The following is a 265,000-nucleotide window of genomic DNA, read 5'->3' on the forward strand; positions in this document are numbered from 1 at the left end:
GGGGCTTGGCGCAGAGCCACTGGCGGATGCAGGAGAGGCAGTATGTGTGGCAGCAAGAAGAGAGGATCCGAAGCGTCTCTCTGAGGCAGCAGCCTTTCTCATAAACCACCTCCATACAGATAGAACACACCTTGTCCTGGCTGTGCTGCGCTGCAAACGCCTTCTCCATGTCCGCCTCAAACACCATCATACACATCTGAGGGACAGCCATCACATGGAATGAATCCAGACTTGATCCATATCCATGCTATTTCATTTATAAATCACCATCATAGACGTTGATTACTTGATATCCAAAACGACCTATTCATGTTGTTTGTATGACACTCCTACCAGTGCAGTTAGGGTTAGTGTTAAAGTATGGGTCCTACCTTCTCGTGAGCTCTCCTCTGCTCAGGGTCGTGTGGGTGGAGCACCTGCAGGCTGCAAATGTCACACAGGTCACCATGGAGATAGGGGCAGGTGTTTCCGTAGTGACACTGTCCTGCAGCAGCGTAGGGACAGAGCTGTTGCTGGGGGCAGGGGACAGAGACAGGGTAGGGGCCGGCCGTGGCAGAACACTCCAGACTGGTCCTGATGGCGTCCAGGTAGGAATGAGGTTTGGCATGGGCGCTGTTGTCATGGTATTCCGCCCAACACTCTGCCTCGGTTACCTCTGGGCCATCTCCACCATAAGGCATCATTCTGCTGTCACAGCCCTGGGCTGGAACACACACACACACACACACACACACACACACACACACACACACACACACAACACACACACACACACCACACACACACACACACACACACACACACACACACACACACACACACACACACACACACACACACACACACACACACACACACACAGGAAAGAGAACAGGATACAGTTGAAGGGAACATACTGGTAAGTTCATGTTTTATGTATCCCTATATTTCTGTTATTACGGGGCTATCACTCAGTCAAGAGTGCGCCTGCGCAGGAAGTCGAGTCGTTGATGGACCTAGCCTTGAGTGTAATGGCTACCTTGTAGTGTGTTCATACGGTATAGTAAACTTTGTTAAACTGGAACCTTGTCGTTGTGTCATTTCGAGTTAACACATACCTCTGGATTATACTGCTGGCTGCATTACATTGACCTCCTAGTGGCAAAACAACTACTACTGTAGCTTTCTCTCTCAGCACCAGGGATTCTACATACTGTAGCTTTCTCTCTCAGCACCAGGGGTTTCTACATACTGTAGCTTTCTCTCTCAGCACCAGGGATTCTACATACTGTAGCTTTCTCTCTCAGCACCAGGGGTTTCTACATACTGTAGCTTTCTCTCTCCAGCACCAGGGGTTTCTACATACTGTAGCTTTCTCTCTCCGCACCGGGGTTTCTACATACTGTAGCTTTCTCTCCTCAGCACCAGGGGTTTCTACCTACTGTAGCTTTCTCTCTCAGCACCAGGGTTTCTACATACTGTAGCTTCTCTCTCAGCACCAGGGGTTTCTACATTACTGTAGCTTTCTCTCATCACCAGGGGTTTCTACATACTGTAGCTTCTCTCTCAGCACCAGGGTTTCTCCATACTGTAAGCTTATCTCTCAGCACCAGGGTTTCTACATACTGTAGCTTTCTCCCTCAGCACCAGGGGTTTCTACTACTGTAGCTTTTCTCTCTCAGCACCAGGGGTTTCTACATACTGTAGCTTTCCTCTCTCAGCACCAGGGGTTTCTACATACTGTAGCTTTCTCTCAGCACCAGGGGTTTTCTACATACTGTAGCTTTCTCTCAGCACCAGGGGTTTCTACATACTGTAGCTTTATCTCTCAGCACCAGGGGTTTCTACATACTGTAGCTTTCTCTCTCAGCACCAGGGGTTTCTACATACTGTAGCTTATCTCTCAGCACCAGGGGTTTCTACATACTGTAGCTTTCTCTCAGCACAGGGGTTCTACATACTGTAGCTTATCTCAGCACCAGGGGTTTCTACATACTGTAGCTTTCTCTCTCAGCACCAGGGGTTTCTACATACTGTAGCTTTCTCTCTCAGCACCAGGGGTTTCTACATACTGTAGCTTTCTCTCTCAGCACCAGGGGTTTCTACATACTGTAGCTTTATCTCTCAGCACAGGGGTTTCTACATACTGTAGCTTTCTCTCTCAGCACCAGGGGTTTCTACATACTGTAGCTTTCTCTCTCAGCACCAGGGGTTTCTACATACTGTAGCTTTCTCTCTCAGCACCAGGGATTCTACATACTGTAGCTTTCTCTCTCAGCACCAGGGGTTTCTACATACTGTAGCTTTCTCTCTCAGCACCAGGGGTTTCTACATACTGTAGCTTTCTCTCTCAGCACCAGGGGTTTCTACATACTGTAGCTTTCTCTCTCAGCACCAGGGGTTTCTACATACTGTAGCTTTCTCTCTCAGCACCAGGGGTTTCTACATACTGTAGCTTTCTCTCCTCAGCACCAGGGGTTTCTACATACTGTAGCTTTCTCTCTCAGCACCAGGGGTTTCTACATACTGTAGCTTTCTCTCTCAGCACCAGGGGTTTCTACATACTGTAGCTTTCTCTCTCAGCACCAGGGGTTTCTACATACTGTAGCTTTCTCTCTCAGCACCAGGGGTTTCTACATACTGTAGCTTTCTCTCTCAGCACCAGGGGTTTCTAACATACTGTAGCTTTCTCCTCAGCACAGGGGTTTCTACATACTGTAGCTTCTCTCTCAGCACCAGGGGTTTCTACATACTGTAGCTTTCTCTCTCAGCACCAGGGGTTTCTACATACTGTAGCTTTCTCTCTCAGCACCAGGGGTTTCTACTACTGTAGCTTTCTCTCTCAGCACCAGGGGTTTCTACATACTGTAGCTTTCTCTCTCAGCACCAGGGGTTTCTACATACTGTAGCTTTCTCTCTCAGCACCAGGGGTTTCTACATACTGTAGCTTTCTCTCTCAGCACCAGGGGTTTCTACATACTGTAGCTTTATCTCAGCACCAGGGGTTTCTACTACTGTAGCTTTCTCTCTCAGCACCAGGGGTTTCTACATACTGTAGCTTTCTCCCTCAGCACCAGGGGTTTCTACTACTGTAGCTTTCTCTCTCAGCACCAGGGGTTTCTACATACTGTAGCTTTTTCTCTCAGCACCAGGGGTTTCTACATACTGTAGCTTTCTCTCAGCACCAGGGGTTTCTACATACTGTAGCTTTCTCTCTCAGCACCAGGGGTTTCTACATACTGTAGCTTTCTCTCTCAGCACCAGGGGTTTCTACATACTGTAGCTTTCTCTCTCAGCACCAGGGGTTTCTACATACTGTAGCTTTCTCTCTCAGCACCAGGGGTTTCTACATACTGTAGCTTTCTCTCTCAGCACCAGGGGTTTCTACATACTGTAGCTTTATCTCTCAGCACCAGGGGTTTCTACATACTGTAGCTTTATCTCTCAGCACCAGGGGGATCTACATACTGTAGCTTTATCTCTCAGCACCAGGGGTTTCTACATACTGTAGCTTTCTCTCTCAGCACCAGGGGTTTCTACATACTGTAGCTTTCTCTCTCAGCACCAGGGGTTTCTACATACTGTAGCTTTCTCTCTCAGCACCAGGGGTTTCTACATACTGTAGCTTTCTCTCTCAGCACCAGGGGTTTCTACATACTGTAGCTTTCTCTCTCAGCACCAGGGGTTTCTACATACTGTAGCTTTATCTCTCAGCACCAGGGGTTTCTACATACTGTAGCTTTATCTCTCAGCACCAGGGGTTTCTACATACTGTAGCTTTCTCTCTCAGCACCAGGGGTTTCTACATACTGTAGCTTTCTCTCTCAGCACCAGGGGTTTCTACATACTGTAGCTTTCTCTCTCAGCACCAGGGGTTTCTACATACTGTAGCTTTCTCTCTCAGCACCAGGGGTTTCTACATACTGTAGCTTTCTCTCTCAGCACCAGGGGTTTCTACATACTGTAGCTTTCTCTCTCAGCACCAGGGGTTTCTACATACTGTAGCTTTCTCTCTCAGCACCAGGGGTTTCTACATACTGTAGCTTTCTCTCTCAGCACCAGGGGTTTCTACATACTGTAGCTTTCTCTCTCAGCACCAGGGGTTTCTACATACTGTAGCTTTCTCTCTCAGCACCAGGGGTTTCTACATACTGTAGCTTTCTCTCTCAGCACCAGGGGTTTCTACATACTGTAGCTTTCTCTCTCAGCACCAGGGGTTTCTACATACTGTAGCTTTCTCTCTCAGCACCAGGGGTTTCTACATACTGTAGCTTTCTCTCTCAGCACCAGGGGTTTCTACATACTGTAGCTTTCTCTCTCAGCACCAGGGGGTTCTACATACTGTAGCTTTCTCTCTCAGCACCAGGGGTTCTACATACTGTAGCTTTCTCTCTCAGCACCAGGGGTTTCTACATACTGTAGCTTTCTCTCTCAGCACCAGGGGTTTCTACATACTGTAGCTTTATCTCAGCACCAGGGGGATCTACATACTGTAGCTTTCTCTCTCAGCACCAGGGGTTTCTACATACTGTAGCTTTCTCTCTCAGCACCAGGGGTTTCTACATACTGTAGCTTTCTCTCTCAGCACCAGGGGTTTCTACATACTGTAGCTTTCTCTCTCAGCACCAGGGGTTTCTACATACTGTAGCTTTCTCTCTCAGCACCAGGGGTTTCTACATACTGTAGCTTTCTCTCTCAGCACCAGGGGTTTCTACATACTGTAGCTTTCTCCCTCAGCACCAGGGGTTTCTACATACTGTAGCTTTCTCCCTCAGCACCAGGGGTTTCTACATACTGTAGCTTTATCTCTCAGCACCAGGGGTTTCTACATACTGTAGCTTTCTCTCTCAGCACCAGGGGTTTCTACATACTGTAGCTTTCTCTCTCAGCACCAGGGGTTTCTACATACTGTAGCTTTCTCTCTCAGCACCAGGGGTTTCTACATACTGTAGCTTTCTCTCTCAGCACCAGGGGTTTCTACATACTGTAGCTTTCTCTCTCAGCACCAGGGGTTTCTACATACTGTAGCTTTCTCTCTCAGCACCAGGGGTTTCTACATACTGTAGCTTTCTCTCTCAGCACCAGGGGTTTCTACATACTGTAGCTTTCTCTCTCAGCACCAGGGGTTTCTACATACTGTAGCTTTCTCTCTCAGCACCAGGGGTTTCTACATACTGTAGCTTTCTCTCTCAGCACCAGGGGTTTCTACATACTGTAGCTTTCTCTCTCAGCACCAGGGGTTTCTACATACTGTAGCTTTCTCTCTCAGCACCAGGGGTTTCTACATACTGTAGCTTTCTCTCTCAGCACCAGGGGTTTCTACATACTGTAGCTTTCTCTCTCAGCACCAGGGGTTTCTACATACTGTAGCTTTCTCCCTCAGCACCAGGGGTTTCTACATACTGTAGCTTTCTCCCTCAGCACCAGGGGTTTCTACATACTGTAGCTTTCTCTCTCAGCACCAGGGGTTTCTACATACTGTAGCTTTCTCTCTCAGCACCAGGGGTTTCTACATACTGTAGCTTTCTCTCTCAGCACCAGGGGTTTCTACATACTGTAGCTTTCTCTCTCAGCACCAGGGGTTTCTACATACTGTAGCTTTCTCTCTCAGCACCAGGGGGTTCTACATACTGTAGCTTTCTCTCTCAGCACCAGGGGTTTCTACATACTGTAGCTTTCTCTCTCAGCACCAGGGGTTTCTACATACTGTAGCTTTCTCTCTCAGCACCAGGGGTTTCTACATACTGTAGCTTTCTCTCTCAGCACCAGGGGTTTCTACATACTGTAGCTTTCTCTCTCAGCACCAGGGGTTTCTACATACTGTAGCTTTCTCTCTCAGCACCAGGGGTTTCTACATACTGTAGCTTTCTCTCTCAGCACCAGGGGTTTCTACATACTGTAGCTTTCTCTCTCAGCACCAGGGGTTTCTACATACTGTAGCTTTCTCTCTCAGCACCAGGGGTTTCTACATACTGTAGCTTTCTCTCTCAGCACCAGGGGTTTCTACATACTGTAGCTTTCTCTCTCAGCACCAGGGGTTTCTACATACTGTAGCTTTCTCTCTCAGCACCAGGGGTTTCTACATACTGTAGCTTTCTCTCTCAGCACCAGGGGTTTCTACATACTGTAGCTTTCTCTCTCAGCACCAGGGGTTTCTACATACTGTAGCTTTCTCTCTCAGCACCAGGGGTTTCTACATACTGTAGCTTTCTCTCTCAGCACCAGGGGTTTCTACATACTGTAGCTTTCTCTCTCAGCACCAGGGGTTTCTACATACTGTAGCTTTCTCTCTCAGCACCAGGGGTTTCTACATACTGTAGCTTTCTCTCTCAGCACCAGGGGTTTCTACATACTGTAGCTTTCTCTCTCAGCACCAGGGGTTTCTACATACTGTAGCTTTCTCTCTCAGCACCAGGGGTTTCTACATACTGTAGCTTTCTCTCTCAGCACCAGGGGTTTCTACATACTGTAGCTTTCTCTCTCAGCACCAGGGGTTTCTACATACTGTAGCTTTCTCTCTCAGCACCAGGGGTTTCTACATACTGTAGCTTTCTCTCTCAGCACCAGGGGTTTCTACATACTGTAGCTTTCTCTCTCAGCACCAGGGGTTTCTACATACTGTAGCTTTCTCTCTCAGCACCAGGGGTTTCTACATACTGTAGCTTTATCTCTCAGCACCAGGGGTTTCTACATACTGTAGCTTTATCTCTCAGCACCAGGGGTTTCTACATACTGTAGCTTTATCTCTCAGCACCAGGGGTTTCTACATACTGTAGCTTTATCTCTCAGCACCAGGGGTTTCTACATACTGTAGCTTTATCTCTCAGCACCAGGGGTTTCTACATACTGTAGCTTTCTCTCTCCTCCCCAGTGGTTTCTACATACTGTAGCTTTCTCTCTCAGCACCAGGGGTTTCTACATACTGTAGCTTTCTCTCTCAGCACCAGGGGTTTCTACATACTGTAGCTTTCTCTCTCAGCACCAGGGGTTTCTACATACTGTAGCTTTCTCTCTCAGCACCAGGGGTTTCTACATACTGTAGCTTTCTCTCTCAGCACCAGGGGTTTCTACATACTGTAGCTTTCTCTCTCAGCACCAGGGGTTTCTACATACTGTAGCTTTCTCTCTCAGCACCAGGGGTTTCTACATACTGTAGCTTTCTCTCTCAGCACCAGGGGTTTATTATCTCAGCACCAGGGGTTTCTACTACTGTAGCTTTCTCTCTCAGCACCAGGGGTTTCTACATACTGTAGCTTTCTCTCTCAGCACCAGGGGTTTCTACATACTGTAGCTTTCTCTCTCAGCACCAGGGGTTTCTACAAACTGTAGCTTTCTCTCTCAGCACCAGGGGTTTCTACATACTGTAGCTTTCTCTCTCAGCACCAGGGGTTTCTACATACTGTAGCTTTCTCTCTCAGCACCAGGGGTTTCTACATACTGTAGCTTTCTCTCTCAGCACCAGGGGGTTCTACATACTGTAGCTTTCTCTCTCAGCACCAGGGGTTTCTACATACTGTAGCTTTCTCTCTCAGCACCAGGGGTTTCTACATACTGTAGCTTTCTCTCTCAGCACCAGGGGTTTCTACATACTGTAGCTTTCTCCCTCAGCACCAGGGGGTTCTACATACTGTAGCTTTCTCTCTCAGCACCAGGGGTTTCTACATACTGTAGCTTTCTCTCTCAGCACCAGGGGTTTCTACATACTGTAGCTTTCTCTCTCAGCACCAGGGGTTTCTACATACTGTAGCTTTCTCTCAGCACCAGGGGTTTCTACATACTGTAGCTTTCTCTCTCAGCACCAGGGGTTTCTACATACTGTAGCTTTCTCTCTCAGCACCAGGGGTTTCTACATACTGTAGCTTTCTCTCTCAGCACCAGGGGTTTCTACATACTGTAGCTTTCTCTCTCAGCACCAGGGGTTTCTACATACTGTAGCTTTCTCTCTCAGCACCAGGGGTTTCTACATACTGTAGCTTTATCTCAGCACCAGGGGTTTCTACATACTGTAGCTTTCTCTCTCAGCACCAGGGGTTTCTACATACTGTAGCTTTCTCCCTCAGCACCAGGGGTTTCTACATACTGTAGCTTTCTCTCTCAGCACCAGGGGTTTCTACATACTGTAGCTTTCTCTCTCAGCACCAGGGGTTTCTACTACTGTAGCTTTCTCTCTCAGCACCAGGGGTTTCTACATACTGTAGCTTTCTCTCTCAGCACCAGGGGTTTCTACATACTGTAGCTTTCTCTCTCAGCACCAGGGGTTTCTACATACTGTAGCTTTCTCTCTCAGCACCAGGGGTTTCTACATACTGTAGCTTTCTCTCTCAGCACCAGGGGTTTCTACATACTGTAGCTTTCTCTCTCAGCACCAGGGGTTTCTACATACTGTAGCTTTCTCTCTCAGCACCAGGGGTTTCTACATACTGTAGCTTTCTCCCTCAGCACCAGGGGTTTCTACATACTGTAGCTTTCTCTCTCAGCACCAGGGGTTTCTACATACTGTAGCTTTCTCCCTCAGCACCAGGGGTTTCTACATACTGTAGCTTTATCTCTCAGCACCAGGGGTTTCTACATACTGTAGCTTTCTCTCTCAGCACCAGGGGTTTCTACATACTGTAGCTTTCTCTCTCAGCACCAGGGGTTTCTACATACTGTAGCTTTATCTCAGCACCAGGGGGTTGTATTTATTATGGATCCCCATTAGCTGCTGCCAAGGCATCAGTTAATTTTACCAGACCCCAGGAAGAGTAAAGCAGTTATGAATGTATTGTAATGTTTTTAAAACGGTATAACAGATTTTACATCACTAAGTGCGTGCCCTCAGGCCCCTACTCCACTACCACATATCTAAAAGACAAAATCAATGTGTATGTGTTGCATCACAGTCCCCACTGTTCCATAAGGTGTATTTTTATCTGTTTAAAAACAATCTGATTCTACTGCTTTCATCAGTTACCTGATGTGGAATAGAGTTCCATGTAGTACCGTGCACCTCCCATAGTCTGTTCTGGACTTAGGGATTGTGAAGAGACCTCTGGTGGCATGTCTTGTGGGGTATGCATGGGTGTCTGAGCTGTGTGCCAGTAGTTCAAACAGACAGCTCGGTGCATTAAACCTTTCATAAATACAAGTAGTGATGACGTCAATATATCCTCCACTTTGAGCAAGGAGAGATTGACATGCATATTATTCATGTTTGCTTTCTGTGTACATTCAAGGGCCAGCCGTGCTGCCCTGTTCTGAGCCAATTGCAATTTTCTTAAGATCCTCTTTGTGGCACCTGACCACACGACTGAACAGTAGTCCAGGTGGGACAAAACTAGAGACTGTAGGACCTGCCTTGTTGATAGTGCTGTTAAGGTAGAGCTGGGCTTTATTAATGGACAGACTTCTCCCCATTTTAGCTACTGTTGTATCAATAGGTTTTGACCTCAACTTGCTCAATTTCCACATTATTTATAACAAAATTTAGTTGAGGTTTAGGATTTAGTGAATGATTTGTCCCAAATACAATGCTTTTGGTTTGAAAATTTAGGACCAACTTATTCCTTGCTATCCACTCTGAAACTGCTGCTCTTTGTTAAGTGTTGCAGTAATTTCAGTCGCTGTAGTAGCTGACGTGTATATTGTTGAGTCATCCGCACACATAGACACATAGGCCTTAAATCAAAGCCAGTGGCATTAGTAAAGATTGAAAAAAGTAAGGGGCTTACACAGCTGCACTGGGGAATTTCTGATTCTACCTGGAAGAAATTCCACAAATTAACTTTTAACAAGGCACACCTGTTAATTGAAATGCTTTCCAGGTGACTACCTCATGAAGCTGGTTGAGATAATGCCAGGAGTGTGCAAAGCTGTCATCAAGGCAAAGGGTGGCTACTTTACTACATGATTCCTTGTGTTATTTCATAGTTGATGTCTTCACTATTATTCTACAATGTAGAAAATAGTAAAAATCAAGAAAAACCCTTGAAATGAGCAGGTGTCCAAACTTTTGACTGGTACTGTATGTTTTTCCAGCAGCAGACTATGATCAATAATGTCAAACGCCGCACTGATGGCGAAAAAAACAGCCCCCAATCTTTTTTGCATCAATTTCTCTCAGCCAATCATCAGTCATTTGTGTAAGAGCTGTGCTTGAATGTCCTTCCCTATAAGTGCGCTGAAAGTCTTGTCAATTTGTTTACTGTAAAATAGCATTGTATCTGGTCAACAAAAAAAAATCCAAAAGTTTACTAAGGGTTGGTAACAGGCTGATTGGTTGGCTATTTGAGCCAGTAAAGGGGGCTTTTACTATTCTTAGGTAGCAGAATGACTTTTGCTCCCCTCCATGCCTGAGGGCACACGCTCTCTAGTAGGCTTGAATTGAAGATATGGCAAATAGGAGTGGCAATATCATCCACCATTATCCGCAGTAATTTTCCATCCAAGTCCTCAGACCCCAGTGGCTTGTCATTGATCGACAATTTTTCACCTCTTCCACACTGACTTTACAGAATTCAAATTCTTGTCTTCCATAATTTGGTCCGATATACTTGGATGTGTAGTGCCAGAGTTTGTTGCTGGCATGTCATCCCTAAGTCAGCTATACCTATACCACCCCATGTCATGGATAAGTTTGCCAATGAAAAAAATCATTAAAGTAATTGGCAACATTAGTCAGTTGTGATGAATGAGCCATCTGATTGGCAACAGTCAGTCAGTTGTGATGAATGAGCCATCTGATTGGCAACAGTCAGTCAGTTGTGATGAATGAGCCATCTGATTGGCAACAGTCAGTCAGTTGTGATGAATGAGCCATCTGATTGGCAACATCAGTCAGTTGTGATGAATGAGCCATCTGATTGGCAACATCAGTCAGTTGTGATGAATGAGCCATCTGATTGGCAACATCAGTCAGTTGTGATGAATGAGCCATCTGATTGGCAACATCAGTCAGTTGTGATGAATGAGCCATCTGATTGGCAACATCAGTCAGTTGTGATGAATGAGCCATCTGATTGGCAACATCAGTCAGTTGTGATGAATGAGCTTCTGATTCAATTAACGACTGAGCCGAGTTGGCCTTTTTCCCCAGAAGTTTCATTTAAGCTTTTTACTATCATTCATGTAACCTTTATTTAACTAGGCAAGTCAGGTAAGAACAAATTCATATTTACAATGACAGCCAAGGAACAGTGGGTTAACTGCCTTGTTCAGGGGCAGAACGACAGACTTTTACCTTGTCAGCTCGGGGGTTCGATCTGGCAACCTTTCAGTTACTGGCCCAACGCTCTAACCCCTAGGCTACTTGCCGCCCCCTTTGTTTTATAGTGTACTTTCTTCTTTTAATTCACATGATTTCTCGATTTGCAGTACATTTGCCAATCGGTTGTGCAGCCAGACTTATTTGCCATTTCTTTTGTCTCATCCCACTCAACCATAAAATGTTTCAATTCCTCATCAATCCACAGGGATTAAACAGTTTTTAACAGTCACTTTCTTAAATGGGTGCATGCTTATTAGTAACTGGAATAAGCAATTTCATAAGTGCAAAGTCTGTTTGCTTCTCATTACACACTACGGATCAACAAATACTCTTTACATCAACAACATAGGAATCACTACAAAAAAACTTATTGTATGACCTCTTATACACTATATTAGGAACAGCCTTTGGAACTTTGGTTTACCTAGATATGGCTGCTATGTCCGATGGATCTGGATACTGCTTTCAAACACATTTCTGCAGCATTAGTAAAGATGTGAATAATACATGTTGTTGATTTCATTTCTGTGCTGTTTGTAACTACCCTGGTAGGTTGACTGATTACCTGAACCAGGTTGCAGGCACTGGTTACAGTTTGAAGCTTTTTCTTGAGTGGGCAGCTTGATGAAAGCCAGTCAATATTTAAATCACCCAGAAAATATACCTCTGTTGATATCACATACATTATCAAGCATTTCACACATATTATCCAGATACTGACTGTTAGCACTTGGTGGTCTATAGCAGCTTCCCACCAGAATGGGCTTTAGGTGAGGCAGATGAACCTGTAGCCATATTACTTCAACAGTATTTAACATGTTATCCAGATACTGACTGTTAGCACTTGGTGGTCTATAGCAGCTTCCCACCAGAATGGGCTTTAGGTGAGGCAGATGAACCTGTAGCCATATTACTTCAACAGTATTTAACATGTTATCCAGATACTGACTGTTAGCACTTGGTGGTCTATAGCAGCTTCCCACCAGAATGGGCTTTAGGTGAGGCAGATGAACCTGTAGCCATATTACTTCAACAGTATTTAACATGAGATCGTCTCTAATCTTTACAGGAATGTGGTTCTGAATATAAACAGCAACACCTCCACCTTTGGCATTTCTGTCTTTTCTGTAGATGTTATAACCATGTATTGCTACCACTGTATCAAAGGTATTATCTAAGTGAGTTTCAGAGGGATATAAATTAGGTTACTTACATTGTGTCTACCAATGCTCCTGGTATAATGTATATTTGCTAAAGCATTATGATGACTCTGCGACACAATGGTAGGGATTAACTGAGCTGGGCTTGGGTCATTGATAAGTCATTGTCTCAACGCAGCATATTGGGCTGTGAAAGGATCCAGGATCCTGCATGATTTGGGTGGATCCCATCCTCTTTATAAAACCTGTTTTGTTTCCAGAAGGTATCGAAATTGTCAACAAAAGTAACATCCATTGAGCTGCAATAATCACGTAGCCAGTTGTGAAGAGAAAGAATCCTGCTAAAGCATTCAATGCCACGATTCAGAGAGGGCACAGGGCCAGATATGATCAGAGGGCACAGGGCCAGATATGATCAGAGAGGGGACAGGGCCAGATATGATCAGAGGGCACAGGGCCAGATATGATCAGAGGGCACAGGGCCAGATATGATCAGAGAGGGGACAGGGCCAGATATGATCAGAGAGGGGACAGGGCCAGATATGATCAGAGAGGGGACAGGGCCAGATATGATCAGAGAGGGGACAGGGCCAGATATGATCAGAGAGGGGACAGGGCCAGATATGATCAGAGAGGGCACAGGGCCAGATATGGTGGGTCTTTTATTAGTGTCTAGCAGAGAGTCAATCAGCTCTTTAAAATCCAGTTTCAACTGTTCAAAACACCCTTCATAATGTCTTTAAAACCCACATGACCTGGCATAGTACATTCGGGAGCAGCTTAGTAATTTTTTAATTTTAATTTAATTTAACCTTTATTTAACCAGGAAGGGCTCATTGAGATTTAAAATCTCTTTTTCAAGAGCGTCCTGGCCAAGATAGGCAGCACCAAGTCATTACAAAAAATTACAGACAGACAACATGAAAAACTACAAGTAATCTAGTAAAAACCATTCATGAATTCACAAGAGTATAACAATATCAAAAACAGCAAATTAAAAACATTGACAGGTCAGGGAATCAGCCTCAAAATCCTTCATCAGTGATTTAAAAACACCAATCGGGACAAGTTCTTCCAGTTTAAAATTATTTTGTAAGGTGTTCCAAGACGATGGCGCAGAGTACATAAAAGACCTTTTACCATATTCAGTTCGGACATTTGGAACAGTTAGCAGGATAAAGTCCAGTGAACGAAGAGAGTACCCACCACATTTCTGAACAATAAAAATGCCCAAATAAAAAGGTAGTAAACCCAAAATGGCTTTGTAAATAAAAGTATACCAGTGACTGAGCCTACGAGTGACTAGAGAAGGCCAGCCAACCCTGGTATACAAAGTGCAGTGGTGCGTAAGGGTTTTGCAGTTTAAAATAAATCTCAAAGTGCCATGGTAAAGAGTGTCAATTGATCTCAAACACTGAGCGGAAGCATTCATATATAAAATATCCCCATAGTCTAGTAAAGGCATAAATGTAGCTGATACTAGCCTCCTTCTGGCTTCAAAAGAAAAACACGCCTTATTCCTAAAATAAAATCCCAATTTCAGCTTCAATTTTTTTGTAAGTTGTTGAATATGCAATTTAAAAGAGAGGCCGTCATCAATTAGAATTCCAAGATATTTATATGAGGTTACAACCTCAATCTCCTTGCCCTGACAGGTAGTAACAGGTGAAAGGTTCAGAGGTCTATTTCTTGCATTAGAAAACACCATTAGTTTAGTTTTGTCAGTATTGAGGATAAGCATCAATTGACACAAGGTATGTTGAACAGTATAAAAAGCAGTTTGCAAGTTCTGGAAAGCTTTTGTAAGAGATGAGGCACAACAGTAAATAACAGTATCATCAGCATAAAAATGAAGTTGTGCATTTTGGACATTTCTGTCTAAATCATTTATATAAATAGTGAATAAGAGAGGACCAAGTACAGAGCCCTGGGGCACACCATTCAGGACAGACAATTTAACAGACATAAGCCCATCAAATTGAGTGCACTGAGTTCTATCAGACAGATAGTTAGCAAACCATGCAACTGCATGCTCCGAAAGACCTACACTCAACAATCTCTGCCTCAGTATAGCATGATCAACTGTATCAAAAGCCTTAGAGAGATCAATAAAAAGTGAGACACAGTGCTGTTTTTTGTCAAGGGCTTCAGTGATATCATTTAAAACCTTCATGGCTGCTGTAATTGTGCTATGCTTCTTCCTGAAGCCCGATTGGTACATTGATAAAATAGAGTTAGTAAATAAAAACTCTTTTAGCTGTTCACTTACAAGGGTTTCAAGTATTTTCACCAGGGGTGACAGCTTTGAGATTGGCCTATAATTATTTAAAAGAGTTGGATCTCCCCCTTTTAAAAGTGGTAGGACAAATGCTGATTTCCAGATCTTTGGAATTTCATTACATTCCAGAGTAATGTAATTTACTCAAGCTTCGGGATAGGACATTGTTTTTGCACCAGGAATAGTCATTTCTTAACATGGAGCTGCACAAAATCACGGCTGGTGAGGATATCCGGCCACTCCCACTCTTCACAGGATGGTGCAGGCCTCCGACAGATGGAGAAGCCTGCTCAATCGAGGGCAGGGACAGAAGGTTGCCGACGTCGACTTTGAAATCTTAGGGGAAGGAGTAGGAGTAGGCACAGCGGCCGCAGACACAGGTACCCCCAGCGTGGAAGGTGCAGGAAGATCGGGCTCCAGACACAGGTACCCCCAGCGTGGAAGGTGCAGGAAGATCGGGCTCCAGACACAGGTACCCCCAGCGATGAAGGTGCAGGAAGATCAGGCTCCAGACACAGGTACCCCCAGCGTGGAAGGTGCAGGAAGATCGGGCTCCAGACACAGGTACCCCCAGCGTGGAAGGTGCAGGAAGATCGGGCTCCAGACACAGGTACCCCCAGCGATGAAGGTGCAGGAATATCAGGCTCCAGACACAGGTACCCCCAGCGACGAAGGTGCAGGAATATCAGGCTCCAGACACAGGTACCTCCAGCGACGAAGGTGCAGGAATATCAGGCTCCAGACACAGGTACCTCCAGCGACGAAGGTGCAGGAATATCAGGCTCCAGACACAGGTACCCCCAGCGACGAAGGTGCAGGAAGATCAGGCTCCAGACACAGGTACCCCCAGCGACGAAGGTACAGGAAGATCAGGCTCCAGACACAGGTACCCCCAGCGACAAAGGTGCAGGAAGATCAGGCTCCAGACACAGGTACCCCCAGCGACGAAGGTGCAGGAAGATCAGGCTCCAGGACGGTTTAACTATTCGTTGTTTGCATCCGCTCCAGGCCTCTTGTTGGGAGTGTAGACTGCTTTGCAAGAGGCCGCTGTATTCGGCTTCCGCGGCTCGTGACATGCGACCATTGTTGATTGCCAAGTTCCTCTGGCTGTGCTCCTTTGACTCCACTATCAGATGTGGGAGCTCCGGGCAACACTTGCTTATTCCTTCCTGATTTCTGGAATCCTCCAAACAGGATTTTGGGAAAACCATGTAATTTATTGAAAGTTCCTGGAATTTTGCAACCCCAGCGGAGATGCATCCAACAAGCGCAACCGCCGTCCAGCCACCGGCATAGAAAAGGTAAACATTTCACTCTGCGCTTTCCCCAGTTTCTTACGTAGGCTGGCGACCTGCGTGATTAAGGAAGCCACCTCAATACTATAATCCGCGGCAAGCAAACAATTGTCGCATTGGAACTCTGAGTGATCCAGTTTGTCCTGAAACAAAGCGTAGTAGATACAGCTCCTACAGCGCTGGAACCGCTCATTTACTTCTCCAGACAAAGAGGGCTTCATTGGAAAACTCATCTGGGACTAACTTCGTTAGCTTGATGGCTAACGTTAGGAGCTTAGCGGCTCTTTCAAGCAGACTTTAACTTGTCAGTTAAGCGGGATTCCGGGACAATAGCGGTTCTAGATGTTAAAAGCTAACCGCGTCGCGGAATCCATGCAAAAACAAGTTTGGTATTTGTTTAACAAAGATTGGTTATGTTTTAGTTAAAATAACAAAGCTGAGTGTTTCCAGCATACAGTGTTCAGTACTGTACCTCTATCTCTCAGCACCAGGGGTTTCTTCCCTCCATTGTGCCTGGGTGGGGGTGCAGAGTTGCCTGGATGTCCCGGGACAGCAACACCAGGGGGAATGAAGGCCCCAGCAGTGATGGGGTTTCTGTTAGGGAGGTCCATGGGCACACCTCTCCCCCCTCCACCACCACCACCACCACCACCAGCCGGCTTGATGTGGTCATACCTACAACACAGAGAGTCACACACCATCATAATAACAGATATTGAACACGATGGCTGGGCTATGTGCATAAAACGGATACAGTGACTGTAGATTGGGGGTTATGTTGTATATTGGTATTGTACTGTTATTTACTTACTGCACTGTAAGCATCATGAGCATTTCGCTGCACCTGCTTTCACATATGATAATCTGTGTACGCGACCAATGAACTTTGATCACCTATGCTGCTGCTACTGTTTATTATCTAGCTGTTGCCTAGTCATTTTATTCCTAATTATATGTATATATCTACCTCAATTACCTCGTACCCCGTATATATTGGCACGTTATCATTGTGAATTTATTATGTGTTATTACTTTTCTTTCTCTGTGTTGTTGGGAAGGGCCTGTAAGTAATAATGTCACAGTTGGCCTATTGTATAAACCATTGTGATTTGTAGCCTACATTCCAGCCCATCAGTGTGGTCAGTATGTTGGATCTTACCTGCAGCGGTCTCCGTAGGCACACACACCTCTCTGGTAGAACTTACAGATGGTTGAAGGTTTACTGGTGGTCAGGTCATGAGAGAACATGCACCTATTCCCCTCTCGGCAGACACCATGGAGAAAATACCTGCATAGCAACACAAAAAACCGGTAGAATTAACAGAGGTTAGCTATGATATCTACTGCTAGCTACGTATTGAGGCCTGGTGTTCGGGGATAGAGTCTGATTAGGTTCATATACTGGAGTGATTGGAGGCTACTGGTTAGCAACAGAAACGGTCTGACATCAGCTTCTTGCTGGTAGGTGTCATTCATACACGCTAGCCTAGCTAACTAGCAGCTAATATAGCTAGCTACCGGTAGTTGCACTTTCTAGTGCTAACTAGCAAGTAAAAGCACCAATCGCGTGATTCATGGAAATGTTCACTTTGCACAACACACTGCAGCATGTTTTCACAAATATATCGTACCAGAATCGTTAGCGGCATCCCAGCTAACTTTAGCTAGCTAAGAAGCTAACATTTGCTAAATGCAAGAACTGAAACAGCTCGAAGCAAGACACACACTCAAGAAACACACTCAAGAAACAGTAAAAACAGTAAACACCGGACAAGTTCTACCTGCAGGTGACTTGCTTCGTGTTCATTTTTTATGCTCAATAACATTGGGGCAACGTTATTTATGTTCCCGTTGTCACGTTTGAGTGCAAGCAAAAACTCCCGCCTATAATAAACCCCCAGATTCGACGAAGGAAAGGTTCCGAGGGGAAGGTTCAAGACAGGTAGGCAGCCAGATATGAGTCTCTCGAACATACGACAGGTATGTTGAAAAACGATTATCTTTAAGAATAAATAAACAGTTATTATTTATGAATAAAAATGACTTTAACGCGTTGTAATTGTTTCCTTTTTTAGCAACGTTTGTAACCCTTAAAAACACCAGTGTGTGTCACCTAGCTCATGCATTTCCCGGTTGAACCTTCCAATGGACTGCACTGTCTTGAAGTTTAACCATTGTGCAAGAAAAATCTATAGTTTTGACAAAAATAGTTTCCAAACAGAAAACACAGGGCGAAAATGCCCAATCTGTCAGGAGCAGATGAGATTCAGCCTCCTCGAGGCACCGGTCATTGTTCCATGTCCATTTAGTAATGGACACAAGGTCCGGTGCGCCTTCCTCATTGGATCCTCACTGGGACCTGCTTTTCTTAGGTAAAACTTTACTGATATTTTTACTGTATTCTCATATTGTCAACAAATGTTTATTTATTTTTGCAACATTGAATGTTAAAAGGTAAATCATTTTAAATGTGTATTTTCAACTTTCATGTGTCTTCCTGACCGGACCTGTCATGGTGTTTGTCACAGTGAATGGCAGGACTCGGAGCTGCATGTTGGAGTTACTAACTCACAAGGTGCCTTCAGAATAGTTTACTTGCAGTTTGAATATCAAAACAGCCAGTTTGGGTGTTAGACTGGACTAGGTAACTAGAGCGGATGTCTGTGTTCAAGGTGTCGTGTACAGCTACACCTCCTCAGGAGTCCAGAGAGAGGAACAGGGCTGGGAGCAGTGCCTCTGTGTGCCGCTGGTGGCCCCCGGGACTGGCAGGGACATCCTAGCTGGGACGCTGTGGGACAGTGAGCTGGAACAGTTCTCCCTCCTCTCCACCTGGTCACGACACAGGTGAATATTACAAATGGAAATAGTTAATTCTGAAGACCTAATAGATATAAGATGGTGGTTCCACTTTATAAACCCCACATAAAGAATACCTTTAATATAAAGGGGTTCTAAGTAGTTTACAATAACAAAAACTTCAACATGATTATTTTGTTTAAGACAGACTAATCTCCAAAAGTATTGGTACTGTGACAATGTTGTGTTTGTTTTGGCTCTGTACTCCAGCACTTTGAACCGATACAAATAATTTGAGGGTATTTTCATCCATATCGGGTGAACCGTTTAGAAATCCCCTCCCCCCTCCCTGAACCGTTTAGAAATCCCCTCCCCCCTCCCTGAACCGTTTAGAAATCCCCTCCCCCCTCCCTGAACCGTTTAGAAATCCCCTCCCCCCTCCCTGAACCGTTTAGAAATCCCCTCCCCCCTCCCTGAACCGTTTACAAATCCCCTCCCCCCTCCCTGAACCGTTTAGAAATCCCCTCCCCCCTCCCTGAACCGTTTAGAAATCCCCTCCCCCCTCCCTGAACCGTTTAGAAATCCCCTCCCCCCTCCCTGAACCGTTTAGAAATCCCCTCCCCCCTCCCTGAACCGTTTAGAAATCCCCTCCCCCCTCCCTGAACCGTTTAGAAATCCCCTCCCCCCTCCCTGAACCGTTTAGAAATCCCCTCCCCCCTCCCTGAACCGTTTAGAAATCCCCTCCCCCCTCCCTGAACCGTTTAGAAATCCCCTCCCCCCTCCCTGAACCGTTTAGAAATCCCCTCCCCCCTCCCTGAACCGTTTAGAAATCCCCTCCCCCCTCCCTGAACCGTTTAGAAATCCCCTCCCCCCTCCCTGAACCGTTTAGAAATCCCCTCCCCCCTCCCTGAACCGTTTAGAAATCCCCTCCCCCCTCCCTGAACCGTTTAGAAATCCCCTCCCCCCTCCCTGAACCGTTTAGAAATGACAGCTTTTTGTACATAGTCGTCGCCCCCCAAGTATTTGGTCCCCTTCATAGCACGCAGTGACTACATGAAGCCTGTGACTCTACACATTTGTTGGATGCATTTGCTGTTTGTTTTGGTTGTGTTTCAGATTATTTTGTGCCCAATAGAAATGAATGCTAAATAATGTATTGTGTCATTTTGGAGTCACTTTAATTGTGAATTGAATATGTTTCTAAACACTTCTACACTTCTTCATGTGAATGCTACCATGATTACAGATAATCAATCCTGAATGAATCGTGAATAATGATAACTGAGAAAGTTAGACTCACAAATATCATACCCCCAAGACATACTAAGCTCTCACCATTACAGTAACAGAGGTGGTTAGCATTTTGGGGGGGTATAATATGTGCGTCTAACTTTCTCACTCATTATAATTCACTATTAATTCAGGATTATTCATAATCATAATATAGAACCAAATACTAAACGTTTTTAATACACAAGTTAATTTGTCCCAATACATTTGGGCCCCTAAAATGGGGGCACTACTGTATGTACAAAAAGGGCTGTAATTTTGAAACGGTTCACCCGATACAGATGAAAATACCCTCAAATTAAAGCTGACAGTCTGCCCTTTAACCTCAGTCATTGTATCATTTCAAATCCGAAGTGGAGTACAGAGCCAAAACAGCAACACGTGTCACTGAAGCGCACTGTATTTGCTCCAGGTTTGAAGAGGAGAGGGAGTTTGGCTCGTGTTGCTATGGCTTTGCCCTGTCCTTCCTGAACCAGCTGAGGAGAGCAGAGGGCAGAGAGTCAGTCACTAGGGATGACTTCACACAGCAACATGTCCTTCCCCACATTAAGACTGCCTCCAAATACATCACAGTCTACCAAGAGATCCATCAACATGGTTTCTACGTAGCTGATTTATAAGATTCTTGTATTTAGTGTAATTTTCAGAGGGGTTGGGATAAAGCTGAATGACCTTCCGTTGGATCTTGTATACAATTGGACAATAAAGTAAACTTCATTGATATTGTTAATGCTTAGTTGTTGGTCAGCACAGATAAATCCTGATGCTTTTAATGTTTTAAGTAATTAACAGAATATGGGTAGATGAATGTCTGCTCAAGGGTATAATATACAAACTTTCACAAAAGCTCTGACGAAGGCCTGGAGGCTGACAAGTAAGCTTGAATAAAATAAATGATACTCGCAAGAGTAGTTTGCAGGGTTAATTATAATTTCAATTATTCACATTGTTCCCAATCACCTGCAACCAGACAACTCAGAAGTGGGAGTGCTTTTTTAAATGAGCTCTACACTATGTAAAGGAAACCACAGTGAATAGTAGCTTACATGGAAAAACAATCTCCAACAAACATTTAAACAAAGCCACACCATGAGTTATTGACAACACCACACCGTGTTTTATTGACAACACCATCCCATGTGTTATTGACAACACCATCCCATGTGTTATTGACAACACCATCCCATGTTTTATTGACAACACCATCCCATGTGTTATTGACCACACCATCCCATGAGTTATTGACAACACCATCCCATGAGTTATTGACAACACCATCCCATGAGTTATTGACAACACCATCCCATGTGTTATTGACAACACCATCCCATGTGTTATTGACAACACCATCCCATGTTTTATTGACAACACCATCCCATGTTTTATTGACAACACCATCCCATGTTTTATTGACAACACCATCCCATGTGTTATTGACAACACCATCCCATGTTTTATTGACAACACCATCCCATGTTTTATTGACAACACCATCCCATGAGTTATTGACAACACCATCCCATGTGTTATTGACAACACCATCCCATGTGTTATTGACAACACCATCCCATGTGTTATTGACAACACCATCCCATGTTTTATTGACAACACCATCCCATGAGTTATTGACAACACCATCCCATGTGTTATTGACAACACCATCCCATGTGTTATTGACAACACCATCCCATGTTTTATTGACAACACCATCCCATGTGTTATTGACAACACCATCCTATGGGTTATTGACAACACCATCCCATGTGTTATTGACCACACCATCCCATGTGTTATTGACAACACCATCCCATGTGTTATTGACCACACCATCCCATGTCTTATTGACAACACCATCCCATGTGTTATTGACAACACCATCCCATGTGTTATTGACAACACCATCCCATGTCTTATTGACAACACCATCCCATGTCTTATTGACAACACCATCCCATGTCTTATTGACAACACCATCCCATGTCTTATTGACCACACCATCCCATGTCTTATTGACCACACCATCCCATGTCTTATTGACCACACCATCCCATGTGTTATTGACCACACCATCCCATGTGTTATTGACCACACCATCCCATGTGTTATTGACCACACCATCCCATGTGTTATTGACAACACCATCCCATGTCTTATTGACAACACCATCCCATGTCTTATTGACAACACCATCCCATGTGTTATTGACAACACCATCCCATGTGTTATTGACCACACCATCCCATGTGTTATTGACCACACCATCCTATGGGTTATTAACACCATCCCATGTGTTATTGACCACACCATCCCATGTGTTATTGACCACACCATCCCATGTGTTATTGACCACACCATCCCATGTCTTATTGACCACACCATCCCATGTCTTATTGACCACACCATCCCATGTGTTATTGACCACACCATCCCATGTGTTATTGACCACACCATCCCATGTGTTATTGACCACACCATCCCATGTGTTATTGACCACACCATCCCATGTGTTATTGACCACACCATCCCATGTCTTATTGACCACACCATCCCATGTCTTATTGACAACACCATCCCATGTGTTATTGACCACACCATCCCATGTCTTATTGACCACACCATCCCATGTCTTATTGACCACACCATCCCATGTCTTATTGACCACACCATCCCATGTCTTATTGACCACACCATCCCATGTCTTATTGACCACACCATCCCATGTCTTATTGACAACACCATCCCATGGGTTATTGACAACACCATCCTATGGGTTATTGACAACACCATCCTATGGGTTATTGACAACACCATCCTATGGGTTATTGACAACACCATCCTATGGGTTATTGACAACACCATCCTATGGGTTATTGACAACACCATCCTATGGGTTATTGACAACACCATCCTATGGGTTATTGACAACACCATCCTATGGGTTATTGACAACACCATCCTATGGGTTATTGACAACACCATCCTATGGGTTATTGACAACACCATCCTATGGGTTATTGACAACACCATCCTATGGGTTATTTATTTATTTATTATTATTTATTGAATATTCAAAACAAACAATATACTTTCAGTGAAGCCGCTCAACAACCACATCATACCAGTCATCCAACAGATTCCCAGTCAGAGCGACACACAGAAGCATCCAGGGTCAATGTCCTGCTCAAGGGCATGTTGACCGATCTACCACCAGGCCAAAAAACGTGAACCCGAAACCTTCCAAGATCCCCCCACAGTTCCCCAATAGCTGTCCCTCAACCATTCGAGACCCCTCCCACAGTCCCCCCAGGAAGACAAAATTATATAAAAAATACAATTAATTCCATTCCCCACCCGCAAGAACCCCACAATGCACCAACAACCAAGAGAATGAACTAAAGAAAAAAAAAAGGAAAAGACAGAAGAAAACAGCAAACAACAATGCAAAAAAAATTAAAATAATACATTTAAAACAAAGGACATCAAGGACAACTGAAATCATAACAGCAATGTCAACTGTATATGTTTGTGTGCATGTCTGGCCCTATTACATATATGTGTGTGTTCTTGTATGTGTTTATTTGAATGAGAGTGTGTGTATATGCATGTGTACAAACACCTGTATGGCATCAGCCTCAGGCAAACCGGCATTAGTTGTAAAAAAAACACTGCCACTTAGTGTCATTCAAATGTACTTTTTATTATGATTTATTTTGACTTTTTATTTTATTTTGACCATCATTCTATCTCTCACACAGCAACTCCACTCCCACTTGTCTCCAATTCCATATACCAACCCTCAGCCCATCCCATTTATCTCTGCTGGCCACCCACTTCGGGTTTCTACTCAACACATATCTTTCAACTATACTGTGATGTTTAATGTACAATTTCAATCTATCTAATCGAATATAATCCACAGATTGCGAGTTGAAGATAAATACTTTTACTAAGAGTATTAGTATATTAGTAATTGACTGACCCGGTCTCTCCAGATCTCCTAACAGTACTATTTCTAGGGTCAATTTTAGATCAATGCTATGCATTTTCAGCCATTCCGGAACCTGAGACCAGAAACAGGCTACCTGAGGGCAATACCAAAATAAATGGTCTATTGATTCTGTATCCTCACAACAAAATCTGCAGAGCTTCAATGATTTTATGCCCCAAATATTCAACATTTTGTTGGTGGCAAGAATTCTATATAATAATTTTAGCTGAAAAGCACGAAGTCTTGAATCTTGCGTTGTTTTATATATCAACTCATACACCCTGTACCATGGAATCGGTACATCAAAAATCTCTTCCCAACTATTTTGAAATCTGTATGGCACAGTTGTCAACATCCTGGTCCTCAAATGAAACTAGTATACTTTCCTATTTATGCTATTTTTATTCCTCCGTGTCACGTTCTGACCATAGTTCTTGTGTGTTTTGCTTGTTTTAGTGTTGGTCAGGACGTGAGCTGGGTGGGCATTCTATGTTGTGTGTCTAGTTTGTCTGTTTCTGTGTTCGGCCTAATATGGTTCTCAATCAGAGGCAGCTGTCAATCGTTGTCCCTGATTGGGAATCATATATAGGTGGCTTGTTTTGTGTTGGGGATTTGTGGGTGGTTGTTTCCTGTCTCTGTGTTTTCTCTGCACCAGCTAGGACTGTATCGGTTTGCCACATTTTGTTATTTTGTATTTGTAAGTGTTCACTGTTTATCGTTTAATTAAACATGTTGAGCACTGGCTACGCTGCGTGTTGGTCCGATCCCTGTTACCTCCTCCATTTTTGGGGCAATGCTGTAATCAGTTGGTTGTACTCTTGGATTGAGCAGACCTTTCCGTACAATTCTGATAACTCCATGAAGGACATAACTATACCATTCCAATTTACAAAAATACCCTTTTCCATAAATACAGGTATTTTATCAACCAGCATATTTGAGTTCAGCCATACATATTTGTTGTAATATTTGTTCTATCTTTTCAGGGGGGTGAAATTGAAATTGTAGCCAGCTCTGCAATGCTTGTTTGAAAAAGAGAGATACTTTGAAAAAAGTATAATTTTCAATTAATCAAAAACGAGACATGGCAATCTGCACAAAGGCAAAAAGGCCATTTTTATACAATGGATGAGCTTTTCTTATTAATCTACTTGAGAACCATTTAGGGTTCAAATAAAACTTTTGAATGAGTGAAGCTTTTAGAGAGAGGTTTAGTGCTTTTATATTTAATAATCTCAACCCACCCAATTCATATTCATTATATAGATAGGCACATTTTATTTTGTCTGGTTTAGCGTCCCAGATAAAGCAAAATATTTTTTGCTCATATGATTTGAAAAATGAATCATCAGGAGTAGGCAGCTCCATAAGTAAGTGCGTAAACTGAGATATGACTAAGGAGTTAATCAGGGCAATTTTTCCATAAATGGACAGGTATTTACCTCTCCATGGTTGCAGGATCTTGTCTAAGTTTTCTATTGAAATACATTGTGGAGAGCTTATTTATATATTTTGTGATATGAATACCGAGTATGTCTACTTCGCCATCAGCCCATTTTATAGGTAAACTGCAGGGTAATGTAAAAGTTGTAATTTTTAAGGGTCCAATACGTAATATTGTACACTTACCATAATTAGGTTTTAGTCCAGAGAGTACAGAAAAGTTATCTAGATCTTTAATGAGACATTGCAGGGATCTAGTTTGCGGACTTAATATAACACTTGAGTCATCGGCATACAAGGACACCTTTGTTTTTAAGCCTTGGATTTCTAATCCTTTAATGTTGTTATTGGATCTGATTTTAATAGCTAGCATTTGATGGCCATAACGAATAGATATGGTGACAGCAGACATCCTTGTTTAACTCCTCTTGACATTTCAAAACTCTCTGAGAAGTAGCCGTTATTTACTATTTAACACCTGGGGTTGCTATACATTATTTGTACCCATTTTATAAGAGAGTTACCGAACTTGAAAAAATCCAGGCATTTATAAATAAATTCCAGTCTTACTTTATCAAATGCCTTTTCAAAATCCGCTATAAATACCATTCCTGGCTTCTTATATGTTTCATGATGTTCTATTATTTCTAGTAGTTGTCGTATATTATCTCCAATGTATCGTCCATGTAAAAAACCTGTCTGATCAGGATGAACAATACCTGGTAAAACCCCCTTTTAATTCTGAGTGCTATGCATTTTGCTAGTATTTTTGCATCACAACATTGAAGTGTAAGGGGCCTCCAGTTTTTTTAGATAGACTGGGTCTTTATATTTGCCATCTGGGTCTTGTTTTAATAATAGAGAAATCAGACCTTCCTGCTGAGTACCTGACAGACTACCATTTCTATAGGAGTAGATAAAACAATCTAACAATGGAGCTTTTAGTATATCAAAAAATACTTGATATACCTCTACCGGTATGCCATCAAGCCCTGGGTTTTTCCAGACTGAAAGGATTTAATAGCCTCAAAAGGTTATTCCTCTGTAATTTGGCCTTCGCACTGATCTTTCTGTAAATTTTTTAATTTTCCATTGTTTATATTATTTGGAAAGAATTCCTTACCATAATCTTCATTTAGTGGGAAAGGATGAGATGGAAAAGAGAACATCTGCCTAAAATAATTAGCTTCCTCTTTTAAAATATCATTCGGAGAATCATAGATGACTCCGTCTTCAGTAACGAGTTTCTGCAAATTAATTTTGTTAGCGTTCCTGTATTGGAGATTTAGGAAGAATTTGTGCATTTTTCTCTATAATCCATCCAGTTTGCTTTATTTTTGTAATAGATTACATTAGATCGTTCTTGAATAAGTTCCTCCAGTTCTTTTTGTTTTTCCTCTAACTTATTTTGTATCTCTGTAGGATCGTTTTTATTGCTATCTACCTGTACTATTAGTTTATGGATTTCCCTTGTTAGTCTTGTTTCTTTAGCCAGAAACTGCTTTTTATTATTGATGAATATTGAATTGAATGACCCCTGAAGGTACATTTAAAGGTATCCCAAACAATAAGGGGATTTGCTGAACCTGTATTATACTGGAAAAATTCAGTTATCAATTCTTTTGTCTTAGTTAAAAATAAGTTGTCCTCCAGTAAACTTTGATTACATTTCCAATATCCCCGTCCACGTGGAAAACCTATAAGAGTTATGTGAATGCCAATTAGATGATGATCCGATCGCATTCTGTCTCCTATTAAAACTTTTTTAACCTTTGATGCAAGAGAGAAAGAGACAAGAAAGTAGTCAAGACGACTAGCTTGATTAAGTTTCCTCCATGTATATCTCACTATGTCGGTGTTTTTTAGTCTCCAAATATCCACTATTTCTAATGTGTCCATACTTCTCTAGGATAGGGGGCGACATTTTCACTTTTGGATGAATTGGTGCCCAAATTGAACGGCCTCGTACTCTGTCCTAGATCATATGATATGCATATTATTATTACTATTGGATAGAAAACACTCTGAAGTTTCTAAAACTGTTTGAATTATATCTGTGAGTAAAACAGAACTCATATGGCAGGCAAACTTCCAAACAGGAAGTGAAAATTCTGTAATGGGTCGCTGTGAAAGTCATCGCCTATTCAATTCTCCTATATTTATGGATCTGTATGCACTTCATACGCCTTCCACTAGATGTCAACAGGCAGTAGAACGTGGAATGAAGCGTCTAGCATGATGTGGGGCCGAACGAGAGCTTTTGGAGTGACTGGTCAGGCAGATTGCCAGTTCTTGGCCACGCACGCCGGTCATGTGATGTCCTTGTCTGTCCTGAGTTATATAGACATGAAGAAATGCTCCGTTTGGGACGTTATTGGATATATATGAGAAAAACATCCTGAAGATTGATTCTCAACTGAGTTTGACAAGTTTATTCGATTTGTAATATCACTTTTTGAAGTTTTCGTTCATTAGCGTAAATTTGTATGGACACGTGTACTACACATGCTAGCCAAAGTTGCTAATTCGACAGAAGTAATGGACATTATAAAACAAAACAACGATTTATTGTGGAACTAGGATTCCTGGCACTGCATTCTGATGAAAGATCATCAAAGGTAAGGGAATATTTATGATGTAATTTCGTATTTCTGTTGACTCCAACATGGCGGAGAATGGCTGAGAGCCGTCTCAGATTATTGCATGGGATGCTTTTTACTAAAGTTATTTTTTTAATCTAACACAGCGGTTGCATTAAGAACCAGTGTATCCTTAATTATATGTATTCACAAGATGTTTATCTTTAATTATATGTACAACATCAAAGTTTTATGATGAGTATTTCTCTCTGTAATTATTCTGGCTATTTTGGAGCCATTTCTGAACATGGCGCCAATGTAAAACAATAAATATGGCTATAAATATGCTATATATGGCTATAAATATGCACATTATCGAACAAAACATAAATGTATTGTATAACATGATGTCATATGACTGTCATCTGATGAAGATGTTCAAAGGTTAGTGATTAATTTTATCTCTATTTGTGGGTTTTGTGAAAGCTATCTTTGCTGTGAAAAAAATGTGTGTTTTTTTGGATATGGTGGTGAGCTAACATAAATATATGTTGTGTTTTCGCTGTAAAACATTTTAAAAATTGGACATGTTGGCTGGATTCACAAGATGTTTATCTTTCATTTGCTGTATTGGACTTGTGATTTCATGAAATTATATTATATTATTTACCTGTGGCGCTAGGCCAGGCTATGCTAGTCAGCGTTTCTGATGACAATGATCCCGGATCCGGGATGGGTGGTTCAGAGAGGGCTGAACTTGGGCTGCAAGCCCTAAGTCGGGATCAATATGACAACAGCCAGTCCAAGTGCAGGGCGCCAAATTCAAAAACCATAAATCTCATAATTAAAATTCCTCAAACATACATGTGTCTTATATCATTTTAAAGGTAATCGTGTTGTTAATCCCACCAAACTGTCCGATTTCAAATAGGCTTTTCAGCGAAAGCACTACAAACGATTATGTTAGGTCACCACAAAACTAAAAATAATCATAGCATTTTTCCCAGCTAATGATAGCATCACAAAAACCAGAATAGAGATAAAATGATTCACTAACCTTCGATTATTTTCATCAGATGACACTCATAGGACTTCATGTTACACCATACATGCGTTTTTTGTTTGATTCAATTCATATTTATATCAAAAAATCTGAGTTTACATTGAGGCTACAAGAATCACTAAATGCAAAAACATCAAGTGACTTTGCATAGCCCGTCGTTTCAACATGAATACTCATCATAAATATAGATGATAATACAAGTTATACACATTGAGTTATAGATATACCTCTCCTTAATGCAACCGCAATGTCAGATTTTTAAAAAACTTTAAGGAAAAATAACTGCACGCTATAATCTGAGACGGCGCTCAAATTAGCATATCATAGCTGCAAAGATAGCGTCACTATAAACAACAAAATATATTATAAATATTTCATTACCTTTGTTGGTTTCGATCAGAAGGCTTAGCAGAAACTCCAGGTCCACAATAAATGTTTGTTTTGTTCGAAAAAATCCGTTATTTATGTCCAATTGTTAGCGTGTTTGGTAAACATATCCAAACGCTAATTCTGGTCAGCTTCATATCGGACAAAAACTTCAAAATGTGATATTACCGGTCGAAGAAACATTTCAAACAAAGTACTGAATCAATCATTAGGATGTTTTTAACATATAGCTTCAATAAAGTTCCAACCGGAGTATTCCTTCGTGTCTGCGTGAGCCATGGAACGCAAGTGACTTGCATGAAGAAAATGCATGATCAGGAAATGGGTGCTTGATGGACACCTGACTGATTCTGCCCTCATTCTCTCCAACAAGACCATAGAAGTCTCATTGGAATTTCTATTGATTGCTGACATCTAGTGGAACCCCTAGGCAGTGCAACCCCAGTCATACGTCATTTGGATTTCTTTTGGGACTCTGTTGAAGACAGACAATCTCAGATTTCTGACTTCCGGTTTGATTTCAACTCAGGATTTTGCCTGCCAATATGAGTTCTGTTAATCTCAGAGAAATAATTCAAACAGTTTTAGAAACTTTGGAGTGTTTTCTATCCAATATTAATAATAATATGCAAATATTAGGAACTATGACTAAGGAGCAGGCCGTTTGAAATGGGCACCTTTTCATCCAAGCTACTCAATACTGCCCCTGCAGCCATAAGAAGTGAAGGGCACGGTGATGATAGTTTGTAGAGTGATTACCTTTACGATCCATTGAGGTACTTAACACTGTGTTATAGTCTCCTACTATAATGATCATTTGTTGCCTGTAAGTTCAATAAATTGGTATAAATGTTTTCGAAGAAGTGTGGATCATCCTGATTTGGACCATATAGATTAATGAGCCAAATCTCTTTTTTGTCCACTTTCATATTCAAAAGGATCCACCTTCCTTGAGAATCATTCCTGATTATTTGCACATTCAGATTGACATTTTTGTTAATTAATATCATCACACCCTTTGAGTTCCTTTGTCCATGACAGAAAATTATTTCACCAACCCATTCCTTTTTCCACACAACTTCATCTAATGATGTACAGTGAGTTTCCTGTAAACAGTATATGTTATATTCATGTAAAGACTGATCTTATCTTTTATGTTATATTCATGTAAAGACTGATCTTATTGTTTTATAATCTGCTAAACCATTACAATTATAACTGGCTATACTTATTTCACCCCTTACCATAACTAGATACTATTCTCAGTCTAAATTGACCATAATTAGTGCTTGTAAAGTTACTACCATCAGAGGTATTATGAAGCTCAAAACTAGAGCTTTCTAATGTCTGATATTTTGAATTCAAGAAATAGGTTCTAGCAATATTTGTTTTATTCCCATGTCTGTTTGCCTGTGAGCCAATGCCACAGATGTTAGAAAATTGAGACAAGATATTATGTGTGTGGCAAATCTGAGTAGGTTGATGTGTATGATATTGGATGTGATATAGTGAGAGTGTGTACGATGTCTGTATAAGAGTAAGACTTTAATCTGTGATGTCCAAATAAATAATAAATCTGCCAATTTGCATGGTTGAGTGTCTATGTGTGTAACATGTAGTGCGTATAGTCTTAATATTCATGATGATAATTGTAATCCATATCGTATCACCATCATAGTTGCATCATAATTACCTTTAACACAATTGAAAAACACATCCCAGCATTTTCCCAGCATTTTCAGCAATTGACGTTTCACATGATCATGAAAGAGACCTTACATTACTCTAGAGACGGCTTCACTACAGTACAAATGTATTCCATACAATATGTTATTATTATTATTATAATGTTGCTATTCTGATATATTCCCCTTGCTTGTTGTAAACATATATACACTTGGACAAATACATAAAAAACAAACAATAAACACATTAAATTATAAAACAGTTCTCGACAATAGAGAGGGAGAGAAGAGAGAGAAAGAGAGAGTGAGAGGAGAGCGAGATCAGGTGTGTGTATAAGTCAGGTGTGTGTATAAGTCAGGTGTGTGTATAAGTCCGTATGTGTAAGCAGCATGTAGTTGAGTACGTGTGTGTTCATATCCACTTCATAATGTTCAGATATTTTTACAGTTCCCATACCTTCTTTCGTAACCTGAAGGCCCTGTAGAATTTAGTACAGCCACGGTGTTATGGAACTGTCTCGGAATAGCTGTCTATCTTTAAATCAAATCAAATTTATTTATAAAGCCCTTCTTAGATCAGCTGATATCTCAAAGTGCTGTACTGAAACCCAGCCTAAAACCCCAAACAGCAAGCAATGCAGGTGTAGAAGCACGGTGGCTAGGAAAAACTCCCTAGAAAGGCCAAAACCTAGGAAGAAACCTAGAGAGGAACCAGGCTATGAGGGGTGGCCAGTCATCTTCTGGCTGTGCCGGGTGGAGATTATAACAGAACATGGCCAAGATGTTCAAATGTTCATAAATGACCAGCATGGTCAAATAATAATAATCACAGTAGTTGTAGAGGGTGCAACAGGTCAGCACCTCAGGAGTAAATGTTAGTTGGCTTTTCATAGCCGATCATTAAGAGTATCTCTACCGCTCCTGCGGTCTCTAGAGTTGAAAACAGCAGGTCTGGGACAGGTAGCACGTCCGGTGAACAGGTCAGGGTTCCATAGCCGCAGGCAGAACAGTTGAAACTGGAGCAGCAGCACAGCCAGGTGGACTGGGGACAGCAAGGAGTCATCATGCCAGGTCCTAGGGATCAGGTGCTCCGAGAGAGAGAAAGAAAGAAAGAGAGAAAGAGAGAATTAGAGAGAGCATACTTAAATTCACACAGAACAACGGATAAGACAGGAGAAATACTCCAGATATAACAGACTGACCCTAGCCCCCCGACACAAACTACTGCAGCATAAATACTGGAGGCTGAGACAGGAGGGGTCAGGAGACAATTATTGACAACACCACACTCTGTTCTGACCCTTTACAGTGAACTACCTAGACAGTATAGGACTGACCATAACCCTTTACAGTGAACTACCTAGACAGTATAGGACTGACCATAACCCTTTACAGTGAACTACCTAGACAGTATAGGACTGACCATAACCCTTTACAGTGAACTACCTAGACAGTATAGGACTGACCATAACCCTTTACAGTGAACTACCTAGACAGTATAGGACTGACCATAACCCTTTACAGTGAACTACCTAGACAGTATAGGACTGACCATAACCCTTTACAGTGAACTACCTAGACAGTATAGGACTGACCATAACCCTTTACAGTGAACTACCTAGACAGTATAGGACTGACCATAACCCTTTACAGTGAACTACCTAGACAGTATAGGACTGACCATAACCCTTTACAGTGAACTACCTAGACAGTATAGGACTGACCATAACCCTTTACAGTGAACTACCTAGACAGTATAGGACTGACCATAACCCTTTACAGTGAACTACCTAGACAGTATAGGACTGACCATAACCCTTTACAGTGAACTACCTAGACAGTATAGGACTGACCATAACCCTTTACAGTGAACTACCTAGACAGTATAGGACTGACCATAACCCTTTACAGTGAACTACCTAGACAGTATAGGACTGACCATAACCCTTTACAGTGAACTACCTAGACAGTATAGGACTGACCATAACCCTTTACAGTGAACTACCTAGACAGTATAGGACTGACCATAACCCTTTACAGTGAACTACCTAGACAGTATAGGACTGACCATAACCCTTTACAGTGAACTACCTAGACAGTATAGGACTGACCATAACCCTTTACAGTGAACTACCTAGACAGTATAGGACTGACCATAACCCTTTACAGTGAACTACCTAGACAGTATAGGACTGACCATAACCCTTTACAGTGAACTACCTAGACAGTATAGGACTGACCATAACCCTTTACAGTGAACTACCTAGACAGTATAGGACTGACCATAACCCTTTACAGTGAACTACCTAGACAGTATAGGACTGACCATAACCCTTTACAGTGAACTACCTAGACAGTATAGGACTGACCATAACCCTTTACAGTGAACTACCTAGACAGTATAGGACTGACCATAACCCTTTACAGTGAACTACCTAGACAGTATAGGACTGACCATAACCCTTTACAGTGAACTACCTAGACAGTATAGGACTGACCATAACCCTTTACAGTGAACTACCTAGACAGTATAGGACTGACCATAACCCTTTACAGTGAACTACCTAGACAGTATAGGACTGACCATAACCCTTTACAGTGAACTACCTAGACAGTATAGGACTGACCATAACCCTTTACAGTGAACTACCTAGACAGTATAGGACTGACCATAACCCTTTACAGTGAACTACCTAGACAGTATAGGACTGACCATAACCCTTTACAGTGAACTACCTAGACAGTATAGGACTGACCATAACCCTTTACAGTGAACTACCTAGACAGTATAGGACTGACCATAACCCTTTACAGTGAACTACCTAGACAGTATAGGACTGACCATAACCCTTTACAGTGAACTACCTAGACAGTATAGGACTGACCATAACCCTTTACAGTGAACTACCTAGACAGTATAGGACTGACCATAACCCTTTACAGTGAACTACCTAGACAGTATAGGACTGACCATAACCCTTTACAGTGAACTACCTAGACAGTATAGGACTGACCATAACCCTTTACAGTGAACTACCTAGACAGTATAGGACTGACCATAACCCTTTACAGTGAACTACCTAGACAGTATAGGACTGACCATAACCCTTTACAGTGAACTACCTAGACAGTATAGGACTGACCATAACCCTTTACAGTGAACTACCTAGACAGTATAGGACTGACCATAACCCTTTACAGTGAACTACCTAGACAGTATAGGACTGACCATAACCCTTTACAGTGAACTACCTAGACAGTATAGGACTGACCATAACCCTTTACAGTGAACTACCTAGACAGTATAGGACTGACCATAACCCTTTACAGTGAACTACCTAGACAGTATAGGACTGACCATAACCCTTTACAGTGAACTACCTAGACAGTATAGGACTGACCATAACCCTTTACAGTGAACTACCTAGACAGTATAGGACTGACCATAACCCTTTACAGTGAACTACCTAGACAGTATAGGACTGACCATAACCCTTTACAGTGAACTACCTAGACAGTATAGGACTGACCATAACCCTTTACAGTGAACTACCTAGACAGTATAGGACTGACCATAACCCTTTACAGTGAACTACCTAGACAGTATAGGACTGACCATAACCCTTTACAGTGAACTACCTAGACAGTATAGGACTGACCATAACCCTTTACAGTGAACTACCTAGACAGTATAGGACTGACCATAACCCTTTACAGTGAACTACCTAGACAGTATAGGACTGACCATAACCCTTTACAGTGAACTACCTAGACAGTATAGGACTGACCATAACCCTTTACAGTGAACTACCTAGACAGTATAGGACTGACCATAACCCTTTACAGTGAACTACCTAGACAGTATAGGACTGACCATAACCCTTTACAGTGAACTACCTAGACAGTATAGGACTGACCATAACCCTTTACAGTGAACTACCTAGACAGTATAGGACTGACCATAACCCTTTACAGTGAACTACCTAGACAGTATAGGACTGACCATAACCCTTTACAGTGAACTACCTAGACAGTATAGGACCATAACCCTTTACAGTGAACTACCTAGACAGTATAGGACTGACCATAACCCTTTACAGTGAACTACCTAGACAGTATAGGACTGACCATAACCCTTTACAGTGAACTACCTAGACAGTATAGGACTGACCATAACCCTTTACAGTGAACTACCTAGACAGTATAGGACTGACCATAACCCTTTACAGTGAACTACCTAGACAGTATAGGACTGACCATAACCCTTTACAGTGAACTACCTAGACAGTATAGGACTGACCATAACCCTTTACAGTGAACTACCTAGACAGTATAGGACTGACCATAACCCTTTACAGTGAACTACCTAGACAGTATAGGACTGACCATAACCCTTTACAGTGAACTACCTAGACAGTATAGGACTGACCATAACCCTTTACAGTGAACTACCTAGACAGTATAGGACTGACCATAACCCTTTACAGTGAACTACCTAGACAGTATAGGACTGACCATAACCCTTTACAGTGAACTACCTAGACAGTATAGGACTGACCATAACCCTTTACAGTGAACTACCTAGACAGTATAGGACTGACCATAACCCTTTACAGTGAACTACCTAGACAGTATAGGACTGACCATAACCCTTTACAGTGAACTACCTAGACAGTATAGGACTGACCATAACCCTTTACAGTGAACTACCTAGACAGTATAGGACTGACCATAACCCTTTACAGTGAACTACCTAGACAGTATAGGACTGACCATAACCCTTTACAGTGAACTACCTAGACAGTATAGGACTGACCATAACCCTTTACAGTGAACTACCTAGACAGTATAGGACTGACCATAACCCTTTACAGTGAACTACCTAGACAGTATAGGACTGACCATAACCCTTTACAGTGAACTACCTAGACAGTATAGGACTGACCATAACCCTTTACAGTGAACTACCTAGACAGTATAGGACTGACCATAACCCTTTACAGTGAACTACCTAGACAGTATAGGACTGACCATAACCCTTTACAGTGAACTACCTAGACAGTATAGGACTGACCATAACCCTTTACAGTGAACTACCTAGACAGTATAGGACTGACCATAACCCTTTACAGTGAACTACCTAGACAGTATAGGACTGACCATAACCCTTTACAGTGAACTACCTAGACAGTATAGGACTGACCATAACCCTTTACAGTGAACTACCTAGACAGTATAGGACTGACCATAACCCTTTACAGTGAACTACCTAGACAGTATAGGACTGACCATAACCCTTTACAGTGAACTACCTAGACAGTATAGGACTGACCATAACCCTTTACAGTGAACTACCTAGACAGTATAGGACTGACCATAACCCTTTACAGTGAACTACCTAGACAGTATAGGACTGACCATAACCCTTTACAGTGAACTACCTAGACAGTATAGGACTGACCATAACCCTTTACAGTGAACTACCTAGACAGTATAGGACTGACCATAACCCTTTACAGTGAACTACCTAGACAGTATAGGACTGACCATAACCCTTTACAGTGAACTACCTAGACAGTATAGGACTGACCATAACCCTTTACAGTGAACTACCTAGACAGTATAGGACTGACCATAACCCTTTACAGTGAACTACCTAGACAGTATAGGACTGACCATAACCCTTTACAGTGAACTACCTAGACAGTATAGGACTGACCATAACCCTTTACAGTGAACTACCTAGACAGTATAGGACTGACCATAACCCTTTACAGTGAACTACCTAGACAGTATAGGACTGACCATAACCCTTTACAGTGAACTACCTAGACAGTATAGGACTGACCATAACCCTTTACAGTGAACTACCTAGACAGTATAGGACTGACCATAACCCTTTACAGTGAACTACCTAGACAGTATAGGACTGACCATAACCCTTTACAGTGAACTACCTAGACAGTATAGGACTGACCATAACCCTTTACAGTGAACTACCTAGACAGTATAGGACTGACCATAACCCTTTACAGTGAACTACCTAGACAGTATAGGACTGACCATAACCCTTTACAGTGAACTACCTAGACAGTATAGGACTGACCATAACCCTTTACAGTGAACTACCTAGACAGTATAGGACTGACCATAACCCTTTACAGTGAACTACCTAGACAGTATAGGACTGACCATAACCCTTTACAGTGAACTACCTAGACAGTATAGGACTGACCATAACCCTTTACAGTGAACTACCTAGACAGTATAGGACTGACCATAACCCTTTACAGTGAACTACCTAGACAGTATAGGACTGACCATAACCCTTTACAGTGAACTACCTAGACAGTATAGGACTGACCATAACCCTTTACAGTGAACTACCTAGACAGTATAGGACTGACCATAACCCTTTACAGTGAACTACCTAGACAGTATAGGACTGACCATAACCCTTTACAGTGAACTACCTAGACAGTATAGGACTGACCATAACCCTTTACAGTGAACTACCTAGACAGTATAGGACTGACCATAACCCTTTACAGTGAACTACCTAGACAGTATAGGACTGACCATAACCCTTTACAGTGAACTACCTAGACAGTATAGGACTGACCATAACCCTTTACAGTGAACTACCTAGACAGTATAGGACTGACCATAACCCTTTACAGTGAACTACCTAGACAGTATAGGACTGACCATAACCCTTTACAGTGAACTACCTAGACAGTATAGGACTGACCATAACCCTTTACAGTGAACTACCTAGACAGTATAGGACTGACCATAACCCTTTACAGTGAACTACCTAGACAGTATAGGACTGACCATAACCCTTTACAGTGAACTACCTAGACAGTATAGGACTGACCATAACCCTTTACAGTGAACTACCTAGACAGTATAGGACTGACCATAACCCTTTACAGTGAACTACCTAGACAGTATAGGACTGACCATAACCCTTTACAGTGAACTACCTAGACAGTATAGGACTGACCATAACCCTTTACAGTGAACTACCTAGACAGTATAGGACTGACCATAACCCTTTACAGTGAACTACCTAGACAGTATAGGACTGACCATAACCCTTTACAGTGAACTACCTAGACAGTATAGGACTGACCATAACCCTTTACAGTGAACTACCTAGACAGTATAGGACTGACCATAACCCTTTACAGTGAACTACCTAGACAGTATAGGACTGACCATAACCCTTTACAGTGAACTACCTAGACAGTATAGGACTGACCATAACCCTTTACAGTGAACTACCTAGACAGTATAGGACTGACCATAACCCTTTACAGTGAACTACCTAGACAGTATAGGACTGACCATAACCCTTTACAGTGAACTACCTAGACAGTATAGGACTGACCATAACCCTTTACAGTGAACTACCTAGACAGTATAGGACTGACCATAACCCTTTACAGTGAACTACCTAGACAGTATAGGACTGACCATAACCCTTTACAGTGAACTACCTAGACAGTATAGGACTGACCATAACCCTTTACAGTGAACTACCTAGACAGTATAGGACTGACCATAACCCTTTACAGTGAACTACCTAGACAGTATAGGACTGACCATAACCCTTTACAGTGAACTACCTAGACAGTATAGGACTGACCATAACCCTTTACAGTGAACTACCTAGACAGTATAGGACTGACCATAACCCTTTACAGTGAACTACCTAGACAGTATAGGACTGACCATAACCCTTTACAGTGAACTACCTAGACAGTATAGGACTGACCATAACCCTTTACAGTGAACTACCTAGACAGTATAGGACTGACCATAACCCTTTACAGTGAACTACCTAGACAGTATAGGACTGACCATAACCCTTTACAGTGAACTACCTAGACAGTATAGGACTGACCATAACCCTTTACAGTGAACTACCTAGACAGTATAGGACTGACCATAACCCTTTACAGTGAACTACCTAGACAGTATAGGACTGACCATAACCCTTTACAGTGAACTACCTAGACAGTATAGGACTGACCATAACCCTTTACAGTGAACTACCTAGACAGTATAGGACTGACCATAACCCTTTACAGTGAACTACCTAGACAGTATAGGACTGACCATAACCCTTTACAGTGAACTACCTAGACAGTATAGGACTGACCATAACCCTTTACAGTGAACTACCTAGACAGTATAGGACTGACCATAACCCTTTACAGTGAACTACCTAGACAGTATAGGACTGACCATAACCCTTTACAGTGAACTACCTAGACAGTATAGGACTGACCATAACCCTTTACAGTGAACTACCTAGACAGTATAGGACTGACCATAACCCTTTACAGTGAACTACCTAGACAGTATAGGACTGACCATAACCCTTTACAGTGAACTACCTAGACAGTATAGGACTGACCATAACCCTTTACAGTGAACTACCTAGACAGTATAGGACTGACCATAACCCTTTACAGTGAACTAAGGAATGAGCAAAAAACAGGACTGCTGAACAGAAGAGCATGGGGACAGTATAGGTGCAACCTGATAGGCCCCAGACGGTTAGTGACAAATGAGAAGGTTATGTGAGTGGAGCGTCACAGACCAGATAGGTTAAATTACCCTGCTGTCCTGCTAGGGTGTTAGTGTGAAGACCTAGCACTGGATAGGGAACTTAGTAAGCAACCTAGTAGGGAAGTTCTATTCCATCTGTTTCCATGGAGAAAAAGAGTGTGATTAAGTTCAGCCACTGTCAGAAGGACATCTTCTGTTTCTTGGTTCCAGAGAAATGTCCAGAGTGTGGAGTGAGCTTCAGCAGTGGCAGGCTGGAGGAGGCTCCTATCCGTATCCCCAACCCTTTTTCTAACGGACACAAGACCCCATGCTGCTTCCTGGTCGCACCTGCTGAGGAAAACAACCTCAGGTAACCAATGACTACTGTGTTGGTGTAAAAAGCAACATGCTGTTCTTAGCAGATGGTCTGTTTGCTGCACATTGAATGAACACAAACTCAATGCATGGACAGCTGTTAAACACATCATAGATTGATTGAATGTAGATTGCTGTGTTTAGGGAGTTTGATGGCGGCTCAGACCTACACACTGGGATCACAGACACTAATGGTAGGTTCCGTTTCTTCACCCATACTGTAACGTTACATGCTACAACTTCCCTTCACAATTTACTCAATGGAAAGTTAACATTACTGACATCAAAATGTCATTAGGACTAAAACTGGATACGCTTAATACTGACAGTCAGTGTGTTTGTTCTATAGGAGTGGTGTTCAACTACACTAAGCCAGGGGTCCGGCAGGACCAGCGAGGCTGGGAGATGTGTATCAGTATTCCCCTGATCCAACCAGACATGTTCAACCTTCTCAACCAATGGGACCAATACCTCAACAAGTTCTCAGACGCCGAGATGTGGGACCCAGCATACAAAAGGTGCACCTTCGTATTGAACTTTAAGATCCTATTACTGTATTACTGATGTAGGAACAGTTGATAAAGTCTCTATTACTGTATTACTGATGTAGGAACAGTTGATAAAGTCTCTATTACTGTATTACTGACAGAGGAATAGTTAATTTTTTATTTAACCTTTATTTAACCAGGAAAATCCCATTGAGACCCAGAGTATATTTTTCTGGCCAAGAAGGCAGCAACAATCAATACATTACAGAATTAAAACATACAACAATACAATACAATAACATGATCCAGCTTAAAAAAAGCATTTACATTCCTCCGTAACAGAGTCTCCCATCAATATTTTAAAGTCTCTATTACTGTATTACTGACAGAGGAATAGTTGATATTCTCTTACTGTATTACTGACAGAGGAATAGTTGTTCAAGTCTCTATTACTGTATTACTGACAGGGCAATAGTTGATATTCTCTTACTGTATTACTGACAGGGCAATAGTTGATATTCTCTTACTGTATTACTGACAGAGGAATAGTTGTTAAAGTCTCTATTACTGTATTACTGACAGAGGAATAGTTGATATTCTCTTACTGTATTACTGACAGAGGAATAGTTGTTAAAGTCTCTATTACTGTATAACTGACAGAGGAATAGTTGTTAAAGTCTCTATTACTGTATTACTGATGTAGGAACAGTTGATAAAGTCTCTATTACTGTATTACTGACAGAGGAAGAGTTGATAAAGTCTCTATTACTGTATTACTGACAGAGGAACAGTTGATAAAGTATATTACTGTATTACTGACAGAGGAATAGTTGATATTCTCTTACTGTATTACTGACAGGGAAACAGTTGTTAAAGTATATTACTGTATTACTGACAGAGGAATAGTTGATATTCTCTTACTGTATTACTGACAGGGAAACAGTTGTTAAAGTATATTACTGTATTACTGACAGAGGAATAGTTGATATTCTCTTACTGTATTACTGACAGGGAAACAGTTGTTAAAGTATATTACTGTTTAACTGACAGGGGAACAGTTGTTAAAGTATATTACTGTATTACTGACAGAGGAACAGTTGTTAAAGTATATTACTGTATTACTGACAGGGGAACAGTTGTTAAAGTATATTACTGTATTACTGACAGGGGAACAGTTGTTAAAGTATATTACTGTATAACTGAGAGAGGAACAGTTGTTTTAGCATTGAGATTGAGGTAAAGGTACTGTAATAAACATCTTCTGGTCTTGTAGGTTTAATAAGGAGACGCACAACTGCTACAACTACACTCTGATGTTTCTAAACCGTGTGCTAGCAACACAGGGGAAAGGCTCTCTGACCAAAGACCAGTTCACTCAGAGCTTCGTCCTGCCCAAGATCAAGAGAGCCTGTAAATACACCATAATGTGCAGGGAGATATCACAGAACTACTTCTATATAGTGGACAGTCCTGTTAATGCTACATAGTAAATACATCACAATGTGCAGGGAGATATCACACAACTACTTCTATATAGTGGACAGTCCTGTTAATACTACATAGTAAATACATCACAATGTGCAGGGAGATATCACACAACTACTTCTATATAGTGGACAGTCCTGTTAATACTACATAGTAAATACATCACAATGTGCAGGGAGATATCACACAACTACTTCTATAAAGTGGACAGTCCTGTTAGAGTGATGGAGGAAGAAAGAAGAGGAGAGAAGCCTTGACTGTTTGAAACAAGAGGACAGAGACTGAGGCAGCCACAGTGCCACACAGAACATGAGTTAAAATGACCATCATCCCAGAAACCCTGTACTCACTCCAATTCACATACCGCCCCAACAGATCCATAGATGATGCAATCTCTATTGCACTCCACACTGCCCTTTCCCACATGGACAAAAGGAATGCTCTCCATGCTAATTACTAAGATAAAGACCCTGTGACTGAACACCTCCCTCTGCAACTGGATCCTGGACTTCCTGATGAGCCGCCCCCCAGGTGGTAAGGGTAGGCAACAACACATCCACCACGCTGACCCTCAACAGGGGCCCCTCAGAGTTACAGTTCATATAAGGAGATCAGTCAGTTGAAATTCATTACACCCTAATCTATGGATTTCACAACTGGGAATCCAGATATGTACAGTTGAAGTTAGAAGTTTACATTCACTTAGGTTGGAGTCATTAAAACTTGTTTTTCAACCACTCCACAAATTTCTTGTTAACAAACGATAGTTTTGGCAAGTCAGTTAAGACATCTACTTTGTGCATGACACAATACATTTTTCCAACAATTGTTTACAGATTATTTCACTTATAATTCACTGTATCACAATTCCAGTGGGTCAGAAGTTTACATACACTAAGTTGACTGTGCCTTTAAACAGCTTGGAAAATTCCAGAAAATTATGTCATGACTTTAGAAGCTTCTGATAGGCTAATTGACATCATCTGAGTCAATTGGAGGTGTACCTGTGGATGTACTTCAAAGCCTACCTTCAAATTCAGTGCCTCTTTGCTTGACATCATGGGAAAATCAAAAGAAATCAGCCAAGACCTAAAAAAAAAAAATTGTAGAACTCCACAAGTCTGGTTCATCCTTGGGAGCAATTTCCAAATGCCTGAAGGTACCACGTTCATCTGTACAAACAATAGTACGCAAGTATAAACACCATGGGACCACGCAGCCGTCATACCGCTCAGGAAGAGAACATCGTTATGTTTGGAGGAAAAAGGGGGACGCTTGCAAGACAAAGAACACCATACCAAACGTGAAGCACGGGGGTGGCAGCATCATGTTGTGGGGGTGCTTTGCTGCAGGAGGGACTGGTGCACTTCACAAAATAGATGGCATCATGAGGCAGGGAAATTATGTGGATATATTGAAGCAACATTTCAAGACATCAGTCAGGAAGTTAAAGCTTGGTCGAAAATGAGTCTTCCAAATGGACAATGACCACAAGCATACTTCCAAAGTTGAGGCAAAATGGCTTAAGGACAACAAAGTCAAGGTATTGGAGTGGCCATCACAAAGCCCTGACCTCAATCCTATAGAAAATGTGTGGGCAGAACTGAAAAAGTGTGTGCGAGCAAGGAGGCCTACAAACCTGACTCAGTTACACCAGCTCTGTCAGGAGGAATGGGCCAACTTATTGTGGGAAGCTTGTGGAAGGCTACCCGAAACGTTTGACCCAAGTTAAACAATTTAAAGGAAATGCTACCAAATACTAATTTGGTGTATGTAAACTTCTGACCCACTGGGAATGTGATGAAAGAAATAAAAGCTGAAAAAAATCATTCTCTTTACTATTATTCTGACATTTCACATTCTTAAAATAAAGTGGTGATCCTAACTGACCTAAAACAGGGAATTTGTACTAGGATTAAATGTCAGGAATTGTGAAAAACTGAGTTTAAATGTATTTGGCTGAGGTGTATGTAAACTTCCAACTTCAACTGTATCGGTTGGTCACAGATACCTTAAAAAAGAAAGTAGGGGTGTTGATCAGAAAACCAGTCAGTATCTGGTGTGACCACCATTTGCCTCATGCAGCGCGACACATCTCCTTCGTATAGAGTTGATCAGGCTGTGGAATGTTGTCCCATTCCTCTTCAATGGCTGTGAGAAGTTGCTGGATGTTGGTGGGAGCTGGAACAAGCTGTCGTACACGTCAAGCCAGAGTAACCCTCAACGGGTCTGGTGAGTATGCAGGCCATGGAAGAACTGGGACATTTTCAGCTTCTAAGAATTGTGTACAGATCCTTGAGACATGGGTCATGCATTATCATGCTGAAACATGAGGCGATGGCGGCGGATGACTACAATGGGCCTGAGGATCTCATCACGGTATCGCTGTGCATTCAAATTTCCATTGATAAAATGCAATTGTGTTCGTTGTCCATAGCTTATGCCTGCCCATTCCATAACCCCCCCCGCTCTATTCACAACGTTGACATCAGTAACCCGCTCGCCCACATGGTGCCATACACTCCATCTGCCTGGTACAGTTGAAACTGGGATTCTTCCATGAAGAGCACACTACTCCAGCGTGCCAGTGGCAATCGAACATGAGCATTTACCCACTGTAGTCAGATCAAGACCCTGGTGAGGATGACGAGCACGCAGATACATAGCCCATCTGTACACAGCTCATCTGTAAATAGCCCATCCAACTACCTACTTCATCCCCATATTTGTTTTAGTTTTTCTGCTCTTTTGGACACCATTATTTCTACTTGCACATCATCATCTGCACATTTATCACTCCAGTGTTTAATTGCTAAATTGTAATTACTTCGCCACTATAGCCTATTTATTGCCTTACCTCCTTACTTCATTTGCACACACTGTATACAGATTTTTCTATTGTGTTATTGACTGTAAGTTTGTTTATCCCATGTGTATCTCTGTGTTGTTGTTTTTGCTTTGCTTTATCTTGGCCAGGTCGCAGTTGTAAATGAGAACTTATTCTCAACTGGCCTACCTGGTTAAATAAAGGTGAAATAACAATAAAATAAAGATGAGCTTCCCTGAGACAGTTTCTGACAGTTTGTGCAGAAATTCTACGGTTGTGCAAACCCACAGTTTCATCAGCTGTCCGGGTGGCTAGTCTCAGACGATCACGCAAGTGAAGAAATTGGATGTGGAGGTCCTGGGCTGGCGTGGTATGGTTACACGTGGTCTGTGGTTGTGATGCCTGTTGAACGTACTGCCAAATTCTCTAAAACAACGTCAGAGGTGGCTTATGGTAGGGAAATTAACATTCAGTTCTATGGCAACAGCTCTGGTTGACATTCCTGCAGTCAGCATGTCAATTGCACGCTTGAGACATCTGTGGCATTGTGTCGTTTGACAAAACTGCACATTTTAGAGTGGCCTTTTATTGTCCCCAGCACAAGGTGCACCTGTGTAATGATCATTCTGTTTAATCATCTTCTTGATATGCCACACCTGTCAGGTGGATGGATTATCTTGGCAAAGGAGAAATGTTCACGAACAGGGATGTAAACAAATATGTGCACAAAATTGAGAAATAAGCTTTTTGTGCATATGGAAAAAAAATTGGGATCTTTTATATCAGCTCATGAAACATGGGACCAGCACCTTACATTTATATTTTTGTTCAGTATAATATGACCCCACTATGGAAACGGGAGATTCTCACGAACACTATCTCCGTTTTGCTCTACGACCCCCACAAGAGTCATGGGACTCTTCTGAAGGTAACTCGGTAACAGTTTTTTTTTTATTAATAGAAGTATGGAGGTAGTTTTGCATCAACAAAAAAAAGGGTTAAATATGTGTCCAAAAAACTAAAATATTTCCTGAGCTTTCTTATATCTCCTAGATATAGGACACACTTCAAAACCTATGATTTTTGGGGGGACTGTCTGTTTTGAGATTTCTGAATGTGTTATTCAGTGCGTTTCTATTGGCTATAGTAGTAAAGGCTAAATTCAATGTTCTATCAATTTTTATTTATTTATTATACAGGGGTCCTAAAATTCCAAATCAAATAGCCAAATGATCCATGGTATGACCATCTTAAAAAATACTTTGAGGTTAATAGCTTAAAAATGTACTTTTCTGCTGCTCCCTCACTCGGATCAGCCCTGGTCTGGATCTGACCAGGTCTATATGGAACGGGTCTAGTTGTTCTCGGGTCCGTTCGGAACGGGTCTCAATATTTAAACATATAAACTAATTTATGCATACTGGTTCCAGACAAGAAAGCCCCAGATCCATTTTGGAACGGGTCCAACTTTTTGGACCCGTGAAGGCCTCTACATTCAGGACTTCTATACCAGGTGGTGTCAAAGAAAGGCCTTAAAAATTGTCAAAGACTCCAGCCACCCAAGTCATAGACTGTTCTCTCTGCTAACACATGGCAAGCAGTACAAACGCACCAAGTCTGGAACCAACAGGACCCTGAACAGCTTCTACCCCAAAGCCATAACACTGCTAAATAGTTAGTTAAATAGTTAACCAATAGCTACCCAGACTATCTGCATTGATCCTTTTTGCACTAACTTTGACTCATTTTACATTTTTGTCACTCTTATCCAGAGTGACTTACAGGAGCAATTGGGGTACCTTGCTCAAGGGCACAGACAGGTTTTTCACTTAGTCTGCTCGGAGATTCAAAGTGACCTTTCGGTTACTGGCTCAATGCTCTTAACCGCTACGCTACCTGCCGCCCATAAGCTGCTGGTACGGTTTCCTATCGGTCACTTTATTCCTAGTTAGATGTACACATCTACCTCAATTACCTTGTACCCCTGCACATACTGGTACCGCATGTATACAGCCAGCGTCCCAACACAGTTAAGCCAAAACCACGCCCCGTTATTCAGAGGGGCGTTCTACTACGCTCCCATTGGCTAGCGGTGTCTCACTCTCAGGCTACCAGCGCAGAGACCTTCCAAGGTGAGGATGGAAAGTGTAATTTAACAGTTAGCTGCCTACAGTAATGCAGGCCTATTATCATGTTTGGTAACATTTGCCCATGTATTTATTTTCAGAGTTTCAATAAGTTGTAAATATGTCTCAGAGAACTCTGCTGAATTCACTCAATTGAAGGTCAGCTAAGTTAACCGAGACTAACGTTACTAGGTCGGTATTTGAAGTTGTTATATTATCATTAGTAGTCTATTATCAGGTAAAAGCATGTGCTTATTATTCATAATTTCTCAAATATTTATTAGCTAATCATTCAGTGGAATACACTATGCTCCAACCATTGAATCTGTCTGAGTGTTAACCTGTCTGGCACCGGGGTTCCGCTAGCGGAACTCCTCCCACATTCCACTGAAAAGGCAGAGCGCGAAATTCAAAAAATATTTTTGAGAAATATTTAACTTTCACACATTAACAAGTCCAATACAGCATATGAAAGGTACACATCTTGTGAATCCAGTCAACATGTCCGATTTTTAAAATGTTTTACAGCGAAAACACCACATATATTTATGTTAGCTCACCACCAAATACAAAAAAGGACAGACATTTTTCACAGCACAGGTAGCATGCACAAAGCCAACCTAACTAACCAAGAACCAACCAAACTAACCAAGAAACAACTTCATCAGATGACAGTCTTATAACATGTTATACAATTAATCTATGTTTTGTTCGAAAAATGTGCATATTTGAGGTATAAATCAGTTTTACATTGCAGCTACCATCACAGCTACCGTCAGAAATAGCACCGAAGCAGCCAGAGTAATTACAGACACCAACGGTCAAATACCTAAATACTCATCATAAAACATTTCTGAAAAATCGATGGTGTACAGCAAATTAAAGACAAACATCTTGTGAATCCAGCCAATATTTCCGATTTTTTAAGTGTTTTACAGCGAAAACACAATATAGCATTATATTAGCTTACTACAATAGCTTACCACACTACCGCATTCATTCATCAAGGCACGTTAGCGATAGCGATAGCGAATAAACCAGCAAAAGATATTAATTTTCACTAACCTTCATAAACCTTCATCAGATGACAGTCCTATAACATCAGGTTATACATACACTTATGTTTTGTTCGAAAATGTGCATATTTAGAGCTGAAATCAGTGGTTATACATTGTGCTAACGTAGCATCTTTTTCCCAGAATGTGCGGATATTTTTATGACACTCAACTATTCTGACCAAATAACTATTCATAAACGTTACTAGAAAATACTTAAATGTAAAATACATGTTGTATAGGAAATGATAGATACACTAGTTCTTAATGCAATCGCCGTGTTAGAATTCTAAAAATAACTTCATTACGACATCCAGCTTAGTTATAGCGAGAGAGTGCCCAAAATCTGGGCGCAAACTACTATTTCACATGTTCGACAGATATATGAAATAGCATCATAAAATGGGTCCTACTTTTGATGATCTTCCATCAGAATGTTGTACAAGGGGTCCTTTGTCCAGAACAATCGTTGTTTGGTTTTAGAATGTCCTCTTCTCCAGTCAGTTAGCACGGAAAGCTAGCAAAGTGGCGCGAAGCTCTCCTTCCTGAACAAAGGCACACAACGCAACACGCCTAACGTCCCGAATAAATTTCAATAATCTAATAAAACTATATTGAAAAAACATACTTTACGATGATATTGTCACATTTATCAAATAAAATCAAAGCCGGAGATATTAGTCGTCTATAGCGACAGCTTTTCAGAAGGCAATACCAGGTCCCTTCTCGCACGCTCCAGAAAACAGGAAACTGGTGACACGTCATGTAAAGAGCTTTTATTCGACCCCAGATCAAGTTATACACTCCATTTCTTCTCTCACTGCCTGTCGACATCTAGTGGAAGACGTATGAAGTGCATGTATACTAATAAATATCAAGGACATTTATAGGCAGGCCCTAGAACAGAGCATCGATTTCAGATTTTCCACTTCCTGTCAGGAAGTTTGCTGCAAAATGAGTTCTGTTTTACTCACAGATATAATTCAAACGGTTTTAGAAACTTGAGAGTGTTTTCTATCCAATAGTAATAATAATATGCATATTGTACGAGCAAGAATTGAGTACGAGGCCGTTTAAATTGGGCACGATTTTCCCCCAAAGTGAAAACAGCGCCCTCTGTCCTCAACAGGTTTTAAGGGATGTTAACAGCTAGCTCGGTCCACCACATTATGTTATTATATTTATTAGCTAGTCATTCAGTGGAATACACTATGCTCCAGCCATCGAATCTGTCTTTGAGCGTTAAGGGACGTTAATGGCTAGCTCGGTCCACGACATTGTTATATTTTTCAATCTTGAAATACAAGGGCAAATGTTATTAATCAGTGACTGAAATTTCACGCTACGTGATATTCACTTCCGGACTTGGAGAGGCTCAAAGCGTTGTAGAGCGGCTCTCTGAATATAACGGGGTTTTGGCTGCATTGGGAAAAAGATTCATATAGCCAAGTTATCGTTACTCATTGTGTATTTATTCCTCATGTTATCTTTCTATAATGTTTCTCTCCCTTTCATTGTTGGAAAGGGACCATAAGTAAGCATTTCACTGTTAGTCTACACCTGTTGTTTACAAAGAATGTGACAAATAAAATGTGATTTGACTGTGAGGCCATGTTGTCTTTCTACACTAGAACACTGGGATACTGACACTGGGAATTACCCAGGTCTCCTCTAGAAACCATCACTTTACACACAGAGCTAATTGATTAACACAAGACAAATTATATGGAGATCATGGGTGGAGATTATAACAGAACATGGCCAAGATGTTCAAATGTTCATAAATGACCCCCTTGGGTTGTGCCGTGGCGGAGATCTTTGTGGGCTGTACTCGGCCTTGTCTCAGGATGGTAAGTTGGTGTTGAAGATATCCCTCTAGTGGTGTGGGGGCTGTGCTTTGGCAAAGTGGGTGGGCTTATATCCTTCCTGTTTGGCCCTGTCCGGGGGTATCATCAGATGGGGCCAGTGTCTCCTGACCCCTCCTGTCTCAGCCTCCAGTAGGTTATGTGTCGGGGGGCTAGGGTCAGTTTGTTGTATCTTGAGTACTTCTCCTGTCTTATCCAGTGTCTTATCCGGTGTCCTGTGTGAATTTAAGTATGCTCTCTCTAAGTCTCTCTTTCTTTCTCTCTCTCGGAGGACCTGAGCCCTAGGACCATGCCTCAGGACTACCTGGCATGATGACTCCTTGCTGTCCCCAGTCCACCTGGCTGTGCTGCTGCTCCATTTTCAACTGTTCTGCCTGCGGCTATGGAACCCTGACCTGTTCACCGGACCCAGACCTGCTGTTTTCAACTCTCTAGAGACAGCAGGAGCGGTAGAGATACTCTTAATGATCGGCTATGAAAAGCCAACTAACATTTACTCCTGAGGTGCTGACTTGCTGCACCCTCAACAACTACTGTGATTATTATTATTTGACCATGCTGGTCATTTATGAACATTTGAACATCTTGGCCATGTTCTGTTATAATCTCCACCCGGCACAGCCAGAAGATGACTGGCCACCCCTCATAGCCTGGTTCCTCTCTAGGTTTCTTCCTAGGTTTTGGCCTTTCTAGGGAGTTTTTCCTAGCCACCGTGCTTCTACACCTGCATTGCTTGCTGTTTGGGGTTTTAGGCTGGGTTTCTGTACAGCACTTTGAGATATCAGCTGATGTAAGAAGGGCTATATAAATACATTTGATATCATATTACACACAGAGCTAATTGATTAAAACAAGACAAATTATAATCATATTTTTAATCAATCTGGATTTTTACTTTCACTTCAAACAGAAAAAGTTCTGTTCAAAAGCATGTTCAAAAACAAATGTTTATTGATACTTTCACATGTTAAGGAACAACACTAAATTCCACTGAAAACCAATCATTGAAATGGATGGAATGCCTTCAGAAAGTATTCACACCCCTCGACTTATTCCATATTTTGTGTTTGCCTGAATTCAATAATTATTTTCTCACCCATCTACACACAATACCCCATAGTGACAAAGTGAAAACATGTTTAGACATTTTTGCCAATTTATTGAAAATGAAATACTGAAATCTCATTTACATAAGTATTCAGCTCCCTGAGTCAATACATGTTAGAATCACCATTGGCAGCGATTACAGCTGTGAGTCTTTCTGGGTAAGTCTAAGAGCTTTGCACACCTGGATAGTACGATATTTGCACAATATTCTTCTTAGAATTCTTCAAGCTGTGCCAAGTTTGTTGTTGATCATTGCTAGATAGCCATTTTCAAGTCTTGCCATAGATTGTCAAGCTGATTTAAGTCAAAACTGTAACTAGGCCACTCAAGAACATTCAATGTCGTCTTGGTAAACAACTCCAGTGTATATTTTTCCTTTTTAGGTTATTGTCCTGCTGAAAGGTGAATTTGTCTCTCAGTATGTGTTAGGATGCAGACCGAACCAGGTGTCCCTCTAGGATGCAGACCGAACCAGGTGTCCCTCTAGGATGCAGACCGAACCAGGTGTCCCTCTAGGATGCAGACCGAACCAGGTGTCCCTCTAGGATGCAGACCGAACCAGGTGTCCCTCTAGGATGCAGACCGAACCAGGTGTCCCTCTAGGATGCAGACCGAACCAGGTGTCCCTCTAGGATGCAGACCGAACCAGGTGTCCCTCTAGGATGCAGACCGAACCAGGTGTCCCTCTAGGATGCAGACCGAACCAGGTGTCCCTCTAGGATGCAGACCGAACCAGGTGTCCCTCTAGGATGCAGACAGAACCAGGTTTTCCTCTAGGATGCAGACCGAACCAGGTGTCCCTCTAGGATGCAGACCGAACCAGGTGTCCCTCTAGGATGCAGACCGAACCAGGTGTCCCTCTAGGATGCAGACAGAACCAGGTTTTCCTCTAGGATGTTGCCTGTACTTAGCTCTATTGTTTCTTTTTTTCCCTAGAAAACTCCCTGGTCCTTGCCGATGTCAAGCATACCCATAACATGATGCAGCCACTACCATGCGTGAACATATGAAGAGTAGTACTCAGTGATGTGTTGGACTTGCCCCAAACAGCCATTAAACAGTTTTAAAATCACCATTGGCCTCATGGTGAAATCCTTGAGCGGTTTCCTTCCTCTCCGGCAACTGACTTAGGAAGGACGCCTGTATCTTTGTAGTGACTGGGTGTATTGATACACCATCCAAAGTGTAATTAATAACTTCACCATGCTCAAAGGGATATTCAATGTCTGCTTTTAAAATGTATTTTTTATTACACATCTACCAATAAGTGCCCTTCTTTGCGAGGCATTGAAAAACCTTCCTGGCCTTTGTGGTTGAATCTGTACTTGAAATTCACTGCTCGACTGAGGGACCTTACAGATAATTGCATGTGTAGTACAGAGATGACGTAGTCATTCAAAAATCATGTTGCACACAGAGTCCATGCAACTTATGTGACTTGTTAAGCAACATGTGTACTTCTGAAACGATTCAGGATCGCCATAACAAAGAGGTTGAATACTTACTGACTCAAGACATTTCAGTTTACATTTTTATTAAAAAACATAATTCCACTTTGACATTATGGGGTATTGTGTTAAGGCCAGGGACACAAAATCGAAATGTTATCCATTTTTAAGTTCAGGCTGTAACAACAAAATGTGGAAAAAGTCAAAGGGGCTGAATACTTTCTGAAGGAGCTGTATATTTACACAGCAGACAAAAAAAAATAAGTCATATGTCGTCCGTCTCTGTCCGCTCTCGTGATGATATCCATCTGCTTAAAATAATCTCCTAAAGAACAACAGATTAGAGAGAAAGAGGTTAGAGATGACAGGTAGAGGGGAAAAAAACAGAGAAAGGGTTAACAGAGAAAAGGGTTAAGAAAGGGTTAAGGTTAACAGAGAAAGGGTTAACAGAGAAAGGGTTAACAGAGAAAGGGTTAACAGAGAAAGGGTTAACAGAGAAGAGTTAACAGAGAAGAGTTAACAGAGAAGAGAAGGGTTAACAGAGAAGAGTTAACAGAGAAGAGAAGGGTTAACAGAGAAGAGTTAACAGAGAAGAGAAGAGTTAACAGAGAAGAGAAGGGTTAACAGAGAAGGGTTAACAGAGAAGAGTTAACAGAGAAGAGTTAACAGAGAAGAGTTAACAGAGAAAGGGTTAGGCAGAAGTCGTACCTGAACTGTGACCCTGCAGAGACAGTCTGGAGAGGAGAGCTGTTCCTCTGTCAGGTGAGATGGGTAGATGACGTAGCACAGCATCAAGTCCTAGAATACAACACACAGACAGGAATCATCCACAATGTATTGATCACATCTTTACTAATAGTGCAGAAATCAGCACTAAAGCAGTATCCAAATCCATTGGATGTAGTGCTCAATGTTCCTTCAAATTATTTTCGGGACAGAGCAAATTTCAGATCTTCTGAGTGCAAACTTGAACGTTGTGAAAATTCTGTGCAACTTCCAGCGTGCGTTTACTGTAAACACTAAGGCTGTACCCGCTTTAAGTTACAGTTTTACTGTAAACACTAAGGCTGTACCCGCTTTAAGTTACAGTTTTAACAGAGGCCAAGTAGGCTACTGTGGCTATTGATCATAATGTAAGCCTACCAGAGTGGTCTACCACAAAAAACAATGGATCCCATAACATCTCGCTTTGATCTCAAACAGGCGCATTCACTCATGACCGCCTATGCTGTAAACACAGTCCAGTTCAAAGTAAATGGCACAGATCCATATATGGCAATGGTTTATTTGCATATAGGCCTACTGCAGCTCTGATTGGTTATGCCGCACTGGTCTGTGTAGGGGCTGAGTAGTGCATGTCAATGCAATAGAATCCTACACCTATACATTCTGCCTACAACAAGATCTCTTGCATAGTTTGTTTTGTTTCGGTGGCTAATATTGTGTTGATTCTATTACAATTGCCAAAGTAAAAGGAAACATTGATAGTGTTAACATGGAAAACTTTAGAAAAGTGGTCACCAACCTTTTGAGTCAAGATCACCGAGTCAAAATTGCAAGCCGAGATCTACCGCTCAGATTTTGTTTTAACATGACTTAAATAACGTAAGCCTATGCAACATTAATCTATCAATGAGGTTTGTGCAGTAGGCTGTAGGCCCAATATATTAGCTTTGCTTGAATTGCCCTGCCAATGCATGGTTGTTCAGGCCATTTCAAAAATATATATTTCAAAATTGGAGGTGATCACACCGGTAATAGATCAGTTGTTGTATTACTTGTGAGGCACAGCTGAGTGAGCATACATGTAAATAATTTGCTTTTTATTTTACTGGGCTGATGGTGCCTGCATCTCCCTCAGCGGAGGGAGAGAGCAGCAGATGAGGGTCCGCCTCTCAACATCCCTCCGCTCTCCCTTTCCTCCACTGACAAAAAAGGAATGGCGAAACAAGTCGCACCGCATTACTTCTGCCACATGCACAAATTCATGTTGTTACTCCTATGAACAGAGAAATGACTTCAATGCGCGCTTTGATGCAAGCAACACTGAAGCATGCTTGAGAGCACCAGCTGTTCCGGATGACTGTGTGATCACGCTCTCCGTAGCCGATGTAAGTAAGACATTTAAACAGGTCAACATTCACAAGGCCGCAGGGGTAGACGGGTTACCAGGATGTGTACTCAGAGCATGCGCTGACCAACTGGCAAGTGTCTTCCCTGACTTTTTCAACCTCTCCCTGACCCAGTCTCTAATACCTTCATGTTTCAAGCAGACAACCATAGTCCCTGTGCCCAAGAACACCAAGGTAACCTGCTTAAATGACTGCAGCCATGAAGTGCTTTGAAAGGTTGGTCATGGCTCACATCAACACCATCATCCCAGAAACTCTAGAACCACCCCAATTTGCATACCACCCCAACAGATCCACAGATGACGCAATCTCTATTGCACTCCACACTGCCCTTTCCCACCTGGACAAAAAGAACACCTACGTGAGAATGCTGTTCATTGACTACAGCTCAGCATTCAACACCATAGAGCCCACAAAGCTCACGGGCCGCCCCCAGGTAGTAAGGGTAGGTAACACATCTGCCACGCTGACCCCCAACACGGCGGCCCCTCAAGGGTGCGTGCTTAGTCTCCTCCTGTATTCCCTGTTCACCCACGACTGCGTGGCCAAGCCAGACTCCAACACCATCATTAAGTTTACAGATGAGACAGCCTATAGGGAGGAGGTCAGACACCTGGCATTGTCAAATCAAAGTTTGTCACGTGTGCCGAATACAACAGGTGTAGATCTTACAGTGAAATGTTTACTTACAGGCTCTAACCAATAGTGCAAAAAGGGTATTAGGTGAACAACAGGTAGGTAAAGAAATAAAACAACAGTAAAAAGACAGGCTATATACAGTAGTGAGGCTGTAAAAGTAGCAAGGCTACATACAGACACCGGTTAGTCAGGCTGATTGAGGTAGTATGTACATGTAGATATGGTTAAAGTGACTATGCATATATGATGAACAGAGAGTAGCAGTAGCATAAAAGAGGGGTTGGTGGGTGGCGGGACACAATGCAGATACCCATGCACTAACATTAACTGGGCTGTTTGAGCTGTGTGCTAGTCGTTTAAAACAGACAGCTTGGTGCATTCAGCATGTCAATACTTCTCACAGAAACAAGTCGTTATGAGGTCAATCTCTCCTCTACTTTGAGCCATGAGAGATTGACATGTATAGTTGGAAGTCTGAAGTTTACATACACTAAGTTGACTGTGCTTTTAAACAGCTTGGAAAATTCCAGAAAATGATGTCATGGCTTTAGAAGCTTCTGATAGGCTAATTGACATAATTTGAGTCAATTGGAGGTGTACCTGTGGATGTATTTCAAGGCCTACCTTCAAACTCAGTGCCTCTTTGCTTGAGATCATGGGAAAATCTAAAGAAATTAGCCAAGACCTCAGAAAAAAATTGTAGACCTCCACAAGTTTGGTTCATCCTTGGGAGCAATTTCCAAACGCCTGAAGGTACCACGTTCATCTGAACAAACAATAGTACGCAAGTATAAACACCATGGGACCATGCAGCCGTCATACCACTCAGGAAGGAGACGCGTTCTGTCTCCTAGAGATGAACGTACTTTGGTGCGAAAAGTGCAAATCAATCCCAGAACATAGTATATGTAATGTGTAGTATATAGTCTAACTACTACCTAGACTATATACTACACATTACATATACATAGACTACATCCTACACACTACATACTTAAAATAATACACTGCTCAAAAAATAAAGGGAACACTTAAACACAATGTAACTCCAAGTCAACCACACTTCTGTGAAATCAAACTGTCCACTTAGGAAGCAACACTGATTGACAATAAATTTCACATGCTGTTGTGCAAATGGAATAGACAACAGGTGGAAATTATAGGCAATTAGCAAGACACCCCCAATAAAGGAGTGGTTCTGCAGGTGGTGACCACAGACCACTTCTCAGTTCCTATGCTTCTTGGCTGATGTTTTGGTCACTTTTGAATGCTGGCGGTGCTTTCACTCTAATGGTAGCATGAGACGGAGTCTACAACCCACACAAGTGGCTCAGGTAGTGCAGCTCATCCAGGATGGCACATCAATGCGAGCTGTGGCAAGAAGGTTTGCTGTGTCTGTCAGCGTAGTGTCCAGAGCATGGAGGCGCTACCAGGAGACAGGCCAGTACATCAGGAGACGTGGAGGAGGCCGTAGGAGGGCAACAACCCAGCAGCAGGACCGCTACCTCCGCCTTTGTGCAAGAAGGAGCAGGAGGAGCACTGCCAGAGCCCTGCAAAATGACCTCCAGCAGGCCACAAATGTGCATGTGTCTGCTCAAACGGTCAGAAACAGACTCCATGAGGGTGGTATGAGGGCCCGACGTCCACAGGTGGGGGTTGTGCTTACAGCCCAACACCGTGCAGGACGTTTGGCATTTGCCAGAGAACACCAAGATTGGCAAATTCGCCACTGGCGCCCTGTGCTCAGTGTGAACCTGCTTTCATCTGTGAAGAGCACAGGGCGCCAGTGGCGAATTTGCCAATCACGTCTGCCAATGTGACAGACGTGACAGTCTGGAGACGCCGTGGAGAACGTTCTGCTGCCTGCAACATCCTCCAGCATGACCGGTTTGGCGGTGGGTCAGTCATGGTGTGGGGTGGAATTTCTTTGGGGGGCCGCACAGCCCTCCATGTGCTCGCCAGAGGTAGCCTGACTGCCATTAGGTACCGAGATGAGATCCTCAGACCCCTTGTGAGACCATATGCTGGTGCGGTTGGCCCTGGGTTCCTCCTAATGCAAGACAATGCTAGACCTCATGTGGCTGGAGTGTGTCAGCAGTTCCTGCAAGAGGAAGGCATTGATGCTATGGACTGGCCCGCCCGTTCCCCAGACCTGAATCCAATTGAGCACATCTGGGACATCATGTCTCGCTCCATCCACCAACGCCACGTTGCACCACAGACTGTCCAGGAGTTGGCGGATGCTTTAGTCCAGGTCTGGGAGGAGATCCCTCAGGAGACCATCCGCCACCTCATCAGGAGCATGCCCAGGCGTTGTAGGGAGGTCATACAGGCACGTGGAGGCCACACACACTACTGAGCCTCATTTTGACTTGTTTTAAGGACATTACATCAAAGTTGGATCAGCCTGTAGTGTGGTTTTCCACTTTAATTTTGAGTGTGACTCCAAATCCAGACCTCCATGGGTTGATAAATTTGATTTCCATTGATCCTTTTTGTGTGATTTTGTTGTCAGCACATTCAACTATGTAAAGAAAAAAGTATTTAATAAGAATATTTCATTCATTCAGATCTAGGATGTGTTATTTTAGTGTTCCCTTTATTTTTTTGAGCAGTGTATATACTACACACTACATAGACTACATCAAATTTCAATCAAATGTATTTATAAAGCCCTTCTTACATCAGCTGATGTCACAAAGTGCTGTACAGAAACCCAGCCTAAAACCCCAAACAGCAAGTAATGCAGGTGTAGAAGCACGGTGGCTAGGAAAAACCCTAGGAAGAAACCTAGAGAGGAACCAGGCTATGAGGGGTGGCCAGTCATCTTCTGGCTGTGCCGGGTGGAGATTATAACAGAACATGGCCAAGATGTTCAAATGTTCATAAATGACCAGCATGGTCAAATAATAATCACAGTGGTTATTACAGGTCAGCACCTCAGGAGCTAACATCCTACAAACTCCATATACTTACCATAATATACACACACTACACACAGCATATACTAACTACTGCATAGACTATATACTACACATTACATATACATACCCTACATCTACTAACTACTACATAGACGACATACTGCACACTCCATATACTTACCATAATATATACTACACACTGCATATACTAACTATAATACAACTCAATATTAGAAAGGTTTTCTTCATGTTTTGTCCACTCAGTGTATTTCTACATCTTATTTATGTGTACAACAGTCAGAGGTATCTGTCAGGTGAAATGGGTAGATGAGGTAGCACAGCTTCAACTCCTGGAATACCATACGGTTGACTTATAGTTACCTAGTTATGAGAATGTATATGTTATTGTATTAAGGGAAGTATTAAGGGAAGATACCGCCATGAATATGCCCCAAGACTAAGTAGGGGTGTATACAAATAATTAAATTAGAAATAACATTGTAATTCTATGGTGGACTGGACCCAGGTAGTAAGGTGAAGGTGTTACCTTGGAAACGTTGCCGGTAATCCTGCTGAGAGCAGCCAGAGACCTCCAGCTGAACGGACGGAGAGCCCCTCCCCTACATGGCTGGTCTACCTTCTCCACCACCACAGAGTAACTAGAGGGAGTGGGATGGAGATAAATATTTCACATAAACACTATTTAAACAATTAGTGGATCTCAATGTAAATGTTAATGTACTGTAATTCATACAAACCTTGCATGGTAGAAAGGTGGTCCTTTTCGGTAAAGCACTGCATGGAAGAGAACATACGGTACAAGACAATAAGACTAATAATTATCAGACTAATAATTATCAGCATCAAGAATCAACACATCTGAGTGTCCAGCGTTTTATGGTTGAAGAATCACAGTCAACCCATTAAACTAACAGTGAAACAAGGTCTATACTGCAAACATTCACAGTCAACCCATTAAACGAACAGAGAAACTGTACCGCATTCACAGTCAATCCATTAAAAAAAGAGAGATCATGAGCAGATGAGCCACTTAATTTTTCAGCATGTTTTTACAAAAAGATAGATTTAGAGTTGAATAAAATTGGATAAAATCGAATTTTATTTGTCACATACACATGTTTAGCAGATGGTATTTCGGGTGTAGCGAAATGCATGTAGGACATATACAGGATTCTTATTCCCAAGGACTATACAGCAAATGCTCTGGCAAACCCACGACCAGCAAAAGAAACAGAAACCTGAAAATACCAACCAACCTGAAACTGAGTGAGTAATGTTTAGTCTGAAGCTACTTTTAAAGCCAAGAAGAAAAAGACATCACAAAAATCTATTTTAATTTATAAGGACTGGATACTAAATTAAGGCTACCAAGCTTACTAGGACAGAACAAATCCAGATACAACTTCAATTAGCACCGTGGTGTGAAATGAGAGGTGTCAAAGCCCTTGAGCCCAACAATTGCAGGAGAGTTGCAGGAAGCTCCATGGCTTCCCCCTGTGCAGAGGTCATCACAATACCTCTGAGGAATTTTTTTTATAAAAAATGAGAAGGCACAGAGACACTTTTAAAAAAAAATTTTTTTTAGAGCTGGCTGCCCGGCCAAACTGAACAATCGGGGGAGAAGGGCCTTGGTCAGGTAGGTGGCCAATAACCCGATGGTCCCTCTGACAGAGCTGCAGAGCTCCAGAGTTTCTCTGTGGAGATGGGAGAACCTTCCAGAAGGACAACCATCTCTGCAGCACTCCACCAATCAGGACTATATGGTAGAGTGGACAGTCAGAAGCCACTCCTCAGTAAAAGGCACGACAGCCCGCTTGGAGTTTGCCAAAAGGCACCTAAAGGACTCTCAGGCCATGAGAAACAAGATTCTCTGGTCTGAAGAAACCAAGATTGAATTCTTTAGCCTGAATGCCAAGTGTCACATCTAGAGGAGACCTGGCACCACCCCTACGGTGAAGCATGGTGGTGGCAGCATCATGCTGTGGGGATGTTTTCAGTGGCAGGTAATGGGAGACTAGTCAGGATCGAGGGAAAGATGAACGGAGTAAAGTACAGAGAGATCCTTGATGAAAACCTGCTCCAGAGGGCTCAGGACCTCAGACTGGGGCAAAGATTGTAACATTCTCTGTTTCACGGAAACATGGCTCACTCGGGATACGTTAGAGACGGTACAGCCACCTGTTTTTTTCACGCATCGCACCGACAGAAACATCTCTCTGGAAAGACGAAGGGCGGGGGGGTATGCCTTATGATTAACGAGTCGTGGTGTGATCATAACAACATACAGGAACTCAAGTCCTTTGTTCAACTGACCTAGAATTCCTTACAATCAAATGCCGACCACATTATCTACCAAGAGAATTCTCTTCGATTATAATCCCAGCCGTGTATATCCCCCCCAAGCAGACACCTCGACAGCCCTGAAAGAACTTAATTGGACTCTATGTAAACTGGAAACCACATATCCTGAGGCTGCATTTATTGTAGCTGGGGATTTTAATTAACAAGACTAATCTGAAAACAAGACTCCCTAAATTTTATCAGCATATTGAATGCGCGACCCGTGCTGGAAAAATTCTGGATCATTGCTACTCTAACTTCCGCGACGCATACAAAGCCCTCCCTCGCCCTCCTTTTGGCAAATCTGACCACGACTCCATTTTGTTGTTCCCAGCCTATGGACAGAAACTAAAACAGGAAACGCCCGTGCTCAGGTCTGTTCAACGCTGGTCCGAACAATTGGATTCCACGCTTCAAGATTGCTTCGATCACGTGGACTGGGATATGTTCCGGATAGCGTCGAACAACATTGATGTATACGCTGATTCGGTGAGCGAGTTTATTAGCAAGTGCATCGGTGATGTTGTACCCACAGCGACTATTAAAACCTTCCCCAACCAGAAACCGTGGATTGATGGCAGCATTCGCGCAAAACTGAAAGCGCAAACCACTGCTTTCAATCAGGGCAAGGTGACCGGAAACATGACCGAATACAAACAGTGTAGCTATTTTCTCCGCAAGGCAATAAAACAAGCTAAGCGTCAGTATAGAGACAAAGTAGAGTTGCAATTCAACGGCTCAGACACGAGAAGTATGTGGCAGGGTCTACAAAAAGAAAACCAGCCCCGTCATGGACCCCAATGTCTTGCTCCCAGACAATCTAAAATTCTTTGCTCGCTTTGAGGACAATACAGTGCCACCGACACAGCCCGCTACCAAAATCTGCGGACTCTCTTTCACCGCAGCCAACGTGAGAAACATTTAAACGTGTTAACCCTCGCAAGGCTGCCGGCCCAGACGGCATCCCTAGCCGCGTCCTCAGAGCATGCGCAGACCAGCTGGCTGGTGTGTTTACGGACATATTCAATCAATCCCTATCCCAGTCTGCTGTTCCCACATGCTTCAAGAGGGCCACCAATGTTCCTGTTCCCAAGAAAGCTAATGTAACTGAGCTAAATGACTATCGCCCCGTAGCACTCACCTCCGTCATCATGAAGTGCTTTGAGAGACTAGTCAAGGATCATATCACCTCTACCCTACCTGATACCCTAGACCCACTCCAATTTGCTTACCGCCCCAATAGGTCCACAGACGACGCAATCACACTGCCCTAACCCATCTGGACAAGAGGAATACCTATGTAAGAATGCTGTTCATCGACTACAGCTCAGCATTTAACACCATAGTACCCTCCAAACTCGTCATTAACCTCGAGACCCTGGGTCTCAACCCCGCCCTGTGCAACTGGGGCCTGGACTTTGACGGGCTGCCCCCAGGTGGTGAGGGTAGGAAACATCTCCAGCCCGCTGATCCTCAACACCGGGGCCCCACAAGGGTGCGTTCTCAACCCTCTCCTGTACTCCCTGTTCACCCACGACTGCGTGGCCATGCACGCCTCCAACTCAATCATCAAGTTTGCAGACGACACTACAGTGGTAGGCTTGATTACCAACAATGACGAGATGGCCTACATGGAGGTGGTGAGGGCCCTCGGAGTGTGGTGTCAGGAAAATAACCTCACACTCAACGTCAACAAAAGGAGATGAACTTCAGGAAACAGCAGAGGGAGCACCCCGCTATCCACATCGACGGGACAGTAGTGGAGAAAGTGTAAAGTTTTAAGTTCGGCGTACACATCAGACAAACTGAAATGGTCCACCCACACAGACAGCATGGTGAAGAAGGTGCAACAGCGCCTCTTCAACCTCAGGAGGCTGAAGAAATTTGGCTTGCCACCAAAAACACTCACAAAGCTCTACAGATACACAATCGAGAGCATCTTGTCGGGCTGCATCACCGCCTGGTACGGCAACTGCTCCACCCACAACCGTAAGGCTCTCCAGAGGGTAGTGAGGTCTGCACAACGCATCACTGGGGGCAAACTACCTGCCCTCCAGGACACCTACACCACCCGATGTCACAGGAAGGCCATAAAGATCATCAAGGACAACAACCACCCGAGCCACTGCCTCTTCACCCCGCTATCATCCAGAAGGCGAGGTCAGTACAGGTGCATCAAAGCTGGGACCGAGAGACTGAAAAACAGCTTCTATCTCAAGGCCATCAGACTGTTAAACAGCCATCACTGACATTGAGTGGCTGCTGCCAACAGACTGACTCAAATCTCTAGCTACTTTAATAATACAAAATTGGATGTAATAAATGTATCACTAGTCACTTTAAACAATGCCACTTTATATCATGTTTACATACATTACTCAACTCATATGTATATACTGTACACCATCTACTGCATCTTGCCTATGTCGTTCGGCCATCGCTCATCCATGTATGTACATATTCTTATTCATTCCTTTACACTTGTGTGTATTAGGTAGTTGTTGTGAAATGTTTAGATTACTTGTTAGATATTACTGCACGTGTCGGAACTAGAAGAACAAGCATTTCGCTACACCCGCATTAACATCTGCTAACCATGTGTATGTGACCAATAAAATTTGGTAACATACACATTATGTTAGGGGGAGTGATGAGCTCTACAGCAGAGTCTCACAACTCAATCGCTGGTTGAAAACTGTTTTCTGCCCCTCCCAAAAGATAGAATTTGTAAATAATTGGCCCTCTTTCTGGGACTCACCCACAAACAGGACCAAGCCTGACCTGCTGAGGAGTGACGGACTCCATCCTATCTGGAGGGGTGCTCTCATCTTATCTACCAACATAGACAGGGCTCTAACTCCTCTAGCTCCACAATGAAATAGGGTGCAGGCCAGGCAGCAGGCTGTTAGCCAACCTGCCAGCTTAGTGGAGTCTGCCACTAGCATAGTCAGTGTAGTCAGCTGAGAGCCCTGCGGTTGTTGCCCTGCCAGATGGTAATACAGCCCGACAGGATACTCTCAATTGTGCATCTATAAAAGTTTGTGAGGGTTTTAGGTGACAAACCAAATTTCTTCAGCCTCCTGAGGTTGGAGGCGCTTTTGCGCCTTCTTCACCACACTGTCTGTGTGGGTGGAACATTTAAGTTTATCGGTAATGTGTACGCGAGGAACTTTCCACCTTCTCCACTGGTGTCCCGTCAATACAGACCGGGGGGTGCCCCCTCTGCTGTTTCCTGAAGTCCACAATCATCTCCTTTGTTTTGTTGTTATTTTCCTGACACCGCACTCTCAGAGCCCTCACCTCCTCCCTGTAGGCTGTTTCATCGTTGTTGGTAATCAAGCCTACTCGTCGTCTGCAAACTTGATGATTGAGTTCGAGGCGTGCATGGCCACTCAGTCATGGGTGAACAGGGAGTACAGGAGGGGGCTGAGCACACGCCCTTGTGGGGCCCCAGTGTTGAGGATCAGCGAAGTGGAGATGATGTTTCCTATCTTCACCACCTTGGGGGCCGGCCCGTCAGGAAGTCCAGGACCCAATTGCACAGGGCGGGGTTGAGCCCCAGGGCCTCCAGCTTAATGAGCTTGGAGGGTACTATGGTGTTGAATGCTGTGCTATTGTCAATGAAAAGCATTCTTACATAGGTATTGCTCTTGTCCAGAAGGGATAGGGCAATGTGCAGGCGATTGCATCATCGCTGGACCTATTGGGGCAGTAAGCAAAGTGAGTCTAGGGTGATAGGTAAGGTGGAGGTGATATGATTCTTGACTAGTCTCTCAAAGCACTTCATGATGATAGAAGTGAGTGCTACAGGGCGATAGTCATTTACTTTTGCATTCTTGGGAACAGGAACATTGGTGGCCCTCTTGAAGCATGTGGGAACAGCAGACTGGGATAGGGATTGATTGAATATGTCCGTAAACACACCAGCCAGCTGGTCTGCGCTTGCTCTGAGATGCCGCCTGGGCCGGCAGCTGTGCGAGGGTTAACACGTTTAAATGTGTTACGTCGGCCACCGTCCTTGGTAGCTGGCCGCGTCGGTGGCACTGTTAAAAGAAAAATCTGCCGTTTCCAGCTACAACAGTCATTTACAAGATTAACAATGTCTACACTGTATTTCTCATCAATTTGATGGACAATTTTTTTTGCTTTTCTTTCAAAAACTATTTCTAAGTGACACCAAACTTTTGAAAGGTAGTGTGAATATACATACATACATATATACGCATACATATATATCAATGAATTGGCAAGGGCACTAGAACAGCCTACAATTAATGAATTATTAACTCACTGAGGTCAGTCCCGTACTTCACCCCAGGCTTGGGCACCCACCCCCTGCTGCGGAAGTAATGGTAGGCCATGTATGACGTCTCAAAGTGGGGCTGGACCGACCGGAACATCTCCCACAGCTGGAGCACCGATAATGGTTCCTGAAGAGGAAGTCAGAAAGACTCGCACTAAACAAACATGCACCATAACAGCAGGCTTTAGTTAATAAGACGTATATGTTTCTAAGACTGTAGCTTCTTACCTCATTGTAGTAAACTGAAAGGCATCCTAATGCATATACCAAGAAGAAAGCCTGAAAGAAGAAAATAATGTTCAAAATACCAGAAAAAGAGAAATACAGTGTCTTAGAGGGAGGAGCCTACTCCTAAAGTCTAAAATGGCATCTATCCCATAGATCAGTGGTCACCAACCAGTCAATCGTGATCGACTGGTCTATCGCCAAGCCTTTCCTAGTAGATTGCCAAACATTTCTGTAAAAAGCCCAATGATAAAGCCTTGCATTCCTATTTTGTTTAGCTCCGTCTGGTAGCGGTAGGTGCACTTGATTCAGCTGGCCTGCGCACCGGGTAGTCAAAGTGTTCCGATTTTGAACCATTTCATGTGTCTGAAGGTACAAACTCCCCCTACCGGGCAGGCCTGGAGAGCAAATCAAGTGCACTTATAGGCCTACCGCTAGCCTATCAAATAGCTCAGATCACCTGCAGCTTCCACGATCCCACAGCGAAGTTGATAGTCAACTACACCTCCTGATGTAATGGAGGTAATTTAGAGATATCAGCACCTCCTGATGTAATTTAGAGATATCAGCACCTCCTGATGTAATTTAGAGATATCAGCACCTCCTGATGTAATTTAGAGATATCAGCACCTCCTGATGTAATTTAGAGATATCAGCACCTCCTGATGTAATTTAGAGATATCAGCACCTCCTGATGTAATTTAGAGATATCAGCACCTCCTGATGTAATGGAGGTAATTTAGAGATATCAGCAGCAGGTCATGATGAGATTGGTGCCTCTTTGGTGAATTGGTGCCTCACTGTCTTCCTCGATTACTGAGCCTCTAATGTACAATGCATTCGGAAAGTATTCAGACCCCTTCCTTTTCTCCACATTTTGTTACGTTGCAGCCTTATTCTAAATTTGATTTTTTTTTTTTTATTCCCGTCATCAATCTACACACAATACCCCATAATGACAAAGCAAAAACTGGTTTTTAGAAATGTTTGCAAATGTATTAACAAAAAAGAGAAATATCATATTTACATAAGTATATGGACCCTTTGCTTTGAGCCTCAAAATTCAGCTCAGGTGCATCCTGTTTCCATTGAACATCCTTGAGATGTTTCTACAACTTGATTAGAGTCCACCTGTGGTAAATTCAACTGATTGGATATGATTTGGAAAGGCACACACCTGTTTATATAATGTCCCACAGTTGACCGTGCATGTCAGAGAAAAACCAAGCCATGAGGTCGAAGGAATTGTCCGTACAGCTCCGAGACAGAATTGTGTCGAGGCACAGATCTGGGGAAGGGTAACAAGACATTTCTGCAGCATTGAAGCAAGAACACAGTGGCCTCCATCATTCTTAAAAGGAAGAAGTTCGGAACCACCAAGACTCCGGCTAGAGCTGGCCGCCCGGGTAAACAGCAATCGGGGGAGAAGGGCCTTGGTCAGGGAGGTGACCAAGAACCCGACGGTCACTCTGACAGAGCTCCAGAGTTTCTCTGGCGATGGGAGAACCTTCCAGAAGGACAACCATCTCTGCAGCACCAACAACCAGGCCTTTATGCTAGTGTGTCCAGACGGAAGCCACAAAAAAGGCACATGACAGCCCGCTTGGCGTTTGCCAAAAGGCATCTAAAGGACTCTGACCATGAGAAACAAGATTCTCTGGTCTGATGAAAACAAGATTGGCCTGAATGCCAAGCATCACATCTGGAGGAAACCTGGCACCATCCCTATGGTGAAGCATGGTGGTGGCAGCATCATGCTGTGGGGATGTTTTTCAGCGGCAGGGACTGAGAGACTAGTCAGGATCGAGGGAAAGATGAACGGAGCAAAGTACAGAGAGATCCTTGATGAAAACCTGCTCCAGAGTGCTCAGGACCTCAGACTGGGACGAAGGTTCACCTTCCAACAGGACAACGACTAAGCACACAAGCAACAACGCAGGAAAGGCTTCGGGACAAGTCTCTGAATGTTCTTGAGTGGCCCAGCCAGAGCCCGGACTTGAACATCTCTGGAAAGACCTGAAAATAGCTGTGCAGCAACGCTCCCCATACAACCTTATAGCTTGAGAGGATCTGCAGAGAAGAATAGGAGAAACTCCCCAAATACAGGTGTCAAGCTTGTAGCGTCATACCCAAGAAGACTTGAGTAATCACTGCCAAAGGTGCATCAACAAAGTACTGAGTAAAGGGTCTGAATTATTCTTCTGAAAATGTGATACTTCTGTTTATTTTTTATAAATTTGCTAACATTTCTAATAATCTGTTTTTGCTTTGTCATTATGGTGTATTGTGTGTAGATTTGATGAGGGAAATAAACGATTTAATCAATTTTAGAATAAGGCTGTAATGTAACAAAATGTGGCAAAGGGGTCTGAATACTTTCCAAATGCACTGTATACCTCACGTGTTGAAATATAATTTAAAAATGGTTGGTGAAGAACAACATTGGCAGGGCAATTCAAGCATAGCCAATATGCAGTGATAATGTATTGGGCCTACAGCCTACTGCACAAACCTCATTGCTACAGTACTTTTTAATAGGTTAATGTTGCAAAGACTTACGATTTTTTTTAAAGTCATTAAAAAAAAGTTTGAGCAGTAGATCTCGGCCTGCATTTTGAGTCAGAAAGTGATCTTGGCTCATAAAAGGTTGCTTTACAACACCCTAGATAATGGCACTCTAGTGTACTAGGGGCACAGTATTGGTGGTACTAGTGGAGGTGTCATCAGGACGGGGAGGGTGGTAGGGACAGAGGACAAGGGAGGGTGGTGGGGACAGAGGACAAGGGAGGGTTGTGACGACAAGGGAGGGTTGTGAGGACAGGGAGGGTTGTGGGGACAGGGAGGGTTGTGGGGACAGGGAGGGTTGTGGGGACAGTGGACAGGGAGGGTTGTGGGGACAGTGGACAGGGAGGGTTGTGAGGACAGTGGAGCGTTGTGAGGACAGTGGAGCGTTGTGAGGACAGTGGACAGGGAGGGTTGTGAGGACAGGGAGGGTTGAGAGGACAGTGGACAGGGAGGGTTGTGGGGACAGGGAGGGTTGTGGGGACAGTGGACAGGGAGGGTTGTGGGGACAGTGGACAGCGAGGGTTGTGGGGACAGTGGACAGGGAGGGTTGTGAGGACAGTGGACAGGGAGGGTTGTGGGGACAGTGGACAGGGAGGGTTGTGAGGACAGTGGAGCGTTGTGAGGACAGTGGAGCGTTGTGAGGACAGTGGACAGGGAGGGTTGTGGGGACAGTGGACAGGGAGGGTTGTGGGGACAGGGAGGGTTGTGGGGACAGTGGACAGGGAGGGTTGTGAGGACAGTGGACAGGGAGGGTTGTGAGGACAGTGGACAGGGAGGGTTGTGAGGACAGGGAGGGTTGTGGGGACGGCGGACAGGGAGGGTTGTGAGGACAGTGGACAGGGAGGGTTGTGAGGACGGCGGACAGGGAGGGTTGTGAGGACAGTGGACAGGGAGGGTTGTGAGGACAGTGGACAGGGAGGGTTGTGGGGACGGCGGACAGGGAGGGTTGTGGGGACGGCGGACAGGGAGGGTTGTGGGGACAGTGGACAGGGAGGGTTGTGAGGACAGTGGACAGGGAGGGTTGTGAGGACAGTGGACAGGGAGGGTTGTGGGGACGGCGGTGAGTTGAGTCACTCAGCCTCACTTCAGAACACTAACAGCTCTGTGAGGTCACACAATCACCTCCAATACCTCTCTACCTCAGCAGACCTCACACCATCAAACCACATCAGACAACCCCACACCAGCAAACCCCATCAGACCTCACCCCATCAGTCCTCACCCCAGCAGACCCCATCAGACCTCAAACCAGCAGACCACATCAGCAGACCCCACCCCATCAGACCTCACCCCATCAGACCTCACCCCATCAGACCTCACCCCATCAGACCTCACCCCATCAGACCTCACCCCATCAGCAAACCCCATCAGCAAACCCCATCAGCAAACCCCATCAGCAAACCCCATCAGACCCCACACCACCAGCAAACCCCACACCACCAGCAAACCCCATCAGACCTCACACCACCAGCAAACCCCATCAGACCTCACACCACCAGCAAACCCCATCAGACCTCACACCACCAGCAAACCCCATCAGACCTCACACCACCAGCAAACCCCATCAGACCTCACACCACCAGCAAACCCCATCAGACCTCACACCACCAGCAAACCCCATCAGACCTCACACCACCAGCAAACCCCATCAGACCCCACACCACCAGCAGACCCCATCAGACCCCACACCAGCAGTGTAACGGATGTGAAATGGCTAGCTAGTTAGCGGGTACGCGCTAGTAGCGTTTCAATCAGTTACGTCACTTGCTCTGAAACCTAGATGTAGTGTTGCCCCTTGCTCTGCCGCGGCCTTTGTGGAGCGATGGGTAACGACGCTTCGTGGGTGTCAGTTGTTGATGTGAGCAGAGGGTCCCTGGTTCGCGCCCGTGTCGGGGCGAGGGGACGGTTTAAAGTTATACTGTTACAGCAGCAGACCCCATCAGACCTCACACCATCAGCAAACCCCATCAGACCTCACACCACCAGCAGACCCCATCAGACCTCACACCACCAGCAACCCCCATCAGACCTCACACCACCAGCAGACCTCACACCACCAGCAGACCCCATCAGCCCTCACACCACCAGCAATCCCCATCAGACCTCACACCACCAGCAGACCCCATCAGACCTCACACCACCAGCAAACCCCATCAGACCTCACACCACCAGCAGACCCCATCAGACCTCACACCACCAGCAGACCCCATCAGACCTCACACCACCAGCAGACCCCATCAGACCTCACACCACCAGCAGACCCCATCAGACCTCACACCACCAGCAAACCCCATCAGACCTCACACCACCAGCAAACCCCATCAGACCTCACACCACCAGCAAACCCCATCAGACCTCACACCATCAGACCTCACACCACCAGCAAACCCCATCAGACCTCACACCACCAGCAAACCCCATCAGACCTCACACCATCAGACCTCACACCATCAGACCTCACACCATCAGACCTCACACCATCAGACCTCACACCATCAGACCTCACACCATCAGACCTCACACCATCAGACCTCACACCACCAGCAAACCCCATCAGACCTCACACCACCAGCAAACCCCATCAGACCTCACACCACCAGCAACCCCCATCAGACCTCACACCACCAGCAACCCCCATCAGACCTCACACCACCAGCAGACCCCAGCAGACCTCACACCACCAGCAGACCCCAGCAGACCTCACACCACCAGCAGACCCCATCAGACCTCACACCACCAGCAGACCCCATCAGACCTCACACCACCAGCAGACCCCATCAGACCTCACACCACCAGCAGACCCCATCAGACCTCACACCACCAGCAGACCCCATCAGACCTCACACCACCAGCAGACCCCATCAGACCTCACACCACCAGCAGACCCCATCAGACCTCACACCACCAGCAGACCCCATCAGACCTCACACCACCAGCAAACCCCATCAGACCTCACCCCAGCAGACCCCATCAGACCTCACCCCAGCAGACCCCATCAGACCTCACACCAGCAGACCCCATCAGACCTCACACCAGCAGACCCCATCAGACCTCACACCAGCAGACCCCATACCAGCAGACCCCACACCAGCAGACCCCATACCAGCAGACCCCATCAGACCTCACACCAGCAGACCCCATCAGACCTCACACCAGCAGACCCCATCAGACCTCACACCAGCAGACCCCATCAGACCTCACACCAGCAGACCCCATCAGACCTCACACCAGCAGACCCCATCAGACCTCACACCAGCAGACCCATCAGAAAAAACAAAACCATGTATTCTGCTGGAGTGTCAGAGCTGAGCTGTTGATTATTCCAGAGTCATGAGGACTGAGGGTTGGTCCTAGGACTGACACAAACATGTTTCAATAACACAACTCCTCCTCCTCATCATCATCATCCAGCTGTGACAATAGAATCCTTATTAACATGTTATTGATTCCCTCTATCACAGCCAAACTACGGTTCAGGACAACTAGAGTAGAGAAGAATACAGAGAACAGCAGAGTGGATGGTGTCTTACCTCCTCCAGAGTCAGTTGAAGGTACTCTAGCAGCCTGAAGGGGTTGACTCTACACACTCTCCTCACTGTCATCCCTGGCCCTGCTATGCCCTGCTGGAACACACAGAACCACAATTCATCAGATAGACACATGATCCCAGACACATGATCCCAGAACACATCAGTTAGAAACATGATCCCAGGGCCTCCGACACATCGCAGTGTTGAGGCTTCACTGCCCGCCAGGACCGGGAGTCCCATTGGACGGCCTACAATTGGCCCAGCATCGCCCTGGGTTAGGGGAGTGTTTGGCGGGGGGGTTTTCCTTGGCCCATCGCACTCTAGCGACTCCTTGTGGCGGGCCGGGTCCTTACAAGCTGACTTCAGTCACAGCCGTATATAATCACAGCCGTATATATTCCCCCCCAAGCAGACACAGATGGCCCTGAACGAACTTTATCTGACTCTTTGTAAACTGGAAACCACACACCCTGAGGCTGCATTCATCGTAGCTGGGGATTTTAACAAGGCTAATCTGAAAACAAAACTCCCTATATTCTATCAGCATATCGATTGTGCTACCAGGGCTGGTAAAACCTTGGATCATTGTTATACTAACTTCCGCGACGCATATAAGGCCCTCCCCCGCCCTCCTTTCGGAAAAGCTGACCACGACTCCAAGCTCCCGCGCTCAGGTCTGTTCAACGCTGGTCCGACCAATCTGATTCCACGCTTCAAGACTGCTTCGATCACGTGGATTGGGATATGTTCCGCATTGCGTCCAACAACAACATTGACGAATACGCTGAGTCGGTGAGCGAGTTCATTAGAAAGTGCATTGACGATGTCGTACCCACAGCAACGATTAAAATATTCCCAAACAAGAAACCGTGGATTGATGGCAGCATTCGCGTGAAACTGAAAACGCGAACCACTGCTTTTAACCAGGGCAAGGTGACCGGAAACATGACCGAATACAAACAGTGTAGCTATTCCCTCCGCAAGGCAATCAAACAAGCTAAGTCCCAGTATAGAGACAAAGTAGAGTCGCAATTCAACAGCTCAGACACAAGAGGTATGTGGCAGGGTCTACAGTCAATCACGGATTACAAAAAGAAAACCAGCCCCGTCGCGGACCAGGATGTCTTGCTCCCAGACAGACTAAATAACTTTTTTGCTCGCTTTGAGGTCAATACAGTGCCACTGACACGGCCTGCTACCAAAACCTGCGGGCTCTCCTTCACTGCAGCCGTGGTGAGTAAAACATTTAAACGCGTTAACCCTCGCAAGGCTGCAGGCCCAGACGGCATTCCCAGCCGCGTCCTCAGAGCATGCGCAGACCAGCTGGCTGGTGTGTTTAAGGACATATTCAATCAATCCTTATCCCAGTCTGCTGTTCCCACATGCTTCAAGAGGGCCACCATTGTTCCTGTTCCCAAGAAAGCTAAGGTAACTGAGCTAAACGACTACCGCCCCGTAGCACTCACTTCCGTCATCATGAAGTGCTTTGAGAGACTAGTCAAGGACCATATCACCTCCACCCTACCTGACACCCTAGACCCACTCCAATTTGCTTACCGACCCAATAGGTCCACAGACGACGCAATCGCAACCACACTGCACACTGCCCTAACCCATCTGGACAAGAGGAATACCTATGTGAGAATGCTGTTCATCGACTACAGCTCAGCATTTAACACCATAGTACCCTCCAAACTCGTCATCAAGCTCGAGACCCCGGGTCTCGACCCCGCCCTGTGCAACACGGGCCACCCCCAGGTGGTGAGGGTAGGAAACAATATCTCCACCCCGCTGATCCTCAACACTGGGGCCCCACAAGGGTGCGTTCTGAGCCCTCTCCTGTACTCCCTGTTCACCCACGACTGCGTGGCCATGCACGCCTCCAACTCAATCATCAAGTTTGCGGACGACACTACAGTGGTAGGCTTGATTACCAACAACGACGAGACGGCCTACAGGGAGGAGGTGAGGGCCCTCGGAGTGTGGTGTCAGGAAAATAACCTCACACTCAATGTCAACAAAACAAAGGAGATGATTGTGGACTTCAGGAAACAGCAGAGGGAGCACCCCCCTATCCACATCGACGGGACAGTAGTGGAGAAGGTGGAAAGTTTTAAGTTCCTCGGTGTACACATCACGGACAAACTGAATTGGTCCACCCACACAGACAGCATTGTGAAGAAGGCGCAGCAGCGCCTCTTCAACCTCAGGAGGCTGAAGAAATTCGGCTTGTCACCAAAAGCACTCACAAACTTCTACAGATGCACAATCGAGAGCATCCTGTCGGGCTGTATCACCGCCTGGTACGGCAACTGCTCCGCCCACAACCGTAAGGCTCTCCAGAGGGTAGTGAGGTCTGCACAATGCATCACCGGGGGCAAACTACCTGCCCTCCAGGACACCTACACCACCCAATGTCACAGGAAGGCCATAAAGATCATCAAGGACAACAACCACCCGAGCCACTGCCTCTTCACCCCGCTATCATCCAGAAGGCGAGGTCAGTACAGGTGCATCAAAGCTGGGACCGAGAGACTGAAAAACAGCTTCTATCTCAAGGCCATCAGACTGTTAAACAGCCATCACTAACATTTAGCGGCCGCTGCCAACATACTGACTCAACTCCAGCCACTTTAATAATGGGAATTGATGGAAATTATGTAAAAATGTATCACTAGCCACTTTAAACAATGCCACTTAATATAATGTTAACATACCCTACATTACTCATCTCATATGTATATACTGTACTATATATCATCCACTGCATCTTGCCATCTTCATCCCTTTATGTAATACATGTATCACTAGCCACTTTAAACAATGCCACTTAATATAATGTTAACATACCCTACATTACTCATCTCATATGTATAGACTGTACACTATACCATCTACTGCATCTTGCCTATGCCGTTCTGTACCATCACTCATTTATATATCTTTATGTACATATTCTTTATCCCTTTACACTTGTGTGTATAAGGTAGTAGTTGTGGAATTGTTAGGTTAGATTACTTGTTGGTTATTACTGCATTGTCGGAACTAGAAGCACAAGCATTTCGCTACACTCGCATTAACATCTGCTAACCATGTGTATGTGACAAATAAAATTTGATTTACCTTGACAACACTATGCTCCTCTTCCTCCTCCATCACCAGTACATACTCATACCCACGGTCTGCCCCCTGTCGGCCTGCGTCTGTCTGTCTGTCTCTCTGCAGGGTGAGGGTCTCCAGCACGCTGTCCTCCAGGCGACAGCCACAGTCAACCAGCCAGTCATCATGCCTGGGGCACCGGACCGTAGCCAGGGCCGCTGGGTCTATCTGCTGGGGCTCCTGGGTGTAAAGCTCAGACAGTGGGTCGAACCGACCATCTCCTTCACTCCTAGGCCTCTTAGCTTGGGAACACTGACTGTCCTGCTCCCCCTGATCCTCTGGGCTCCAGGAGTCTGATGCCTGGCCCTGCTGTCTCCCTGTCCCTGCCTGTTCTGAGGCCATGTCCTGGGGTTTACCTGCCCCTGTTTCCTCACTCCTGTGAGGGCTGGCTGGGCAGTCATCATTTCCATTTTCCTCTCTGAGCTCTGGCTCCATTGGCTGACAAAGTCTCTGCAGCATCTGATTGACAACCTCCTCCTCCAATCCTTGAGCTAGGAGTACGTCCCGTGCCCAGCTCAAATGCTTCTGGTACCTGGGAGAGAGGAGACAGGTAGACTCATGCTGTGTAACTGGTAGACAGCAATACACTACATGATCAAAAGTAAGTGGACACCTGCTCGTCAAACATCTCATTCCAAAATCATGGGCATTAATATGGAGTTGTTCCACCCCTTTGCTGCTATAACAGCCTCCACTCTTCTGGGAAGGCTTTCCACTAGATGTTGGAACATTGCTGCTATTACAGCCTCCACTCTTCTGGGAAGGCTTTCCACTAGATGTTGGAACATTGCTGCTATAACAGCCTCCACTCTTCTGGGAAGGCTTTCCACTAGATGTTGGAACATTGCTGCTATAACAGCCTCCACTCTTCTGGGAAGGCTTTCCACTAGATGTTGGAACATTGCTGCAGGGACTTGCTTCCATTCAGCCACAAGAGCATTAGTGAGGCCGGGCACTGATGTTGAGGCGATTAGGCCTGGCTCGCTGTCGGCGTTCCTATTTATCCCAAAGCTGTTTGATGGGGTTGAGGTCAGGGCTCTGTGCAGGCCAATCAAGTTCTTCCACACAGATCTCAACAAACCATTTCTGTATGGACCTTGCTTTGTGCACGGGGGCATTGTCATGCTGAAACAGGAAAGGGCTTCCCCAAAGTTGGAAGCACAGGATCGTCTAGAATGTCATTGTATGCTGTAGCATTAAAATTTCCCTTCACTGGAACTAAAGGGCCTAGCCCAAACTATGAAAAACAGCCCCAGACCATTATTTCTCCTTCATCAAACTTTACAGTTGGCACTATGCATTCGGGCAGGTAGTGTTCTCCTGGCATCCGCCAAACCCAGATTCATCCATTGGACTGCCAGATGGTGAAGCGTTGAGTCATTACTCCAGAGAACGTGTTTCCACTGCTCCAGAGTTCAATGGCGGTGAGCTTTACACCACTCCAGCCGACGCTTGGCATTGTGCATGGTGATCTTAGGTTTGTGTGATGCTGCTCGGCCATGGAAACCCATTTCATGAAGCTCCAGACAGTTCTTGTGCTGACTTGCTACCAGAGGCAGTTTAGAACTCAGTAGTGAGTGTTGCAACAGAGGACAGACGATTTTTACACACTTCAGCACTCGGCGGTCCCGTTCTGGGAGTTTGTGTGGCCTACCACTTCTTGGCTGAGCCGTTGTTGCTCCTAGACGTTTCCACATCACAATAACAGCACTTACAGTTGAACGGGGCAGCTCTAACAGGGCAGAAATGTGACAAACTGACTTGTTGGAAAGGTGGCATCCTATGACTGTCACGTTGAAAGTCACTGAGCTCTTCTGTACGGACCATTGTCAGCAACGGATGTGGCTGAAATAGCAGAGTCCACTAATTCAAAGGGGTGTCCACATACTTTTGTATATAGAGTTGAAGTCGGAAGTTTACATACACTTAGGTTGGAGTCATTAAAACTTGTTTTTCAACCGCTCCACAAATTTCTTGTTAACAATCTATAGTTTTGGCAAGTTGTTTAGGACATCTACTTTGTGCATGACAAGTAATCGTTCCAACAATTGTTTACAGACAGATTATTTCACTGTATCACAATTCCAGTGGGTCAGAAGTTTACATACACTAAGTTGACTGTGCCTTTACGCAGCTTGGAAAATTCCAGAAAATGATGTCATGGCTTTAGAAGCTTCTGATAGGCTAATTTACATCATTTGAGTCAATTGGAGGTGTACCTGTGGATGTATTTCAAGGCCTACCTTCAAACCCAGTGCCTCTTTGCTTGATATCATGGGAAAATCAAAAGAAATCAGCCAAGACCTCCACAAGTCTGGTTCATCCTTGGAAGCAATTTCCAAATGCCTGAAGGTACCACATTCATTTGTACAAACAATAGTACGCAAGTATAAACACCATGGGACCACGCAGCCGTCATACCACTCAGGAAGGAGACGCGTTCTGTCTCCTAGAGATGAAAGTACTTTTGTGCGAAAAGTGCAAATCAATCCCAGAACAGCAAAGGACCTTGTGAAGATGCTGGAGGAAACCGGTACAAAAGTATCTATATCCACAGTAAAACGAGTCCTATATCGACATAACCTGAAAGACCGCTCAGCAAGGAAGAAGCCACTGCTCCAAAACCGCCATAAAAAAGCCAGACTACGGTTTGCAACTACACATGGGGACAAAGAGGGTACTTTTTGGACAAATGTCCTCTGGTCTGATGAAACAAAAATAGAACCGTTTGGCCATAATGACCATCATTAAGTTTGGAGGAAAAAGGGGGATGCTTGCAAGCCAAAGAACACCATCCTAACCGTGAAGCACGGGGGTGGCAGCATCATGTTATGGGGGTGCTTTACTGCAGGAGGGACTGGTGCACTTCACAAAATAGATGGCATCATGAGGGAGGAAAATTATGTGGATATATTGAAGCAACATCTCAAGACATCAGTCAGGAAGTTAAAGCTTGGTCACAAATGGGTCTTCCAAATGGACAATGACCTCAAGCATACTTCCAAACTTGTGGCAAAATGGCTTAAGGACAACAAAGTCAAGGTATTGGAGTGGCTATGATAAAGCCCTGACCTCAATCCCATAGAAAATTTGTGGGCAGAACTGAAAAAGTGTGTGCCAGCAAGGAGGCCTACAGACCTGACTCAGTTACACCAGCTCTGTCAGGAGGACTGGGCCAAAATTCACCCAACTTATTGTGGGAAGCTTGTGGAAGGCTACCCGAAACGTTTGACCCAAGTTAAACTATTTAAAGGCAATGCTACCAAATACTAATTGTATGTATGTAAACTTCTTACCCACTGGGAATGTGATGAAAGAAATAAAAGCAGAAATAAATCATTCTCTACTATTATTCTGACATTTCACATTCTTAAAATAAAGTGGTGATCCTAACTGACCTAAGACAGGGAATTTTTACCAGGATTAATGTTAGGAATAGTGAAAAGCAGTGGTCTAGGGCCACCAGTGGTCTACGGCCGCGACCGGGAGGTCCGTGGGGCGACGCACAATTGGCCTAGCGTCGTCCGGGTTAGGGAGGGTTTGGCCGGTAGGGATATCCTTGTCTCATCGCGCACCAGCGACTCCTGTGGCGGGCCGGGCGCAGTGCGCGCTAACCAAGGGGGCCAGGTGCACGGTGTTTCCTCCGACACATTGGTGCGGCTGGGTTCCTGGTTGGAGGCGCGCTGTGTTAAGCAGTGCGGCTTGGTTGGGTTGTGCTTCGGAGGACGCATGGCTTTCGACCTTCGTCTCTCCCGAGCCGTACGGGAGTTGGGTTAGGGTTAGCTTACCTAACCCTAACCCTTTCGACCTTCGTCTCTCCCGAGCCGTACGGGAGTTGTAGCGATGAGACAAGATAGTAATTACTAACAATTGGATCCCATGAAATTGGGGAGAAAAGGGGGTAAAATTTAAAATATATAAAAAATATTAAAAAATAATAATAATACATGTATTTGGCTAAGGTGATTGTAAACTTCCGAATTCAACTGTACAGTGTATCATAAGATGAATGCACTAAGTTGCTGTGTGTGAGTGTCTGCTAAATGACTAAAATGTAGAGGGAGGAGAGGAGTGAGATCTGCAAGGCCATGATGCTGGAACTAAAACACAGATCAGAGGTCAGACTGAGGGTTTACTCTGCTAGCTAGTTTGTTAAATAACATGCTGCTGTTTCCTGCCATGCTTCCTCTGGTCAACTCTATCAACTCAAAACATTTGACATGTATCAGAATGTGGCCTCTTGTTTTACCCTTCTATTCCATTGTACTGTATATTCTACTGTACTCTGTCATAACATACACCAGTCAGCAACCGGTGTGGCTAAAATAGAAGAATCCACTCATTTGAAGGGGTATACACATACTGCTGTATATTTAGTGTACCTTCAGAACATTCAAATGAAAGCTACTACTGTTTGTGTCGACTGCTGTAGCCATCTAGTCCTGCTCGATCAACAGCTACTTACTTGAACAGGGAGATGACGGGTAGAACTCTCTCACCAAACTCTACAGAGACAGAGGGTGGACACGTTAAGATGGGCCAGTTCTACAACACTGTTGACCAATGCAATTATAGACAAGCCTGGTGAATACTCACTTTCCCATTGGTGTGAGATACTGTGGTCTGGTCTGCTTCTTGACAAGATGCCTTTACCAAAGTAACCCTTGATTAAAAAAAACATGACAAAGTCAAAATGCATGGCTAGTTACTGAAGTAGTGAGGGACTAGTAGCTAGCTTCATCATACTAACGTTAGTAGCTAGCTTCATCATACTAACGTTAGTAGCTAGCTTCATCATACTAACGTTAGTAGCTAGCTTCATCATACTAACGTTAGTAGCTAGCTTCATCATACTAACGTTAGTAGCTAGCTTCATCATACTAACGGTAGTAGCTAGCTTCATCATACTAACGGTAGTAGCTAGCTTCATCATACTAACGGTAGTAGCTAGCTTCATCATACTAACGTTAGTAGCTAGCTTCATCATACTAACGTTAGTAGCTAGCTTCATCATACTAACGTTAGTAGCTAGCTTCATCATACTAACGTTAGTAGCTAGCTTCATCATACTAACGTTGGTAGCTAGCTTCATCATACTAACGTTGGTAGCTAGCTTCATCATACTAACGTTGGTAGCTAGCTTCATCATACTAACGTTAGTAGCTAGCTTCATCATACTAACGTTAGTAGCTAGCTTCATCATACTAACGTTAGTAGCTAGCTTCATCATACTAACGTTAGTAGCTAGCTTCATCATACTAACGTTAGTAGCTAGCTTCATCATACTAACGTTAGTAGCTAGCTTCATCATACTAACGTTAGTAGCTAGCTTCATCATACTAACGGTAGTAGCTAGCTTCATCATACTAACGTTAGTAGCTAGCTTCATCATACTAACGTTAGTAGCTAGCTTCATCATACTAACGTTAGTAGCTAGCTTCATCATACTAACGTTAGTAGCTAGCTTCATCATACTAACGTTAGTAGCTAGCTTCATCATACTAACGTTGGTAGCTAGCTTCATCATACTAACGTTGGTAGCTAGCTTCATCATACTAACGTTAGTAGCTAGCTTCATCATACTAACGTTAGTAGCTAGCTTCATCATACTAACGTTAGTAGCTAGCTTCATCATACTAACGTTAGTAGCTAGCTTCATCATACTAACGTTAGTAGCTAGCTTCATCATACTAACGTTAGTAGCTAGCTTCATCATACTAACGTTAGTAGCTAGCTTCATCATACTAACGTTAGTAGCTAGCTTCATCATACTAACGTTAGTAGCTAGCTTCATCATACTAACGTTAGTAGCTAGCTTCATCATACTAACGTTAGTAGCTAGCTTCATCATACTAACGTTAGTAGCTAGCTTCATCATACTAACGTTAGTAGCTAGCTTCATCATACTAACGTTAGTAGCTAGCTTCATCATACTAACGTTAGTAGCTAGCTTCATCATACTAACGTTAGTAGCTAGCTTCATCATACTAACGTTAGTAGCTAGCTTCATCATACTAACGTTAGTAGCTAGCTTCATCATACTAACGTTAGTAGCTAGCTTCATCATACTAACGTTAGTAGCTAGCTTCATCATACTAACGTTAGTAGCTAGCTTCATCATACTAACGTTAGTAGCTAGCTTCATCATACTAACGTTAGTAGCTAGCTTCATCATACTAACGTTAGTAGCTAGCTTCATCATACTAACGTTAGTAGCTAGCTTCATCATACTAACGTTAGTAGCTAGCTTCATCATACTAACGTTAGTAGCTAGCTTCATCATACTAACGTTAGTAGCTAGCTTCATCATACTAACGTTAGTAGGCTCCTCTCAACAGTGAATGTTAATTGAATATTTAGCTAAACAACTGTCTTAATCAACAGAGCCTGCTGGCTGCTACACACCTTGCCGTAGAGAGCTTGTATGTGTTCAGGGTCCCTGACAACGACATGCTGGTTGACCATATCTGCTCTGTAGATGATGGTCTGCTGCAGCCTCGCATCCACCGCAGCAAGAGGGACAGGAAACGGGGCGTCGTACGCCTCATACACTCTGGGCCGCCGTTTGGGTGCCTGGAACACCGCATCCATCATGGCGTTAAGTATGGACGTATCTGACAACACATATGTTATTTGCTTCTCCTCTTGTATGGATGCGTTACATTACTAGAACAAGCCGTAATGTGGAACACACGCTGTTCAATGAGTGTTACACCAATTCCTTCCGTCGGAACACACTGGTATATTACACTTCGGTCCTAGCCACACTGAGTGTAATAAAGATTTCCAACCAGTAAGAGGGGATGTTTGTCATGTTAATGCCTGTTAGGGTCAGAAAGCCAGTGTACTATCTATTCTACAACCTCGATCACACTCAATTAGTAGGCTTACAATTGTTTAAGGTCAACATCTTCAGACTATGATGTGTACTAATGTTTCAGAGTTTATCAGCATCAGACCTGCCTTATTCTCACATTGAAACATAGTTTTTGTGTCTAATAGGCTAAAACACACATTATGTTAACATCTGACTCCAGAGTAAACTGTTCTTGCCATTTGTAGTCCATGACAGTTCAGATTTACATATGCTACTTTTTCACCAAGTAGTTTGTATGTAGTGAACTACTTTTTAAAGTAACTTTAGTGAACTAAACTATACTTAAGGGGAGCATTAGTGTAGATTAACTTATTCTAGTGTGAAGTAATTGGTATCTTGGTAATCTATCTTTTTAGAGTAGCTTCCCCAACATTGGTTGATGTTGATGTTTAGAGTAGCTTCCCCAACACTGATTAATGTTGATGTTTAGAGTAGCTTCCCCAACACTGATTAATGTTGATGTTTAGAGTAGCTTCCCCAACACTGACTAATGTTGATGTTTAGAGTAGCTTCCCCAACACTGACTAATGTTGATGTTTAGAGTAGCTTCCTCAACACTGATTCATGTTGATGTTTAGAGTAGCTTCCCCAACACTGATTAATGTTGATGTTTAGAGTAGCTTCCTCAACACTGACTAATGTTGATGTTTAGAGTAGCTTCCTCAACACTGATTAATGTTGATGTTTAGAGTAGCTTCCCCAACACTGATTAATGTTGATGTTTAGAGTAGCTTCCCCAACACTGATTAATGTTGATGTTTAGAGTAGCTTCCCCAACACTGATTAATGTTGATGTTTAGAGTAGCTTCCCCAACACTGATTAATGTTGATGTTTAGAGTAGCTTCCCCAACACTGACTAATGTTGATGTTTAGAGTAGCTTCCCCAACACTGATTAATGTTGATGTTTAGAGTAGCTTCCCCAACACTGATTAATGTTGATGTTTAGAGTAGCTTCCCCAACACTGACTAATGTTGATGTTTAGAGTAGCTTCCTCAACACTGATTCATGTTGATGTTTAGAGTAGCTTCCCCAACACTGATTAATGTTGATGTTTAGAGTAGCTTCCCCAACACTGATTAATGTTGATGTTTAGAGTAGCTTCCCCAACACTGACTAATGTTGATGTTTAGAGTAGCTTCCCCAACACTGATTAATGTTGATGTTTAGAGTAGCTTCCCCAACACTGATTAATGTTGATGTTTAGAGTAGCTTCCCCAACACTGACTAATGTTGATGTTTAGAGTAGCTTCCCCAACACTGATTAATGTTGATGTTTAGAGTGGCTTCCCCAACACTGATTAATGTTGATGTTTAGAGTAGCGTAGGTCAGTATGATGATTAGTAAATACTCCAGTGGTCCAGTCATCATCCTGAAGGAAACTTCCACACATGGAAACATTTCAGCCATGGACGGAGCAAAGGTTTGCACTGACTCTGAATCCCTTCTTTCAAAACCAGCAGTGACCTGATCCTAACCCTAACTTGACCCTAACCAGCACCAGTGACCTAACCCTAACCTGACCTAACCCTAACCCTAACCTACCCATCAGCATTTGATGCATCATAATATTACCGAAGACTGCATCGTGGTCACGTGGCAGTGGAGTCAACAGAAAGGAAGGCATGCCCTCATTGCTCAGGCTACAGAGCAAAGATTACTGGGACAAAAGTCAAGATTCTCCTCTCCCCTGTCTCCTCATATTGTGTGTCATGTTTGATGTTTAGTCACAATACAGTTTATTTACTGGTAACACTTTTATTAGGGTTAGGGTTGGTTGTAACTACTAATCCGACTGGGTTGGAATATGTGAATATATATTGTATATTAGTTTGTATGTATTTATGTGAATATGTCTATTGTTGAAACCAAGCCCGAACACCCGGGCCATTTTCCCAGACACAGATTAAGACTAGTCCTGGATTAAAACACATTCTCCATTGATATTCTCATTGAACACACGTTTTAGTCCAGGACTAGGCTTAATCTGTATCTGGGAAATCAGCCCACGTTTTATACCTCCTACATACAAAGTGTTATTCTGAGCCAATGGGCTGTGGGGAGGATCCACACTGGAGTCAGAATGAAGGACAAGATTCTCTGGTGTTTTGGAACAGTTATGTGAATTCACACTGGAGTCAGAATGAAGAACAAGGTGTTTTGGAACATGGATGTTCTGGCATCAAGGCCACAGCTCAGACACAGCTAAGCACTGTACAATTCGTATGACTGATATTCAACATTAATTTCAAGTGGGAAAAAGCTCTTGATTTGTTCATTTCTCCAGTCAGTGGAAATTAATGACAACAACAGTCTAAATTCCTAAAACAATTTATTCAATACAACATATTCAGCGTTTACCCTGAATGCAGTCTCTGCGAATGTGGTAACATTGCCTTTAAATTTCAATCACGCTACAGCGCAGATCTTCCTTGCTACGGATTGAATATAGCCCTATTTAGATCCACTGCTGAGAGTTTTAGAATGTAGTGTGAGTTCCACTGCTGAGAGTTCTAGTGAGAGATCCACTGCTGAGAGTTTTAGAATGTAGTGTGAGTTCCACTGCTGAGAGTTCTAGTGAGAGGTCCACTGCTGAGAGTTTTAGTGAGAGGTCCACTGCTGAGAGTTTTAGAATGTAGTGTGAGTTCCACTGCTGAGAGTTCTAGAATGTAGTGTGAGGTCCACTGCTGAGAGTTCTAGAATGTAGTGTGAGTTCCACTGCTGAGAGTTCTAGAATGTAGTGTGAGTTCCACTGCTGAGAGTTCTAGAATGTAGTGTGAGTTCCACTGCTGAGAGTTTTAGAATGTAGTGTGAGTTCCACTGCTGAGAGTTCTAGTGAGAGGTCCACTGCTGAGAGTTTTAGTGAGAGGTCCACTGCTGAGAGTTCTAGTGAGAGATCCACTGCTGAGAGTTTTAGAATGTAGTGTGAGGTCCACTGCTGAGAGTTTTAGGTGGGCGGACAGCTCTCTGGGACGGGTTTCACAATGTGTGGCCAAGAAGAAACTCTTTCTCAACTCACACAGTCTCACACTGAGAACCCTTTCCCTTTTCTTTAGATCTTCACAGAATGCTTGTCTCAGAAAATATGTTTCATAGTGTAATACAACAGAGACATGCTTGAGCATGTTATTAAAGCTTTACTTTGATTGTCTAATTTGACTTTGGGGATTTTTGTTGACTAAGTTCTCTGGACAACAGTTTGTACTGTGTTCTACATGTGGAGACTGAACATTTGAAGATTTTCAAGCTCTTAATTTGTAAGTCTCTAGAATGGCTATGATCTGTGTGTAAAGTAAAATGGAAAAATACCAGAAATTCACAGAGAGATATTATATACTTAATGAAAGAAAGTGGTTTATTGTGAATGTTATGAAACGTCTCATGTCTGACTGACTAATAATCTATCTCTTCTTGCAGGGTGTCAGACACTAAACACTAATCAGGTTGAAGCCTTTGTTACCAGTGAATGACTGAAGGGGAAGTCGTCAGCAGCATGGTTGAACCTGTCACACCCCCACATGACTCATTTTAATGTAGGGTGAAATCTGATTATTGCAAACCTCCCACGTTCTCTGTGTGCTCTGTGGTCCTCTGTAGTTCAGTTAGTAGAGCATGGTCCTCTGTAGTTCAGTTAGTAGAGCATGGTCCTCTGTAGTTCAGTTAGTAGAGCATGGTCCTCTGTAGCTCAGTTAGTAGAGCATGGTCCTCTGTAGCTCAGATAGTAGAGCATTGTCCTCTGTAGCTCAGTTAGTAGAGCATGGTCCTCTGTAGTTAGTAGAGCATGGTCCTCTGTAGTTAGTAGAGCATGGTCCTCTGTAGCTCAGATAGTAGAGCATGGTCCTCTGTAGTTCAGTTAGTAGAGCATGGTCCTCTGTAGCTCAGTTAGTAGAGCATGGTCCTCTGTAGCTCAGATAGTAGAGCATGGTCCTCTGTAGCTCAGTTAGTAGAGCATGGTCCTCTGTAGCTCAGTTAGTAGAGCATGGTCCTCTGTAGCTCAGATAGTAGAGCATGGTCCTCTGTAGCTCAGTTAGTAGAGCATGGTCCTCTGTAGCTCAGTTAGTAGAGCATGGTCCTCTGTAGCTCAGATAGTAGAGCATGGTCCTCTGTAGCTCAGTTAGTAGAGCATGGTCCTCTGTAGCTCAGATAGTAGAGCATGGTCCTCTGTAGCTCAGTTAGTAGAGCATGGTCCTCTGTAGCTCAGATAGTAGAGCATGGTCCTCTGTAGCTCAGTTAGTAGAGCATGGTCCTCTGTTGTTCAGTTAGTAGAGCATTGTCCTCTGTAGCTCAGATAGTAGAGCATGGTCCTCTGTAGTTCAGTTAGTAGAGCATGGTCCTCTGTAGCTCAGTTAGTAGAGCATGGTCCTCTGTAGCTCAGCTAGTAGAGCATGGTCCTCTGTAGCTCAGATAGTAGAGCATGGTCCTCTGTAGTTCAGTTAGTAGAGCATGGTCCTCTGTAGCTCAGCTAGTAGAGCATGGTCCTCTGTAGCTCAGATAGTAGAGCATGGTCCTCTGTAGCTCAGTTAGTAGAGCATGGTCCTCTGTAGTTAGTAGACCATGGTCCTCTGTTGTTCATTTAGTAGAGCATGGTCCTCTGTTGTTCATTTAGTAGAGCATGGTCCTCTGTAGTTAGTAGAGCATGGTCCTCTGTAGTTAGTAGAGCATGGTCCTCTGTAGTTAGTAGAGCATGGTCCTCTGTAGTTAGTAGAGCATGGTCCTCTGTAGCTCAGTTAGTAGAGCATGGTCCTCTGTAGCTCAGTTAGTAGAGCATGGTCCTCTGTAGCTCAGTTAGTAGAGCATTGTCCTCTGTAGCTCAGATAGTAGAGCATGGTCCTCTGTAGCTCAGCTAGTAGAGCATTGTCCTCTGTAGCTCAGTTAGTAGAGCATGGTCCTCTGTAGCTCAGCTAGTAGAGCATTGTCCTCTAGCTCAGTTAGTAGAGCATGGTCCTCTGTAGCTCAGATAGTAGAGCATGGTGCTCTGTAGCTCAGATAGTAGAGCATGGTGCTCTGTAGTTAGTAGAGCATAGTCCTCTGTAGCTCAGTTAGTAGAGCATAGTCCTCTGTAGATCAGTTAGTAGAGCATAGTCCTCTGTAGCTCAGATAGTAGAGCATGGTGCTCTGTAGTTAGTAGAGCATAGTCCTCTGTAGCTCAGTTAGTAGAGCATAGTCCTCTGTAGCTCAGATAGTAGAGCATGGTCCTCTGTAGCTCAGATAGTAGAGCATGGTGCTCTGTAGTTAGTAGAGCATAGTCCTCTGTAGCTCAGATAGTAGAGCATGGTCCTCTGTAGCTCAGTTAGTAGAGCATAGTCCTCTGTAGCTCAGATAGTAGAGCATGGTGCTCTGTAGTTAGTAGAGCATAGTCCTCTGTAGCTCAGATAGTAGAGTATGGTCCTCTGTTGTTCAGTTAGTAGAGCATGGTCCTCTGTAGCTCAGTTAGTAGAGCATGGTCCTCTGTAGCTCAGTTAGTAGAGCATGGTCCTCTGTAGCTCAGTTAGTAGAGCATGGTCCTCTGTAGCTCAGATAGTAGAGCATGGTCCTCTGTTGTTCAGTTAGTAGAGCATGGTCCTCTGTAGCTCAGATAGTAGAGCATGGTGCTCTGTAGTTAGTAGAGCATAGTCCTCTGTAGCTCAGATAGTAGAGCATGGTCCTCTGTAGCTCAGATAGTAGAGCATGGTGCTCTGTAGCTCAGATAGTAGAGCATGGTGCTCTGTAGTTAGTAGAGCATAGTCCTCTGTAGCTCAGATAGTAGAGCATGGTGCTCTGTAGTTAGTAGAGCATAGTCCTCTGTAGCTCAGATAGTAGAGCATGGTCCTCTGTAGTTAGTAGAGCATAGTCCTCTGTAGCTCAGATAGTAGAGCATGGTCCTCTGTAGTTAGTAGAGCATGGTCCTCTGTTGTTCAGTTAGTAGAGCATGGTCCTCTGTAGCTCAGTTAGTAGAGCATGGTCCTCTGTAGCTCAGATAGTAGAGCATGGTCCTCTGTAGCTCAGTTAGTAGAGCATGGTCCTCTGTTGTTCAGTTAGTAGAGCATGGTCCTCTGTAGTTAGTAGAGCATGGTCCTCTGTAGCTCAGATAATAGAGCATGGTCCTCTGTAGTTAGTAGAGCATGGTCCTCTGTAGCTCAGATAGTAGAGCATAGTCCTCTGTAGCTCAGATAGTAGAGCATGGTCCTCTGTAGTTCAGTTAGTAGAGCATGGTCCTCTGTAGTTAGTAGAGCATGGTCCTCTGTTGTTCAGTTAGTAGAGCATGGTCCTCTGTAGCTCAGATAGTAGAGCATGGTCCTCTGTAGCTCAGATAGTAGAGCATGGTCCTCTGTAGCTCAGATAGTAGAGCATGGTCCTCTGTTGTTCAGTTAGTAGAGCATGGTCCTCTGTTGTTCAGTTAGTAGAGCATGGTCCTCTGTAGCTCAGATAGTAGAGCATGGTCCTCTGTAGCTCAGATAGTAGAGCATGGTCCTCTGTTGTTCAGTTAGTAGAGCATGGTCCTCTGTTGTTCAGTTAGTAGAGCATGGTCCTCTGTTGTTCAGTTAGTAGAGCATGGTCCTCTGTAGCTCAGCTGGTGGAGCATGGTGCTTGCCAATACAAACATTAACATTGACTTCCTTATCCAGAGTGCTATATTTGGACATGTTCCTTTAAGGGGGTTTCAGGAGAGGGAAAATATACTTTTGAAAATGAGTTTCCAGAAATACTGCAAAATCTTGGCAGGGCTAAGTCAGCTGAGACTGGACACTAACAAAGTGAGGATATGCTGACAAGACATAAATAACACATTTAATCATCGGCATCATAGGAACAGCATCAGGCTGCCTTCCAGAATACCCACCTGCCAAGTACACTTTATTTTTTAGGACCTATGGAGAGATGCCTGGGTCTCATCTTGCAGTAGGCTAGATAATATATCATAATATATATCCAGTAGGCTAGATTATATATTATCATAATATATATCCAGTAGGTTAGATAATATAATATATCATAATATATATCCAGTAGGCTGGATAATATATCATAATATATATCCAGTAGGCTGGATAACATAATATATCATAACATATATCCAGTAGGCTAGATAATAAAATATATCATAACATATATGCAGTAGGCTAGATAATATAATATATCATAATATAAATGCAATAGGCTGGATAATATAATATATATGGAGTAGGCTAGATAATATAATATATCATAATATAAATGCAATAGGCTGGATAATATAATATATATGGAGTAGGCTAGATAATATAATATATCATAATATAAATGCAATAGGCTGGATAATATAATATATATGGAGTAGGCTAGATAATATAATATATCATAATATAAATGCAATAGGCTGGATAATATAATATATATGGAGTAGGCTAGATAATATAATATCACAATATATATCCAGTAGGCTGGATAATATAATATCACAATATATATCCAGTAGGCTAGATAATATAATATCACAATATATATCCAGTAGGCTGGATAATATAATATCACAATATATATCCAGTAGGCTGGATAATATAATATATCATAATATATATCCAGTATGCTGGATAATATATGTCATAACATATATGCAGTAGGCTAGATAATAACATATATATATATATACATATATATATATATCCAGTAGGCAGGATAATATAATATATCGTAATATATAGCCAGTAGGCTAGATAATATAATATATATCCAGTAGGATAGATAATATATCATAATATAATATATAATAATATATATGGAGTAGGCTAGATAATATAATATATATCCAGTAGGCTAGATAATATAATATATGCAGTAGACTGGATAATATATATCCAGTAGGCTAGATAATATAAAATATATCCAGTAGGCAAGATAATATAATATATGCAGTAGGCTGGATAATATATATCCAGTAGGCTAGATAATATAAAATATATCCAGTAGACTAGATAATATAATATATGCAGTAGGCTGGATAATATATATCCAGTAGGCAAGATAATATAATATATGCAGTAGGCTGGATAATATATATCCAGTAGGCTAGATAATATAAAATATATCCAGTAGGCTAGATAATATAATATATGCAGTAGGCTGGATAATATATATCCAGTAGGCAAGATAATATAATATTTAATTATATACAGTGGCTTCGGAAATGTACCGAATAAAATGTGTGAAATCTGTGTGCTAGATTTAGAAATGATTGTGTGAAAGCCTGACTGCTCTGTCTGCACCTGTAAATCATATTGAAGCCATGAGATGTTTATCTTGTGTCTAGTTCAGCAGAGTTCAGTAACGTTGTAACACAACAGGGTGTGTCATGGGGAGACACGTTATAGAGCTGATGTCATGGCTGTAAAATAGCTTTGCGTGTTTAGACTGCACGAACACTTCCAGCTCTACAACATGGCAGGAAGCAGTTAGGGTTTAGATGTAGCATGATAACACATAGTGGGAAGCCATTATGGCTCACCTAATGTTAGCATGATAACACATAGTGGGAAGCCATTATGGCTCACCTAATGTTAGCATGATAACACATAGTGGGAAGCCATTATGGCTCACCTGATGTTAGCATGATAACAAAATTCTCCTGATATCATGTTTGTCTGCTAAAAATCTGGTTACATCTTTTTTAATATTTTTCTCCAGACATAATGGTGATTAATAAATTATGAAAAAGAGATAAATAGAAAATATTTATTTACATATTTTGACAAGTTTCAAGAGTCTAAAACAGTTTTTTTTAAATGCAAAAACCAGTCCATTTGCACTTTGAAAATAAAAATGTCTGTTTCAACAACAAAAAATAGTAGCAAATAACATCAACATAAAAATCTGAAAAATACTGTATTTGAAATACAACAAGTACAGCATTTTAAACTAAGGTGTTTTACTCTGAGATTTTGTATTTATTTATCCATCTACGCATGTACAAAAATATGTATTTATTTATATGGCTTTTATTTCACACATTCATTGTATCCAAAATACAAATTACAGCTGGCAAATTATTCAAAATATCATATGAAGCACAATATAGTATATTTATCTTAGACACACTATAGTAACCCTATAGACACACTATAGAAACCCTATAGACACACTATAGAAACCCTATAGACACACTATAGAAACCCTATAGACACACTATAGTAACCCTATAGACACACTATAGAAACCCTATAGACACACTATAGAAACCCTATAGACACACTATAGAAACCCTATAGAAGCACTAGAAACCCTATAGAAACCCTCTAGAAACACTAGAAACCCTCTAGAAGCACTAGAAACCCGATATAAACCATATAGAAGCACTAGATACCATATAGAAGCACTAGAAACCCTATATAAACCCTATATAAGCACTAGAAACCCTATATAAACCCTCTAGAAGCACTATAAACCCTATAGAAACCCTATAGAAGCACTAGAAACCCTATAGAAGCACTAGAAACCCTATAGAAACACTAGAACCCCTATAGAAGGACTATAGAACCACTAGAAACCCTATAGAAGCACTATATAAACCCTATAGAAACCCTATAGAAGCACTATAGAAACCCTATAGAAACCCTATAGAAGCACTATATAAACCCTATAGAAACCCTATAGAAACCCTATAGAAGCACTATAGAAACCCTATAGACACACTATAGAAACCCTATAGAAGCACTAGAAACCCTATAGAAACCCTCTAGAAACACTAGAAACCCTCTAGAAGCACTAGAAACCCGATATAAACCATATAGAAGCACTAGATACCCTCTAGAAGCACTAGAAACCCTATATAAACCCTCTAGAAGCACTAGAAACCATATAGAAGCACTAGAAACCCTATATAAACCCTATATAAGCACTAGAAACCCTATATAAACCCTCTAGAAGCACTATAAACCCTATAGAAACCCTATAGAAGCACTAGAAACCCTATAGAAGCACTAGAAACCCTATAGAAACACTAGAACCCCTATAGAAGGACTATAGAACCACTAGAAACCCTATAGAAGCACTATATAAACCCTATAGAAACCCTATAGAAACCCTATAGAAGCACTATAGAAACCCTATAGAAACCCTATAGAAGCACTAGAAACCCTATAGAAACCCTATAGAAACCCTATAGAAGCACTAGAAACCCTATAGAAGCACTAGAAAACCTATAGAAACCCTATAAAAACCCTATAGAAGCACTAGAAAACCTATAGAAAACCTATAGAAACCCTATATAAGCACTATAGAAACCCTATAGAAGCACTATAGAAACCCTATAGAAGCACTAGAAACCCTATAGAAACCCTATAGAAACCCTATAGAAGCACTAGAAACCCTATAGAAACCCTATAGAAGCACTATAGAAACCCTATAGAAGCACTATATAAGCACTATAGAAACCCTATAGAAACACTATATAAGTACTATAGAAACCCTATAGAAGCACTATATAAGCACTATAGAAACCCTATAGAAACCCTATAGAAACCCTATAGAAACCCTGTAGAAGCACTAGAAACCCTATAGAAACCCTATAGAAACCCTATAAAAACCCTATAGAAACCCTGTAGAAGCACTATAGAAGCGTCATAGAAACCTTATAGAAACACTATATAAGCACTATAGAAACCCTATAGAAACCCTATAGAAACCCTATAGAAGCACTAGAAACCCTATAGAAACCCTATAGAAACCCTATAGAAACCCTATAGAAGCACTAGAAACCCTATAGAAACCCTATAGAAACCCTATAGAAACCCTATAGAAGCACTATAGAAGCGTCATAGAAACCTTATAGAAACACTATATAAACCCTATAGAAACCCTATAGAAACCCTATAGAAACCCTATAGAAACCCTGTAGAAGCACTATAGAAGCGTCATAGAAACCTTATAGAAACACTATATAAACCCTATAGAAACCCTATAGAAACCCTATAGAAACCCTATAGAAACCCTATAGAAACCCTATAGAAGCACTATAGAAGCGTCATAGAAACCTTATAGAAACCCTGTAGAAGCACTATAGAAGCGTCATAGAAACCCTATAGAAGCACTAGAAACCCTATAGAAACACTATATAAGCACTATAGAAACCCTATAGAAACCCTATAGAAGCACTAGAAACCCTATAGAAACCCTATAGAAACCCTATAGAAGCACTAGAAACCCTATAGAAACCCTATAGAAACCCTATAGAAGCACTATAGAAACCCTATAGAAGCACTAGAAACCCTATAGACACACTATAGAAGCACTATAGAAACCCTATTGAAACCACTCTCTATGTTGCAGGTGAGTCAACTGAGATCAGATCTGACAGGTGGACCTTCTACCTGTTACCTAGTGTAGCCTATCTGGTCCTATGGGGATAAACCTTTAAGACAGTTACATCTTGATATTATAGATGTAAGTTTTTGTTTATAAACTCGAATGAACCTACATACAGCATGACGTATATTAATTGGTGGAACTACAGTATATGGCTCATAATAATCACAGTGGTTTTTTCCTTTTCCTTTCCAACAGCGCCAATAGAACCATTTAGAATCTATAACGTCAGACATCTCATTCTGACTAGTAGTTACTAGTCCCTAATATAGTATTCCAATATTTATTATTTTACCTTTATTTAACTAAGCAAGTCAGTTAAGAACACATTTTTATTTACAATGAAGGTTAACTGCCTTGTTCAGGGGCAGAACGACAGCTTGGAGATTCAATCCACCAACCTTCCGGTTACTGGCCCAATGCTCTAACCCCTGGGCTACCTGCTCTAACCCCTGGGCTACCTGCTCTAACCCCTGGGCTACCTGCTCTAACCCCTAGGCTACCTGCTCTAACCCCTGGGCGACCTGCCGCCCCAATATGCCTCATCAGTGGCATCAATAGGACTAACACATCCATATGCGGTTTTGAACCGGTGTTTTTCCGTTACCTTGGATGAAAAACTATTTCATATAGTGCGTAAAAGTAGTGCACTATATAGGGAATAGGGTGCCATTTCATATTGACCCTACTAGTAGAGGTCTCTCATGATCTCCTGCAGCAGTGGGTGGAGACACATGTCCACTTCAGTCTTCTTCAGTAGCTGGATTAGGTGCACGTGGTCTGTTACTATCTGCCTCAGGTCTGTCATCTTCTGCAGAACCTAAACGATACATAATATGTTTCATTTGTTAGGAACCTTTTATACACAGTCAACAAATTAAAACGATCAAATACATTTAAAAAAAAGGCAGAAGACACCCACAGGAATAGATTTAGAACTCTTTATTGTATTATAACTAGAATTAGAATCCATTAGAGTATTCTACAGTATATCTCCAGAAACCAATTAGAGTATTCTACAGTATATCTCCAGAACCCATTAGAGTATTCTACAGTATATCTCCAGAAACCAATTAGAGTATTCTACAGTATATCTCCAGAACCCATTAGAGTATTCTACAGTATATCTCCAGAAACCAATTAGAGTATTCTACAGTATATCTCCAGAAACCAATTAGAGTATTCTACAGTATATCTCCAGAAACCAATTAGAGTATTCTACAGTATATCTCCAGAAACCAATTAGAGTATTCTACAGTATATCTCCAGAAACCAATTAGAGTATTCTACAGTATATCTCCAGAACCCATTAGAGTATTCTACAGTATATCTCCAGAAACCAATTAGAGTATTCTACAGTATATCTCCAGAAACCAATTAGAGTATTCTACAGTATATCTCCAAAACCCATTAGAGTATTCTACAGTATATCTCCAAAACCCATTAGAGTATTCTACAGTATATCTCCAGAACCAATTAGAGTATTCTACAGTATATCTCCAGAACCCATTAGAGTATTCTACAGTATATCTCCAGAACCAATTAGAGTATTCTACAGTATATCTCCAAAACCCATTAGAGTATTCTACAGTATATCTCCAGAACCCATTAGAGTATTCTACAGTATATCTCCAGAAACCAATTAGAGTATTCTACAGTATATCTCCAGAAACCAATTAGAGTATTCTACAGTATATCTCCAGAAACCAATTAGAGTATTCTACAGTATATCTCCAAAACCCATTAGAGTATTCTACAGTATATCTCCAGAAACCAATTAGAGTATTCTACAGTATATCTCCAGAAACCAATTAGAGTATTCTACAGTATATCTCCAGAACCCATTAGAGTATTCTACAGTATATCTCCAGAACCCATTAGAGTATTCTACAGTATATCTCCAGAAACCAATTAGAGTATTCTACAGTATATCTCCAGAAACCAATTAGAGTATTCTACAGTATATCTCCAGAAACCATTAGAGTATTCTACAGTATATCTCCAGAACCCATTAGAGTATTCTACAGTATATCTCCAGAAACCAATTAGAGTATTCTACAGTATATCTCCAGAACCCATTAGAGTATTCTACAGTATATCTCCAGAAACCAATTAGAGTATTCTACAGTATATCTCCAGAAACCAATTAGAGTATTCTACAGTATATCTCCAGAAACCAATTAGAGTATTCTACAGTATATCTCCAGAACCCATTAGAGTATTCTACAGTATATCTCCAGAAACCAATTAGAGTATTCTACAGTATATCTCCAAAACCCATTAGAGTATTCTACAGTATATCTCCAAAACCCATTAGAGTATTCTACAGTATATCTCCAGAACCCATTAGAGTATTCTACAGTATATCTCCAGAACCCATTAGAGTATTCTACAGTATACACTACCGGTCAAAAGTTTTAGAACACCTACTCATTTAAGGGTTTTTCTTTATTTTTACTATTTTCTACATTGTAGAATAATAGTGAAGACATCAAACTATGAAATAACACATACGGAATCATGTATTAACCAAAAAAGTGTTAAACAAATCAAAATATATTTTATATTTGAGATTCTTCAAATAGTTACTCTTTGCCTTGACAGTTTTGCACACTCTTGGCATTCTCTCGACCAGCTTCACCTGGAATGCTTTTCCAACAGTCTTGAAGGAGTTGCCACATATGCTGAGCACTTGTTGGCTGATTTTCCTTCACTCTCAATTTAGTTGAGGTTGGGTGATTGTGGAGGCCAGGTCAACTGATGCAGCACTCCATCACTCTCCTTCTTGGTAAAATAGCCCTTACACAGCCTGGCGGTGTGTTGGGCCATTGTCCTGTTGAAAGAAAATTATAGTTCCACTAAGGCCAAACCAGATGGGATGGCATATCACTGCAGAATGCTGTGGTAGCCATGCTGGTTAAGTGTGCCTTGAATTCTAAATACATCACAGACAGTATTACCAGCAAAGTACCCCCACACCATAACACCTCCTCCTCCATGCTTTACAGTGGGATATGCATATGCGGAGATCATCCGTTCACCCACACCACGTCTCACAAAGATCTCCAATTTGGACTCCAGACCAAAGGAAAAATGTCCACTGGTCTAATGTCCATTGCTTGTATTTCTTGGCCCAAACAAGTCTCATCTTCTTATTGGTATCCTTTAGTAGTGGTTTCTTTGCAGCAATTCAACCATGAAGGCCTGATTCACACAATCTCCTCTGAACAGTTGATGTTGAGATGTGTCTATTACTTGAACTCTGTGAAGCATTTATTTGGGCTGCAATTTCTGAGGCTGGTAACTCTAATGAACTTATCCTCTGTAGCAGAGGTAATTCTGGGTCTTCCATTCCTGTGGCGGTCCTCATGAGAGCCAGATTCATCATAGCGCTTGATGGTTTTTGCGACTGCACTTGAAGAAACTTTCAAAGTTCTTGAAATTTTCTGAATTGACGGACCTTTATGTCTTAAAGTAATGATGGACTGTTGTTTCTCTTTGCTTATTTGAGCTGTTCTTGCCATAATATGGATTTGGTCTTTTACCAAATAGGGCTATCTTCTGTATACAAATATTCTACCTTGTCACAACACAACTGATTGGCATTAAGAAGGAAAGAAATCACACAAATTAACTTTTAAGAAGGCACACCTGTTAATTTAAATGCATTCCAGGTGACTACCTCATGAAACTGGTTGAGAGAATGCCAAGAGTGTGCAAAGCTGTCATCAAGGCAAAGGGTGGCTTTTTGAAGAATCTCAAATATAAAATATATTTTGATTTGTTTAAAACTTTTTTGGTTACTACATTATTCCATATGTGTTATTTCATAGTTTTGATGTCTTCACTATTATTCTACAATGTAGAAAATAGTCAAAATAAAGAAAAACCCTGGAATGAGTAGGTGTTCTAAAACTTTTGACCGGTAGTGTATCTCCAGCACCCATAATCCAAGTCGATGTATATTCACGTAATAATAAGGACCACGCCCACAAATTGGGGAAAACAAACATTCTTCCCCATTCACCCCAGTTATAAAAGAGACAACTTCGTTGTTGAGTTTTAGTAAAAAGCTGCTGTGTTGTTCAATGTACATGTAACCAGGTCACGACCTACAGATCACAATGCTCCCACGTAGGGAAATAGAGCCTGCGGGAAGAGCCCTGTGGCTTCAGGGTATTCTACGTGGGAGAGTGGGAAATGTGGGGACGCAGTGTCCAAGTAAGCTATGTGTGAGAAAAATATTTCATCTGTACAAGACATTTAACTTGTTTACTAAATCAAATCAAATGTATTTATAGAGCCCTTCTTACATCAGCTGATATATTAAAGTGCTGTACAGAAACCCAGCCTAAAACCCCAAACAGCAAGCAATGCAGGTGTAGAAGCACGGTGGCTAGGAAAACCTCCCTAGAAAAGCCAAAACCTAGGAAGAAACCTAGAGAGGAACCAGGCTATGAGGGGTGGCCAGTCCTCTTCTTGCTGTGCCGGGTGGAGATTATAACAGAACATGGCCAAGATGTTCAAATGTTCATAGATGACCAGCAGGGTCAAATAATAATAATCACAGTGTTACGGATACAGGTATCCTGTGTGAGTGTATCCTCTGTGTATTTCTTTTCTCTCCTTCTCCCCTCACAGGTGGCAATCATCGTTCCCCAATCAGTCAACAATCAGTCATCAATCAGAAGACACACCTCCACACAAGTGGCCCATGGGCATACACTACCTGTAGGAATACTTTGTCTAAGAACACTAGTTAGAACTGGGCGGTCCACCCACTGTATTTTTGGTTAGTTAGCTGTATTGAAGTAGGCTAGTCTAGCTTAGGAGTGTTTTTGGCTATTTGTTTCTTTCCTTGGGTCCAGCTCAGCCCCTTTTCCTGCCCCCCCCCCCTTTATCGTGTGTTTACCAAATAAACCATGAGTGTTTGACGGTAATTTAGTTGTGTGGTTTTTCGTTCTCACTGTTACGTTTTCACTTATACTTTGACTGAGTTATGTTACGGGTCTCGTTACCATCCCCCCTAGACTGCCGGGCCAAAGGGATTCGTAACACACAGTGAACGATAGTCTGTTAGTAACTCCACTCACTACTTGTAGTTGTATAGTCTGTTAGTAACTCCACTCACTACTTGTAGTTGTATAGTCTGTTAGTAACTCCACTCACTACTTGTAGTTGTAGAGTCTGTTAGTAACTCCACTCACTACTTGTAGTTGTAGAGTCTGTTAGTAACTCCACTCACTACTTGTAGTTGTATAGTCTGTTAGTAACTCCACTCACTACTTGTAGTTGTATAGTCTGTTAGTAACTCCACTCACTACTTGTAGTTGTATAGTCTGTTAGTAACTCCACTCACTACTTGTAGTTGTATAGTCTGTTAGTAACTCCACTCACTACTTGTAGTTGTAGAGTCTGTTAGTAACTCCTCACTACTTGTAGTTGTATAGTCTGTTAGTAACTCCACTCACTACTTGTAGTTGTATAGTCTGTTAGTAACTCCACTCACTACTTGTAGTTGTATAGTCTGTTAGTAACTCCACTCACTACTTGTAGCTGTATAGTCTGTTAGTAGCTCCCCTCACTACTTGTAGTTGAATAGTCAGTTAGTAACTCCACTCACTACTTGTAGTTGTAGAGTCTGTTAGTAACTCCACTCACTACTTGTAGTTGTAGAGTCTGTTAGTAACTCCACTCACTACTTGTAGTTGTATAGTCTGTTAGTAACTCCACTCACTACTTGTAGTTGTATAGTCTGTTAGTAACTCCACTCACTACTTGTAGTTGTATAGTCTGTTAGTAACTCCACTCACTACTTGTAGCTGTATAGTCTGTTAGTAACTCCACTCACTACTTGTAGTTGTATAGTCTGTTAGTAACTCCACTCACTACTTGTAGTTGTATAGTCTGTTAGTAACTCCACTCACTACTTGTAGTTGTATAGTCTGTTAGTAACTCCACTCACTACTTGTAGTTGTATAGTCTGTAACTCCACTCACTACTTGTAGCTGTATAGTCTGTAACTCCACTCACTACTTGTAGTTGTATAGTCTGTTAGTAACTCCACTCACTACTTGTAGTTGTATAGTCTGTTAGTAACTCCACTCACTACTTGTAGTTGTATAGTCTGTTAGTAACTCCTCGCTACTTGTAGTTGTAAAGTCTGTTAGTAACTCCACTCACTACTTGTAGTTATAAAGTCTGTAACTCCACTCACTACTTGTAGTTGTATAGTCTGTAACTCCACTCACTACTTGTAGTTGTATAGTCTGTTAGTAACTCCACTCACTACTTGTAGTTGTCTAGTCTGTTAGTAACTCCACTCATGACTTGTAGTTGTATAGTCTGTTAGTAACTCCACTCACGACGTGTAGTTGTATAGTCTGTTAGTAACTCCACTCACTACTTGTAGTTGTATAGTCTGTTAGTAACTCCACTCACTACTTGTAGTTGTATAGTCTGTTAGTAACTCCACTCACTACTTGTAGTTGTATAGTCTGTTAGTAACTCCACTCACTACTTGTAGTTGTATAGTCTGTTAGTAACTCCTCGCTACTTGTAGTTGTAAAGTCTGTTAGTAACTCCACTCACTACTTGTAGTTATCTAGTCTGTAACTCCACTCACTACTTGTAGTTGTATAGTCTGTAACTCCACTCACTACTTGTAGTTGTATAGTCTGTTAGTAACTCCACTCACTACTTGTAGTTGTATAGTCTGTTAGTAACTCCACTCACTACTTGTAGTTGTATAGTCTGTTAGTAACTCCACTCACTACTTGTAGTTGTGTAGTCTGTTAGTAACTCCACTCACGACGTGTAGTTGTATAGTCTGTTAGTAACTCCACTCACTACTTGTAGTTGTATAGTCTGTTAGTAACTCTACTCACTACTTGTAGTTGTATAGTCTGTTAGTAACTCCACTCACTACTTGTAGTTGTATAGTCTGTTAGTAACTCCACTCACTACTTGTAGCTGTATAGTCTGTTAGTAACTCCACTCACTACTTGTAGCTGTATAGTCTGTTAGTAACTCCACTCACTACTTGTAGTTGTAGAGTCTGTTAGTAACTCCACTCACTACTTGTAGTTGTATAGTCTGTTAGTAACTCCACTCACTACTTGTAGTTGTATAGTCTGTTAGTAACTCCACTCACTACTTGTAGTTGTAGAGTCTGTTAGTAACTCCACTCACTACTTGTAGTTGTATAGTCTGTTAGTAACTCCACTCACGACGTGTAGTTGTATAGTCTGTTAGTAACTCCACTCACTACTTGTAGTTGTATAGTCTGTTAGTAACTCTACTCACTACTTGTAGTTGTATAGTCTGTTAGTAACTCCACTCACTACTTGTAGTTGTATAGTCTGTTAGTAACTCCACTCACTACTTGTAGTTGTATAGTCTGTTAGTAACTCCTCACTACTTGTAGTTGTAGAGTCTGTTAGTAACTCCACTCACTACTTGTAGTTGTATAGTCTGTTAGTAACTCCACTCACTACTTGTAGTTGTAGAGTCTGTTAGTAACTCCACTCACTACTTGTAGTTGTATAGTCTGTTAGTAACTCCACTCACTACTTGTAGTTGTATAGTCTGTTAGTAACTCCACTCACTACTTGTAGTTGTATAGTCTGTTAGTAACTCCACTCACTACTTGTAGTTGTCTAGTCTGTTAGTAACTCCACTCACGACGTGTAGTTGTATAGTCTGTTAGTAACTCCACTCACTACTTGTAGTTGTATAGTCTGTTAGTAACTCCACTCACTACTTGTAGTTGTATAGTCTGTTAGTAACTCCACTCACTACTTGTAGTTGTATAGTCTGTTAGTAACTCCACTCAGTACTTGTAGTTGTATAGTCTGTTAGTAACTCCTCACTACTTGTAGTTGTAGAGTCTGTTAGTAACTCCACTCACTACTTGTAGTTGTATAGTCTGTTAGTAACTCCACTCACTACTTGTAGTTGTAGAGTCTGTTAGTAACTCCACTCACTACTTGTAGTTGTATAGTCTGTTAGTAACTCCACTCACTACTTGTAGTTGTAGAGTCTGTTAGTAACTCCACTCACTACTTGTAGTTGTATAGTCTGTTAGTAACTCCACTCACTACTTGTAGTTGTCTAGTCTGTTAGTAACTCCACTCACGACGTGTAGTTGTATAGTCTGTTAGTAACTCCACTCACTACTTGTAGTTGTATAGTCTGTAACTCCACTCACTACTTGTAGTTGTAGAGTCTGTTAGTAACTCCACTCACTACTTGTAGTTGTATAGTCTGTTAGTAACTCCACTCACTACTTGTAGTTGTATAGTCTGTTAGTAACTCCACTCACTACTTGTAGTTGTATAGTCTGTTAGTAACTCCACTCACTACTTGTAGTTGTCTAGTCTGTTAGTAACTCCACTCACGACGTGTAGTTGTATAGTCTGTTAGTAACTCCACTCACTACTTGTAGTTGTATAGTCTGTTAGTAACTCTACTCACTACTTGTAGTTGTATAGTCTGTTAGTAACTCCACTCACTACTTGTAGTTGTATAGTCTGTTAGTAACTCCACTCACTACTTGTAGTTGTATAGTCTGTTAGTAACTCCTCGCTACTTGTAGTTGTAAAGTCTGTTAGTAACTCCACTCACTACTTGTAGTTGTATAGTCTGTTAGTAACTCCACTCACTACTTGTAGTTGTAGAGTCTGTTAGTAACTCCACTCACTACTTGTAGTTGTATAGTCTGTTAGTAACTCCACTCACTACTTGTAGTTGTATAGTCTGTTAGTAACTCCACTCACTACTTGTAGTTGTATAGTCTGTTAGTAACTCCACTCACTACTTGTAGTTGTATAGTCTGTTAGTAACTCCACTCACGACGTGTAGTTGTATAGTCTGTTAGTAACTCCACTCACTACTTGTAGTTGTATAGTCTGTTAGTAACTCCACTCACTACTTGTAGTTGTATAGTCTGTTAGTAACTCCACTCACTACTTGTAGCTGTATAGTCTGTTAGTAACTCCACTCACTACTTGTAGCTGTATAGTCTGTTAGTAACTCCACTCACTACTTGTAGTTGTAGAGTCTGTTAGTAACTCCACTCACTACTTGTAGTTGTATAGTCTGTTAGTAACTCCACTCACTACTTGTAGTTGTAGAGTCTGTTAGTAACTCCACTCACTACTTGTAGTTGTAGAGTCTGTTAGTAACTCCACTCACTACTTGTAGTTGTAGAGTCTGTTAGTAACTCCACTCACTACTTGTAGTTGTATAGTCTGTTAGTAACTCCACTCACTACTTGTAGTTGTATAGTCAATTAGTAACTCCATTCACTACTTGTAGTTGTAGAGTCTGTTAGTAACTCCACTCACTACTTGTAGTTGTAGAGTCTGTTAGTAACTCCACTCACTACTTGTAGTTGTATAGTCTGTTAGTAACTCCACTCACTACTTGTAGTTGTAGAGTCTGTTAGTAACTCCACTCACTACTTGTAGTTGTATAGTCAGTTAGTAACTCCACTCACTACTTGTAGTTGTATAGTCTGTTAGTAACTCCACTCACTACTTGTAGTTGTAGAGTCTGTTAGTAACTCCACTCACTACTTGTAGTTGTAGAGTCTGTTAGTAACTCCACTCACTACTTGTAGTTGTAGAGTCTGTTAGTAACTCCACTCACTACTTGTAGTTGTAGAGTCTGTTAGTAACTCCACTCACTACTTGTAGTTGTATAGTCAGTTAGTAACTCCACTCACTACTTGTAGTTGTATAGTCTGTTAGTAACTCCACTCACTACTTGTAGCTGTATAGTCTGTTAGTAACTCCACTCACTACTTGTAGCTGTATAGTCAGTAACTCCACTCACTACTTGTAGTTGTAGAGTCTGTTAGTAACTCCACTCACTACTTGTAGTTGTAGAGTCTGTTAGTAACTCCACTCACTACTTGTAGTTGTAGAGTCTGTTAGTAACTCCACTCACTACTTGTAGTTGTATAGTCTGTTAGTAACTCCACTCACTACTTGTAGTTGTAGAGTCTGTTAGTAACTCCACTCACTACTTGTAGTTGTAGAGTCTGTTAGTAACTCCACTCACTACTTGTAGTTGTAGAGTCTGTTAGTAACTCCACTCACTACTTGTAGTTGGAGAGTCTGTTAGTAACTCCACTCACTACTTGTAGTTGTATAGTCAGTTAGTAACTCCACTCACTACTTGTAGTTGTAGAGTCTGTTAGTAACTCCACTCACTACTTGTAGTTGTATAGTCTGTTAGTAACTCCTCACTACTTGTAGTTGTAGAGTCTGTTAGTAACTCCACTCACTACTTGTAGTTGTATAGTCTGTTAGTAACTCCACTCACTACTTGTAGTTGTAGAGTCTGTTAGTAACTCCACTCACTACTTGTAGTTGTATAGTCTGTTAGTAACTCCTCACTACTTGTAGTTGTATAGTCTGTTAGTAACTCCACTCACTACTTGTAGTTGTATAGTCTGTTAGTAACTCCACTCACTACTTGTAGCTGTATAGTCTGTTAGTAACTCCACTCACTACTTGTAGTTGTAGAGTCTGTTAGTAACTCCACTCACTACTTGTAGTTGTAGAGTCAGTTAGTAACTCCACTCACTACTTGTAGTTGTAGAGTCAGTTAGTAACTCCACTCACTACTTGTAGTTGTAGAGTCTGTTAGTAACTCCACTCACTACTTGTAGTTGTATAGTCTGTTAGTAACTCCACTCACTACTTGTAGTTGTAGAGTCAGTTAGTAACTCCACTCACTACTTGTAGTTGTAGAGTCTGTTAGTAACTCCACTCACTACTTGTAGTTGTATAGTCAGTTAGTAACTCCACTCACTACTTGTAGTTGTATAGTCTGTTAGTAACTCCACTCACTACTTGTAGTTGTAGAGTCTGTTAGTAACTCCACTCACTACTTGTAGTTGTATAGTCTGTTAGTAACTCCACTCACTACTTGTAGTTGTAGAGTCTGTTAGTAACTCCACTCACTACTTGTAGTTGTAGAGTCTGTTAGTAACTCCACTCACTACTTGTAGTTGTAGAGTCTGTTAGTAACTCCACTCACTACTTGTAGTTGTATAGTCTGTTAGTAACTCCACTCACTACTTGTAGTTGTATAGTCAATTAGTAACTCCATTCACTACTTGTAGTTGTAGAGTCTGTTAGTAACTCCACTCACTACTTGTAGTTGTAGAGTCTGTTAGTAACTCCACTCACTACTTGTAGTTGTATAGTCTGTTAGTAACTCCACTCACTACTTGTAGTTGTAGAGTCTGTTAGTAACTCCACTCACTACTTGTAGTTGTATAGTCAGTTAGTAACTCCACTCACTACTTGTAGTTGTAGAGTCTGTTAGTAACTCCACTCACTACTTGTAGTTGTAGAGTCTGTTAGTAACTCCACTCACTACTTGTAGTTGTAGAGTCTGTTAGTAACTCCACTCACTACTTGTAGTTGTAGAGTCTGTTAGTAACTCCACTCACTACTTGTAGTTGTAGAGTCTGTTAGTAACTCCACTCACTACTTGTAGTTGTAGAGTCTGTTAGTAACTCCACTCACTACTTGTAGTTGTATAGTCTGTTAGTAACTCCACTCACTACTTGTAGTTGTATAGTCTGTTAGTAACTCCACTCACTACTTGTAGCTGTATAGTCTGTTAGTAACTCCACTCACTACTTGTAGCTGTATAGTCAGTAACTCCACTCACTACTTGTAGTTGTAGAGTCTGTTAGTAACTCCACTCACTACTTGTAGTTGTAGAGTCTGTTAGTAACTCCACTCACTACTTGTAGTTGTAGAGTCTGTTAGTAACTCCACTCACTACTTGTAGTTGTATAGTCTGTTAGTAACTCCACTCACTACTTGTAGTTGTAGAGTCTGTTAGTAACTCCACTCACTACTTGTAGTTGTAGAGTCTGTTAGTAACTCCACTCACTACTTGTAGTTGTAGAGTCTGTTAGTAACTCCACTCACTACTTGTAGTTGGAGAGTCTGTTAGTAACTCCACTCACTACTTGTAGTTGTATAGTCAGTTAGTAACTCCACTCACTACTTGTAGTTGTAGAGTCTGTTAGTAACTCCACTCACTACTTGTAGTTGTATAGTCTGTTAGTAATTCCTCACTACTTGTAGTTGTAGAGTCTGTTAGTAACTCCACTCACTACTTGTAGTTGTATAGTCTGTTAGTAACTCCACTCACTACTTGTAGTTGTATAGTCTGTTAGTAACTCCACTCACTACTTGTAGTTGTATAGTCTGTTAGTAACTCCACTCACTACTTGTAGCTGTATAGTCTGTTAGTAACTCCACTCACTACTTGTAGCTGTATAGTCTGTTAGTAACTCCACTCACTACTTGTAGTTGTAGAGTCTGTTAGTAACTCCACTCACTACTTGTAGTTGTATAGTCTGTTAGTAACTCCACTCACTACTTGTAGTTGTAGAGTCTGTTAGTAACTCCTCACTACTTGTAGTTGTATAGTCTGTTAGTAACTCCACTCACTACTTGTAGTTGTATAGTCTGTTAGTAACTCCACTCACTACTTGTAGCTGTATAGTCTGTTAGTAACTCCACTCACTACTTGTAGTTGTAGAGTCTGTTAGTAACTCCACTCACTACTTGTAGTTGTAGAGTCAGTTAGTAACTCCACTCACTACTTGTAGTTGTAGAGTCAGTTAGTAACTCCACTCACTACTTGTAGTTGTAGAGTCTGTTAGTAACTCCACTCACTACTTGTAGTTGTATAGTCTGTTAGTAACTCCACTCACTACTTGTAGTTGTAGAGTCAGTTAGTAACTCCACTCACTACTTGTAGTTGTAGAGTCTGTTAGTAACTCCACTCACTACTTGTAGTTGTATAGTCAGTTAGTAACTCCACTCACTACTTGTAGTTGTATAGTCTGTTAGTAACTCCACTCACTACTTGTAGCTGTATAGTCTGTTAGTAACTCCACTCACTACCAGTAGCTGTATAGTCTGTTAGTAACTCCACTCACTACCAGTAGCTGTATAGTCTGTTAGTAACTCCACTCACTACCAGTAGCTGTATAGTCTGTTAGTAACTCCACTCACTACCAGTAGCTGTATAGTCTGTTAGTAACTCCACTCACTACCTGTAGCTGTATAGTCTGTTAGTAACTCCCCTCACTACTTGTAGTTGTAGAGTCTGTTAGTAACTCCACTCACTACTTGTAGTTGTATAGTCAGTTAGTAACTCCACTCACTACTTGTAGTTGTAGAGTCTGTTAGTAAATCCACTCACTACTTGTAGTTGTAGAGTCTGTTAGTAACTCCACTCACTACTTGTAGTTGTATAGTCAGTTAGTAACTCCACTCACTACTTGTAGTTGTATAGTCTGTTAGTAACTCCACTCACTACTTGTAGTTGTAGAGTCTGTTAGTAACTCCACTCACTACTTGTAGTTGTATAGTCTGTTAGTAACTCCACTCACTACTTGTAGCTGTATAGTCTGTTAGTAACTCCACTCACTACTTGTAGTTGTATAGTCAGTTAGTAACTCCACTCACTACTTGTAGTTGTATAGTCTGTTAGTAACTCCACTCACTACTTGTAGTTGTAGAGTCTGTTAGTAACTCCACTCACTACTTGTAGTTGTAGAGTCTGTTAGTAACTCCACTCACTACTTGTAGTTGTATAGTCAGTTAGTAACTCCACTCACTACTTGTAGTTGTATAGTCTGTTAGTAGCTCCACTCACTACTTGTAGCTGTATAGTCTGTTAGTAACTCCTCACTACTTGTAGTTGTAGAGTCTGTTAGTAACTCCACTCACTACTTGTAGTTGTAGAGTCTGTTAGTAACTCCACTCACTACTTGTAGTTGTAGAGTCTGTTAGTAACTCCACTCACTACTTGTAGTTGTAGAGTCTGTTAGTAACTCCACTCACTACTTGTAGCTGTATAGTCTGTTAGTAGCTCCACTCACTACTTGTAGCTGTATAGTCTGTTAGTAACTCCTCACTACTTGTAGTTGTAGAGTCTGTTAGTAACTCCACTCACTACTTGTAGTTGTAGAGTCTGTTAGTAACTCCACTCACTACTTGTAGTTGTAGAGTCTGTTAGTAACTCCACTCACTACTTGTAGTTGTAGAGTCTGTTAGTAACTCCACTCACTACTTGTAGCTGTATAGTCTGTTAGTAACTCCACTCACTACTTGTAGTTGTAGAGTCTGTTAGTAACTCCACTCACTACTTGTAGTTGTATAGTCTGTTAGTAACTCCACTCACTACTTGTAGTTGTATAGTCTGTTAGTAACTCCACTCACTACTTGTAGTTGTAGAGTCTGTTAGTAACTCCACTCACTACTTGTAGTTGTAGAGTCTGTTAGTAACTCCACTCACTACTTGTAGTTGTATAGTCTGTTAGTAACTCCACTCACTACTTGTAGTTGTATAGTCTGTTAGTAACTCCACTCACTACTTGTAGTTGTAGAGTCTGTTAGTAACTCCACTCACTACTTGTAGCTGTATAGTCTGTTAGTAACTCCACTCACTACTTGTAGTTGTAGAGTCTGTTAGTAACTCCACTCACTACTTGTAGTTGTATAGTCTGTTAGTAACTCCACTCACTACTTGTAGTTGTATAGTCTGTTAGTAACTCCACTCACTACTTGTAGTTGTAGAGTCTGTTAGTAACTCCACTCACTACTTGTAGTTGTAGAGTCTGTTAGTAACTCCACTCACTACTTGTAGTTGTAGAGTCTGTTAGTAACTCCACTCACTACTTGTAGTTGTATAGTCTGTTAGTAACTCCACTCACTACTTGTAGTTGTAGAGTCTGTTAGTAACTCCACTCACTACTTGTAGTTGTAGAGTCTGTTAGTAACTCCACTCACTACTTGTAGTTGTAGAGTCTGTTAGTAACTCCACTCACTACTTGTAGTTGGAGAGTCTGTTAGTAACTCCACTCACTACTTGTAGTTGTATAGTCAGTTAGTAACTCCACTCACTACTTGTAGTTGTAGAGTCTGTTAGTAACTCCACTCACTACTTGTAGTTGTATAGTCTGTTAGTAACTCCTCACTACTTGTAGTTGTAGAGTCTGTTAGTAACTCCACTCACTACTTGTAGTTGTATAGTCTGTTAGTAACTCCACTCACTACTTGTAGTTGTAGAGTCTGTTAGTAACTCCACTCACTACTTGTAGTTGTATAGTCTGTTAGTAACTCCTCACTACTTGTAGTTGTATAGTCTGTTAGTAACTCCACTCACTACCAGTAGCTGTATAGTCTGTTTAACTCCACTCACTACCAGTAGCTGTATAGTCTGTAGTAACTCCACTCACTACCTGTAGCTGTAGAGTCTGTTAGTAACTCCACTCACTACTTGTAGTTGTAGAGTCAGTTAGTAACTCCACTCACTACTTGTAGTTGTAGAGTCAGTTAGTAACTCCACTCACTACTTGTAGTTGTAGAGTCTGTTAGTAACTCCACTCACTACTTGTAGTTGTATAGTCTGTTAGTAACTCCACTCACTACTTGTAGTTGTAGAGTCAGTTAGTAACTCCACTCACTACTTGTAGTTGTAGAGTCTGTTAGTAACTCACTTACTACTTGTAGTTGTATAGTCCGTTAGTAACTCCACTCACTACTTGTAGTTGTATAGTCTGTTAGTAACTCCACTCACTACTTGTAGTTGTAGAGTCTGTTAGTAACTCCACTCACTACTTGTGTAGTGTATAGTCTGTTAGTAACTCCACTCACTACTTGTAGTTGTAGAGTCTGTTAGTAACTCCACTCACTACTTTTCTAACTCCACTCACTACGTGTAGTTGTAGAGTCCTGTTAGTAACTCCACTCACTACTTGTAGTTGTATAGTCTGTTAGTAACTCCACTCACTACTTGTAGTTGTAGAGTCTGTTAGTAACTCCCTCACTACTTGTAGTTGTAGAGTCTGTTAGTAACTCCACTCACTACTTGTAGTTGTAGAGTCTGTTAGTAACTCCACTCACTACTTGTAGTTGGAGAGTCTGTTAGTAACTCCACTCACTACTTGTAGTTTGTATAGTCAGTTAGTAACTCCACTCACTACTTGTAGTTGTAGAGTCTGTTAGTAACTCCACTCACTACTTGTAGTTGTATAGTCTGTTAGTAATTCCTCACTACTTGTAGTTGTAGAGTCGTTAGTAACTCCACTCACTACTTGTAGTTGTATAGTCTGTTAGTAACTCCACTCACTACTTGTAGTTGTAGAGTCTGTTAGTAACTCCACTCACTACTTGTAGTTGTATAGTCTGTTAGTAACTCCACTCACTACTTGTAGCTGTATAGTCCTGTTAGTAACTCCACTCACTACTTGTAGCTGTATAGTCTGTTAGTAACTCCACTCACTACTTGTAGTTGTAGAGTCTGTTAGTAACATCCACTCACTACTTGTAGTTGTATAGTCTGTTAGTAACTCCACTCACTACTTGTAGTTGTAGAGTCTGTTAGTAACTCCTCACTACTTGTAGTTGTATAGTCTGGTTAGTAACTCCACTCACTACTTGTAGTTGTATAGTCTGTTAGTAACTCCACTCACTACTTGTAGCTGTATAGTCTGTTAGTAACTCACTCACTACTTGTAGTTGTAGAGTCTGTTAGTAACTCCACTCACTACTTGTAGTTGTAGAGTCAGTTAGTAACTCCACTCACTACTTGTAGTTGTAGAGTCAGTTAGTAACTCCACTCACTACTTGTAGTTGTAGAGTCTGTTAGTAACTCCACTCACTACTTGTAGTTGTAAAGTCTGTTAGTAACTCCACTCACTACTTGTAGTTATATACTCTGTTAGTAACTCCACTCACTACTTGTAGTTGTATAGTCTGTAACTCCACTCATTACTTGTAGCAGTATAGTCAGTTAGTAACTCCACTCACTACTTGTAGTTGTCTAGTCTGTTAGTAACTCCACTCACTACTTGTAGTTGTATAGTCTGTTAGTAACTCCACTCACGACTTGTAGTTGTATAGTCTGTTAGTAACTCCACTCACTACTTGTAGTTGTATAGTCTGTTAGTAACTCCACTCACTACTTGTAGCTGTATAGTCTGTTAGTAACTCCACTCACTACTTGTAGCTGTATAGTTTGTTAGTAACTCCACTCACTACTTGTAGTTGTAGAGTCTGTTAGTAGCTCCCCTCACTACTTGTAGTTGTATAGTCTGTTAGTAACTCCACTCACTACTTGTAGTTGTATAGTCTGTAACTCCACTCACTACTTGTAGTTGTATAGTCTGTAACTCCACTCACTACTTGTAGTTGTATAGTCTGTAACTCCACTCATTACTTGTAGCAGTATAGTCAGTTAGTAACTCCACTCACTACTTGTAGTTGTCTAGTCTGTTAGTAACTCCACTCACTACTTGTAGTTGTATAGTCTGTTAGTAACTCCACTCACTACTTGTAGTTGTATAGTCTGTTAGTAACTCCACTCACTACTTGTAGCTGTATAGTCTGTTAGTAACTCCACTCACTACTTGTAGTTGTATAGTCAGTTAGTAACTCCACTCACTACTTGTAGTTGTATAGTCTGTTAGTAACTCCACTCACTACTTGTAGTTGTAGAGTCTGTTAGTAACTCCACTCACTACTTGTAGTTGTAGAGTCTGTTAGTAACTCCACTCACTACTTGTAGTTGTATAGTCAGTTAGTAACTCCACTCACTACTTGTAGTTGTATAGTCTGTTAGTAGCTCCACTCACTACTTGTAGCTGTATAGTCTGTTAGTAACTCCTCACTACTTGTAGTTGTAGAGTCTGTTAGTAACTCCACTCACTACTTGTAGTTGTAGAGTCTGTTAGTAACTCCACTCACTACTTGTAGTTGTAGAGTCTGTTAGTAACTCCACTCACTACTTGTAGTTGTAGAGTCTGTTAGTAACTCCACTCACTACTTGTAGCTGTATAGTCTGTTAGTAAGCTCCACTCACTACTTGTAGCTGTATAGTCTGTTAGTAACTCCTCACTACTTGTAGTTGTAGAGTCTGTTAGTAACTCCACTCACTACTTGTAGTTGTAGAGTCTGTTAGTAACTCCACTCACTACTTGTAGTTGTAGAGTCTGTTAGTAACTCCACTCACTACTTGTAGTTGTAGAGTCTGTTAGTAACTCCACTCACTACTTGTAGCTGTATAGTCTGTTAGTAACTCCACTCACTACTTGTAGTTGTAGAGTCTGTTAGTAACTCCACTCACTACTTGTAGTTGTATAGTCTGTTAGTAACTCCACTCACTACTTGTAGTTGTATAGTCTGTTAGTAACTCCACTCACTACTTGTAGTTGTAGAGTCTGTTAGTAACTCCACTCACTACTTGTAGTTGTAGAGTCTGTTAGTAACTCCACTCACTACTTGTAGTTGTATAGTCTGTTAGTAACTCCACTCACTACTTGTAGTTGTATAGTCTGTTAGTAACTCCACTCACTACTTGTAGTTGTAGAGTCTGTTAGTAACTCCACTCACTACTTGTAGCTGTATAGTCTGTTAGTAACTCCACTCACTACTTGTAGTTGTAGAGTCTGTTAGTAACTCCACTCACTACTTGTAGTTGTATAGTCTGTTAGTAACTCCACTCACTACTTGTAGTTGTATAGTCTGTTAGTAACTCCACTCACTACTTGTAGTTGTAGAGTCTGTTAGTAACTCCACTCACTACTTGTAGTTGTAGAGTCTGTTAGTAACTCCACTCACTACTTGTAGTTGTAGAGTCTGTTAGTAACTCCACTCACTACTTGTAGTTGTATAGTCTGTTAGTAACTCCACTCACTACTTGTAGTTGTAGAGTCTGTTAGTAACTCCACTCACTACTTGTAGTTGTAGAGTCTGTTAGTAACTCCACTCACTACTTGTAGTTGTAGAGTCTGTTAGTAACTCCACTCACTACTTGTAGTTGGAGAGTCTGTTAGTAACTCCACTCACTACTTGTAGTTGTATAGTCAGTTAGTAACTCCACTCACTACTTGTAGTTGTAGAGTCTGTTAGTAACTCCACTCACTACTTGTAGTTGTATAGTCTGTTAGTAACTCCTCACTACTTGTAGTTGTAGAGTCTGTTAGTAACTCCACTCACTACTTGTAGTTGTATAGTCTGTTAGTAACTCCACTCACTACTTGTAGTTGTAGAGTCTGTTAGTAACTCCACTCACTACTTGTAGTTGTATAGTCTGTTAGTAACTCCTCACTACTTGTAGTTGTATAGTCTGTTAGTAACTCCACTCACTACTTGTAGTTGTATAGTCTGTTAGTAACTCCACTCACTACTTGTAGCTGTATAGTCTGTTAGTAACTCCACTCACTACTTGTAGTTGTAGAGTCTGTTAGTAACTCCACTCACTACTTGTAGTTGTAGAGTCAGTTAGTAACTCCACTCACTACTTGTAGTTGTAGAGTCAGTTAGTAACTCCACTCACTACTTGTAGTTGTAGAGTCTGTTAGTAACTCCACTCACTACTTGTAGTTGTATAGTCTGTTAGTAACTCCACTCACTACTTGTAGTTGTAGAGTCAGTTAGTAACTCCACTCACTACTTGTAGTTGTAGAGTCTGTTAGTAACTCCACTCACTACTTGTAGTTGTATAGTCAGTTAGTAACTCCACTCACTACTTGTAGTTGTATAGTCTGTTAGTAACTCCACTCACTACTTGTAGTTGTATAGTCTGTTAGTAACTCCACTCACTACTTGTAGTTGTATAGTCTGTTAGTAACTCCACTCACTACTTGTAGTTGTATAGTCTGTTAGTAACTCCACTCACTACTTGTAGCTGTATAGTCTGTTAGTAACTCCACTCACTACTTGTAGCTGTATAGTCTGTTAGTAACTCCACTCACTACTTGTAGTTGTAGAGTCTGTTAGTAGCTCCCCTCACTACTTGTAGTTGTAGAGTCTGTTAGTAACTCCACTCACTACTTGTAGTTGTATAGTCAGTTAGTAACTCCACTCACTACTTGTAGTTGTAGAGTCTGTTAGTAAATCCACTCACTACTTGTAGTTGTAGAGTCTGTTAGTAACTCCACTCACTACTTGTAGTTGTATAGTCAGTTAGTAACTCCACTCACTACTTGTAGTTGTATAGTCTGTTAGTAACTCCACTCACTACTTGTAGTTGTAGAGTCTGTTAGTAACTCCACTCACTACTTGTAGTTGTATAGTCTGTTAGTAACTCCACTCACTACTTGTAGCTGTATAGTCTGTTAGTAACTCCACTCACTACTTGTAGTTGTATAGTCAGTTAGTAACTCCACTCACTACTTGTAGTTGTATAGTCTGTTAGTAACTCCACTCACTACTTGTAGTTGTAGAGTCTGTTAGTAACTCCACTCACTACTTGTAGTTGTAGAGTCTGTTAGTAACTCCACTCACTACTTGTAGTTGTATAGTCAGTTAGTAACTCCACTCACTACTTGTAGTTGTATAGTCTGTTAGTAACTCCACTCACTACTTGTAGTTGTAGAGTCTGTTAGTAACTCCACTCACTACTTGTAGTTGTATAGTCAGTTAGTAACTCCACTCACTACTTGTAGTTGTAGAGTCTGTTAGTAACTCCACTCACTACTTGTAGTTGTATAGTCTGTTAGTAACTCCACTCACTACTTGTAGTTGTATAGTCTGTTAGTAACTCCACTCACTACTTGTAGTTGTAGAGTCTGTTAGTAACTCCACTCACTACTTGTAGCTGTATAGTCTGTTAGTATCTCCACTCACTACTTGTAGCTGTATAGTCTGTTAGTAACTCCTCACTACTTGTAGTTGTAGAGTCTGTTAGTAACTCCACTCACTACTTGTAGTTGTAGAGTCTGTTAGTAACTCCACTCACTACTTGTAGTTGTAGAGTCTGTTAGTAACTCCACTCACTACTTGTAGTTGTAGAGTCTGTTAGTAACTCCACTCACTACTTGTAGCTGTATAGTCTGTTAGTAACTCCACTCACTACTTGTAGTTGTAGAGTCTGTTAGTAACTCCACTCACTACTTGTAGTTGTATAGTCTGTTAGTAACTCCACTCACTACTTGTAGTTGTATAGTCTGTTAGTAACTCCACTCACTACTTGTAGTTGTAGAGTCTGTTAGTAACTCCACTCACTACTTGTAGTTGTAGAGTCTGTTAGTAACTCCACTCACTACTTGTAGTTGTATAGTCTGTTAGTAACTCCACTCACTACTTGTAGTTGTATAGTCTGTTAGTAACTCCACTCACTACTTGTAGTTGTAGAGTCTGTTAGTAACTCCACTCACTACTTGTAGCTGTATAGTCTGTTAGTAACTCCACTCACTACTTGTAGTTGTAGAGTCTGTTAGTAACTCCACTCACTACTTGTAGTTGTATAGTCTGTTAGTAACTCCACTCACTACTTGTAGTTGTATAGTCTGTTAGTAACTCCACTCACTACTTGTAGTTGTAGAGTCTGTTAGTAACTCCACTCACTACTTGTAGTTGTAGAGTCTGTTAGTAACTCCACTCACTACTTGTAGTTGTATAGTCTGTTAGTAACTCCACTCACTACTTGTAGTTGTAGAGTCTGTTAGTAACTCCACTCACTACTTGTAGTTGTATAGTCTGTTAGTAACTCCACTCACTACTTGTAGTTGTATAGTCAGTTAGTAACTCCACTCACTACTTGTAGTTGTATAGTCTGTTAGTAACTCCACTCACTACTTGTAGTTGTAGAGTCTGTTAGTAACTCCACTCACTACTTGTAGTTGTAGAGTCAGTTAGTAACTCCACTCACTACTTGTAGTTGTAGAGTCTGTTAGTAACTCCACTCACTACTTGTAGTTGTATAGTCTGTTAGTAACTCCACTCACTACTTGTAGTTGTAGAGTCTGTTAGTAACTCCACTCACTACTTGTAGTTGTAGAGTCTGTTAGTAACTCCACTCACTACTTGTAGCTGTATAGTCTGTTAGTAGCTCCACTCACTACTTGTAGCTGTATAGTCTGTTAGTAACTCCTCACTACTTGTAGTTGTAGAGTCTGTTAGTAACTCCACTCACTACTTGTAGTTGTAGAGTCTGTTAGTAACTCCACTCACTACTTGTAGTTGTAGAGTCTGTTAGTAACTCCACTCACTACTTGTAGTTGTAGAGTCTGTTAGTAACTCCACTCACTACTTGTAGCTGTATAGTCTGTTAGTAGCTCCACTCACTACTTGTAGCTGTATAGTCTGTTAGTAACTCCTCACTACTTGTAGTTGTAGAGTCTGTTAGTAACTCCACTCACTACTTGTAGTTGTAGAGTCTGTTAGTAACTCCACTCACTACTTGTAGTTGTAGAGTCTGTTAGTAACTCCACTCACTACTTGTAGTTGTAGAGTCTGTTAGTAACTCCACTCACTACTTGTAGCTGTATAGTCTGTTAGTAACTCCACTCACTACTTGTAGTTGTAGAGTCTGTTAGTAACTCCACTCACTACTTGTAGTTGTATAGTCTGTTAGTAACTCCACTCACTACTTGTAGTTGTATAGTCTGTTAGTAACTCCACTCACTACTTGTAGTTGTAGAGTCTGTTAGTAACTCCACTCACTACTTGTAGTTGTAGAGTCTGTTAGTAACTCCACTCACTACTTGTAGTTGTATAGTCTGTTAGTAACTCCACTCACTACTTGTAGTTGTATAGTCTGTTAGTAACTCCACTCACTACTTGTAGTTGTCTAGTCTGTTAGTAACTCCACTCACTACTTGTAGTTGTATTGCCTGTTAGTAACTCCACTAACTACTTGTAGTTGTATAGTCTGTTAGTAACTCCACTCACAACTTGTAGTTGTCTAGTCTGTTAGTAACTCCACTCACTACTTGTAGTTGTATAGTCTGTTAGTAACTCCACTCACTACTTGTAGTTGTATAGTCTGTTAGTAACTCCACTCACTACTTGTAGTTGTAGAGTCTGTTAGTAACTCCACTCACTACTTGTAGTTGTATAGTCTGTTAGTAACTCCACTCACTACTTGTAGTTGTAGAGTCTGTTAGTAACTCCACTCACTACTTGTAGTTGTATAGTCTGTTAGTAACTCCACTCACTACTTGTAGTTGTATAGTCTGTTAGTAACTCCTCACTACTTGTAGTTGTATAGTCTGTTAGTAACTCCACTCACTACTTGTAGTTGTAGAGTCTGTTAGTAACTCCACTCACTACTTGTAGTTGTAGAGTCTGTTAGTAACTCCACTCACTACTTGTAGTTGTATAGTCTGTTAGTAACTCCACTCACTACTTGTAGTTGTATAGTCTGTTAGTAACTCCACTCACTACTTGTAGCTGTATAGTCTGTTATTAACTCCACTCACTACTTGTAGTTGTAGAGTCTGTTAGTAACTCCACTCACTACTTGTAGTTGTATAGTCTGTTAGTAGCTCCACTCACTACTTGTAGTTGTATAGTCTGTTAGTAACTCCACTCACTACTTGTAGTTGTATAGTCTGTTAGTAACTCCACTCACTACTTGTAGTTGTATAGTCTGTTAGTAGCTCCACTCACTACTTGTAGTTGTATAGTCTGTTAGTAACTCCACTCACTACTTGTAGCTGTATAGTCTGTTAGTAACTCCACTCACTACTTGTAGTTGTAGAGTCTGTTAGTAACTCCACTCACTACTTGTAGTTGTAGAGTCTGTTAGTAACTCCACTCACTACTTGTAGTTGTATAGTCTGTTAGTAACTCCACTCACTACTTGTAGCTGTATAGTCTGTTAGTAACTCCACTCACTACTTGTAGTTGTATAGTCTGTTAGTAACTCCACTCACTACTTGTAGTTGTATAGTCTGTTAGTAACTCCACTCACTACTTGTAGTTGTCTAGTCTGTTAGTAACTCCACTCACTACTTGTAGTTGTATTGCCTGTTAGTAACTCCACTAACTACTTGTAGTTGTATAGTCTGTTAGTAACTCCACTCACTACTTGTAGTTGTAGAGTCTGTTAGTAACTCCACTCACTACTTGTAGTTGTATAGTCTGTTAGTAACTCCACTCACTACTTGTAGCTGTATAGTCTGTTAGTAACTCCACTCACTACTTGTAGTTGTATAGTCTGTTAGTAGCTCCACTCACTACTTGTAGTTGTATAGTCTGTTAGTAACTCCACTCACTACTTGTAGTTGTAGAGTCTGTTAGTAACTCCACTCACTACTTGTAGTTGTAGAGTCTGTTAGTAACTCCACTCACTACTTGTAGCTGTATAGTCTGTTAGTAACTCCACTCACTACTTGTAGTTGTATAGTCTGTTAGTAACTCCACTCACTACTTGTAGTTGTATAGTCTGTTAGTAACTCTACTCACTACTTGTAGTTGTATAGTCTGTTAGTAACTCCACTCACTACTTGTAGCTGTATAGTCTGTTAGTAACTCCACTCACTACTTGTAGTTGTAGAGTCTGTTAGTAACTCCACTCACTACTTGTAGTTGTAGAGTCTGTTAGTAACTCCACTCACTACTTGTAGTTGTGTAGTCTGTTAGTAACTCCACTCACTACTTGTAGTTGTATAGTCTGTTAGTAACTCCACTCACTACTTGTAGTTGTATAGTCTGTTAGTAACTCCACTCACTACTTGTAGCTGTATAGTCTGTTAGTAACTCCACTCACTACTTGTAGCTGTATAGTCAGTAACTCCACTCACTACTTGTAGTTGTATAGTCTGTTAGTAACTCCACTCACTACTTGTAGTTGTATAGTCTGTTAGTAACTCTACTCACTACTTGTAGTTGTCTAGTCTGTTAGTAACTCCACTCACTACTTGTAGTTGTAGAGTCTGTTAGTAACTCCACCCACTACTTGTAGTTGTAGAGTCTGTTAGTAACTCTACTCACTACTTGTAGTTGTATAGTCTGTTAGTAACTCCACTCACTACTTGTAGCTGTATAGTCTGTTAGTAACTCCACTCACTACTTGTAGTTGTATAGTCTGTTAGTAACTCCACTCACTACTTGTAGTTGTATAGTCTGTTAGTAACTCCACTCACTACTTGTAGTTGTCTAGTCTGTTAGTAACTCCACTCACTACTTGTAGTTGTATTGCCTGTTAGTAACTCCACTAACTACTTGTAGTTGTATAGTCTGTTAGTAACTCCACTCACAACTTGTAGTTGTAGAGTCTGTTAGTAACTCCACTCACTACTTGTAGTTGTATAGTCTGTTAGTAGCTCCACTCACTACTTGTAGCTGTATAGTCTGTTAGTAACTCCACTCACTACTTGTAGTTGTATAGTCTGTTAGTAACTCCACTCACTACTTGTAGTTGTATAGTCTGTTAGTAACTCCACTCACTACTTGTAGTTGTAGAGTCTGTTAGTAACTCCACTCACTACTTGTAGTTGTAGAGTCTGTTAGTAACTCCACTCACTACTTGTAGCTGTATAGTCTGTTAGTAACTCCACTCACTACTTGTAGTTGTATAGTCTGTTAGTAACTCCACTCACTACTTGTAGTTGTATAGTCTGTTAGTAACTCTACTCACTACTTGTAGTTGTATAGTCTGTTAGTAACTCCACTCACTACTTGTAGCTGTATAGTCTGTTAGTAACTCCACTCACTACTTGTAGTTGTATAGTCTGTTAGTAACTCCACTCACTACTTGTAGTTGTATAGTCTGTTAGTAACTCCACTCACTACTTGTAGTTGTCTAGTCTGTTAGTAACTCCACTCACTACTTGTAGTTGTATTGCCTGTTAGTAACTCCACTCACTACTTGTAGTTGTATAGTCTGTTAGTAACTCCACTCACTACTTGTAGTTGTATAGTCTGTTAGTAACTCCACTCACTACTTGTAGTTGTATAGTCTGTTAGTATCTCCACTCACTACTTGTAGCTGTATAGTCTGTTAGTAACTCCACTCACTACTTGTAGTTGTATAGTCTGTTAGTAACTCCACTCACTACTTGTAGTTGTATAGTCTGTTAGTAACTCCACTCACTACTTGTAGTTGTATAGTCTGTTAGTAACTCCACTCACTACTTGTAGTTGTAGAGTCTGTTAGTAACTCCACTCACTACTTGTAGCTGTATAGTCTGTTAGTAACTCCACTCACTACTTGTAGTTGTATAGTCTGTTAGTAACTCCACTCACTACTTGTAGTTGTATAGTCTGTTAGTAACTCTACTCACTACTTGTAGTTGTATAGTCTGTTAGTAACTCCACTCACTACTTGTAGCTGTATAGTCTGTTAGTAACTCCACTCACTACTTGTAGTTGTAGAGTCTGTTAGTAACTCCACTCACTACTTGTAGTTGTAGAGTCTGTTAGTAACTCCACTCACTACTTGTAGTTGTGTAGTCTGTTAGTAACTCCACTCACTACTTGTAGTTGTAGAGTCTGTTAGTAACTCCACTCACTACTTGTAGTTGTATAGTCTGTTAGTAACTCCACTCACTACTTGTAGTTGTAGAGTCTGTTAGTAACTCCACTCACTACTTGTAGTTGTAGAGTCTGTTAGTAACTCCACTCACTACTTGTAGCTGTATAGTCTGTTAGTAACTCCACTCACTACTTGTAGTTGTAGAGTCTGTTAGTAACTCCACTCACTACTTGTAGTTGTATAGTCTGTTAGTAACTCCACTCACTACTTGTAGCTGTATAGTCTGTTAGTAACTCCACTCACTACTTGTAGTTGTAGAGTCTGTTAGTAACTCCACTCACTACTTGTAGCTGTAGAGTCTGTTAGTAACTCCACTCACTACTTGTAGTTGTATAGTCTGTTAGTAACTCCACTCACTACTTGTAGTTGTAGAGTCTGTTAGTAACTCCACTCACTACTTGTAGTTGTATAGTCTGTTAGTAACTCCACTCACTACTTGTAGCTGTATAGTCTGTTAGTAACTCCACTCACTACTTGTAGTTGTATAGTCTGTTAGTAACTCCACTCACTACTTGTAGTTGTATAGTCTGTTAGTAACTCCACTCACTACTTGTAGTTGTATAGTCTGTTAGTAACTCCACTCACTACTTGTAGCTGTATAGTCTGTTAGTAACTCCACTCACTACTTGTAGTTGTATAGTCTGTTAGTAACTCCACTCACTACTTGTAGCTGTATAGTCTGTTAGTAACTCCACTCACTACTTGTAGTTGTATAGTCTGTTAGTAACTCCACTCACTACTTGTAGTTGTAGAGTCTGTTAGTAACTCCACTCACTACTTGTAGTTGTAGAGTCTGTTAGTAACTCCACTCACTACTTGTAGTTGTAGAGTCTGTTAGTAACTCCACTCACTACTTGTAGTTGTATAGTCTGTTAGTAACTCCACTCACTACTTGTAGTTGTATAGTCTGTTAGTAACTCCACTCACTACTTGTAGTTGTATAGTCTGTTAGTAACTCCACTCACTACTTGTAGTTGTCTAGTCTGTTAGTAACTCCACTCACTACTTGTAGTTGTATAGTCTGTTAGTAACTCCACTCACTACTTGTAGTTGTATAGTCCTTTTTTTCACCTTTATTTAACCAGGTCAGCTAGTTGAGAACAAGTTCTCATTTACAACCTGGCCAAGATAAAGCAAAGCAGTTCGACACATACAACACAGGTACACATGGAATAACCATACATACAGTCAATAATACAGTAGAAAAAAATTATATATATATATATATATACAGTGTGTGCAAATGAGGTAAGATAAGGGAGGTAAGGCAATAAAATAGGTGATAGTGCCGAGGTAATTACAATATAGCAATTGTAATTGGCACCCCCATAGAGAATTCCATAGGTCCGGACAACAGGCCCTCCGATTTGACACACTGAACTCTATCTGAGAAGTAGTTGGTGAACCAGGCGAGGCAGTCATTTGAGAAACCAAGGCTGTTGAGTCTGCCGATAAGAATGTCGTGATTGACAGAGTCGAAAGCCTTGGCCAGGTCGATGAAGACGGCTGCACAGTGTTGTCTCTTATCGATGGCAGTTATGATATCGTTTAGGACCTTGACCGTGGATGAGGTGCACCCATGACCAGCTCGGATGCCAGATTGCATAGCGGAGAACGTACGGTGGGATTCGAAATGGTCGGTGATCTGTTTGTTAACTTGGCTTTCGAAAACCTTAGAAAGGCAGGGTAGGATAGATACAGGTCTGTAGCAGTTTGGGTCTAGAGTGTCTCCCTCTTTGAAGAGGGGGATGACCGCGGCAGCTTTCCAATCTTTGGGGATCTCAGACGATACAAAAGAGGTTGAACAGGCTAGTAATAGGGGTTGCAACAATTTCGGCAGATAATTTTAGAGAGGGTCAAGATTGTCTAGCCCGGCTGATTTGTAGAGGTTCAGAATTTGCAGCTCTTTCAGAACATCAGCTATCTGGATTTGGGTGAAGGAGAAATGGGGGAGGCTTGGGCGAGTTGCTGTGGGGGGTGCAGGGCAGTTGACCGGGGTAGGGGTAGCCAGGTGGAAGGCATGGCCAGCCGTAGAAAAATGCTTATTGAAATTCTCAAATATCGTGGATTTATCGGTGGTGACAGTGTTTCCTAGCCTAGGTGCAGTGGGCAGCTGGGAAGAGGGGCTCTTATTCGCCATTAACTTTTTTGAATTTGTGCTATTTGTAATTTCACTCACTACTTGTTGCTGTATAGTCCGTTTGTAACCCATTAGACTATTAGAATTAGAATCAGAACAGAGCATTAGATTAGAATTAGAATCCATTTTAGTATTAGACTATTAGAACTAGAATCAAAACAGAGTATTAGAACCCATTAGACTATTAGAACTAGAATCAGAACACAGAGCATTAGATTCGAATTAGAATCCATTTTAGTATTAGACTATTAGAACTAGAATCAGAACAGAGTATTAGAACTAGAATCCGTTAGAGTATTCTACAGTATATCTTCAGAACCCATCAGAGTATTTTCTACAGTATACTGTAAATCTCCATGATAATACCTTGGCGAAGAGCTGCAGGGAGTCTGGGTGGTTGAGTTTCAGTTGGAGCTCCAGAGAGTGGAGGACTGTTTCCTGTAGCTCCTCAATGGGCTTCACATTCAGCAGGCCTGGACGATCTACACACACACACACACACACACACACACACACACACACACACACACACACACACACACACACACACACACACACACACACACACACACACACACACACACACACACACACACACACACACACACACACACACACACACAGGATGTGTCAGCTTGAGGCTTTCAGCACAACTTGTTTAATGCAGGACTGAGAGCTGAGGTTGATATGTGTGTGAAAGGGGAATGTGTCTGATAAAGTCATGATTTAAATAACTGTTAGTTATATTTTCTATAACTATATTTAATTATATTTTAAGCCTGGCTAAAATGTATGTTGTATGCGTGTTGTATAGGGTAAAATACCAGGAGTGTTGTATAGGGCACCAGGTAGAGTACCAGGCAAGATGGTCCCCCATACATACACTATGTATGTGGAAATGCATTCAAATTAGTGTATTCAGCTATTTCAGCCACACCTGTTACTGAGAGGTGTATTTTTTTATTTTTTTATTTAACCTTTATTTAACCAGGAAGCGCTCATTGAGTTTTGAAATCTCTTTTTAAAGAGTGTCCTGGCCAAGATTGGCAGCACCAAGTCATTACACAATTACAGACATGACAAACTACTGGTAATCTAGTAAAAACCTTAGTAAAAAGAATACATAGGAGTATAACAAAATCATAAAACAGCAAATTAAAAACATTGACAAGTCAGAGAATCAGTCTCAAAATCCTTCATCAATGATTTAAAAACACCAATCAGGACAAGTTCTTCCAGTTTTAAAGTATTTTGTAAGGCGTTCCAAGCCGATGGCGCAGAGTACATAAAATCCCTTTTACCAAATTCAGTTCGGACATTTGGAAAGAAGGAAGTACCCACCACATTTCTGAACAATAAATAATGCCCAAATAAAATGTTAGTAAACCCAAAATGGCTTTGTAAATATAAGTATACCAGTGACTGAGCCTACGATTGACTACAGAAGGCCAGCCAACCCTGGTATATAAAGTGCAGTAGTATAAGATCGAGCACACAGCCATGCAATCTCCATAGGCACATTGGAGGTAGAATGGCCATACTGAAGAGCTCAGTTTTTTTTTTTATTATAAAAAAAGTATTTCACCTTTAATTACCTAGGCAAGTCAGTTAAGAACAAATTCTTATTTTCAATGACGGCCTAGAAACAGTGGATTAACTGCCTTGTTCAGGGGCAGAACGACAGATTTTTACCTTGTCAGCTCGGCGATTCGATCTTGCAACTTTTCGGTTGCTTGTCCAACGCTCTAACCACTAGGCTACCTGCCACCCCCTCTAACCACTAGGCTACCTGCCACCCCCTCTAACCACTAGGCTACCTGCCACCCCCTCTAACCACTAGGCTACCTGCCACCCCCTCTAACCACTAGGCTACCTGCCACCCCCTCTAACCACTAGACTACCTGCCACCCCCTCTAACCACTAGGCTACCTGCCACCCCCTCTAACCACTAGGCTACCTGCCACCCCCTCTAACCACTAGGCTACCTGCCACCCCCTCTAACCACTAGGCTACCTGCCACCCCCTCTAACCACTAGGCTACCTGCCTCCCCCCTCTAACCACTAGGCTACCTGCCACCCCCTCTAACCACTAGGCTACCTGCCACCCCCTCTAACCACTAGGCTACCTGCCACCCCCTCTAACCACTAGGCTACCTGCCACCCCCTCTAACCACTAGGCTACCTGCCACCCCCTCTAACCACTAGGCTACCTGCCACCCCCTCTAACCACTAGGCTACCTGCCACCCCCTCTAACCACTAGGCTACCTGCCACCCCCTCTAACCACTAGGCTACCTGCCACCCCCTCTAACCACTAGGCTACCTGCCGCCCCCTCTAACCACTAGGCTACCTGCCACCCCCTCTAACCACTAGGCTACCTGCCACCCCCTCTAACCACTAGGCTACCTGCCGCCCCCTCTAACCACTAGGCTACCTGCCGCCCCCTCTAACCACTAGGCTACCTGCCACCCCCTCTAACCACTAGGCTACCTGCCGCCCCCTCTAACCACTAGGCTACCTGCCACCCCCTCTAACCACTAGGCTACCTGCCGCCCCCTCTAACCACTAGGCTACCTGCCACCCCCTCTAACCACTAGGCTACCTGCCACCCCCTCTAACCACTAGGCTACCTGCCACCCCCTCTAACCACTAGGCTACCTGCCGCCCCCTCTAACCACTAGGCTACCTGCCGCCCCCTCTAACCACTAGGCTACCTGCCACCCCCTCTAACCACTAGGCTACCTGCCACCCCCTCTAACCACTAGGATACCTGCCACCCCAGTGACATTCAATGTGGCACCATCATAGGATACCTCCTTTCCAACAAGTCAGTTTGTGAAATTTCTGCCCTGCTAGAGCTGCCTCCGTCAACTGTAAGTGCTGTTATTGTAAAGTGGAAACTTCTAGGAGCAACAATGGCTCAGCCACGAAGTGGTAGGCCACACAAGCTCACAGAACAGGACCGCGTAGCGAGTAAAAATCATCTGTCCTCGGTTGCAACACTAACTACCGAGTTCCAAACTGCCTCTGGAAGCAACGTCAGCACAAGAACTGTTCTTCGGGAACTTCAAGAAATGGGTTTCCATGGCCGGGCAGCCTAAGATCACCATGCGCAATGCCAAGCGTCGGCTGGAGGGGTGTAAAGCTCACTGCCACTGGACTCAGGAACAATGGAAACACGAGTAAGGAATCACTCTTCACCATCTGGCAGTCCGACGGATTAATCTGGGTTTGGCGGATACCAGGAGAACGCTACCTGCCCGAATACATAGGCCCTTTCCTGTTTCAGCATGACAATGCCCCCATGCAGAAAGAGAGGTCCATATAGAAATAGTTTGTCTAGATCGGTGTGGAAGACCTTGACTGTCCTTGCACAGAGCCCTGACCTCAATCCCATTGAACACCTTTGGGATGAATTGGAACACCGACTGCGAGCCAGGCCTAATCGCTCAACATCAGTGCCCGACTTCACTAATGCTCTTGTGGCTGAATGGAAGCAAGTCCCCGCAGCAATATTCCAACATCTAGTGGAAAGCCTTCCCAGAACAGTGGAGGCTGTTATAGCAGCAAAGGGGGGACCAACTACATATTGATGCCCATGATTTTGGAATTAGATATTCGACGAGCACGTGTCCACATACTTTTTTTGGTCATGTAGTGTACATGTCTTGTTGTGGACAAGACCCACCTGCCCCCCCTAACCGTAACCCCTCTAGTCAATATGCATATAAGTGATGGAGCTAAAGGTTGCCACGTTCAAGGAGCAAAAAACTAATCCGGACGCTTATAAGAAATCCCGCTATGCCCTCCGACGTACCATCAAACAGACAAAGCGTCAATACAGGATGAAGATTGAATCCTACTACAGGATCGAATCCTCTGGCGCTCGTCAGATGTGGTAGGGCTTACAAATGATCATGGATTACAAATGGAAACCCAGCCGTGAGCTGCCCAGTGACACGAGCCTACCAGATTAGCTAAGTGCCTTATATGCTCGCTTCGAGGCAAGCAACACTGAACCATGCATGAGAGCACCAGCTGTTCTAGACGACTGTGTGATCACGCTCTTCACTGTGTCTTCACTGACATTTTCAACCTCTTCCTGACCCAATCTGTAATACCTACATGTTTCAAGTAGACCACCATAGTCCCTGTACCCAAGAACGCCAAGGTAAACTACCTAAATGACTTCCACCCAGTAGGACTCATATCTGTAGCCATAAATTGCTTTGAAAGGCTGGTCATGGCTCACAGCAACACCATCATCCTGGAAACCCTAGACTCACTCCAATTTGCATTCCGCCCCAACAGATCACACAAACTCTATTGCACTCCACCCTGCCCTTTCCCACCTAGACAAAAGGAACACCTATGTGAAATGCTGTTCATTGACTACAGCTCATCACAAAGCTAATGACCCTGGGACTGCAACTGGATCCTGGACTTCCTGACGGGCCGACCCCAGGTGGTGAGGGTAGGCAACAACACATCCGCCACGCTGACCATACTTCCTGTTCACCCACGACTGCATGGCCAAGCACGACTCCAACCACATCAAGAAGTTTGCAGACGGCACGATAGTGGTAGGCCTGATCACTGACAACGATGAGACAACCTATAGGGAGGTCAGAGACAACAACCTCTTCCTCAACGTGAGTAAGACAAAGGAGCTGATCGTGGACTACAGGAAAAGGAGGGCCGAACACGCCCCCATTTACATTGACAGGGCTGTAGTGGATTGGGTCGAGAGCGTCAAGTTCCTTCACTAAGGAACTATCATGGTCCTAACACACCAAGGCAGTAGTGAAGAGGGCACAAAAATGCATATTCCCCCTCAGGGATAGAGAGAGCGATATAGAGAGAGCAATATAGATAGATGAATAGAGAGCGAGAGAGGGAGAGAAATAGCGAGTGATAGAGAGTTCAAGGTTGGAGTGTTATCAAACAGTAAAGCCACTGCTCACCGATCAATCTAAAGGTAAATTATCTGGGTTAGTTGTATAATCTGTGAGAGAGAAAGGGGTGGAGGGGCGGGGGGTAGTGATTGTGACTCAGCAGTAGGCTATAGTGTATAATGAAGCACTGACTCTAATATAACCCTTACATAACCCTAATATAAAACTAAACCTAATATAACCATAACCCTAACATAACCCTAACCCTAATATAACCCTAACCCTAACATAACCCTAACATAACCCTAACATAACCCTAACCCTAACATAACCCTAACCCTAACATAACCCTAACATAACCCTAACATAACCCTAACCCAAACATAACCCTAACATAACCCTAACCCTAATATAACCCTAACCCTAATATAACCCTAATATAACCCTAACCCTAATATAACCCTAACCCTAATATAACCCTAATATAACCCTAACCCTAATATAACCCTAATATAACCCTAATGTTATTGTGGGTGTAGCGAAATGCTTGTGTTCCTAGCTCCAACACTGCAGTAGTATAACAATTCACATACAATACACACAGCTAAAAGTAAAATAATGGAATTAAGAAATATATAAATATTAGGACGAGCAACGTCGGAGTGGCATTGACAAAAATACAGTATATACATATGAAATGAGTAAAGCAGTATGTAAACATTATTAAAGTGACCAGTGATTCCATGTCTATGTATATAGGGCAGCAGCCTCTAAGGTGCAGGGTTCAGTAACCGGGTGGTAGCTGGCTAGTCTGATGGCCTTGAGATAGAAACTGTTTTTCAATCTCTCGCTCCCAGCTTTGATGCACCTGTACTGACCTCGCCTTCTGGATGGTAGCGGCATGAACAGGCAGTGGCTCGGGTGGTTGTCCTTGATTATCTTTTTGGCCTTCCTTTGACATCGGGTGCTGTAGGTGTCCTGTAGGGCGGGTAGTTTGGCCCCGGTAATGGGTTGGGCAGACCGCACTACCCTCTGGAGAGCCTTGCGGTTGTGGGTGGTGCTGTTGCCGTACCAGGCGGTAATACAGCCCGACAGGATGTTTTCAATTGTGCATCTGTAAAAATTTGTGAAGGTTTCAAGTGACAAGTCAAATGTCTTTAGCCTCCTGAGGTTGAAGAGGCTCTGTTGCGCCTTCTTCACTGGGTGGTCTATTTCAATTTGTCAGTGATGTGTATGCCAAGGAACTTGAAGCTTTCCACCTTCTCCACTGCGGTCCTGTTGTTGTGGATAGGGGGTGCACCCTCTGCTGTTTCCTGAAATCCACAATCATCTCCTTTGTTTTGTTGACGTTGAGTGAGGTTGTTGTCCAGGCACCACACTCCCAGAGCCCTCACCTCCTCCCTGTAGGCTGTCTCATCATCGTTGGTAATCAAGCCTACTACTATTGTGTCGTCTGCATTTAACACCATAGGGTACCATGGTGTTGAATACTGAGCTATCGTCAATAAACAACATTCTTACATAGGTATTCCTCTTCTCCAGATGGGATAGGGCAGTGTGCAGAGTAATGGTGATTGCATCGTCTGTGGATCTATTGGGGCGGTAAGCAAATTTAAGTGGGTCTAGGGTGGCAGGTAAGGTAGCGGTGATATGATCCTTGACTAGTCTCTCAAAGCACTTCATGATGACAGAGGTGAGTACTACGGGGCGATAGTCATTAAGTTCAGTTACAATTGCCTTCTTGGGTACAGGAACAATGGTGGCCATCTTGAAGCATGTGGGGACAGCAGACTGGGATAGGGAGAGATTGAATATGCCCGTAAACACACCAGCCAGCTGGTCTGCGCATGCTCTGAGGACGCGGCTAGGGATGCTGTCTGGACCAGCAACCTTGCGAGGGTTAACACGTTTAAATGTTTTACTCACGTTGGAACCGGAGGAGAGCCCACAGTCCTTGGTAGCCGGCCACGTCGGTGGCACTGTTATCCTCAAAGCGTGAGAAGAATGTATTTAGCCTGTCCGGAAGCAAGACGTCGGTCTCGGCGACGTGGCTGGTTTTCCTTTGGTAATCCGTGATTGTCTGTAGTCCCTGCCACATACGTCTCGTGTCTGAGCCGTTGAATTGCGACTCCACTTTATCTCTATACTGACGTTTAGCTTGTTTGATTGTCTTGCGGAGTGAATAACTACACTGTTTATATTCTGCCATATTACCAGTAGTCTTGCCATGGTTAAATGCTGTGGTTCGCACTATCAGTTTTGCACGAATGCTACCATCTATCCACGGTTTCTGGTTAGAGTAGGTTTTAATAGACAGTGGGTGCTACATCTCCTATACACTACCTTATGAACTCAGTCACCGTATCCGTGTATGTGTCAAAATTATTTTCGCAAGCTACCCGGAACATATCCCAGTCCACGTGATCAAAACAGTGAGAAGCGTGGATTCCGATTGGTCAGACCAGCGTTGAATAGTACAAAGCACGGGCACTTCCTGTTTGTGTTTCTGCCTATAGGACGTGAGGAGCAAGATGGAGTCGTGGTCAGATTTGCTGAAAGGAGGGCGAGGGAGGGCCTTGAAAGCATTCCGGAAGTTTGAATAGCAATGGTCGAGAGTCTTAGTAGCTTGAGTACGACAGTCAATATGTTGATAGAACTTTGGCAGCCTAGTCCTCAGATTTTCTTTGTTAAAATCCCCAGCTACAATAAATGCAGCCTCAGGATATGTGGTTTCCAGTTTGCATAAAATCCAGTAAAGTTCTTTGAGAGCCGTCGAGGTTTCAGCTTGAGGTGGGATGTAAACGGCCGTGGCGATGGCGGAGGATAATTCTCTTGGGAGATAATATGGTCGGCATTTAATTGTGAGGTGTTCTAGGTCGGGTGAACAAAATTACTTAAGCTCCTGTATGTTCCTAGAATTACACCATGTCATTAATCATGACAGACACCCCTCCGCCCTTCTGCTTCTATGAGAGATATTTATTCCAGTCTGCGCGATGTACTGAGAATCCTGCTGGCTTTACCGACTCCGAAAGAGTATCCCGAGAGAGCCATGTTTCCACGAAACAAGGTATGTGTTACAGGCCACGATGTCTCTCTGGAAAGTAATCCTTGCTCTAAGCTCATCAACTTAGTTATCCAAAGAATGAACATTAGCGAGTAATATATTCGGAGGCGGTGTGTGGTGTGCGCGCCTCTAAAGTCGAACCAGCAGGCCGCCTGCAGTGCCTCTCCTCCTGTTTTGGGTCGGCCTCTGGAATAAGTTACATTGCTCTGGGGAGAGTGTACAAAGGATCTGCTCCAGGGAGTCCTGGTCGTTATGCTGGTAGTTTTGGTGAGTTACTGCCGATCTCTAATATCCAATAGTTCTTCCCGGCTGTATGTAATGACACAAAACATTTCCTGAGCTACTAATGTATAAATAGTACATAAAAAACTTAATACCGCAACGTTATCTAAGAGCTAGTCGCAATACTGCCATCTCCGTCGGCGCCATCTAACTTCAATCCACTTATGTAGTATGCTGCCACCTTCACTTACTATATGCAAAATAATGCCCACTTCAGTTATGTAGAATGCTGCCAACTCCACTTATGTAGTATGCTGCCAACTCCACTTATGTAGTATGCTGCCAACTCCACTTATGTAGTATGCTGCCAACTCCACTTATGTAGTATGCTGCCAACTCCACTTATGTAGTATGCTGCCAACTCCACTTATGTAGTATGCTGCCAACTCCACTTATGTAGTATGCTGCCAACTCCACTTATGTAGTATGCTGCCAACTCCACTTATGTAGTATGCTGCCAACTCCACTTATGTAGTATGCTGCCAACTCCACTTGTGTAGTATGCTGCCAACTCCACTTATGTAGTATGCTGCCAACTCCACTTATGTAGTATGCTGCCAACTCCACTTATGTAGTATGCTGCCAACTCCACTTATGTAGTATGCTGCCAACTCCACTTGTGTAGTATGCTGCCAACTCCACTTATGTAGTATGCTGCCAACTCCACTTATGTAGTATGCTGCCAACTCCACTTATGTAGTATGCTGCCAACTCCACTTATGTAGTATGCTGCCAACTCCACTTGTGTGATGGTCAAAATGTAATGAATTTAAGGTTATTTGTCGATGTAAAAATCTAAATGTACAACTTTTAAGTTTGTGTCATTAGATTTGGGGTGTGGGGGGATGGGGTTGCGAGAAATCCTAGCCAAAAAAATGGGTTTCCCAGAAATTTGAATGAAAAAACTTTTCTAGACTGTAAAGCCCCAAAACCTTTGCTGAGGATGATAGCTAAGCCACACCTACCGCCATTGAGGATGATAACTAAACCCCACCCACCTCCATTGAGGATGATGGCAAACCCCACCCACCTCCACTGAGGATGATGGCACACCCCACCCACCTCCACTGAGGATGATGGCAAACCCCACCCACCTCCACTGAGGATGATGGCAAACCCCACCCACCTCCACTGAGGATGATGGCAAACCCCACCCACCTCCACTGAGGATGATATCTAAGCCCCACCCACCTCAATTGAGGTGGTTGTCATTATATAATGATGATAATAATATTACAATACTAACCTCCACTGAGGATGATGACGGCGAGGAAGAGTGCCATATCACTGTCATACAGCTCCAGGGTGTTGAACTTAACAGAGAACTCAAACTTGGGTTCCATCATATCACAGAAGGGTTTCCTCAGGCTCTTCAGGAACTCTCTCGTCATGAAAATCTGTCCATAGGAGATCAGTGTACCATCTTTGTTCATGAGCGGAGCCCACATGATGATGAGCACCTCAATGACACCGTACTTCAGCAGAGTCACCTGATCATTCAGGTCCAATCCCACGAAGCCAGGGATGCTCTTAGCGAACTCTGTGACCTCTCGGACGGCCTCGGCGGAGCGCGACTGACAGCTGTAGAAGAACCTGAGCTGCACCTCGTCAGTGGGCTCCTGGACCAGACCAACACCTCCACCTAGACCTCCACCTACAGCCAGGCCTTCACTCACTGCCAGACATCCACCTGCAGCAAATCATATTTGTTCAGTGTTATTTTATATACACTGAACAAAAATAGAAACAACATGTACAGTGTTGGTCCCATGATTCATGAGATGAAATAAAAGACCCTCAAAATGTTCCATATGCCCAAAAAGGTGTGGCATATCAAGAAGCTAATTTAACAGCAGGATCATTACACATGTGCAGGGACAACAAAAAGCCACTAAAATGTGCAGTTTTGTCACACAACACAATGCCACAGACGTCTTAATTTTTGAGAGAGCATGCAATTGGCATGCTGACTGCAGGAATGTCAGAAACCAGAGTTGTTGCCAGAGAATTGAATCTTAATTTCTCTACCATATGCCACCTCCAATGTTGGTTTTGAGAATTTGGCAGTACGTCCAACCGGCATCACAACTTCAGACCACGTGTAACCATACCAGCCCAGGACCTTCACATCTGGCTTTGTCACCTGCGGGATAGTCTCAGACCAGCCACCGGACAGCTGATGAAACTGAGTTTGCACAAATAAGTTCTACACAAACTGTTAGAAACAGTCTCAGGAAAGCTCATCTGCGCACTCGTCGTCCTCACAAGGGTCTTGACCTGACTGAAGTTCGGCGTCGTAACTGACTTCAGTGGGCAAATGCTCACCTTTGATGGCCACTGGAAAGCTGGAGAAGTGTGTTCTTAACGGATGAATCCCGGTTTCAACTGTACCGGGCAGATGGCTCGTGTGGGCAAGCGGTTTGCTGATGTCAACGTTGTGAACAGAGTGCCCTATGGTGGCGGTGAGGTTATGGTATGGGCAGGCATAAGCTACGGACAACGAACACAATTGGATTTTATCAAAGGCAATTTGAATGTACAGAGATACCGTGAGGCCTATTGTCGTGCCATACATCCACCGCCATCAGCTCATGTTTAAGCATGATAATATATGGCCCCATGTCGCAAGGATCTGTACACAATTCCTGGAGGCTGAAAATGTCCCAGTTCTTCCATGTCCTGCATACTCACCAGACATGTCACCCATTGAGCATGTTTGGGATGCTCTGGATTGATGTGTATTCCAGTTCCCGCCAATATCCAGATACTTCGAACACCCATTGAAGAGGAGTGGGACAACATTCCACAGGTCACAATCAACTCCCCTATCTATTTTTTTAAGGTATCTGTGACCAACTGATGCATATCTGTATTCCCAGTCATGGGAAATCCAACTAATGCATTTATTTCAATTGACTAATTTCCTTACATGAACTGTAACTCAGTAAAATATTTTAAATTGTTGCATGTTGAGTGTATATTTTTGTTCAGTGTAGAATGGTAACTAACCACTCTACAAAAAAAGAAAAGATAAATAGGAGACAAAATGGTACAGGGAAAACATTCACAGTAAAAATGGTAAAAACATGATAATACCTAGACCACAGCCAGCTCCAGTCCCAGTCCCAGCCTCAGGCCCAGCATCAGTGCTGGTCTCCTGGACAACATGTATGGGCATCTGCCTGCAGTTGATAAACCTCTCTCCTTCCTGAAGAGACTTCATGTCATGGATTACAAACGGCTGCAGAGAGACAACAAACAAACAAAATCAAGCACATTACTGTGAAACATGATGACTATCTGGAGACAACACCCTGTTATAACATGATGACTATCTGGAGACAACACCCTGTTATAACATGATGACTATCTGGAGACAACACCCTGTTATAACATGATGACTATCTGGAGACAACACCCTGTTATAACATGATGACTATCTGGAGACAACACCCTGTCATAACATGATGACTATCTGGAGACAACACCCTGTTATAACATGATGACTATCTGGAGACAACACCCTGTTATAACATGATGACTATCTGGAGACAACACCCTGTTATAACATGATGACTATCTGGAGACAACACCCTGTTATAACATGATGACTATCTGGAGAAAACACCCTGTTATAACATGATGACTATCTGGAGACAACACCCTGTTATAACATGATGACTATCTGGAGACAACACCCTGTTATAACATGATGACTATCTGGAGACAACACCCTGTTATAACATGATGACTATCTGGAGACAACACCCTGTTATAACATGATGACTATCTGGAGACAACACCCTGTTATAACATGATGACTATCTGGAGACAACACCCTGTTATAACATGATGACTATCTGGAGACAACACCCTGTCATAACATGATGACTATCTGGAGACAACACCCTGTTATAACATGATGACTATCTGGAGACAACACCCTGTTATAACATGATGACTATCTGGAGACAACACCCTGTTATAACATGATGACTATCTGGAGACAACACCCTGTTATAACATGATGACTATCTGGAGACAACACCCTGTTATAACATGATGACTATCTGGAGACAACACCCTGTTATAACATGATGACTATCTGGAGACAACACCCTGTTATAACATGATGACTATCTGGAGACAACACCCTGTTATAACATGATGACTATCTGGAGAAAACACCCTGTTATAACATGATGACTATCTGGAGACAACACCCTGTTATAACATGATGACTATCTGGAGACAACACCCTGTTATAACATGATGACTATCTGGAGACAACACCCTGTTATAACATGATGACTATCTGGAGACAACACCCTGTTATAACATGATGACTATCTGGAGACAACACCCTGTTATAACATGATGACTATCTGGAGACAACACCCTGTTATAACATGATGACTATCTGGAGACAACACCCTGTTATAACATGATGACTATCTGGAGACAACACCCTGTTATAACATGATGACTATCTGGAGACAACACCCTGTTATAACATGATGACTATCTGGAGAAAACACCCTGTTATAACATGATGACTATCTGGAGACAACACCCTGTCATAACATGATGACTATCTGGAGACAACACCCTGTTATAACATGATGACTATCTGGAGACAACACCCTGTTATAACATGATGACTATCTGGAGACAACACCCTGTTATAACATGATGACTATCTGGAGACAACACCCTGTTATAACATGATGACTATCTGGAGACAACACCCTGTCATAACATGATGACTATCTGGAGACAACACCCTGTTATAACATGATGACTATCTGGAGACAACACCCTGTTATAACATGATGACTATCTGGAGAAAACACCCTGTTATAACATGATGACTATCTGGAGACAACACCCTGTTATAACATGATGACTATCTGGAGACAACACCCTGTTATAACATGATGACTATCTGGAGACAACACCCTGTCATAACATGATGACTATCTGGAGACAACACCCTGTTATAACATGATGACTATCTGGAGACAACACCCTGTTATAACATGATGACTATCTGGAGACAACACCCTGTTATAACATGATGACTATCTGGAGACAACACCCTGTTATAACATGATGACTATCTGGAGACAACACCCTGTTATAACATGATGACTATCTGGAGAAAACACCCTGTTATAACATGATGACTATCTGGAGACAACACCCTGTCATAACATGATGACTATCTGGAGACAACACCCTGTTATAACATGATGACTATCTGGAGACAACACCCTGTTATAACATGATGACTATCTGGAGACAACACCCTGTTATAACATGATGACTATCTGGAGACAACACCCTGTTATAACATGATGACTATCTGGAGACAACACCCTGTTATAACATGATGACTATCTGGAGACAACACCCTGTTATAACATGAGCCATAAAACCCCTGCAACTTATTCAGAACACTGCCACCAGATCTGGTGTTCAACCTTCCCAAGTTCTCCCATGTCACCCCGCTCCTCTGCACACTTCACTAGCTTCCAGTCGAAGCTCACATCCACTATAAGACCATGATACTTGCCTACGGAGCAGCAAGAGGAACTGCCAACTGCCCCTCCCTACCTTCAGGCTATGATCAAACCCTATACTCCAACCTGGGTAGTCTGTTCTGCCACCTCTGGTCTCTTGGCCCTCCCACCTCTACGGGAGGGCAGCTCCCGCTCAGCCCAGTCAATGCTCTTTTATGACCTGGCACACCAATGCTGGAACCAGCTTCCCCCTGAAGCTAAGACAGCAGAGTCCCTGCCTATTTTTCTAAAACATCTGAAAATCTACCTCTTCAAAGAGTATCTTAAATAATCCCACAGCACCCCTCCCCTCCCCCCACCCACTAGTACTGACTTTCCCCCCTACTAGAACTGAATGTCCCCCCTACTCAGCAAAAAAAAAAATGTCCCCCTTTCAGGACCCTGTCTTTCAAAGATAATTCGTAAAAATCCAAATAACTTCACAGATCTTCATTGTAAAGGGTTTAAACACTGTTTCCCATGCTTGTTCAATGAACCATAAACAATTAATGAACATGCACCTGTGGAACGGTCGTTAAGACACTAACAGCTTACAGACGGTAGGCAATTAAGGTCACAGTTATGAAAACTTAGGACACTAAAGAGGCCATTCTACTGACTCAAAAACACCAAAAGAAAGATGCCCAGGGTCCCTGCTCATCTGCGTGAGCGTGCCTTAGGCATGCTGCAAGGAGGCATGAGGACTGCAGATGTGGCCAGGGCAATAAATTGCAATGCCCGTACTGTGATACGCCTAAGACAGCGCTACAGGGAGATGGGACGGACAGCTGATCGTCCTCGCAGTGGCAGACCACGTGTAACAACACCTGCACAGGATCGGTACATCCGAACATCACACCTGCGGGACAGGTACAGGATGGCAACAACAACTGCCCGAGTTACACCAGGAACACACAATCCCTCCATCAGTGCTCAGACTGTCCGCAATAGGCTGAGAGAGGCTGGACTGAGGGCTTGTAGGTCTGTTGTAAGGCAGGTCCTCACCAGACATCACCAGCAACAACGTCGCCTATGGGCACAAACACACTGTCGCTGGACCAGAGAGGACTGGCAAAAAGTGCTCTTCACTGACGAGTCCTGGACATCCTCCTCACTCATGTCGTACCCTTCCTGCAGGATCATCCTGACATGACCCTCCAGCATGACAATGCCACCAGCCATACTGCTCATTCTGTGCATGATTTCCTGCAAGACAGGAATGTCAGTGTTCTGCCATGGCCAGCGAAGAGTCCGGATCTCAATCCCATTGAGCACGTCTGGGATCTGTTGGATCTTAATGGACTTAATGCAGCTGGTGGCCACACCAGATACTGACTTACTTTTGACCCCCTTTGTTCAGGGACACATTATTACATTTCTGTTAGTCACATGTCTGTGGAACTTGTTCAGTTTATGTCTCAGTTGTTGAATCTTGTTATGTTCACACAAATATTTACACATGTTAAGTTTGCTGAAAATAAACGCAGTTGACAATGAGGACGTTTCTTTTTTTGATGAGTTTATAACCCTAACCCAATACGTCCCTAACCATAACATAACCCTAATTTGGCTGAGTTTAGTACTGACTTTTTCCCCCCTTACTGGTACTGATTTTTCCCCCCTACTAGTACTGATTTTCCCCCCCTACTAGTACTGGCTTTTCCCCCTACTAGAACTGACTTTCCCCCCCTACTAGTACTGACTTTTCCCCCCTACTAGTACTGACTTTCCCCCCCTACTAGTACTGACTTTTCCCCCCTACTAGTACTGGCTTTCCCCCTACTAGTACTGACTTTCCCCCCCTACTAGTACTGACTTTTCCCCCCTACTAGTACTGACTTTTCCCCCCTACTAGTACTGACTTTTCCCCCTACTAGTACTGGCTTTCCCCCCTACTAGTACTGACTTTTCCCCCTACTAGTACTGACTTTTCCCCCTACTAGTACTGACTTTCCCCCCTACTAGTACTGACTTTCCCCCTACTAGTACTGACTTTTCCCCCTACTAGTACTGACTTTTCCCCCTACTAGTACTGACTTTTCCCCCTACTAGTACTGACTTTCCCCCCTACTAGTACTGACTTTTCTCCCCTACTAGTACTGACTTTTCCCCCTACTAGTACTGACTTTCCCCCTACTAGTACTGACTTTTCCCCCCTACTAGAACTGACTTTCCCCCCCTACTAGTACTGACTTTTCCCCCCTACTAGTACTGACTTTTCCCCCTACTAGTACTGACTTTCCCCCCCTACTAGTACTGACTTTTCCCCCTACTAGTACTGACTTTCCCCCCCCTACTAGTACTGACTTTCCCCCCCTACTAGTACTGACTTTCCCCCCCTACTAGTACTGACTTTTCCCCCCTACTAGTACTGACTTTCCCCCCCTACTAGAACTGACTTTTCCCCCTACTAGTACTGACTTTCCCCCCCTACTAGTACTGACTTTCCCCCCCTACTAGTACTGACTTTCCCCCCCTACTAGTACTGACTTTTCCCCTCTACTAGTACTGACTTTCCCCCCCTACTAGTACTGACTTTCCCCCCCTACTAGTACTGGCTTTCCCCCCCTACTAGTACTGGCTTTTCCCCCTACTAGTACTGACTTTCCCCCCCTACTAGTACTGACTTTCCCCCCTACTAGTACTGACTTTTCCCCCCTACTAGTACTGACTTTTCCCCCCTACTAGTACTGACTTTTCCCCCCTACTAGTACTGACTTTCCCCCCCTACTAGTACTGACTTTCCCCCCCTACTAGTACTGGCTTTCCCCCCTACTAGTACTGACTTTTCTCTCCTACTAGTACTGACTTTCCCCCCCTACTAGTACTGACTTTCCCCCCCTACTAGTACTGACTTTCCCCCCCTACTAGTACTGACTTTCCCCCCCTACTAGTACTGACTTTCCCCCCCTACTAGTACTGACTTTCCCCCCCTACTAGTACTGGCTTTCCCCCCTACTAGTACTGACTTTCCCCCCCTACTAGTACTGACTTTCCCCCCCTACTAGTACTGACTTTCCCCCCTACTAGTACTGGCTTTCCCCCCTACTAGTACTGACTTTTCCTCCTACTAGTACTGACTTTTCCCCCTAATAGTACTGACCTTCCCCCCCTACTAGTACTGACTTTCCCCCCTACTGGTACTGACTTTTCCCCCTACTAGTACTGACTTTCCCCCTGATAGTACTGACTTTCCCCCCCTACTAGTACTGGCTTTTCCCCCTACTAGTACTGACTTTCCCCCCCTACTAGTACTGGCTTTCCCCCCTACTAGTACTGACTTTCCCCCATACTAGTACTGACTTTCCCCCCCTACTAGTACTGACTTTTCTCTCCTACTAGTACTGACTTTCCCCCCTACTAGTACTGACTTTCCCCCCTACTAGTACTGACTTTCCCCCCCTACTAGTACTGGCTTTCCCCCCTACTAGTACTGACTTCTCCTCCTACTAGTACTGACTTTTCCCCCTAATAGTACTGACCTTCCCCCCCTACTAGTACTGACTTTCCCCCCTACTAGTACTGACTTTTCCCCCCTAATAGCACTGACTTTTCTCTCCTACTAGTACTGGCTTTCCCCCCTACTAGTACTGACTTTTCCCCCCTACTAGTACTGACTTTCCCCCCCTACTAGTACTGGCTTTCCCCCCTACTAGTACTGACTTCTCCTCCTACTAGTACTGACTTTTCCCCCTAATAGTACTGACCTTCCCCCCCTACTAGTACTGACTTTCCCCCCTACTAGTACTGACTTTTCCCCCCTAATAGCACTGACTTTTCTCTCCTACTAGTACTGGCTTTCCCCCCTACTAGTACTGACTTTCCCCCTACTAGTACTGACTTTTCCCCCTACTAGTACTGACTTTTCCCCCCTACTAGTACTGACTTTCCCCCCCTACTAGTACTGACTTTTCCCCCCTAATAGTACTGACTTTTCTCCCCTACTAGTACTGACTTTCCCCCCTACTAGTACTGACTTTTCCCCCTACTAGTACTGACTTTTCCCCCTACTAGTACTGACTTTCCCCCCCCCCCCTACTAGTACTGACTTTCCCCCTACTAGTACTGACTTTCCCCCCCTACTAGTACTGACTTTCTCCCCTACTAGTACTGACTTTCCCCCCCTACTAGTACTGGCTTTCCCCCCCTACTAGTACTGACTTTCCCCCCCTACTAGTACTGGCTTTCCCCCCCTACTAGTACTGACTTTCCCCCCCTACTAGTACTGACTTTTCCCCCTGATAGTACTGGCTTTTCCCCCTACTAGTACTGACTTTTCTCCCCTACTAGTACTGACCTTCCCCCCCTACTAGTACTGACTTTTCCCCCCTACTAGTACTGGCTTTCCCCCCCTACTAGTACTGACTTTCCCCCCCTACTAGTACTGACTTTTCTCCCCTACTAGTACTGACCTTCCCCCCCTACTAGTACTGACTTTTCCCCCATACTAGTACTGGCTTTTCCCCCTACTAGTACTGACTTTTCCCCCCTACTAGTACTGACTTTCCCCCCCTACTAGTACTGACTTTCCCCCCTACTAGTACTGACTTTTCTCCCTAATAGTACTGACTTTCCCCCCTACTAGTACTGACTTTCCCCCCCTACTAGTACTGACTTTTCCCCCCTACTAGTACTGACTTTCCCCCCTACTAGTACTGACTTTTCCCCCCTACTAGTACTGACCTTCCCCCCTACTAGTACTGACTTTCCCCCTGATAGTACTGACTTTCCCCCCTACTAGTACTGACTTTCCCCCCCTACTAGTACTGACTTTTCCCCCTGATAGTACTGACTTTCCCCCCTACTAGTACTGACTTTCCCCCCCTACTAGTACTGACTTTTCCCCCCTACTAGTACTGACTTTCCCCCCTACTAGTACTGACTTTTCTCCCCTACTAGTACTGACTTTCCCCCCCTACTAGTACTGACTTTTCCCCCTGATAGTACTGGCTTTTCCCCCTACTAGTACTGACTTTTCTCCCCTACTAGTACTGACCTTCCCCCCCTACTAGTACTGACTTTTCCCCCCTACTAGTACTGACTTTCCCCCCCTACTAGTACTGACTTTTCTCCCCTACTAGTACTGACCTTCCCCCCCTACTAGTACTGACTTTTCCCCCATACTAGTACTGGCTTTTCCCCCTACTAGTACTGACTTTTCCCCCCTACTAGTACTGACTTTTCCCCCTACTAGTACTGACTTTCCCCCCTACTAGTACTGACTTTTCCCCCTACTAGAACTGACTTTCCCCCCCTACTAGTACTGGCTTTCCCCCCCTACTAGTACTGACTTTCCCCCCCTACTAGTACTGGCTTTTCCCCCTACTAGTACTGACTTTCCCCCCTACTAGTACTGACTTTCCCCCCTACTAGTACTGACTTTTCCCCCTACTAGAACTGACTTTTCCCCCCTACTAGTACTGACTTTTCCCCCTACTAGAACTGACTTTCCCCCCTACTAGAACTGACTTTCCCCCCTACTAGTACTGACTTTTCCCCCTACTAGTACTGACTTTCCCCCCTACTAGAACTGACTTTCCCCCCATACTAGTACTGGCTTTTCCCCCTACTAGTACTGACTTTTCCCCCCTACTAGTACTGACTTTTCCCCCTACTAGTACTGACTTTCCCCCCTACTAGTACTGACTTTTCCCCCTACTAGAACTGACTTTCCCCCCTACTAGAACTGACTTTCCCCCCTACTAGTACTGACTTTTCCCCCTACTAGTACTGACTTTCCCCCCTACTAGTACTGACTTTCCCCCCTACTAGTACTGACTTTTCCCCCTACTAGAACTGACTTTCCCCCCTACTAGTACTGACTTTCCCCCCTACTAGTACTGACTTTCCCCCCCCCCCTACTAGTACTGACTTTCTCCCCTACTAGTACTGACTTTCCCCCCCCCCCCTACTAGTACTGACTTTCCCCCCTACTAGTACTGACTTTCCCCCCTACTAGTACTGACTTTTCCCCCTACTAGAACTGACTTTCCCCCCTACTAGTACTGACTTTCCCCCCCTACTAGTACTGACTTTCCCCCCCTACTAGTACTGACTTTTCCCCCCTACTAGTACTGACTTTTCCCCCTAATAGTACTGACTTTTCCCCCTAATAGCACTGACTTTTCCCCCTAATAGTACTAACTTTTCCCCCTAATAGTACTAACTTTTCCCCCTAATAGTACTGACTTTTCCCCCTGATAGTACTAACTTTTCCCCCTGATAGTACTAACTTTTCCCCCTAATAGTACTAACTTTTCCCCCTGATAGTACTAACTTTTCCCCCTGATAGTACTAACTTTTCCCCCCCCCCTACTAGTACTGACTTTCCCCCCCTACTAGTACTGACTTTCCCCCCTACTAGTACTGACTTTTCCCCCTACTAGTACTGACTTTTCCCCCTACTAGTACTGACTTTCCCCCCCCCCCCCTACTAGTACTGACTTTCCCCCCCTACTAGTACTGACTTTCCCCCCTACTAGTACTGACTTTTCCCCCTACTAGAACTGACTTTCCCCCCCTACTAGTACTGACTTTCCCCCCCTACTAGTACTGACTTTCCTCCCCTACTAGTACTGACTTTTCCCCCCTACTAGTACTGACTTTTCCCCCATACTAGTACTGACTTTTCCCCCATACTAGTACTGACTTTTCCCCCATACTAGTACTGACTTTTCCCCCATACTAGTACTGACTTTTCCCCCATACTAGTACTGACTTTTCCCCCTACTAGTACTGACTTTTCCCCCCTACTAGTACTGACTTTTCCCCCATACTAGTACTGACTTTTCTCTCCTACTAGTACTGGCTTTTCCCCCTACTAGTACTGACTTTTCCCCCCTACTAGTACTGACTTTTCCCCCTACTAGTACTGACTTTCCCCCCTACTAGTACTGACTTTTCCCCCTACTAGAACTGACTTTCCCCCCCTACTAGTACTGGCTTTCCCCCCCTACTAGTACTGACTTTCCCCCCCTACTAGTACTGGCTTTTCCCCCTACTAGTACTGACTTTCCCCCCTACTAGTACTGACTTTCCCCCCTACTAGTACTGACTTTTCCCCCTACTAGAACTGACTTTTCCCCCCTACTAGTACTGACTTTCCCCCCTACTAGAACTGACTTTTCCCCCCTACTAGAACTGACTTTCCCCCCTACTAGTACTGACTTTCCCCCCTACTAGTACTGACTTTTCCCCCTACTAGAACTGACTTTCCCCCCCTACTAGTACTGACTTTCCCCCCTACTAGTACTGACTTTTCCCCCTACTAGTACTGACTTTTCCCCCTACTAGTACTGACTTTCCCCCTGATAGTACTGACTTTCCCCCCTACTAGTACTGACTTTTCTCCCCTAATAGTACTGACTTTTCCCCCTGATAGTACTAACTTTTCCCCCTGATAGTACTAACTTTTCCCCCTAATAGTACTAACTTTTCCCCCTGATAGTACTAACTTTTCCCCCTGATAGTACTAACTTTTCCCCCTGATAGTACTAACTTTTCCCCCTGATAGTACTAACTTTTCCCCCTGATAGTACTAACTTTTCCCCCTAGTAGCACTGACTTTTCCCCCCTAATAGTACTGACTTTTCCCCCTGATAGTACTAACTTTCCCCCCCTAGTAGCACTGACTTTTCCCCCCTACTAGTACTAACTTTTCCCCCTAGTAGCACTGACTTTTCCCCCCTAGTAGCACTGACTTTTCCCCCCTGATAGTACTGACTTTTCCCCCCTGATAGTACTGACTTTTCCCCCTAATAGTACTAACTTTTCCCCCTGATAGTACTAACTTTTCCCCCTGATAGTACTAACTTTCCCCCCCTAGTAGCACTGACTTTTCCCCCCTGATAGTACTGACTTTTCCCCCCTGATAGTACTGACTTTTCCCCTCTAATAGTACTAACTTTTCCCCCTAATAGTACTGACGTTTCCCCCTAGTAGCACTGACTTTTCTGATAGCTACTTCATTGAGGAGAAATGTACTTTCTATGACTGAGATATGTGGTTGTCCAACCTAGCTACATTACATGACCAACAGTATGTGGGCATCTGCTTGTCAAACATCTCATTCCAAAATCACGGGTATTAATATGGAGTTGTTCCCCCCTTTACTGCTATAACAGCCTCCACTCCTCTGGGAAGGCTTTCCACTAGATGTTGGAACATTGCTGAGGGGACTTGCTTCCATTCAGTCACAAGAGCATTAGTGAGGTCAGGCACTGATGTTGGGGGATTAGACCTGGCTCACAGTCGGCGTTCCAATTCATCCCAAAGCTGTTCAATGGGGTTGAGGTCAGGGCTCTGTGCAGGCTAGTCAAGTTCTTCCACATCGATCTCGACAAACCATTTCTGTATGGACCTCGCTTTGTGCACGGGGGCATTGTCATGCTGAAACAGGAAAGGGCCTTCCCCAAACTGTTGCCAGAAAGTTGGAAGCACAGAATTGTATAAATGTACACTATATATACACTATATACACTATAATACACTATATATACAAAAGTATCTTAAAATGAATGCACTAAGTTGCTGTGTGTGAGTGTCTGCTAAATGACTAAAATGTAGAGGGAGGAGAGGAGTGAGATCTGCAAGGCCATGATGCTGGAACTAAAACACAGATCAGAGGTCAGACTGAGGGTTTACTCTGCTAGCTAGTTTGTTAAATAACATGCTGCTGTTTCCTGCCATGCTTCCTCTGGTCAACTCTATCAACTCAAAACATTTGACATGTATCAGAATGTGGCCTCTTGTTTTACCCTTCTATTCCATTGTACTGTATATTCTACTGTACTCTGTCATAACATGGGTTATACTGTACTCTGTCATAACATGGGTTATACTGTACTCTGTCATAACATGGGTTATACTGTACTCTGTCATAACATGGGTTATCAATAAATGTCACAATACGGTGCAGAGCGTTCGGTGTGCCTTCTGTCGGGCAAGGAGATCTCCATCTCCACTAAAACCACTGACTGGTGGTCAAATAAATGTTACAACTAATTTACAGGGCAGTACATCAAGCTTCCTGCCATCCAGGACCTCTATACCAGGCATTGTCAGAGGAAGGCAATACAAATTGTCAAAGACGCCAGCCACCCTAGACATAGACTGTTCTCTCTGCTACCCACGGCAAGCGGTACCAGAGTGCCAAGTCTAGGTCCAAGAGGCTTCTAAACAGCTTCTACCCCCAAGTCATAAGACTCCTGAACAGCTAATCAAAGGGCTACCCAGACCCCTCTTTTACACTGCGGCTACTGACTGTTTTATAATCTATGCATAGTCATTGACTCTGTACCTCCTGTATATAGCCTCGCTATTGTTATTTTACTGCTGCTGTTTATTTGTTTATTTTTTTTACTTAAGTTTTTTAAATAAGTGTTAAAGAATTGTTGTTTTAAGGGCTTGTAATTAAGCATTTCACTGTAATGTTGTATTCGGTTTATGTGACAAACACGATTTGATTTGAAATGCCACCTGCTGCTGCTTGACAAACAGAGCTCATAAAGGATGGACAATTAACCTAAACCACACATACTTGTCAGGTATAGTACATTTTTATGTCACTTAAATCTCCAATTGGTGGTGGCCAATGTTGAGAGAGAAAGGTGTAATCCAGCTCTGTTTCTGCACTGCAATGCATTAGAGCAGGCTACGCTTGCCCCCAGCTGTGAATGGAATGTTTGAAATGGAACAATGTACTCTGTCATAACACTCTACTTTACTGGCATAACTTTCGTGTCACGCCCTGACCTGAGAGGGCCGTTTTATTTCTCTATCTGGTCAGGTCAGGGTGTGGGGTGGGCATTCTATGTGTTGTATTTCTTTGTGTTTGGCCGAGTGTGGTTCCCAATCAGAGGCAGCTGTTGATCGTTGTCTCTGATTGGGAATCATACTTAGGTAGCCTGTTTTGCCACCTTAGTTGTGGGTAGTTGTCTTTGTTAGTGGCCTGTATAGCCCTAGTAAGCTTCACGCTCATTTTTATTGTGTCTTGTTTTGTTGGCGACATTTTAAAATAAAGAAAATGTACGCTCACCACGCTGCACCTTGGTCTGGTCATTTCCCTGACGACGTTTGTGACATTTCGACTGTACTCTGGCATAACTTTCTACTGTGCTGGCATAACGTTCTACTCCATGTTTTATTAGTGTGGACAGGACATCAACCTGAAACTCTTTTGCCTAGTAAGAAAAGTATTTCTGCAAGCACCACCCATGTGACTGAAACCTGAATTTCCACTGACTAGTCTCTTAGTGTGTCGACTAGGGTCCACACCTGCTGAAGGACAGGTATGTCTGTGTGGCAACATGCATCTCTGCATGGCAGATATCTCAGCTTGGATGTTGGCCCACCACCTATCATCACATGGTGTGATAGCGAATAGCTACTGTGCCATGTTAGTATGGTTGTGACTGATAGGGAATAGCTAGTAGCTACTGTGCCATGATAGGTCTGGTCCATACCGCGTTATCCCCAGTCTTTCCAGACAGGATGGCCCTGGCCTTGGCCTTAGTGAGGGGGAAGTATTTGAGATAGGACTCCAGCAGCAGCTTGGCCAGGCTCCTCAGGTCGGCAGCCTCAGGGTGCATGATGTCCATGTCAGTGGAGAACTCAGCTAGGAGCTTCTCCTTCTCAGCCTGGGGCATCCGTCCAAAACGAATGGCTGTATGGGAAACAACAGACAACACAACATTATCAGATCAATAATGACAAACCTCCTGCCATTGACAACTTAGATGGAAAACTACTGAGTATGGTAGGAGTGGCCATAGTCAGCTATCTGTCATATCTTTAATCTGAGCCTAGAGGAAAGTCTTTGTCCTCAGGCCTGGAGGGAAGCCAAAGTCATTCCGCTACCCAAGAGTGGTAAAGCGGCCTTTACTGGTTCTAACAGCAGACCTATCAACTTGCTGCCAGCTCTTAGCAAACTGTTGTAAAAAATTGTGTTTGACCAAATACAATGCTATTTCTCTCTAAACAAACTACGACTTTCAGCACACTTATAGAGAAGGGCACACATGTACTGCACTGACACAAATGACTGATGATTGGTTGAAAGAAAATAAGAAGATTGTGGGAGCTGTACTGTTAGATTTCAGTGCAACCTTTGATATGATTGACCATAACCTGTTTTATGGCTTTTCAACCTCTGCCATATTGTAGATTCAGAGCTATCAATCTAAAACTCAGAGGGTTTTATTTAATGCCTCTCTAATGTCAAACATGTAGGGTGTGGTGTACCGCAGGACAGCTCTCTAGGCCCTCTACTCTTTTCTATTTTTACCAATGACCTGTCACGAGCATTAAACAAAGCCTGTGTCCATGTATGCTGACGATTCAACCATATACAGTACCAGTCAAAAGTTTGAGACACACCTACTCATTCCAGGGGTTTTCCTTATTTGTACTCTTTTCTACATTGTAGAATATTAGAGAAGACATCAAAACTATGAAATAACACACATGGAATCATGTAGTAACCAAAGAATTAAGATATATTTCAAATTCTTCAAAGTAGCCACCCTTTCCCTTGATGACAGCTTTGGACACTCTTGGCATTCTCTCCACCAGTTTCACGAGGAATGCTTTTCCAACAATCTTGAAGGAGTTCCCACATATGTTGGCTGCTTTTCCTTCACACTGCGGTCCAACTCATCCCAAACCATCTCAATTGGATTGTGGTCGGGTGATTGGAGACCAGGTCATCTGATGCAGCACTTCATCACTCTCATTGGTCAAATAGCCCTTACACAGCCTGGAGGTGAGTTTTGAGTTATTGTCCTGTTGGAGGAAAAAAAATGATAGTGCAAACCAGATGGGATGGCGTATCGCTGCAGAATGCTGTGGTAGCCATGCTGGTTAAGTGTGCCTTGAATTCTAAATAAATCACTGACAGGATCACCAGCGAAGCACCCTCACACCTCCTCCATGCTTCACGGTGGGAACCACACATGCAGAAATCATCCATTCACCTACTCTGCTTCTCACAAAGACATTGGACGTTGGAACCAAAAATCTCACATTTGGACTCATCAAACAGTTTTCCACCGGTTTTTCTTGGCCCAATTAAGTCTCTTCTTATTGGTATCCTTTAGTAGTGGTTTCTTTGCAGCAATTCGACCATGAAGGCCTGATTCACGTAGTTGCCTTTGAACAATTGATGTTGAGATGTCTGTTACTTGAACTCTGTGAAGCATTTATTTGGACTGCAATCTGAGGTGCAGTTAACTCTGGGTCTTCCTTTCCTGTGGTGGTCCTAATGAGAGCCAGTTTCATCATAGCTATTGAAGGGTTTTGCAACTGCACTTGAAGAAACCTTCAAAGTCCTTGAAATGTTCCATATTGACTAACCATGTTTTAAAGTAATGATGGATGTAATTTATCTTTGCTTATTTGAGCTGTTCTTGCCATAATATCTTCTGTGTACCACGCCTTCCTTGTGACAGCACAACTGATTGGCTCAAACGCATTAAGGAAAGAAATGACACAAATTAACTTTTAACAAGGCACACCTGTTAATTGAAATGCATTCCAAGTGACTACATCATGAAGCTGGTTGAGAGAATGCCAAGAGTGTGCAAAGCTGTCAAGGCAAATGGTGGCAACTTTGAAGAATCTCATATTAATAATGTTTTGATTTGTTTAACACTTTTTTTTTTGGTTACTAGTCCAAATGTGTTATTTAATAGTTTGTCTACCCTATTATTCTACAATGTAGAAAATCGTAAAAATAAATTAAAACCCTGGAATGAGGTGTGTCCAAACTTTTGATTGGTACTGTACATGTCAGCAACCACAGCTAATGAAGTAACTGAAACCCTTAACAAGGAGTTGCAGTCAGTTTTGGACTGGATGGCCAGTAATAAACTGGTCCTGAACATCTCTAAGAACAAAACATATAGATTCAATGGTTGTAAAGACGGGAAGAGGTCTGTCCATAGTGAAGAGATGCTCTTCTTTTTTGACACCACACTCCAAAAAGAAAGTCCTGCAGGCTCTAGTTTTGTCTTATCTCGATAATAGTCCAGTCATGTGATCAAGTGCTGCGAAGAAAGACATACTTAAGCTGCAGATGGCCCAGAACAGGTCTCTCTCGGCTAAGAGTTTAGGAGCGACTGACTGCATCACTTATTTTTTAAGAAACCTTAATGTTGTCACACCTTCTCCCCCTCTCTGGCAGACAGGCTGCCCATCATTACGCACACCTGTTACCATCATTACGGGCATCAGCGCTCCATTGGACTCACCTGGACTCCTTCACTTTGTTGATTGCCCCATTGTTTGCATAGTCAACTTGCACACAGCTCTGACACACAAACTTAACTGACCAGACATGCCACCAGGGGTCTTTTCAGTCCCTAAATCCAGAAAAAATTCAGGAACAAATGACATATATAGAGCCATTATTGCATGGAACTCCCATCTCATTATACTCAAATGAACAGCAAACCTGGTTTAAAAAAACTGATGAAGCAACACCTAACAGCCCAACGTTTTTCCACTATTTGACCTAGATAGTGTCTATGTATTTATATATATATGTAGGCTACGTGTGCCTTTTATAAAGTTGTTGTAGTTCTGTCCTTGAGCTGTTCTTGTTTATTGATGTTCTGTATTTCATGTTTTGTGTGTACCCCATGAAGAGTAGCTGCTGCTTTCGCAACCGCTAATGAGGATCCTAATAAAATACCAAATTCCATATACAGCGCAACCCTCAATCTTCAAACTATGGAGTATCTCCCCAAACCGTTCTGTGCCGTCGTCCATGTCTCCACTTGTGTGTGGTATGTAAATGTGTATCTCATCACATCTGACATGGACAGAGTTGTGAGAAACATTAACAAATAAAGTGAAAAACAGGCAATTTAATATTTTGTTTCTAGTTCTGTAAATGTGATTATTAAAACGGATCATAATAATCAGTAATAAATATTGATCCAAAGAGATTAGATGGTTGACATCAACAGAGTGACTATACTTACTGATTATTATATTACTTCCTATCAAATGTTTTACCTTTTTATACATCTTTCTACAGAAATAATGTGAGAAACGGTAAGAAATAAACTCAGAAATAAAATGAAAGACATTTGATATCTCTTTCACATGTTTCTAGTTTTCTGTAAATGTGTTTTAAAACTGATCATAATAACCAGTAACAAATAAATACTGACTCAGAGATTAGATGGTTGACGTCACCAGAGTGACTACAAATGATTATTATATGACTTCCTATCACGTTTGACCTTTATGCACCTTTCTACAGGGTGCCATTACAGTCAATATCAGTTATTGATCACAGTTTCAAGTGTCATTAAATGACAAATATCATCAAGTTTAGATAGACCAAGGTTGTATAACCAGACTTTTATAGCGAGAGACAGAATTCCTAGAAAACAATGTTTTTTTCCCCCTCTGATTGATAGAATGGATAGGTTGAACTGGAGGTAATTGACCTGGAGCTTTGTGAATGGTTTTCTGTCTGATTTACCTCCAATCTGTGGATTTACCAACATCTCTAATACAGGTTTACAGTATATGTCTAATACAGGATTATGTTCCCCTCTGTGTCAGTCAGGCGGCAGGACAGAGCTGTTTCATTTAGAACACAACAGTATTCAGTCGACCTGTTATATATGGTTAGGGCTATGTCTAAACCTGTTATATACGGTGAGGGTTAGGGCTAATGTCTAAACCTGTTTTTGTATAATGCTGACTTGCAAAGTAATAAATGATCTGGTCTATCAGCCATCACACCTTTTGTAAATGTATACGTTGCTCCTCCTACGCCTGGGCACCCAGCCAAGCACCATGACACAGCAGAATCTACAGCCAGGTGCCTACGTGTGTAAACCTCTGTGAATCATTGATGAAAACACAAAAAACTCCCCTGGCAGATTTCACTAGCCACTACAGTTTATGATGGGATTTGAGAGGGAGTGTATATAAGGAGCAACTCAGATGACCCTGCCGCTACAGGGACTACACCTGGACTAGAACCACATTACTTTCTCTGGGAGAAACCGTGCCTCAGAGCAAAACGTATTTGACTCAAATCCCCGCCACTCCATTTAATATGATATGTTACTTCACGTTAGGTTACATTTCATTGGCCTACCAATGTAATAGCAGTCGTACAATAGCATACAATTCATATAGTATCCTACGTCTTGATCGTACCAGTTTGCTTTGACTCGTTTTGTAAGGTATATTCTGTTCGACTCCTTAAGATATATTCTGTTCAACTGCTTTAGTGTGATATATTACCACCGACTGCTTTAGTGTGATATATTACCACCGACTGCTTTAGTGTGATATATTACCACCGACTGCTTTAGTGTGATATATTACCACCGACTGCTTTAGTGTGATATATTCCCACCGACTGCTTTAGTGTGATATATTACCACCGACTGCTTTAGTGTGATATATTACCACCGACTGCTTTAGTGTGATATATTACCACCGACTGCTTTAGTGTGATATATTACCACCCACTGCTTTAGTGTGATATATTACCACCGACTGCTTTAGTGTGATATATTACCACCGACTGCTTTAGTGTGATATATTACCACCGACTGCTTTAGTGTGATATATTACCACCGACTGCTTTAGTGTGATATATTACCACCAACTGCTTTAGTGTGATATATTACCACCAACTGCTTTAGTGTGATATATTACCACCAACTGCTTTAGTGTGATATATTACCACCAACTGCTTTAGTGTGATATATTACCACCAACTGCTTTAGTGTGATATATTACCACTGACTGCTTTAGTGTGATATATTACATTCGACAACTCGTGGATGCCATTTTTATGTCTCTGTGTCCAGTACGAAGGAAGTTAGAGGTAGTTTTGCGATCCAATGAGTTAGCACAATGACTGGAAGTCTATGGGTATCTGCTAACATGCTAGCAGATATCCATAGACTTGCTGTCATTGTGCTAACACTAGTTAGCAATTGCACTAGCGCTAGTTAGCAACTTCCTTCAAACTGCACAGAGACAAACATGTTATCCATGTGTTCATCTGACTCTGGAGAAGTAGCTAAAGGGCCTCTGATAAAAATCCCAAAGTTCCTTTCAAATAAAATGTTATTGGTCACATGCGCCGAATACAACAGGTGTAGTAGACCTTACCGTGAAATGCTTACTTACAAGCTCTTAACCAACAACGCAGTTCAAGAAATAGAGTTAAGAAAATATCTACTAAATAAATTTTTTGGGCCTTACTCTGACACGCCTAGTATTTAGGTCCAGGATGGCAGGAAGCTACCCTCTGAAGCGCCTTACGGTCGGATGAAGAGCAGTTGCCATACAATAGTGAAGGTGAACAGGTGGTCACAGGTCAGATGACAGAAGATTGGAGGACACTGAAGAATCAATTCCTTTAACCACAAAGTGGTATATTTACTGGGTAGTTTGTCTGTGCTGCATAACAAAGGAAACAGAATAACAAAAGTCAAATCATAACAATCACTTATTATTAACATGTGTCACGATCGTCATAATAAGCGGACCAAGGCGCAGCGGGATATGAGGACATCTTCTTTTATTAGAGATGACGAAACGAACACTTTTACAAAACAAAAAACGACCGTGAAGCTACAAACGTTCAACATAGACAATTACCCACAAACACCTAAAGCCTATGGCTGCCTTAAATATGGCTCCCAATCAGAGACAACAATAAACAGCTGTCTCTGATTGAGAACCAAATCAGGCAACCATAGACTTTCCTAAACACCTACACTGAACACAACCCCATACATACTACAAAACCCCCTAAACAATACACACACCCTAAACTAGACAAAAACACACAAACATCCCATGTCACACCCTGACCTAACTAAACTAATAAAGAAAATCAATATAACAAAGGCCAGAGTGTGACAACATGAGGTAATTCAGCAATTCAGTTCAATAGGAATTCAATATGAAGCATGATTGAGTCACTTAGGATCATAATCATGATAATGCAAATAAATCAATCAATTATTCAATCTATAATCTCAATCAGTGTGATATCATAATTACCTTTCATATTTCATACTTTCAGGTTTGTCTAAATATGTACATGTCATTTCGTTACAATTGAACCAGATATTAATGTCATAATTGGCCTGTGATGATCTGTAGGGCCGTGATCATTGTCCATTGACATAACACAATAGATTTGAAGTGTGCGCTCTAAGCCGTGTTCTGCGGTAATAGCTACAAAATAGCCTCCAACACTCTACTCGGCAAATTGGATGCAGTCTATCACAGTGGCATCCATTTTGTCACCAAAGCCCCATATACTACCCACCACTGTGACCTGTACGCTCTCGTTGACTGGTCCTCGCTACATATTCGTCCCCAAACCCACTGGCTCCAGGTCATCTAAGTCTGCTAGGTAAAGCTCCGCCTTATCTCAGCTCACTGGTCTCCATAGCAACACCCACCCATAGCACGCGCTCCAGCAGGTATATTTCACTGGTCATCCCCAAAGCCAACACCTTTGGCCGCCTTTCGTTCCAGTTCTCTGCTGCCAATGACTGGAACGAATTGCAAAAATCACTGAAGTTGGAGATTTATATCTCCCTCACTAACTTTAAGCATCAGCTGTCAGAGCACCTTCCCGATCGCTGCAGCTGTACACAGCCCATCTGTAAATAGCCCATCCAATCAACTACCTACCTCATCCCCATATCTGTTTTAGTTTTTCTGCTCTTTTGCACACCAGTATTTCTACTTGCACATCCTAATCTGCACATCTATCACTCCAGTGTTAATTGCTAAATTGTAATTACTTAGCCACTATGGCCTATTTATTGCCTTACCTCCTTACTTCATTTGCACACACTGTATACAGATTTTTCTATTGTGTTAGTGACTGTACATTTGTTTATCCCATGTGTAATTCTGTGTTGTTTTTGTCGCACTGCTTTGCTTTATCTTGGCCAGGTCGCAGTTGTAAATGAGAACTTGTTCTCAACTGGCCTACCTGGTTAAATCAACAATAACTGATGTCCCGATCGCAACAGATAGTTCAGATGAAAGATAACAGATTCAGTGGAGTTACGTTGATTTGTGGACGCACAGAATGTCGGGATTAGACGGAGTTGGGGAATAGAAAGCAGCGAGGTCAGGCGGTGGCCATTTCCTCCTTTTAATGAGTTGAGATCTGACAGACATTTCCACCTGTCCTAATTAAAGCGCTCTGGGCCAGCTGTGCAAGTGGCCATCAATTATAGGGCGATTCCACCAACTTCATGGGCCTTTCTACAAACAGCATTCTCACATAGGTGTTCCTTTTGTCCAGATGGGAAAGGGCAGTGTGGAGTGTGATCAGTAGATCTGTTGGGGCGGTATGAGAACTGGTGTGGGTCTAGGGTTTGGTGTTGATGTCATGACCGGCCTTTCAAAGCACCTCATGGCTACCGACATGAGTGCTACGGGGCGGTAGTCATTTAGGGAGGTTACCGTCGCTTTCTTGGGCACAGGGACTATGGTGGTAACTTGCCAGTTGGTCCGTGCATGCTCTGAGTACATGTCCTGGTAATCTGTTTGACCCCACAGTCTTGTGAATGTTGACATGTTTAAAACAGCTTAAGGATCCGCCCATTTTTTTTCAATTTTCACCCAAAATGATATACCCAAATCTAACTGCCTGTAGCTCAGGACCTGAAGCAAGGATATGCATATTCTTGATACCATTTGAAAGGAAATACTTTGACGTTTGTGGAAATGTGAATTGCATGTAGAAGAATAAGATTTCAGTGCAGATGTTGCCTGTAATCCATGGCTTCTGGTTGGGATATGTACTCACGGTCACTGTGGGGATGACGTTGTCGATGTACTTATTGATAAAGCCGGTGACAGAGGTGGTATATTCCGCAATGCCATTGGATGAATCCTGGAACATATTCCAGTCTGTGCTAAACAGTCTTGTAGCATAACATCCGCTTCATCTGATCACTTCCATATTGAGCGAGTCACTGGTACTTCCTGCTTTACTTTTTTCTTGTTAAGCAGGAATCAGGAGGATAGAATTATGGTGAAAATTGCCAAATGGGGGGCGGGGGAGAGCTTTGTACGCGTCTCTGTGTGTGGAGTAACGGTGGTCTAGAGTTTTTTATTTTCTCCGTGTTGTCGTTCAGCCACGACTCAGTGAAACATAAGATATTACAGTGTACTGTTCGAGATCATCCAGTTTATTTTCCAGTGATTGCACGTTGCCCTATAGAATGGATGGTAGAGATGGGTAACCCACTCGCCAATGAATTCTCACAAGGCACCCCGATCTCCACCCCCTGTATTTCCGTCTTTTCTTCATGCGAATAACTGGGATTTGGGCCTGGTCTCGGAAGCAGTATATCCTTTGCGTCCAACTCATTAAAGAACAGATCTGCAATCAGTTGGAGGTGAGTAATCACTGTTCTGATATCAAAAAAGTTATTCATAAGAGACGGTAGCAGCAACATTATGTACAAAATAAGTTACAAACAATGTGAAAACAAAAAACAAAATAGCAAAGTCTGTTAGGAGCCCGTAAAACGGCAGCCATCTCCTCCGGCGCCATTATATTTTAAGGTTCGGAGTTAGGGGCAGGGTTAGCTAACATGCAAAGTAGTTGCGAAGTTCCTAATTAGCCAAAATGCTAAAGTTGTCCGTGATGAGATTTGAACACGCACGTTTCGGTTATACGCCTACCCATCCACCCCGACCGACCCATCCACCCCGACCAACCCCCCCTCCTTTCGTTTGAACTTTTTACTAAATCATCAGTGTTTCTTGGTACTGTTAATCACATCTACTTTGAACCATATCTGTATGCTTTTGTTTATGTCAAAAAGAAAACACCTGTAGCATGTCAGATATAGAGTTGAAATGCATTCAATTTTGAGTTTGCGTCCCAATATTACACTTTACATACATCACAGAAGATTGAAAAAGAAAAGCGTTTGACACCAGCTGACTTTCGGCATTTTTTTTTTAAACAATGTTGATTAATTATGAAATATTAATAACATTGCACCCTTGAGGTTACTCGAGGGCGATTTGGTCATTTTACTTAAGGAAAGGGGTCTACGTAACCTATTGTCCATATTGTAATTACTTCGCCACCGTGGCCTATTTATTGCCTTACCTCCCTTATCTTACCTCATTTGCACACACTGTATATAGACATTTTCTACTGTATTATTGACTGTATGTTTGTTTATTCCATGTGTAACTCTGTGTTGTATGTGTCAAACTGCTTTGCTTTATCTTGGCCAGGTCGCAGTTGTAAATGAGAACTTGTTCTCAACTAGCCTACCTTGTTAAACCAGCCTCCCGGGTGGCGCAGTGGTCTAGGGCACTGCATCGCAGTGCTAGCTGCGCCACCAGAGTCTCTGGGTTCGCGCCCAGGCTCTGTCGCAGCCGGCCGCAACCGGGAGGTCCGTGGGGCGACGCACAATTGGCATAGCGTCGTCCGGGTTAGGGAGGGTTTGGCCGGTAGGGATATCCTTGTCTCAGTATGTAATGTAAATGTAATAAAATGTATGCACTCTACTGTAAGTCGCTCTGGATAAGAGCGTCTGCTAAATGACTTAAAGGTGAAATATTTATTTTTATAAAAATAAAATGTAACATACGAATTAATGTCTCGGATGTACATTTACGATGTTACGTTTAGTCAATGTAATGTAACCTAACATATCATACTAAATGGCACGGATTTTTGTAAAATATGATCTCCACCCGGCACAGCCAGAATAGGACTGGCCACCCCCCAGAGCCTGGTTTCTCTCTAGGTTTCTTCCTAGGTTCCTGTCTTTCTATGGAGTTATTCCTAGCCACCGTGCTTCGACATCTACATTGCTTGCTGTTTGGGGTTTTAGGCTTGGTTTCTGTATAAGCACTCTGCTGATGTAAAAAGGGCTTTATAAATATATATGTTTTTGTACTTTTACCCCTTTTTCCCCAATTTCATGATATCCAATTGGTAGTTAGTCTTGTCCCATCACTCCAACTGCCGTACGAGAGCCATGAGTTCTCCGAAACACGACCCTGCCAAGCCGCACTGCTTCTTGACACACTGCTCGCTTAACCTGGAAGCCATCCCCACCTACGTGTCAGAGGAAACACCGTACAATTGGCATCCGAAGTCAGCTTGCAGGCGCCCAGCCCGCCACAAGGAGTCGCTAGAGTGCGATGGGACAAGGAAATCCCGGCCAAACCCTCCCCTAACCCAGACGACGCTTGGCCAATTGTATGCTGCCTCATGGGTTTCCCGGTCATGGCTGGCTGTGACACAGCCTGGGATCAGGGTCTGTAGTGACGCCTCAAGCACTGCGATGCAGTGCCTTAGACCGCTGCGCCACTCGGAAGGCCCCTTTATAAATACATTTGACTGATTGATTGTAATGTTGGTTCTTACCATTGTGAGACATGCCCACCACCAGGCACTTCTGAAAGCGACAGTACTGACACTTGTTGCGGCTCTTCTTGTGGATGCGACAGTGCAGGTCACAGTGGTCATAAACCAGCTTCAACCGGATGGTCCGACGGAAGAACCCCTGGACATAGAGACACACAGGTTTTATTAGAGAAGGGACAAACATAAGATAAAAGATTAATTGTGAATGGGCACAACTTGACAATTCTTTGTTTTTTTTCTCTTGGTGGTTCTATGCCTTGCTCTAAGCAGTAGGAAGCAGGTTATGGTGGCTCTAAGCAGTAGGAAGCAGGTTATGGTGGCTCTAAGCAGTAGGAAGCAGGTTATGGTGGCTCTAAGCAGTAGGAAGCAGGTTATGGTGGCTCTAAGCAGTAGGAAGCAGGTTATGGTGGCTCTAAGCAGTAGGAAGCAGGTTATGGTGGCTCTAAGCAGTAGGAAGCAGGTTATGGTGGCTCTAAGCAGTAGGAAGCAGGTTATGGTGGCTCTAAGCAGTAGGAAGCAGGTTATGGTGGCTCTAAGCAGTAGGAAGCAGGTTATGGTGGCTCTAAGCAGTAGGAAGCAGGTTATGGTGGCTCTAAGCAGTAGGAAGCAGGTTATTCAGTTGTGACGACCCTTCCCACTGTCTGCCGAATTCTCTCTTTGCTCTTGTTTTCCTTATTAGGATGCTGGTGGGTGGAGCCGGGAGGGTCGTCAGCGACACGGGACACACCTGGGCTGGGTGTGTCCCAGGATAAATACACCTCTTCCCCATTCATTGAAGAGACTCTCTCCAAGCAGACACACTGATAGTGTGGTTGTTGCATTTTTGTGGCCGTTTCGTTCGTTTGTTTGTTTGTTTGCTTTGGCACCTTTCAACACCCCTCATTATCACATTTATGCACGCAAACACTCACTTACACTACTGACTACACACACCATTGTTAATTGTATTTAGTTTACTTCAGTTAATAAATATATTTTGTTATTCCTTATCTCCACGTTGTCACCCTTTTTTGTTATGAACTTCGAGCCGGTTCGTGACAGTCAACCTTTTTATCTGTTGTTGATTATGGTGATATTGTTAATCAAGGTGCAGCTGCTACTACTCTTAAACCTTTAGATGTCATCTCCCATAATGCCCTGCGTTTTGTTACAGGTGAAAGGTTTGATACTCATCACTGCATCCTGTTTCAAAAAGTTGTCTGGACTTCGCTAAAGACCCATAGATTTCTACATGACTCTCTTTTTGTTTACAAGGCCCTACTTCATAAACTTCCATCTTATCTAACTTTGCTTTTGAAGTATAGACACCGGAGTTGCCTAACCTGTTCACAGGATTGGTTAACTCTTGAGGTTCCTAACCTGTTCACAGGATTGGTTAACTCTTGAGGTTCCTAGCCCGTTCACAGGATTGGTTAACTTGAGGTTCCTAGGGTCTCAACCGAGCTAGGTAAATCTGCTTTTAGTTTTAATGCACCATATTATTACTGTAACAAAATTCTAAATACATTTCATCTTGATGTTCTGGTGCCGTTCGGGCAATTTAACCCCTTCAAGACAAGTGACAGTAAGACCAGTAAAGACATATCTCTCCAACCCTCATATCAGCTCTTTCTTATAAATAGAACTGTTGAATCTTGGCCACTGACCACTTCTTGTTGAGTGGAGTGAGTTTTGATTGTAGTGAGCGCCATCAACAAGTTGTAGCTAGCTCCCCTTCCCCTCTCCCCTTTGTCTGTGCCCCAAATGTGTAATTCACACTGCGACCTGTGAAAGGTGATGGGGTGGCTTGCCCAGTTAACCATGTAATGGACCTAGCTAGCACAAAACATGGTACAAAAATGATTGGGCACAGACAACAGTACAAAGGGCAAGAAGGTAGAGACAATACATCACGCGAAGGAGCCATAACTATAAGTAAGAGTGTCCGTGATTGTGTCTTTGAATGAAGAGTTGTGGATAAAACTGTCCAGTTTGAGTGTTTGCTGCAGCGAACTGAAAAAATTAGCGACCCAGGGATGTGTGTGCTTTGGGGACCTTTAACAGAATGTGACTGGCAGAACAGGTGTTGTACGTGGAGGATAAGGGCTGCAGTAGGTATCTCAGACAGGGGGGAGTGAGGCCTAAGAGGGCTTTATAAATAAGCATCAACCAGTGGGTCTTGCGACGGGTATACAGAGATGACCAGTTTACAGAGGAGTACAGAGTGCAGTGATGTGTCCTATAAGGAGCATTGGTGGCAAATCTGATGGCCGAATGGTAAAGAACATCTAGCCGCTCGAGAGCACCCTTACCTGCCGATCTATAAATTACATCTCTGTAATCTAGCATGGGTAGGATGGTCATCTGAATCAGGGTTAGTTTGTCAGCTGGGGTGAAAGAGGAGCGATTACGATAGAGGAAACCAAGTCTAGATTTAACTGTAGCCTGCAGCTTTGAAATGTGCTGAAAGAAGGACAGTGTAACATCTAGACATACTCTCATGTACTTGTATGAATTGACACTATTCAGCTGAATCAAACTATCAATGTAACAAGCATTTTAAAAATGTAATCAGCTGTGTAGTGCTAAGGCAAAAATGAAAATGAAAACCCATTTGGGTGCCTAGGACCAGGAACAGGAAACACTGCCCGAGGGCTGGGCTACTACAGGACCAGGAACAGGAAACACTGCCCGAGGGCTGGGCTACTACAGGACCCAGGAACAGGAAACACTGCCCGAGGGCTGGGCTACTACAGGACCCAGGAACAGGAAACACTGCCCGAGGGCTGGGCTACTACAGGACCAGGAACAGGAAACACTGCTCTAGGTCTAGGACTACTACAGGACTCAGGAACAGGAAACACTGCCCGAGGGCTGGGCTACTACAGGACTCAGGATCAGGAAACACTGCCCGAGGGCTGGGCTACTACAGGACTCAGGATCAGGAAACACTGCCCGAGGGCTGGGCTACTACAGGACCAGGATCAGGAAACACTGCTCTAGGTCTAGGACTACTACAGGACTCAGGAACAGGAAACACTGCCCGAGGGCTGGGCTACTACAGGACTCAGGATCAGGAAACACTGCCCGAGGGCTGGGCTACTACAGGACTCAGGAACAGGAAACACTGCCCGAGGGCTGGGCTACTACAGGACTCAGGAACAGGAAACACTGCCCGAGGGCTGGGCTACTACAGGACTCAGGAACAGGAAACACTGCCCGAGGGCTGGGCTACTACAGGACTCAGGAACAGGAAACACTGCCCGAGGGCTGGGCTACTACAGGACTCAGGAACAGGAAACACTGACCGAGGGTTGGGCTACTACAGGACTCAGGAACAGGAAACACTGCCCGAGGGCTGGGCTACTACAGGACTCAGGAACAGGAAACACTGCCCGAGGGCTGGGCTACTACAGGACTCAGGAACAGGAAACACTGCCCGAGGGCTGGGCTACTACAGGACCCAGGAACAGGAAACACTGCCCGAGGGCTGGGCTACTACAGGACTCAGGAACAGGAAACACTGCCCGAGGGCTGGGCTACTACAGGACTCAGGAACAGGAAACACTGCCCGAGGGCTGGGCTACTACAGGACTCAGGAACAGGAAACACTGCTCTAGGGCTAGGACTACTACAGGACTCAGGAACAGGAAACACTGCCCGAGGGCTAGGACTACTACAGGACTCAGGAACAGGAAACACTGCCCGAGGGCTGGGCTACTACAGGACCAGGAACAGGAAACACTGCCCGAGGGCTGGGCTACTACAGGTCCCAGGAACAGGAAACACTGCCCGAGGGCTGGGCTACTACAGGAACAGGAAACACTGCCCGAGGGTTGGGCTACTACAGGACCCAGGAACAGGAAACACTGCCCGAGGGCTGGGCTACTACAGGACTCAGGAACAGGAAACACTGCCCGAGGGCTGGGCTACTACAGGACTCAGGAACAGGAAACACTGCCCGAGGGCTGGGCTACTACAGGACTCAGGAACAGGAAACACTGCCCGAGGGCTGGGCTACTACAGGACTCAGGAACAGGAAACACTGCCCGAGGGCTGGGCTACTACAGGACCCAGGAACAGGAAACACTGCCCGAGGGCTGGGCTACTACAGGACCAGGAACAGGAAACACTGCCCGAGGGCTGGGCTACTACAGGACCCAGGAACAGGAAACACTGCCCGAGGGCTGGGCTACTACAGGAACAGGAAACACTGCCCGAGGGCTAGGACTACTACAGGACTCAGGAACAGGAAACACTGCCCGAGGGCTGGGCTACTACAGGACCAGGAACAGGAAACACTGCCCGAGGGCTAGGACTACTACAGGACTCAGGAACAGGAAACACTGCCCGAGGGCTGGGCTACTACAGGACCAGGAACAGGAAACACTGCCCGAGGGCTAGGACTACTACAGGACTCAGGAACAGGAAACACTGCCCGAGGGCTGGGCTACTACAGGACTCAGGAACAGGAAACACTGCCCGAGGGTTGGGCTACTACAGGACTCAGGAACAGGAAACACTGCCCGAGGGCTGGGCTACTACAGGTCCCAGGAACAGGAAACACTGCTCTAGGGCTGGGCTACTACAGGACTCAGGAACAGGAAACACTGCCCGAGGGCTGGGCTACTACAGGACTCAGGAACAGGAAACACTGCCCGAGGGCTGGGCTACTACAGGACTCAGGAACAGGAAACACTGCCCGAGGGCTGGGCTACTACAGGACCAGGAACAGGAAACACTGCCCGAGGGCTGGGCTACTACAGGACCCAGGAACAGGAAACACTGCCCGAGGGCTGGGCTACTACAGGACCAGGAACAGGAAACACTGCCCGAGGGTTGGGCTACTACAGGACTCAGGAACAGGAAACACTGCCCGAGGGCTGGGCTACTACAGGACCAGGAACAGGAAACACTGCCCGAGGGTTGGGCTACTACAGGACCAGGAACAGGAAACACTGCCCGAGGGCTGGGCTACTACAGGATCCAGGAACAGGAAACACTGCCCGAGGGCTGGGCTACTACAGGACTCAGGAACAGGAAACACTTCCCGAGGGTTGGGCTACTACAGGACTCAGGAACAGGAAACACTGCCCGAGGGCTGGGCTACTACAGGACTCAGGAACAGGAAACACTGCCCGAGGGTTGGGCTACTACAGGACTCAGGAACAGGAAACACTGCCCGAGGGCTGGGCTACTACAGGACTCAGGAACAGGAAACACTGCCCGAGGGCTGGGCTACTACAGGACTCAGGAACAGGAAACACTGCCCGAGGGCTGGGCTACTACAGGACCCAGGAACAGGAAACACTGCCCGAGGGCTGGGCTACTACAGGACTCAGGAACAGGAAACACTGCCCGAGGGCTGGGCTACTACAGGACTCAGGAACAGGAAACACTGCCCGAGGGCTAGGACTACTACAGGACTCAGGAACAGGAAACACTGCCCGAGGGCTGGGCTACTACAGGACCCAGGAACAGGAAACACTGCCCGAGGGTTGGGCTACTACAGGACTCAGGAACAGGAAACACTGCCCGAGGGCTGGGCTACTACAGGACTCAGGAACAGGAAACACTGCCCGAGGGCTGGGCTACTACAGGACTCAGGAACAGGAAACACTGCCCGAGGGCTGGGCTACTACAGGACTCAGGAACAGGAAACACTGCCCGAGGGCTGGGCTACTATAGGACCAGGAACAGGAAACACTGCCCGAGGGCTGGGCTACTACAGGTCCCAGGAACAGGAAACACTGCCCGAGGGCTGGGCTACTACAGGAACAGGAAACACTGCCCGAGGGTTGGGCTACTACAGGACCCAGGAACAGGAAACACTGCCCGAGGGCTGGGCTACTACAGGACTCAGGAACAGGAAACACTGCTCGAGGGCTGGGCTACTACAGGACTCAGGAACAGGAAACACTGCCCGAGGGCTGGGCTACTACAGGACTCAGGAACAGGAAACACTGCCCAAGGGCTGGGCTACTACAGGACTCAGGAACAGGAAACACTGCCCGAGGGCTGGGCTACTACAGGACCCAGGAACAGGAAACACTGCCCGAGGGCTGGGCTACTACAGGACCAGGAACAGGAAACACTGCCCGAGGGCTGGGCTACTACAGGACCCAGGAACAGGAAACACTGCCCGAGGGCTAGGACTACTACAGGACTCAGGAACAGGAAACACTGCCCGAGGGCTGGGCTATTACAGGACTCAGGAACAGGAAACACTGCCCGAGGGTTGGGCTACCACAGGACTCAGGAACAGGAAACACTGCCCGAGGGCTGGGCTACTACAGGTCCCAGGAACAGGAAACACTGCTCTAGGGATGGGCTACTACAGGACTCAGGAACAGGAAACACTGCCCGAGGGCTGGGCTACTACAGGACTCAGGAACAGGAAACACTGCCCGAGGGCTGGGCTACTACAGGACTCAGGAACAGGAAACACTGCCCGAGGGCTGGGCTACTATAGGACCAGGAACAGGAAACACTGCCCGAGGGCTGGGCTACTACAGGTCCCAGGAACAGGAAACACTGCCCGAGGGCTGGGCTACTACAGGAACAGGAAACACTGCCCGAGGGTTGGGCTACTACAGGACCCAGGAACAGGAAACACTGCCCGAGGGCTGGGCTACTACAGGACTCAGGAACAGGAAACACTGCTCGAGGGCTGGGCTACTACAGGACTCAGGAACAGGAAACACTGCCCGAGGGCTGGGCTACTACAGGACTCAGGAACAGGAAACACTGCCCAAGGGCTGGGCTACTACAGGACTCAGGAACAGGAAACACTGCCCGAGGGCTGGGCTACTACAGGACCCAGGAACAGGAAACACTGCCCGAGGGCTGGGCTACTACAGGACCAGGAACAGGAAACACTGCCCGAGGGCTGGGCTACTACAGGACCCAGGAACAGGAAACACTGCCCGAGGGCTAGGACTACTACAGGACTCAGGAACAGGAAACACTGCCCGAGGGCTGGGCTATTACAGGACTCAGGAACAGGAAACACTGCCCGAGGGTTGGGCTACCACAGGACTCAGGAACAGGAAACACTGCCCGAGGGCTGGGCTACTACAGGTCCCAGGAACAGGAAACACTGCTCTAGGGCTGGGCTACTACAGGACTCAGGAACAGGAAACACTGCCCGAGGGCTGGGCTACTACAGGACTCAGGAACAGGAAACACTGCCCGAGGGCTGGGCTACTACAGGACTCAGGAACAGGAAACACTGCCCGAGGGCTGGGCTACTACAGGACCAGGAACAGGAAACACTGCCCGAGGGCTGGGCTACTACAGGACCCAGGAACAGGAAACACTGCCCGAGGGCTGGGCTACTACAGGACCAGGAACAGGAAACACTGCCCGAGGGTTGGGCTACTACAGGACTCAGGAACAGGAAACACTGCCCGAGGGCTGGGCTACTACAGGACCAGGAACAGGAAACACTGCCCGAGGGTTGGGCTACTACAGGACCAGGAACAGGAAACACTGCCCGAGGGCTGGGCTACTACAGGACCCAGGAACAGGAAACACTGCCCGAGGGCTGGGCTACTACAGGACTCAGGAACAGGAAACACTTCCCGAGGGTTGGGCTACTACAGGACTCAGGAACAGGAAACACTGCCCGAGGGCTGGGCTACTACAGGACTCAGGAACAGGAAACACTGCCCGAGGGCTGGGCTACTACAGGACCAGGAACAGGAAACACTGCCCGAGGGCTGGGCTACTACAGGACTCAGGAACAGGAAACGCTGCCCGAGGGCTGGGCTACTACAGGACTCAGGAACAGGAAACACTGCCCGAGGGCTGGGCTACTACAGGACTCAGTAACAGGAAACACTGCCCGAGGGCTGGGCTACTACAGGACTCAGGAACAGGAAACACTGCCCGAGGGCTAGGACTACTACAGGACTCAGGAACAGGAAACACTGCCCGAGGGCTGGGCTACTACAGGACTCAGGAACAGGAAACACTGCCCGAGGGCTGGGCTACTACAGGACTCAGGAACAGGAAACACTGCTCTAGGGCTAGGACTACTACAGGACTCAGGAACAGGAAACACTGCTCTAGGGCTAGGACTACTACAGGACCAGGATCAGGAAACACTGCCCGAGGGCTGGGCTACTACAGGACCAGGGTCAGGAAACACTGCTCTAGGGCTAGGACTACTACAGGACCAGGGTCAGGAAACACTGCTCTAGGGCTAGGACTACTACAGGACCAGGAACAGGAAACACTGCTCTAGGGCTAGGACTACTACAGGACCAGGAACAGGAAACACTGCTCTAGGTCTAGGACTACTACAGGTCCAGGAAACACTGCTCTAGGGCTAGGACTACTACAGGACTAGGAAACACTGCTCTAGGGCTAGGACTACTACAGGACCAGGAAACACTGCTCTAGGGCTAGGACTACTACAGGACCAGGATCAGGAAACACTGCTCTAGGGCTAGCACTACTACAGGACCAGGATCAGGAAACACTGCTCTAGAGCTAGGACTACTACAGGACCAGGAAACACTGCTCTAGGACTACTACAGGACCAGGATCAGGAAACACTGCTCTAGGGCTAGGACTACTACAGGACCAGGATCAGGAAACACTGCTCTAGAGCTAGGACTACTACAGGACCAGGAAACACTGCTCTAGGGCTAGGACTACTACAGGACCATTGATCAGGAAACACTGCTCTAGGGCTAGGACTACTACAGGACCAGGAAACACTGCTCTAGGGCTAGGACTACTACAGGACCAGGAAACACTGCTCTAGGACTAGGACTACTAAAGGATCAGGAAACACTGCTCTAGGACTAGGACTACTACAGGACCAGGATCAGGAAACACTGCTCTAGAGCTAGGACTACTACAGGACCAGGAAACACTGCTCTAGGACTAGGACTACTACAGGACCAGGATCAGGAAACACTGTTCTAGTGCTAGGACTACTACAGGACCAGGAAACACTGCTCTAGGGCTAGGACTACTACAGGACCAGGAAACACTGCTCTAGGACTAGGACTACTACAGGACCAGGATCAGGAAACACTGCTCTAGAGCTAGGACTACTACAGGACCAGGAAACACTGCTCTAGGGCTAGGACTACTACAGGACCAGGATCAGGAAACACTGCCCGAGGGCTGGGCTACTACAGGAACAGGAAACACTGCCCGAGGGCTAGGACTACTACAGGACTCAGGAACAGGAAACACTGCCCGAGGGCTGGGCTACTACAGGACCAGGAACAGGAAACACTGCCCGAGGGCTAGGACTACTACAGGACTCAGGAACAGGAAACACTGCCCGAGGGCTGGGCTACTACAGGACCAGGAACAGGAAACACTGCCCGAGGGCTAGGACTACTACAGGACTCAGGAACAGGAAACACTGCCCGAGGGCTGGGCTATTACAGGACTCAGGAACAGGAAACACTGCCCGAGGGTTGGGCTGCTACAGGACTCAGGAACAGGAAACACTGCCCGAGGGCTGGGCTACTACAGGTCCCAGGAACAGGAAACACTGCTCTAGGGCTGGGCTACTACAGGACTCAGGAACAGGATACACTGCCCGAGGGCTGGGCTACTACAGGACTCAGGAACAGGAAACACTGCCCGAGGGCTGGGCTACTACAGGACTCAGGAACAGGAAACACTGCCCGAGGGCTGGGCTACTACAGGACCAGGAACAGGAAACACTGCCCGAGGGCTGGGCTACTACAGGACCCAGGAACAGGAAACACTGCCCGAGGGCTGGGCTACTACAGGACCAGGAACAGGAAACACTGCCCGAGGGTTGGGCTACTACAGGACTCAGGAACAGGAAACACTGCCCGAGGGCTGGGCTACTACAGGACCAGGAACAGGAAACACTGCCCGAGGGTTGGGCTACTACAGGACCAGGAACAGGAAACACTGCCCGAGGGCTGGGCTACTACAGGACCCAGGAACAGGAAACACTGCCCGAGGGCTGGGCTACTACAGGACTCAGGAACAGGAAACACTTCCCGAGGGCTGGGCTACTACAGGACTCAGGAACAGGAAACACTGCCCGAGGGCTGGGCTACTACAGGACTCAGGAACAGGAAACACTGCCCGAGGGCTGGGCTACTACAGGACTCAGGAACAGGAAACACTGCTCTAGGGCTAGGACTACTACAGGACTCAGGAACAGGAAACACTGCTCTAGGGCTAGGACTACTACAGGACCAGGATCAGGAAACACTGCCCGAGGGCTGGGCTACTACAGGACCAGGGTCAGGAAACACTGCTCTAGGGCTAGGACTACTACAGGACCAGGGTCAGGAAACACTGCTCTAGGGCTAGGACTACTACAGGACCAGGAACAGGAAACACTGCTCTAGGGCTAGGACTACTACAGGACCAGGAACAGGAAACACTGCTCTAGGTCTAGGACTACTACAGGTCCAGGAAACACTGCTCTAGGGCTAGGACTACTACAGGACTAGGAAACACTGCTCTAGGGCTAGGACTACTACAGGACCAGGAAACACTGCTCTAGGGCTAGGACTACTACAGGACCAGGATCAGGAAACACTGCTCTAGGGCTAGGACTACTACAGGACCAGGATCAGGAAACACTGCTCTAGAGCTAGGACTACTACAGGACCAGGAAACACTGCTCTAGGACTACTACAGGACCAGGATCAGGAAACACTGCTCTAGGGCTAGGACTACTACAGGACCAGGATCAGGAAACACTGCTCTAGAGCTAGGACTACTACAGGACCAGAAAACACTGCTCTAGGGCTAGGACTAATACAGGACCATTGATCAGGAAACACTGCTCTAGGGCTAGGACTACTACAGGACCAGGAAACACTGCTCTAGGGCTAGGACTACTACAGGACCAGGAAACACTGCTCTAGGACTAGGACTACTACAGGATCAGGAAACACTGCTCTAGGACTAGGACTACTACAGGACCAGGATCAGGAAACACTGCTCTAGAGCTAGGACTACTACAGGACCAGGAAACACTGCTCTAGGACTAGGACTACTACAGGACCAGGATCAGGAAACACTGCTCTAGTGCTAGGACTACTACAGGACCAGGAAACACTGCTCTAGGGCTAGGACTACTACAGGACCAGGAAACACTGCTCTAGGACTAGGACTACTACAGGACCAGGATCAAGAAACACTGCTCTAGAGCTAGGACTACTACAGGACCAGGAAACACTGCTCTAGGGCTAGGACTACTACAGGACCAGGATCAGGAAACACTGCTCTAGGGCTAGGACTACAACAGGACCAGGATCAGGAAACACTGCTCTAGGGCTAGGACTACTACAGGACCAGGATCAGGAAACACTGCTCTAGGGCTAGGACTACTACAGGACCAGGATCAGGAAACACTGCTCTAGTGCTAGGACTACTACAGGACCAGGATCAGGAAACACTGCTCTATAGCTAGGACTACTACAGGACCAGGAAACACTGCTCTAGGGCTAGGACTACTACAGGACCAGGAAACACTGCTCTAGGACGACTACAGGACCAGGATCAGGAAACACTGCTCTAGTGCTAGGACTACTACAGGACCAGGATCAGGAAACACTGCTCTATAGCTAGGACTACTACAGGACCAGGAAACACTGCTCTAGGACTACTACAGGACCAGGACCAGGAAACACTGCTCTAGGACTAGGACTACTACAGGACCAGGATCAGGAAACACTGCTCTAGGGCTAGGACTACTACAGGACCATTGATCAGGAAACACTGCTCTAGTGCTAGGACTACCACAGGACCAGGATCAGGAAACACTGCTCTAGTGCTAGGACTACTACAGGACCAGGATCAGGAAACACTGCTCTAGGGCTAGGACTACTACAGGACCAGGATCAGGAAACACTGCTCTAGGGCTAGGACTACTACAGGACCAGGATCAGGAAACACTGCTCTAGGGCTAGGACTACTACAGGACCAGGATCAGGAAACACTGCTCTAGGGCTAGGACTACTACAGGACCAGGATCAGGAAACACTGCTCTAGGTCTAGGACTACTACAGGACCAGGATCAGGAAACACTGCTCTAGGGCTAGGACTACTACAGGACCAGGATCAGGAAACACTGCCCGAGGGCTGGGCTACTACAGGACCAGGATCAGGAAACACTGCTCTAGGGCTAGGACTACTACAGGACCAGGAAACACTGCTCTAGTGCTAGGACTACTACAGGATCAGGAAACACTGCTCTAGGGCTAGGACTACTACAGGATCAGGAAACACTGCTCTAGGGCTAGGACTACTACAGGACCATTGATCAGGAAACACTGCTCTAGGGCTAGGACTACTACAGGACCAGGAAACACTGCTCTAGGGCTACTACAGGACCAGGATCAGGAAACACTGCTCTAGGGCTAGGACTACTACAGGACCAGGAAACACTGCTCTAGGACTACTACAGGATCAGGATCAGGAAACACTGCTCTAGGGCTAGGACTACTACAGGACCAGGGTCAGGAAACACTGCTCTAGGGCTAGGACTACTACAGGACCAGGAAACACTGCTCTAGGGCTACTACAGGACCAGGATCAGGAAACACTGCTCTAGAGCTAGGACTACTACAGGACCAGGAAACACTGCTCTAGGGCTAGGACTACTACAGGACCAGGATCAGGAAACACTGCTCTAGTGCTAGGACTACTACAGGACCAGGATCAGGAAACACTGCTCTATAGCTAGGACTACTACAGGACCAGGAAACACTGCTCTAGGGCTAGGACTACTACAGGACCAGGAAACACTGCTCTAGGACGACTACAGGACCAGGATCAGGAAACACTGCTCTAGTGCTAGGACTACTACAGGACCAGGATCAGGAAACACTGCTCTATAGCTAGGACTACTACAGGACCAGGAAACACTGCTCTAGGACTAGGACTACTACAGGACCAGGAAACACTGCTCTAGGGCTAGGACTACTACAGGACCAGGATCAGGAAACACTGCTCTAGGGCTAGGACTACTACAGGACCAGGATCAGGAAACACTGCTCTAGGGCTAGGACTACTACAGGACCAGGAAACACTGCTCTAGGACTACTACAGGACCAGGATCAGGAAACACTGCTCTAGGGCTAGGACTACTACAGGACCAGGATCAGGAAACACTGCTCTAGAGCTAGGACTACTACAGGACCAGGAAACACTGCTCTAGGGCTAGGACTACTACAGGACCATTGATCAGGAAACACTGCTCTAGGGCTAGGACTACTACAGGACCAGGAAACACTGCTCTAGGGCTAGGACTACTACAGGACCAGGAAACACTGCTCTAGGACTAGGACTACTACAGGATCAGGAAACACTGCTCTAGGACTAGGACTAATACAGGACCAGGATCAGGAAACACTGCTCTAGAGCTAGGACTACTACAGGACCAGGAAACACTGCTCTAGGACTAGGACTACTACAGGACCAGGATCAGGAAACACTGCTCTAGTGCTAGGACTACTACAGGACCAGGAAACACTGCTCTAGGGCTAGGACTACTACAGGACCAGGAAACACTGCTCTAGGACTAGGACTACTACAGGACCAGGATCAGGAAACACTGCTCTAGAGCTAGGACTACTACAGGACCAGGAAACACTGCTCTAGGGCTAGGACTACTACAGGACCAGGATCAGGAAACACTGCTCTAGGGCTAGGACTACTACAGGACCAGGATCAGGAAACACTGCTCTAGGGCTAGGACTACTACAGGACCAGGATCAGGAAACACTGCTCTAGGGCTAGGACTACTACAGGACCAGGATCAGGAAACACTGCTCTAGTGCTAGGACTACTACAGGACCAGGATCAGGAAACACTGCTCTATAGCTAGGACTACTACAGGACCAGGAAACACTGCTCTAGGACTACTACAGGACCAGGACCAGGAAACACTGCTCTAGGTCTAGGACTACTACAGGACCAGGATCAGGAAACACTGCTCTAGAGCTAGGACTACCACAGGACCAGGATCAGGAAACACTGCTCTAGTGCTAGGACTACTACAGGACCAGGATCAGGAAACACTGCTCTAGGGCTAGGACTACTTCAGGACCAGGATCAGGAAACACTGCTCTAGGGCTAGGACTACTACAGGACCAGGATCAGGAAACACTGCTCTAGGGCTAGGACTACTACAGGACCAGGATCAGGAAACACTGCTCTAGGGCTAGGACTACTACAGGACCAGGATCAGGAAACACTGCTCTAGGTCTAGGACTACTACAGGACCAGGATCAGGAAACACTGCTCTAGGGCTAGGACTACTACAGGACCAGGATCAGGAAACACTGCCCGAGGGCTGGGCTACTACAGGACCAGGATCAGGAAACACTGCTCTAGGGCTAGGACTACTACAGGACCAGGAAACACTGCTCTAGTGCTAGGACTACTACAGGATCAGGAAACACTGCTCTAGGGCTAGGACTACTACAGGACCAGGAAACACTGCTCTAGACTACTACAGGACCAGGAAACACTGCTCTAGGACTACTACAGGACCAGGAAACACTGCTCTAGGACTACTACAGGACCAGGAAACACTGCTCTAGGACTACTACAGGACCAGGAAACACTGCTCTAGGACTACTACAGGACCAGGAAACACTGCTCTAGGACTAGGACTACTACAGGACCAGGAAACACTGCTCTAGGATTAGGACTACTACAGGACCAGGATCAGGAAACACTGCTCTAGAGCTAGGACTACTACAGGACCAGGAAACACTGCTCTAGGACTAGGACTACTACAGGACCAGGATCAGGAAACACTGCTCTAGTGCTAGGACTACTACAGGACCAGGAAACACTGCTCTAGGGCTAGGACTACTACAGGACCAGGAAACACTGCTCTAGGACTAGGACTACTACAGGACCAGGATCAGGAAACACTGCTCTAGAGCTAGGACTACTACAGGACCAGGAAACACTGCTCTAGGGCTAGGACTACTACAGGACCAGGATCAGGAAACACTGCTCTAGGGCTAGGACTATTACAGGACCAGGATCAGGAAACACTGCTCTAGGGCTAGGACTACTACAGGACCAGGATCAGGAAACACTGCTCTAGGGCTAGGACTACTACAGGACCAGGATCAGGAAACACTGCTCTAGTGCTAGGACTACTACAGGACCAGGATCAGGAAACACTGCTCTATAGCTAGGACTACTACAGGACCAGGAAACACTGCTCTAGGGCTAGGACTACTACAGGACCAGGAAACACTGCTCTAGGACGACTACAGGACCAGGATCAGGAAACACTGCTCTAGTGCTAGGACTACTACAGGACCAGGATCAGGAAACACTGCTCTATAGCTAGGACTACTACAGGACCAGGAAACACTGCTCTAGGACTACTACAGGACCAGGACCAGGAAACACTGCTCTAGGACTAGGACTACTACAGGACCAGGATCAGGAAACACTGCTCTAGGGCTAGGACTACTACAGGACCATTGATCAGGAAACACTGCTCTAGTGCTAGGACTACCACAGGACCAGGATCAGGAAACACTGCTCTAGTGCTAGGACTACTACAGGACCAAGATCAGGAAACACTGCTCTAGGGCTAGGACTACTACAGGACCAGGATCAGGAAACACTGCTCTAGGGCTAGGACTACTACAGGACCAGGATCAGGAAACACTGCTCTAGGGCTAGGACTACTACAGGACCAGGATCAGGAAACACTGCTCTAGGGCTAGGACTACTACAGGACCAGGATCAGGAAACACTGCTCTAGGTCTAGGACTACTACAGGACCAGGATCAGGAAACACTGCTCTAGGGCTAGGACTACTACAGGACCAGGATCAGGAAACACTGCCCGAGGGCTGGGCTACTACAGGACCAGGATCAGGAAACACTGCTCTAGGGCTAGGACTACTACAGGACCAGGAAACACTGCTCTAGTGCTAGGACTACTACAGGATCAGGAAACACTGCTCTAGGGCTAGGACTACTACAGGATCAGGAAACACTGCTCTAGGGCTAGGACTACTACAGGACCATTGATCAGGAAACACTGCTCTAGGGCTAGGACTACTACAGGACCAGGAAACACTGCTCTAGGGCTACTACAGGACCAGGATCAGGAAACACTGCTCTAGGGCTAGGACTACTACAGGACCAGGAAACACTGCTCTAGGACTACTACAGGATCAGGATCAGGAAACACTGCTCTAGGGCTAGGACTACTACAGGACCAGGGTCAGGAAACACTGCTCTAGGGCTAGGACTACTACAGGACCAGGAAACACTGCTCTAGGGCTACTACAGGACCAGGATCAGGAAACACTGCTCTAGAGCTAGGACTACTACAGGACCAGGAAACACTGCTCTAGGGCTAGGACTACTACAGGACCAGGATCAGGAAACACTGCTCTAGTGCTAGGACTACTACAGGACCAGGATCAGGAAACACTGCTCTATAGCTAGGACTACTACAGGACCAGGAAACACTGCTCTAGGGCTAGGACTACTACAGGACCAGGATCAGGAAACACTGCTCTAGGGCTAGGACTACTACAGGACCAGGATCAGGAAACACTGCTCTAGGGCTAGGACTACTACAGGACCAGGATCAGGAAACACTGCTCTAGGGCTAGGACTACTACAGGACCAGGATCAGGAAACACTGCTCTAGGTCTAGGACTACTACAGGACCAGGATCAGGAAACACTGCTCTAGGGCTAGGACTACTACAGGACCAGGATCAGGAAACACTGCCCGAGGGCTGGGCTACTACAGGACCAGGATCAGGAAACACTGCTCTAGGGCTAGGACTACTACAGGACCAGGAAACACTGCTCTAGTGCTAGGACTACTACAGGATCAGGAAACACTGCTCTAGGGCTAGGACTACTACAGGATCAGGAAACACTGCTCTAGGGCTAGGACTACTACAGGACCATTGATCAGGAAACACTGCTCTAGGGCTAGGACTACTACAGGACCAGGAAACACTGCTCTAGGGCTACTACAGGACCAGGATCAGGAAACACTGCTCTAGGGCTAGGACTACTACAGGACCAGGAAACACTGCTCTAGGACTACTACAGGATCAGGATCAGGAAACACTGCTCTAGGGCTAGGACTACTACAGGACCAGGGTCAGGAAACACTGCTCTAGGGCTAGGACTACTACAGGACCAGGAAACACTGCTCTAGGGCTACTACAGGACCAGGATCAGGAAACACTGCTCTAGAGCTAGGACTACTACAGGACCAGGAAACACTGCTCTAGGGCTAGGACTACTACAGGACCAGGATCAGGAAACACTGCTCTAGTGCTAGGACTACTACAGGACCAGGATCAGGAAACACTGCTCTATAGCTAGGACTACTACAGGACCAGGAAACACTGCTCTAGGGCTAGGACTATTACAGGACCAGGAAACACTGCTCTAGGACGACTACAGGACCAGGATCAGGAAACACTGCTCTAGTGCTAGGACTACTACAGGACCAGGATCAGGAAACACTGCTCTATAGCTAGGACTACTACAGGACCAGGAAACACTGCTCTAGGACTACTACAGGACCAGGACCAGGAAACACTGCTCTAGGGCTAGGACTACTACAGGACCAGGATCAGGAAACACTGCTCTAGGTCTAGGACTACTACAGGACCAGGATCAGGAAACACTGCTCTAGGGCTAGGACTACTACAGGACCAGGATCAGGAAACACTGCCCGAGGGCTGGGCTACTACAGGACCAGGATCAGGAAACACTGCTCTAGGGCTAGGACTACTACAGGACCAGGAAACACTGCTCTAGTGCTAGGACTACTACAGGATCAGGAAACACTGCTCTAGGGCTAGGACTACTACAGGATCAGGAAACACTGCTCTAGGGCTAGGACTACTACAGGACCATTGATCAGGAAACACTGCTCTAGGGCTAGGACTACTACAGGACCAGGAAACACTGCTCTAGGGCTAGGACTACTACAGGACCAGGATCAGGAAACACTGCTCTAGGGCTAGGACTACTACAGAACCAGGAAACACTGCTCTAGGGCTACTACAGGACCAGGATCAGGAAACACTGCTCTAGGGCTAGGACTACTACAGGACCAGGGTCAGGAAACACTGCTCTAGGGCTACTACAGGACCAGGATCAGGAAACACTGCTCTAGGGCTAGGACTACCACAAGACCATTGATCAGGAAACACTGCTCTAGGACTAGGACTACTACAGGACCAGGATCAGGAAACACTGCTCTAGGGCTAGGACTACTACAGGACCATTGATCAGGAAACACTGCTCTAGTGCTAGGACTACCACAGGACCAGGATCAGGAAACATTGCTCTAGTGCTAGGACTACTACAGGACCAGGATCAGGAAACACTGCTCTAGGGCTAGGACTACTACAGGACCAGGATCAGGCTACACTGCTCTAGGGCTAGGACTACTACAGGACCAGGAAACACTGCTCTAGTGCTAGGACTACTACAGGATCAGGAAACACTGCTCTAGGGCTAGGACTACTACAGGATCAGGAAACACTGCTCTAGGGCTAGGACTACTACAGGACCATTGATCAGGAAACACTGCTCTAGGGCTAGGACTACTACAGGACCAGGAAACACTGCTCTAGGGCTACTACAGGACCAGGATCAGGAAACACTGCTCTAGGGCTAGGACTACTACAGGACCAGGAAACACTGCTCTAGGACTACTACAGGACCCAGGAAACACTGCTCTAGGACTACTACAGGACCCAGGAAACACTGCTCTAGGACTACTACAGGACCAGGAAACACTGCTCTAGGACTACTACAGGACCAGGAAACACTGCTCTAGGACTACTACAGGACCAGGAAACACTGCTCTAGGACTACTACAGGACCAGGATCAGGAAACACTGCTCTAGTGCTAGGACTACTACAGGACCAGGATCAGGAAACACTGCTCTATAGCTAGGACTACTACAGGACCAGGAAACACTGCTCTAGGGCTAGGACTACTACAGGACCAGGAAACACTGCTCTAGGACGACTACAGGACCAGGATCAGGAAACACTGCTCTAGTGCTAGGACTACTACAGGACCAGGATCAGGAAACACTGCTCTATAGCTAGGACTACTACAGGACCAGGAAACACTGCTCTAGGACTACTACAGGACCAGGACCAGGAAACACTGCTCTAGGGCTAGGACTACTACAGGACCAGGATCAGGAAACACTGCTCTAGGTCTAGGACTACTACAGGACCAGGATCAGGAAACACTGCTCTAGGGCTAGGACTACTACAGGACCAGGATCAGGAAACACTGCCCGAGGGCTGGGCTACTACAGGACCAGGATCAGGAAACACTGCTCTAGGGCTAGGACTACTACAGGACCAGGAAACACTGCTCTAGTGCTAGGACTACTACAGGATCAGGAAACACTGCTCTAGGGCTAGGACTACTACAGGATCAGGAAACACTGCTCTAGGGCTAGGACTACTACAGGATCAGGAAACACTGCTCTAGGGCTAGGACTACTACAGGACCATTGATCAGGAAACACTGCTCTAGGGCTAGGACTACTACAGGACCAGGAAACACTGCTCTAGGGCTAGGACTACTACAGGACCAGGATCAGGAAACACTGCTCTAGGGCTAGGACTACTACAGGACCAGGAAACACTGCTCTAGGGCTACTACAGGACCAGGATCAGGAAACACTGCTCTAGGGCTAGGACTACTACAGGACCAGGGTCAGGAAACACTGCTCTAGGGCTACTACAGGACCAGGATCAGGAAACACTGCTCTAGGGCTAGGACTACCACAAGACCATTGATCAGGAAACACTGCTCTAGGGCTAGGACTACTACAGGACCAGGATCAGGAAACACTGCTCTAGGGCTAGGACTACTACAGGACCAGGAAACACTGCTCTAGTGCTAGGACTACTACAGGACCAGGATCAGGAAACACTGCTCTAGGGCTAGGACTACTACAGGACCAGGAAACACTGCTCTAGGGCTAGGACTACTACAGGACCAGGATCAGGAAACACTGCTCTAGGGCTAGGACTACTACAGGATCAGGAAACACTGCTCTAGGGCTAGGACTACTACAGGACCAGGAAACACTGCTCTAGGGCTAGGACTACTACAGGACCAGGAAACACTGCTCTAGGGCTAGGACTATTACAGGACCAGGAAACACTGCTCTAGGGCTAGGACTACTACAGGACCAGGATCAGGAAACACTGCTCTAGGGCTAGGACTACTACAGGACCAGGAAACACTGCTCTAGGGCTAGGACTACTACAGGACCAGGATCAGGAAACACTGCTCTAGGGCTAGGACTACTACAGGATCAGGAAACACTGCTCTAGGGCTAGGACTACTACAGGACCAGGAAACACTGCTCTAGGGCTAGGACTACTACAGGACCAGGAAACACTGCTCTAGGGCTAGGACTACTACAGGACCAGGACCAGGAAACACTGCTCTAGGGCTAGGACTACTACAGGACCAGGATCAGGAAACACTGCTCTAGTGCTAGGACTACTACAGGACCAGGAAACACTGCTCTAGGGCTAGGACTACTACAGGACCATTGATCAGGAAACACTGCTCTAGGGCTAGGACTACTACAGGACCATTGATCAGGAAACACTGCTCTAGGGCTAGGACTACTACAGGACCAGGAAACACTGCTCTAGGGCTAGGACTACTACAGGACCAGGATCAGGAAACATTGCTATAGGGCTAGGACTACTACAGGACCAGGAAACACTGCTCTAGGGCTAGGACTACTACAGGACCAGGAAACACTGCTCTAGGGCTAGGACTACTACAGGACCAGGATCAGGAAACACTGCTCTAGGGTTAGGACTACTACAGGACCAGGATCAGGAAACACTGCTCTAGGACTAGGACTACTACAGGACCAGGATCAGGAAACACTGCTCTAGGTCTAGGACTACCACAAGACCATTGATCAGGAAACACTGCTCTAGGACTAGGACTACCACAAGACCATTGATCAGGAAACACTGCTCTAGGGCTAGGACTACTACAGGACCAGGATCAGGAAACACTGCTCTGGGGCTAGGACTACTACAGGACCAGGATCAGGAAACACTGCTCTAGGGCTACTACAGGACCAGGATCAGGAAACACTGCTCTAGGTCTAGGACTACTACAGGATCAGGATCAGGAAACACTGCTCTAGGGCTAGGACTACTACAGGACCAGGATCAGGAAACACTGCTCTAGGGCTAGGACTACTACAGGACCAGGAAACACTGCTCTAGGGCTAGGACTACTACAGGACCAATGAATGAGTGTGGTGCCATGACTACAATTATTCAAGCCCAGGACGAAACTGTGCCATTGTACCCTTGAGCAATGCCCTTAACCCCCCACTTGCTCTCTAGCCAGGGATGTTGCACTGCAGGGTGTTTGGAGAAGCATAAGACACATTTCTGTTCTAACCAATGGACAATATAGTATCTATTCTCTCCATGGTCTTGTCTCAAGATGACTCTTCGCACATCTCTACAGCCACACCACTGTTGCCTCTACTGCACAAGTATTCCATGTGTTGTACTACACTGCTATTACTGTGTGTATGGCTACTATTTCAGTGTGCTATGTAAACTATCCTGTATTTGTATTTATTAGGGCTTCCAGGGCAGCAAGAAAACTTTACAGATGTCACTACTGCAGCTAATTTAGATGATTGATGCATTCATTCTATAATTGAAGACATTTATTCTTGTGAGTACTGATTTATTTACTATGTATTATTATTATTTGCCTTTCCGAATGGCGCAGCGATCTAAGGCACTGCATCTCAGTGCTAGAGGCATCACTACAGACACCCTGGTTCGAATCCAGCCTGTATCACGACGTGATTGGGAGTCCCATAGGGCGGCGCACAATTGGCCCAGTGTTGTCCGGGTTTGGCCTACCGGGGAACAGTGGGTTAACTGCCTTGTTCAGGGGAAGAACGACAGATTTTTACCTTGTCAGCTCGGGGATTCGATCCAGCAACCTTTCGGTTACTGGCCCAACACTCTAACCACTAGGCTACCTGCCACCCCAAACAATAATAACACAATAACAACAATAATACTATTAACAATACTAATAAAAATTATTATAATACATAGTATTTATATAGTGACTTTCAAGGACCCAACAGTCTCTCCCCAGCTTCCTCTTTCTGAGGCTCCACCTCAATAAAGAATGTTTTAAACATCTGACCCTGGTTGGCTGACCCCAGCAGCTCTTGGCTTCTATCCTGATCCTCATACTAACGTACCACAAGATAATAGAACAATGAGTACTGACTCACTGCTAACACTCTGCCTTGAAGTAGATGCTAACACTGTGCCTTCCGGTAGATACACATACTGCTAACCACACTGACTGGCAAAGTATACTGATACATTAATGACTATACACACTTTTATGTTTTCTTGAAAGTAAGCACATATTTATCGGAAGATAGGATCTGTTTCAGAGAATGAACGGTGGAAATATGCCTCACACTTCTGGTCGCCCTTCGTATGATTTATTTTTATTCAGAGACGTGTCAGTCTAAGATGTTCTGCCATTGCAGGCTGTGCTGCTCGGGGAAGGAAACTATGTATGGGCTTGTGGTTAAAGTGACAGACAGACCCACATGAAGTGCAAGAAATGTTTAACTTGGTTGAGAGTAGGCAACTTTTGACCCTGTCTGTCAGCGTGAGTTTAAGCCTCTTTTAGGGTGTGAGGTTACAGCACACGGGTAAACAAAGGAGAAATAAGGAGACACAAACACACAGTAGTCGTACCTTGCAGCCTTCACAGGCATGGACTCCGTAGTGGAAGCCAGAAGCTTTGTCTCCGCAGACTCGACACTCTATGTTGAGTAGGGAAGCGGTGGTGTCGTCCTGTAGCTTGGAGTAGAGAGGACTGCTGTCTGAGTGCTGGGGAGGAGACTCTGGCTCCAGCTTTATACAACCTGAGGGACAGAACAGACACAGAACTTTATACAACCTGAGGGATAGGAGAGACATAGACAGAGGTTTATACAACCTTCGGAACAGGTCTCACCGTGTTCCTCCTGAACCTTGCTGTGGTTGTACATGTGGTCCATGTATGAAAGGTGGTGGCCCAGGGCAGGGCTGGAGCCAGGGCTGGGGCAGGGCTGGTAACCCTGGCCAGGTCTAGGGCTGAGGTGACTGGGGCTGTAGCTGGGTTGGTAGTGGTGGGCCTGGGTGGGTCTGGGGCTGTGGCTGGCTTGGTAGTGGTGGGCCTGGGTGGGTCTGGGGCTGTGGCTGGCTTGGTAGTGGTGGGCCTGGGTGGATCTGGGGCTGTGGCTGGCTTGGTAGTGGTGGGCCTGGGTGGGTCTGGGGCTGTTGCTGGCTTGGTATTGGTGGGCCTGGGTGGGTCTGGGACTGTGGCTTGCTTGGTAGTGGTGGACCTGGGTGGGTCTGTAGCTGGAGATGGTGGGTCCGTGTTCGTAGTCCAGGCTAGTGTAATCCAGGGTGGTGAATGGTTTCATATCCAGAGAGTGAGAACTGTCATCAAGCTCCTCCAGGTGTACAGGGGTCAGACTGATGCCCATTGGCCATGCGAGGAGCTGGGTATCCACCATGTCTGTTAGAGGGGAAGGGGGAGGGAGAGAGAGTCAGGATCTGTGTGTGTGACAATGTGGTAAAAGACTAACTGATACAAAACATATTGAGCCCTCCCTTCTGCTTCCCTCAGGCTTGTCAATGTGAGACCATTTCAGACTGAGATTGAAAACATATTGAACTATACCGCTGATACAAGTCCTCCCTTCTGTTTCCCTCAGGCTTGTCAATGTGAGACCATTTCAGACTGAGATTAAAAAGATATGTGAGCTCTTTGTTGTTCTGTAATAAACCTTCTGCATGCTTGCCATCAATACCATTTGAGACCCTCTTATTCCTACTAGTCTACAGAACTGTGTTCATAGTAGGGACCCTCCTAGTGAAGTCTACAGAACTGTGTTCATAGTAGGGACCCTCCTAGTGAAGTCTACAGAACTGTGTTCATAGTAGGGACCCTCCTAGTGAAGTCTACAGAACTGTGTTCATAGTAGGGACCCTCCTAGTGAAGTCTACAGAACTGTGTTCATAGTAGGGACCCTCCTAGTGAAGTCTACAGAACTGTGTTCATAGTAGGGACCCTCCTAGTGAAGTCTACAGAACTGTGTTCATAGTAGGGACCCTCCTAGTGAAGTCTACAGAACTGTGTTCAATCTCCGAACTGAACATATCCTGTGAGATAGTGAACTGAACTCTAACTTGGTTGACCCCCAATCAGCGACTGATGAAACCCACTGCTCTGAACCCATGTGATGTTACACTCAACTTTATATAACCAAGGCTATCCTTCACTATTAACAGATACCAGGGGAAATACTACTTCTCAAAACAAACAGATAATTTATAACATGGGGTCTAACAGTACCAGGCCCTAGTAGTAGTCTAAGCAGATAGATCATTTATAACATGGGGTCTAACAGTACCAGGCCCTAGTAGTAGTCTAAGCAGATAGATCATTTATAACATGGGGTCTAACAGTACCAGGCCCTAGTAGTAGTCTAAGCAGATAGATCATTTATAACATGGGGTCTAACAGTACCAGGCCCTAGTAGTAGTCTAAGCAGATAGATCATTTATAACATGGGGTCTAACAGTACCAGGCCCTAGTAGTAGTCTAAGCAGATAGATCATTTATAACATGGGGTCTAACAGTACCAGGCCCTAGTAGTAGTCTAAGCAGATAGATCATTTATAACATGGGGTCTAACAGTACCAGGCCCTAGTAGTAGTCTAAGCAGATAGATCATTTATAACATGGGGTCTAACAGTACCAGGCCCTAGTAGTAGTCTAAGCAGATAGATCATTTATAACATGGGGTCTAACAGTACCAGGCCCTAGTAGTAGTCTAAGCAGATAGATCATTTATAACATGGGGTCTAACAGTACCAAGCCCTAGTAGTAGTCTAAGCAGATAGATCATTTATAACATGGGGTCTAACAGTACCAGGCCCTAGTAGTAGTCTAAGCAGATAGATCATTTATAACATGGGGTCTAACAGTACCAGGCCCTAGTAGTAGTCTAAGCAGATAGATCATTTATAACATGGGGTCTAACAGTACCAGGCCCTAGTAGTAGTCTAAGCAGATAGATCATTTATAACATGGGGTCTAACAGTACCAGGCCCTAGTAGTAGTCTAAGCAGATAGATCATTTATAACATGGGGTCTAACAGTACCAGGCCCTAGTAGTAGTCTAAGCAGATAGATCATTTATAACATGGGGTCTAACAGTACCAGGCCCTAGTAGTAGTCTAAGCAGATAGATCATTTATAACATGGGGTCTAACAGTACCAGGCCCTAGTAGTAGTCTAAGCAGATAGATCATTTATAACATGGGGTCTAACAGTACCAGGCCCTAGTAGTAGTCTAAGCAGATAGATCATTTATAACATGGGGTCTAACAGTACCAGGCCCTAGTAGTAGTCTAAGCAGATAGATCATTTATAACATGGGGTCTAACAGTACCAGGCCCTAGTAGTAGTCTAAGCAGATAGATCATTTATAACATGGGGTCTAACAGTACCAGGCCCTAGTAGTAGTCTAAGCAGATAGATCATTTATAACATGGGGTCTAACAGTACCAGGCCCTAGTAGTAGTCTAAGCAGATAGATCATTTATAACATGGGGTCTAACAGTACCAGGCCCTAGTAGTAGTCTAAGCAGATAGATCATTTATAACATGGGGTCTAACAGTACCAGGCCCTAGTAGTAGTCTAAGCAGATAGATCATTTATAACATGGGGTCTAACAGTACCAGGCCCTAGTAGTAGTCTAAGCAGATAGATCATTTATAACATGGGGTCTAACAGTACCAGGCCCTAGTAGTAGTCTAAGCAGATAGATCATTTATAACATGGGGTCTAACAGTACCAGGCCCTAGTAGTAGTCTAAGCAGATAGATCATTTATAACATGGGGTCTAACAGTACCAGGCCCTAGTAGTAGTCTAAGCAGATAGATCATTTATAACATGGGGTCTAACAGTACCAGGCCCTAGTAGTAGTCTAAGCAGATAGATCATTTATAACATGGGGTCTAACAGTACCAAGCCCTAGTAGTAGTCTAAGCAGATAGATCATTTATAACATGGGGTCTAACAGTACCAGGCCCTAGTAGTAGTCTAAGCAGATAGATCATTTATAACATGGGGTCTAACAGTACCAGGCCCTAGTAGTAGTCTAAGCAGATAGATCATTTATAACATGGGGTCTAACAGTACCAGGCCCTAGTAGTAGTCTAAGCAGATAGATCATTTATAACATGGGGTCTAACAGTACCAGGCCCTAGTAGTAGTCTAAGCAGATAGATCATTTATAACATGGGGTCTAACAGTACCAGGCCCTAGTAGTAGTCTAAGCAGATAGATCATTTATAACATGGGAAAGTGTTAAGATGAAATCTAACAGTACCAGACCATAGTAGTAGTCTAAGCAAAGAGCTCTTGGAAATACTGTGTGTACATATTTAGTTATTTAAACATGTAATTGTGTTTTATTGCATATATGTGGTGGTTTTGACCCACAGACTAGCAGATAAACTGGCACGTCAACTCTTTTTGGCTTGGCAAGCTAGCTGGCTAATAATTTTTGATCAAATGATGCATGACCTGTCACCAACGTCAATGGTTGTGAAGATGGGGAAAGGTCTGTCCGTGATAAAGAGATGTTCTGCTTTTTTCACACTCAACAAAGCAAGTCCTGCAGGCTCTAGTTTTATCTTATCTTGATTATTGTCCAGTCATATGGTCAGGTGCTGCAAAGAAGGACCTAGTTAAGCTGCAGCTGGCCCAGAACAGAGCGGCACGTCTTGCTCTTTACTCTTATCAGAGGGCTGAGATAAATACTATGCATGCCAGACTCTCTTGGCTAAAAGTAGAGGACAGACTGCGTAGCTTCTTGTTTTTATAAGAAACATAAATGTGTTAAATTCAAATTGTTTGCATAGTCAACTTACAAACAGCTCTGACACACACACGTACCCCACCAGACATGCCACCAGGGGTCTTTTCCCAGTCCCCAAATCCAGAAGAAATTCAAGAAAGTGTATAGTATTAAATAGAGCCATTTTGCTCAAATGAACATCAAATCTGGTTTAAAAAAACAGATACACACCTCACGGAACAAGACCTCTCCCCTATTTGACTTAGTTTGTGTGTATGTATTGATATGTAGGCTATGTGTGCCTTTTTTACATTTGTAATTCTGTCCTTGAGCTGTTCTTGTCTATTAATGTTCTGTATTATGTTTCATGTTTTGTGTGGACACCAAGAAGAGTCGTTTTATTTATTTATTTATTTATTTGCACCAAAGACAAGTAATAGACAACAATACAGGTAAAACAATTATTTAAAAAAAAATGATGTGCAGGTGTGGTTGGAAACCCAAGGGCTGATATAAATTCCACACCACAAAAACACAATATACAACACAAGTACAAAAATGAAAAAGGTTTTTAGGTATTATTTATTCGCACAAAAGAAAAGAAGTGAGACAAAACAGTACAGATAAAAACTGGTAAAAACAGTGTGCAGGTGAGGTTGGAAGACCAAAAGGGCTGATATGAAAACCACACCACAAATATAAGAACAAAAAAAAAATCTGTTAATAATATACTAATATACTCAGTAAACAGGATAAAACATGTTTGATTATGTGTGTGCGTGCATGTGCGTGTGTGAGTGTTACGCTACATGGAGGGGATTATTGGGTAGTTTGGTTCATCAGGCTGACCCCAAGTCTTCGCTTGAAGTTATTGAGGGATGATGGGGTTTTGACAACGTGAAGATAAGAATTCCAGATTATGGTACCTTTGTATCTGACAGTAAATTCTATATGTGAGGTGTGGCAGTGGGGAGGGTGAAGGTTATCACAGTGTCTTGTGTTATATAGATGGATTCTTTGTAATGGCGCCGGAGGGGATGGCCGCCGTTTTACGTTCTCCAAACCAACTGTGCTATTTAGAAGAAAAAATAGCGTTATTTTAACTTATTTTGTACATAATGTTGCAGCAACCGTCACTTATGACCGAAAATAACTTGACATCAGAACAGCGATTTAAAGAATAAAAGGGACGGAGGTCAGGCTGCCTTCTGAGAATTTGTAGGCGAGTGAGTAAATCCCTCTACCATCAGTCCTATTAGCCAATCATTGGATAACAAAATGAATGAGCTCCGATCAAGGATATCCTACCAACGGGACATTAAAAACTGTACTATCTTTTATGTTTCACCGAGTTGTGGCTGAACGACGACATGGATAACATCCATCGGCAAGATGGAACAGCTGCCTCCGGTAAGACAAGGGGTGGTGTTGTGTCTATTTGTAAATAACAGCTGCCTCCGGTAAAGACAAAGGGTGGCGGTCTGTGTCTATTTGTAAATAACAGCTGCCTCCGGTAAAGACAAAGGGTGGCGGTCTGTGTCTATTTGTAAATAACAGCTGCCTCCGGTAAGACAAGGGGTGGTGTTGTGTCTATTTGGAAATAACAGCTGGTGCACTATATACCAAGAGTTTTTATCTATATTTTTCCCACCACAAACCGATGCTGGCACTAAGACGGCACTCAACCAGCTGTATAGGGCCATAAACAAACAAGAGAAATGCTCATCCAGAGTGGCTGGGGACTTTAATGCGGGGAAACTTAAATCCATTTTACCTCATTTCTACCAGCACATTTGGGGCAGCAGGTAGCCTAGTGGTTAGAGCGTTGGTCCGGTAGCAAAAAGGTTGCTTGATCAAATCCCCAAGCTGACAAAGTAAAAATCTGTCATTCTGCCCCTGAACAAGGCAGTTTCTGAAAGGGCAACCATGGAACATTCATGACTGAGAGAAGACAGATAATGAACAAGGTGGTCATGATTTTTAGGAAGATTGAACATTCAATTGAAAAGGTAGAAAATCCGCTTGTCTTGGACTTAGATACATTGCTATACAGTTTGTTAAATTGCTTATCATAGTAATCACAAGTGATAGACACATCTCTGGTAAATCTCAGGAAATTTTCATCTGGATCAACACAATCATTATATTTATTGTTGGCTTCATTAATATCTAATGTTATTAGAGTTGAAATCCTGCCCAACTAAGAGAGATATTCACTTTTGGAATCATCCAGAGTGGAACGGAAAAATGCATGTCCAATACAACCATACATTTGTGTTAGTTTTATCAATAGGGGTGCACTTCCTATAGAATGAACATTGACACAGTCCACATAACACCATCCTGATTGCTTCAGGATGGCACCGACAGAGATGGCCGTCTCGCTTCGCGTTCTTAGGAAACTATGCAGTGTTTTGTTTTTTTATGTATTATTTCACCACTTCCGAGTGTACTACTCGCCAATGTCCAGTCTCTTGACAACAAGGTAGACAATATTCGAGCAAGGGTTGCCTTCCGGAGAGACATCAGAGATTGTAACATTCTCTGTTTCACGGAAACATGGCTCACTCAGTTCTAATTTTTGTTTTAACAGACCAGAGGACATTTCTCCAAAAAGTACGATCTTTGTCTCCATGTGCAGTTGCAAACCGTAGTCTGGCTTTTTATGGCGGTTTTGGAGCAGTGGCTTCTTCCTTGCTGAGCGACCTTTCAGGTTATGTCGATATAGGACTTGCTTTACTGTGGATATAGATACTTTTGTACCCGTTTCCTCCAGCATCTTCACAAGGTCCTTTGCTGTTGTTCTGGGATTGATTTGCATTTTTCACACCAAAGTACATACATCTCTAGGAGACAGAACGCGTCTCCTTCCTGAGCAGTATGATGGCTGTGTGGTCCCATGGTGTTTATACTTGCGTACTATTGCTTGTACAGATGAATGTGGTGCCTTCAGGCGATTGGAAATTGCTCCCAAGGATGTAACATACTTTTGGAGGTCTACAATTATTTTTCTGAGGTCTTGGCTGATTTCTTTTGATTTTACCTATGATGTCAAGCTAAGAGGCACTGAGTTTGAAGGTAGGTCTTGAAATACATCCACAGGTACACCTCCAATAGGCTAATTGACATGAATCAATCAGAAGCTTCTAAAGCCATGACATAATTTTCTGTAATTTTCCAAGCTGTTTAATAACTTCTTAGGGCTAGGCCCCTTTTTTCTCCACTTCCTGTCTGAATGACGTGCCCAAAGTAAACTGCCTGTAGCTCAGGCCCTGAAGCCAGGATATGCATATAATTGGTACCGTTGGAAAGAAAACACTTTGAAGTTTGTAGAAATGTTAAAATAATTTAGGAGAATATAACACAATAGATATGGTAGGAGAAAATCCAAAGAATAACAATGTAACTAGTCTGGTAAAACACACCCTGCTATTACAACGTAACTGTGGTCTGGGAAATGACAAGATTAAGACACAGTGCTGTCAGCATCAATGAGATGTTGTTGTTCCACTGAAGGACTCCTTCCTGCAGGAATGAAGGTGTACACCACAGACTCCACCCTATAGACTACACACGAGAGTACACACTACAAAATAGACTACAGACTACATACTGCAGACGACACACTACAGACCAGACTACACACTACAAATGACACACTATACACTAGACTGTACACTACACACTACCGACTGCTACCTACAGATGACACACTTCACACTACTACCTACAGATTACACACTACAAACTACAATCTACAGATTAGACTGTAGACTCTATACTATATGCTACACACAATATACTACACACTAGACACTACAGATTACACAATAGACGACATATTACAGACTATATACTCCTCACTATAGACTACACATTACAGATCACTCACTATATACTCCACACTACAGACTCCACACTGTAGACTACACTAAAAACTACACACTAAATGCTCCACACTCCACACTATAGATTACACACAGGAGACTAACGATTACGCACCATAAACTACACAAAAGACGACATACTACACAAGACTACAGATTACACTTCAGATTACACACTTCACACTACACATTACCACTACATACTATAGACTACACACTACAGAATACACACTATAGACTACACTCTACAGACTATAGACTACACAATATAGACTACACACTTCATAGTACAGACTACACACTTGACCACACAATGCACAATATAGACTACGGACAACACAATACCGTCTACACATTACATACTACACATTACAGACTTCATACTTCTAACACACTACACAATATACTACACATTACAACTACAGACTAAACATTAACATTAGACTACAGACTAAACACTAGACTACACAATATACTACACACTATATTACACACTACAGACATGACACTACATAATATAGACTAAAGACTACAGATTAGACTACACATTACGGTCTTCACACTACACATCACAATTCTAACTACACACTACAAACTGCAGACTACACATTACCACTACAGACTACTCATTAGACTATACACTACAGACTACTCATTAGACTATACACTACACTACAGACTACTCATTAGACTATACACTACAGACTATTAGACTACACACTACACTACAGACTATTAGACTACACACTACAGACTATTAGACTACACACTACAGACTACTCATTAGACTATACACTACAGACTACTAATTAGACTATACACTACAGACTATTAGACTATACACTACAGACTACTCATTAGACTACACACTACAGACTACTAATTAGACTATACACTACAGACTACTAATTAGACTATACACTACACTACAGACTACTCATTAGACTATACACTACAGACTACTAATTAGACTATACACTACACTACCGACTACTAATTAGACTATACCCTACAGACTATTAGACTACACACTACACTACAGACTATTAGACTACACACTACAGACTATTAGACTATACACTACAGACTACTCATTAGACTATACACTACAGACTATTAGACTACACACTACAGACTATTAGACTACACACTACAGACTACTCATTAGACTATACACTACAGACTACTCATTAGACTATACACTACAGACTATTAGACTACACACTACAGACTACTCATTAGACTATACACTACAGACTATTAGACTACACACTACAGACTACTCATTAGACTATACACTACAGACTATACACTACAGACTACTAATTAGACTATACCCTACAGACTATTAGACTACACACTACACTACAGACTACTAATTAGACTATACACTACAGACTACTAATTAGACTATACACTACACTACAGACTACTAATTAGACTATACACTACAGACTATTAGACTATACACTACAGACTACTCATTAGACTATACACTACAGGCTACTCATTAGACTATACACTACAGACTATTAGACTACACACTACACTACAGACTACTAATTAGACTATACCCTACAGACTATTAGACTATACCCTACAGACTATTAGACTATACCCTACAGACTATTAGACTATACCCTACAGACTATTAGACTATACACTACAGACTATACCCTACAGACTATTAGACTATACACTACAGACTACTAATTAGACTATACACTACACTACAGACTACTCATTAGACTATACACTACAGACTACTCATTAGACTATACACTACAGACTACTCATTAGACTATACACTACAGACTACTCATTAGACTACACACTACAATACAGACTACTCATTAGACTACACACTACAGACTACTCATTAGACTATACACTACACTACAGACTACTAATTAGACTACACACTACAGACTATTAGACTATACACTACAGACTACTAATTAGACTATACACTACAGACTACTAATTAGACTATACACTACAGACTACTCATTAGACTATACACTACAGACTATTAGACTACACACTACACTACAGACTATTAGACTACACACTACAGACTATTAGACTACACACTACAGACTACTAATTAGACTATACACTACAGACTATTAGACTACACACTACAGACTACTCATTAGACTATACACTACAGACTACTAATTAGACTATACACTACAGACTATTAGATTACACACTACACTACAGACTACTAATTAGACTATACCCTACAGACTATTAGACTATACACTACAGACTACTCATTAGACTATACACTACAGACTATTAGACTACACACTACACTACAGACTACTAATTAGACTATACACTACAGACTATTAGACTACACACTACACTACAGACTACTCATTAGACTATACACTACAGACTACTAATTAGACTATACACTACAGACTATTAGACTACACACTACACTACAGACTACTAATTAGACTATACACTACAGACTATTAGACTACACACTACAGACTACTAATTAGACTATACACTACAGACTACTCATTAGACTATACACTACAGACTACTAATTAGACTATACACTACAGACTACTAATTAGACTATACACTACAGACTACTAATTAGACTATACACTACAGACTACTCATTAGACTATACCCTACAGGCTACTAATTAGACTATACACTACACTACAGACTACTCATTAGACTATACACTACAGACTATTAGACTACACACTACACTACAGACTACTAATTAGACTATACCCTACAGACTACTAATTAGACTACACACTACACTACAGACTACTAATTAGACTACACACTACACTACAGACTACTAATTAGACTATACCCTACAGACTATTAGACTATACCCTACAGACTATTAGACTATACACTACAGACTACTCATTAGACTATACACTACAGACTACTAATTAGACTATACACTACAGACTACTCATTAGACTATACACTACACTACAGACTATTAGACTACACACTACATTACAGACTACTAATTAGACTATACACTACAGACTACTAATTAGACTATACACTACACTACAGACTACTCATTAGACTACACACTACAGACTACTAATTAGACTATACACTACAGACTACTCATTAGACTATACACTACAGACTACTAATTAGACTATACACTACAGACTACTCATTAGACTATACACTACAGACTACTCATTAGACTATACCCTACAGACTACTAATTAGACTATACACTACACTACAGACTACTCATTAGACTATACACTACACTACAGACTACTCATTAGACTATACACTACAGACTATTAGACTACACACTACACTACAGACTACTAATTAGACTATACACTACAGACTATTAGACTACACACTACAGACTACTAATTAGACTATACACTACAGACTATTAGACTACACACTACAGACTACTAATTAGACTACACACTACAGACTACTCATTAGACTATACACTACAGACTATTAGACTACACACTACACTACAGACTACTCATTAGACTATACACTACAGACTATTAGACTACACACTACAGACTATTAGACTATACACTACACTACAGACTACTCATTAGACTATACACTACACTACAGACTACAGACTATACACTACACTACAGACTACTCATTAGACTATACACTACAGACTATTAGACTACACACTACACTACAGACTACTAATTAGACTATACCCTACAGACTACTAATTAGACTACACACTACACTACAGACTATTAGACTATACACTACAGACTATTAGACTACACACTACAGACTACTCATTAGACTATACACTACAGACTACTAATTAGACTATACACTACAGACTACTAATTAGACTATACACTACAGACTATTAGACTACACACTACACTACAGACTACTAATTAGACTATACACTACAGACTATTAGACTACACACTACACTACAGACTACTCATTAGACTATACACTACAGACTATTAGACTACACACTACAGACTACTAATTAGACTATACACTACAGACTACTAATTAGACTATACACTACACTACAGACTATTAGACTACACACTACACTACAGACTACTCATTAGACTATACACTACACTACAGACTACAGACTATACACTACACTACAGACTACTCATTAGACTATACACTACAGACTATTAGACTACACACTACACTACAGACTATTAGACTACACACTACAGACTATTAGACTACACACTACAGACTACTCATTAGACTATACACTACAGACTACTAATTAAACTATACACTACAGACTATTAGACTACACACTACACTACAGACTACTAATTAGACTATACACTACAGACTATTAGACTACACACTACAGACTACTAATTAGACTATACACTACAGACTACTCATTAGACTATACACTACAGACTACTAATTAGACTATACACTACAGACTACTAATTAGACTATACACTACACTACAGACTACTCATTAGACTATACACTACAAACTATTAGACTACACACTACACTACAGACTACTAATTAGACTATACCCTACAGACTACTAATTAGACTACACACTACACTACAGACTACTAATTAGACTACACACTACACTACAGACTACTAATTAGACTATACCCTACAGACTATTAGACTTAACACTACCCTACAGACTACTAATTAGACTACACACAACACTACAGACTACTAATTAGACTACACACTACACTACAGACTACTAATTAGACTATACACTACACTACAGACTACTCATTAGACTATACACTACAGACTATTAGACTACACACTACAATACAGACTACTCATTAGACTATACACTACAGACTACTAATTAGACTATACACTACAGACTATTAGACTACACACTACACTACAGACTACTCATTAGACTATACCCTACAGACTACTAATTAGACTATACCCTACAGACTATTAGACTACACACTACACTACAGACTACTAATTAGACTATACCCTACAGACTATTAGACTACACACTGCACTACAGACTACAGACTATACACTACAGACTATTAGACTACACACTGCACTACAGACTACAGACTATACACTACAGACTACTAATTAGACTATACACTACAGACTACTCATTAGACTATACACTACACTACAGACTACTCATTAGACTATACACTTCAGACTATTAGACTATACACTACACTACAGACTACTAATTAGACTATACACTACAGACTACTCATTAGACTATACACTACACTACAGACTAGTAATTAGACTATACCCTACAGACTATTAGACTACACACTACACTACAGACTATTAGACTACACACTACAGACTACTAATTAGACTATACACTACAGACTACTCATTAGACTAAACACTACAGACTACTAATTAGACTATACACTACAGACTATTAGACTACACACTACACTACAGACTACTAATTAGACTATACCCTACAGACTATTAGACTACACACTACAGACTACTAATTAGACTATACCCTACAGACTATTAGACTACACACTACACTACAGACTACTAATTAGACTATACACTACAGACTATTAGACTATACACTACACTACAGACTACTCATTAGACTATACACTTCAGACTATTAGACTATACACTACACTACAGACTACTAATTAGACTATACCCTACAGACTATTAGACTACACACTACACTACAGACTACTAATTAGACTATACCCTACAGACTATTAGACTACACACTACACTACAGACTACTAATTAGACTATACACTACAGACTATTAGACTACACACTACACTACAGACTATTAGACTACACACTACATACTATTAGACTACACACTACAGACTACTCATTAGACTATACACTACAGACTACTAATTAGACTATACACTACAGACTATTAGACTACACACTACACTACAGACTACTAATTAGACTATACACTACAGACTATTAGACTATACACTACAGACTACTAATTAGACTATACACTACAGACTACTCATTAGACTATACACTACAGACTACTAATTAGACTATACACTACAGACTACTAATTAGACTATACACTACAGACTACTAATTAGACTATACACTACACTACAGACTACTCATTAGACTATACACTACAGACTATTAGACTACACACTACACTACAGACTACTAATTAGACTATACACTACAGACTATTAGACTACACACTACAGACTACTAATTAGATTACACACTACAGACTACTAATTAGACTATACACTACAGACAACTCATTAGACTATACACTACAGACTACTAATTAGACCATACACTACAGACTACTAATTAGACTATACACTACACTACAGACTACTCATTAGACTATACCCTACAGACTACTAATTAGACTATACCCTACAGACTACTAATTAGACTATACACTACACTACAGACTACTAATTAGACCATACACTACAGACTACTAATTAGACTATACACTACACTACAGACTACTCATTAGACTATACACTACAGACTACTAATTAGACTATACCCTACAGACTACTAATTAGACTATACACTACACTACAGACTACTAATTAGACTATACACTACAGACTACTAATTAGACTATACACTACAGACTACTAATTAGACTATACACTGCAGACTATTAGACTACACACTACACTACAGACTACTCATTAGACTATACACTACAGACTACTAATTAGACTATACACTACAGACTATTAGACTACACACTACACTACAGACTACTAATTAGACTATACACTGCAGACTATTAGACTACACACTACACTACAGACTACTAATTAGACTATACACTACACTACAGACTATTAGACTACACACTACAGACTACTAATTAGCCTATACACTACAGACTACTAATTAGACTATACACTACAGACTACTAATTAGACTATACACTACAGACTACTAATTAGACTATACACTACACTACAGACTACTAATTAGACTATACACTACAGACTATTAGACTACACACTACACTACAGACTACTAATTAGACTATACACTACAGACTACTCATTAGACTATACACTACAGACTACTAATTAGACTATACACTACAGACTACTAATTAGACTATACACTACAGACTACTAATTAGACTATACACTACACTACAGACTACTCATTAGACTATACCCTACAGACTACTAATTAGACTATACCCTACAGACTACTAATTAGACTATACACTACAGACTAGTCATTAGACTATACACTACAGACTATTAGACTACACACTACACTACAGACTACTCATTAGACTATACACTACAGACTAGTCATTAGACTATACACTACAGACTATTAGACTACACACTACACTACAGACTACTCATTAGACTATACCCTACAGACTACTAATTAGACTATACACTACAGACTACTAATTAGACTATACACTACAGACTATTAGACTACACACTACACTACAGACTACTCATTAGACTATACACTACAGACTACTCATTAGACTATACACTACAGACTACAGACTATACACTACACTACAGACTACTCATTAGACTATACACTACACTACAGACTACTCATTAGACTATACACTACAGACTAGTCATTAGACTATACACTACAGACTACTAATTAGCCTATACACTACAGACTACTAATTAGACTATACACTACAGACTATTAGACTACACACTACAGACTACTCATTAGACTATACACTACAGACTACTAATTAGACTATACACTACAGACTATTAGACTACACACTACACTACAGACTACTAATTAGACTATACACTACAGACTATTAGACTACACACTGCACTACAGACTACTAATTAGACTATACCGTACAGCCTATTAGACTACACACTACACTACAGACTACTAATTAGACTATACACTACAGACTATTAGACTACACACTACAGACTACTCATTAGACTATACACTACAGACTACTCATTAGACTATACACTACAGACTATTAGACTACACACTACAGACTACTAATTAGACTATACACTACAGACTACTCATTAGACTATACACTACACTACAGACTACTAATTAGACTATACACTACAGACTACTAATTAGACTATACACTACAGACTATTAGACTACACACTACACCACAGACTACTCATTAGACTGTACCCTACAGACTACTAATTAGACTATACACTACAGACTATTAGACTACACACTACACTACAGACTACTAATTAGACTATACACTACAGACTATTAGACTACACACTACACTACAGACTACTCATTAGACTATACACTACAGACTATTAGACTACACACTACAGACTACTAATTAGACTATACACTACAGACTACTCATTAGACTATACACTACAGACTACTAATTAGACTATACACTACAGACTATTAGACTACACACTACACATTAGACTATACCTTACAGACTATTAGACTACACACTACACTACAGAATACTCATTAGACTATACCCTACAGACTATTAGACTATACACTACACTACAGACTACTAATTAGACTATACACTACAGACTACTAATTAGACTATACACTACAGACTATTAGACTACACACTACACCACAGACTACTCATTAGACTATACACTACAGAATACTCATTAGACTATACCCTACAGACTATTAGACTATACACTACACTACAGACTACTCATTAGACTAAAAACTACAGACTTTACACTGCCGACTATACATTACAGAAAACACACTAGACTACACACTATACATTACGGACTTCACATTACACACTTCACACATATCTACACAATAGACTACACACTATAGACTACACACTATAGACTACGGACTCCACAAGACTACACACTACAGACTAGACACTACATAATATAGACTAAACACTACAGACTAAAGACTACAGATTACAGATTAGACTACACATTACCGACTATGCATTACAGACCCCACATTGCGGTCTTCACACTACACATATCACACCTCTAACTACAGACTACACAATGTAGTCTATAGTGGGCAGTCTGTAGTGGCAAACTACACACTATAGACTACAAACTACACGTACAACTACACACTAGACTACTCACTCGACTATACATTGCAGACTATACACTAGACACTATTAGACTACACACTAGACTATTAGACAAGACACTATAGACTACACACTTCACACTGTAGACTACACAAATACATGACAGACTACACAGACACATTACAGACTACTAACTACACAGTTCACACTACACACTAAACAGTACAGACTACACACTAAAGACTAGACTACAATTTCAGACTATTGACTACACACTCTAGACTACACACTATAGGACTACACACTGCAGATAACACGCTATAGACTACACACTATGGTTACTACATGCTACAGACTAAACATTAGACTACACACTACATAATATGTACTACACACTCCACAGTACAAACTACACAGTGCAGACTACTGACTACATTCTGCATACTACATAATTCACACTACACACAGACTACAAACTACAGACTGCATGCTATAGACTACAGACTACATATTACCACTACAGACTGCACACTATAGACCACACACAACAGACTGCAAACTACACACTACGGACTGCACAGTACATTTTACATACTACACGCGTCACAAAACAGACTACAAATGACACATCACACACTATAGACTATACACAACACATTACTACACACTACAGACTTCACACTATGGACTACACGCTACACACTACCCAGCAAATGAAAACATTCCCAGAAAATTTGCTAAGACTCCCATTACGTTTTAGTTAGGATTTGATCTAACATTAGGATAATGGATTTTATTTAGCAAATGTTTTAAATTAAATATCCATGGAATGTTCTCCTAAAATGTACCAAATTGTTGTGCACAACATCTGTAACAACCACTTCAGAATATTCCCAAAGTTTTTAGGTTTCCATGTAAAGAACAGACTAAATGTGTTCTGGGAATGTTCTTGCAACATCAGGCGAACTGTATCATCATCACAACTGGACAGTTTTTGAGTTCGAGAACTTTTGCCGAAATGGTTTTCAGGCTGTATTCAACTAACTGTTTTAGTGCTAATGGCCAAATGTAAAATCTTCTTCCTAATTCTGTATAAAGGAATCCATGTAAAGTATATTGTACAGTATACACTTGTATACAGTGCCTTCGGAAAGTATTTAGACCTCTTGACTATCTCTTTTGTTATGTTACAACCCTGTCCTAAAATTTATTAAATATTTTTTTCCCCTCATCAATACACACACACACAATACCCCATAATGACAAGGCAAAAACAGGTTTTTAGAAATGTCTGCTAATTTATTTAAAATAAACTGAAATATCACATTTACATAAGTATTCAGACCGTTTACTCTGTACTTTGTTGAAGCACCTTTGGCAGCGATTACAGCCTTGAGTCGTCTTGGGTATGCCGCTACAAGCTTGGCACACCTGCATTTGGGGAGTTTCTCCCATTCTTCTCTGCAGATCCCCTCAAGCTCTATAAGGTTGGATAGGGAGCGTTGCTGCACAGCTATTTTCAGGTCTCTCCAGAGATGTTTGATCGGGTTCAAGTCCAGGCTCTGACTGGGCCACTCAAGAACATTCAGAGACTTGTCCCAAAGCCACTCCTGCATTGTTATTGCCTGTGTGCTTAGGGTCGTTGTCTTGTTGGAAGGTGAACCTTTGCCCCAGTCTGAGATCCTGAGCGCTCTGGAGCTGGTTTTCATCAAGGATCACTCTGTACTTTGCTCTGTTCATCTTTGCCTCGATCCTGACTAGTCTCCCTGTCCCTAAAACATCCCCACAGCATGGTGCTGCCACCACCATGGTTCACCGTAGGGATGGTGCCAGCTTTTCTCTAGACGTGACGCTTGGCATTCGGGCCAAAGAGTTCAATCTTGGTTTCATCAGATCAGAGAATCTTGTTTCTCATGGTCTGAGACTCCTATAGGTGCCTTTTGTCAAACTCCAAGCGGGCTGTCATGTGCCTTTTACTGAAGAGTGGCCACTGTCTGGCCACTCTACCATAAAGGCCTGATTAGTGGAGTGCTGCAGAGATGGTTGTCGTTCTGGAAGGTTCTCCCATCTCCACAGAGGAACTCTAGAGCTCTGTCAGAGTGACCATCGGGTTCTTGGTCACCTCCCTGTCCAAGGCCCTTCTCCCCAGATTTCTGTTTGGCCAGGCGGCCAGCACTAGGAAGAGTCTTGGTGGTGCCAAACTTCTTCCTTTGAAGAATGATGGAGGCCACTGTGGGGACCTTCAATGCTGCAGACATGTTTTGGTACCCTTCCCCAGATCTGTTCCTCAACACAATCCTGTCTCGGAGCTCTACGGACAATTCCTTGGCTAGGTTTTTGCTCTGACATGCACTGTCAACTGTGGGAGCTTATATAGACAGGTGTGTGCCTTTGCAAATCATGTCCAATCAATTGAATTTACCACATGTGGACTCCAATCAATTTGTAGAAACATCAAGGATGATCAATGGAAACAGGATGCACCTGAGCTCAATTTCGTAGCAAAGGGAGTGAATACTTCATAGCAAATTTCCCATAGCAAAGGGTCTGAATACTTATGTAAATAAGGTATTTCTGTTTTATATTTAATAAAATACCAACATTTCAAAAAACCTGTTTTCACTTTGTCATTATGGGGTATTGTTTGTACATTGCTGAGGACACTTATTTTAAAATAAGGCTGTAAAGTAACATGTGGAAAAGGTCAAGGGGTCTGAATACTTCTGAAGGCTGTATTTTCTCCCTACTAATGGATCTCGACTTTACGGGACACATGTCTCCCGGGTGTCTATGGGCATGAGATCAGGCTGGGACAGAAAAACAGTGTCTCCATCTGATGATGACTGTTCCAAAACTTGGCCTCCAGGGAGTCATTCAGGGCCTTTAGATGGTCTGGGGAGTTTCTCTCTCTCTCTCTGTGTGTGTGTGTGTGTATCAAGGCTTTGCCAATCAGAGCAAAAGTCCATCCGCATTAAAACCCTGTTTACCAGATAGTGAATAGAATAGATGTCCATTGGACCGCTGGACGGAAACCTGTGTTAATCTATTAATAATAGTAGTGAATCCAGAACAGAACCTTTCTATAGTGCAGTTGGCTTCTCTCCTCCTTTCCCTGTTTGGAACAATGTGCCAGTTACCGTAAGCTGAAGTGGACTCCCGTTAACTTCTGTTGTCCACATTCCACCCATTCAGTATGAAGGAAACAATAAGTAATTTAAAGGAGGATGTTTTTACCATGCTTTTATTCTGGAAGTCATTAACAGTTATTTCGACCCATTTTAGTTTATCCTCTAGCTACTGATTTATAATGCTGTCCTATTAATATACATGGCATACTTGGCATAGACACTCTTATTGATCTATTTAAAAATACCCTGAACACCTTTTAAAGTGTTTTACTGTTAGGACAGTGTTGAGGTGAAATCTATGTACTGTTACATTTCACCTCAACACTGGCCAATAATAATAATTTAAACTGAACAAAAATATAAACATGTAAAGTGTTGGTCCCATGTTTCATGAGCTGAATTAAAAGATCCCAGAAATGAAACGTATGCAAAAAAGCTTATTACTCTCATTTTGTGCACAAATTTGTTTACATCCCTGTTAGTGAGCATTTCTTCTTTGCCAAGATAATCCATCCACCTGACAGGTGTGGCATATCAAGAAGCTGATTAAAGAGCATGATCAATACACAGGTGCACCTTGTGCTGGGTACAATAAAAGGCAACTCTAAAATGTGCAGTTTTTTCACAACACAATGCCGCAGATGTCTCAAGTTTGGAAGGAGCTTGCAATTGGCATGATGACTGCAGAAATGTTCACCAGAGCTGTTGGCAGAGAATTTCATGTTAATTTATCTACCATAAACTGCCTCCAATGTCATTTTAGAGAATTTGGTCCAACTGGCCTCACTATCGCAGACTATGTGTAACCATGACAGCCCAGGACCTCCACATCCGGCTTTTTTCACCTGAGAACAGCCACCCGGACAGCTGATGAAACGGAGGCGTATTTCTGTTTCTAGGCTACTCATGATGATGTATTGGTTGACGTAGCCAACTATAGCTAGGCTACTCATGATGATGTATTGGTTGAGCTAGCCAACTATAGCCAGGCTACTCATGATGATGTAGTGGTTGAGCTAGCTAGTAATTTTTCCAACAATTGTTTACAGACCGATTAATTCACTGTATCACAATTCCAGTGAGTCAGAAGTTTACATACAAAGTTGACTGTGCCTTTAACTACTTATGGTGTGATTGTGATAACACAGAAACTCAAGTCCCTTTGTTCACTGACTTGCCTAGTTAAATAAATAGTCACAGCCGTGTATATCCCCCCCAAGCTGATACCACGACGGCCCTCAAGGAACTACACTGGACTTCATGCAAACTGGAAACCACATATCCTGAGGCCGCATTTATTGTAGCTGGGGATTTTAACAAAGCAAATTTGAGGAAAATGCTACCGAAGTTCTAACAACACATTGACTGTAGTACGCGCTTAGGAAAAACACTCGACCACTGCTACTCGCCCTTCGAGATGCCTACAAGGCCCTCCCCCACCCTCCCTTCGGGAAAATCAGATCACAACTCCATTTTTCCACTCCCTTCCTATAGGCAGAAACTCAAACAGGAAGTACCTGTGCTAAGGTCTATTCAACGCTGGTCTGACCAATCGAAATCCATGCTTCAAGATTGTTTTTATCACGTGGACTGGGATATGTACTGGGTAGCCTCTGAGAATAACATTGACTGAGTTCATCAGGAAGTGTATAGGGGATGTTGTTCCCACTGACTATTAAAACCCAAACCAGCAACCATGGATAGATGGAAAAAATTTGCGCAAAACTGAAAGCGCGAACCACCGCATTGAACGATGGCAAGGTGACTGGGAATATGGTTGAATACAAACTGTGTAGTTATTTCCTCCGTAACGCAATCAAACAGGCAAAACGTCAGTACAGAGACAAAGTGGAGTCGCAATTCAACGGCTGAGACACGAGACGAATGTGGCAGGTTCTACAGACAATCAACACCGATGTCTTGCTCCCGGACAAGCTAAACACCATCTTAGCCCGCATTGAGGATAACACAGTGCCACCAACGTGGCCCGCTCCTAAGGACTGTGGGCTCTTGTTCTCCATGGCCGATGTAAGACTGTCGGCCCAGATGTCATCCCTAGCCCCGTCTTCAGAGCATGTGCAGACCAGCTGGCTGGAGTGTTCACGGACATATTCAATCTCTCGCTATCCCACTCTGCTGTCTCCACATGCTTCAAGATGTCCACAATTGTTCCTGTGCCCAAGAAAGCAAAGGTAACTGAACTAAATGACTATCGCCCCGTAGCACTCACTTCTGTCATCATGAAGTGCTTTGAGAGGCTAGTTAAGGATCATATCACCTCTACCTTACCTGACACCCTAGGCTCACTTCAATTTGCTTACCACCCCAATAGAGCCACAGAAGATGCAATAGCCATCACACTGCACACTGCCCTAGCTCATCTGGACAAGCTTCTATCTCAAGGCCATCAGACTGTTAAATAGCCATCACTAGACGGATACTCAACCCTGCACCTTAGGGGTTGCTGCCCTATATACAGTTGAAGTCGGAAGTTTACATACACCTTAGCCAAATACATTTAAACTCAGTTTTTGACAATTCCTGGCATTTAATCCTCGTAAAAATTCCCCGTCTTAGGTCAGTTACGATCACCACTTTATTTTAAGAATGTGAAATGTCAGAATAATAGTAGAGGGAATGATTTATTTCAGCTTTTATTTCTTTCATCACATTCCCAGTGGGTCAGAAGTTTACATACACTCAATTAGTATTTGGTAGCATTGCCTTTAAATTGTTTAACTTGGGTCAAATGTTTCGGGTAGCCTTCCAAAAGCTTCCCACAATAAGTTGGGTGAATTTTGGCCCATTCCTCCTGACAGAGCTGGTGTAACTTAGTCAAGTTTGTAGGCCTCCTTACTCGCACACGCTTTTTCAGTTCCGCCAAGAAATGTTCTATAGGAGTGAGGTCAGGGCTTTGTGAAGGCCCTCCAATACCTTGTCTTTGTTGTCCTTAAGCCATCTTGCCACAACTTTGGAAGTATGCTTGTGGTCATTGTCCATTTGGAAGACCCATTTGCGATCAAGCTTTAACTTCCTGACTGGTGTCTTGAGATGTGGATATATTGAAGCAACATAGTTTCCCTTCCTCATGATGCCATCTATTTTGTGAAGTGCACCAGTCCCTCCTGCAGCAAAGCACCCCACAACATGATGCTGCCACCCCTGTGCTTCACGGTTGGGATGCTGTTCTTCGGCTTGCAAGCCTCCCCCTTTTTCCTCCAAACATAACGATGGTCATTATTGCCAAACAGTTCTATTTTTGTTTCATCAGACCAGAGGACATCCTCCAAAAAGTATGATCTTTGTCCCCATGTGCAGTTGCAAACCGTAGTATGGCTTTTTTTAATGGCGGTTTGGGAGCAGTGGTTTCTTCCTTGTTGAGCGGCCTTTCAGGTTATGTCGATATAGGACTCGTTTTACTGTGGATATAGATACTTTTGTACCTGTTTCTTCCAGCATCTTCACAAGGTCCTTTGCTGTTGTTCTGGGATTGATTTGCACTTTTCTCACAAGTACATTCATCTCTAGGAGACAGAACGTGTCTCCTTCCTGCGTGGTCCCATGGTGTTTATACTTGTGTACTATTGTTTGTACAGATAAACTTGGTACCTTCAGGGGTTTGCCTCAACCTAGGTTGGGCAAAACTAAACATGGCGGTGTTTGCCTTAGCAATCTCACTAGAATAAAGACCTCCTCCATTCCTGCCATTATTGAAAGAGATCGTGATACCTCACATCTCAAAATAGGGCTACTTAATGTTAGATCCCTCACTTCAAAGGCAGTTATAGTCAATGAACTAATCACTGATCATAATCTTGATGTGATTGGCCTGACTGAAACATGGCTTAAACCTGATGAATTTACTGTGTTAAATGAGGCCTCACCTCCTGGTTACACTAGTGACCATATCCCCCGTGCATCCCGCAAAGGCGGAGGTGTTGCTAACATTTACGATAGCAAATTTCAATTTACAAAAAAAAAGACGTTTTCTTCTTTTGAGCTTCTAGTCATGAAATCTATGCAGCCTACTCAATCACTTTTTATAGCTACTGTTTACAGGCCTCCTGGGCCGTATACAGCATTCCTCACTGAGTTCCCTGAATTCCTATCGGACCTTGTAGTCATAGCAGATAATATTCAAATTTTTGGTGATTTTAATATTCACATGGAAAAGTCCACAGACCCACTCCAAAAGGCTTTCGGAGCCATCATCGACTCAGTGGGTTTTGTCCAACATGTTTCTGGACCTACTCACTGTCACAGTCATACTCTGGACCTAGTTTTGTCCCATGGAATAAATGTTGTGGATCTTAAGGTTTTTCTTCATAATCCTGGACTATCGGACCACCATTTTATTACTTTTGTAATCACAACAAATAATCTGCTCAGACCCCAACCAAGGTGCATCAAAGGTTGTGCTATAAATTCTCAGACAACTCAAAGATTCCTTGATGCCCTTCCAGACTCCCTCTGCCTACCCTAGGACGTCAGAGGACAAAAATCAGTTAACCGCCTAACTGAGGAACTCAATTTAACCTTGCGCAATGCCCTAGATGCAGTTGCACCCCTAAAAACTAAAAACATTTGTCAAAAGAAACTAGCTCCCTGGTATACAGAAAATACCCGAGCTCTGAAGCAAGCTTCCAGAAAATTGGAACGGAAATGGCGCCACACCAAACTGGAAGTCTTCCGACTAGCTTGGAAAGACAGTACCGTGCAGTATCGAAGAGCCCTCACTGCTGCTCGATCATCCTATTTGTCCAACTTAATTGAGGAAAATAAGAACAATCCGAAATGTATTTTTGATTCTAATAACTAAAAAGCAGCATTCCCCAAGAGAGGATGGCTTTCACTTCAGCAGTAATACATTCATGAACTTCTTTGAGGAAAAGATCATGATCATTAGAAAGCAAATTACGGACTCTTTAAATCTGCGTATTCCTCCAAAGCTCAGTTGTCCTGAGTCTGCAAAACTCTGCCAGGACCTAGGATCAAGAGAGACACTCAAGTGTTTTAGTACTATATCTCTTGACACAATGATGAAAATAATCATGGCCTCTAAACCTTCAAGCTGCATACTGGACCCTATTCCAACTAAACTACTGAAAGAGCTGCTTCCTGTGCTTGGCCCTCCTATGTTGAACATAATAAACGGCTCTCTATCCACCGGATGTGTACCAAACTCACTAAAAGTGGCAGTAATAAAGCCTCTCTTGAAAAAGCCAAATCTTGACCCAGAAAATATAAAAAACTATCGAAACTAACTATATCGAATCTTCCATTCCTCTCAAAATCTTTAGAAAAAGCTGTTGCGCAGCAACTCACTGCCTTCCTGAAGACAAACAATGTATACGAAATACTTCAGTCTGGTTTTAGACCCCATCATAGCACTGAGACTGCACTTGTGAAGGTGGTAAATGACCTTTTAATGGCGTCAGACCGAGGCTCTGCATCTGTCCTCGTGCTCCTAGACCTTTGTGCTGCTTTTGATACCATCGATCACCACATTCTTTTGGAGAGATTGGAAACCCAAATTGGTCTACACGGACAAGTTCTGGTCTGGTTTAGATCTTATCTGTCGGAAAGATATCAGTTTGTCTCTGAATGGTTTGTCCTCTGACAAATCAACTGTACATTTCGGTGTTCCTCAAGGTTCCGTTTTAGGACCACTATTGTTTTCACTATATATTTTACCTCTTGGGGATGTCATTCAAAAACATAATGTTAACTTTCACTGGTATGCAGATGACACACAGCTGTACATTTCAATGAAACATGGTGAAGCCCCAAAATTGCCCTCGCTAGAAGCCTGTGTTTCAGACATAAGGATGGCTGCAAACTTTCTACTTTTAAACTTTTAAAACAGAGATGCTTGTTCTAGGTCCCAAGAAAAAAAGAGATATTCTGTTGAATCTGACTATTAATCTTGATGGTTGTAAAGTCGTCACAAATAAAACTGTGAAGGACCTCGGCGTTACTCTGGACCCTGATCTCTCTTTTGACGAACATATCAAGACTGTTTCAAGGACAGCTTTTTTCCATCTACGTATGGAAAAAAATCTGAAACTTTCTGTCCAAAAATGATGCAGCAAAATTAATCCATGCTTTTGTTACTTCTAGGTTAGACTACTGCAATGCTCTACTTTCCGGCTACCCGGATAAAGCACTAAATAGACTTCAGTTAGTGCTAAATACGGCTGCTAGAATCCTGACTAGAACCAACATTTTTTATCATATTACTCCAGTGCTAGCTTCCCTACACTGGCTTCCTGTTAAGGCAAGGGCTGATTTCAAGGTTTTACTGCTAACCTACAAAGCATTACATGGGCTTGCTCCTACCTAACTTTCCGATTTGGTCCTGCCGTACATACCTACAAGTACGCTACGGTCACAAGATGCAGGCCTCCTAATTGTCCCTAGAATTTCTAAGCAAACAGCTGGAGGCAGGGCTTTCTCCTATACAGCTCCATTTTTATGGAATGGTCTGCCTACCCATGTGAGAGACGCAGACTCAGTCTCAACCTTTAAGTCTTTACTGAAGACTTATCTCCTCAGTGGGTCATATGATTGAGTGTAGTCTGGCCCAAGAGTGTGAAGGTGAACGGAAAGGCTCTGGAGCAACGAACCGCCCTTGCTGTCTCTGCCTGGCCGGTTCCCCTCTCTCCACTGGGATTCTCTGCCTCTAACCCTATTACAGGGGCTGAGTCACTGCCTTACTGGTGCTCTTCCATGCTGTCCCTAGGAGGGGTGCGTCACTTGAGTGGGTTGAGTCACTGACGTGATCTTCCTGTCTGGGTTGGCGCCCCCCCTTGGGTTGTGCCGTGGCGGAGATCTTTGTGGGCTATACTCGGCCTTGTCTCAGGATGGTAAGTTGGTGGTTGAAGATATTCCTCTAGTGGTGTGGGGGCTGTGCTTTGGCAAAGTGGGTGGGGTTATATCCTGCCTGTTTGGCCCTGTCCGGGGGTATCATCGGATGGGGCCACAGTGTCTCCTGACCCCTCCTGTATCAGCCTCCAGTATTTATGCTGCAGTAGTTCATGTGTCGGGGGGCTAGGGTCAGTCTGTTATATCTGGAGTAATTCTCCTGTCTTATCCGGTGTCCTGTGTGAATTTAAGTATGCTCTCTCTAATTCTTTCTTTCTCTCTCGGAGGACCTGAGCGCTAGGACCATGCCTCAGGACTACCTGGCATGATGACTCCTTGCTGTCCCCAGTCCACCTGGCCGTGCTGCTGCTCCAGTTTCAACTGTTCTGCCTGCGACTATGGAACCCTGACCTGTTCACCGGACATGCTACCTGTCCCAGACCTGCTGTTTTCAACTCTCTAAAGACAGCAGGAACGGTAGAGATACTCTCAATGATCGGCTATGAAAAGCCAACTGACATTTACTCCTGAGGTGCTGGCTTGTTGCACCCTCGACAACTACTGTGATTATTATTATTTGACCATGCTGGTCATTTATGAACATTTGAACATCTTGGCCATGTTCTGTTATAATCTCCACCTGGCACAGCCAGAAGAGGACTGGCCACCCCTCATAGCCTGGTTCCTCTCTAGGTTTCTTCCTAGGTCTGGGCCTTTCTAGGGAGGTTTTCCTAGCCACTGTGCTTCTACAGCTGCATTGCTTGCTGTTTGGGGTTTTAGGCTGGGTTTCTGTACAGCACTTTGAGATATCAGCTGATGTAAGAAGGGCTATATCAATAAATTTCATTTGATTTGGAAATTGCTCCCAAGGATGAAGACTTGTGGAGGTCTACAATCTTTTTTCTGAGGTCTTGGCTGATTTCTTTTGATTTTCCCATGATATCAAGGAAAGAGGCACTGAGTTTGAAGGTAGGCCTTGAAATACATCCACAGGTACACCTCCAATTGACTCAAAAATATGTCAATTTGACTATTAGAAGCTTCTAAAGCCATGACAAAATTTCCTGGAATTTTCCAAGCTGTTTAAAAGCCCAGTCAACTTTGTGTAATTAAACTTCTGACCCACTGGAATTGTGATACAGTGAATTATAACTGAAATAATCTGTCTGTAAACAATTGTTGGAAAAATGACTTGTGTCATGCACAAAGTAGATGTCCTAACCGACTTGGCAAAACTATAGTTTGTTAACAAGAAATGTGTGGAGTCGTTGAAAAACGAGTTCTAATGACTCCAACCTAAGTGTCTGTAAACTCCGGACTTCAACTGTGCATAGACATGGAATCACTGGCCACTTTAATGTTTACATATTGCTTTACTCATCTCATATGTATATACTGTATTTTAGTCAATGCTACTCCAACATTGTTTGTCCTAATATTTATATATTCTTAATTCCATTCTTTTACTTTTAGATGTGTGTATTGTTGTGAATTGTAAGATAGTACTGCACTGTTGGAGGTAGGAACACAAGCATTTCGCTACACCTGCAATAACGTGCTAAATATGTGTATGTGACCAATAATATTTGATTTGATTTGATTTGATTCAACCCTGGACACCAAGGCCTGAACATTCTAGAGATAATTCAAGATGAACTAGAATATAGAATGTTGAGGGTTATCTATATTTTAGAGTGTTGCTGTATATACTCAAATGCCCTTGTGGATTTATTTACATAGGACAGACAAAATAAAACATTTTGAAGGTGATTCCTGCTTGGTCTAACATTTCATTACAGTTCTCTCTCTGTGTGTGTGTGTGTGCTCAGACCAGACTTGGTGTCAGTCTCGGAGACAGTGTGTATTCAGACCAGACTTGGTGTCAGTCTCGGAGACAGTGTGTGCTCGGACCAGACTTGGTGTCAGTCTCGGAGACAGTGTGTGCTCAGACCAGACTTGGTGTCAGTCTCGGAGACAGTGTGTGCTCGGACCAGACTTGGTGTCAGTCTCGGAGACAGTGTGTGCTCGGACCAGACTTGGTGTCAGTCTCGGAGACAGCGTGTGCTCAGACCAGACTTGGTGTCAGTCTCGGAGACAGTGTGTGCTCAGACCAGACTTGGTGTCAGTCTCGGAGACAGTGTGTGCTCGGACCAGACTTGGTGTCAGTCTCGGAGACAGTGTGTGCTCGGACCAGACTTTTGGTGTCAGTCTCGGAGACAGTGTGTGCTCAGACCAGACTTGGTGTCAGTCTCGGAGACAGTGTGTGCTCAGACCAGACTTGGTGTCAGTCTCGGAGACAGTGTGTGCTCGGACCAGACTTGGTGTCATCACAGAGACGGTAGCACAATTTTACAGGTAATCCAGACAGTTCATCACTGCTGCAGTAGCTATAGAAACACCAGAAAGAAGCCATGACAACACAGAAGAACCTGTCTCACTGCATTCATCAACAACTCCATGCTCATCTTCACAGATTTACAACTAAAACAGAAGCCCCGCTCTAAATGAACTTTTACTGCACTCACTGAGCACTACAATTCATGCTGAAATGTAGGTGTTAGGCTAGCTGCCCAGCATTGAATCTGCCCCCCTAAAAAATACATCAGACTAGCCCAAGGTCGTTCCAGTGGCCTCTCTATAGACCTGAGAGTCTGAGAGAAGGCCCACTCACCAGTAGCTGGTACACATCTCAGTCATCACTCCAGACAGACAGGGCAGAAACAACGCAGCCAGCCGGGGTAGATACAGGACAGAAACAGATCAAAGCATTATACAGGCGGGGCTGGCGACCACAAACTCAGCAGGCTGGCATCATTCTGACTCAAACCAGAATCAAAACCACTTCAGATTGCTCTGACTTCTTATCTTACCTACTTTACATATGCTGAATGTTCTAGAACATAGATAACTAATAAAGAAGCAGTGAGATATTTAAAGTCCAGGACTGACCCTGTCCGCTCTCTGTGTGGTTCAGAAGCTTACTGGCCTGGCTGCTGCTGACTGTGTGCTGCAGAAGGTTATGAGGCAGTAGGGTTGACCTGGCCTGGGTCAGGAGGAGGTGTGTGGTTTAGTATGGCTTGACTAACCCTGGACAGGAAGACTGAACTACTAGTCAGGAGGGCTGAACCACTAGTCAGGGGGGCTGAACCACTAGTCAGGAGGGCTGAACCACTAGTCAGGGGGGCTGAACCACTAGTCAGGGAGGTTGAACCACTAGTCAGGGGGGCTGAACTACTCAGGATGGATGAACGACTAGACAGGAGGGCTGAACCACTAGTCAGGGGGGTTGAACCACTAGTCAGGGGGGCTGAACCACTAGTCAGGGGGGTTGAACCACTAGTCAGGGGGGCTGAACTACTCAGGATGGATGAACGACTAGACAGGAGGGCTGAACCACTAGTCAGGGGGGTTGAACCACTAGTCAGGGGGGCTGAACCACTAGTCAGGGGGGCTGAACCACTAGTCAGGGGGGCTGAACTACTCAGGATGGATGAACGACTAGACAGGAGGGCTGAACCACTAGTCAGGGGGGTTGAACCACTAGTCAGGGGGGCTGAACTACTAGTCAGGAGGGCTGAACCACTAGTCAGGGGGGTTGAACCACTAGTCAGGGGGGCTGAACCACTAGTCAGGGGGGTTGAACCACTAGTCAGGGGGGCTGAACTACTCAGGATGGATGAACGACTAGACAGGAGGGCTGAACCACTAGTCAGGGGGGTTGAACCACTAGTCAGGGGGGCTGAACTACTCAGGATGGATGAACGACTAGACAGGAGGGCTGAACCACTAGTCAGGAGGGCTGAACCACTAGTCAGGGGGGCTGAACCACTAGTCAGGGGGGTTGAACCACTAGTCAGGGGGGCTGAACTACTCAGGATGGATGAACGACTAGACAGGAGGGCTGAACCACTAGTCAGGGGGGTTGAACCACTAGTCAGGGGGGCTGAACTACTAGTCAGGAGGGCTGAACCACTAGTCAGGGGGGCTGAACCACTAGTCAGGAGGGCTGAACCACTAGTCAGGGGGGTTGAACCACTAGTCAGGGGGGCTGAACCACTAGTCAGGGGGGCTGAACCACTAGTCAGGGGGGTTGAACCACTAGTCAGGGGGGCTGAACCACTAGTCAGGGGGGCTGAACCACTAGTCAGGGGGGCTGAACCACTAGTCAGGGGGGCTGAACCACTAGTGCGGAGGGATGAACTACTAGTCAGGAAGGATGAACTATTCAGCAGAAATGATCTAGTAGTTAGGAGGGATGAACTATTAGTCATGAGAAATGAAAAAGTAGCCAGAGGGGATGAACTACTAGTCAGGAGACCTGAAATACTGGTCAGGAAGGCTTAACTACAAGTCAGGAGGGATGAACAATTGGGCCGACCAACCAGTGCTCCCGCACATTGGCTAACCGGGCTATCTGCATTGTGTTGATTTGAACAACTAGTCAGGAGAGATGAAGTACTACTAGTCCGGAGGGCTGAACTACTAGTCCGGAGGACTGAGCTAGTCAGGAAAGCTGAACTACGAGTCCGGAGCGATGAACTACGGGTCCGGAGGGATGAACTATGAGTCCGGAGGGATGAACTACGGGTCCGGAGGGATGAACTATGAGTCCGGAGGGATGAACTACGGGTCCGGAGGGATGAACTATGAGTCCGGAGGGATGAACTACGGGTCCGGAGGGATGAACTATGAGTCCGGAGGGATGAAGTACGAGTCCGGAGGGATGAACTAGTTAAAAGGGCTGAGCTAGTCAGGAAGGATGAACTACGAGTCAGGAGGGATGAAGTACGAGTCCGGAGGGATGAAGCACGAGTCCGGAGGGATGAAGTACGAGTCCGGAGGGATGAAGCACGAGTCCGGAGGGATGAAGTACGAGTCCGGAGGGATGAACTATGAGTCCGGAGGGATGAAGTACGAGTCCGGAGGGATGAACTAGTTAAAAGGGCTGAGCTAGTCAGGAAGGATGAACTACGAGTCAGGAGGGATGAAGTACGAGTCAGGAGGGATAAACTACGAGTCGTGAAGGATAAAATACGAGTCGTGAAGGATGAACTACTAGTCGGGAAGGATGAACTAGTCAGGAGGGATCAACTACTTGTCGGGGGATGAACTAGCATGGAGTGAGGAACTACTAGTCAAAAGCAATTAATTACTAGTCAGGACGGATGAACTACTAGTCAGGAGGGATGAACTAGTCAGGACGGATGAACTAGTCATGATGGATGAACTACTCGTAAGGAGAAATTAACTATTGAGGGATGACCTAGCGAGACGAGATGAACTACTCGTCAAGAGGGTTGAATTAGTCATTGGGGAAGAACAAATAAGGGCTGAACTACTAGTCACCCCAACTAGTCAGGAGGGCTGAGCTACTAGTCAGGAGAGATAAACTAGTCAGCAGGACCTTGTGGTTAAGAGGTTGGCTCATGCCTTTTCCTGGGGATGTGACTGGTTTAAAATAACCTAGAGTAGTCATTTTTCTCTCTAACAGCAGATAGTTTCACTTCAGAGAGCAGCCAGACAGAGAAAACCGCTCAGGGTCATGTGGTGTTAAGGTGGTCTAGTGTAGTGTTGTGTGTTAGAGCAGCCTTATGACTTCCTGTTGCTTCATCTTGTTCTGACGCTATGTCTCTGCGTTAGGGTTATGGTTAGTGTTTGTCTCTCAGGGTCATGTGGTGGTGGTCTGGTGTAGTGTTGTGTGTTAGGGTTATGGTTAGTGTTTGTCTCTCAGGGTCATGTGGTGTTAAGGTGGTCTGGTGTAGTGTTGTGTGTTAGGGTTAGCGTTTGTCTCTCAGGGTCATGTGGTGTTAAGGTGGTCTGGTGTAGTGTTGTGTGTTAGAGCAGCCTTATGACTTCCTGTTGCTTCATCTTGTTCTGACGCTATGTCTCTGGGTTAGGGTTATGGTTAGGGTTTGTCTCTCCGGGTCATGTGATGTTAAGGTGGTCTAGTGTAGTGTTGTGTGTTAGAGCAGTCTTATGACTTCCTGTTGCTTCATCCTGTTCTGACGCTATGTCTCTGGTTCCACTTCTCTATGCTGAGAGACACGCTGAGAGACATTGAGCTCACTTCTTGTTCTAAGGAATATCAGGTAGTCAGCTTATTATTACACTGTTTAAATGTATCTAAAAATATATAGTTTATAATATTTGAATTCCCGATATATTGTATGAAGCAATACTTGGAAATCACTATTCTTCAAAGCTAGGGTAGACTTTCACAGTCCAGCGTTATTCAGCAGTCTGATTCATGAAGACTGACCTCCCCACTGTCTCTCTGTCTCTTTGGTGTCTACACTTGTCGGATGTAAGTGTCTTCTGCTATCAGAATATGAAGATCGCATTGAAAAGACGGGTCTAGACACACAAAAGTTGCTTTGTGATCTGATCGTGTTCAGATCTGGCTGACCACTTCAGGAAGTGGTCAGGGATGTATTGTATGCGGATTTCTCCTCAGTCTGGACGCAATCAGGCTACCGAAAGTGAATACAGTTAGCGACGTCATCAGCACTCCTCCCACGTGTGTTTTGGGACTGAGAGGCACCTTTTCATTATAACATTGGAAATACGTTCTTAGCATGTGAGGAACGTGTTTGCTGGTCTCAAATCTGGCCAGCCAACTAATAGTTAGAAAAAAAAAATAGGTTTGGCTACAGTTAATCTAACCCGTTTGCAATCCCTTTAGCGTTGCTTACTAGCTATAGAGGTTAGCTGGCTAGTTAGCTACAGTAGTTAGCTACTGCCATCAGTTGTTGTGTTATCATATTTTGCCTATTCCACCGTTTGTAGAATGCATACTACTGGCATTTGAATATAGTGCTGAAATAGGGAATCCGGACACACTGTGGACATGGTAGACACATTGAAATGTAGGTGCAGATGCATGATGCGTTCGGAATTCCATGACCACGGCCTCTGTCTCTCTCTCTCCATGACCACGGCCTCTGTCTCTCTCTCTCCATGACCACGGCCTCTGTCTCTCTCTCTCCATGACCACGGCCTCTGTCTCTCTCTCTCCATGACCACGGCCTCTGTCTCTCTCTCTCCATGACCACGGCCTCTGTCTCTCTCTCTCCATGACCACGGCCTCTGTCTCTCTCTCTCCATGACCACGGCCTCTGTCTCTCTCTCTCCATGACCACGGCCTCTGTCTCTCTCTCTCCATGACCACGGCCTCTGTCTCTCTCTCTCCATGACCACGGCCTCTGTCTCTCTCTCTCCATGACCACGGCCTCTGTCTCTCTCTCTCCATGACCACGGCCTCTGTCTCTCTCTCTCTCCATGACCACGGCCTCTGTCTCTATCTCTCTCCATGACCACGGCCTCTGTCTCTCTCTATCTCTCTCTGTCTTGGTCTCTCTCTGCATCTTTCACTGTGTCTATTAACTAACACACAGTTCAAACGCAGAACCAGTGTTCATTATTTCAACAAAAAGAGAGACTAAAATAATATTAACACGACGCTGAAATTATGGCAAATAGAAATGAAGAGCAGAAAGGCACGGTTAAGAGCTTTGCTTGAGGTTTCATACAACCACACAACACTGCAGCAGACTTCCTTGTTGGTTTTGGGTCGAATTCAGGCATAACATCGACTTCTCAGAGAAGTCCTCGACCTGCAAAACCGAGACCATGATTGTGCTTCTGTTGTGGGAGTGGTAACATCACATTATAATGACACTGGTGATTTTCCTATACTCACACTGGGTCTCTCCTTCCTACAGGTGAGTGTCAGGGTCAGGGTCCAAACCAATAACACGTTTTCTCAAGCCGTTCTCAAAATACATGCAGGCATGAGGGTACCCTTTGGACATGCACACGTGTACAAAGACACACACACACAGCAACGTTATCATGTGTAGAAGTAAAGCGTGTTCAATAAACCCCAACACAGCTTTAGAACAGTGTTCAATATACCCCAACACAGCTTTAGAACAGTGTTTAATGCACCCCAACACAGCTTTAGAACAGTGTTCAATATACCCCAACACAGCTTTAGAACAGTGTTCAATATACCCCAACACAGCTTCAGAACAGTGTTCAATATACCCCAACACAGCTTTAGAACAGTGTTTAATGCACCCCAACACAGCTTCAGAACAGTGTTTAATGCACCCCAACACAGCTTTAGAACAGTGTTTAATGCACCCCAACACAGCTTTAGAACAGTGTTTAATGCACCCCAACACAGTTTTAGAACAGTGTTCAATATACCCCAACACAGCTTTAGAACAGTGTTTAATGCACCCCAACACAGCTTCAGAACAGTGTTTAATGCACCCCAACACAGCTTTAGAACAGTGTTTAATGCACCCCAACACAGTTTTAGAACAGTGTTCAATATACCCCAACACAGCTTCAGAACAGTGTTTAATGCACCCCAACACAGCTTTAGAACAGTGTTCAATATACCCCAACACAGTTTTAGAACAGTGTTCAATATACCCCAACACAGCTTCAGAACAGTGTTCAATATACCCCAACACAGCTTTAGAACAGTGTTTAATGCACCCCAACACAGCTTCAGAACAGTGTTTAATGCACCCCAACACAGTTTTAGAACAGTGTTCAATATACCCCAACACAGCTTCAGAACAGTGTTTAATGCACCCCAACACAGCTTCAGAACAGTGTTTAATGCACCCCAACACAGCTTTAGAACAGTGTTTAATGCACCCCAACACAGTTTTAGAACAGTGTTCAATATACCCCAACACAGCTTTAGAACAGTGTTCAATGCACCCCAACACAGCTTTAGAACAGTGTTCAATATACCCCAACACAGCTTTAGAACAGTGTTCAATATACCCCAACACAGCTTTAGAACAGTGTTCAATATACCCCAACACAGCTTTAGAACAGTGTTTAATGCACCCCAACACAGCTTTAGAACAGTGTTTAATGCACCCCAACACAGCTTCAGAACAGTGTTCAATATACCCCAACACAGCTTTAGAACAGTGTTTAATGCATCCCAACACAGCTTCAGAACAGTGTTCAATATACCCCAACACAGCTTTAGAACAGTGTTTAATGCACCCCAACACAGTTTTAGAACAGTGTTCAATATACCCCAACACAGCTTTAGAACAGTGTTTAATGCACCCCAACACAGCTTTAGAACAGTGTTCAATATACCCCAACACAGCTTTAGAACAGTGTTTAATGCACCCCAACACAGCTTTAGAACAGTGTTCAATATACCCCAACACAGCTTCAGAACAGTGTTTAATGCACCCCAACACAGCTTTAGAACAGTGTTCAATATACCCCAACACAGCTTTAGAGCAGTGTTCAATATACCCCAACACAGTTTTAGAACAGTGTTCAATATACCCCAACACAGCTTTAGAACAGTGTTCAATGCACCCCAACACAGCTTTAGAACAGTGTTCAATATACCCCAACACAGCTTCAGAACAGTGTTTAATGCACCCCAACACAGCTTTAGAGCAGTGTTCAATATACCCCAACACAGCTTTAGAACAGTGTTCAATATACCCCAACACAGCTTCAGAACAGTGTTTAATGCACCCCAACACAGCTTTAGAGCAGTGTTCAATATACCCCAACACAGCTTTAGAACAGTGTTCAATATACCCCAACACAGCTTTAGAACAGTGTTCAAAATACCCCAACACAGCTTTAGAACAGTGTTCAATAAACCCCAACACAGCTTCAGAACAGTGTTTAATGCACCCCAACACAGCTTTAGAACAGTGTTTAATGCACCCCAACACAGCTTTAGAGCAGTGTTCAATATACCCCAACACAGCTTTAGAACAGTGTTCAATATACCCCAACACAGCTTTAGAACAGTGTTCAATATACCCCAACACAGCTTTAGAACAGTGTTTAATGCACCCCAACACAGCTTTAGAACAGTGTTTAATGCACCCCAACACAGCTTTAGAGCAGTGTTCAATATACCCCAACACAGCTTTAGAACAGTGTTCAATATACCCCAACACAGCTTCAGAACAGTGTTTAATGCACCCCAACACAGCTTTAGAGCAGTGTTCAATATACCCCAACACAGCTTTAGAACAGTGTTCAATATACCCCAACACAGCTTCAGAACAGTGTTTAATGCACCCCAACACAGCTTTAGAACAGTGTTTAATGTACCCCAACACAGTTTTAGAACAGTGTTTAATGCACCCCAACACAGCTTTAGAGCAGTGTTCAATATACCCCAACACAGCTTTAGAACAGTGTTCAATATACCCCAACACAGCTTTAGAACAGTGTTTAATGTACCCCAACACAGCTTTAGAACAGTGTTTAAAACCTGTTGAGGACAGAGGGCGCTGTTTTCACTTTGGGGGAAAATCGTGCCCAATTTAAACGGCCTCGTACTCAATTCTTGCTCGTACAATATGCATATTATTATTACTATTGGATAGAAAACACTCTCTAGTTTCTAAAACCGTTTGAATTATATCTGTGAGTAAAACAGAACTCCTTTTGCAGCAAACTTCCTGACAGGAAGTGGAAAATCTGAAATCGATGCACTCTTCTAGGGGCTGCCTATTAAAGTCCTTGTTATTTATTAGTTTAGATGCACTTCATACGTCTTCCACTAGATGTCGACAAGCAGTGAGAGAAGAAATTGAGTGTGTAACTTGATCTGGACTCGAATCATAGCTCTTGGTATGACGTGTCACCAGTTTCCTGTTTTCTGGAGAGCGCGAGGAGGCACCTGGATTTGCCTTCTGATAAGCTGACGTTATGGATGACTAATATCTCCGGCTTTGATTTTATTTGATACATGTGACAATATCATCGTAAAGTATGTTTTTTCAATATAGTTTAATCAGATTATTGAAATTTTTTCGGGAGTTTTGCCGTGTTCCGTTCTCTTCCGTTTGTTGACATGGAGAGATTCGCGCCACTTGGCAAGTGTGCTTGCTAAATCGAGAGGGAAAAAGGCCGTTCTAAATCCAAACAACGATTGTTCCCAACAAAGGACCCCTTGTACAACATTCTGATGAAAGATCAGCAAAAGTAGGACCCATTTTATGATGCTATTTCATATATCTGTCAAACATGTGAAATAGTCGTTTGCGCCCAGCTTTTGGGTACTCTCTCGCTATAACTAAGCTGGATGTCGTAATGAAGTTATTTTTAGAATTCTAACACGGCGATTGCATTAAGAACTAGTGTATCTATCATTTCCTATACAACATGTATTTTTTAGTTATGTTTATGAATAGTCATTTGGTCAGAATATGTGTGTCAGAAAAAGTGTCAGAAAAAATATCCGGACGTTGTGGGAAAAAGATGCTACCTTAGCACAATGTATAACCACTGATTTCATCTCTAAATATGCACATTTTCGAACAAAACATAAGTGTATGTATAACCTGATGTTATAGGACTGTCATCTGATGAACCTTATCAAGGTTAGTCAAAAATTATATATATTTTGCTGGTTTGTCACGATCGCTAACTTTTACTACTGGGGAATGGCTTGTGTTTCTGGCTATTGTGGTAAGCTAATATAACGCTATATTGTGTTTTCGCTGTAAAACACTTAAGAAATCGGAAATATTGGCTGGAATCACAAGATGCCTGTCTTTCATTTGCTGTACACCATGTATTTTTCAGAAATGTTTTATGATGAGTATTTAGGTATTTGACGTTGGTGTCTGTAATTATTATGGCTGCTTTCGGTGCAATTTCTGATTGTAGCTGCAATGTAAACTATGATTTATACCTGAAATATGCACATTTTTCGAACAAAACATAGATTTATTGAATAACATGTTATAAGACTGTCATCTGATGAAGTTGTTTGTTGGTTAGTTTGGTTGGTTCTTGGTTAGTTAGGTTGGCTTTGTGCATGCTACCTGTGCTGTGAAAAATGTCTGTCCTTTTTTGTATTTGGTGGTGAGCTAACATAAATATACGTGCCGTTTTCGCTGTAAAACATTTTAAAAATCGGACATGTTGGCTGGATTCACAAGATGTGTACCTTTCATTTGCTGTATTGGACTTGTTAATGTGTGAAAGTTAAATATTTCTAAAAAATATATTTTGAATTTCGCGCTCTGCCTTTTCAGTGGAATGTGGGAGGAGTTCCGCTGGCGGAACGCCAGAGCAGTACAGGTTAATGCACCCCAACACAGCTTTAGAACAGTGTTTAATGCACCCAATGTTCAATATAAAATGTACTACATGTTCAATGTATGACATGTTCAATATAAAATGTACTACATGTTCAATGTATGACATGTTCAACATAGAACGTAATGACATGTTCAATATGTGACATGTTCAATATATGACATGGATGACATGTTCAATATAGAATGTTTGACATGTTCAATATAGAATGTTTGACATGTTCAATATATGACATGTTCAATATATGACATGTTCAATATATGACATGTTCAATATATGACATGTTCAATATAGAATGTTTGACATGTTCAATATAGAATGTTTGACATGTTCAATATATGACATGTTCAATATATGACATGTTCAATATATGACATGTTCAATATAGAATGTTTGACATGTTCAATATATGACATGTTCAATATATGACATGTTCAATATAGAATGTTTGACATGTTCAATATATGACATGTTCAATATATGACATGTTCAATATATGACATGTTCAATATATGACATGTTCAATATAGAATGTTTGACATGTTCAATATATGACATGTTCAATATATGACATGTTCAATATATGACATGTTCAATATAGAATGTTTGACATGTTCAATATAGAATGTTTGACATGTTCAATATATGACATGTTCAATATATGACATGTTCAATATATGACATGTTCAATATAGAATGTTTGACATGTTCAATACAGAATGCATGTCATGTTCAATACAGAATGCATGACATGTTCAATGTATGACGTGTTAAATATAGAATGTATGACATTTTCAATGTATGACGTGTTCAATATAGAATGGATGACATGTTCAATTAATGACATGTTCAATATAGAATGGATGACATGTACAATATAGAATGTATGACATTTTCAATGTATGACGTGTTCAATATAGAATGTATGACATGTTCAATGTATGACATGTACAATATAGAATGTATGACATGTACAATGTATGATATGTACGACATCTTCAGTATAGAATGTATGACATGTACAATGTAAGACATGTTCAATATAGAATGACATGTACAATATAGAATGTATGACAGGTACAATGGAAGACATGTTCAATATAGAATGTATGACATATTCAATGTATGACATGTACAATATAGAATGTATGACATGTACAATGTAAGACATGTTCAATATAGAATGACATGTACAATATAGAATGTATGACAGGTACAATGGAAGACATGTTCAATATAGAATGTATGACATGTTCAATGTATAACATGTTCAATATAGAATGTATGACATGTACAATATAGATTGTATGAAATGTACAATATAGTATTTATATAAACAACATAATCTGTCTCTCAGATATTGTCGTACTAGTTGCGTTTTCTGTGTTCAGGCTATCCAGTGTGTTGGTTCTTGTCTATGGGAGGATGATTTTGCAGTAGAGACGTGAGGTTTTGTCTAAGGGACTCATTCTCCCATTAAAACCCTCTAGGGAGACTGAGGAACATTAAGATACATACTAGAGCCATTACAACAACACGCTCCCGGCCAGCGGCCCCCTCCCCACTCTCCTGACCCCCCAGCGGCCCCCTCCCTAGTCTTCTGCCCCCCCTCCCCAGCGCTCCCCAGTCCTAGATTGCCATTGTGCAGCTCCCTGGGAATGAGAGTTTGCACAATTTCTTAGGACGTGAACTTTTCCCCAATTTATTTGAATAGGAGTGAGTTAATGGTTGATTGTTCCCATGGGCTTTAAGCAGAGCCTCCTCCAAGGAGAAGGAAAGAGCTACAGCCTTACTACACACACTATGTCAAGGTCTCCTCTGCTCCCGCTGGGGAGGCAGGGGGATGTTCCTCGAGGTAGAAAGGAAAACACAGGAAAAGACGGAAGTGTGCTAAACGGATAAAACATGTGTACATCGTGTTACAGTAACATCCCTCCACCGGTCTCACTAGAGAGGTGAAGTTTTGACCTGAGTCTTTTTGGGTTTCTGTCTCCTAAAGGCTTTATTTTAGTCCTATAGTCCTCTCCAGGCCGGGGGTAAAGGCCACAGCCTCCTCAGGTCTAACCATTACCTTAACCCTAACCCTTAACTTTCACCATATCTCTAACCCCAACCCTCTAAAGATTTTATTTTTTGTTCTATATTCCTCTCCAGGACTGGAGTGAAGGCCACAGCCTCCTCTGCTCTGCAAGACTAACCCTAATACCGGTACCCCCAGTATACAGCCTCCTCTGTGTGGGTACTCTGCAAGACTAACCCTAATACCGGTACCCCCAGTATACAGCCTCCTCTGTGTGGGTACTCTGCAAGACTAACCCTAATACCGGTACCCCCAGTATACAGCTTCGCTATTGTTATTTTACTGTTGCTCTTTTAATTATTTGTTACTTTTATTTCTTATTCTTATTTTATTGGTTTTATTTTTTTTAATGCATTGCTGGTTAGGGCTTATAAATAAGTATTTCACTGTTGTATTCGGAGCATGTGACAAATATAATTTGATTTGATATAAACAAATATAACTTAATATTATAATCTTAAACCCGTTGGCCGCCGCTAGCCGCTGCTGCTACTAACTCTAACCCCGCTAGCTGCTGCTGCTAATAACTCTAACCCGCTAGCTGCTGCTGCTACTAACTCTAACCCGCTAGCTGCTGCTGCTACTAACTCTAACCCCGCTAGCTGCTGCTGCTAATAACTCTAACCCGCTAGCTGCTGCTGCTACTAACTCTAACCCGCTAGCTGCTGCTGCTACTAACTCTAACCCGCTAGCTGCTGCTGCTACTAACTCTAACCCGCTAGCTGCTGCTGCTAATAACTCTAACCCGCTAGCTGCTGCTGCTAATAACTCTAACCCGCTAGCTGCTGCTGCTCATAACTCTAACCCGCTAGCTGCTGCTGCTCATAACTCTAACCCGCTAGCTGCTGCTGCTAATAACTCTAACCCGCTAGCTGCTGCTGCTAATAACTCTAACCCGCTAGCTGCTGCTGCTCATAACTCTAACCCGCTAGCTGCTGCTGCTCATAACTCTAACCCGCTAGCTGCTGCTGCTCATAACTCTAACCCGCTAGCTGCTGCTGCTCATAACTCTAACCCGCTAGCTGCTGCTGCTCATAACTCTAACCCGCTAGCTGCTGCTGCTAATAACTCTAACCCGCTAGCTGCTGCTGCTAATAACTCTAACCCGCTAGCTGCTGCTGCTAATAACTCTAACCCGCTAGCTGCTGCTGCTCATAACTCTAACCCGCTAGCTGCTGCTGCTCATAACTCTAACCCGCTAGCTGCTGCTGCTAATAACTCTAACCCGCTAGCTGCTGCTGCTAATAACTCTAACCCGCTAGCTGCTGCTGCTAATAACTCTAACCCGCTAGCTGCTGCTGCTACTAACTCTAACCCGCTAGCTGCTGCTGCTCATAACTCTAACCCCGCTAGCTGCTGCTGCTAATAACTCTAACCCGCTAGCTGCACAAGTGGCTCAGGTAGTGCAGCTCATCCAGGATGGCACATCAATGCACATCAGAGCATGTAAGCGCTACCAGGAGACAGGCCAGTACATCAGGAGACGTGGAGGAGGCCGTAGGAGGGCAACAACCCAGCAGCAGGACCGCTACCTCCGCCTTTGTGCAAGGAGGAGCAGGAGGAGCACTGCCAGAGCCCTGAAAAATGACCTCCAGCAGGCCACAAATGTGCATGTGTCTGCTCAAACGGTCAGAAACAGACTCCATGAGGGTGGTATGAGGGCCCGACGTCCACAGGTGGGGGTTGTGCTTACAGCCCAACACCGTGCAGGACGTTTGGCATTTGCCAGAGGACACCAAGATTGGCAAATTCGCCACTGGCGCCCTGTGCTCTTCACAGATGAAAGCAGGTTCACACTGAGCACGTGACAGACGTGACAGAGTCTGGAGACGCCGTGGAGAACGTTCTGCTGCCTGCAACATCCTCCAGCATGACCGGTTTGGCGGTGGGTCAGTCATGGTGTGGGGTGGCATTTCTTTGGGGGGCCGCACAGCCCTCCATGTGCTCGCCAGAGGTAGCCTGACTGCCATTAGGTACCGAGATGAGATCCTCAGACCCCTTGTGAGACCATATGCTGGTGCGGTTGGCCCTGGGTTCCTCCTAATGCAAGACAATGCTAGACCTCATGTGGCTGGAGTGTGTCAGCAGTTCCTGCAAGAGGAAGGCATTGATGCTATGGACTGGCCCGCCCGTTCCCCAGACCTGAATCCAATTGAGCACATCTGGGACATCATGTCTCGCACCATCCACCAACGCCACATTGCACCACAGACTGTCCAGGAGTTGGCGGATGCTTTAGTCCAGGTCTGGGAGGAGATCCCTCAGGAGACCATCCGCCACCTCATCAGGAGCATACCCAGGCGTTGTAGGGAGGTCATATAGGCACGTGGAGGCCACACACACTACTGAGCCTCATTTTGACTTGTTTTAAGGACATTACATCAAAGCTGGATCAGCCTGTAGTGTGGTTTTCCACTTTAATTTTGAGTGTGACTCCAAATCCAGACCTCCATGGGTTGATAAATTTGATTTCCATTGATCATTTTTGTGTGATTTTGTTGTCAGCACCTTCAACTATGTAAAGAAAAAAGTATTTAATAAGAATAGTTCATTCATTCAGATCTAGGATGTGTTATTTTAGTGTTCCCTTTATTTTTTTGAGCAGTGTATATATATTTTAATGTTTTTTTTCTTCATCAATTAAAAAAAAAGTTTTTAAATTATGCTTTATTGCTAAGCGGAGGTAGTACTCTGTAGATGTATTTGATGTATTGTATAGGTTAGGGTTAGGGTACTATGTAAAGGTATTTGAGGTATTGTATAGGTAGTACTATGTAGATGTATTTGAGGTATTGTGTAGGCATTTGTATTTGTCTCCTGAGTGGCGCAGCGGTCTAAGGCACTGCATCGCAGTGCTAGAGGCGGCACTACAGACCCTGGTTCGATTCCAGGATATATCAAACCGGCTGTGATTGGGAGTCCCATAGGGCGGTGCACAATAGGCCCAGCATCGTCCGGGTTAGGGTTTGACCAGGGTAGGCCGTCATTGTAAATAAGAATTTGTTCTTAACTGACTTGCCTAGTTAAATTAATATGAAAACAAAAAATAGGTAGTACTATGTAGGTGTAGAATATTTGCATTGACACCGCTTCATTTGTTTTTACACTGCGCTACTCGCTGTTTATTATCTATGCATAGTCACTTTACAAATTACCTTGACTAACCTGTACCCCCACACATTGACTCTGTACCAGTACCCCCTGTATATAATCTCTTTATTATGTCATTTTCTTGTGTTACGTTTGGATTTTTTGGAGAAGAAAAATTAACTTTAGTTTATTTAGAAAATATTTACTTAACCAACAATGCAGTTAAAGAAATAGAGTTCAGGCTTTTAAATAAGTATTTCACAGTAAGGTTGTAATCGGCGCCTGTGACTAATACAATTTGATTTGATGTATTGGAGGCCAGGTTAGGCCCAATATAAAGGCCCAATATAAACACAGCTTTGTCTCATTCCATTTATGACAACAGAGCAAAGTCCAACATATGCACACATTGCTCTTTAGGAATTATATAACCCATTATGAAACTCTGAAGTAAAGAATCCCTCTTTTTAATTCAGTCCATGTTGCTCTAGTATCCACACATCACTGTTATATCAGGTTAGTTATAAAGAGTTCTACTGTAGATACAAACTTGATGGTTCCTGCTAGATTTACCTTATAGAAGATTATACTGTAGCCCATTGAGGGAGAAATGCTAAACATGAGACTATAATGAGGAATAATTGGTGTAGGCATACTACCTTATCCTTATACTGTAGTGTAGTGAAAACCAGTGTGGAAAAAGTACCCAATTGTCATACTTTAATAAAAGTAAAGATACCTTAATAGAAAATGACTCAAGTAGAGGTGAAAGTCACCCAGTAAAATACTGCTTGAGTAAAAGTATTTGGTTTTAAATATACTTAAGTATCAAAAGTAAATGGAATTGCTAAAATATACTTAAGTATTAAAAGTATACAGTACATAATTTCACATTCCTTATATTAAGCAAACCAGACGGCACAATTTTCTTGTTTTAAATTTCAGATAGCCAGGGGCACACTCCAACACTCAGATAGCCAGGGGCACACTCCAACACTCAGATAGCCAGGGGCACACTCCAACACTCAGATAGCCAGGGGCACACTCCAACACTCAGATAGCCAGGGGCACACTCCAACACTCAGATAGCCAGGGGCACACTCCAACACTCAGATAGCCAGGGGCACACTCCAACACTCAGATAGCCAGGGGCACACTCCAACACTCAGATAGCCAGGGGCACACTCCAACACTTAGATAGCCAGGGGCACACTCCAACACTCAGATAGCCAGGGGCACACTCCAACACTCAGATAGCCAGGGGCACACTCCAACACTCAGATAGCCAGGGGCACACTCCAACACTCAGATAGCCAGGGGCACACTCCAACACTCAGATAGCCAGGGGCACACTCCAACACTCAGATAGCCAGGGGCACACTCCAACACTCAGATAGCCAGGGGCACACTCCAACACTCAGATAGCCAGGGGCACACTCCAACACTCAGATAGCCAGGGGCACACTCCAACAGTCAGATAGCCAGGGGCACACTCCAACACTCAGATAGCCAGGGGCACACTCCAACACTCAGATAGCCAGGGGCACACTCCAACAGTCAGATAGCCAGGGGCACACTCCAACACTCAGATAGCCAGGGGCACACTCCAACACTCAGATAGCCAGGGGCACACTCCAACACTCAGATAGCCAGGGGCACACTCCAACACTCAGATAGCCAGGGGCACACTCCAACACTCAGATAGCCAGGGGCACACTCCAACACTCAGATAGCCAGGGGCACACTCCAACACTCAGATAGCCAGGGGCACACTCCAACACTCAGATAGCCAGGGGCACACTCCAACACTTAGATAGCCAGGGGCACACTCCAACACTCAGATAGCCAGGGGCACACTCCAACAGTCAGATAGCCAGGGGCACACTCCAACACTCAGATAGCCAGGGGCACACTCCAACACTCAGATAGCCAGGGGCACACTCCAACACTCAGATAGCCAGGGGCACACTCCAACACTCAGATAGCCAGGGGCACACTCCAACACTCAGATAGCCAGGGGCACACTCCAACACTCAGATAGCCAGGGGCACACTCCAACACTCAGATAGCCAGGGGCACACTCCAACACTCAGATAGCCAGGGGCACACTCCAACAGTCAGATAGCCAGGGGCACACTCCAACACTCAGATAGCCAGGGGCACACTCCAACACTCAGATAGCCAGGGGCACACTCCAACACTCAGATAGCCAGGGGCACACTCCAACAGTCAGATAGCCAGGGGCACACTCCAACACTCAGATAGCCAGGGGCACACTCCAACACTTAGATAGCCAGGGGCACACTCCAACACTCAGATAGCCAGGGGCACACTCCAACACTCAGATAGCCAGGGGCACACTCCAACAGTCAGATAGCCAGGGGCACACTCCAACACTCAGATAGCCAGGGGCACACTCCAACACTCAGATAGCCAGGGGCACACTCCAACACTCAGATAGCCAGGGGCACACTCCAACACTTAGATAGCCAGGGGCACACTCCAACACTCAGATAGCCAGGGGCACACTCCAACACTCAGATAGCCAGGGGCACACTCCAACACTCAGATAGCCAGGGGCACACTCCAACACTCAGATAGCCAGGGGCACACTCCAACACTCAGATAGCCAGGGGCACACTCCAACAGTCAGATAGCCAGGGGCACACTCCAACAGTCAGATAGCCAGGGGCACACTCCAACACTCAGATAGCCAGGGGCACACTCCAACACTCAGATAGCCAGGGGCACACTCCAACAGTCAGATAGCCAGGGGCACACTCCAACACTCAGATAGCCAGGGGCACACTCCAACACTTAGATAGCCAGGGGCACACTCCAACAGTCAGATAGCCAGGGGCACACTCCAACACTCAGATAGCCAGGGGCACACTCCAACACTCAGATAGCCAGGGGCACACTCCAACACTCAGATAGCCAGGGGCACACTCCAACACTCAGATAGCCAGGGGCACACTCCAACACTCAGATAGCCAGGGGCACACTCCAACACTCAGATAGCCAGGGGCACACTCCAACAGTCAGATAGCCAGGGGCACACTCCAACACTCAGATAGCCAGGGGCACACTCCAACACTCAGATAGCCAGGGGCACACTCCAACACTCAGATAGCCAGGGGCACACTCCAACAGTCAGATAGCCAGGGGCACACTCCAACACTCAGATAGCCAGGGGCACACTCCAACACTCAGATAGCCAGGGGCACACTCCAACAGTCAGATAGCCAGGGGCACACTCCAACACTCAGATAGCCAGGGGCACACTCCAACAGTCAGATAGCCAGGGGCACACTCCAACACTCAGATAGCCAGGGGCACACTCCAACACTCAGATAGCCAGGGGCACACTCCAACACTCAGATAGCCAGGGGCACACTCCAACACTCAGATAGCCAGGGGCACACTCCAACACTCAGATAGCCAGGTGCACACTCCAACACTCAGATAGCCAGGGGCACACTCCAACAGTCAGATAGCCAGGGGCACACTCCAACACTCAGATAGCCAGGGGCACACTCCAACACTTAGATAGCCAGGGGCACACTCCAACACTCAGATAGCCAGGGGCACACTCCAACACTCAGATAGCCAGGGGCACACTCCAACACTTAGATAGCCAGGGGCACACTCCAACACTCAGATAGCCAGGGGCACACTCCAACAGTCAGATAGCCAGGGGCACACTCCAACACTTAGATAGCCAGGGGCACACTCAAACACTCAGATAGCCAGGGGCACACTCCAACACTCAGATAGCCAGGGGCACACTCCAACACTCAGATAGCCAGGGGCACACTCCAACACTCAGATAGCCAGGGGCACACTCCAACACTCAGATAGCCAGGGGCACACTCCAACACTCAGATAGCCAGGGGCACACTCCAACACTCAGATAGCCAGGGGCACACTCAAACAAAGCATTTGTGTATAGTAAGTCCGCCAGATCAGAGGCAGTAGGGATGACCAGGGATGTTCTCTTGATAAGTGTGAATTGTACCATTTTCCTGTACTGTCAAGAATTCGAAATGTAAGGAGTACTTTCGGGTGGCAGGAAAAATGAATAGAGTAAAATGTACATTATTTTCTTTAGGAATGTAGCGGAGTAAAAGTTGTCAAGAATATAAATAGTAAAGTACAGATAACCTAAAAAAACTACTTACGTAGTACTTTAAAGTATTTTTTCTTAAGTACTTTACACCACTGAGGAAAACTATGTGTTCTCGGTCTTTGTGAAGGGAAATGTTGTGAAACTGAACCTGAAGTATCCTATCACTTTCAGCGGACACAGACTAGTCCTCGCTTCTCCAAAATACTGTTCATGTCACAACCATTTTTCAAAAATAGCTTTACAAATGTTTTATCATAAGTTATTCAGTCATATCCTTAAATAAATTGTTTATTTTAAGTCATTGCATGAGGAAATATCATGCTGACCTGTGTCATGACTAACACTGTTGGCCTCAGATGATGCTATGACCTTGTAACATAGAAAGTAAATACAGAATTATACAGCCTATTTAGATCAAGAATACACATTTCTACATAATAACTACATAGCCTAATTTAAAGTATTCAAGTATTTTTATAGTAACCCATCTATTGTAGTCAACAGGTGGCAGGTGATTGTAAGACATAAGGCATAGTTGTTAAACCAATAACTCAAATCAAAATCGATTTGCTTCAGTAATAAGTCAATTTAAATTTGAAATGAAAAGTTTGGTTTTCTAAATATGACTATATTTAAAAATATTTTTATTCTAAATAAATGTAAAGTAAATATCTGGAGGTACCTACAGCCTAAATTAAAACACCGCAGCAATAACTGAATGATTTGACTGATGAAAGTTTGCCTACAACAAAATAGGGTCATTGTGTTGATATATGGCGGGTGTGTGGTGGGCGGGTTGAATAAAGATAAAACCGATAGGCTTACCTTAAAAGAAAAATCCATAAATGTATCATTATTGTGCAATTTATATCTATGGGCTACATTGAGGTTTTTCTTTCATTATTTTAGGCTCTCTCATTAGTGTATAAGGCTTTAGGCTTTAGAGCCTAACTGTATACGGGCCAAATAGCCTACACGCCAATCGCCAAATGCTTAATGGAAGGGGCAGAAAAAGTTAAAGTTGATTCACAGAAGAAAAAAGGACAATATCAGAGTTTAATTCAATAGAAGGAAAAAAGGCCAGGTTGGAGTTTCATTAAGAGAAAAGCTGTGTAATGGAGAGTTGAAAATAAAGAGAAGGGAGGCCCAGAAAAGTCATGTTTGGGAAAGATTTGATGAAGTGGTGAAACAGGATGATAGCAGTGCTAGGGCTGTGTTATGTGTGATGTTATGTGTGATGATTGTGAGGCGCTATACAAATTTCACAGTCACAAGACAGGACTTCAAATAGGCTTATGACAAGTCAAGGGAACTGTAGCCTACTGCTCAGATGGGTTTAAATGGAAACTAACATTTGGACAATGACTGTAGGTCTATAACCTCTCACAAAGCCTTAATATTAACTCATGCAGAATTAAGCATTTCTTGCAGTAAAATTATACACCAACTGTAGGCTAAATGTTGACCCGGGAACATGAGGGGAGAAATAAGATGTATTTCTTTCAGCATCTTGAGAGAATGCACCTCTACAGATACCTTCTACGGTGCTATCTTTATCAGCATCATAAAAGCTGATAGTATGTCCAACCACAAAAAATATGCATCCAAGCCAAACGGAAATCTTATCAGAAACATTTTGGGTCATTTTCACAGCTTTCCATTTCCTTACAACTGGTCAAACTGATGGAATTTGGAAATGTTGCACATCACTTTGCATTTTCTCTCCGGTCCCGAAAGAAGCAAAGATGACAGCACTTTACTGACCTCAACTATAGAGAAACATTAATTCTATCGATTTATGACATTCTGGTGAGCAAGAGTGTATTTAGTCTACTTGGGCAACATATAATGACAGAAGAGAAGCTGAATATGTGTAATTATAAACAAGTTGACTAACAAATAGCCTACAAAACGTCGGAAATTATAAGCAGAAACATATGCAAATCAGCAACAACAAAAAATCATGCGCCTCATGTAGCCTAGATGCATTTTCTTTATAATTCTTCAGATTGTCACTTTATCACATGTAGTTGGGTGGCTGCTGATGGGTAATTGGTCATTGCGGGCGGCAGTAGGTGATCGAACAGCTGACCAGCGCACCACAAGTTGCTACCCAGCGCATGCTGTCACGCAGGACTGAGATTTACCCGCTAATTCAGTGCAATACTATCAGACTATCATTTAAAACTAAAACTGAACAAGTTGCCTAGCTATTAATGATTATAAAGGGTTATGACAATAAATGATTGTCAAAACATATTTTAATATTGCAAATCTTCCAATGTGTGAGCCCTTGAAATTATCAGCACATGCTACACATTTGGAAAACGTTTGGGATTTAATTTGTTGAATTGAATAAAAACGTACCTGTTACACAGCGAGGACTTTGCTTGTTAAAATTGCTACACATCATATTCATGTCCTATACACTTGTATTAATTTCCCCAATAATAGACATACACTAATGTTTTAAATGAAAGTTGTCCTACGCTTGCCAACGTGTTGACAGGCAGTGCAATTGATCCCCCTCCTCTCCGTGGGTTAAATACCATGCTGCTCATCGCAGGAAGAAATATAAAAACGACTGACCTGAATAAGATCTCAAATAATGTGCGATGCCGTGTCCTTCTATAGTAGCTGCTGCCTGTTTGTCCTTCTATAGTAGCTGCTGCCTGTTTGTCCTTCTATAGTAGCTGCTGCCTGTTTGTCCTTCTATAGTAGCTGCTGCCTGTTTGTCCTTTTATAGTAGCTGCTGCCTGTTTGTCCTTCTATAGTAGCTGCTGCCTGTTTGTCCTTTTATAACAGCTGCGGACTGTTTGTCTCTTGTTTGTTCTCTCGCGGCGCAGCGGGACCCGCTCTGGAGCCTCTCGATGTCTTTTTTTTGTCTCTGCAGGCAGTCAATCAGCAACGACAGGACCGGGCTACACTGCTTGGTGGGCAGGATGATAACATGTAGTATTGCAGGAGTAACAGGGATAATGACAGTAGTCATGTTCTACCAACTCGTGTTGTAGACATATCTCGCTTTGTTTCCCCTCCCTCTCTGGAACACCTACTGGGATCACATGGAACAACGCGGAAGGAAGAGTAATTCTGGCTTCAGTCCTGTTGATGGTTATTACTGAACAATTATCCTACAGCTTTTAACACGCACTTCTGAGTGCAGAAAATGACTTGATTGCACATCATGATTAGAGTGAGGAATTATCATGAAGTGATCACTGATGGTTTGTGATAAATTAATAAAAAGTGAGAATTAAAGTCAAAATAATTACAGTATTTGGGGAACATGCACAAACTGTTATGGCTACACTATTAGTCTATACTGTGTATACTGTGTATTGTGGTTGCATGTACCACAGTAAATCAGTTAGAGAAATTTACCACAATAAATAATTTAGAGAAATATACCACAGTAAATCAGTTACAGAAATCTACCAGAATAAATCAGTTACAGAAATCTACCACAGTTAGAGAACTCTCGTCCAAGATGGCGTAGCAGTCAGACGTCTTTGTCCTCGTCTTGTCCTGTGTATATATCTTTATATCTTTTTTCTTCGCATATCTTTTTTGTATTTTTCCTAAACCTCAACTTCAATATACTCTCCTGCAACCCGCCTCACCCAATGTCGTAGGGATCTGCTATTTTCTAAAATATTTTTCATTACTTTCGAACCGGAATCCCCGTACAGAAGCCAGCCAGCTAACTAGCTACTAGCTAGTAGTCAGCTAACTACTGCTAGCGGTCATCAGCTAACCTCTAGCTCGGAAATCTCTTGCCAGTTTGCACAACGCGATTCAAACCAGAGCATACTGGACTTATTTTCTCTTCATATCCCCGGATTCCTACCGCAAGCTGTGAACCTTTTCACCTGGATCATCGCAGCTAGCTAGCTGCAATCCGAGTTGCTACTCCTGGCTAACGTCTCTGTCCCGAAGCAAACACCAATTAGCCTGGAGCTGGCCCATGCTAGGCCTATCTCCCGGCTAGCTGAAGAGGTCCATCAGCCACTCCTTGGGCTACAATACCTATTTTGGACCCCTTTTACTACACGAAGCCCTGCTAATCCATCACGACTTGGACTACCGATGTAATCTGCCCGAGGGTTCTTTTTGCAACAGGCCCCTCCGTCGCGACGTCCCCTGAATGATCTGCTAGCCTGCTAGCCGCGGCCCACTAGCTGTCTAGAGCATATCGGACTGTTAGCTGAATAGGTCCATCGGCCAATTTCTTGGGCCACTATACCTATTTTGCCAATTGGACTGGGCACCTTTACTACACGGAACCCTACTAATCCATCATGGCTGGTCTGCAGACGGAACCGCACGAGGAGGCTCTGCACGAGGAGGCTACAACAGACTTCTTCCGTCACGACGTATCTCTAAGGCCCTTCTGCTAGCTTGCTAGCCCGCTAGCTGTCTGAATGGCTGTGTCTCCAGCCAGCTTAAACCTCTCTTGGGTACGTGAGACGTTAGCGTCCCACCTCTTCAACAGCCAATGAAACTGCTGGGCGCCAAATTCAAATACAGAAATTCTCATTAGAAAAATTCAGAAAACAAAACATATTTTACATCGGTTTAAAGATTAACTTCTTGTGAATCAAACCACGGTGTCAGATTTTTTAAATGCTTTACGGCGAAAGCATACCTTACGATTATTTAAGAACATAGCCCAGCAGACAAATCATTACAAACAGTAACCAGCCAAGTAGAAGAGTTACACAAGTCAGAAATAGAGATAAAATTAATGAACACTTTTCGTGTTTGAATTTACAGTCAAACACTGCGTGTTTGCCTTTGCAACGATAACAGACTCTATTGGCTGCTGCACCACGGCTTTCTGTTCTTTGAAATTCTACGCGCTCAGCGCTGCTCTCTTTTATTGTATGGCACGCAGTTGCGCCCCTTGTCTGCAAATCCAGTGCATTTCTATTTGCGGACTCCATGGCCTGAGCCAGTTTGAGTGCATTCTCAAACGTGAGATTAGGCTCTGATAACAATCGTATTTGTATCCTGTCATCATTAATCCCACACACCAGCCGATCGCGTAGCATTTGCGATAATGTATTCCCATAGTTACAGTCCAATGCTAGTTTTCTCAACTCAGCCACATATTCCCCCACTGATTCTTTAGGTTTTCTCATGCGCGAATCAAACTTGAATCTTTGTACTATCTCACTGGGTTTGGGGTTGAAGTGATTTTTTAATAGCTCGACTAAATCTATGAATGACTTTTCTCCTGGTTTATCTGGGCTCAACAGGTTTCTCATTAAGCTGTACGTCTGTGCACCGACAACGCTTATGAGTATGGATTTCTGTATAGTGGCATCAGTTATTTCATTAGCAGCAAAGAAATGTTCCATTATTTCACAGTACTCCTCCCATTCCTGATTTTTAGGATCAAATGGTGGTAGCAATGCCATCTTTTCAATTCTCTCTCCCCTCACACAGTCAATAATTTTTCCTACCCGTATCCAGGGAATCAACCCTTCAGAATCTTCCACCGTTCACTTGAGTCTCACCTCCCGCGTCGCACGCCAAACACAACGTTAAAATCGTGGCAAAAAAAATCCATAGTTATCCTCATCGCCAAATATGTAGTATCCTTAAAGGCTTCTTAGAGTTACGACTCATGAGACTTAAGTACGGTTTAGTATTTAATTGTAACTTAGAATTACATTCTCTTATGCACCAGGCTTAAATTACCTGAAGCTTTCTTAATCATAGTTATATAGGCAGACATAGGACATAGCTACGGATAGCGGGAAGCAAACCCCCGTCTTGAGTCAATACTGCCATCTATTGGTAAACATAAATATTCCAGGTTGCTACACTTACCTTTGATGATCTTCATATGGTTGCACTCAGCAGACATTCATTTACTCAATAAATGTTCCTTTTGTTCGATAAAGTCTCTTTATATCCAAAAACCTCAGTTTTGTTCGCGCGTTTTCTTCAGTAATCCACAGGCTCAAACGCAGTCAAAACAGGCAGACAAAAAATCCAAATTGTATACGTAAAGTTCATAGAAACATGTCAAACGATGTTTATATTCTATCCTCAGGTTGTTTTTAGCCTAAATAATCGATAATATTTCAACCGGACAATAACGTCGTCAGTATAACAGGTAAACAAGAAAGGCACATGAAAAAGCTCTGTGACACTTTAGGGTCCACTCATTCAGACTGCTCTTACTTCCTAATTTTTCAGAATAGAAGCCTGAAACAATTTCTAAAGACTGTTGGCATCTAGTGGAAGGCATAGGAACTGCAATTTGAGTCCTACGTCAATGGATACTGTAATGGCATTGAATAGAAAACTACAAACCCCCCAAAAAAACTACTTTCCAAATGGATTTTTCTCAGGTTTTCGCCTGCCAAATCAGTTCTGTTATACTCACAGACACTATTTTAACAGTTTTGGAAACTTTAGAGTGTTTTATATCCAAATCTACCAGTTATATGCATATCATATCTTCTGGACCCGAGAAGCAGGCAGTTTAATTTGGGCATTCATTTCATCCAAAATTGAAGAGAAGTTAGACTACTCACTAGAGAAGTTAACTACTCACTGAACCCCTACGATCACTCGGTTACGCATGCCTCTCCCTAATGTCAATATGCCTTATCCATTGCTGTTCTGGTTAGTGATTATTGTCTTATTTCCCTGTAGAGCCTCTAGCCCTGCCTTAGCTAACCCTTCAGTTCCACTTCCCACACATGCGGTGACATCAACTGGTTTAAATGATGTTTCTAGAGACAATATCTCTGTCATTGTCATTCTATGCCTAGGTTTACCTCCACTGTATTCACATCCTACCATACATTTGTCTGTACATTATGCCTTGAATCTATTCTATCCCACCCAGAAACCTGCTCCTTTTACTCTCTGTTCCGAACGCACTAGACGACCAGTTCTTGTAGCCTTTAGCCGTACCCTTATCCTACTCCTCCTCTGTTCCTCTGGTGATGTAGAGGTTAATCCAGGCCCAGCAGTGCCTAGTTCCACTCCCATTCCCCATGCGCTCTCATTTGTCGAGCTTCTACTTCTAAAAATCCACCTTTCCAGAAACAAGTCCCTCACCGTTGCCGCTTGCTATAGACCACCCTCTGCCCCCAGCTGTGCCCTGGACACCATATGTGAATTGATTGCCCCCCATCTATCTTCAGAGCTCGTGCTGCTAGGTGACCTAAACTGGGACATGCTTAACACCCCGGCCATCCTACAATCTAATCTTGATGCCCTCAATCTCACACAAATTATTAATGAACCTACCATGTACAACCCCAAATCTGTAAACACGGGCACCCTCATAGATATTATCCTAACCAACTTGTCCTCCAAACACCTCTGCTGTCTTCAGCCAAGATCTCAGCGATCACTGCCTCATTGCCTGCATCCGTAATGGATCTGCGGTCAAATGACCACCCCCATCACTGTCAAACGCTTCCTAAAACACTTCAGCGAGCAGGCCTTTCTAATCAATCAATCAATCAAGTTTATTTTATATAGCCCTTCGTACATCAGCTAATATCTCGAAGTGCTGTACAGAAACCCAGCCTAAAACCCCAAACAGCAAGCAATGCAGGTGTAGAAGCACGGTGGCTAGGAAAAACTCCCTAGAAAGGCCAAAACCTAGGAAGAAACCTAGAGAGGAACCAGGCTATGAGGGGTGGCCAGTCCTCTTCTGGCTGTGCCGGGTGGAGATTATAACAGAACTATGCCAAGATGTTCAAAATGTTCATAAGTGACAAGCATGGTCAAATAATAATCATGAATAATTTTCAGTTGGCTTTTCATAGCCGATCATTAAGAGTTGAAAACAGCAGGTCTGGGACAGGTGGCGGTTCCATAACCGCAGGCAGAACAGTTGAAACTGGAATAGCAGCAAGGCCAGGTGGACTGGGGACAGCAAGGAGTCATCATGCCCGGTAGTCCTGACGTATGGTCCTAGGGCTCAGGTCCTCCGAGGGAGAGAAAGAAAGAGAGAAGGAGAGAATTAGAGAGAGCCAAGATTTTCAAAATGTTCATAAATGACAAGCATGGTCAAATAATAATCAGGAATAAAAGTCAGTTGGCTTTTCATAGCCGATCATTAAGAGTTGAAAGCAGCAGGTCTGGGACAGGTAGGGGTTCCATAACCGCAGGCAGAGCAGTTGAAACTGGAACAGCAGCAAGGCCAGGTGGACTGGGGACAGCAAGGAGTCATCATGCCCGGTTTGCCGTGACGTATGGTCCTAGGGCTCAGGTTCTCAGAGAGAGAGAAAGAAAGAGAGAACGAGAGAATTAGAGAGAGCATACTTAAATTCACACAGGACACTGGATAAGACAGGAGAAGTACTCCAGGTATAACCAACTGACCCTAGCCCCCCGACACATAAACTACTGCAGCATAAATACTGGAGGCTGAGACAGGAGCGGTCAGGAGACACTGTGGCCCCATCCGAAGATACCCCCGGACAGGGCCAAACAGGAAGGATATAACCCCACCCACTTTGCCAAAGCACAGCCCCCGCACCACTAGAGGGATATCTTCAACCACCAACGTACAATCCTGAGACAAGGCCGAGTATAGCCCACAAAGATCTCCACCACAGCACAAACCAAGGGGGGGCGCCAACCCAGACAGGAAGATCACGTCAGTAACTCAACCCACTCAAGTGACGCACCCCTCCTAGGGACGGCATGAAAGAGCACCAGTAAGCCAGTGACTCAGCCCCTGTAATAGGGTTAGAGGCAGAGAATCCCAGCGGAGAGAGGGGAACCGGCCAGGCAGAGACAGCAAGGGCGGTTCGTTGCTCCAGAGCCTTTCCGTTCACCTTCACACTCCTGGGCCAGACTACACTCAATCATATGACCTACTGAAGAGATAAGTCTTCAGTAAAGACTTAAAGGTTGAGACCGAGTCTGCGTCTCTCACATGGGTAGGCAGACCGTTCCATAAAAATGGAGATCTATAGGAGAAAGCCCTGCCTCCCGCTGTTTGCTTAGAAATTCTAGGGACAATTAGGAGGCCTGCGTCTTGTGACCGTAGCGTACGTATAGGTATGTACGGCAGGACCAACTCGGAAAGATAGGTAGGAGCAAGCCCATGTAACGCTTTATAGGTTAACAGTAAAACCTTGAAATCAGCCCTTGCCTTAACAGGAAGCCAGTGTAGGGAAGCTAGCACTGGAGTAATATGATCAAATTTCTTGGTTCTAGTCAGGATTCTAGCAGCCGTATTTAGCACTAACTGAAGTTTATTTAGTGCTTTATCCGGGTAGCCGGAAAGTAGAGCATTGCAGTAGTCTAACCTAGAAGTAACAAATGCATGGATTAATTTTTCTGCATCATTTTTGGACAGAAAATTTCTGATTTTTGCAATGTTACGTAGATGGAAAAAAGCTGTACTTGAAACAGTCTTGATATGTTCGTCAAAAGAGAGATCAGGGTCAAGAGTAACGCCGAGGTCCTTCACAGTTTTATTTGAGACGACTTTACAACCATCAAGATTAATTGTCAGATTTAACAGAAGATCTCTTTGTTTCTTGGGACCTAGAACAAGCATCTCTGTTTTGTCCGAGTTTAAAAGTAGAAAGTTTTCAGCCATCCACTTCCTTATGTCTGAAACACAGGCTTCTAGCGAGGGCAATTTTGGGGCTTCACCATGTTTCATTGAAATGTACAGCTGTGTGTCATCCGCATAGCAGTGAAAGTTAACATTATGTTTTCGAATAACATCCCCAAGAGGTAAAATATATAGTGAAAACAATAGTGGTCCTAAAACGGAACCTTGAGGAACACCGAAATGTACAGTTGATTTGTCAGAGGACAAACCATTCACAGAGACAAACTGATATCTTTCCGACAGGTAAGATCTAAACCAGGCCAGAACTTGTCCGTGTAGACCAATTTGGGTTTCCAGTCTCCAAAAGAATGTGGTGATCGATGGTGTCAAAGGCAGCACTAAGGTCTAGTAGCACGAGGACAGATGCAGAGCCTCGGTCTGACGCCATTAAAAGGTCATTTACCACCTTCACAAGTGCAGTCTCAGTGCTATGATGGGGTCTAAAACCAGACTGAAGCATTTCGTATACATTGTTTGTCTTCAGGAAGGCAGTGAGTTGCTGCGCAACAGCTTTTTCTAAAATTTTTGAGAGGAATGGAAGATTCGATATAGGCCGATAGTTTTTTATATTTTCCGGGTCAAGGTTTGGCTTTTTCAAGAGAGGCTTTATTACTGCCACTTTTAGTGAGTTTGGTACACATCCGGTGGATAGAGAGCTGTTTATTATGTTCAACATAGGAGGGCCAAGCACAGGAAGCAGCTCTTTCAGTAGTTTAGTAGGAATAGGATCCAGTATGCAGCTTGAAGGTTTAGAGGCCATGATTATTTTCATCATTGTGTCAAGAGATATAGTACTAAAACACTTAAGTGTCTCTCCCGATCCCAGGCCCTGGCAGAGCTGTGCAGATCCAGGACAGCTAAGCCCTGGAGGAATACGCAGATTCAAAGAGGAGTCCGTAATTTGCTTTCTAATGATCATGATCTTTTCCTCAAAGAAGTTCATGAATTTATTACTGCTGAAGTGAAAGCCATCCTCTCTTGGGGAATGCTGCTTTTTAGTTAGCTTTGCAACAGTAGCAAAAAGAAATTTTGGATTGTTCTTATTTTCCTCGATTAAGTTGGAAAAGTAGGATGATCGAGCAGCAGTGAGGGCTCTTCGGTACTGCACGGTACTGTCTTTCCAAGCTAGTCGGAAGACTTCCAGTTTGGTGTGGCGCCATTTCCGTTCCAATTTTCTGGAAGCTTGCTTCAAAGCTCGGGTATTTTCTGTATACCAGGGAGCTAGTTTCTTATCAATCAATTTTATTTTATATAGCCCTTCGTACATCAGATAATATCTCGAAGTGCTGTACAGAAACCCAGCCTAAAACCCCAAACAGCTAGAATGCAGGTGTAGAAGCACGGTGGCTAGGAAAAACTCCCTAGAAAGGCCAAAACCTAGGAAGAAACCTAGAGAGGAACCAGGCTATGCGGGGTGGCCAGTCCTCTTCTGGCTGTGCCGGGTGGAGATTATAACAGAACTATGCCAAGATGTTCAAAAATGTTCATAAGTGACAAGCATGGTCAAATAATAATCATGAATAATTTTCAGTTGGCTTTTCATAGCTGATCATTAAGAGTTGAAAAACAACAGGTCTGGGACAGGTGGCGGTTCCATAACCGCAGGCAGAACAGCTGAAACTGGAATAGCAGCAAGGCCAGGCGGACTGGGGACAGCAAGGAGTCACCACGGGCGGCAGTCCCGACGCATGGTCCTAGGGCCCAGGTCCTCCGAGAGAAAGAAAGAGAGAAGGAGAAAATTAGAGAGAGCCAAGATTTTCAAAATGTTCATAAATGACAAGCATGGTCAAATAATAATCAGGAATAAATCTCAGTTGGCTTTTCATAGCCGATCATTAAGAGTTGAAAACAGCAGGTCTGGGACAGGTAGGGGTTCCATAACCGCAGGCAGAAGAGTTGAAACTGGAATAGCAGCAAGGCCAGGCGGACTGGGGGCAGCAAGGAGTCACCACGGCCGGTAGTCCCGACGTATGGTCCTAGGGCTCAGGTCCTCCGAGAGAAAGAGAGAAGGAGAAAATTAGAGAGAGCCAAGATTTTCAAAATGTTCATAAATGACAAGCATGGTCAAATAATAATCAGGAATAAATCTCAGTTGGCTTTTCATAGCCGATCATTAAGAGTTGAAAACAGCAGGTCTGGGACAGGTAGGGGTTTCGTAACCGCAGGCAGAAACAGTTTATGACAAATGTTTTTCGTTTTTAGGGGTGCAACTGCATCTAGTGTATTGTGCAAGGTTAAATTGAGTTCCTCAGTTAGGTGGTTAACTGATTTTTGTCCTCTGACGTCCTTGGGTAGGCAGAAGGAGTCTGGAAGGGCATCAAGGAATTTTTGTGTTGTCTGAGAATTTATAGCACGACTTTTGATGCTCCTTGGTTGGGGTCTGAGCAGATTATTTGTTGCGATTGCAAACGTAATAAAATGGTGGTCCGATAGTCCAGGATTATGTGGAAAAACATTAAGATCTACAACATTGACCTCATCCCATCAGTAGAGGAAGCCTGGTTATTCTTTAAAAGTGCCTTCCTCACCATCTTAAATAAGCATGCCCCATTCAAAAAATGTAGAACCAGGAACAGATATAGCCCTTGGTTCACTCCAGACCTGACTGCCCTTGACCAGTACTAAAACATCCTGTGGCGTACTGCATTAGCATCAAATAGCCCCTGTGATATGCATCTTTTCAGGGAAGTTAGGAACCAATATACACAGTCAGTTAGGAAAGCTAAGGCTAGCTTTTTCAATCAGAAATTTGCATCCTGTAGCACAAACTCTAAAAAGTTCTGGGACACTGTAAAGTCCATGGAGAATAAGAGCACCTCCTCCCAGCTGCCCACTGCACTGAGGCTAGGAAACACTGTCACCACCGATTAATCCACAATAATTGAGAATTTCAATAAGCATTTTTCTACGGCTGGTCATGCTTTCTACCTGTCTAACCCTACCTCGGTCAACTGCCCTGCATCACCCACAGCAACTCGCCCAAGCCTCCCCCATTTCTCCTTCACCCAAATTCAGATAGCTGATATTCTGTAAGAGCTGCAAAATCTGGACCCCTACAAATCAGCTGGGCTAGACAATCTGGACCATCTCTTTCTAAAATTATCCGCCGCAATTGTTGCAACCCCTATTACTAGCCTGTTCAACCTCTCTTTCGTATCGTCTGAGATCCCTAAAGAATGGAAAGCTGCCGCCGTCATCCCCCTATTCAAAGGAGGGGACACTCTAGACCCAAACTGCTACAGACCTATATCTATCCTACCCTGCCTTTCTAAGGTCTTCGAAAGCCAAGTTAACAAATAGATCACCGACCAGTTCGAATCCCACCGTACCTTCTCCGCTATGCAATCTGGCATCCGAGCTGGTCATGGGTGCACCTCATCCACGCTCAAGGTCCTAAACGATATCATAACTGCCATCAATAAGAGACAACTGTTGTGTCTTTACTATCATTAAATTGAAGACTTAGTTTTTATCAAAGATTCCTGTAATTAGTATTACGTGATTAAACTGAATAATCATGTAACTGTAATTAACTAGGAAGTCGAGGCACCAAGGAAAGTATTCAGATTACAAAGTTATAATTTCCCAATATAACCTTTCAGATATTTTCATATCTGATCAATAGTCTTCTGATTAATGATTTATTTATTTTACCGCACGTTAATCTCATTCCAAACGTCGTAAATTGTTGGTTATCTGCACGAACCCAGTCTTCACTATGAGTCATCCATACATCAATTGTCTTAAATAATTTATTTATTAGTAACTAAGTAATTCACAGAAGTGCATAAACAAACAAACAAACAAATTAAATGTGGTTACAAGAAATGATAGGAGAATCGGCCCTAGTGGGCTAAACCGGCATGGCGGCTTGTTAGACCAAAGGGAAGTGGGGGTCGACTGAGATGAGACACTACAAAATTAATAATTATAACAATTGAAATGCTAATCCTTTGCACATGAACGCTCACTCATTCGGGAACAATTGCAATCAATATATATATTTACGCTCAGTGTGTCGTCTTGATCTTTGTTGAAAAGTTCGTTTCTGTTGGAGAGTTTTTTCCGTCTCTCTCTCTCTGTCTTGGTTAGAGGAGATAGTTCAGAGTGACATTCATTCGTTTCGTTATAGAATTGATGTTTCGGTGGTTGTCGTTCTTCGCGTTCAATGATACCGAATTCCTAGCTGCAGACTAGTAATTAATATCAAAGACTTGTTGTTAGTCTGTCGGTATCGATAGTCTAAGAGTTTAACCACGTGGTATGGTTAAAAGATTCAGCAATGGTCTGCAACCTTTAGTCATCTCGTAATTGAGGTAAGCTCGGTCTGCTGATAATTTCTCAAAGTTGGGTTTTATTCGGAATGGCAGAAAAGGGGCTGTCCCAGGATGTCTGACCCTAACTGGGCTCAGGGGCGGTCCTCTGATTTAGTTCAAATCAAAAGGGAATTGTATTTTTCTTCATTAAACAGTCCAAAATCATATTACACAATTATACAAACAGTATCATACTCACTCATTCATCTTATACAACAATTAGATGTAAACCTCATATCTGAGGCTATTATATAAACAGCGGTATGGTACTGTAGCCACACAGTCTCCCATGAGTTTCCCCAAGTTGTAACAATCGGACCAGTTCGTAGCTGGATTCTTCACCGATGTTTTATACTTTCTCCGGAACATGAAATTTGTTCGTACCTCAAGTTCTGTGAGGTGGAAGAAATACCTTTGTTCTCTATGAAAGTGTACGCTCTGCTATACTGCGTGGCCAGGGTCTTCTACTCAGGAAATTACGACCTCTCTCTGACCACAGTAGTGTAGTTGTAGGGGGCAGGGAGAGGCAGGGAGAGGGGGATGGGGCTTGCTGTACCCAAACAGGCAACGTCATGACACAACACTCTGTCAATCACCACATTCTTATCGGCAGACTCAACAGCCTTGGTTTCTCAAATGACTGCCTCGCCTGATTCACCAACTACTTCTCTGATAGAGTTCAGTGTTTCAAATTGGAGGGCCTGTTGTCCGGACCTCTGGCAATCTCTATGGGGGTGCCACAGGGTTCAATTCTCGGGCCGACTCTCTTCTCTGTTTACATCAATGATGTTGCTCTTGCTGCTGGTGATTCTCTGATCCACCTCTACGCAGACAAAACCATTCTGTACAGTATACTTCTGGCCCTTCTTTGGACACTGTGCTAACTAACCTCCAGACGAGCTTCAATGCCATACAACTCTCCTTCCGTGGCCTCCAACTGCTCTTAAATGCAAGCAAAACTAAATGCATGCTCTTCAACCGATCGCTGGTCGCACCTCCCTGCCCGTCCAGCATCACTACTCTGGACGGTTCTGACCTAGATGTGGACAATTACAAATACCTAGGTGTCTGGCTAGACTGTAAACTCTCCTTCCAGGCACACATTAAGCATCTCCAATCCAAAATTAAATCTAGAATCGGCTTTCTATTTCGCAACAAAGCATCCTTCACTCATGCTGCCAAACATACCCTCGTAAAACTGACTATCCTACCGATCCTCAACTCCGGCGATGTAATTTACAAAATAGCCTCCAACACTCTACTCAACAAATTTAATGCAGTCTATCACAATGCCATCCGTTTTGTCACCAAAGCCCAATATACTACCCACCACTGCAACCTGTACGCTTTCGTTGGCTGGCCCTCGCTTCATCCTTGTCGCCAAACCCACTGGCTCCAGGTCATCTACAAGTCTCTGCTAGGTAAAGCTCCGCCTTATCTCAGTTCACTGGTCACCGTAGCAGCACCCACCCGCAGCACACACTCCAGCAGGTATATTTCACTGGTCACCCCCAAAGCCAATTCCTCTTTGGCCGCCTTTCCTTCCAGTTCTCTGCTGCCAGTGACTGGAACGAACTGCAAAAATGATTTATTGTGGTAGATTTCTCTAACTGATTTATTGTGGTAGATTTCTCTAACTGATTTACAGTGGTAGATTTCTCTAAAATATACACTGGGTTAGATTCCTGTATCTGATTAACAGTCTTAGATTTCTCTAAATGATTTATTGTGGTAGATTTCTCTAACTGATTTACAGTGGTAGATTTTCTCTAACTGATTTACAGTGGTATATTTCTCTAACTGATTTACAGTGGTTTATGGGTTAGGGTAGATTTCTCTAACTGATTTACTGTGGTAGATTTCTCTAACTGATTTACAGTGGTAGATTTCTCTAACTGATTTACAGTGGTATATTTCTCTAACTGATTTACAGTGGTTTATGGGTTAGGGTAGATTTCTCTAACTGATTTACAGTGGTATATTTCTCTAACTGATTTACAGTGGTATATTTCTCTAACTGATTTACAGTGGTTTATGGGTTAGGGTAGATTTCTCTAACTGATTTACAGTGGTATATTTCTCTAACTGATTTACAGTGGTTTATGGGTTAGGGTAGATTTCTCTAACTGATTTACAGTGGTATATTTCTCTAACTGATTTACAGTGGTTTATGGGTTAGGGTAGATTTCTCTAACTGATTTACAGTGGTATATTTCTCTAACTGATTTACAGTGGTTTATGGGTTAGGGTAGATTTCTCTAACTGATTTACAGTGGTATATTTCTCTAACTGATTTACAGTGGTTTATGGGTTAGGGTAGATTTCTCTATCTCATGTATTATTTTTTTTTTTCTCTAACTGATTTATTGTGTTCGATTACTCTAACTCATTTACTCTGGTTGTCACGTTCTGACCATAGTTCTTTTGTATTTTCTTTGTTTTAGTGTGGTCAGGGCGTGAGTTGGGTGGGTAATCTATGTTTTCTATTTCTGTGTTGGTTTTCTGTGTTTGGCCTGATATGGTTCTCAATCAGAGGCAGCTGTCAATCGTTGTCCCTGATTGGGAACCATATTTAGGTAGCCTGTTTTCTATTGGGTTTTGTGGGTGTTTGTCTTCCGTGTCAGTGTTTGTCGCCACACGGTACTGTTTTGTTTGTTCACATCGTTTATTATTTTGTTTAGTGTTCTGAGTTTAATTAAAAACATCATCATGAACACTTACCACGCTGCGCTTTGGTCCTCCTCTCTTTCTCCCGAAGACGATCGTTACACTGGTAGGTTTTTCTTACTGATTTGCTGTGGTAGAATTCTCTAACTGAAGTATTTTTAATTTTTTTCCGCTAAATGATTTATTGTGGTTGATTTCTCTAACTGATTTATTGTGGTAGATTTCTCTAAGATATTTACTGTGGTATATTTCTCTAGCTGATTTACTGTGGTAGATCTCTCTAACTGATGTATTTTTTATACATTTTCGCTAAATGATTTATTTTTGGTAGATTCCTGTATCTGATTAACTGTTGTAGATTTCTCAAAATGATTTATTGTGGTAGATTTCTCTCTAACTTTTTTATTGTGGTAGATGTTCCTCCAACTAATTTAAAGTGGTAGAATTCTCTAACTTATTTACAGTGTTATATTTCTGTAACTGATTTACTGTGGTACATTTCTGTATCTGATTAAAAACTTCTCTAGGATAGGGGGCAGAGTTTTCACTTTTGTAAAAATAGCGTGCCCAATTTCAACTTCCTTCTACTCATCCCCAGAATATAAGATATGCATATTATTAGTATATTTGGATAGAAAACACTCTGAAGTTTCTAAAACTGTTTGAATCATATCTGTAAGTATAACAGAACTTATGTAGCAGGCAAAACCCCGAGGACTAACCATAATTTTTTTTTTTTTTTTTTTTTAGTCACTGTCTGTTCAATGAGATTTCATTGGGAAGCCAGATTTCTAATCACTCTGTTCTCAGTTCCTACTGCTTCCACTGGATGTCACCAGTCTTAGGAAATAGGTTGAGGTTATTCATTTGTGCAATGAAGAAGAAGGCCATCAGGAAGTAGAGTAATGTCATGTGTACTGTTTGAGAGTTGCGCAAGACTAAAGAAAGTAGCGTTAGTTTGTTTATCTCCTGTATTGAAAACAGATAGACCCGTCTTCAATTTGATCGATTATTAACGTTTACAAATACCTTAAGTTGTATTACAAAAGTACTTTGAAATGTTTTGGCAAAGTTTAGAGGTAATTCTTTAGATAAATTGTAGTGACTGCGCAAATTGGAAGCTGTTTTTTTCTGGTTCAACCGCGCCAAATAAATGGACAATTTGGATATATATGGACGGAATTAATCGAACAAAAGGACCATTTGTGAGGTTTATGGGACATATTGGAGTGCCAACAAAAGAATGTAATGGTAATGCATGTTTTATATTTTATATCTACGTTTTGAGTTGCGCCTGCAGGGTTGAAATATGCTACTCTCTCTTTGTTGACATTGTGCTATCATCAGATAATAGCATCTTATGCTTTCGCCGAAAAGCCTTTTTGAATTCTGACACGTTGGCTGGATTCACAACGAGTGTAGCTTTAATTTGGTATCTTACATGTGTGATTTAATGAAAGTTTGATTTTATATAATTTTTTTGAATTTGGCGCTCTACATTTTCCCTGGCTATTGGCCAAGTGGGACGCTACCGTCCCGCTATCCCAGAGAGGTGTGGTAGATTTCTCTAAATTATTTATTGTGGTAGATTTCCCTCCAACTGATTTACTGTGGTAGATTTCTCTAACTGGTATACAGTGGTAGATTTCTGTAACTGATTTACAGTGTTATATTTCTGTAACTGATTTACAGTGTTATATTTCTGTAACTGATTTATTGTGGTCGATTTCTCTAACAGATTTACTCTTGTAGGTTTCTCTGACTGATTTATTGTGGTAGATTTCTCTAACTGGTATTCAGTGGTAGATTTCTTTAACTGGTATACAGTGGTAGATTTCTCCAACTGATTTACTGTGGTAGGTTTCTCTAACATATTTACTCTGGTAGGTTTCTCTGACTGATTTATTGTGGTAGATTTCCCTCCAACTGATTTACTGTGGTAGATTTCTCTAAGATATTTACTGTGATAGATCTCTCTAACTGATTTACTGCAGTAGATTCCTGTATCTGATTAACTGTCATACATTTCTCTAAATTATTTATTGTGGTAGATTTCCCTCCAACTGATTTACTGTGGTAGATTTCTGTAACTGATTTACTGTGGTATATTTATCTAACTGATTTATTTTTTTAATGTTTCTCAAACATGTTTATTGTGGGAGATTTCTTTCTAACTAATTTATTGTGGTAGATTTCTCTAACAGATTTAATGTGGTAGATTCCTGTATCTGATTAACATTGGTATATTTCTCTAACTTTGAGGTGGCAGGGTAGCATAGTGGTTAGAGCGTTGGACTAGTAACCGAAAGGTTGCAAGTTCTTCAAATCTCCGAGCTGACAAGGTACAAATCTGTCATTCTGCCGCTGAACAGGCAGTTAACCCACTAGGCTGTCATTGAAAATAAGAATTTGTTCTTAACTAAAATAACTGACTTATTGTGGTAGATTTCTCTAACTGATTTACAGTGGTTTATTTCTGTAACTGATTTACAGTGGTTTATGGGTTAGGGTTAGGGTAGATTTCTCTATCTGATGTATTTTTTACAAATTTCTGGAACTGATTTAAAGTGGTATATTTCTGTAACTGATTTACTGTGGTAGATTTCTACAACTGATTTATTGTGGTCGATTAATCTAACATATTTACTGTGGTAGATTTCTGTATCTGATTTACTGTGGTAGATTTCTGTATCTGATTTACTGTGGTAGATCTCTCTAACTGATGTATTTTTAAAAAGAATTCGCTAAATGATTTATTCGAATCAAATCAAATGTATTTATAAAGCCCTTCTTACATCAGCTGATATCTCAAAGTGCTGTACAGAAACCCAGCCTAATACACCAAACAGCAAGCAATGCAGATGTAGAAGCATGGTGGCTAGGAAAAACTCCCTAGAAAGGCCCAAACCTAGGAAGAAACCTAGAGAGGAACCAGGCTATGAGGGGTGGCCAGTCCTCTTCTGGCTGTGCCGGGTGGAGATTATAACAGAACATGACCAAGATGTTCAAATGTTCATAAATGACCAGCATGGTCAAATAATAATAATCACAGTAGTTGTCGAGGGTGCAGCAAGTCAGCACCTCAGGAGTAAATGTCAGCTGGCTTTTCATAGCCGATCATTAAGAGTATCTCTACCGCTCCTGCTGTCTTTAGAGAGTTGAAAACAGCAGGTCTGGGACAGGTAGCACGTCCGGTGAACAGGTCAGGGTTCCATAGTCGCAGGCAGAACAGTTGAAACTGGAGCAGCAGCACGGCCAGGTGGACTGGGGACAGCAAGGAGTCATCATGCCAGGTAGTCCTGAGGCATGGTCCTAGGGCTCAGGTCCTCTGAGAGAAAGGGAATTAGAGAGAGCATACTTAAATTCACACAGGACACCTGATAAGACAGGAGAAGTACTCCAGATATAACAAACTGACCCTAGCCCCCCGACAGATGAACTACAGCAGCATAAATACTGGAGGCTCAGACAGGAGGGGTCAGGAGACACTGCGGCCCCATCTGATGATACTTACCACCCATCTGACCAACTTACCATCCGGAGACAAGGCCGAGTATAGCCCACAAAGATCTCCGCCACGGCACAACCCAAGGGGAGGCGCCAACCCAGACCCAGACAGATGTAGCTGTTCTGTCATAATATAGTAGAGACAGTAGATATGTTTGGTCTGTCGTAATCTATTAGAAACAATAGATCTAGCTCGTCTGTCATAATATATTAGAGACTGTAGATCTAGCAGGTCTGTCATTATATAAAAGAAACAGTAGATCTAGCTGGTCTGCCATAATATAATAAAGACAGTAGATGTACCTGGTCTGTCATAACATAATAGAGACAGTAGATCTAGGCGGTCTATTGTAAAATAATAGAGACAGTAGCTGGTCTGTCATAATATAATAGAGACAGTAGATCTAGCTGGTTTGTCATAATATATTTGAGACAGTAGATATAGCTGGTCTGTCATAATATAAATGAGGCAGTAGATGTACCTTGTCTGTCAAAATATAATCCAGACAGTAGATCTAGCTAGTCTGTCATACTATAATAGAGACAGTAGATGCAGCTGGTCTGTCATAAAATAATTGAAAGAGTAGATCTAGCTGGTCTGTCATAGATAATAGAGACAGTAGATCTATCTGGTCTGTCGTAATTTAATAGAGACAGTAGATATAGCAGGTCTGTTGTAATATAAGAAAGATAGTAGATAGAGCTGGTCTGTCGTAATATAACTAGGACAGTAGATGTAGCTTGTGTGTCACAATATAGTAGAGACAGTATATCTAGCTGGTCTATCATAATATACTAGAGACAGTAATTCTAGCTGGTCTTTCGTAATATAATTGAGACAGTAGATCTAGCTGGTCTGCCGTAATTCGACTGAGACAGTAGATCTAGCTGGTCTGTCATAATATAATAGATGCAGTAGATCTAGCTGGTCTGTCATAATATAATAGAGACAGTAGATCTAGCTGGTCTGCGTTAATATAATAAAGATAGTAGATAGAGCTGGTCTGTCATAATATAACTAGGACAGTAGATGTAGCTTGTGTGTCATAATATAGTAGAGATAATAGATCTAACTGGTCTGCCATAATATAATAGAGGCAGTAGGTCTAGCTGGTCTGTGATAATATAATTAAGACAGTAGATCCAGCAGGTCTGTCATAATATATTAGAGACTCTAGATTAGAGGTCGACCAATTATGATTTTTCAATGCCGATACCGATTATTGGAGGACAAAAAAGCCGATACCGATTAAACGGACGATTTATTTAAAAAAAAAATGTTTTTTAAATATATATATATCATACACAACACACACATTTTTGTAATAATGACATTTGCAACAATACTGAATGAACAATGAACACTTATTTTAACTTAATATAATACATAAATACACACACACGCACACAGCTCTGAAGTGACAATGATACTGAAGAGTCTGCTTACGAGACAAATAGTTTCAACTGTTTGAATAAAAATAGAGTTTAAGTTACCTGTGATGAATGTTGAAAACAAAAACTTTAATGTCTATATGCGGGAAATCCTATTTTAATAATGGGCATGGTAAGAATTGACAACCAAAGTGCGAGTCATAATTCCCATGACACCTAGCAAAATCTGAAAAGCGGTTCCTTCATTTATTCCATAGGATATTTTTAGATTCACTTAAAATAAGGTCTGTGTTTCATGTAGGCTTACATCACCGTGCCAATTTTATAACTGTGTAGATATCCATAGGACAAGGTAACTCTGATCAATATTGGCTAAATATAAGCGAAGATACATTTTTTTGTAGAGTGGATTTATGAAAATATGTTGACAAACGTTACCTTATCCTAGTGAGATTTACACGGGTATCAAAACGTCGAGGCGGTTTAAGCCTGCACGAAACACAGACCTTATTTGAAGTAGATCAAGACATTCTCTATGGAAGACATGAACGGTAAAATAACGAAGGAACCCCTTTCAAATTCAGCCGCAAGTTATTACAGGAATTATAACGCGTCGACCATTTCTCTCTAAACCATATACCTTTGACTAATCCGGAAACTATCACCTCGAAAACAAAACGTTTATTCCGTTCCGTATTTTATCTAACGGGTGGCATCCATGAGTCTAAATATTCCTGTTACATTGCACAACCTTCAATGTTGTCATAATTACGTAAAATTCTGGCAAATTAGTTCGCAAAGAGCCAGGCGACCCAAACTGTTGCATATACCCAGACTGCGTGCAATGAACTCAAGAGAAATTACACAATTTCAACTGGTTAATATTGCCTGCTAACCTGGATTTCTTTTAGCTAAATATGCAGGTTTAAATATATATACTTGTGGATCGATTTTAAGAAAGGCATTGATGTTTATGGTTAAGTACACATTGGAGCAATGACAGTCATTGATTGATTGTTTTTTATAAGATAAGTTTAATGCTAGCTAGCAACTTACCTTAGCTTACTGCATTCGCTAACAGGCAGGCTCCTCGTGGAGTGTAATGTAATCAGGTGTTAGAGCATTGGACTAGTTAACTGTAAGGTTGCAAGATTGGATCCCCCGAGCTGACAAGGTTACAAATCTGTCGTTCTGCCCCTGAACGTTCCTAGGCCGTCATTGAAAATAAGAATGTGTTCTTAACTGACTTGCCTAGTTAAATAAAGATTAAATAAAGGTATAAAAAAATAAAAAATAATAAGGGTTAGGGTTAGGGGTTAGGGTTAGGTTTTGAATATAATTGTGTTTCGTTTCAGCTAGTTTGTTTTACGGTGCACAGGCCTATCTCCTGTTTATCCCTCCTCTGATGATGTTATATTAGGTGTAGTACTTAAAAAGGCCAGTAGGTGTCCTCCTAAGATCATAAATTAAACTGAAGTAAGTTCTAAAATGCCTCTTTCTGGGTGACAGTGCAGGAGCCGATGTGGTGAAAGATTCATTCAACCATAATGTTGTTAAATATGAACATAAAAGCAATATTGTGCATTTAGTTGGTTTTATTGTTTTATTCTGTTAAAAAAAAGGAAAGACCTAAGAAAAGGAAATACCAAACTAAAACCGAACCAAACATAAATATATAGAGTATAGATCAAATATAAATAAAACCATGTTCTTCTCCATCCATTTTCCTGTCTGTTAAAACCCATTTTCTAAACCCTCTCGTTCAGGCCATTTGGCGTTATTGTCTGTAGGTGCTGGATCCACTCCCGTTCTACCCTCTTTCGCTGCCCACAGGTCCAGCCTATATGTGACTGTAACCCTGATATGGTAAGGTGGGTGATGGGGTGCTCCTGGAAGTGGGTTATGAGTGCCATTTGTAGGTGTGCCCTTTTAATGTTATACAGGTGTTGTTTGAGTCTGGTTTCTATGGTGTGTTTGGTTTCTCCAATGTATTGTTTATTGCAGAGTGTGCATGTAATGATATAAATGGCGTTATGGGTGTTCAATGAATAGGATTCTTGTACTGGTGCAGATGTATGGCTGTGTATGTTTGTAATGAACTTTATCTGTCGAAAATGGAAATTGTGAGATTTGGGGTCTTGTGGTGGCTTACTACTGAATCTTGCTTTGGTGAGGAGGTCCTTTAAATTGTTGTTCTTTCTGAATGCTGAAATTATTCTGTATGGTTTGAGTGGTATGTAAGTGTGCTGAACTGTAGAGAAGTTGTGTTTGATAGATTGATGTAGGGATCTGATTCTATGTGAAAATGTGGTTACTAGGGGGATGATAATTGTCTGTTGATTGAGTATTGATGACAAAGGAGAAGGGACAGAGGAAGTGTTGCGGTTTAGTGATTGGTGCAGATCACTCTCCATAGGGGAGTCAGGATTAGGGTGAAGAATGGAGGTAGGGATTAAGTTAGGATGAGAACCCTGATTAGGGTAATGGTAAACATTAAGGTTAGGCGTGGGGTTTGGGGAGAGGTTAAGGTTAGGCGTGGGGTTTGGGGAGAGGTTGAGGTTAGGCGTGGGGTTTGGGGAGAGGTTAAGGTTAGGCGTGGGGTTTGGGGAGAGGTTAAGGTTAGGCGTGGGGTTTGGGGAGAGGTTAAGGTTAGGCGTGGGGTTTGGGGAGAGGTTAAGGTTAGGCGCGGGGTTAGGGTTAGGGTTAGGGGTTAGGGTTAGGGGTTAGGGGTTAGGGTTAGGGTTAGAGGGTTAGGGTTAGAGGGTTAGGGTTAGGGGTTAGGGGTTAGGGTTAGGGTTCTAGTTTTGAGTCGGTTGATCCACTTCCATCTCTGACACGTGGAAACCGGAGGGGGGAAGGGAGGGGGTGCACTCCACATCATATGCGCGCGGGCCGGAGGGGTCCGGGCGCGGCCGGCCAAAGTCGTAGGCCCCATGGTGCCCACTTGTAGATTAACCCATTACTTGGGTTAAAGAGTCGTCTGTCCGTAGGGTAGGGGTAAGGGTTAGGTACAGTTGGTAAAATGGTTAAGGTTAGGGTTGAGGTTAGGGTAAGGTATAGTTTTTAGAGTGGTTAAGGTTAGGGTTAGGGTTAGGGTTAGGGTAGGGTTAGCGTTAGGGTTAGGGTTAGGGTTACGGCTAGGGTTAGGGTTAGGGTTAGGTTTAAGAAAAAATTGCCCTTCAAGAGGACCAAGTGCACGGGCGCATGTTCTCTAATTCTATTGCTCCTAAGGATACATAATTGTTCTATGGGAAATTCTGAGATATTCCCCAACAGAAGGGGTTATGGTTCATATAGGAAGGGAAACAGATAAAGATAACATTTTCCTCTCCGAGGATAAACCCCCAGGCAATACATCCACACATGCTCCCTAATTACCAGGCTCCTCAGGATACCTCTTTATGGAGCCCGAGTTCGAGTCTAGGAATCTGGTTAGGTTTAAACTGGTTACTCTCTATCAGGCCTATGGGATTCCTTATGTCCACGTTTTGAGTCCAAGGGGTTAGGCTTGGAGTTAAGGTTAGGATTATGTTTAAGGCTTGGGTTCGAATTAAGGTCAGAATCTAGGTCAAGGTTCAGGATTAGCGATTAGGGCTTGAGGTGAGGTTAAGGTTAGGATTATGGTTCGGGTTAGGGTTAGGGTTAATTTTCAATTATGGTACTTACCTTGTCATAGAAATCCGAACAGCCCACACCGGTCTCGAACCCCGATCTCCTGAGTGATAGTATAGCGCTCTACACACTGAGCCAAGCACACTCTTGTGAGTATAGCGGAAAATAGGTGGCCTTGACCTTTCAAGACCTTGTTAGGGGGTAAAATGAGAGCAATGAGTTTCCCTCACATGGGTCTCGAACTGTGATCGGCTGGCTTAAGGTCGTTCGGTCTGTACCACCGCCATCATCAGTATTGGGAGTATATCGGCATCGAGGTGGCCTTGACCTTTCAAGACCTTGTTTAGGGGGGTAAAATTAGAGCCTCATATGGGTCTCGAACTCTGATCGCTTGGCTTATGCCCATTAGCTTTATTACCCCAGGCCATCAGAGTGCTGGGAGTATAGAGGCATTTTTGTGGCCTTGGCCTTTCAATTTCCCTCCAGTCCAATTAACAATGCCACGCCTGTATCCACACCTGGCTATAATTAGGACCCATGATTAGGGTTCGGCTTCTTGGCAGACACAAACATACACGGAGGAAGGCAGGCAGGAGAGAGAAGCTATGTACAGCAAACAACGACATGACTGTGGACTTTGTACCAAGAAGCATATCGCGCGGCTCGACAAACATTTTAAGACTGTCCATGGACTTAAGAATAAGACGTTATCATGGAAGCACGCTGTGCAATCTAGCCGGGTTTCGACTGATATAGAGCTGCCTAACAACGACATTGAACAGCGGCTGGAGCCCGGTGACGACTCTGGGTTTATGCAGTCTGTTGACAGCGATTGTTCCCCGGAGAAGCAACTGAGTGGCGAGAGTGAGCAGTCGGCGGTGCAGTCAACCAGTCCTATCGGTGGTGAACAACGCCCGGAACCGAGGGAGCAAGCCTGCGTCGTGTCGACATCCACCGAGACCGACAGTGATGAAGACGCCGGTGTGTGGCCAATGAATCAAGGTTGGAATACTCTAATTTTTAAAGACTATGCGACCTTTACTAATGGTATCAACCCTTCGGTTAAACGCCTTGATAATAGTCGCACCAGTCTGTCCCGAGTACGGGAATTCCTCTACATTATGTCCGAGGGCAAACTCGATGAAGGACTGTGTTTTCTGGACAACTACATGCGTGTGTATGACTGGTATGGGAAGATTGAAGGCCGTGGTTTGGCACCATCCACGTTAAAAATGTACCGATCCGATGTTCGAAGTTTCCTGAAATATCTTATAGAGTTCCGGCCGCAAAATATGCAATGTGAAGTCAAGATGATTCGAAAAATGTTACTATGCTTTGCAAAGATGGACAGGAGTTCTAGGCAGAGTCAGGCAACGCACAAGGCACAATTTCGCAGACGCTGCAGGGACGAGGTGCTCAGCGCTGCGGATTTAAACCGATTTGTTGAGTTAAGTAATCAATCTATTCCTGATGTTCTCAGTAGGCTGGAAGTCCGAGCCACCTCCTCTGACAGACGTAGGTTTGCGGCTCTCATGTCCAGCCGGTTGGCCATATTTAATGGCACTCGACGATCCCCAGTCACCATGTTCAGTGAGAGTGATTTTACAGAAGTATCCTTGGAAAGTGGGGGTTATCAGATGTGCGTTGCAAGCCACAAAACTAACTCCAGCTTCGGGGAGTGCAGAATTGTTCTATCGCAGGAGGAATACACTTGGCTTAAACAATTCCATGAGATCCGGCCTCATCTGAGTGGAATTACCCCAGACACAACACTCTTCTTTTTCACATCCTGCGGGAAACCATATTTTAATCTCTGTGCATTTGTGGGAAAGATTTTTGCAGAGTTCGGCATTGGAAGTAAAGTGACATTTGGAACAATTCGACGAAGCATTGCTACATTGAACTTTAATCATGGGTCGGTTACAGACCGGGGAACTGTGGCTGACCATATGTGTCACTCTCTGGAAACACAGTCACGTTACTACCGTTACCATAATTTGCCTCGTAACGCAAGCCAAGCTCGGACATTAATTGAGAAACAAATCAATCCATGAAGAACTCTAAATAAATAGAATATTTTTGCAATTAATCCTTTTCTTTGTGTGTCATTTAAAAGCATTTTCATTCGATTTCAATAGGGGCACCTGGTAACCCAAAAATAATACCAGGTGCACGGAGGGGAGGATGAGTACAGACATTTTATATAAAAGCTCCATAAATCCCTTAGGCCGGTGCCCACTGACTTGTGCCCATAGTATGGTGCTCCCATAGCGGGCATGGGTGTCTGCAGGTCATTTAAATTCGTTTTCATTCGATTTAAATAGGGGCACCTGGTAACCCAAAAAGAGGGCACTTAGTCGTTTTTCCTGAAAAGTTCAACATAGAAAGTATTCAGACCTTATTTTTTAAAAGCTCCATAAATCCCTTAGGCCGGTGCCCACTGACTTGTGCCCGTAGTATGGTGCTCCCATATCGGGCATGGGTGTGGGCAGGCCATTTAAATTCATTTTCATTCGATTTCTATAGCAGCACCTGGTAACCCAAACTAACATAAGGTGGTGTCAGTAGTGAGGATGCGGACAGACCTTTTATATAAAAGCTCCATAAATCCCTTAGGCCGGTGCCCACTGACTTGTGCCCGTAGTATGGTGCTCCCATATCGGGCATGGGTGTGGGCAGGCCATTTAAATTCATTTTCATTCGATTTCTATAGCAGCACCTGGTAACCCAAACTAACATAAGGTGGTGTCAGTAGTGAGGATGCGGACAGACCTTTTATATAAAAGCTCCATAAATCCCTTAGGCCGGTGCCCACTGACTTGTGTCCGTAGTATGGTGCTCCCATATCGGGCATGGGTGTGGGCAGGCCATTTAAATTCATTTTCATTCGATTTCTATAGCAGCACCTGGTAACCCAAACTAACATAAGGTGGTGTCAGTAGTGAGGATGCGGACAGACCTTTTATATAAAAGCTCCATAAATCCCTTAGGCCGGTGCCCACTGACTTGTGCCCGTAGTATGGTGCTCCCATAGCGGGCATGGGTGTCTGCAGGTCATTTAAATTCGTTTTCATTCGATTTAAATAGGGGCACCTGGTAACCCAAAAAGAGGGCACTTAGTCGTTTTTCCTGAAAAGTTCAACATAGAAAGTATTCAGACCTTATTTTTTAAAAGCTCCATAAATCCCTTAGGCCGGTGCCCACTGACTTGTGCCCGTAGTATGGTGCTCCCATAGCGGGCATGGGTGTCTGCAGGTCATTTAAATTCGTTTTCATTCGATTTAAATAGGGGCACCTGGTAACCCAAAAAGAGGGCACTTAGTCGTTTTTCCTGAAAAGTTCAACATAGAAAGTATTCAGACCTTATTTTTTAAAAGCTCCATAAATCTTTTAGGCCGGTGCCCACTGACTTGGGCCCCTAGTATGGTGCTCCCATAGCGGGCATGGGTGTCTGCAGGTCATTTAAATTCATTTTCATTCGATTAGAATAGGAGCACCTGGTAACCCAAAAATAATACCAGGTGCACGGAGGGGAGGATGAGTACAGACATTTTATATAAAAGCTCCATAAATCCCTTAGGCCGGTGCCCACTGACTTGTGCCCGTAGTATGGTGCTCCCATATCGGGCATGGGTGTGGGCAGGCCATTTAAATTCATTTTCATTCGATTTCTATAGCAGCACCTGGTAACCCAAACTAACATAAGGTGGTGTCAGTAGTGAGGATGAGTACAGACATTTTATATAAAAGCTCCATAAATCCCTTAGGCCGGTGGCCACTGACTTGTGCCCGTAGTATGGTGCTCCCATATCGGGCATGGGTGTCTGCAGGTCATTTAAATTCGTTTTCATTCGATTTAAATAGGGGCACCTGGTAACCCAAAAAGAGGGCACTTAGTCGTTTTTCCTGAAAAGTTCAACATAGAAAGTATTCAGACCTTATTTTTTAAAAGCTCCATAAATCTTTTAGGCCGGTGCCCACTGACTTGGGCCCCTAGTATGGTGCTCCCATAGCGGGCATGGGTGTCTGCAGGTCATTTAAATTCATTTTCATTCGATTAGAATAGGAGCACCTGGTAACCCAAAAGTGTGGACTTAGAATATTTTCGATAGGAAAGACATAGCCGCAATTGTGAAAAGTTCAACATTTAAAGTATTCAGACCTTATTTTTTAAAAGCTCCATAAATCTTTTAGGCCGGTGCCCACTGACTTGTGCCCGTAGTATGGTGCTCCCATAGCGGGCTTTAATGTATATTAATCATTTATAAGCCATTTGCATTCGTTATAACATATACACCTGGTAACCCAAAAATAATACCAGGTGCACGGAGGGGAGGATGCGGACAGACCTTTTATATAAAAGCTCCATAAATCCCTTAGGCCGGTGCCCACTGACTTGTGCCCGTAGTATGGTGCTCCCATAGCGGGCATGGGTGTCTGCAGGTCATTTAAATTCATTTTCATTCGATTTCTATAGCAGCACCTGGTAACCCAAAAATAATACCAGGTGCACTCATTCGATTTCAATAGGAGCACCTGGTAACCCAAAAGAGGGCACTTAGCCGTTTTTCCTGAGTAGTTCAACATAGAATATTTTCGGACCTTTTTTGAAAAGCTCCATAAATCCCTCAGGCCGGCCCCCACTGACTTGTGCCCATAGTATGGTGCTCCCATAGCGGGCATGGGTGTCTGCAGGCCATTTAAAATCATTTTCATTCGATTTCAATAGCAGCACCTGGTAACCCAAAAATAATACCAGGTGCACTCATTCGATTTCAATAGGAGCACCTGGTAACCCAAAAATAATACCAGGTGCACAGAAGGGAGGATGAGTACAGACATTTTTTAAAAGCTTCATAAATCACTCAGGCCGGCCCCAACTGACTTGGGTCCGTAGTATGGTTGTTCCATATAGGGTATTGAGGTATGTAGCCTATCTAAAATCATTTAAAACCATTATAGAAATATGCACCTGGTAACCCAAAAATAATACCAGGTGCACGGCAGTGGCACTCTGTCACTTTTTCGACCAATTCCCGAAATCTTGAAATAATGATAAAACATAATTCCCGATGGGCTAGATGCCCCAAATTTTGGCTCATACCCTCTCTCGTGATGGTCAACAGTTATCCACTGTAAAAAAAAAATCGGAACCATAGGAATCTATTGTACTGGCAATTGATTTTTTTCCCCAAAACATTAAAACACGATTTTCTATTAAAATGTTTTATAGAAAAACGGTTATAATTAGATGAAAATGTTCGTCTATTTGTACCCTTTCGTGCAAAAAAAAACTCAACCAGATTGGAGTTGTATTTTTTGGGTTACTAACGTTTTAACGGTTTTAGTGTCCACAAACTTTTGGCAAAAAATCGGAGCACATTGAAATCTATCGATTGACACGCCTTTTTTCGATAATTCGGCCTGTCCGGCGATGACACACTCCCTGGTGGGTGGACCAGACAGGTACCGGCGCGATTTGAGAAACCTGGCTTTTGACAACAGGACTTCCATGTCCTAGAGAATCGGCGGTGGTGGCAAACTGCTCAGTCCGATTATGAAACGTGAAACGGACACGTTTGAGGGATGTGAGCCCCTCGGAACCATGGTCCCTTGGACCTTTTACCTCCGGCGACCGATTTAGGGTGATTTCCAACCCTTCGGCGCCCGATTTAGGGTGTTATTCCAACCCTTCGGCGCCCGATTTAGGGTGTTATTCCAACCCTTCGGCGCCCGATTTGTCCTAACTTTTGTTCCAAATGTCCCAGCTTGGTGGTGGGCGGATATTAAGTTCTGTCCTGTACAGGTGCTTTATCCCAGCTATCACCTTGTGGGTTTGGTTCACGTTGGGTCTCCATGGTTCTCCTCTGTTGTCCAGCTAGTTAATGTTCTTCAGACCGATTTGCATTCGATTTCCACCTGGGAGGGCACCTGTCGGCCGGCTTCTGAGCTGGTGTTCAGTCAGTGTGTTCCTCCCGCCCCATGTGGATTTGCCTCTATCGGGGGAGCCCCTTTCGTATACGGTTCACCCCGTATTTCGATATGCTTCAGCCGCGCACCGTCCGAGCGAGATCCAGCCGACCCGTCTGACCTAGTGGCCCTACATTGGTGTTCCGGTGCGGGGAGTGACCCACCCAGGCAGTGATGCATGAGGTGACGTTCATCCCGCAACGCACCGGCGCCAGAGACACAATTTCTCAAACCCTGTCTTCACAAATATCTTCCCATATACTGACCCCAGTGGTCTGGTTATGGTTGTGGTTACCCCGCGGTTCAGTTGATGGCCTTCCGAATAAGCCATCAGGCTAGATTCGCGACCTTATAGGCGGTGCTGTGGCATTGGACCTTAAGAGCGGTGCCCCGGGACCTGTGGCACCTCCGGCCATGGGCAGTTCAGGGCGTCCCGCTGGCCGCACGGTGGATTGCAGTACAGGGCCCCCTCTCGCTGAGGACAGGCTTCTGGACACCCAATACGCTTGGCGCTCAGGTCCAACATCTAAGTTGATGGGCTTCCAAATAAGCCATCAGGCTAGACTCGCGACCTCACGAGCGGTGCCCCGGCACCTGTGGCACCTCCGGCCATGGGCAGTTCAGGGCGTCCCGCTGGCCGCACGGTGGATTGCAGTACAGGGCCACCTCTCTGAGGACAGGCTTCTGGACACCCAATTCGCTTGGCGCTCAGGTCCAACATCTAAGTTGTGAGTGGCTACCTGGTTGATCCTGCCAGTAGCATATGCTTGTCTCAAAGATTAAGCCATGCAAGTCTAAGTACACACGGCCGGTACTGCGAATGGCTCATTAAATCAGTTATGGTTCCTTTGATCGCTCCAACGTTACTTGGATAACTGTGGCAATTCTAGAGCTAATACATGCCAACGAGCGCTGACCTCCGGGGATGCGTGCATTTATCAGATCCAAAACCCATGCGACCTTGCCCAGGCCGTTTGGGGGAACTCTAGAATGTAAGTAAGATCAAAGGAGATGAAAGGAAGGGCATGGGGGTGAAGGGAGACCCACTGGTAGGGCCTCGGCTGATCCTCGCATGTGGTACCGGGGTGCGAGTGTGGAGGGACACTGCTGATGGTGGGCTAGTTGTGAGGTGGGACCCGCTGGCAGGGCCCCCCAGACCTTCTGGGCTTTTTCCTGGCGAAGTTCCAATATGCTCGTGCCACGTTGTGCGGAGGGGTGAAGGAATTGAAGGAAGACAGGTGGTTGCGGGACCGAATCCTATCCACTTGATTACCAGGTATACGCTTCGATGCGTATCACACCCCAGATGGTTCGAACTGGGTTAACAAAGACGAACACGCACATGTTACGCCAAGGACAAGTGTGGTAGAAGCTAAGCTTGGTGAGCGATTAAAAAGAGAACGGGAAACGAAAGAATGTCTGGAGATAAAAGAGTGAGTGTAAAGGGTAACTACCGATCCAAGCTTTGCTGGAAACGTAGCAGGTCGTGGATTTCCGGACCTGAGGGGGAGGAGTCTCCTCCTCGCAAATTAGGAATTTGCGGAAAAATGTCCTTCCAGGATAAGTTTCAGACTTCGGACTCAGATCCCTCCGATGAACCGATGGCGAGGGGAGACGTGGGCTCGATAGTGCCTCTGTGTGTCGGCGAACTAAAGACACCTACCCAAGCACCCGGGGAAGGGGGTAGTGGTGTCGTGAAGCCACCACAGCCATTTCAAGCGGTTAAAAGAAAGGGAAGTGTATGTAGTCCAGCCAGCCACCCAGAGGAAGATGCTCCACTGAATACACAGCGAGTTTCGCTCCCTGTCCATGACCTGAGTTGTGAGCGATGTGGTAGATCACTTGAGACCGTTGGGAGGACAGTGAAGCACTACGCGGTGGTTCACCCGGCGGTGACGGTGATTTATGTGTGTCGAAAGTGTGGGAAAGCGAGCGTGAATAGCCACTCCATCTCCTGTCATGTCCCTAAGTGTAGGGGTGTGGTGGAGACCCAGATGGAAGCGGATGGTGACTTCTTATGTGAGCACTGTCCGAAAAGATTGACAACGGCTATGGGAAGGACCCAACACGTAAGACACAAACACATTGCCCTATACTGCCAGGGGAGGAAGGGGGAGTCGACAGCTGTGGGAAAACGGGTTAAGTGGATGGGTGATGGGAAGGAAGTGAGGGAGCGAGCAGAGATGACTCGCGTGAACGCCCTGCTGGCTGGGGACAAACACATCATCGGCAAGGCTGCTACCAGTCTGGGTAGTGGTAAAACCGCAGGAAGGGTGAGGATGATCAGACAAACTGAAACGTGGAATGATACAATCTGAGACTCTCCTGGAAGCAGCTGGTGAGAGCAATTTCATCAGTGTGCTGGCCGAACCGGGAACACCACCAACACCCCAGACTGGGCTGCGGGGATTTCTCCGCGAGGCACTAACTGGGGATGCTACCAGAGGTGGTGTTCAGATAGGAGAAGTCACATTGTCCCTGAGGGGAGTGGAGCAAGACGCTGCCTTGCTCGCTTCGTCCGCTCTCGAACTACAGCGGTTGCTGGGTGGGGGAGGAGGGCTTCCGGGTCGGTTGAAACAGTCGAGAGAGCGCAAGTCCGCAGGGCCAAGTGAAAGAATGCGCAAGTCCAAGACCGCTGAGTATCATAGGATGCAGGAATTGTATGAGAAAAAGCGGTCACGTTTGGGCAAGTACATCCTGGATGGTAATGTAGGTGTGAAGGCTACATCCCCGCCGCCCGAGGTTGCTTTGGCATTCAGGGATCGGTGGGGGGTGAAAGAGGCATACCATGGGCTTGGTCAGTTCTGCTCGGTTGGGAAGGCCGATAACGGGGCCTTTCGTTCTCTTATTTCGGCTGCCGAGGTGGGGGAAAACCTCAGGGCGATCAGGAAGGGGACAGCAGCTGGGCCGGACGGGATTACGAAAGAGGCGTTACTGAAGTGGGATCCCTCCGGTGCGAAACTTGCCGACATCTTTTCCGTTTGGTTGACTGCGGGCACCCTGCCGGGGCCCTTCAAGAAGTGCAGAACGACTTTGATACCTAAGACCGACGACCCAATCTTACTCACCCAGGTGGCTGGGTGGAGGCCTCTTACGATCGGGTCTGTTGTGTTGAGGCTATATGCTCGCATTCTGACAGGCAGGCTGGCGCGGGCGTGCCCCATTAACCCGCGTCAGAGGGGATTTATTTCCTCACCTGGTTGCTCAGAAAACTTGATGATCTTGGGGGGTCTAATCAAGGAGAGTTGGGCGAGGGGCGAGATGCTAGCTGTGGTATTGGTCGATTTTGCGCGTGCGTTTGACTCAGTGAGTCACTTGCACATCTTGGAGGCGCTTAGACAGAGAGGGCTCGACGAACATATCATTGGAATCGTGGGTGACTCGTACACCGGGGTGTCTACGGCAATAAGGGCCAATGGAGAGAGTTCCCCTCCCATTGATGTAAGGGTAGGAGTCAAGCAGGGAGATCCGGTTCTTGGGGTGGCATGGCGCATAACATTGAAATTCTGGAGACATTTTGCAATCTGACCGGACTGAGGATTCAGCCCGGAAAGTGCCACGGATTCCTCATTCAGAAGGTTCAGGGAGCGCGGCAGGTCAACCTCTGTGAGCCTTGGATAGTGTGTGGTGAGAATCTGCACATGGTCGGGCCGGAGGAATCAGTCGCGTACCTGGGCATGAGGGTGAGCCCGTGGTATGGCATTATGGAACCAGAACCTGTCGAACGACTCCGTAACTGGATTAGGTCGATTGGGCGGTCTCCGCTTAAGCCTTTTCAGAAGGTGAAGATGTTGGGCGTCTATGCGGTCCCCAGGTTGGTTTATCGGGCTGACCATGGCGGGCTTGGGCCAAAAATCCTGGATGTGCTCGATGGGATGGTGAGGGAGGCGGTGAAGAGGTGGCTAAGCCTTCCACCGTGCACCTGTGATGGGTTGCTTTACTCGAGGAACCAAGATGGGGGACTGGGCATAGTTAAACTGGCCTGCCAGATCCCATCTATCCAAGCCAGAAGGGTCCACCGACTGTGGTATTCCGAGGATACCATCACGAGGCTGGTGACCCGCAGGACGGTTGAGCGCGAAGAATACCTTGGGATGTGGCTGAGAGCCGGTGGAGAGCCTGCAAGTCTTCCTCCCCTGGTGGAGGAGGAAGAAGGGGCAGTACGGAGTACAATCACTGCCGACTCGGTGAGGCCGAAGCATCCAGGCGGACCGGACTGGAGGGGCGCGGAGTTTCTGAGATGGCAGCACCTGACATCGCAAGGGATCGGAGTACAGGCTTTTGGCAAGGACAGAAACAGCAATCACTGGTTGACTAGTCCGGAAACGTTGGGTGGAAGACAAAGTCACTATATTGCAGGTCTACAGCTGAGAGCTAACGTATATCCGACTCGTGAGGTGTTGTCAAGGGGAAGGGAGGACCTACCGAAGGTCTGTCGCCGTTGTCTATCAGGTACCGAATCGTGCTCGCATATTCTTGGACAGTGCCCAGCAGTGAAGGATAGTCGCATTGCGCGGCATCACAAACTCTGTGCGCTGTTAGCATGTGAAGCCGAAAGCGCCGGATGGAACGTCACCAGGGAAATGGGCTGCAGAACCAAGGCCGGTGCACTGCGGCCTTGGAGGTGGGGAGAGTGAAGGTGTTCGGTTTTCCTCTGGGTGCTAGGGGAAAGTGGCCGAGCGGCAACGACCTTTTGGTGCGCGCCCTGGGGGTGAGTGGCAGTAGAGCGAAACAGTTGGCTCGACTGTTTAGCAGGAGAACTCTCCTGTACTCCCTGGATGTCCTCAGGGACTTCTACAGGGTTGATGGGGAGGCGGTGGACTCGGATGGTGAGAGCGACAATAGCTGTCCCTAGGCTCGGTAGGCGACTGCCGAGAGGCGCCCACAAGGTGTTGTGGTGCCTTCACTGTCATCCTGTGGACTCTGCCGGGGCGTGTGCCAGGACCATTCCAGCGGTCCAAGTTCGAACGCAACCCTAGCTTGCTAGGAGATCCATAGGAATTGGCCTATGGTACATCATGACCGTTGGAGCGCCTCCGCAGCTGGCTGGGAGGTGGCGACGACAGCAAAGCATGGTGTATTGAGTGAACTTCTAGCTTCGGCTGGGAGTTGAGGGCCAAAGAGGGGCGGGTTGATGGGTACAACCTAGCCCACAGGACGAGGGTAGTAAGAAGATGAGTACTGGGCGAAGTATCATCTCGCCCGAAGATGGAATCCACCCATATTGGGTGAGAGGTGAGGGAAGGGGCCAGTTGGCCAGAGAGAGGAGTTAAGAGCGGTTGCTCTTTAAGTTAAGAAAAGTTAAATCCTGGTTCAGCAGGTATTAAGTCTAAGGGAAGGAAGCCTGGGGGTGTAGTGCCAGGAAAGAATGACATGTTTGATGAATGGGCGAGTTAAGTTCGAAAGCCCAAGAGTCGTGTAGTTATGGAGGCCGGTGGCGATAATCAATAAAAAGAATTTAGAATAGGACTAAAATAAAAGTAAATGCCTACAATCATTTTAAGCAATAGTATTGATAGCTAGCGGGGGGGCCCTTTAAGGGTCCCCCCGAAACACTTTAATTGTTAATCCATAACAGGAGATTGGATAGTTTTAGTGGGGGGGCCCTTTGGGTCCCCCTGAATCTTTTTGTTGTTTTGGATGCTGCGTGTGGACTGAACTGCGGGGACCGGGGTTGTTGTCGCTGAGAGTGAACGTGGAAGTTCGGGCTCGGGGCGGTGGCGATCCATGGGCCCCGTGGGAAGGGCACTACGCAGTGCAGGTGTGCGGCCCTTGGCGGGTTAGGGCCGGGAGGTAAGGGAGCGACCCCAGGTTGGGCCGCTTCAGCCCCTACCGGTGTGACATCCGTCGGGGGCCAAATCAAACTGTCTCGGGTGGACGGATGCGGGAGGGTAGGGTAAGGGTCTACATGTTGACGCATGTGGGAACCGCCATGCCTCATCCTGGGAAGTCCGTCCGTGGCAGGGCGATCGGTCTACGGCAGGTAAGGGCTGCGCTTGATCCGAACTGCGGGGATGTGGTTATCGCAGAGAGTGGGCGGAGAATCGACTCGAGGACGCTTTAATCCATGGGCCCCGGGGGACAGACAAGGCGCGGTATAGGGCGGTGGACCCTGGCGGGACAGGACCGTGAGGTAAGGGAGCGACCCCTACGAGTTGGGCCGCTTCAATCCCCTACCGGTGAGACATCCGTCGGGGGCCAAATCAAACTGTCTCGAAAGGGCGGATGCGGGAGGGTGAAGTAAGGGTCTGCATGCTAGCACATGTGGGAACCGCTTCGCCTTATCCTGTAGTACGCCCGGGACAGGGCGATCGGTCTCAACGAGAGGCCGGGGCTGCGCCAGGACTGAACTGCGGGGACTGAGGGTTGT

The 265,000-nt window shown here is 43.6% G+C and overlaps 5 protein-coding genes and 1 pseudogene across 9 annotated transcripts in view; 3 read left to right on the forward strand and 3 right to left on the reverse strand.

The window, feature by feature from the left end:
- The window catches only part of mkrn2 (makorin, ring finger protein, 2), an 18,359-nt gene extending 110 nt beyond the window's left edge, over positions 1-18,249 (reverse strand). Inside the window, exons 1-5 of the mRNA XM_038983280.1 lie at positions 17,739-18,249; positions 17,117-17,245; positions 16,430-16,632; positions 372-703; positions 11-196 (exon numbers count right to left, since the gene is read on the reverse strand). Of these exons, the coding sequence (XP_038839208.1) occupies positions 11-196; positions 372-703; positions 16,430-16,632; positions 17,117-17,245; positions 17,739-17,764 (876 nt within the window). The 5' untranslated portion in view covers positions 17,765-18,249. The remainder of the gene's footprint in view (positions 1-10; positions 197-371; positions 704-16,429; positions 16,633-17,116; positions 17,246-17,738) is intronic.
- On the forward strand, positions 17,838-20,968 carry mkrn2os.1 (MKRN2 opposite strand, tandem duplicate 1). Of its 3 annotated transcripts, none has more exons than XM_038983286.1 (5): positions 17,838-17,937; positions 18,033-18,329; positions 18,486-18,532; positions 18,630-18,801; positions 20,456-20,968. In XM_038983286.1, exons 2-5 carry the CDS (start codon positions 18,103-18,105, stop codon positions 20,661-20,663), a joined length of 654 nt encoding a protein of 217 aa, XP_038839214.1. In that variant the 5' UTR covers positions 17,838-17,937; positions 18,033-18,102; the 3' UTR covers positions 20,664-20,968. The 3 variants fall into 3 exon arrangements, with proteins under 3 accessions (XP_038839214.1, XP_038839215.1, XP_038839216.1); XM_038983288.1 differs by having other exon boundaries at positions 17,859-17,899; XM_038983287.1 differs by having other exon boundaries at positions 17,853-18,329.
- An 18,946-nt stretch (positions 20,969-39,914) lies between these two features.
- LOC120037106 (MKRN2 opposite strand protein) lies at positions 39,915-42,100 on the forward strand. Its single transcript, XM_038983281.1, has 4 exons — positions 39,915-40,120; positions 40,270-40,319; positions 40,475-40,643; positions 41,887-42,100. The coding sequence occupies exons 1-4, from the start codon at positions 39,915-39,917 to the stop codon at positions 42,098-42,100; spliced, it is 639 nt and encodes a 212-aa protein (XP_038839209.1).
- A 10,333-nt stretch (positions 42,101-52,433) lies between these two features.
- tsen2 (TSEN2 tRNA splicing endonuclease subunit) lies at positions 52,434-81,055 on the reverse strand. Of its 2 annotated transcripts, none has more exons than XM_038983285.1 (11): positions 80,770-81,055; positions 78,961-79,027; positions 78,830-78,869; positions 74,329-74,896; positions 71,206-71,295; positions 65,114-65,164; positions 64,874-65,012; positions 58,980-59,016; positions 58,769-58,880; positions 53,235-53,324; positions 52,434-52,851 (listed from the first exon to the last, which is right to left on the reverse strand). In XM_038983285.1, exons 1-11 carry the CDS (start codon positions 80,956-80,958, stop codon positions 52,792-52,794), a joined length of 1,443 nt encoding a protein of 480 aa, XP_038839213.1. In that variant the 5' UTR covers positions 80,959-81,055; the 3' UTR covers positions 52,434-52,791. The 2 variants fall into 2 exon arrangements, with proteins under 2 accessions (XP_038839213.1, XP_038839212.1); XM_038983284.1 differs by having other exon boundaries at positions 71,206-71,298.
- An 11,947-nt stretch (positions 81,056-93,002) lies between these two features.
- On the reverse strand, positions 93,003-230,110 carry pparg (peroxisome proliferator-activated receptor gamma). Of its 2 annotated transcripts, XM_038983283.1 has the most exons (9): positions 229,924-230,110; positions 179,547-179,831; positions 179,024-179,193; positions 156,235-156,373; positions 145,280-145,479; positions 132,352-132,496; positions 130,502-130,945; positions 121,378-121,493; positions 93,003-93,378 (listed from the first exon to the last, which is right to left on the reverse strand). In XM_038983283.1, exons 1-9 carry the CDS (start codon positions 229,973-229,975, stop codon positions 93,247-93,249), a joined length of 1,683 nt encoding a protein of 560 aa, XP_038839211.1. In that variant the 5' UTR covers positions 229,976-230,110; the 3' UTR covers positions 93,003-93,246. The 2 variants fall into 2 exon arrangements, with proteins under 2 accessions (XP_038839211.1, XP_038839210.1); XM_038983282.1 differs by lacking the exons at positions 179,547-179,831; positions 229,924-230,110 and adding an exon at positions 179,286-179,500.
- Positions 230,111-260,777: 30,667 nt separating this feature from the next.
- LOC120037107 lies at positions 260,778-263,485 on the forward strand (annotated as a pseudogene).
- The last annotated feature ends 1,515 nt before the right edge of the window (positions 263,486-265,000 follow it).

Source organism: Salvelinus namaycush, unplaced genomic scaffold (genome assembly GCF_016432855.1).
Source record: "Salvelinus namaycush isolate Seneca unplaced genomic scaffold, SaNama_1.0 Scaffold157, whole genome shotgun sequence".
Classification (NCBI taxonomy): domain Eukaryota; kingdom Metazoa; phylum Chordata; class Actinopteri; order Salmoniformes; family Salmonidae; genus Salvelinus; species Salvelinus namaycush.

What these genes read in the sequence shown, in the direction of transcription:
- tsen2 (XM_038983284.1), bottom strand. Translation starts at nt 80,958, where the DNA reads ATGATGGATGCGGTGTTCCAGGCACCCAAACGGCGGCCCAGAGTGTAT. An exon ending in TTCAACTGACTCTGGAGGAG is followed by an intron (nt 65,165 to 71,205) that starts GTAAGACACCAT and finishes TTCTTCTTTCAG; the next exon opens with GCTTTCTTCTTGGTATATGC. An exon ending in GAAGTACGGGACTGACCTCA is followed by an intron (nt 59,017 to 64,873) that starts GTGAGTTAATAA and finishes TCTTCCATGCAG; the next exon opens with TGCTTTACCGAAAAGGACCA.
- LOC120037106 (XM_038983281.1), top strand. Translation starts at nt 39,915, where the DNA reads ATGGAGAAAAAGAGTGTGATTAAGTTCAGCCACTGTCAGAAGGACATC. An exon ending in TGGGATCACAGACACTAATG is followed by an intron (nt 40,320 to 40,474) that starts GTAGGTTCCGTT and finishes TTTGTTCTATAG; the next exon opens with GAGTGGTGTTCAACTACACT. An exon ending in TGGGACCCAGCATACAAAAG is followed by an intron (nt 40,644 to 41,886) that starts GTGCACCTTCGT and finishes CTGGTCTTGTAG; the next exon opens with GTTTAATAAGGAGACGCACA.
- pparg (XM_038983283.1), bottom strand. Translation starts at nt 229,975, where the DNA reads ATGAATATGATGTGTAGCAATTTTAACAAGCAAAGTCCTCGCTGTGTA. An exon ending in GGTGGGCATGTCTCACAATG is followed by an intron (nt 145,480 to 156,234) that starts GTAAGAACCAAC and finishes TTTCCCATACAG; the next exon opens with CCATTCGTTTTGGACGGATG. An exon ending in CCCTGCAGCTCTTCGCCAAG is followed by an intron (nt 93,379 to 121,377) that starts GTATTATCATGG and finishes TGTATCGTTTAG; the next exon opens with GTTCTGCAGAAGATGACAGA.
- mkrn2os.1 (XM_038983286.1), top strand. Translation starts at nt 18,103, where the DNA reads ATGGACTGCACTGTCTTGAAGTTTAACCATTGTGCAAGAAAAATCTAT. An exon ending in TGGAGTTACTAACTCACAAG is followed by an intron (nt 18,533 to 18,629) that starts GTGCCTTCAGAA and finishes TCTGTGTTCAAG; the next exon opens with GTGTCGTGTACAGCTACACC. An exon ending in TCCACCTGGTCACGACACAG is followed by an intron (nt 18,802 to 20,455) that starts GTGAATATTACA and finishes TATTTGCTCCAG; the next exon opens with GTTTGAAGAGGAGAGGGAGT.